This window comes from Halictus rubicundus, chromosome 1 (genome assembly GCF_050948215.1).
Source record: "Halictus rubicundus isolate RS-2024b chromosome 1, iyHalRubi1_principal, whole genome shotgun sequence".
Classification (NCBI taxonomy): Eukaryota; Metazoa; Arthropoda; class Insecta; order Hymenoptera; family Halictidae; genus Halictus; species Halictus rubicundus.
Window position 1 is genome coordinate 11,801,230 of NC_135149.1, and position 227,034 is coordinate 12,028,263.

General features: G+C 44.7%; 2 protein-coding genes across 16 annotated transcripts; one reads left to right on the forward strand and one right to left on the reverse strand.

Moving 5' to 3' along the window:
- Positions 1–1,369: 1,369 nt before the first annotated feature.
- Positions 1,370–127,545, reverse strand: Ca-beta (Calcium channel protein beta subunit). Of its 9 annotated transcripts, XR_013082293.1 has the most exons (12): positions 127,268–127,544; positions 123,440–124,213; positions 80,885–80,974; positions 25,609–25,725; positions 23,817–23,936; positions 22,823–23,033; positions 20,822–20,919; positions 18,340–18,476; positions 17,695–17,860; positions 16,498–16,858; positions 10,894–11,120; positions 1,370–9,737 (listed from the first exon to the last, which is right to left on the reverse strand). XR_013082293.1 is itself a non-coding variant. In XM_076788049.1 (11 exons), the coding sequence occupies exons 2-11, from the start codon at positions 123,722–123,724 to the stop codon at positions 10,972–10,974; spliced, it is 1,698 nt and encodes a 565-aa protein (XP_076644164.1). In that variant the 5' UTR covers positions 123,725–124,213; positions 127,268–127,544; the 3' UTR covers positions 9,847–10,971. The 9 variants fall into 9 exon arrangements, 8 of the variants coding, with proteins under 8 accessions (XP_076644164.1, XP_076644151.1, XP_076644192.1 ...); XM_076788049.1 differs by lacking the exon at positions 1,370–9,737 and having other exon boundaries at positions 9,847–11,120; positions 22,859–23,033; XM_076788036.1 differs by lacking the exon at positions 1,370–9,737 and having other exon boundaries at positions 9,847–11,120.
- A 2,634-nt stretch (positions 127,546–130,179) lies between these two features.
- LOC143354156 (protein abrupt) lies at positions 130,180–224,307 on the forward strand. Of its 7 annotated transcripts, none has more exons than XR_013082290.1 (9): positions 130,180–130,297; positions 159,628–160,079; positions 161,768–162,526; positions 190,523–190,759; positions 191,387–191,593; positions 191,679–191,844; positions 192,383–192,436; positions 216,250–217,791; positions 217,833–217,843. XR_013082290.1 is itself a non-coding variant. In XM_076787981.1 (8 exons), exons 3-8 carry the CDS (start codon positions 162,320–162,322, stop codon positions 221,181–221,183), a joined length of 1,857 nt encoding a protein of 618 aa, XP_076644096.1. In that variant the 5' UTR covers positions 130,180–130,297; positions 159,628–160,079; positions 161,768–162,319; the 3' UTR covers positions 221,184–224,307. The 7 variants fall into 7 exon arrangements, 5 of the variants coding, with proteins under 5 accessions (XP_076644096.1, XP_076644134.1, XP_076644109.1 ...); XR_013082291.1 differs by lacking the exon at positions 217,833–217,843 and adding an exon at positions 213,007–213,517 and having other exon boundaries at positions 216,250–216,338; XM_076787981.1 differs by lacking the exons at positions 216,250–217,791; positions 217,833–217,843 and adding an exon at positions 220,198–224,307.
- Positions 224,308–227,034: the final 2,727 nt, after the last annotated feature.

The window sequence follows — 227,034 nt, forward strand, 5'->3', positions numbered from 1 at the left end:
CTCTAGTACCGTTATAACGGCCGCTAGAAGAAGCTAAATAGTAATATTTTCGTCCAGTATGGGGAGCTGGGTACGCTTTCCACATTGCTAACGACACAGACGAGGTACAGGAGTAGACCAATCACCCAATGTATTTTTTTGTCTCACGTCCGCGGGGCTCTAGAGCCCCCTTACCATTTTTGTGTCACATCCTACCGTATCGGTCGGAACTAATATTGTGGAACCAATATCAGCCTATACCTCGTCCGTGGTGCTAACGACGACAATGATCGGACACAAAATACAGCGCTCGTAGCGAAAAATGCCGGAACTATATTTTAGTAAAATAATAGCTGCGGGATGGTTTCTGGGGCGGCAAATCCTTTGTTTAATACGTAATTATGCAATATAGTAGGCGTTGCATTGACATTGTATATGTCCCCGCTAGAGCGCTCGCCCCCATAAGAACGTCTCACTACCTACGTTCCTACGTTCTCCATAAGAACCCGGTTATTTAAGAAAATGTGTCCGTATGTCTACATTCTGCCGAATATTGCAAATTACGCCTAGAAAACGCAAAAGTAGGACCTGCGAGGGGGCGAGCGCTCTAGATTTATCTTTTATCTAATGCTTTTCACCATTGAAATGCCCCATCTTTGCATTATCGAGCAATGATTCGCCACCTCCCGAACCCTTGCAACCTTGTACGTTTTGTTGATCTAGCGTTGGTGCGGCACACCATGGCATACGCACACGGCAAGCATACGGCACGCACACTGTCACTCGAGCATCTCCTAGCGGCCGTTTGTAGCGTGGCGGATGACGACAAGCAGTGATAAGATAGAGTGACCACGTTATCGACAAAAATAGGCGAAAAATAGTTTCTCGGGAGGAAAGTTTTCGTCTTTATATGAGACTATTTTTCGCTTGGGAAGGGCTCATTCGAAAAGTAGGGCAAAAATTGACGATATGCCGTGACTGTCGTGCGCTTCTATGACGTACGTAACGTACACCTCTGTTGGTCGGGTTGCCGAATTTTAGGCGGAGTTTTAATTGATAATAACTCAAAAATGAAGCCGAAATCGCAATTTCTTTATTCTTCATTTTCGTCTTATATTGTCTTGGAGAACCACCCCTTAAATTTTTTCCTACCTGTAGACCAAGACGGATCTTAAGTCTGTGTCTGAAGGCTGTGAACGGAAATTGCGGCTACCCTTAGCCCTTAAGCTTAAATTTCTAGTAAATTGCTTCTCTTTTAACAGAATGTTTAAAAGACTGAACGAAACGAGAATTAATAGAGAGGTTGTAATTTTGTTGAGAGTTAATCAGGTCTAATATATATTGCTCGGACACGGAGGATATTTCATTAGAAGCTAGAATGAAGAAGGCGTTTGTCGTGTGACGATAAAAATTTTATTTACAAATGCGACAAATATAGGAATTTTGGGCACCAGTGACGTATCGGAGAGAAACGAGCGGTTACGATTGGTCGATTATCGGATCGCTTTTACTTTCAAACACCCCCGCGGCTCCAGAGTCTTGTTACACGAACTGCGTCCCGGCTCTGACAATGTCACCGGGATCTCATTTATAATGAAACATGCTCGACTGATCGCGTCACGTTCTCTCCGTGAGATCACTGATAGAGGAGAGAATCACTGAGATGTAACAATAATAAACTTTACATTAAATACGATTAGAATCTAGCTATTTTGTAAGGGCTATGCGGAGTGTTACAGTAATAGAAATATTCGCTTCTCCAAGGAAAAAAGGAGGGGTGGGGGTAGAGGGTTTCTCTGTTTCTCGTTAATCCGGGGATATTCACGGGGTGAGGGGAATCGTGTCTTGAGGGGTGGGGCGGTGAGGGAGTGGGTAGGGGCGGGGAAAGGTGAAATATACTTTTTTTTCGTTTTAAGTTTCAAAGGATAACATCACAGCATTGACATATCAACATTGAAACGATCGGAGCATCGCGCCCGTCGAGAGTCGTCGACGAACCGCAAATTCGAATCTAGGCTATCGCCTTTTCAAGGTTTGTGAAACATCGTCGTCGAGGAACTCCCGGGGGGCGCGCTGCCACGGTCGTAGCACTTTTCATTTCTGCTATAGAACAATTTACAACATCTCGTTAATTAATCGCCTCAATTCCGTCTCTCCGAACAACCGTAGCTCGCACACACCGAACCGCGAATCGCAATCTGTTTACCCTCTCTCAACAAAATCTGTCATTCCGTACGTCTCCCTTTCTCTCCCACTCTTTCGCTCATATTTTCAACCAGTCACTCACGTACGCTCCGTTTCGCCCACGTTCATCTGCAGCGCACAGTTACAATTAGATAAACCGTTTAATTCGAATGATGGCGATGCGATACAAACGTGTCCGCCTTTACTTTCTTGCCTGAACAATATACACACGCGCGCATTCTTCGCCGACGCATTCGCACGCTCCCATCAATCCTCCGCACAGTGCAACAACAATCAAATAAAATTCGCTCGAAGACAACGAATAGATCGCTCGATCGTTTCGATCGCGGGCTGGACCTCGACTTGTCCTCGCTCGAAATCTTTTTGCTGGAGGTCCAGACTTTGTACCGAAATACCAGTGTACACGAGACGCGTTCGTTACAAGTAGACCGCGGGTTCAATGTCTTTATGCGAAAAATTAATAAGACAAATTCAACGTTAGAATTGTTGAAGATAAATAGACATTCCTGTCCGTCCCCTGTTTCTTGCAATTTATACACGCACACGTGACATCGATCCTTTCGTTTCAGGAAGATGCCGAAAGCTGATCTGCTTCACAAATACACAGGACACAAAGGTAACCACTTAAACGTCTTCAATTTGTCCGTAGAAAATTTTTTTTATGCCATCAGAAATGACTGAAACATTTTATACGCATATTTCGATATATGTCTATTGAAAATGACTCAGATTAAGATCTTGTACGATTAAGATAAGCACGTGTACACGTGTATTTGCACGCACGCGAAGTGCATAGTACCTCCAGTGTTTATTTCTTTTTTATATTGGTTTCCTTCGTATCAATGAAAAACGTCTTTTTCATCGAACCATCGAGGCCAGCATCGCGATGGAACAATAATAGACAATATACACAGGGGAAAACCTTTGATCCAACGAACCAGCCGCAAAAAAGGAAAAAAGAAAAATCATCACCGAGGACACGGTGCGCGCCCGCGCATTCAAATTTCGCGCCGCTCGAAGCGCGGGAATTTCGAACGACACGAGTGTTCACGGGCGGCGGGACTTCGTCCTCGGAGCGACGCCGGTTGATTCGAATCGACGATCGTTCTTTCCTTTGGTTTCATCGCGTTTATTAATCGGGACGGCGTGACAAACAGCGACTTGCCGATCGCGAGCGTCAACGGCGTTTGACGAGCTCGTGTTTCATCGAGATTGCGAGACATCGTGCAAACTATGACCGCGCGTGGTGTTTGGAACTCGAAAGAATCGTTCGCCGTTAAATATGAAACGCATGCCTCTCTAGCTGCCTAAGAATCTTTCCTCTAAGTCTCTAACGATTCTAAATAAGTAGTCAATTCGTCTGGAAACTCGTTTATCGTTCTTTTCTCGGTGGAAACTGCAACCTCGAAATTTCCACAGAGCAACACATATTTCTTTTAGTACGCAGTACTTTCGTTCTCTTTGTTGATGCAAGTTAACTTTCGAACTTCGCGGGTTCCTCAGAAATAATTGCACGAGAGATTTTCAGTTTCATCCATTTTCGTTGTACACTCGATTTCCGCTCACATATTCTAAGCAAGTATACATCGAATTGCAACTCAGCGATAGAGAACAGATATGAAACAGCAAATTTTATTATATCGAAAATAGAAAATGGATCACCGCTTATTCTGAGGAACGTGCGAATGTTATATTTTTGTTGAGACTGGTACCGCGACTTTGGTTTAATTGAAGACTGGATTATGGTCGTCTTTATGGAAATTTTGGGTTGCGTGTGGTTCTGTTCGGACAGGAAAGCAGGAAACCGATGCATCGACGTGCCAATGATCTCGTATCCGTCGATTCAGGCAATGTTCACGATCATCGAGTCAAACCGACAATGGCGTCCGCGCAATCATATCTCTCCTCCGTATTATATACTTTCAAAACCACATTATACCGCGGCCAACAATATTAGTGCGAAAGCCTTAAGGCTCGATACAAGGACAGGCGTTTCGCGATATTCCCTAAGCGTACCGAGACTGTCCGCGTCGACTATTAGATCTCTCGCAAGCAATCGAATAACAATGGGACTTAAACATCTGACTCTTGAATTTCCTCTTCGGCAATTCTACAGCAGTTATCAGAAAAAGAAAAATTACAACGTCTTGAATTTGTAATAATTATTTCCAAGATGTTTAGAGTCCCATCAGTGTTTTCAATGATTTTCCAACAATGTTCATCGTCAGTCGACGCTTCGGTCCCGTTTTGGACCTTCCAACCATATGGGGTTGCGTTCAAAGGAGGGCGTCGGACGTCGCGACGCCATAAGCGGCTAATCAACAACGTTCTCACGTGCACCCGGTGCAAGCCAACGAATCAACTGCCACGTAATTAAGGATCGATTCGCGCCCCTGTACAATGAACATACGCGCTCGAACACCCTTAAAGGTTCACCCTCGCTTCCGGCCTTCTAGCTTTTTTTCGCCTCCCTTCTGCTCTAGATCCACGTCGCTTCACGTAGTCTGTCATTCTCGCTGTCATTTCTCGTTAGTCTTCCGAAAATTCGATTGTGTTCCGAATTGGACTTTCCAGCGTGTCTGACCCACGCGAACGCATATTCTTCCATCTTTGCGTTGCCACATTCTCCACTTTAACCCCTGTCGCGCGAAAATTCAGAAAATCCAATAAATCGGACGAGAAACACAGTGTTGCACCCCTGCGAATTGCGTACATTGAAAGAACATCAATTTGTAGCATCTTTCATAAATTAGAAAATAATTTCCATCTTTTTTCGTATTCGTATGTTTGCTACATAAAAGACGAATTTTTTCTACAAAAATTTGATTTACATTATTTTTAATATTTTAAACGATAAGAATCGGGACACGAATTGCTAAAAAAATTTCTACAACGTTCGAGGATGATCGAACCCTTCCACAAATCAGCGTCAAAGTATCTCATACAATCCATAAGTCTACGATTTTTATAATTACACGTTTCTTCGCATTCAATGAACAAATTTTTCGCATGGAATATATATGAGTAATTAGGACGGCGAATATTTCCTGCCAGGGGTGCACACCGTAAGTAGTATAGCAGTACGAATTGAAACGTTGAATAAAATCAACCTCGAGGAAGGACTTCAATCGTGAACTGTATGTTTAATGTGAAGCGGCACGCGAAGGGGTTAACGAAAGTTCAAAGTTTCCTCGTCCCGCCTGTCGATCTAGAAAGATGTCGAACGAGTCTCTCGAATGATCGAAAAATTACTATTACACCATTGTTAGTTTGTTTATGGAGACACTACGGAGCTTCACGTATTCCGAATCGCTCCCGATTTAAGCTACGACAATTTCTCCGTTTAACTCGTCGCTAGGTTCTCTGTTCTGACTTTAATTAATTCAGCGCGCTAGTGTTTTATTATTCTTTTTTTTTTCTTGGACGTTACAGAGTTGAACGCTACTTGATACACCGAAAACGAAGAACGGACCGACTGGAAGCCGCTAAAGTTCTGTTGTCTAAACCGAAGTGTCAAAGCCGACGGAGATTCTCGCTGGTTTGTCAGCTTCGTGTCGCCTACGTAGATCGTTCCCTAACGTCGAAAGGAGATTTTCGACAGAACCTCCCGTGTGGAGTAGTTCGCGTGACGTTCGTCGTGACGGCACGTCGTGTCTGTGTACTCGCTCCTGTCGCCGCTTCACGACTCTTACAAAATATCGTACAAAAATTGTCCGACTGCCTAAAGTAGCTTGCTCGCCTGTCATCGATCGATCTGATCACGTCGGGCCCGTCCAAAGAGAGAATTTGCACGACTATCAATTAAAATCCGTTCGGCTTAGAATCCTCGCGACCCTCGTTCCACGGTTGCCCTCGAAAGAACTACTGAGAAAATTAGCAAAATAATTGATTCGACTAAAATCCGTTCGTTAGAAGAACAATGTGCCGGACACTTTCTTCGCAACACAATGGACCGTCCGTCTACCATTTTCTCTTTCTTCCAAGATTGAAAACAAGCGAACACAATGGGACCTGCAGTTTGTCTTTCCCGCGTGAAAGCGCGAATTTGCATGGATATCCGCGGTCGGATAATCGACGGGACGTCCGGGCAACATCGTGAGCGTTTGTTTTCTCGCGGATCCAAGCCCCGAAAGAAACTGTAGCCAGCGCATGTCTCCGGTGTACACACTCGAACAACAATCCGGGCCGTGACAAAACGCGAACGCGCCGGAAAAAAACTTTCACCCGAGCCGGACGAAGAGCGAACGTCGTTCACACACAGAAGTGGAAGCGTGAGTATCTTTAAGTAGAATCGTCACCAGTGATCGTGCATGCAAGTTTTTATCGTTAATCATTTCACCTAGTATGTACAAAAGTTGGCTGCGAAAGGATTTTACAGTCAGCGACCGCTGCCTCGGACCGATCTCGTCCGGGCAGAAAATCGTTGCTCGCGAAACTCGATCACGAAAAATTCATCCTGGTTCACCTGTCTGCTCGCGGATCGCGAAGCGGATACCGTCGCTCCTCGATCATTATGTTTCTTCGTCTTTTACAAAAGAAAATGTCCGCCGGAATAGCGGGACCGCCGCGACGCGAAATTAGGGAACTGCACACGCCGCGCTAAGGAAATTTCGTTCAAGCGCGAAAATCTGCATGTACGTTCCCCTTCGGGACGCCGATAAAACTCATGCGACGCCGTTCAACAAATTGAAATTGAAGACTTAACGATCTCCGGAACTTATCTAGTACTCGGAACGCCGATAAAATTCATTCAAGAGCTTCGTACGAAAGTTCACAAAGCCTAATAATTGTACTAGCTACCAACTAACAAACGAAACAATTGATCATAAATGATAGATGAAGTATGCCAAGAATCGAACACAACGCGATCCACGGGTTCGAAGATCGAGAAGATCGAGGCATCAACCATCGATCGCAAATGTGCTAAGAAACAATAGAAAAAGTTCGCCTAAACGTACGCAACAAAGTCACACAGCGGTTCGTGTGAAGAAAGCGTGTCGCTCGAAAGAAAGTATGTACTATCCTAAACGACTCACAGGCGACAACGTTTAAACCTCTCTCGATCTGTTTCGTACGTTGCCATGCTTCCCCCAATAATTCATCGGCTTCGCGTTGCCTGTGACAAATTCGCTCTACTTAAGAAACAACGTGACGCGTGCGCATCTAAAAACCAATGGTACACGAACGTATTTCAATTTGCGTGTAGATTCTGTAGCCACGCGGACGTGTCCATGCATAGGGCTGCCAACATGTTTCAAACATCACTGGCAATCGAATGGAAGAGTTACGAATAGTTGGTAGAAGAAGCTACCGAAACTGTGTACGCGGTGCCTGCGGAAATTCGCACGGCGTTTACCCCTAATCAAGCCTTAAGTGTAGTAATTAATTCACGTAAAGTATGTTACATAGGTCCTCAAGAACCTGTAGAACTGTGTCATGCTGTATCTCTAGCTAGATCTCGCAAAATAACTGCGGAAACGCGCGATTATGCGAGCGCCGCCGCTCGGTGACTTCGACGCCGGCGCTGGAGACTTCGATGCCTGCACAAGCGATGACATTTTGGCGCGCGCGTTCACAGCGATACGTACAACAAATGATTGTTTTTTTTTTAGTACTTTTCTCGGTAAACTAAATTAAGGTACCCACCGATACTTCACTCTTAGTACTTTAGTTTATCGCTCTGCAAATATCTCTAACGATTTACGCATGCATTTCGTGGAAACAACGAATTGATAAACATTTTAACCCTTTAAATCCCGACGGTGCTTTTTCGTGTCAATTGTGTACGTCAAAATGCTTAGAACTATAATTAAAATTCTTACATTTCCCACTTCTTTCGAAGTAGAGGCCAACGTGATTAGGGGAAAATTTTCATTTCTTTTTTTTTTATAGACTGTCAATTTTTCTACGCGTTTCTCACTAAATAATGTAAATTGTTGAAATTTTCAAAATATCTCTACTTTGAAACATGGATTTTTCTATATCGCATTCGAGCTTCTACATGAAACATTGTGGCTGGAAGGGAACAACAACAACGTAATTCAGGTCTTAAAGGGTTAAACAAAGCGACATTCGCGGATTCGAGGCTCAACAACGGGATTCTCTCGAAGCGAAGTCTTGCGGGCTATCGTCAAACACCTTAGTATCTTACAAGCCTATTATATCGATATCTCAAGAGTAAAAAATGTGAAATTGTGAAAAATCTAAGCGTTAAGTTAACCTTACTTATCTTCCTCCAGGAAAAGATGTCCAGACAGTGTCTTTTTTTTTTTGGTTTAATTAGTGGCGTTCCGTTGGAAAATAACGAGGCGGTGGCAACCCTACGCACGCGATCGACGTGGCTACACGTGTCTGTATTAAATCGACAAATATTTTACAGTTGCAATATGCCTGTGGTGCTTCGTAAAAACAAGAGTAGATCGCTCTTACAAATATTCTTGGTAGATTAAACGCAGTCCTCGTTCCATGTTCACACTGATGAGCGCGGAAAGGACACGTTTCGAAAGGCTTCTTACAATATTTACACGTCAACTCGTCATCTATGGTAGTATCTTTTTTGTTCATTTTTTTTTTACTCTTTTGTCTCTTTACCACGATCGGAGTTTACTTGTCTGTCGAGTGATAAAGGTGGAAGTGTTTTCTTTTCTTCGCGCGTATATACACAAAGTGTACAATCTGTTTCTCCTCTGTGTGTGTGTGTATGTGTGTACGTGTTTGTGTTCCTCAGATAGACCCTAATAAAATGTATAAACACATCTACAATCGAAAAAACTTTCAAATATTCCGAGATATTAATTAATCTGATCCCAACCCATCTCCACGCACGTTTTCATTTCCTCCGATACAGATTCCCTACGGGATTCTAGTAGTTGATCATGCGATCGAAGTCTAAGTAATCGACTAGAGGCGATCCTCCGTTCTCCCCGCGCTAAAGTCGAAGCAAAACTATCGCTGATCACTCGGCCGGATTTTTGTAAAAGAATTACCTACACGAGTGTTCTCGGGTCGACGACGCTGTGTTCTCCGATCGTTCTCGCGTGTTCTCCCGTAATCGTCTCGTTCACTGCGAATCCATCGTCTACCTTAAATTTTCGAGATTGGTTGGTGTCCCAACGACACTGGCCGCCGATTCACGAGATCGTCTCGCAGCTGGTCGAGCGTTTATCGAACGTAACGCTTCTCATGGGGGGGGGGGGGGATTTTTTGGGGAAGGGGGCCCGGGAGGAGTCAGCGCAAAAATTGAGGCCCCAGGGCTCTTTCTTTCTCTCTTCCTTCGTTCTCTTTCTCCCTTTCCCTGTCTCGCACGCATTCTCTCTGTTTCTCTTTCACCCCGATGTCTCTTTCTCTCGCACTTGCACACGCTCTCAATCTCTCCCTCTCAATCTCTCGCAAGTATAGTACTTTTGTTTGTTCTCACGTGATTATCTCGTGTCTCTACTCTCTCATCTCGTTCAGCTGGCTCCGCGAATGGGGGTTTATCCTGTGCGTACCGCATTGGCAAGGACATTCAATGATCTGTGTGTGTTTCAACCCGACCATCGCATGCGGAATTCCTGTTGGAAAAAACGTCAGTGAAAGTACTCGAGCGACTATACTTCTGCTCGGCTACTGATCCGTCGATGACGTTCGTTTTTTCTTTCTTTTTTTCTCTCTCTCTCTCTCTCTCTCTTGAAAAAAGAAATCGTATAAGAAAGCATCCGTTTACTGGTTACGAGACTACTTGGACAAGTTCTACTGCTCTATTTCGACGATGCTCGCAAAATGATAGCGTCAAATGAAATGGTCGTCTATCGAGAGCGACGGGGGCTATGGCAGAATCTACTAATGATAGTCTAATCGAAAAAAGGGACAATGGGAGACTAGCTATACTATTCTTACGTTCCTCCGAAGCTCGTACAAGTTTGTCCGAGAACAAGTGTATCGTGGGTAGCGTGCAACCGACTTGAAACAGTTCGAACACAGTACAGATTAATAGACTATCCTTGAAAGAAAGAAACCAATCGATTACATCCTACAGAGAAGAAACAATGGAATCTTTCGGATAATGAAACGGGAGCCCAGCTACGGGTCTACTGATCGGAAGCTTACGTCAAGGTATCGTGCACGCTTTCGACGACTAGATCATTTACAAGAACTATTTTTTTTTACACGACCCAACAGTGGCGGAAATTCAATGAAATCATTCCCGGTAACGAACGGTAGCGTAACAAACAATCAGAAATTCTTTAAACGATTCGAAGCAAAAAAGACAATTTTCAGAAAAATTCAAAGCCGTACGATAAAACGTTCGAAAGAAAATTCTAGTAAAACAGTAGCGCACGGTATTGTAACGACGATGGGGAAACAAAGTGAACTTTCAGACAAATTCAAAGCCGTACGATACCATGCTCGAGACAAAATTTTAATCAATCGGTGGCGTACGGTATCGTAACGACGATGAGGAAACAAAAGCAACTTTCTCGTGTCTTCTCAAACAAGAAATAGAGACGATTTTTTTTTAATGGACATATTTTGGAATTTTTTGGTATCGTTAGATAGCGCGTTCGCTACCGTTGGTGTAGGGTGTCTAGCGTAACGACTCGCTCGTGGGTAGCGTGACCAGGTGATGGAACGGTTTTTACAGGTAGCGACAGGAAAGAAACCCCACTAACAGACCAGAGCGACATCTCGCTAGGGTAGCGTAAGCAATTCGTACGTTCTGTAGCGTACCAGGAGGCGACCCCACTAAAGAGCAGTGGTGCGCAGGTGGGGACAGCGCTGTAGCGACAGGCCCCGGGGCCCCAGCTCCTAAATGCCGTTCGACGTGCGCGAGTCCTGTTGCTGGCGACGCCTCGATTCACTCCCATTGTCGACGCCACCAACGTACGGTTCCTCCTCGGTGCCATAGTATCTTCGAGATCCCTCGGCCACGTGTCCGCCGCTGTACGAGCCCGATCCTACATTTCAAAAACACTCGTTTTAGTCCCACGCGCGATCAAAGGCATCCTACAACCCTCGCCTCTGCTGACTTTACGATACTTGTTCGATTTTGGTCGCAGAAGCTAGGTGGTTCAACGTTGACTTTTCGAAAGTGCTGAATTCGAAAGACTTTTTGCTATTTTTCTCTACTGTGATCCATACGTAAGCATTAGTAATAGTAGCGATAGGTTTTTCATGGACTGTGATGTCTATTCGTTTCAGTCATTCATTTTTTGAAGAACTATCAAATAACTACCGGTAAATAAAGTGCTGTAAAAGATGTATACCAGTCTTTCGAATTTTCTTGTCTCGCAAGCTCGACGACGTTTCATACAATCGCAGATTTTTATGTAAATTATCTAAAGCGATTATGAAAAGCAAATGGTAAGTAGAAATTTACACGTTTAACAGTCTTGATACATGGGAAATAGTATGACAACGATTTCTAAATTCTCCGGTGTGTTTGTATCGTTTTCTCGTGTTTCTTATAAATGCATAAAGTCCGGAGTCTAATAATATATTATATACGCCTCGTGCTACACTTTTGCGAATTCATGAACTTCTGCAAAGTTAGTAATGCAAGAGATATTACATTTCTTACACAATTTTTTAAAAGAAAGTTTCGAGATCCACAACGTCGAGCTTGCGATTTACTGATAATTGATAATATTACTCAAAAAAACTATATTATAATAGATTGTGTTACTCCTTTAGTTAATATTCACTGCGAAACGGTAAGGATCAGTCCACCTATCTACGTGTCACATCTAGGAACACCGAAACACCTCACTCAACAACTGCATGCAGGCTAGCTATGCAAAAAGAAGATGAAAAAAAAGATGAAGAATGAAAGAGAAACACGCTGCAAAGACGGTCCGACGTTCGAGCTTCCTTCTGCGCAGAGATCGAGAAGTGGAGAAGTTGAACGAATTGTTCATCCCTCTAGTGAATCATCTTCGCGTTGACGAAAAACAAAAAGAAAAAGAAAAAAAAAAAGAATCAACGAAAGGGACTGACTAATCATACAAAAAAAAAACGTCCCAAAAGTATCACCGAGGATCGAACGATCCTCGTTATCGAAATGGGTCCCGATCGATCCAAAACATGTCTCCTGTCGACTACGTCGTTAATGTCGAACTTAGTTAGAGGCTAGTCTATCAACCTAGTCTATGTGAGAAGGGTCGGTGAAGGGCTGGCGAGACTGATAACAAAAAGAAAAATAAATTCAACCGAAGAAGTCGAGTCTAATGAGATACACAATTTCAATTAATAGAATGGGCCCCTGACGATCGCTGAGTGGTTAACCTGTACAGTGTTCATCCCCAATTCACTTTACCGTATTCACCATTTTACCATGTTCATTGAAAGATCACTTTGTATATTCGTCAAAAGGTATACCCACTTGGGAAATGTTTTTTTCTTATTCTGGATGACTGCCTTTCTATTGTTTTTGTGTGATAAGAATGTTAATACCATAAGGATCAAGTACGAAGAGTAACTAGTTTGAAACGTATGCAGGAATAATTAAAATTAAATATTTTCTACAAAGCCGTATTCGTAATTTCATTTTAATTTCACTTGAATGAAAAATCTGCATCGTATGAACTCTGATTATAACATTGTCAAATAGATAAATTGCCTGTTTACACAGTGACTCACACGTTTGTTCACACAGTATCCATAAAGGTTCAAAATTGTTTCAATTCTGACGTTCTGTTCTGTCACCTTTCACTTCAACATAGTTTTCTATCGCATTCGTACTAACATTAACATCAAATTCCAGGTTCTACGTACAATATGGACAAACAAATGTGACTGAATAGGTCTATAAGTCCCTGCACATACAACGTTAAATATACACATTACAGTAAAGTCTTGATCTAAGCCCAATCCTCGGTTCCGTGCTGTGACATATATCGTGTAAGGATACCGTCAACTGAACCGTCAATTAACCCTTAGCACTCGAATGGCGACTGTAAGGCGCCACTAAAAATTCCTGTATCATTATTCAAAATATATTTTACATTATTAAATTTGTTTGTATTTAATAAATTACTAAACTTTTCAGTACTCTAGGAGTAAATTGCGCCATTTTCGTATGTATAGCAAGAAAAAATATATGTAGAAAGGAAATATTCTAGGTCGGAAGAAATGTTTCGTTTTAGAGTTAAAATGGCTTCGAGTGCAAAGGGTTAACATACCGTTAAAATAAACCACTGAATACAGATCAAAATATATCGAGTTTAGTGTAATTTTAATCAGAAGAATGCCACAAAAAAGTTGGTGAAAGTCCCACAAAAAAAATAATGAAAAATAAAGAAGCTTTGCAATTGGATTAGTAGCGTTTAACACCAATGTACCCGACCCGGTATCGGATTACGCGGCATGTTTACACTAACCCCCCCCCCCACCCAGTGGAGGGGATAGGCGAACTGCTCAAGATCGAGTAGCTCCTTTTGGCCTAGATCAAGACTTTACTGTAGTTCAGTATCGATTGGAATACACCTGAAACTAAAAATTTGATGAAAAACGTTAAGTCCACGGACTTGGCATTGGAAAAATTATCAGTGCTGTAGGGGAGAAGGCTGTACAGATTGCGGAGGGTTTTAGGCGGTGAACAAAGTAACCAGAAACATAAATCCGTCTGCTTGGTGACGAGAAACAGGTAGGTCCCGTTCACCGGGCCCATGCACCAAACCCGTCAGTACTTACTACGCGGCCCCATAAAGTAGGTTTCCCTATTTACACAGTCTCTAATTCTCTGAACCTCACCTCCCCCGTGACAAGGGGAGGACGACACCCCTGTACAATTCACCGGGGGATGTACACGCCGTGAAATCACATCCGCGGCGAGGATGGAGGAGGTAGCGGAAGAAGCCGGTCGTTCTTAGGTCGTCGAGCGAGCGTGTTCACCTAACTCGACTCTTTCTTGCCATCGTCACCCCGGCCATAGCTGAATTGGCCCTGTTTGCGGATCACTCCCGTGGCAGCCACCGCCTCCACGGCTTTTACACGTAAACAGAGACAAAACATCGGAGTCAGAGCTCGTCGATAATCCCGCGGCCACGTGGCGTTCGATTTACCGCTTTCCGATCTATCAGACACGCGATTTTCTGTAGCCCAGAGACGTTCAATTAACCCCGCTCCGAGTCGGAGCCAGAAATGGCCCTCCAGGGGCCACTTTGCACGAAAAACTGTGACTGGACCCCACAATTTGTGGTTTCACGGTGCACTCCTACTTCAATGTGGTATGAAATGTTATTATTATTGCGAACTCAGTTTAAGAGAGTAGGCTGAAGGTCTCTGGGCTGGCCCCACGTTGCATCCGAGTGCATCGTTGACGATCGAAAGACGAAGGGACAGGTTTCTGGATGGATAGTCTATTGGCATCCTCGCGAGCGCGACAGCTGTGACTTGTTAGTCTTGCTTAGCACGGGAACACGCGTGGATTGACGAGTCCGACTCCCAATTAGTGGATTGTGGCCGAGCCACCCCGGTGGAAGCCTGCAGCGGACTCTGTTAATGCATTTGGAATCGTTTTTCCCGGGGTTCCTTTACTATCGTCTAGGTAACAACGATATATTCTCTGGATATTAGACCAGTTGTTGGAGAATTAAAGCACCGACACCAATCAAAAGTGACAGTAATCTACTGCGACGGTGACGTAGAAAATGGCGTACTCTTTAAATCATGAATAATTATTGATGCTAAACGTTGTTAGAAGATTGAAAGCACGGAGAAAGATAAAATGAAAATTGTAGTGGCGAATTAATCCAATGCAATGATGAATTAGAGAATGGTACACTCTTTGAATTGCGAATTACTCTTGACACTATTGTTACGAAATTACGCGACAATGAATACAGAGAACGAAAATTGAAATAGAGAATCAGTGCAGCGGTGGATAAGAAGTGCGTCGATGCAGAAACATGACATGTTACGATCAAATTATCTCGTACAAAGCGCCATTGGTTTCGTAATGAAGGATCCACAGTTAGACATCGATGGGTTCTTTCGAGAAACGATGTTTAAACTGATGAATGCGACGAATCCACCCGAGTGAAGAGACAGAGTGGGCAGCGTGCATGAAACGCGACGAGATGAACGCGCGGAAAAAAAAATTGAATAGAACGCTTCTGTCGTGGCGAAAAAGGAAACTCTGATGAGGAGGATGAACAAAGGAAACGAGACGAGAGACATTCGAGACTAACGAGAGCAACCGCGGCACCATTGTTCCGCCACGGTCGACGGTTCCGCGAACCGTGGGCTGCGCTGTAACGCTGAAAAGAAAATTCGTTGCAAAAGGTGCTGCGACTTCTGCAGGTTCTGCAAAGTGCGTCCAAGGTAGAACGTGCGTCACATCGAAATTACCGTGATTGCGATCGGCAGCCTGGGAAGTGGCATAGTCTTCCAGCGTTCTAGAGGGTAACGCCTCTACATTCTACAACGAGTGCATGCAAAACGGCTACGTGCAGCTAATGACAAAGGTGTTGTAGCGTGTTTCATTACTAGCTTCGAATGTCGGCCGCGCTCGAAGTATAACAGGTAACGAAAATGGTAGCAAACAACAGTGGGGATGGGGGACCGACGCGACCGCTTTGTCGGACAAAGTACAAAGTCGCGGTTCCGGGTTTTCGAATCCCCTGGGTCTCTCTACGGATGCGGATCTTCTTCGGGTAGTGGGAATCGAGCGAGTAACACAAAGCTGCGCGAGACGGTGAGAAACTCGAGGATGGGGAGACGTGTGTAACAATGTTGCGCTCGAAGGAGAAGGTTGGGTTACCTCTTGGCTCATGGCCGTAGTAACTCTGGCGACGGGCACCTGAGGGGGCAACAAGAAAGTGTCAAGTGTTAGTTGACGGAATTGGGGCTCGTTAGAGTTTCGAGCGAGCTTAGAGTGCCTCGACCCAGCCGAGGCTGGGAGAGGGTAGGACTGCGGTGAGGCTGTGGGGACCCCCGGAATAAAACGTATAATACGTATACAGAACATGTGGAAACGACGCACGCGATTGTTTAGCGAATCAATCGTGGATCAATCGTGTAATCTGCAACCGATCGAGTCTCGGTGGGCTCCTGTCCACATACTTAGGTGTACGAACTAGTTCGTGGTCCTCAGTATTAATAAATCTCTTTTCTCTGAAATCAAGTCTTTCATCCATCAGGCTGGGCTTTGTCTCAAATTGTATAATAAGAATCATTAGACGAACGAATTTGTACACCATTGAAGCTGCCAAGTGGTGATGCGGCGACACCATTCTCCGCGATAATGAAACCCACGCGGAATAATAGTACTTCGAAACATCCAGCTAACCCGATCGACGAATGTGCCCGACAGCGACCTGATCGGAAAGATACCTGATGTGACGCGAGTTGTCAGCGCGTCCACAGGTGCGGGGATTGGTCGAGCGATCGTCGGGATCACAGGTGGATGCGTGGCCCTCCAATAAGCTTCCAGGTACTCGGCCACGTGGTCGCAGGCATCCTCTAATTGGTTCTCGTCTAGGATCACGTCGTACATCTCGGTAGGACAATGCGCCAGCTTCTCCGCCGCCACCATTTGCACGTTCATGTTCTTCGCCTGAGACTTTCCCCGCGACTTGATCAGCCTCTGCAGCACCTTCGGCGTTGTGATCTTTAGGTACACGATCGTCGGGGCTAGGCTGGTCTTCAGTAACTGCGACGGGTGGTTTATGGTGTCGCAATCGAGCACCACTAGCTGAAATGGTAGTAGTAAATGTAAGTACTGCCAGTAATGGTAATAAGTACAGTGAATTCTCGATATATGTCAATAACACGGGTTGTGCCAGCGTCGTGTATTGTCCAGGAGACATACCCCGGCCGTGTTATGTTTACACTCCTCGACGTCCGAGGCCCTCACGGGGTATACTCCGCGGTAGTGGGGATAATTACGCGACGTTTATCATCCTGGCCTTAACGACGTATACAGGGTGTTCCACTACAGGTGGGAAAAAATTTAAGGGGTGCTTTTCTAAGCACAACATAAGATGAAAATGAAGAATAAAAAAATTGCGATTTCGGCTTCATTTATTAGTTATTATCAATTTAAAACCCGTCTAAAATGCGGCAACCCGACCAACAAAGGTGTACGTTGCTTACGTCATAAAGTCGCGCGACAGTCACGTATCAAAAGTAGTCCCCGCTTGTTCCCAATGGTTAGGCTTTGACGTCACACACTTTAGCCAATAATTCGGCTAGAACCGAAAATACGTGTGGAATGACCCAAGCGTACAGTTTACATCCGCATCCCTGCCGAATTCCTGCCAGGTGACTTTTTGCGAGGCACACAGAGTATCTGTCACTTGATACATGACTGTCGTGCGCCTCTGTGACGTACACAGCGTACACCTCTGTTGTTCGGGTTGCCGCATTTTAGGCGGATTTTAAATGGATAATCGCTAATTTTTATTCTTCACTTTCGCCTTATTTTGTCTTGGAGAACCATCCCTTAAATTTTCTCCCACCCGTAGTCGAACTACCTGTATAGAGAAATCACTGTACTACCAGTAATGGTAGTAGATGTTCGTTCGTTACCTGGAGAGTCCTGGCAAGCTCAAAAATCCTCTCGATCTCGGTCTGCACCAGGGCCACGCAGCTGCTCCTGTTGGTCGACCGATCCATGATCGCCCTTTTCGTGGGATTGTTCAACAAGGACCTCTTTGCTAACGATATATCAGCCATTACCCTGGTGATAATTATCCTGGAACCACGAAAAATTATGTACAACATCTCCAAAGCAAACATATGAATCAACCACATCAGCTGATTTTATGCGTCTATGACAAAAATGAGCGGGTGTAATTTAAAATAGTAAAAACATTAGAAAAATTTCAAAATACAGTGAATTCTCGATTTATGTCAACAACGCGGGTCTTGCCAGCGTCATGTATCATCCAGGAGACATAACCGAGCCGTGTTATGTTTACACTCTTCGGCGTCTGAGACCTCTCATGCTTTGCGACCCCTCACGGGGTATACCCTGCGGTAGTGGGGATACTTCCGCGACGTTTATCATCCAGGCCTTGGCGACATATATAGAGAAATTATTGTACTCTTATATTATTTCAAATCTATTAAATATATTGAGAAAAAAATTAATTTCTATTTCGCTCCAGTTATTCGCTTGTTGTTTTGCATAGAGATCCGCTGTGTACTCGTCACATTTAAATGTTCTCTAACCTGCCCTGGAACCGATGTTTCAGAAAGTTGAACAACGCCTTCTGCATCATGTCCGTGACCTGATAACCCTTCAACGAAGGCCCCACCAGGATCACCGGCCTCATGGAAGGTACGACGTCATACGGTGTAGTGATCTCCTGAAAATGGAGGGCATCGTCAGTGGGATCGATTGTCGAGAGGAGTCCCGCTCGCCCCAGGATATCAGCCCCAGGATAGTCTCACTTACATAGGACTTCGTGAGCACGGAATGCAAAACATTGAAAAACATTGAAAACAGTTAATGGCCACTCGTTCGACTCGAGACATGCGACCTACCCTCCTGCACGGCCAAAGGACCTTCCAGTTCGTTCCATAATCTCTTCAGCATCCAAAGGCGCTTTGGCCAAGCAGTGTGTTCGACAAACTAACGCTACCAACCACCTCCTACGAACTATCATCTAGTCTACCGATCCAGTGAACCATTTTTCGAATCCAGAGCAAGGATTCATGGGGGGGGGGCAGGCACAGCCAATAATATCTTCAAATCTGATTTCATGCATTTGGCTGGCAGGAACCGAACGTTTCTCTTATTCGCATTATTGGAACACGTGGTCGGTCTAACTAACGCCACATGACACTCTATTAACCTACTTGCAGTGTCCCGTACCTGTCAGGCGTCTAAATCTTTGCTCTGGTCTCTAAATCGCAGCTCGAAACGTCTTAGGGGATGAAAATGGTTCGCTTGGAGCACACAGTTGGTTTAAATACTCGAAGGATTAAATCATACTTGGGTAAACGTTGTTAATAGACTGAAGATTTCTTTCATTCGTAGGTCCATTGAGATTCGGTTTCTATTTTTTGAGATTTCCAATTTTTGTAGCTGATTAGTGATTTTAGAAAATAACAGGGACACGGTTGCAGCTGCATAAAGATCAGCGGTCTATTGATCAACGAGTGAGTCTCGCGTTCGACCAACTGTATAAATCCACGGTAATTATCGATCGATGCTAGAAACCGCTACTCACATCGACACCTAACTGACACACAAAGAAGAAAATGCGTTTATTTTCCACCTGTTCGTAGAGCAGTCATCAGGCTCGAAATGATTCAGTGCGCCAGCGTAGCGGAGGAGAACGAAGAGGAAGAAGAAGAAGAAGAAGAAGAAGAAGAAGAAGAAGAAGAAGAAGTAGAAGCGGCTCTCCTTGGTACGACAATCGTTGAAAGCACGCGCGGAAATTATTACATAAACTCGTCTCGAGAGTTACGAGATCCTGAGTGCTCGCTCGTCGTACTTTTTCAGCAAATATACACGATGCACAGTGTTTAACAGACCCACACATACAGCCGCAGTTATACTCACAGAAATAAATCTGCTAGTCCTCGCGTGGCCCACGATATTTTCTAGCACCGACTGATAAATTTAGACACGAAAGCCTCGTCCACGTCACGGGCGTTATCGCGGGCGTGCCGAGCCTTTGCCAAATCCGCGGGAAAATCTTCCCTTGGATCATCTCTGATCGTAAAACTAGTTACACGCCTTGTACGAGGTGTCAGCGAAGCAGTAGTTGGTCGTGTTAAAAGTTGAAGTAGTAAAAAACGCACCCTTAGATTGTTTATAACAACAGAAACTAATTTTATATACTTTATACATCAATGTGTTCTACTCGTCAAGAGGATGAAATGTTGTCATGGAATTATGTGTCAGAGATGTATCGCTTTCCCAAAATAGAGGCTTAAAGTTTTGGTCATTGCGGTCAGTGACCTAATAAAGTGGCACGAGGTCATTTGGTGTCAGTAAGAACAGGTGATGAGGTCAAGAAGTAACTGCAAAAGAGACTTGATAATCACAGGGGTCAGTGACCCAGTGATCACAGTCAGTATCAAATATCAATGAGAATGGGTCATGGAGTCATTTAATTACTCTCGGTAGCAACAGCGTTCATTTTCTTGAGCCTGTAATGTTGGAATTCCATGAAGCACCTACTAGTACAAGAAGTCCATTGATCATTGTGGTCAGTGACCCAGTGATCATGGTGCAGAAGTATCATGCATCAATGAGAGTGGGTCATGGTTACTCCTAGTAACAACAGTATTCATGGTTGTATAGCTATAATATGGAAATATCAAAAATAGCATGCCAATACAAGAGGTTTCTCGGTCATTGTGGTCACTGACCCAGTGATGACGCAATAAGAATATCAAATGTCTGCGAATGTGGTTCACGAAGTCGATACACCTCAGAACTTTGTACTCTCTTGACCAGTAGAACACGTTAAAAATTAAACGAAAAGAATTTATCATTCCCAGGCGTGAATAGCAATAACGTTTTCGACACCCCGTGAACAATTGGTTTCGACCAGCGTGGACGAGACTTCGTGGTTCTCTTCGTCCAGCCGACGACTATCAAAAGCTAGATCGAAAAGTGTAACCGGCCACGGCACGTTCAAGTGTACACAAAGAATTAAGTGGTCACAGACACGGCGGACCCGTCGAGATCGTTTACCGTCTTCTTGAAGAAGGGCACCCGCTTGTCCTTGGTCGATGGTGTAGTCAAGGTCGCCTTGCCGCCCTTCACGTTGCAAACGCTGTCGCACTCATCACCTGTCGAGGAGACAGAGCCGGGATTAATCGGGAGGCACTCTAAATCCTGTGCGAAGATCTGTGTCCCTCTTTCTCTCAAGGTAGCTAGTGAGAAGCTTCAGAAAACGCGATGCAATCTAAGTACCTAGGGTAACTAAGTCGATGCACTGATCCCGTCATCACAGAAGCGACTACTAGTGCCCCGACTGATACCGAATCGATTTTCAATTCCAATTGTTTCTTGCAGAAATAGATAAATTACGAACTGTTTGCACACTTTGTACTCGAGTTGGAAACTAGATTTTTTCCAGATCTGACTGTCCTCCGTGACTGAAAGAGGTACAGTGATTTCTCTATATATGTCGCCAAGGCCTAGATGATAAAAGTCGCGGAATTATCCCCACTGCCGCAGGGTATACCCTTCCAGGGGCCACGAAGCTCGAGAGGACTCGGGCGCTGAGGAGTGTAAACATAACATATATGAGTTGACATATATCGAGAATTCACTGTATTCTTATTTTCGAGACCGTTGTTCCGTGAATATTTAGGAATTTTTTCAGAAAAACTATCGAACCTTGTACATTGGAATTCTGTACACGTATTTATCGGTATTTGAAGTAGTGATTTTTTCTAAATAAAAACAATCAAAATTACACGAGATATATATATATATATATATATATATATATATGTATTTTTATAGATATTAATCTATCACTTCTTAACTCCACTATTTCTGAACCTAAATTGCAAATGTCGATTCGGTATCATTCTCGTTACTAGCAACTACCAAATATTTTGTTATAGCGGTACTAAAGTGTGTCACGGATGTGTGTATGTGTGGGGCGTGTGTCGAACTGGTGTGGTGACTAGCGATGGGCATAACCGTAGCCGAATTCGCGTGATTCAGAAGCAAAGGACAGTCGGCGCTAAGATTAAACTTGAGTGGACCATCAAGAAGGCTTTCAAACTCTATGAAAGTTGAATCTCTACGCCATTACGTTCTGAATGATCGGAAACCCGTTCATCCACACTTTCCATAAAGAATTACAGTCTCCAAAAAATTTCTTAGTGGTCAACCCGACGTCAACTAAAGTCCTTATGATGCTAACTGTCTATGCCGACCATCGCTTACCGAGCAACTATTGGGCGTACAAATTAATTCATGGCCCTCGCAACGGCAATAGTAAGCTCAATTCTAGGCACGTTATCCGTCACATTACGAAGCGTTTATATTCAGGATGATAAAACATGTGTGTGAACACGACAGTATCGAACACGATGTCGCCTGTTACTCAACGTCAAACACTTTATAGAATTTGTATGAAACTTTCTGGAACTGAATTGAGAACAGTAGCTCTCGAGACTATCAGCTTCGAGTGGAAGTGCTATAGTTTCCCATTTCCTATTTCAGGAGAACAGGTCCCACAGATCTGACCTAGTCACGACTTCAAATTCCAAAGAGGCCTCTCAAAAGACAGAAACAGTAATGACGAGTTTTGTCTGAAAGATGAAGCAAGTGTACACATAGAAAATGAAGGAGATTAGGTAGTTTAAAAATCATCCGGGAAGGTTTACGAATGAATTTGCACGCCTAATAAAGGGCATAGATTGTGAAGGTTGGTGAAAAAAGCTCGCGTGTGACAGAAACGAAAGCTACAGTGTGTCTGTGTGTTGATGTTTGTTTCTCGGAGAATACTTAAGGCCGCAGAAGCGCATATAAGTGTCTCAAGTCTTTCGGTCACGGTTGTCTCTATATTTCTCTGATTTTTGTGTCCGGCCGGAAACGATTCCCTCGGATTCCCTTTTGTTTTCGCTCGTCGGGCGTCGACCGGTCGAGATGAGAGGGTATATCCCGCACGGAACGGGACACACCGTGACGTATTGTCGGGGCGGTGAAAGAAAGAAGGACGTGCTAGGATACCTGCTGTAGGTGGTGTGGAACCATGTGAGGGCATACCACTCTCGCCAAGGTTCCCTGAAGAGGCTCCGCGCGTCGAGTAAAGGCTCTTCGTGCCACGCGCAGCGCTCGCCTGCTGCCTCAGGGCCTCTAACTTCACCGGCGATGGGATGAAACCGACGTCCGAGTCTTCTTTCACGAGCCTACCTATCCACCAGTTGTTGTCGTACTTTTCCTGTACAATAGAAACGCCGATCGTTACCTTAGGACCCAGGGATTCAGTTTTCCTGGAGTGCCCCAGGTGTCCAGACATCCCCCCCCCCCGAGACCCTCAATTGTAATTCGCATTGAATAACCGTAAACTATCCCGCCTGTCTTCTCAAAGTGATCCAGATGTCCAGATGTTTTTTCTTGTGACCTTTGAACCACTCTTCGCTCGCATTGAACAAGCATGAACTATCCCTTAACTTCTCGTTGATTCTTCTTAATTTGCACAATAGCTCGAGGGTCTCAGGAAAATTTCATTCTAGCTTAGAGAAGCAACGGACAGCCAACTAATGTAGTGCAAGGATGAAGCAAGACGGAACGAAGTTCAGGGATAGTTTATGCTTGTCCAATGTGGATTGTATCATCGGTTGGCTGTCTGTTGCTTTTCTAAGCTAGAACGACGTTTAATTGGTCACGACGAACTTGACCAGTCGGGGAATGTTCACGCTATAGGCTTTAAAGTTAATGCGATTGTCCAAGTAACAGGTGCTTGGAACTTTGTAGCCATGTAGGCTCGTTAAAATGCTATCGATTGGACAATGCAATTCTTCAATGTGAATACAAAAAATTAGTTGTCTGTCTGAGGCTTTTCTAGATTGTAATGAGAATAGGAATTAAGTGAATTGAAATGGATTTTCTTTGGTAGCTTGTGATTTAGATTATTCGAATAGATTTGGACAGAGTAAATGGCTACTCTATTTATTCGAATCTGTGAGCAAGTGTTTGCTTAAGCAGATTGCTATCTGTTCACCTTGATGTGCAGATATTCGCGGACTTTGAAGCTGATTGCCAACCCATGCACCGGCGAATCATCGTCGACGGATCCGTCATAGCTCACGTTGGTCCGCACTGCAAACGCTACCGGTTTCGCCTGTATAATGGAAAGAGATCTATTAATAACGGTCTGACAATCTCGAGCTATTATTCTTGTGTCGCAAAATCTTAAAAATCTCCTCCTAACGACCCAATACGACAATCCGGTTCCTTAGACCAAATAATCACTTCATTAGAATGAACAGAAAAATGCCACCGTAAGTACATAGGACAATAAAATATTTATCGCAATTCTTACAAAAACTTCTGCTTCTTTGATTAGACTGCGGATTTTGTACAGATGAATTTAATATTACTGGTACGTCGTTTACAACCTATTAAATATTTAAGAGAAAAAATCAATTTTTGAAAAAATCAATGTAGACAATTTTTGTTTTGCAGAAAAATGCGCAGTCCACTTATGATTCATACAGAAAATGTTTATTCTACCTAAAGATCTGCAGCGTACTTGTGACTGGCATATGACGATGACGAGGCAAGGTCTGTCGTACATGATGTCGACACACGTATTTGGTAATGCTACGGTCCATTAAAAACGTAGCACGCGCGCAACCGTAACGTAAGCGTAGAATAAAAGACAGTGAGATCATGGACGGCTGACACGTTGTCAGCGCCGTCTTCGGTGAGGCAACTCGCCCCCTCAATAAAGAATAGGAGCGTGACAAATTGACGGGGAACTCGTCGTATTTATTACGCGATGCGTTCTTCTCATCGAAGAACAGGGATGGCGAATCAATAGCAACGAAAATTACCGTTCAATGTCATCAATTCTTCCCATTCGATCGTCTCGAAAATGTCCACAGTGACAGACAATAAAATTACAGTTCTCGCATACACATAATCTAAATTATTGTACAGGACGTACCAGGACTGAAACTTCATTTTTTGATACAAATGATGCGATTAAAAATCACGTAAAATGTGAGCATATCTCTGGTGCAGCCTGTACAGATTAGGAATGTTTCGACTGAAAAACTTATATGCAAACATTTGGAGGTATAACTAATCGGCTATACTATCAATTAGATATTCATAGTAGCATTTATAGCAATTCCAGGTTCGCATTGATAAATCTTCATAGAACTGGTGGAAGAAATGGCGGAGGATGCTCAGAAAATAAACAGCGGTTTTATCTGAATGTTCTGATAACAATTACCCAATCAATGGCTCTAGGCGGGGGTGGCTCGTAATCAAAGGCAATAATATCATCGAGGCTGAGAACGCGCACAATGGATCCGCGTCTATCGCCGGGACAAAGGATCCCGAGACGTTTAATTGCTTTCGCCGGGCAGCCTCTCGGGTGAAATCTCATTAGTCTGCCGCGCGTATTCATTGACACGCTTTTCATTCCGTCGCCGGCGACTTAGGGCACGGTTTTAGCAGATGCGCACCCAGACGACGTGTTCGAACGCTTTAAAATAAATGCGATGGATTCGTCTGGATTCATCGGTATGCAGGCCGTTCGAATAAGTCTTATTTTTCCATTGCCGCTTTAATTACTTTAATTACATTAATTCGCCGATCAGACAGTGTGAAAACGGTCCGAGGTGTCGAAAGGCAACGGCGCCGCGCTGTTCGGAAGCGGACGATCGATACGAAACGACTTGCGAAAGGCCCTCTCCCTACGGCAGGAAAACAGCCTACGAACGAAAAGGAACGGAACGGGGAAGGAAAAGGAAACCGGAGCATGTGAAAGATCAATGACTTACCCTGGCTTTATCAAGTTGACTGAGGGCCTGCTTCTCCTTCTCGCGTCGCAAGTTCTCCCTCTCCTCGTCCAGCGAGAGATCCGAGCTCGGCTGCGAGTAGTTCGAGTCCGCCGAGCCCTGAAACGAAAAACAAAACCGTTCAAATTGTGCCCCGAAGCAGCCAATATCATTACGTCTAAATCATCGTTTCATTTCCTCTGCAATAACCCTTTCAAAAAATTAAAATCCTTCCCAGAGCTCTGGGAAGACCGTCAATCTCCTTCCTGGGAAACTGGCGAGCAAGTGTTCCTGGCCACAAAAAATATTTTAAGTCAATGCGATGATGACGATAGACCTTGTTAAAATCCTCATTTCATCCTTTGTACTCTGGGTAATATCGTCCTGTGAAGGATGTTTAAATTTTTGTTCTTCATAATAACAACTTATGTATTTTGTATTTCGAATACTAGATCCATCTCGCGGTTTTTCATCGGAAAGAAATTCGTCACGAAAGTATTTACTAATGACATGGAACGAATAAGTGTCTTGAACACGAACGCTTGTTTCGATCGCGACGATTTTTAAACATCGCGGGCGAGATCGATTCGCACAACAGAAACGGAGAACACATCGTCGGACGCCGGTATTCTTCCACATTCCTTGACTCCTATCTCCTTATCGATTACCTCAAACTGGGCGAACGACTATAATCTGGAAGTTGGAACTCCGTACGGTCATTACACCGTGTTCCACATTCACTGAAATTTGCCCATCGGCGAGCGCGACGGCTCTCAGGAGCCACTTTTTTTTTTCTTCTTTGCAAGAATCGCGAGACCCGATGTTTTGTCTAGGAAAAGCCACGGAGGAGATCCTCGAGAACTGTCGGGGGCCATTAGTCGAAAAGGGGAGTCTCGACCAGAGACTGCAAACGTTTTCAAGTGGCAGTTTGTGCAACTGTCACTTGAATCGAATTCTTCTCAAAGAATGCACAGTGGCGCTTGTACACAACGATGATGGTTTAGAAAGTTCAAGTGCATCGTGATTATAAAAATGAGGTTCGCTTGGTTGGAAATACGTTGTTGTATTGTGTTTTGTATATACAATATGCCTAAGAAACAAGAATTTGCTGGGAACGCTATTCAGCGAGAGAGAACGCTGCAGTAGAATCAGACAGCACTGGTCAGACGCGTGAATTTTTCCACTCGCGCTGTAATTTCCTTTTCCCAACGAGCAGACAACATTCTAAACAATCTATTTCCATCGTAAACATATTTTCTAACGCAACAATTTTCTAATTACAACTCGCGAAAGCAGGTTCAATAAAAGAAAATATTATATCTTCTCAATCGAGATACGCAGCAGCATGAAGAATTAATAACAGTTTGGCCCATGAATATTCACAGCTATCGAGTAATTCGGCTTTCAATAAAACTTCAAAGTGATTTTTACCACGGTGATTTTTAAAATATTTGCATACTCACAGCTATAATCCAATTATTTGCCGTAAACGATTCTCCATTTAAATATCCCTCAAAGCATGGAGCATTTATATTCAGCGATAAAATAGAATCACGGAGACAAAGGCGGCAATCGGAACAAGATATCGGGAACGCGTTAACAGGATTACCTGGCGAAACCAATAAATCAGTTTCAAGGTGTTTCCACGGCCGTTCGCCGGGTATTAGTGTCACGATCAAGTAAACATCGTCAATTCTACGTTGTGCCAGGAATGATACGTGACAAAAATTCCGAATCTATCTGGTCTATGTCTGCGATGTTGTCAGCAGGCGTTCAATTAAGTGTCACCCAGGAACTCCGCGTCTGTTGGCAACAATTTCGCCAAGGGACCTCGACTAATTCGAACGAGAATTAATTCGAAGTCTTATCAGTGCGGCTCGTAAACAAGAAATCTGTCGGGGCAAGACGCAATTTGTAGCAGTTTTATCGAACGGCCCGATGACATTGACATATTGATCCACCGTGTTGAAAGTCGAAGCCTCTGCTTGTCCCGTAATTAGACACTTAATTAAATGAGAAGGATGACTGAGGCGTGTCGAGCCCCTCAGACGAGAATTTGCATTTTTCAGGCTCTCGGTGCGCACACCGTTTCATACGGGCATTCGGCCAATTTACCTTTTTTCGTATACTGTGTGCTCGATGACTGTGCAACTTTCGAGACATTTTTCATAATTTTATCCGCCGCATGACATTGACGTATTGATCCAGCCGGCTCAAAGACGTCTCCGGCATCCGAGCGTTCAATTTCATGAAAGGAATGGCCGACAAGCATCGGGACATCTGGACGTGGATCTAAATTTACGTCTCGTGATAATTATCCCTTATCAGTGGACATCGAGATCATTAGCTTCTTCAGTGTCTCCACGAATCGTTCCGTTCAAGCTACATAGAAAAATTGTAGTACATGCTAGTACTTATTAATCCTGCACCGTCTACATTAAATTTGATACAATTCCAATAAAAGTTTTGCTTGTATATTAATGTATATTAATTTTGGAAGATTCGTTCAACACAGCTCTGTTACTTTCAGATTGTATACTGTAGCACAACCAATTTTTCTTGTTCGTCTATTAATCCTCGCACTCCTGCGCGTTCTAGGCCTATGCCTAAGTCATTTTTGACTCACACCAGATTCGCCAGATCAGGGGAATTGACTCGAATCGCGGGGAATACAGTTACCCTCTCTCTGCCAGTATCGGGTTAGTCACGTGACATTAAAGCGTGGGGGACCACCGTCATAGAAGGGGAAAGTAGAGTGGGGAGGCGACTCTGACTCACGCCAATATTTCACTAATCATATTGACGGCCGTTCAAGCTTATCCCCACCGCTATCGCGATGGGTCACGAATGACTCCGGCATAGCATACGGAGGGTTAAGTGTTTGGATAATAGAATAGACCAAAAACAATACAAGGTTATAATGTCGATCGAATAATATGGAAAAACTTAATGTGTATTAATTTTAAATAGTCTTGTATACGTAGAATCGAAATCTTGCAATTCGAGATATAGATAAAAAGAAATCGAAGTTGATATCGTCTGTAGAAGGATTCTCAGTGGTATCTCCTTGAGCCCGAAAGGAATTTTGTCCTCCCAGAGAATGAATTCATTCGATTGGGGGTCGTAGTCATGCCAACGGCCTATACTTGATCGTGTCTCCACGACCGGCTCCCGTGCGTGACTGTGTAAATTTGTCTATGCGTGCTAACGCGACCTTCACGGCCCCTTCGTGGCCCTTAAAAAACCAGGATGGCTTTAATCAATCGAGCAAAACATCGTTCCCTGTAGAAATTGTTGTTCGAGATCCTGTTCTCGACCCTTCGTCGCCTTCATAACCCTAGTTGGAAGGTCGTTGATTACACCAGGCTTGTCTTTTCATCCGTGTTTCGCGTGAATTTCGTAAACAAACGATAGGGGTAAGCACACCTGGCATTATTTTTATCTGCTCTGAGAAACGACTATTAATAAGAAATCGATAATGTAAACGCCGGTGGCTTCGTTGGGCAAATAAAAAACTCTGGATGCTGGATACTACAAAAAGTTCAATAAACAGCGAACGAGGACAAAATCATGTTCACTTTGTAGACAGAGGGTTTAACCTAAGTCTTCGAGACGCTTCGAGGTAAAAATTCTTTTCAGAAAATATTTCGAAGTTTGCTAGCTTCGATGGCCCACTGACAACGATGCGCATCTTGTGATAATTATACTGCGGATCTTCGTCCAAATTTCTATATTCAAAGATTTATTTTATAAAACTAGCAAATGCTTTCATCGACAAATAAATTCCTTGCATAAAATAAAAATAGCGTTCGTGTTTGGTAATGTACAGATTCTCTTGTGTTTGAAAAATTTGCCGGTACAACCAGTGCAGGCCAATCAGCTCATAATTTACAATGTCTTCAACATTGCCTTCAATTAAGAAGAAGATAAAATTGCTAAAAGTAATGAGAGGCATTTCGTTTGTTTGTTTCGTGGTAATCGATACCGTCTAAAGAAGTGGTACGCCGACCGAATGGTAGAATGGCATAAACAAAGTGATAAAAACGCCGGACAAGCGTGAGAGGGAAGAATATCTATAACGAGGATGAAAACAGCGGCTACCGGGGGCAACGGAGCATACCGGAAACGCTCGGTTTCACATTGAAAACGTAAACCAGATCGATTTAGATTGCAACGCAAAGGATCGAGGCTCTGCAACGATAACACGCCTCGCCGGTTTTATTTCACGGCAGGCTGATTAATGGGAAACTTCTATGACGCGGCTGCACCTTCACAGGGAGAGAGCCCTTTTATAAAACCGAGAAAGAGTGGAAGACGGCGAACTTCCCTTCGCGACTGATTTACTTTGCAAGCGATTCGTCGACACCCTTTCGAGAAAGACCGCCCCCTGTTATCAGTGTTATACTCTCGGGGATATCCAACCCTTATTGCTTCGGAGAAATGGGGAAAGACTCGGTGAAGCAGGATTTAAATAATTAGGGTCAATCGACGGGAAATGTGTCGAAACCCTTATCTCACAGCATTTTCTGTTTTTCTTTCGATATTAGACAATTGATTGTTTATTGCTCTCCGTGGGGTGAAATTATGATGTAGTGCTGACTAACTGATTTGGTTTAAGGGCGTCGACCTGCTGGATCATTGACCTAGTTGCACTTTACTTTCGCTTAACCTTCTCTTGCGGAGTTTGTCGGATGTTTTAGTTGTTTTTTTCAGGAATGTGAGATTACTTTAGAATTAACAGTAGCTTCGATTTTGACTCGACAGAAAATGAATGACAGAGGGCAACTAAATTTGTTAGAGCCTGGCCAATAATACCTGAGTGAACAGCTTGTTGTAGCCAGAATTGTGTTGATTATATCCGATCATCGCCGGAAACCGCCGCCGTAGTCGCCAGGGCCGTTCTTCGAGCGGCGGTAACCCACTTCCGGCGGGGTCCCAGACTTTGTTGGGCCCAGTTTCGCTCCGAGGCTGAGTCCCGATCCGCTAAACTTTCGCTTAGCACACGCTACCGCATCTCGTCCTCGGAATTCTCGAGTTTTCCCGGCGTTTCTCTGATTACTATCTCTGTTCTCCTCCAGCAGGGACCGTGTAGAACGCCGCGCGCGCGCCGCTACGCCATCCTGGTTGGCGCAACGACCAACCCGGCACTGTCTCTCAGGCGCTCTTCCACGACTTTTTGCGCTTCCGTTTGCAAGCCATCCAAATGTCAGTGTCGATCTACCCCCGGCTTGACAGCGCTATCGCACCTCGACCACCTGGTGCCTCGATCTCCGCGAACATCTTGAGATCCGACGCGAGATCGAGCCTCTTCGGGATGACTTCCGGTGACGCACCTCGGTCGATGCTGAACAAGCGCGTTTCGTCATGATCACTCGCTTGTTGTGCGATTTTTGCAATGTCGATGGACGCAGGCAGAGATACGAGTAGTTTTTGCTGGGATGATTTTGATAGATGATCTTGTCACATTGAACGGTCTGGGTAAAGATTATGGTTTCTCCATTGCTTAGATGAAATGAAATTATTATAGAAAAGCTTGGATTTTACTACAGTAAAGGTCCTTTGAATACAGTATACAGTATAGAGGGTGTTCTCGCATAATTAAATTATTGAAAGGTGAGCTTGTCGATTGATGACAAGTTTTTGTATACTCTGGATACATGTATCAATATTTACTAATCTTACCGAGCACTAAACATATATTTCAATTATTCCTCAAGGTCTCTATAATTCCAATAATCACATAATGAGAAATTAGAGTCAATCGGTAATTTGATCTAGTAGCTCGAGACTTAAAGGGCCGTATCTCGGATTCCTCAAGAATAAAATCGAAAATAATCATCAACAAATATCTCTACACAGTAACGTTTTCAGCAGCCTGGTAGTTGCACCGCAATATTCTCAGGAAATCCTCGATCGAGCACGATGTTCGATTGAGATTGATGCGCCTTGGCAGACAATCTCCTTCAGCTGTTATCGCGAAATATGCCGATATAATTGCGCTCGAGCGTCTTAACGAGTGCTGTCTCGGTTGCACTCGTTTTGCTTGTCTAACCACGCCGCTCCCTCGTTAATTACACCGTCGCAATTAAAGTAACGATCATCGCACGTCTGAGAAAAAAGACGTGGCCGTCCGTGTCCGACGCGGTTGATCGATTGTCAAGTAATATCGAAACCGGTGGAGGGCTCGTTCCATCAAGACGAAAACTTTCGGACCTCCTCTTCATCTTGCTCAGGGCTTAAACGAGATTGAAGGATCGCGACGCGGAGCGATACCATTTATGTAAATCGATGGCGCTCCTCCACTGGTTACGTGCCACGCCGTTACGCGTTTAATAGCCGGGATCGTCAGCGATTTCGATTATGCGTGCCGCGGGTGGGGTTAGTATGAGATATCGCCTAGTCTTGCTTCACGGGAGAATCTGCTCGACAAGTCAAACTTCAATAGCCTTTGATCTTTTCAACGCTTTCTCCGAAATGGATAGGATTCTTTCTTTACTGCAAATTTAAAGGTGGCTTTTCGCCGATGACATTCAATGACTATTTTGGCTTGTAAGTATGAAAATTTTAAAGCTCGTTTTTATATTTTTTGATGCTCTTTTACAATTGTATTCTGACATGTTGATCCTAAATGACTGACGTGTATCATGAAAAAGAAAATATTAACACTTGGATCACCATCTTTCTTAACGGTCCGAGAAATGCATATGATTTGGTTTTCTTATTGATTACTTCGCTATATAAATGCTGCAGAAGGAGAAAGCATACTGCGCTTAGAGGATATAGATCCGGGACCTCGTCTCGTAAATATCCTGTGTTATAAAGAAGACGGTATATTAAATAGTGTTTTATAGCAGCAATATCTATGCTAAGTGTGTTATACTAAGATGCTGGTTTTCGGAAAATTGGATTTACCTCTCGCCCGATGCGGAGTGTTTTGATCGTAAAGTTTGGCCGCGTGAAGAGTGAATAAAGGAGGAGCGAGCCGGGCGAATTTTAAACCATTTACGAGGCTCGGCAAACGAGTTCGTACACCGAGTGTCTCTAAATAACTAATACGACCAGAGCAAATAACTTGGAAGTCGAGTGCCAGCTTGGTGTACGTTTTAATCGATAGGGCTCGCTCGAAGGGTCTGCAGGGGTCGAGAAAAATGTCACCCTATATTTTTGACTCCCTTATTCCTTGTACAGTTGCGCCCTTCCAAGTCTTGCCATCGATTTCAACCCCCCGCGGACAATTTACCCCCTCGAACCGTTTCGTACTTGAAGACTTCGAATCACCACAGAAAATCGTACAGCATCGTCGAAACGAAATTTCTTCGACAATCGTCACCGAGTTACTAGGTTGGTAACGTCATTGACAAACCCTGAGGCGCGTTCCCCCTTTTGAACAACCCTGTAGCGAATTTTCCAGCGAATTACCCAACGTGTCCTCAGCAGCAAATGGAACACACCGGTCAGATCGCAAAAGGATCTTGTCAGTCACGCAACTCCCTGATCGCCAGCCGCTCGAATAATTAATTAACGCTTGCAATTAATGCGACCCCGGTTGGCCGATCGTACTGGAACATAACAATTCTCTCTTGACGGAAAAAGAGAAGGAAAAGGCGCAAAGAGAGAGAGAGAGAGAGAGAGAGAGAGAGAGAGAGAGAGAGAGAGAAAGAACCGAGACCTCTCGAATTATCAGCGGGGTCGTAGGGAGAGGGCAATCGATTCCGTTGACCTCTTTGTAACTCGGAGCCATGGAGCACAGCCGGGGTTGTCCCCTTGTAAACAGACGTCGGGATAATTCTCACTCGGGAAGAATTGTTGGGTGATTAACTATTTGCACATTATTTATTAATCATCGACGCGACTGGTTAACAATTATCGAAATGCGAGGACACCATCGTGGGAAATCATTCGATGGAAAATGAAAGTTAAATAAATTCGATCTTCCCAATTTTTCTAAGGCTTCGCTGACAGTCAGTGTGCTCTTTTAGTACTTGCTAACTTGGATATTTGATTAATTATAACACGAGAATCATTTATACAGCCACTTCGTACACGCTATATAAGTTTCCCAGAAATGGCCTAACAGAGAGATTACAGCTTCCCAAATCAACCTAAAAGTCAACCATTGTTAGTAGAAAGATGTCAAAGGAATTTTACAGTATCTCAAAGAGGCATCAGCACACTCTGTATTTTCTTTGCGATAATTTAAGTTACATAGACAGCATGTGGAAACAATTTAGCTTTTTCTTGTTAGTACCTTTTCACGAGACAAATGAAAATTTCGAATCGCAAGAAACAGGAGCCAAACAGACATTTATGTCATGATTTTAGTAAGTTGGAAATAGTTCCTAAATTCTTTTAATCTCTTTTAGCTGGTTCTAAATTTTTTGTTTTGTTGCTTTTACAGCTAGAGATTCTTTCAACCTGAGGTTTTCCGGTCGGTACTGTTTCTTTTTGGAATGTCCTCAAGGGATGTTGAAGTTGTAGCAGTTTGCTCCCTACGTTTTCTAATTCGCTGAACTACACCCAATGGCGCAGTAAATGGGAATTGAATTAACCCTTTGCGGACAAATGTCGCCCCTACAGGAATCGTTATTCTCAAATAATATCAAACGAACCGTTATTAAACACAATATCTTGTCCTTCGTTTGACCCATAGCTAAGCTGAAGAAATTTGACGAAGTAGAACACGTTCTTTTAATTTTTGTTCAGTGTTGAGAATATTCATTTCAAATAGGAAGAGTTAAGCATTCATCCAGTGCTTCTTATATTCTTGCTTTATAGAGAAAACTGGCAGATTAAATACATCAGAAAAAACCCCACAGAAAAGGGTTGTAGTCGCAAAAGGTTAATCTCGTTCAAGAGAAAACAATTTCTGGAATTAAGTAAGAAGACTTGAAAAGCAACGTTCAGCATGCTACTTGAAAATTGTAATTTGTCCGCGAGACCGAGTGATCTCGCCGGGCCATCTCCAGGCACGACAATATTAAAAGGTGGCGATTCTCACTTTCCCCGGATTCCATGGGAATAATTACCCATCGCGTCTAGACCGCGTCGGTGGGAACAAAAGAGAAAAAATATGATCGCGATTCGCGTAAAGTCGGCGGGTGTCGTAATGGCAGCGTGTCCTTTGAGGAATAATTGCCCCTTCGCATCCGAGCGAGCATGTCCCCTTTGTTCCTTCCGAGTGCGCGGAAAATTCGTCCCGAGGATCAAAAAGGGCGCAGGAAGAGCAACGCAGACAACTTGTCTCCTTTTCCTCGTCCACTGCGAGAACTCCTCAAAAAAAAAAAAAAAAAAAAAATACAATCCTTCGTCGCAACCTCTGAAAACGAAGGCTTTCGGGATCGGGTCAACGACACGTTGATGCGGTTGATAGCTGGCGCTGGCGTTTATCAACAATTCTGCCTGCGTCCATCGGCTTGTTCGCGGGTGGGTACCTGTGCTCGATCTTCTCGCGCGGAAGCAGACAAGGAAAACAAATATCAACAGCTTGGAGGAAAGAAACTGGCCACGTTGCTGCGTGCCTCTCAACACCTCTCCGTTGACACGCGCTCGCGCGTCTGTGTGTGTTCGTGTGTGAACCCTTTCTCTCTCTCTTTTTTTATTTCGTCACAAAACGCGGACCGGTCTCCCGGGTACACACCGTGCGAAATATTTCGTCAGAGACACGCGCGAGACAGAAGATGCGACGACGTTTCTCCGTGTACTGACACTCTACGCGAATCGCGTTCCTGGCCGGGTTAGTTGATACATCGGCCTAGGGGCTTGCCGACTCACCCGCTCTGTGGCGCCACCGAGGAAGCCGGACGACACCCCCGTAACTATATCGATCCGACGGAAACCCCCGCGAAACCCCTCCAACTCCCTCAGATTCGCCACACGACAACGCCAGGCCACTGCACCCTGAAGGCAACGTGTCCTATCAAACCCCACGCGCCCACCTTCCAAGTGTTCCTCGACACGGGCTCTCTCCACTTTGCATCGGCCTTTCTTCGACACAACCCACTGCAGGCTCGAAGGCAACCCTCCTGGAGGCGACACACATTTCGGTCTAGATAGTCAAAATTGGCTAGCCCCTTTCGTAGAAACGATTGGGTTGTGCAATGTATATATATATGTACTTTGAAGCAGTACTTCTTCGATACAACCCTCTGCAGGTTTGTCTTCAACCTCTCATTGGCTTGAGAGGGTCTGGGGCGACACACATTTCGATCTAGATAGTCGAAATTGGCTAGCTCATTTTTTTGTAGAAGCTTTCGTTTAATATGTATACATTCAAATGATTTTTGATCGAGTGTTGAGATTTTATAATCCCGAGTAATGCACAGCTTCTTAACACCGGTCGCGAGTTAACTCGTGTCTTCATGCCGAAACGTTGTTGGAACAATATCATACCAAAAAAGAATATAAAAAGTTATATAAAAGATATGTTCAAAGTTTCATTTCTACGCATTATGTATAAATAAAGTTTATTTAGATTGTTTTAGTTTCACATCCAATTACGAAATAATAGCTGGCGACATGAGATAGCTTCTGCGTAAAATTTCCGGTCAACAATGTGTTAACAAATCGGTCAATAAATGATTTGCTGAAATTGTAAATGATTGGATTATCCGTTGCTTCGTATTTCACCGCTTGAGATACATGTGTCTCTCCAAAATCAACGAACACAGATCACGTAGACCTGGTAGACCGTCGCTCTAGTGAATCAGCAAAATGCTGGGCTAGCCGGTAGACAATGCTGCCACCCAATTAGGCGAATGCACCTCGAAGATAAGTTCCGAGTGCATCGTGGCCTCACCATGAGCCGCGCATGTCCGTCTTCGCGGCCACTCGTGACCGCAAACTGATCGAATTCGAGCAGCTGCATTCGCGCGCGGTCACGCGTGCAGCGAAACATCGATCGAACCTTTTTAAGAAAAATAAATAATATCGCCCAGACACTCGTCCGACCGGACTCTAAAAAAAAAGACGATGGTCGATCTACGAGTCACGGTTGCGGGAAGGTCGATCTGTCGAAACTTGGCGACAACGAGGACTCTCGGGCATCGAAGGACGTCTCAGCTATTTCAGTGTAAACGCTGCATTAGAGGCGTCCTGTCATTTAGAGGCAATCGCGAAAATAGAATTGTCGCGGATGCGACTCTCTTTTCGGGCGGCAATCGATTGTCGCTGGCGAATGGTTCCTGCTATAAATCGATCGATCACGCGCAACAAAGACAGGTATAGTTGTCTGGTGTTACAGGGTTTATCAACTATTAACACAGGCCTGTTTATTTTTACATGCACTTCGATTGCAGCCTTTGCCCCACTTTTCAAACTGTGCTTTTATCGAGGAGGGCGAAAATCGTCAGTACAACTCCGGTTATGCTAACACTCGGAGCCGAGTGCTACCTCTCGTTCTCATTGCAGTCGTTGTTGTAAACACAGCGCGATCTATACGAGATTGTCTGCGACCGTTCATTTGGTCGAAGAGCTTCGGGAAAGTCTGAATTTGGTGTTGTTGCTTTCTGCAATCATCGCCGGACTGTGAATCTTCGTGCACAATTAAAATTGTCTAAGTTCGTTATGAGGAACAAAAGTTTCATGAAAATGTATTCCAAAGTATCAATCACTCAATCTCCGATGATTAATTAAAATAGCTGTTCTACAAACAGAGGAACCAACATGTCTACGAGAAATATCCACAAAAATGTGTTTCAAGAAATTGCTGAGTAAAGCTACGTATGGTGTAGCCAAGTGAAACCTAAAATGAAATTTTATCATGAAAATTATCCTCCGCGCGAATTGTCGACTATAAACGCGACCAGCTTCGTTAACTCGGAGCTCCTAGAGCTCCGAAAACCAGCTAGGAAGTAACAAGCCCACAGAAAGGAAACAGCAAGAAATTCCCAGAGCGAGCGTTCACAAAAATGAACCAGTTTCGCAAATGTTGGATAAATTGTCGGGCAAGTTAGGGCAAGTTTCCAAGCGTTTCATATTCCCAGGCGTGTTCAGAACTTCTAGCGAGCCTTAGTTCTAGAGTCATCGCCCGGACCATTGCTTTCTAGCGTCGCTCATCGAAATTCCGTTCGATCTGTTCAACAATTTATCAGCAGGTGGTGTCTGTAGCATTTTAAGATCACGTTGGTCTCATTTTTATAAGGCAAAACACTTGTTAGAGTTGGTAGGTTTCACCTTAAGACAGCAAGTCTATTGTGTTTCGTGGAAGGTTGTAGTGTTAAAATACAAAAAAAAAAAAATATATTTTTATTGAAAAAGATCAATGACACAAAGTGTTTCCTAGCTGGCAATGTTAATAGGTTCGGTGGTAGGTACAGCGTTAAAGTACAAGAAAACGTTGACAAAATTCAATGGCACAAAGAATTTCTTATATTATATTATATTATAGATTTAATTGAGAATTAAAGAATTGTGTAGAGCAATCAACAGAAGTGGACATTCGTGAGAAGCCGCTGTCAGTTTTCATTTACCTTCCTCTTGCCGAAGGGCTTGTAAAGTTCCCTCTTCGCCGGCCGCCGAAGATGCGCCATCTTTCCGCGACCTATTCGCAACCTAGCGACAGCGATCCCGGATTTATGCGAACCTGTCGCGAGACAACAATTGTCGGACGAGGTTTCGCGTTCGTGCAACAGTGTTCGTCAGCTTCGCGAGTCCATCGACTTCCGGTAAGAAGCACGTCGAGTTCTGATTCGAAACCGCATTTATCACACGACCGGCTGTCAGTTCGTTCTCACTTTCACGCACTCCGCGGCTGAGCTGGCTCCTGAAGCCGCGTGGGATGCATCGAGAACCTATTCGAGCCTAAAGCGCGACGGACGTCGAAACGCCAGCGAAAAAAAGACCAGCCTAATTAGCGTCAGCTGCGCTTATTAACGATTAATACGCGTCGGGGCACGAGCCACGATCTTTGGATCCTTGCCGAAGAGCGAACGCGCGATAGCGAAGTCGTAAATCTTCAGCCTTAACCTTGACTTCTGAGGCTGGCGGCTCGAAGAATCACCAAAAATCTAATGATTGCGATAATTTGACAGAAAACGCTGATAGAGGCTGTCGATGCGTCCCACAGCGAAGCCTAAGAGCTCTGTCTATGCTGACGAATCTGATGATTGCGATAATTTTGCCATAGAAAACGTTGCACTGGTGGAGGCTATCGATGCATCCCACAGTTCGTAGGACATCCAGCGCGATCCCCTAACTGCGAGAGCCTCCGGAAAAGCTCGCCGAGGGTCTCTGGCGTTGATAAAATACTTTGCCACTTGGTTATCACTCGGAACACGGTTGAACGATCATGTCACGTGTATACCCGATAGCAGTGCTCAGTTTTTTCTTTTTGTTGTTGTTTTCGGGTTTTCGGGATGGAATTCGCGGTTCACCGGTTGATCGACGATCGATATTCGCGTAGATCGGCGGCGTCCGAACTGTTTTGTCTCGGACCCACGGACAGATCGGTGGAAACTGGTACGAGACGAGCCCGGTATGCCTGTACGTGTGGTACTGGTGCGACGAGAAGCTTTTGGAACGCATCACGACCTCCTCCGCTATAAATAAAACGGTGGCCGCCACACCGAAAACTCTGCCAGCCGAGAGAGCCGAGTGAGCCTCGATTCGTCGTAATTTTTCTCGTTCAACGGAGAAACTCGGGAAGAAGAATGCGACCGATCCGCGCTAGACGATCCTCGCGAGCGGATTCTGAATCACCGGGCCCGGGCCTGCCGTTAGGTGTAACCGAATAACATCCGCCAGAAACCGGGAAACGAGCCTCTCGCTCTCTCACGATGATTAATCGTCCTTTGTAACGTGTCAAGGGAACAGCGTTTTAACTCGTTCGGCTATTGAGTAAAACGCCTTGGGCCACGCCGCCGGGCACTTGTGCTTGCTTTTGTGGATCAGGTATTCAGGCTGTTTCGGATCGTATTCATCAGGTCGATTCCGGAGCAAGAAACAAGGGTAATTTGTGTTGAACATCTTGGCATTCGGTTTAAAATTGAAACTTGTCAAGCTTGATCTTACGGATCGAGCATCTCGATTGTGATCCAATCGGTGAATGTTGATCTTGAAACAAGCATAAGAGATAAAGAGAAACTGTGCGAAACACCGTGGAAACTGGCTTGCAATTAGAGCTTCGAGCTTTTATTTATCCGCGAATAAAGAGGAACGCGTGAAGAGAATTAGCTACAGATGCAGAAGATTGCACTCTCGTGGGAAATTGCGTGCCGAAATGCAAACGGCAGGCGAAACGGAGAATGGCGTGCGAGTCGCTCGTCTCTCGGGGGATCTAAGAAGTCGGCATCGGTGGTGGTCAGGCATAAAGACCCTGTCCGCAAACACAACCGTGTATTCTAATCGATAAGTAGGTCTGGGTTGTGTCTAGGTTGCAATCAGGCAGCCTGCCTCTGAAATTTGTCGAAGCTGCAAACGCACGCCAAACAAAATAATCCCCGAGATATCATCAACGTTTAATGGTGTTCACGTGTCGAACGGCCTGCCCGATCTTATCACCGAGGCTGAAAATACCTCGTCTTGACCCGAGACATGTTATTCCGCTTTCGCGGGAGTTCAGTCAACTTGCGAGGCTTTGATTTCATGACCCGAACAGGATACATCTGGATGGCGCGGCCATTGTGCGACCAAACCATGTGGAAGTTGCTCCGAAAAGCCGAGGATTGCGAGGAAAGGGTGAAGAAAGGATGAAAGGCGGTCGATAAATGGGGTGGAAAGGCATTGTGCTCGTGGAGGACACGTGCAGGTACACAGATTGATCCCTGGGCCTCTCACAGGACTGACGTAACATCCAGTTGCCCTTAAACTCACTTTTGCACCCCTCTATTAGCTCACCTTTGCTCCCAGAGACATTAACAAACGTGAAAATCCTTCGGAAGCAAGCGGAAAGACGAGAAATTGATGAAACCCTTTCAGAGTTTACCAGCAAAGGAACTTGATACATTTGTGTGTCTACTATTAACACCTTTCATCGATACAGATTTGTCAATGTTGTGACACCAAGCTCCGTATAATCAAGGTAACTTGTTTAACGAGAAAAATTAATTTTTAAATCTGGACAAATAATTGGAGGATACTCGAAGTATTGGACAGTCCTACAGCTGCAACTGAATGAATTAAGAGTTAATACCAACTGTTTATTATAATGCACCGGGAACACCTGAAGCTCGCAATGATTAACAGACAGCAGATTAAAGTGAGGAAGCTTGGCATAAACTTTTTACGAAACACGGATCTAAGTATTCGCCTTTCGGAAGCTCGAAGATGCCTGTCAACTTTTCCCCCGGATGTTTTCAAGAATTCAACTGGGTCAGCTGGCTGGTTGTGTCGCTGCAGGCCAGACACGCTATCAGTCATTTCCTTAATCGTCGATCATTTTTCTTCCACCGGCACGTTCCGTACTGATCGCGCCATTGTGAAAGATTTTTTCTTTCAATTTCGAGCGCATCGTTGTAGCCTTCCTCGTTGTTTGAAAGAGGGAAAGAGTTAGCCGCAGCGTTTCGTGTAGAGGCGATGTTTAATATTTAAATGCACTGTCGACTGTTTAGATGATAGAGACGAGTGCAGACGAACTATGCGTCGGCGCCTGAAGCACGGACGCGTCGATTTCTGTGCCAAGAGACGCCGTTCACCTTTGGCACTGTGCGCGTCCCAACTTTTCCGAATTCTTTCCACTGTGTGGTACAATGGCAGAAATTTTCCATTGGACAAGTTTCATAGTTCTTTAATTGAACACGCTGTGATGGTAGAAGATTTTTATCATTTCGAGAGGAAGAGGATTTTTGCTTGTAAATGAGAAATTAGTTTATTGGCTTCAGATATGTTTTTGATTAGGCATTAGAAAATTGATGGTGATTTTCTGTCGAGGCGCAGAACAGATACAAGAACAGATAGCACTTTATGGGTTTTCAGACTGTCTGTGACTTTTACAACCGAGAGGGGCATATTCTCATGAGAAAGTAATCGCTGATTTTGAGTGACGTTGGTATTTTAGATTGTGCGATATAGAGCTTTATAAGGTGAGTTGGTCTGCTTTCAAACCTCGGCTATGCTGTGGTAGTATCTTAGACTTAGACTGTCATAAGCCATTTTCGTGAGTATCAGTGCGCTTTGTCGATCGACGAATGCGCAGTGCTATGAATCAACGACTATCAAGCACAACTATATAAGGAGGTGAGCTGCCAAAAATTGTCAGTCCGTTGTGAGCTGACGGGGAGGTCGGACCGTTCGAGAGCTCGAAGAAGTCCCAGGGGTCCGTCCCTCAGTAGCTTTACGGGGGCCTATGTAGTTTGCCGGTGGATCATAGTGAAACTGTGGTGGTCCCTAATAGTCCGTGATGGCCCGTGATGGACATTCTTCCTTTCCTTCGCTCCCGCACCATCTCATCCCTCTTCCCTTTCATCCTCTCCCACCATCCTTTCTACTAGACCCTTCCCTAGATCACTTCCTCCCTTTTGCCCCCTAGATTTTCCCTTCCCCCTACTCTAGTTCCCCTAAGTCTTTCCTAAATCCCCCTACCTTTTCCTAGACACCCCTTCCATTTCGTAGATCAATCTCCTCTCGTGCCCCTCCCTTTTGTTCCGGTAGGAATTTTCAAATGTTTCACTACTCGAATTAAAGCTGGAAAATCATACTTTACGATAGAGTCACTTGTTAAAAAATCACATGGAAAAATCGATGAAACACGACTACAAAAGTAGAGGGCGCGAAAAACCACTGATTTTCAGCGACGTCGGTATCTCAGACCGTGTAACTTGGAATCCCACATGTCTATTTCTATACCTTGTTTGTGCTTTTTCGAGGGTAAGTCGACTTTCGATAAAGTGGGAACGCCAGGAACAGCTCGAAGCTGTCGCTTGGGGTCGACCAACCAAACTAAAGTGCTGGACATTCCTATTATCCGCTGAGAAGGCCGATATCGACCACAGAGAATTCTCTCTTACCGACGAGCGGCAGCGACGACAGCAAGATATAAAGAGGCCGTGACCAACGGCTTTGCCACCAGATGACGCTAACATGGCGATTGAAGAGGTAATTTAAACATCGGGTGGACCAAATGCTTCGTTAAATAATTCTGATACGAAATCCAGCAAACATTGTCACCTAAAAAAATAGGAGGTAACTAAATAAATACATCTGCCAGATTTCTAGATATCAAAATTATACTACATTCGAGATTCCACAACATTAATCCACAATTCATTTCCAACCCTTAACAATTCTTGCCATTTAATGTGCAAGAATGTGCATTTAATGCGTACATGTGCCACCTGTAGAACGCTTCAACGAAGATGAGATGCTGTAACATGTTTAACAATACTAAAAATTGTATTGAAGCTCTGTTGAAATTGTGCAATCAATTTTTTTTATTACGAATGTCCACCCTTTATATGTACAAGGGTGAAAACCTCGATAATGAAAAAAATGCATTCCCTCCGAGCGGACAAGTTCTGAAAACCTATTAGCGGCATTGTCATCGGCCCCGAGGCTCTTCGAATAATCGTCCATCCAGTTTCTCTCTGTCGAAAGAATCAATGCTAAATATACAGGCTCCAAAAGCCGCCGCTTCTCCACCGGATGGATTCACAGCGTCCTCAAGCGCCCCTTACAAAATCGTTCCACGTTTTAATTATGCACTGCCCCGGCATTTCCGCAGTTATTTTTGAATGCACGGACAAGTACCATCGTCGGGTTTTTTGCACCGGGAACATTCGTCGCTGTCTAATAAAAAGTATAACTCGTGGAAACTACCCGGACGAGGCATCAAATTTTTCCATTCAGACCTGTCCACTAAATTCTCCAAAAAAAATATCTCTCAAACTCATAATTATCTGCGGTCCGAAGTCATCTGAATTTTCAAATAGAGTCAGAAACTTTAAACAAGACTTATTGCCATTGTTATGATTACTGAAAGCATTCATTACGAAGAAAAAAAATGAAGTTCTACCAAACAATTGAAAATTGTAGTTTTCCAAAATTATTTTCTAAATTTCAAATAATCTACCTGTTCAATGTACATCCACAAATTTCATAGCCAACAGTCACAAGGTTCTCTTCGATTTCAATTATTCCTCTCCCCGATCCGCATGACCAGAGTTGTGCAACCATACTAAAGTGCCTAAGTGCCTGTGCTCTAAGTTGTTAGAGCACATCGGCATACCGTTCTCTTCTCGCCTCGCGATTTAACCGTATCGTCTGTCATCCTAAATCTTGGTTTCGCGCGGCTCTCGCCGTGCACCCGCACCTGTTTCGTCGGCAGAGCGAACTGCAGTTGCATCAGCGTTGCCTGCGGAAATGTAGGCCGCGTCTAGCCGCCTCGAGCGAGGCAGATTTAGCATCCATCCCCGTGTCCCGTTCGCACTCGAGCACGAGCTTCGAGTTTTTCCAGCGACGTACCCTGTTTAGATGCTCGTTTACTTAATAAAAAATTTTTGATACCGGCGTTCAACCATTCTTCCAACTCTTTTACATTTTACTGGCAATGCACATTCATCAACTTGACCCTTTCGATTTCAAGTAGAACCTCTTGATTTTCAAGCTTGATACTACTGAACGACAAGACTTGAAGTATGTATTTCCTACACTGCTTCACAAAATTAAAGGAACAACCAAAAAATAGTCAATCTTTGAAAAAAATCGTACAATATTCTACCTGTGTCCATTTTAAAGGGCAAATTCTCTACTTCCACGCCCCTAAACTCGCATTTTCACTGTCTTCTTCATTATAAAACAACGGGAGAAATTGTACTCGCTCCTCTTCATTATGTATTCTCAAAAATTAAAAAAACTCTACAGTGTTCAAACAATTTTGTATCAAAGGATGTCTCCCCTTTACAATGACATCCCCAAAGTTGGTCTGCGATTTTTTCCCACTGTGTCGTAGATACTGTAAACTCTTCAGATTCTCTCTAAATGTTCTGTAACTTGTCTTACAAGTAAAAGATCAATTATTTCTGAGAATGATTAAAAGGGCGAAGAAAAATTGTGGCTGATAACAATCATATCGGTCATTTCATGCTTGATTTGAACATCTTTGCGAGTAAATGCCTGTCGCAGTCCCATCTCGAGATTTACGAAAAATCTCGAAGATCAAAGGGGTCGAGAACCTGAGAACAGCTACCTATAAGTTTCGTTCGAGGAGCATCGCGCGACGCCTGGCGTCGATTCCGTGACACGGAACTAGGAGCGCGGGTGCAGCGGAGTGCAGCTGCACTCAGTTCGCGCCGCGACGCTGCACCCGCGGCGGTACCCGGCCCGTGCACGAGCCGTAAATTGTTCTCGATTGCGGCGAATTACCGGACCGATCGTTATCGGGCCTAAAATTATTTTCCCCGGTTCTCGGCGCGCCGTCTGTGCACGCCTTCTGGTAACGAGCGCGCACGGCACTCGATAATTGCTCCATCGCCTAACGCTCCGGCCCCGGCGACTCGCAGCACATCTGCACCCCTCATCGCGCAATTAAGGAATTAAAAGTTTGTCGCGATTAGGTGTACCAGTCGTCTCGATGCGAGTCCAGACCCGCCGCACGAGCCCGCGACACACGACAATTGCTCGACGCGTTCGTGACCACGGAACACAAGCTGCAATTCTTTTCTACCCCCGCATGCACCGCGACACGCGAATTTTCACCCGAACAGTTCTCTCACGTTGGAAAATTGTGGGACTGCGACTTGCACTCGTTGCGTTCATATTTGGCGTTTTAGGGTGTAAATTGTAATATTTACTTTTGTTTTAGTGCAACTTATATACGATATAGTATACGATATATATCGTAAAGATTATTTGTTTGTTTCTTTGTTGGCCCTCTAGTTAATGAAGAAAGAAAGAACGAAGTCGTTTATGACGAAAACGAGTAAGTGTAGTTTAAAGCCAAAGTGAAAGAATTCGAGACCGTCAATATATCAATTGCACCAAACAGATGCAACCTTGTTTGAAAACAACTATAAATTCAGCAACTACAAATTCCCGAGGGAATTGCAGAAGAGAATTACGTCTCACAGAGTACCGAAGAGAAATGGAGCCTTAAATATTGAATTATACCAATCGTACGTCACGGAACAACCATAATTCACAGCGGTGGCTCCAATTCGAGTACCCGGAAGTCCGAGAAGTACTGGTCCCGTGTCAACTTACTATAAGACGGTCTCCAGTTACTTCGAAGAACAACAGGCAAGCTTTTCGGCGGTAAACATGGTCGCCACGGGTTTCGTTCGTTGAAGGGCCGACCATCAGGCAGCAGATGGCAAGCACCTGACCACGTTCCCTTCGAAAAGGTTCTTCCGAGTCCCTCGATAAGATCGAGAAATCGTCAAATTCAACGTTACAATCGTACGATCGCTGGACTAGAAAGATACGTTAGGGTACTGAGAATTGGAGCTCTATACTATGTGCCCTTGAACCGGGTACGAAGACGACGGCATAGAGAATCATGAACGTGAATTAGATCCAATCGAATGATTAAGGACGTCGGTCGATTGCTCGAGGTGGACTCGATTACCTCGAGATAGCTCGACGGGAATACGCGTCGACGCGTTTGACTGTCGATCGGGCTGCGATAGAGTCTGGTGGCTGGCAGCTATAGTCACCGATCGAGCTTCAGCATATCCGTACAAGCTGTTCGATTTTGTCTCGCTGGCCTGAGCGTGTCTCGCGGTCGACAATTACGCGCGACTCGAATTTATGGGGCGGAACCGGAAATGTTTAGAGATCCTCGATCTCTGAGGATCCTTAGACACTCTTTTGACAATCGAGAAAAATTCAATATTTATTTATATTATTTTCAGTATGTTGTTAACACTATTCCTACCACGACCGGTCACATTGACCTTTTCAAACTTCTGCGTACAATTTCGTACATACAACATTATCACATCGCTATTTATCTTCACCACTTTTCTTAAAGCGTGTATACAACGTATTTTTCAGTATTTATTTGTTGTTTCATTTGTTTTTCCAAGAAATATATGTATGTTGTCCTATCCACCGCGACCGGTCAATTTGACCGCACGAGATAATATTGTGTTTACTCTTGTAAACCTAAACAATCAGTATAAAAGAAAGGCTGTTCTCAATGTAGCATGGCCAACTCAAAATTAATGAGCCGGCTTATTGAATGAGACGCTATCAAGTTGCGTGCCTGATTGATAATACTGTTTCATGGCAAATGCATTCGAACCGCAAAGGTGGACGACACAGTACAATTTTGTAAATCGAAGAGAGAGCATTGCAGTATTTTTTATATAATTGCAATTATATAAAAATAAATTTGTATCCTCATTTTATGGAAGTTGTTCATCTATTAATTCATTCAGCAACAAATTGACTATTATCCAGGTTTAATTATATTAACAATAACTGTCTTTAAGGACCGTTCATTTTGACCACGCACGGTAGGAATAGGTATACAAGAAGTGTCGGTAGGTTTAGTGTTAATACCGGAGTTCAGAAGACATTGAATCCTGTTAGCTTGAAACGAATCGTTAAAAATGAAATTCAATCTGCTCGCAAACACGAGCAACAAATTCTCTCGATTGTTCCTAGTCGATAGAAAAGTGGCCTTTTCAATATTTTCCAACCGATAATATCTCCTACCGTGTGCGCAGTTAATTTTGGTACATTATAGTGTCCACCGCACATTATTAATTGATGACACGCGTGGTTCCCTTCTGGCAGCGACGATAATTGTCGATCAAGGCTCTCGAAAGCTGATTCACGGCGTATAAATTCGAGGATTACAATGAGCCGGGGAGGGGTGGTGGTGGTGGTCGATAAAAGTCGCCGAGGGACAATAGAAATTGCATGCATCATCGCCAATTATTCTGCACTCCCGATAACCTTACAGCGGCGGTAATTATACGGGGCTCGTTGAATCTCGCTCATTATCCCCTGTGCGCCGTCGCGAGGCAAATTTTCACAATGAATGGGCCACAGTAATAATTACACCGACACTCGGGGATCCCGATTTTGTGGGTCACCGTTATACCAGCCGGGCCGTACAAGTTCTTGCTCACGGCGCGGCATTGCCACGCCACGCCACACTGTGAATAACGTAACATGGGATCAAGAAAGGTGGGAGACGGGCCAATAATTACGCTGGCCATTGCTCTAGGCACACGACATGCTTGGATGTTAAGCAACAAGCTGTACCGTGGATCACGTTTTACGCTCTAGCTTAGGCCAAATCGGTTCTGCCGCCGCGAGAGAAACGAGAGGAAGAGATTAGACACATTTCTGGCCATTTTCGGCCATCGCTTTATGCCCCCAAATGGTCAGTCTCTCCATTTTTTTTTCGAGGAGAGTGGCTGTGATTGTGTTAAGATTTTGATTTCGAGGAATAAAAACTGGGGGAATATGTTGGGCAACGTGGAGGTCGTTCACAGGTGCCATTTTTGGGTATTTGGTGTGCGGAAGAGTGATAATAATGATGCTGTGACTTTTGCCTCCGGAAATATAGTCTTAGGCAAGATTGGATATGTTCAAGTACCATTTCAGAAGTACTGAAAAATATTGTATGCAAACTTCATAAATTTTCTTGTAATTTCTCGCAACTTCCAGGTAGTGTTTACTGATTCCATAGTTCTGCAGACCAAAAATAGGTAATAACATTCAAGAAGGCCACTGGCAGGTAATTTTGTTGAACCTCAGGTGCCATTTTCGATTACTTAATTTTATAGAGTAAAAATGTCACTCTACAACAGTCTTGCGACATTTATTATCAGAACCAAAACCTCAATAAATAATGTATGAGAGTTTCATCAATTTCCGGGTGCCGTTTAATAAAATTTCTTGATCTGCCAGATAAGAAAACGGTGCCAGTTCTAATCTCGAAGCTTCCTCCTTCAACAAGGATCTTCAGAAGCTCAAGAAAGTCGCGGTAAGCCACTTCTGTCGATCTCCAAATACCATTTCGGTCCAAATTTTAGCTTCCGTATCCTTCACAGAGTCGGAACGCGACAGATGACGCGACTGTCTCTCGAAAATAGGTGTTCCAAAAAGGGTTGCATCCGCGATTAGAACTAAGAAGGAATAATTCAGATTTCTCCAAGTTACCAGAACACAGTCTCGAAGATCTAGGTTTCAAGTGTGACCTGGCCCGGAGTTTTATGCAAATCAAGGGGATCGGTAAGATCCTTTCTGTTCCTAGTATTCGAACGCGAATGATATGTGGCCGGCATGAAGCGTTCGTTAAACCGGGCGAGGGTACCTTTTCTTTCGAAAGAATCGGCAAGGTAAGATTCCAATCCCGGGCCGGAACCTTTTATTGCGCCGACTTTGTACGAATTTTGTGGTTCGCCCGAAATTTTACGAGCCGTCTCGCGGGGCCCTAACCGATCCGTACATCGTATACGCATCGGGCCCCGACGAATTACATAAAATCCTCCTCCCAGCCAGTCCGGCCCAAAATCGAGTTCTTTTTATCGCAATTTCATAAAAGCGTATCCACGAACATTTTTATCGTACCGTTTATTTTCATGGGTAGAACACGCAGCGAATGCGCGCCCCGGCCCGTTAAGAAGCGGTCTTAGGATAATCCTGTCCTACGTTTTACAGTCGCGCACACATTCTCGACCTGTACACCCACTGCTCTCGTCTGTACATGGACTGTACGCACGCACATGTGTCGGCGTACACTGCTGGCCAAAAGTATGGGGACATTTTCTTAATTGCGATCACCTAAAAACAGGTACAATGTCATGTACACTAATGCTACTACCAGCACTAAAAATTACCATTTTACGTTGCTTAGATTTCTTCAGATTTTTGGAAATTTTTATTGTGTCACGCATTTAAAGGAATGGATATAGATTTTACATTTCCTTTGTAGATTTCTTCTAATCGTATTCAAAGGATTAGAAATGGTGGCCATTTTCCAAAAATTTGGAATCCCTCATTTCGTCGTGAACTTTGAAGTGTAGAAGGGAAGAGCTGGATTTGGACCAACGCTTGAGCCTAATTTACAAATTACAATTAATGACTACCACCATCGTCTACTAGCATTTTTTTTTCTAGCAAACCAGAGCATTGTACATAATCAAATAATACATACAGTTAATAACACAGTACCTATTTTCCTGTGTCTGATTGCACACGTTCAATCTAGGTTCTGCAAACTAGGCTACTTTCTGCTAATGCTATTAAAAGATATACACTGGGCAGAGCGTTTACCAATAAACATCGTTCAATAAAATAAATTTTTATCTCAGATACTGAAAAAATGACAACTGTCCACATACTTTTGAGCGGCAGTGTATATGCCTCTATACCGTCCGGCTTTCTCTTTTTATAGCCTTCTAAGCATCCAGCCCGCCTCCGACGCGACTCCGTGGCTTCACACAAGTTAGAGGTGCTATTGCACGGACACATAGTGCACGCGTGGGTGTGATTCTACTACAAGGGAACACCAATGCATGGAGGCGGACAGAGGTCCCGTCGAGGTACCATTTTTGTACGAGTCCCGAGCACGCTTTAAAAATTTCGCCCTGGTCCAAAACATTTTTTTCCTTCCTGTAAAGTTGCATTCCTTCCTAAGAAATCGACAATAGTCCTTTCCTTTCTTTTACCTTGCAGGAAGTTGGAGCGAATAAAGGATGCTTAGATACATGCTCGTGGATGGTCCCGGTCAGCGAGCACACAGAGAGGTACTACTGTTTAGCCTTTAAAAGTCCAGTGCGCTTTTGTGTCTTAATCGACGAGTTATGTTTAGACTGCGGATTTTTATGCAAAATAAAAATTATCTGCATTAATTACAGATTACAGGAGCTACGTTGACATTTTTTTCTTTTTTTATTAAGTTTATAGAGTTGGACAGAATACGACAGTTCAGTGTTTACTCAATATATGTCCAAAATACGGGTCTAGCCAGGGACATATATAGGCCAGGAGATACTATCCTTTAGTCCACGTAGAAAAGGACCGCGAAGCTCTAGAGGCGACAGAGGTCTCTCGAGCTTGTTGACCCCTGACAGGATATACCCCGCGGTAGTGGGGATAGTTCTGAGACTTTTATCGGCTAGATATTTGGGACATATATAGAGTAAACACTGTATTTCTAAATTCTTTCAATGATTTTGCATTTGATGTGCACATGTTTGTAATAAACGCATAAAATCTTCAGGAAGAGAAGGACCTTCGGAAACAGATTTAAAAAGATTGCTAAACAGAAGCTAAAAGAAACACACGTACACGTGTAAGTTAAAATCATCCCTCTCTCCGTGCGTAAATCGAAACGTTCGCAAGGTATTCGCTGTACCCACAAACAATAAAATATTTAATCGAGCAAAACGAGAATAGATATCCGGACTCGGCCGTTTTTCATTGGATTCGAAAAACTGGGATTTCTCATACCGTTCTCGGCCGGGAATGATCAATTATTGCGAAGAACGAGGCTTTTAACCGGCACATTCCGCCGGGCATATTATCGGTGGCGTGGACGTTTAAACTTCAAATAAATCTACCCGTGAAACTCGATACCCAATTAAAGGCCACCCTATATACAAGCGTATAATGGAATACCGGTGGAATTCCAGCGTTTATTGGAATATCCGGGTTCGATGGGAGCTTTTTACGAGCATTTAACGCTCGGGCGCAATGCGAGAACGTCGGTGTGCGTCGGCTTCTCTGTTTTTCAAGACGTAGAATCGACGATCCTTCTTAAAGGTCTTTGTCACCTCGGTCTACCTAATCACAGGGTTTCGACGAGTGGTATCGCGGGCCGTGGCCGCAGTTTCTCATGCAAATGGAGCGACAGATAAGGAGCAAGTGGGCCGGGGCGCTGGCGCAGGCATAACGAGGCTATATTTTTCCCCGGGGCTCGAATTCTCGCGCGATCGACCCTCATAATCGCGATTCGCGAATTTTTATTTCTGTATTTAAGCCGATTTATCGCGGCCATTACGCGCAAGACACCGCTCGACGATAAACCGCCGCCTGCCCCCGCGAGCACACCATTAAAATCATTTTTCGTACGGATAATTAAAGGACACGCCCCTCACCGCTGCGCGCTCGCCGCGTTACTGTTACCTTGCGATTTTTAAGCTGTTTCCACGATGCACTCGCGCTGTACCGCTTCGAATGGAACCGTGAGATGGAGCGAAATGTAGAATATATATAACGGACTGTGTGGCCAGGGTCAATTGTTTGCACGATTGTAGCCCCATCCTATTGTTTAATGTGGAATGTATTCTTTTTGTACGGTGCATTTTTTTTTAATCAAATGCGAGTCCTGTCCCTGGGAAATTGGAGTGCATTCTTGCTGTTCAACAATAGAAAAATGTGAGGAATTTAAGCTGTAAATGATAGTCCAATTCTCTGATTAAATGTTCCTAGAAGGAATTATAATCACTTAAAATTTATTGTGTGCCTGGTGAATGAACAAAATCAGTAACCAAACAAGTAATGTTTCATTTAGATTTGAAAAAAACACAGAGTAAATATAACAATGAAATTAGAGAAATCATATTGGACAATTCCAGAAAATTGACAAATTCGAATGATTTCATTGGAAGATCGAGACGGATTCAGAAGAAAATGCACATTCTTCGTGCATCTTCTCGTGTTCACAGTGAATTTCATGAAATCCGAAACAACGAAAGGTCTTTCGTCGATTAAAATATTCCCTGTGCTAAAACTGAAATAAAAACGCAGATTTTTATTCGTGCACGCGTTTTCTTGTATTCTAGAAATTTACATACACCATAAAAGCATCGAGTTCCACAATCCAGTAATAAAGTTAATGAAGTAATAAACATCGGGGAATAAAATTGAATCTCTCTCGAATCTACAGGAAAACGAAAAACAAAAGCAAATAGAAACGCGAGGCTTTAGAGTGCCCCTCCTACAATCGTTCAGCATAACAAGCATTTGCAGTAAAATTGACGGTTTTCCATTTTCCGCATCGTACTCCAATTCGGTTTAAGGGGAATAGCGATCGAAAGGTAGTGTAATAATGACGCGCATAAAACGATGGACACCTCCTCCTAGCCTGAAGATCATTTCAATAATTATCTTGACATTTACAGGACCAGAAATATGAGCACACGTAACGATTGGATACAATTTTTATTGGTGTTATGGTGCCATTTTTGTGTACACGATTTTATGGACTATAAGGGAGATTCCGGAATAATTTACGCATTTTTATTGTCATAAATATACAGGGTGTCCCGCAATTGGTGGTACAACCGAGCAGGAGGTGATTCTACATGAAATACTGAGTCGAAAATGCAGAATAAAATTTTTTGATACAAGGCTTTGTTTTCGAGAAAAATGAGTTTGAAAATTTGTCTAGTGCGCGTGCACTCGGCTTACTTGCGGCTCAACGGACTTTATTCTGAGTTACCTCAACCTTTTTTCGCAAAGGTTTTCGAGGTTTGTATAGATCGAATAAATCGAAGGTCGAGGTTACAATGTTAGAATTACCTTTGAGGAATTCGTTTAATTCATAAATTGCTGAAAGTACTGTCCACGTTGTTGTAGACATAATTGTGCTCTTCGTATTAAATTCCTTCGAGCCTCTTGTAATGTGCAATTATTATGTTGCTTTAAGTGTTCAAACGCTATCACAATTTCTTGTTGTAATTGTTCGATGCTCGTTATGTCATCACGATACACAATCGATTTCACCTGACCCCACAAATAAAAATCTAACGGTGACAAATCCGGAGATCGTGGCGGCCAAGGTACTCTGCCACCGCGACCGATCCAGCACTGATAATTTTCACTTAAAAAACGTCTTACTTCGCAACTGTAGTGCGGTGGTGCTCCATACTGTTGAAAAATTAGCATTCTTCGAATCCCAAGAGGCACATTTTCCAATAATTCCGGCAACACGTTTCGAAGGATGGGAAAAGAATAGGAGCGATAGAAGTGATATCATTATACTGACAATGTTTGTAAACATATCTAGAAGTACGAAGGCAATTTCCGAGATATCCAGACGTGAGGCAGTGGAATCCGTTTAGCCGCAAGTAAGCCGAGTGCACGCGCACTAGACAAATTTTCAAACTCATTTTTCTCGAAAACAAAGCCTCGTATCAAAAAATTTTATTCTGTATTTGCGACTCAGTTTTTCATGTAGAATCATCCCCTGCTCGGTTGTACCACCAATTACGGGACACCCCGTATAAATCCTAAAAAGAGTCGTCAAGTTTCATCAACTTCGGTCCACGAACTAGAAGAATGTTTCAATTACAATACGATGAAAGAAGAACATTTTGAAGAAAATGGCACTCGAAAATATTTCTATTGATCCCCAGGTGCCATTTTTAAGTACTCGGTCTTATAATATAAAAGAAATAAAATCTTACAAAAATTGTTTGCATCCCTCAACAATTCCCAAGTGCCATTTTTTTTATTTTACTCATCCCGCAAACTAGAGAAGGGTTTCAATTGGAATCCCGAAGCTTCCGTTACGAAGAAAGAAAAAAAAGGCCTGTTGGTCTTCAAGTGCCATTTTCGATTATGTCGCTTTAAAGACATAAGGCAAAATATTGCCCGCATCTGTCAGGTGCCATTTATCGATTTCTACGTTTCTCAGGTTCAAAAATTGTTTTAATCGAAACCTAGAAGCCATTACTCGACGGAACAGAGTATTTAAGACCGCAGAACACCCGCGGGAAAAATGCGTGTTGATCTCCAGGTGCCATTTTCGATTGCTCGGTTTTATAGGCTACAAAAGAGGCGTTGAACGATTGAAAGGGGGCGTAATAACGGCGAGTATCCAACGACGGACACATCCTCGGAGGCAATTAAGCCTTGAACACGCCGATTAAGTTATTACCGGGGCACTTTGGTTACCGGGCGAAAATGGACGCGCGCGAGAAATCGTTCGGCCGGCTCTCGAATAACAGGAATCCGTTCGATACTCGTTACTATAAGTGGCACGAGTACTCTCCGGCACACGCGCGCTCTCTTGCTCGCTTCGGCCCACAAATTACTTTGCTCGGTTGTTTACTGCGATCGGCACGTAACCGAGCGGCACACGCGCCTCCTCGATCATCGTACTGCCACCAAATACACGTTCCGACTATGGCCATGATCACCGAAATTATATTCGCGACGACGCGACGCGACGTGCACGGTGCACGAGTACGTGTGTTTGTTTCGCCCGACGAATTCGACAGGCACTCGAGACTGCTAGAACTTCAGCTATATTTGAAACTTTTAAACACTTCAGATCCACTGGCCCGTTTGTTGCCCCGTTCGCGGAGTCCGTCTGCAAAACCTGCTTGCGTTTGAGGTCATGATTTACTTCGGTCTATGAGCACCTACTGACGTAAGTTGTTTTTACATTTCGAGAGCTGTTTGCACTTGCTACTCTAATCTCTGCAGCTGGAGGAACGGCGGTCTTGTTTCCATCAGAATGCATTTTCTTGGGCGGTTTGTATTTGCCAGAGGATAATTATACCGTCGTTACTGTCGGCAGACCTGTTTCTACCCTCTAAGATTTCGTTTTAATTGGCGGTACATTTTAAGCTTAAGGAAACTTTGATATTAAGCTTGTAATGCTTCGCAGAAGTCTTTCTTCTGATTATTTTATTTCAGTCATTCAAGATCGCCGGCACTGTCTTCTTCTTCATCTTCAAATCCACAATTTCACATATTAATATCTGGAAAGAGATTTCCTCGTATTCTCGTCTTAGGCTTCAAGAAAATGTCTATTTCTTGGAAAAATGATATAGTGAATCCTCGATGTATGTCAATAACACGGTTCTTGCCCTCGTCCAAGAGACATACCCGGGGCGTGTTATGTTTACACTCCTCAGCCTGCGAGGTCTCTCGAGCGTCGCGGCCCCTCACGGGGTATAACCCGCGGTAGTGGGGATAATTCCGCGACGTTTATCATCCAGGCCTAGGCGACATATACAGAGAAATCACTGTACTCGTGAGATTAATTTGTCAAGATGGTCACTAGACTCGGGATCTGCATTCATAACATCTTTCAAAATACAAGAAAATTCACTGCATGTAGTCGTTTCATCGGCGAAGGTAATCTTCCTTCTGTTTTGCTTTTATAATAATAAGTCATAATTTGCATAGAGATCCGTAGTCTGGCGATAAGGTTCACTCCGTAGGTTGAGTCTCGAAGGTCGATGCGCGAGATTGCAATTGGATATCGAAGATTAATTAATACAATGTTCCTGTTTCGAATGGATATACTTTTGTTGCACAGTCTGTGATAATCAGCAGAATAATTGACTCACGGCGCGCTCTTTGCAACAAACTACCTTGATATCTCATGCATGACCTCGCCGCGTCTACTCCTGTAAACACTATTTCATAGTATTTTATGAGTCATTTCAGTTCACTCGGGTGATAAAAGAACCCGCGGATGCTTTATAACGTCGCTTTTTGTGACTCCTTACCTTGGAAGCAACGACAGAGGACGTGGTCATAGGTGTCGGTAATTTTTCCTAAAAAACCTTTTTCTTATTTTTTTTTTCTTTTTGTTTTCTTTTCGATTTAAATAGAGAGAAAGACGGGATTGGACGCCTACAGCCTTGCGTTAATAAGATTCTGGACAGTCGATGCGGAGATAAGAATACACGGGCTGCCGCGACACGAAAATGGCGAAGACTCGGAAAGAAGGTCGTACGGTTCTGCCAAAAATTACGTCATTAATAAAGGTAAACGGTACGTGTATTACATTGGAAACCTGCTGTAATTACTTAATCCACCGCGTACTGGGTGCTCCAAAAGATTTCGAGAATGACCAAGTTCTTTTATATTCAATCTTTCGCACCGTTTCCAAAGCTTTTCTTATTCGAACCGCATCGTGACTAAAAATGGCAAACTTGAAGATACAAAAGGGAATTTCTGAAATTTATTAAACATGCTTATCGACATTATGTTCATTATTTTATACAATTCAGCTTATAACCAAGAATAGCTAGTTTGAAGACACAGTAGAGGTCATTAGAAGGCCAGTAGAGGTTATTCAAACTTTTTAAAATGATTTTAAGCATTTGAACGCATCGGAAATGTTTACTAAAATTATTTTCTGCGTTTTATGTTCCTATTAAATCTTTGAAGAATTTTCCTCGTGAAAAGAGAAACGTACCAGGAAGCAGCCATGTTGGAAACATAAGAGAGACCCATTCCTAAACTATTTTACATTAGAGACATAAATGGAGCTTCAGAGACGTTCATGGAAATTACTTTTGTATTAAATGCTGCAATTCAGACTCTGATGAGTTTTCGAAAGGATCATAACCGGAAGTAGCCATCTTGCAAACACATGGTGGGACCATTTCGACAAGTCTGTTCCATTAAACACACAAATGAAGTCTGCTGGAAGTTTTCTGTATTCGGTGCTATATCAGAGTTTCCAGAGAGTTTTCCTCGTTGCAGAAAAATTGTAACCGGAGGCAGCCATTTTCACAGCTAAAGAGAGACTTATATTTGTACAATATTTTAGATTAAAGGCGCACATGGAACTTTAAAATCGTTTCCTGTGCAAGACGCAATGACTGATCCTCTTTCTCATTAAAAGTGGACCGTGTACCGGAAGTAGTCCTATCTTGGTACCGCAAGAACGTCCCATTTCTCGAATTCCTAATCGCTCTAGACCAATGTGACGCAAGTCTCGATAGAAATTGCTCTTACAGAGAGCGATGGAAAGTCGCCGTAGGCTCGGTAGGCGGACGAACAAGAACAACGGCGTAATAAATCAACGTGCGGTTCGTAAATGTGCAAATGTAAATGTCGAAAAAAGACGGCTGGCGCTGGGTCCCTTCCGACGACTTTTCCTCTTGGTTCGCAGAAACGGCAATTAAGATCGGAGTAATTCCTTTGCGAGCTGCTCGCGCCAGTATTTTTCTTCTCCGCTGTTAACGAGCCTCCGTGAGAATAATAATTTAATCGGCTCGCTTGTTTGCGATCGGTCACACACGCACAATATCGACAAAGAGCTAGAGAGAAAGAGAAAGAGAGAGAGAGAGAGAGAGAGAGAGAGAGAGAGAGAGAGAGAGAGAGAGAAGTGCGTGTACCAGAGACTAGCCAACGTGTTTGTCCGGTTATCATTATGCGCAACCTAATTACCGGCCAATGGTTTCATGGAACGCCGTCCGAAAACCCAATTGACGAGATGTCCGCGCGATTGTCGATTCACCGACGAATTAAACGGCCTGTGCCTGTGCGTGCTGGCCCCCAGAAGCATTTACATATTTAATGCCAAGGACTTGTCGCGAGCTATACCTAAAATGTGGGCGGTGCCCGCCGGTGTATTTCACCTGGCCCCCTCTCACTATTTTTCGGGCCCCTGGTCCCGGGACCCTGACGTCAGTTAATGCGCGTTAATGCCAACTATACGCTACGTATTTCCTCCGCGTAATTAATAAACAAAAATTAACGAACCCAATTGAAGCCGGGCCGGTCACGACTTTTTATTCAGCCCCGCTGGGTGGTCTTACGGACAAATGCGTTTTGAATAATCCGCTGAAACATTGCAGACACATAAGAAAGTCGGCTGCGCAGTTGCCCAGTCTGAAGTGACCTTTATATTCATTCTTTTGTGCCAGAGAATTTCTTTGACGTTGACGTGTGAGCAGTGAGAATTTCAGTCGACGTTGAGCCTGGAATTTTCCCGACGGTTTTCTCTTCTTCCTCTTCAAAATTTCTTCTCGCTCAAGAAAATGAATTCTAGGTATGTGACTGATAACGCCCTGACAATCGCCGAGGTCTTACTGGATTCGAGACGTCACCTGAAGAACTTAAAAACTAAATTGTAAGAAAATGTGCCGAAAGTGACTGGTACTTTTCATGATTTTATTTTACTATACACAGGGTGAGTCACCTGACCACTTTCAACTGAAACTCGGTTTCTTTCTGTATGATTGACACTGCATGACGTCAGCGTAATCTGTCAGTGATTCAGACTTTTTGTAATATCACAGCCATGTTCGATTTCTAGGAATTAAACGACGAAGTATGAAAGTCTATCTAATAATTCGTGTAATCAATTTGTATATATTTTAGATTTTTGTGCGTGCTAGAAATTTTCCACGCAAGAAACGGACCCGGGGTTTAGAAACGAGCGATTAATAAACGCGTTTAAATCACGCCGAGGCAGGGCTCCGGTAGATGCAGAATAAATTAACGGTTGGAACAATGTAGGTTTAATATCATGTTGCATCGGATGAACGTCCGAGAAGCGGCTCTAAAAATAATCCTTACCTCAGAGCCGAGAGTACGCGATCCTCTAATTATTTCGAGCAGCGTGTTGCGTGGTATAAACGCGAGTACCGCTGTAAGTTCGATGACGAGGCGCGTTTAAATGACTCCGTGCTCGTCTGCTCGTGTGCTCATCATCGCGCGAAAGGAGGCACGGGGACCGTCTGTCGGAAAGAGCGAGAGCGAGCGTGTGATGCGTGCACGACACTGCTCTCCGTAGTATGTAATGACGACGGCGAAGTCATCCTATTGTCAAGAATGACTGGACGCTTTATCGATTCCATTTACGGATTGATGGACACTTCTACTATATCGTTTGTCAACAAAGTTGTCTCGCTACCAGCCAGTCGATAGCTTCATTCATCGGAACGCGACGCTGAAACACGGTTTTCAGAATTACCGATGCTTCGAGGAAATCGTTCCTTTGATTCCGAGGAGACGCAGCTGTCTGACAGGTTCGAAGACACTTTCGAACTCTTTCTGGCCTCACAAATTGGATTACTAATTTTTATAAATCGTTCTTCATCCTGCTATGTCATTTTTTCAACACTCGTGAAGGTTTCTCGAGGAATACTTCTGTCATTTTTGATATACTCAATCAAATGTATCTCAATCGTAATTTTATGTCGTGAGTTAATACATCAAATTTAACAGAACAGGGGACAAATATTTACTGACAATAATATATGGTATTTAGAAAGAAGATATCGATCAATTTTTACCCTAGGTGCGTACGTACAAGCCGGGGACCTAGATGAAAATAAATAGTATTTAACTATGAAAAAATGAGCAGTTCTCAATTATTCAAGAGAAAAAATTTGAATTATAGCTGTCTGTGTTTTGACAGAAAAAATGCACTAGCAGACGCAATGCAGCTGTCCACCCCACTCCTGCTACCCAAATGTCATTATACTGAACTGATTATGGTGGGATAGGCAATCATTATGACTAATGGTGTACGACAGATTTCACTCGTGAAAACACAGTTTACGAAACACATTAACTAAAAGAGAAATAGATTAACTTTTAACCCACATCTGCTTCTTGGGCGAAAATTCACTCCATTCTTGTTTCTAAGTATCATCAAATATGTTTTCCCTATAATTGTGTTGCACTTTGATATATCTTTCCAAAATATAATATTGTAAATGAAAAAACTTGTTCAAGTTATACTTCAAAACTCTTTTCGACCCTGGTGCAGAATAATTTTTCTAGCAAAAATAAATCTTTGCTCTGAATTGCAGTTTTCCCCAAATAAATGAATTGAATATCAGCAATTTGTATACATTCTACACTAGTGAAGAAGTAAATTTTGTTCAGAATTGGACATTAATCGTGACCCATTTTAAATCTTAAACAAACGTCCCAATTCCCTGCGCAGTGCACAAGAATTAAAGAATGTACAAGAATAAATGCTCTGCAAAAAAAATTTATTACTCGTTCCTTATATCCGATAGTCCGATTCCTGCGATCTACAGCGAATTGGTTAAATTGATCCTGTCACCAGACAAAACGGACAACCGAGCAGACTCAAAGGTCGAGGCGTCCAAAAATGGCAAGACTTTCCACGGCAGGTGAAAAAAAGGTGAAAAACAGTAAAAGGCGAAGCAAGTTCGCGCACAGGCTCCGGTGATTGAAGGTTTAATTCGCAGAACCGAGTGTCCAGGACCAAATTTTTCTACCAGCTCTCGCAGTCCCCTCAATAAACCCCGTTTTTCCCATCCGAGGAATGTCGCCGCACCATAAGCTCGCGGCTTGTACGTGGTATACAGGCGATAATAAACATACAGGCCGCGATAAAGATAAAGAGCTATCGCGGGGACAGAAACGTAAACTTATACGATGCAAATATATCGGGTAACGATACGGTTTTTAAGGCTGGCCATTATTTTCCAACTAGTTAACAACTTCTCCCGTTGAAAGCTCGGGGGTATCGATTATCGACCGGTCGTAAATATCGCAACGATTTCTGTGGGAGAGCTATCGTTCAACGATCTTCGACTGGTCCAACGGACGGATTGACACCGGGGTACTCGGACAACGAGTACTCGAGTACCGAGAGTGGGCGTCCCGGGAATCGACTTTCACGGAGACCTAACTGCGTGGCGAGCATAACAGACAGCCCGGGAACCCGTTTACGCGGCCATTTTCTACTTTCCGACTGAATCGCGCTCGAAGTAACGCAATTAAAACGACCCCAGGGGCAGACGAGACGCAGGCTTTTATCTTCGGCCGAAGAGAAAAAAATCGCCGTTATGGCTGTCCAACGACCGCGGAATTAACTCGTTTCCTTCGCGAAGATTCACCCCTGAACCACGCACCGAACAGCCCCTGCAAGTGCACAGTTTCCCGACAACCGTACGATAATTGATACTTGGGCACATTTTCATAAAATTTTACTTTCATATTTTTGAGATTGAAAGGGAGCTCAAATAGATTTTTCACGTTAGAAATAGAAACTATTATAAAAGAAGAATCACAAAAATTGTCATGAAAGCCGAAAGTGACTGCTTTTCTGAATTAAATGACCCACATTTTGTGCACCGCTTATCTCCATAAATTAAAAAAGTGAATTTATTGAAATAGATTGAAAACGTGAATTTCCATAATTATTAGACAGCGGATTTTATGCATTTACGGAATAAACGAGTAGGTGTCATTTGAAACGGTAAAAATATTGGAAAAATTTAGAGATAATGTTATATTACTTTCAAATTAATAAACACATTGAACGCCACGTCACCAATATGTGGGTGACGGAATTATTTGTGCAGGTTTTAAAATAAATTTTTACGTTGATATATTCATTGTCCTAAACTTGATTAGGATCTGTAACATGCAAGAAAGTTGGAGGATTACTCAGTATCATACGTTTCATTTTTTGCAATTTTTATTTCATTAAATAACTTACTTTGATTTTATGGAATTTTTGGGGTTTCTAGTTGGGCGTTCAAAGTGTTAAGAAAGGAGATAAATTTCCATTTAATTCCAATTTTTTGTAGTCCACATACAAAAATTTTTGTTTTGCATAAAGATCCGCTGTCTAATAATTACTGATGAATTGTCTTAGTCTGTGGGTCAAGGTAGGCGTACGTACCCGTAATCCAATGAAGCGACAATAAACGACTTCCAGGTCTATGATCCTCATGGTTATTCAAGCTTTTATATTCTGAATTACGTTAAATGTTATCTACATCTTAGATCGCTACGCCGAAGCTATTCGCATAAAACGTAGGTCAAGCGTAAATGTTTTTGCAATCATCGGAACGTAAATGTGTATAAAAGAGGTTCCATTAAATTTTATAAAACATCCAAACAGGTGATGTCATCGTAATAGCATTTTAATGGAAATGGTAGATAAAGTACTTTCAGGTTATAGGGGGTTAAATTTATCATCCCCCGTTTATGAAATAATTAATACCCTGCGTATGTTCGCACACAATTTTACCAGGATATTGCCTGTCTAATAAATATTCGACAGGCAATAGTTAATTATTATCACTGATATCGCCGAAGGAGCCAGTCATAGCAGCCATACTATTTACCTTCTTCGAGCATAAAATGATAGTGGACGGTGTATTGTAACATGCAGCTTCGCGCGAAACTTTAAAAAAGAAAACGATGCGAAACAATCTATGAACAAACATAAGGAACATATAAATCTGATTACACATCAACGAAACACTGTGCACTTGCATTTCAATTAAACAGACAATTAGACCATTCATGTAACAAACTTCAGCGACAGTTTGACTCATTTTATAAAAGCCAGGATATAAAAACAAGGTAGGACATTAATAATTTGTTGAGGCAGACATTTCCCTATATTTCACGAAATTGCGGTTGCTATAAATACGCAAACATCCACAGTTCAAATATAATGAAGCAGATCAATCATCGTACAGTCTTCCTTCGCAATTATCTCCGCAGATCCGCGCTTCCCAGAGCGTTCTCAGTCTAAAACGACGTCAGTCTCGCGGAAAGCAATTGCGACAGTCTCAGCGCCGCGTCTCAATGCTCGAATCTCTCCAGAAAAGGCGGCAGCGCTATCAATCAAGTTCACAGTGATATCTTCAGCAATCGTGGCCGCGTTATAAGACGCTCGTTTGAAATCGCGCTTTTACGGCCTGCAAGCCTGGGGGCGCAGTATTTAGACGTCACGACGAAAAAGGAGGATCCGCAGAGAGTGTCTGGCGCAGGAGTCGTTGGAGGAGCCAAAGCTGAGCGATAAATTCACCGGAAACGTTCTCCGAGTGCCGAGCTCGTCCTTAAGGGGGCATTCTAGCGTAACAGGCCCAACAAATGCAAACTGCTCGCAAATATTTTTACGTATATCGAAAATACAACCTTTTAAAAATATGCTCCCGAAAATTTCATTGCCCTGTTGGAGGAAATAACGAAATTATAGCTCGTTTAGTGCAACGCGTCAGAGGCTTCTGGGAACCTCGTATACCGAGATTGCGTATAGCATAGCTAAATACTCATTGTAAAATTATCAGTGTCAATGCCAATTTTGTTCATAACTTTATTATTAATAATATAAGGTCAATTCTTCTGATTCGGAAAATGACATTTTTCTAGAATGAAAGAATTTTTACAAGTCGTTCGATTTTTCATGTTTATTTTTGGAAACGGAAATACTTCACATTACCTATCAAACTTTACGAAAATAATTAAATTTGTACGTTTGCATAAGTACAGCAGCCGCTGCACGTCGCGCAATCACTCACGTCGAGCTTGCGCGCTGTCTGCTGTCTGCAGTAAACAAACAAAGAAATGCGAAATCAAAAAATATCATCTCATAGATCAAGGACGTGCCCGCACATCCCAAGAAATTTGATGCCGATATCGTTGATAGATTCCCGGAAAAAAATTCCTGTAGATCGCTTACTTTTGTGGCAGTCGCTCGCGATTCCCCCCGTAGCGTCTCGCCGGCTCGTTTCAGGGGGAAAGCGAGCGTGGAATTGTGGCGGCCGGTAGTCCGCGGCATTCTGGCTAATCGGGATAGCCGGTGGTTTATCCGTTATAGGCAGTTAGAGGCCTCTTGAAAGAGTGGCAGGCGACTCGCGACGAATCGCAAGAACCGAGCTCGGGTTCTTGCTCGTTTGCGGCGCAGGATTTATAGCGCGACAAACTGCGCGGCTCCTCGGGCCCGTCCGAATGATAAAATATCCGCCAGTGGTCCCCCGGGTAACGATGATAATTACAAGCGGAGCCCATGTTTCATGCAACCCCGCGAAAACGAGACCGCCGCGGACACAAAAGCGCGATGCAACGCGCAAACGGACAACACCGTTACCAAGTGATTTTTCCGCGTTCCTCGCGATTTTTTCGCCTCCCACCTTGTCCGCAAGTTTCTTGCGGATAGTCGGGACGTGTTCGAAGATCGCGTGACAAACTTTCTAGCTGCCGGTAGCCGGCCATTATTCACCCGGCAGCTCTTGATCGGAAATCGACGCTGGTACGTGCACGGTTTAGAATAGAGAACGCGAGAGTCGTCGTCGTCGCGGGTTACGAAGAAAAGGTACGTCGCTTAAAGAGTCCAGTCATCTCCGACTGCTGACCTTGATCTTGGGAGAAAGAGAGATAGGAAGAGAGACAGAGAGAGAGAGAGAGAGAGAGAGAGAGAGAGAGAGAGAGAGAGAGAGAGAGGCGAGGTGCACCGCGAGGGCCAGAAATAAAGGCGGCAGTTAAGGCGCGTTTCGCCACCTCCGTTTTCGACACTCGCGCGATTCGGGGAACCGCTGTTAGCAACCTGTCAAAAATACCTTTGCTGAGGGAGACGCTGATGGGAATCCTCAGAAAGGTGTACTGACCCTTCTGAACTGTTACAAGACGATTGTAGATACTGTGCAAATTGAGCTTCTTGGTAGTAGGGATAAATCCGCGACATTTATTAGCCATGCCTCGGCGACATATATAGAGAAATTCACTGTATTTATATACTCAAAACGAACTATGCCGAAAGTTAAATTACGTTTGAAAAATTAATCATTGTTATGACGAATTGCAAGTAATACCCCCATTTGGAGATAACGACGCTGGGAACGTATTTAGTTATTTTTATGCCACTCCTTGGTGCAATCCGTGTGGTCCCGAATGGGGATCACGGTACGAAATGGATTAATGCCAAAGTGGCGTGAGAGATTTGTACGCTTCTTATGTGAAAGCTCATTTATTTTCTAGTTTAGAGACGTAGTAAGATAGTAAATGTTCGATTTCTCTATGACCGAGTTTTAAGTTCGTGTTTTTGTTTAATATACAAAATTATGAATTAAACAGTATTAATCGAATTAGAGCATGAGATTAAAATGCGAAAAAATCAAGGGGCAATTGTCTGTTGCGAATATTTTTTAGTTGAAATTAATGAATTCATGAATGTATAATAATATGAGATAGTGCGTTACAGGTTTCAAGATTGAAGACTAAGGTTTCGAGATGCGATGTGAAAACAAACAGCATAAAAATTGGCTTACATCACTTTTGCATTAAACGGATCATATGCTCATAGATTCTCAACGTGGGCATCATCGCTCACCGATGGGAGCTGAGATGATCTGAGGGGACATTCTTGGTCTCATAGGCAGTATTCGGGACGTCGAGGAACTACTAGAGCAATGAGTCCTTGAAAGCATCAGCATGTGTCCTTGAAAATTTTGGTGATCTAAACGTTTCTTTAAAAGTATTATTTAAACGTTCACGTTTAAATATTCTAAGACTATACAATGTTCTCCTTCATGCTCGGTAACGGCTCGAATAATACCTTGGTTCAAAAACCAAGTAAGACCATCGTTTACTAAAATCGTAGTTGTTGAAGTTTCACACGTTTTTATACATTGTCTGGTGTAAGAATTGAACAATTCTCAAAATGCGGACCTAATCCAGTTTTGCACCAAAGTCTGCAAACCTTTTACCCGTCGCTATAATGATCCAGATCGAACATTTTCCGGTAACGGTAGCTAAGATCTAGCCAGCAGAAGACTGTTTGGATTCGGTCTAGGGCAAGCGTGTTCCGAGAGGGTTGATTAGCGCAAATTCGGGAGCGAGGAGTCTCGAGCCCGGCCTAAAGTTGGCGTAGTCGTAGAAAGGCTGCGTAGCAGGCCATGGGGTTTTTTTCATGGTGTTGCGGGGGCCCGAATGTCGGCGACTGTGCCTATGGTGGTGGTTGTTGTAGCCGCTGCAGTGGCTGCACACCGGCCAGAGCCTCGGAGAGAGCAGACGTAGCTTTTCGCTCTCCTCTCGCGGTGCTCGCCGCGGTATAATGGCAACGTGTTTTCGTCTAATGTACTTTTTGTGATGTCCTTGATGGAGGAGTCTGCGAATGCAGAACTACGAGGCAGGCCCGGTGGGGCCCGACGAGACGAGAGGCGGGAGAAAGAGAGAAAGAGAGAGAGAGAGAGAAAGGAGAGGACTCGGTGCTCGAGGAAGAAGAGAGAGGTGGGGAAGGTGGACAGGGCCCGGCAGCACCTCAACCCACCTCAACTTCGGGCCTAGTCAAGGTCAGTGCGGCAGGCCCCACCCTCCTTACCCCCCTTCTCTGTCTTCTTCCTCCTTCTTGTTGGTTGTTCTTCTTCTTTTCTTTCCTCTGCCTCTTCTTTCGCCCCCAGAGCCGTTCAACGTGGCCCGTACCGCATTATCGCGTCATACCATGTTGGGACCCACGCCCTCCTCCGTTTTGCTTCACGTTTTTTCATAGTCTGTGCCCCGGGATCCCGCGAAATCCCAATTAGTGGGAGATACTCGATCGATACCGCGGCCCTGACGGCCACCGTATTGAATCCGAGCCGAGTTTATCCTCGAGTACACGCGATAATTCGTCGGACAGGAAGAGAGATAGGGAACCGGGGCCGCGGGATCGATGGATCGACGTCTGGATCCTGGAGAACCGTGGTTATTCGGAGCGCAGGTGTGCGTGGATCGCTTCTAGCACAACCCTGTACATGTGAACAACGTGATTTCGTTCTGTATGACCAAAAATAAATGACAAGTTCATCATAAAAATTCACTTAGAACTCGTTGAAAACTTGCACAACTATAATCAATACGAATCCACCTCCAGTCATAGATCACACAATCAACTGGAAATAATTCTACTAGTTAACCCTCCGTGGGTAACCAGGGTCGTTTATGTCCGTAGCGTAATTGCACTCTTGAATTTTTTTCTTCTCTATATTTATTCTTTGCCGGTTAATTATGTTAAACACTTCACGTTCCAACGCTCTGGATCGTTATCGAAATTCAATTTTGTCGCTCCAGATTGTTGAACTGTACAGTTTTGCGAGACGATTCGAAGTCCGCTTCGATGAAGCGCATTAGAACGGTCCGTATCGACAGACGGAGCATTAGACCCCATCCTCTAATGAACTGTTCAATTATAATGGTCCGGTGGACCGGTCATGCTCTCTCGCAATGATGCACGTATGCATGTACGTACGTCGGGCGCAGCTCGGCCGAGAGCGTGTTAGGTTTCAAAGAAATGAAAGAAACAGAAGCGGCGGACGTTGATGAATGAAGCTGATGAATCAGACAACCCCTGTGAGTATCCTCGAAAGACCTTTCTTTACGATCGCGGGTGTCATGATAAATAGACCGTTCTTTTTATTCGTTCGACGATATCCGAGGCAGCTATTTGGGCTGCGCTGTGCTGCGAGCAGCCCATACAAACCGAAATCATCTCTCGACGCATCTCTGAAAGGAATCGACTCCGCGCAGGGCCCTGCCACGAAGACAATTGAGGGCATAGGTGCAATAAGGGTGCCGAGATTGTCCCGAAGTGACTACGGCATCATTCATCAAAATTGATCATTCCCTGATTACTGTTGCAATTGATTATTACCAGTAATCTCGGTTATCACCATCATTTACACGTAGCCGACCAATACATCAGCCATCTCACAGTTTATTTTAGCAATATTGAAAAACAGATATGAATTTCAATAGTGACTAATGTTCGACGTATTAGTCACACCAGTCCCATTTGTGTCTTGCAGCGAACAAATGGCTCCGGTTGCTTTAAATCGAAATGAATGGAAATAATGCATGAGCATTAACGAAAGATGAGGTCATAGTTTATTAGAAAATATAAGGAAGAACAGCTAGATGAATGGAGCAAACATTCCAGTTGGATATGTATCATATTATATAACATGGGCTAGCCGCACTTGTTAGTGGCTTCATTAGTAGAGCACCATAAGACTCGCACCAGTATGAACATCAGACTTCTTTCTTTCTACGAAGCTAGCAATGCTTAATGCTTGCGCAAAACTGTATGATTCACAGTTAAAATATTTATTAAAGGCAACTTACCATCTCTAGTACTCAAGCAATTTAGCTGAAGACAGTCACAAATGCGGATCCTTATGTGCAAAATCAAAATTGCCACAGAAGCCAAATAGAAATTTCTTTCTTACCTTATTGGTTCTAATAACCAGAAACTATCTTTGTTCTAAATATTTTTCAGTCTACTGCTTTAAATCGCACCTATTCATTTTTCTCATAAATCCAGTCCCCGAATACAATTTCTCCATACATGTCGCCAAGGCCTAAATAATAAACGTCGCGGGGTATGTCCCATGAGGGGCTGAGAAGCTCGAGATGCCTCGGACGCCGAGGAGTATAAACATAATACGGCTCGAGTGTCTCCTGGACGATCCACGTCGCTGATAGGACCCGTGTTGTTGACAAGTATCGAGCGTTCACTGTATTATGTTGCATTAAGCAACGATTTGAAACAGTGAAGTATATAAAACTAATTTGTCTATCCCTAACTAAACTGGCGAGGTTGTGGACGTCGTATGTACCTATGTCCGAGGGTGCTAGCAAACGTATTAAATCGTAACGCCTCTTTCAATTCTTGGAGAGCTATTTTCTCGCGACTAGCATTTTTGCACTCGCTGCAGGCAGATAGCGCCTCAATTGTTTTTTCGGAGCTAGCTGGAGTGGTCGGGGGTCTGTTCAAGGACTGATGGATCTGCAGTCAGAGCGAGAAAGAGAGGGGGGCAGAGCGAGAGTGGGAGAAAGAGAGAGAGAGAGAGAGAGAGAGAGAGAGAGAGAAAGAGTGAGAGAGAGACTGTTCACCGGTAATGCCGCATTTGCGCTGCAGATACATCTCGGAATGTCTGGCGATAATGATCTACGAGGTGGGGATGGCGCTTTCGAGGAGAATCGAGGATGAAGAGGCCACGTAGAGGGGGCAGAAGAGCAGCCAATAATCCGTGGCTCGGAGGTGAGTGAGCGAAGGCATGCTAGTACCAAATGAGATTGGATCCTGACCGTGTAGGACGACTTTCGGGCCCTGCTAGCCTGCGAGTCCTTTAGATTCGGCGAACCCGTGTCTTCCCTTTTCTCTTTCGTCTCTTCGCCCCTTCTTCTTCTTCTTCGTCTTCTACTTCTCTTTCGTAGCTCCTTTTCTTTCTCTCTCTTTCTATCTCGCCATTCCTTGGTGTCGAAGTTGCATTACCATCGACGCCATTCGAATCTGGCCGCGCTTAAAAATTCTTTCGGCCAAAACCGATTTACATTTAGACTCTGCGGCTGAACTTTATGTTCCTCGGCAGCGCAGCGAACGCGTGTAGAAAACACCGGCTACCGTCATGACGAGCGACCGTAAAAAATTCGAAGGTTTAAATCGACGATTTATGCGCCAGTAAACTAGCCGCGCAATCAGCGACCGATTGGTTTAATTGCCACGGACCCGCGGCTCCCCCCCCCCCCCCTCCCGACACTTTCTAGCTTCTGTTCGGACTCGGTGATCAGCCCTCCGCAATTATTCCACGAATTTTCGGACATTTGGTTAACTCTGTTTTGCTGTTCAGAGACTAACAAGTGAAAGATGGAAACGATCTTGCACCCTTACTCTTTTACACTCCGTAAACTTGCAGATCCACGTTCCCGTTTCATTGTATACTGTACCATTTCGTCGATTTGTTGCCAATAGATGAATTAACAGTTTTAGTACCGTACGTGTGTTCCGTAGTCCATGTGCATGAGCGGTGGAAATTAGTTTTTATCAATTTTATGTGAATATATTAACTCAGCAAAATGCTAGGACAGTCTACACAGGGTGTCCCGAAAAATGATGTACCTCATTGAAAGGGGTGATTCCTGAGGTCGTTCGAAGTAACTTTTCCCTTTGCAAAAGGGTTCTCCGCGGCTTTTTTTAAGTAGTTATTAGCGAAAAGCATGGACCAATTAGAGCGCTGCTACTGGAGACGAATTCCGTCTCGGCCAATGCCAACGCAACGCCACATTCAACGAGACCTGTAGCCGCGCTATGATTGGACCGTGTTTTTTGTTAATAACTCCTTAACAAAGCCGCCGAGAACATTTTCGCAATGGGAAAAGTTACGTTGAATGTCAATAATCTACGAATTTTTCAAACTTATAAGAAGCAAAGTTAATCAAGTACAAAAATGAAAAAAGTTTATGAGCGTCAATACATTAGTTTCAACTAATTGAAATGAATCAAGAAGATAAGACATTTTTGCTTGGGCTCCTGTATCTCGCAACTGGTGCAAAGTTTTTATTTTCCGTGAAGAATCAGTCTAGTATCTGAAACCCTTAATTCTTACTTCATCAGATGAATGACCCTAATTTTACTTTAACCCTAGAGTGGTCGCGACCGGTCTCACAGACCGACTTTATTTACTCATAACCGAAGGAGAGATTTTTTATTCATGAACATGTAATAATTTCCATTATTGTACTTCTATTCCTTCTGAATTAAAAACGATACATTATATGTGTCTTGTTATTTGAACCCAGTGACAGTTTTAGTGAGAAATAAGGTTTGTGATATCAAGACCACTGGCATTACGAAAATTCGCGCGACCAGTCCAGGGTTAAGGTGGAAAAATGAAAGACGTGTATGATAGAATGAAATGTCAATAAATGCACTTGAAATGAACTTGATTTTCGCAGAAACTGAACGAACGGTGTCGGAGAGTTTGACGTTTGGTTGAATAAATTATTTGTGAGAAAAGGCGTACGTTGGAGTTTCGGAACGTTCGATTTTCGGTCCGAGTAAAAATCGAAGAACGATTCAGAGACCCCGGCTAAGGCCAGCTAAGTCGGCTTTTCGACTTTTAGCCGGCCTTAGACGGTCCTCTATACACACGAATACAAAGAACCATTTCGCCCCACCATTGCCATGTGGTTTACAGCGTCGGTGCTGAACTTGTGGCATCGGGTTACCCACCCCTCCTTTCCTTTCCTCCTCAAAAAGTCCTTCGTAATGTGGCAAATGCATTCTTTGTCCGGATGCGAGTGTGAACACGGACCGGTGGCATGTATTCTAGGCTGAAGGAAAAATATTTCGAGCCACCATCTTCACGCGGGAATATATTACACGGCCAACGGATACAGTGGTCCACAAAAGTTTTCGTGTGCACCGTCGAAATTCGACAAACCGCAAGAGAAATTCTTTAGCAATTTTATCCAATTGAAACGAAGCTCTCGGTCAACAAAATTTTACGCAATATTGACCGTCAATTGATCGTTACAACACTGTGACATTTGCAAGTATTCGCACTTATTTCTGCGGTTTTGGGCAAATTTTTGTTCGATTTAATACCGACAAAAAGAAAATTAATGTGTAGGTTTAATTTGTCTTGGTTTGATCAATTCCGAGTATCTCTGCTAATTTTTCGTTGCCGTACTTTCATCGAAAGAGAAATTATACGTCTGGTAGGACACTGATGTCTGACGAAGATTTAACCAGTTAGCTGTTTTGACGAGTATACTCGTCAAGAACAGCCAACTGGTTAAAAGACAAATAAAATCAAATTGAATCGACTTCGTCCTTCTGTGCGAATCTTTCTGTGGACCACTGTATGTCCTCCATTAATTGGACTGATTTTACCAATTCCTCAGCTCATAAATCCCCTAACTCAAGCAACCAACATCATAACTGCTCGCCAACTTCGAATCAACGTGACAACTTGATAAAGAAAAATCGAATCAACGTCGCACAATCGAGTCAGATCGTCGAGGGGGTTGGTTTCCTCGCGAAGTAAGGAAGCAATCAACTCTCCCCTCCCCTCCCCACTTCTCCAGAGTTCTCTAAACCATCGCCGCGTTCCCACTAAACAAATTCCAAGGGAACGCAAACAGAAGTTCGACGTTTCGAAGTTTATTGGCACGGTCGAACAAAACATTTAGAAGTTCCTCCGCGTGCCAAGAACTGTTCCAGCAACAGTGAAGCATTTGCAACCGTGAATTTATTTACACACTCCGGCATAGGCGTCTTCGAGTTTCGCCTAAGCTAGACCGGGTAAAAATACGCGCAGCTGCGGGGCTAGTTTCTTTTCGTTTTTTCTGAGAACGAGGAGGAACAAGAAGAAGAAGAAGGAACGTCGAAATCATTCCGAACAGAGATTGGATCTAGCGGGGATCGAGCTCGGTGGAATCGGGGGCAGAAATTCCTGCTTCACGGCTATTTTTTCGGGCCCCGGAATCTAATTACCCACAATTCCCTTTTTCCGGGTAGCGTGCGTGAGTTCGCATTAATTGGCCGGGGCGACGGGCGCATCTGCGCGTTATGGCGTGCGTCATGAGTGAGAGAGAGAGAGAGAGAGAAGAGTGAGAGTGAGAACTGTTGCAGCTGCAGGTACCCGAAAACCCACTGCAACGGTTTCAATTGTCCGCAATATGGCTGCCGCCTCGGCCTAGGCCTCATAGTCGTTATCCTTGAGAGGCCCGTGCAGTGTTTTCGTTTTGTTTTAGCGCACAGGATGCGCAGAGAGAACAGAAGAAAGAAAGAGAGACCGAAAGCGAGGGCACCGAAGAGGCTAGAGGGGCACCGGGAGGAACCACACCACAATGAGGGCCCGAATGTTGCAAAACCGCCTATATCCGTGACTATACCAGCACCGTCGGCTCGTACAAGAAATGATAATTACCGGCGTCCCCACTCTATCCCCCTCTGTTCCTCCTCCGGTTCTTCCTCGTCCTCTTCTTCGCTCGTGAGCCGTTTCCTTCCTTCCTCGCCAATTACTCGTTTATTCTTCTCGATCCCGAAGATCCACCGGATAGATTGCGATCGAATTCGTTACTATCGAGAAGACATCGGACAACTTTCCTACGACCTCTGCCGGGGAATTTATTAAACGTAATTGGACCCGTGTTTAGCCGGGAATCGATTACAAGGTTGCTATACCGATCGAAAAAGTCGGACGTTCGCCGAGAACGATTTTCGGGCGATCTAAGAAATCGTTTCTGCGGCAGCTGTCGTTAATATTGGTCCTGCTTCGTGCTGTAGCAGCGGACGAGAAAAATTAGACCGACGTCAGACTAAAACGAGTATTTTCCTGAAGAGGCTATCATTTTTTAAATTTTCCTCGAGGTTCCTAAGGCTGTAATTATTTTTATAATGTTATTCCTGGACCGTACTGTCTCGAGAAATTGTATTTGCTTCAAAGAAGCAGCAGTATGTTACAAAGAACATTGATTAACACAGAAATAGTTGAAGGTTTCCAGGAAGAGAATAAATAATAGAGGACCAGCTACGTCCTAAAGCAGACATGATTTTTAAACGTTTCCTTCCTAGCTTCAGAAGCTGTGACCATTTTTATAATATTATTCCCGGTACGTGCTGTCTCAGGAAACATTATTTAGTTGAAAGATACGGTACTTCAGTTCAGAGAGAATTAATTAATACTAAAAACGATGGCCACCAAATATTGTAACCATGGCTCCTTCCTAAAGCAGTTATATGAAAAAATTTTAAATATGAAAAAAGATTGTAGAGGCTACCTAGATTTAAAAATTTTCGTACAGTATTACGCTCTGTTGACAGTCTCAAGAATTTTTCTACGCTCCGAAGAATGTAAATTTTCTTGAAGATAAATTTGATTAACATAGTAATGGACGGAGGTACCCAGGAAGCAAGTAAACACTGTAAACACAGTTGCTTGGTGAAGTAGCTTCATCCTAAATTGTCATAAAGATTACCTAACTTGTAAATGCCCGTCGAATGTAATTACCGACTGGCGTCGTTCGAGAATGTTTAAAGAATGTGCGCTTAATCAGCATATTAATGAACGGAGCAAACAGGAAGAGAATAAATTTTGTACTCGCAATTCTCTTCGAAGCAGATACACTCTAAATTGTCCTAAAAATTAGCTAAATTATATATTTCCTTTAACATTAATTATAGTCGAGTGACTAGGGAGAGAATAAATTTTGTAATCGTCATTTTTGCCTGAAGAACATCCTAAGTTGTCTTAAACATTCGTTATAAATTCTTTCTAATTATAATTGGAGACTGATACAGTCTCAAGAATTTTCATAGAATTTGAGAAGCGGGGCCTGTGTTGATCAACGAACAAAAATTGCAAATGCAGGACCCAGGTAGCAATACCTAGAGAAGGATGAACCCGAAGAAGCGTTTGTTCGAATCGAATGCGTCTAACTAGAGAAAACCGGGGCCGGGCTGCATCACAAAAGTACTCATTATCCCGGGCAACGGAGGATAGAAGTTTTTACCAGAACGGTTCCCATGAAAAATCACTCCGGCTCCTACAATACTGCCCTCTGTGCGGCCAGTCATCTCGATTCAACGGCCAGGAGCCATATGTTCCTGGCCGAATGTGCTAAGAAGTCATTGAAGGAACCGCTGTAATGAGAGACCACCCAATGAGAGAGAGGTTCGCGGCGATCGCCGTTCGACCGGAAACTCGAGTCGAAACTGCTTCGTTATGCGATCCTCTGCTCTGATTTTAACATGCAACTTCTTTTGTACGTCCTCCTCACAATTACCCCATCGCCCCGTGGTCCTGAAGAAAACGCGGTGAACTACACTCGGTTGCAGTTGGATGCAACTGCTAAACATCAGAGATTCAAAAACGAATGTTAATTACGGTACTCTATGATTCATTTGTCGAATTGTCCATTAACTTCGTTGTAGCAGGCTCGTAAGAAAAATTAGGTTAAAAGTTCACGGAGTATCAAACACAGTGAAATTTCTAGTATTCGACATTGCATGGTGGTTTCCTTGTTTTATTCAGAATATTAATTATAGTATCGTATTGTCCGTTTAATGAATTGTTAATTAATTTCGAAAGGAATGATTCATTTATGCTGTTATTAACAGTAGAAATTATTCGCGGATAGAACTTGATTATATGCCTAATGTAATCAATTGATTGTTATAATTACTAATTTCTCTATTTCATTTCAAACATTCATCTGTCGGAGTATGAATTAATTCTGTGGGAAATAATATATTTGCGTCAGTTTGATGTTTATACTGCTGCAAATATCCAGTTGGAAAAATCAGAATATAATTTGTTCATTGGAGATTCAATGTCGTTTCTATTGTTATTTTAATCGTCGAGAGCCAACCCTCTACGTTAATCAAGAGGGTAGTCCCGGTGACAAATAAGCCTTCCAACGCAGTATTCCCATCCGATCGTCTATAAAAATTCGGCAAAAAATCTGACGTGCTACAGACACTGGGCCACACATTCCAGAATTTTTTCCAATTTTTCAGATACCAAAGTACAAACTTCTGGAAGTTCAAAGATGCCCTCACCGTTTTATCGTTTGTCACAGACAACTCCGCCAGATATTTTAACACTTTACCTACCGGAATCCTGTTAATACAATTTTCAGTAGTTGTACTGTATGAAAAGGAAGCTTAGAAATTTATATTATTAAACGACGTTACTACAGACAAATTGTTGGTTCTATTAAAACGACTTCAGCCATGGGTCATGGACTTTTAAAAATCGTGGCATAATCGCCGGTACGTATTGCGTCAATAATATAATTTTATCATTAAGCAGGTACGAACTAGGTGCGCCTAAAACCGTCAACAGCCGAACGTCCGAGCCTAAGTATCTATCCTCGCTCACGGTGGATCACCTCCGAAGCACGATGAATTCCTCTCGTGCCTTCTTGCACGGCCCGAGCCTCGGTAACGCAATCCCAGTAACCAATAGCGTTGTGTGTCTTGTCCGAGTGCCCCCACCACCACGGAATCACTGGGCCACAAGGCCCGAAAATATCCACGAAGCGTAAAACACGGCTTCCTCCTCTCCACGGGGCCCGTCTTGTCGTCTACACGCAACAGTCGCGAGTGTGCGTCGCTCTTACTCAAAAAGAGAGAGGGACAGAGCGAGAGAGAGAGAGAGAGAGAGAGAGAGAGAGACAACGAAAACCGAACCGGCACCAGGACCGGCGCTTTCTTTGTGCAGCAAAACGTGGCTCTAGCGAGTTTAGGCGAGTTTTAGGCGGACGCTGCGGTCCGATTCACAATGCGGCCGCTAATGTCCACTTACTTCTTCCCCCGCGGGGCCCTACACAACTATCGGGCTGTTTTAGTGCTTTACGGCGGCCATAATACCGTCTTCCTTCGACGCCAGGTAGAGAGGAGAGAACCCTACAGCCCCAGAGCACGACGATTCGCTACAATATTACCACGCACAATAATCCCGAGAAACCCACCGAGAATTATAGGGACTTGGCTAGTAACTGTTCTCCAAAACGGCACCGAATTCTGCTAGTGAACCGCGGATTATTCCACGGAGATAGGCGAACGGGTTTCGGTCCTTTACGGACACCGACGACAGCACGGTCATTATCTTGGCCCTCGGTAGTCCGACGATCCTATCGGACGACCTGCGGAACGCGTTTTCGAATTTCAGTTGAAATATCTTGCTCTAGTACTGCGGTGGAGCTTGCTCTAACTTTTCGACGTACCTTAATACAATGCTGATTTTCATCCTGATTTTTCTCACCGGCCTGCATAGAAATTCATTGACAATTCGGTAAATGGGCCACCATAATGAAGATTCTAAATAAAATAAATACTGATTTATATACTGCCCGGTAATAGAACTTCTGTAACCATATTTGACTTGATTCACAGTGAATTCTCGATATATGTCAACAACACCTGTATCGTCCAGCAGACATACCCGGGGCGTGTTATGTTTACATTGCTCAGCCTGCGAGGCCTCTCGTGCGTCGCGGCCCCTCACGGGGTATACCCCGCGGTAGTGGGGATAATTCCGTGACGTTTATCATCCAGGCCTTGGCGACATATATAGAGAAATCACTGTATAGTACATCGATTTCTATCGCGATTTCTCTCACGGACTGATTTCAAGGACTCGCCAACGCTCGCGCAAGAAAGCACCATCGCTCCCCCCAGGACAATCATAGCTAGCATAACTTGTCGTCCCTCGTCAAAGGCTTGGTTATCTCGAATCGAAGATGGAAAATCGACCCGGTCCTAGACGGTGATCCGTATTTCCGACCACGTGAACCAACCCAACAGGTACGGCCAGGTTATTTTAAGAGATTTCGAGATTTACAACAAAGGCCCACCGGACTGGACCCTGCGTCCGGGGTGGGCTTAACTTTCCGGGCAGAAACTTAAGAGAAAAATCTGCAGGTCGATTTTTCTTGCCTATAAGGGGGGGGGGGGAGGGGTGTGGCAGTGAAGCCGGCCGCATTTGCATTCGCCACGAAGAGATCACTCGTTTGTCAGAAGGGTCAAGCGAGAAGAGTGCACTTGTCGGCATGGTAGAAACGACTCCGGAGGGTTTCCAGTCATTTGCACCCGGTGGGGATGGTCAAGAGTTAGGTTAGGTTAGGGCCAGATCCGTGCATCTCGTTCAGGAATAAATGCTCCCCGGGTAGACCCTCAATAGAGTTTCACCTGACCCTCTTCAACTGCATAGAGGGCCGCGTACGCCTCACGCCCTCGGTATAGTTTTAACTTTTGTCCCACCGGTGAAAGGGCCGACGTCCCTTCGCGGTAAGTTATGTTCGCGCTTGTTCTCCCGTAGAATTTCACCGTTCTTTTAACTGCGTAACTGCTGGAGATCGTTTCTCGATTCGCAACGATCTCGCAAAAGTTCGCGGAAGGCGCACGAGCTGATCCAAGAGGGTTCCGGAGAGATAAGATCGAAGAAACCTGTTACAATTCCAAGGCCATATTTTTCCATTTTCAAGCTCTACAGGGTCATTATTTTTTCAAAATCATAGACTGTTCACAGCCTTCTTCTGTTCTCTCTTGTTAGATACGATCCCTAGCATTTCAAAAATTCGTGGCATAATCCACCAATTGTGCGACACATAGGGTAAGAGACCCAATTACTGTGGGGTTACCAATTACTATACCTATATTAATTGTACTTAGTTTTGAAGCATAATGATTATTAACAAAGAGATGTTACATTTTTTTCATTAAAATCAGTTGATATATATGTTCTACAGTGATTTTTCAATATACGTCGCCAAGACCTGGATGATAAACGTCACGGAATTATCCCCACTACCGCGGGGTATACCCCGTGAGGGGCCACGAAGCACGAGTGGCTTCGGACGCCCAGGAGTGTAAACATAACACAGCTCGGGTATGTCCCCTGGACGATACACGATGCTGGCAAAACCCGTGTTGTTGACATATATCGAGAATTCACTGTACATCTCTTTTTTAATATTCATTATGCCTTAAAAATGAGTGTAATTAATACAGACGCAGTAATTGGTACCACCACGGTAATTGGATCCCTTACCTTAGGTTCGTCATGCTTTAAAAGAGATGCAGAGACCATCAATAAATGTCAACGTTTAAAAAAACCTATTCTAAATAAATCCCACTCGGAATCCTAAAATAAAAATTTTCTTCCATCTCAGAAATAATCCCAAACACAACTGCGGGACTGATCAGACCAGCTCAGGACAACTAATAACCCCAAGCAAGACTTAAACGAGGCCTCGTACATCGAATATAAAGAAAGCAACAAAACATCAATTTCTGAAGCTTGAATCCCAAACACAGCAACGTATTCGGAGGCCCAAAAAGGGACCAGAATGTCTTCGGTCCCCTAAAACCAAAGTATCCGGTACGTATACGAGCGCTTCTGCAAAATGTTCTGAGAAAGGTGACCCAGAAAACGATCGATAATTGAGTGCCCGGCGTATACGTTTGAAATTCAATAGGCGTGCGGGTTAGGCGACCCGTGTGTCGCGGAACAGGTTTCCCCGTGGATCTGTCGAAAAGTAAGTGACTATTAACGGTAGAACGGCTGCGTACAAAACTTATCATCCCCGGGGCTTAATGGCCGGGGCCGATCTCTCGTCCTGTGCCGATAATAAAATACCAATGAGCCCCAAGACCTGTTTCCACGTCCTCCTCACTCTCCAGACGTTAATCCGTGGAGAGCGTACGTAGGTGGGCGCACGCACCGTGGTACCTGTCAAAAACTGGCGCTGCAACAATACTCGTGGTCCAGGGGCCCCTTGGCAGAAGTTAACCGCAACACAGCAGGGCTGCAAGGGCCAGTTCGCCAGCTCGGATGGGCCTTTTGCGTATCGCGACAGAAATAAGTCACCCACCGGCGTAGCAACGCAGAAATTCCCCCTTTCTTTCTTCAGAGTAAACACACCCTCGAACGTTTCCTGCAAATGTGCAGGAAGGCCACCACCTAACAATAGCTTTGGAAGTCTTCAGCGTCGAGAACTTAAACTATACTGTTTTTACCACTGGAGAGTCCTAAGTTGGAACCGTTGGATCATACTGATGGAGCAATTTGGATGGAACCCTTTGCGGTTTTGTGTCCAATTCAAGATAGATTTTATCCTAGATAGTCCTGCAAAATATTTTATAAGAGGATACTAAACAATGGCAGAGAAATTATTTCTTAGACACAAAATGGCCCACGGACATGGCCCTCGGTAGTCGACGGTTTAAAAAATGCTTCAGCAATGTGAGGATTGATTGAAACATGTGCATTAGACTATTTGCGAAACTAATATGGACGCCTGTAAAAATCATGAAGCTATAAGCTGCAAGACATTTTTGAGCACTCAGATTTGCAGGACTCGAAAAAAAAAAACTGAAGTTCCGACGCCATTGCGGAGCAGGTCAACGCTGCCGTAAGGATCTCGGTGAGGACAAAGGGATCCTTTCCCTGATCCTTCCTCCCGCATCAGGACGCTCTCCCCTCGCTTCCATCCCTCGTACAGCCGTCATTGCACTAATGCAAGCCGGTGCAACGCCGCAACGAAAGTTTGGCAGCTGTCGAACGCACAAGGCGCGCAGGTCGCCAGCTATAATTGCCGAGCGCGAACATCGCGAATCTTGACTGTCATCATTGTTAACAGCGGGGATAGAGAAAGAGAAAATTGGACGCGACCTGGCCCACGGTGAAAACGAAAGCGCGACGGTGAATTTACACTTGAAAGGTCGGAATCGACGCTTTCTTTTTCGGGCGTTTAGGGGCCCTCGTTAGCGCCATTGTCGCCGGGGCCCCTTTCCCCGAAAAGAATTAAATGGCCCGGTGACCATTATTCCGGCGTGTTTCCTTTCGCGTGCGTAGCCCGTGTTATTTTGCGGTTCTGCTCGGTGCCGATCCGAGTGCATCTGAAGCGGACAAGTGCCTGAGAGAAGGTCATTCGGTTGGGGTCGGTGCATCGTAGCGTTACCATTTGCCTGGTCCTAGCTGGCAGAATGTCCTCGAAAATCACTTGGATTGCGTTCGTTTAATTGAAACACAAAATTTAGTGTTATTTGGCTAGATAGAAGCATCTTAATCGATTCTTAGAGCGAAACGTTCTTTGAAGCAGGAAAAAACGCGTATGGCTAGAGAATGATCTGCATTCTTTGGAGGTCCAGATTGTTAGACATGTCGCCGCACTCTTCACATCATAAGTTTTGTTCGAACTCTCTTGAAATAGCAGAAAATCGTTAATGTTAGAGGATCTTAGACACACAGGGGCAACGTTTTCAACATTGAGCATTCATTGAAACGGAAAAAAAGGAGCAAAGCTAGAGAATTGTGTTGCCATTGTTTCCAAGTTCTATACTGTGTCAACAGAGATATTGTTTTCATATGAACAACCTCTCGGTAAAAGACACACCGGAATCGTCCGTTTAACAGGACGCAACGGTCATTTGTAACTACTGAAGAGGTTGCACAGAATTTTAGGAGACTTTTTGATTGACGCATGATAAATTGTTGCTAGAGGACAAGGCGACGGAAACGACACGAGTGAGAAGAAGACAGTAGAAGCGTCCAAGTGTAGTGCAATACAGAGATCATCGTAGGCTTGCGAAATCCTGTGCGAAAGCGTCGAGTTCTCATGAATTGGATCTACTTACGACGATCGTCGATCTCGGAGGCACGCACAGATTGACTAATTGCAGTTCGTCGCGACCCTCGGGCAGCGTGGCTCTTCCGTTCGACCTTTCCTGAAAGTCCATTAATTCCTTAATATATCGGGACTATCCTCGCGAGGCAATCATTGTGATGGGATTAAAAGAGAGTGTTGAGTTCGATGATGGAGCTGCAAGATTACAGATAAGATTACGCCATCGATCATTTCTTTAACGGCCCGTTGAAGAAACGCAGTCCCAAAAACACTTTCGAAAGCATTAATGATTCTGCCTAACGCTCATACTCCATTCTCTTTTCTTCCAGAGCCTGTTGAAAGGGGAACGTTCGAATGTTCTGAAATTCTATTAACGATTCTTTTATCAGTTTTACTCATTTTTCGTTTGTTTCAGAGTCACCGGAGTGCCTAGTTAGAAGACATGAACGATAACATTTTCCATGGTATGAAAGTGTATAGCGAAGTATCCTAACGCTGTGCTAACAATTATACCCTATTTCATTTATAAAATTAATACAGTGTTTTCTCGATCTATGTCCACAACACGGGTCTATCCAGCGACATGTATCGGCTAGAAGATACTATACTTTGATGGGGTCACTCGTGCTTTGGCACCCGCACGATGGGGTATATCGCACGAGAGTGGGGATAGTTCTAGGACTTTTATCGGCTAGATATTTGGGACATATATCGAGAAGAGACTGTATCTCGATCCGAAGAAAAATTATTCTAAAAGAATATATGAAGGTATAATAGAAAGTGATGCAGAAGTGTCCAGCTGTTTCGAAGTCACAAATTCTTAATACGGAAAAACCAAATTCAAAAATCGAACAGACGTAATCAGAAGTGATCTGAAACCTCCGTGTGCATCGCTCCAGATTCCCAGAAGCAAGATCTCGAAACCTCTGAATAATGTGCCCAGCTAATGATGATTACAAATAAAGGTGCACGCCCACCGATTCCGAGATCCACCGGCATGAATTCGAAACGATCCATCGAGGGTTCAGGATATCCTTTTCAAAGATTAGACCCCACCCAGAATTTCGAAACTTCATCTTCCTATTCGCGGGTCAGTTCGACCAAGGAACAAAGACACACACACACAGAAAAAAAGAGGCAAACTTTCGCACAGCGCCTTTTCATCCCCTTTTACAATTCCGAAACGCAGCGGGTAGATAGAAAGAGGAAAAAAAAAGGAAGAAGATTTAGGGTCAAGCTGCGGAGGGTACTTGCGGATTCCCGAACAGTTGGTACTAATGATCCAACCTGGCGAGGTACATCAACGGTATCCGGTGTCGTGTAACTCGCTAAGTGAAAATACGCGTAGATCCTCGGGAGATACAAGATCAGCCTCGCCCCGCCGGCTTTCTGCCAGAGCCTAGGCCCACCGGGAAACAATAAAAGCATGAACTGGCGCGGACATAATCCTGCAGGACCCGCAGCCTCCGACAATCTCTTACCGACTGTGCCGAAACCGTATAAACATTCCTACATTCATATCTCTGCTAATCAGAAAGTATCAAGAAGGTAAACCACCTTCCACTACCTAACACGTGCTGTTTTCAAGAACTTTTTTTAAGGATCATTAAGAAATGAAAATTTCCGGTTTTCTACAGAGATATTAACAATACTCTTAACATTATTTTCCATTTTTTTCAAAACAAAATATTAAAAAATGACAGATTTGTTCGCCTTTTGGTGATACATCAATGGGTGGTTTTCCGAAAAATGCTACGAATCCAAACATTTCAAAAAACATTAAAAAATTTTTTTCCTGACGGAATCTTTCATATATTTGAAGCCTCCTCTTTACAGCGACTCTTTGCAAATTGAAATACGATTTTTTAGAGTGATTTTATACAACTTTGAATGAAAACAGCAGGTTTCACACAATCGAACTTATGTCATTTTTGTTTCGTAAAAAAAGAAAATCGTGCTTTCAAGGTGTCGTTACAAAGGGGAAGCTTCAATCTTCAAATACACGTTAGATTCAGTCACGGAAAAAGATTTTTCAATGTTTTTAGAAATGTGAAACTAGCTCGGGTTTTTACGATGCCAGAGCATGATGGGACCCTTCGGCCTTGCAGAGAAGGCGTCGGCGCAGTTTTTTCGGGGGTGTGCAGCGTGTCTAATCCTAATGCCAGGACCTCGCCGCGTATGGTCCTGGGACAAAGGATCCGTGGCTCGGAGGATCTATCCGCCGCCATTTATTTCTCGGAGCCTCGTCTCGGCCAGGCATTGCACCTTTATTTATTTACGATCGCAGCGTTTCGTAAATCCTACTCCGAGAGCTCCCATCCTCCTTCACCCTCCGAGGTTTATTTTAGCCCCTTTGTTTTCCTGTCTCTTCTTTTTCTATAATTGCTGGTAGACTCTTCGACTGCGGCTGGTAATTCGTTTCGATCCTAGCAGGGTGCCCGGAAGAATTCGCGTGTCATCCTTTCCGCATTAGCCGTGGATTCTGGGAGACCTCGAAGGACTCTGTTTCGTTGAAGTTTTTGACTCTTGTAGCTGGACGTGAGTTCTAAAAAATTTATTTCTCTTTACTCTCGGAGGAGGTACAGTTACCCTGTACGCATATATCCCACGCTGGAAACGTGCTAGAAGCTAAATAGAGAATGGGCTGAGAGAAAAAGTTCGCGTGTCCTCTATGATCAGCGAACCGTGGGAGACCTCGAAGGACTCTCTTTCTTTGAACTTTTTGATTTCGGAGTTGTACCGGAGTTCTGGAAAATTTATTTCTCTTTGCTCTCGGAGGAGTTAGAGTTTCCCATGCGGAGAGATTATGCCATCGACACGCTGGAAACGGGCTAGAAGCTAAATGAAGAATAGGCTGGGAAGAAGAGAGAGAGGGACGGGGGTGTGGGAGAGAGCAAGACAGAGGGACGAGCAGAGCAAGTGAGAATATATACCTGCTGGTGGATATTAAAGCGAACATCATACCCTCGTCACTTTTACTGGCCCTCTCTCCGTCTCTCTCTTCCTCTTTCTCTCTCCCTCTCTGTCTCTGTCTCGTTCTTCTTACCAGACATTCTCCCCTTGTCCTTTTCTAACTCTCTGGACCCTGTCTCTCTCTCTCTGTTGTTCGTTCTTACTGTAGCCAGCAAGTTAAACACATCGAGAAGAGGATGCTGCACAACTGCAAAGTCAAATCCAACGTTCTGGCCCCCTCCAACAGGCGACCCAACCTAAGCCGGTGCTCCCCCGTGCACTTATGCTGCATTCCAGGCTTAGACGGCCGTTCCTACTCTCCATTTTCATCGTTCTCGCCCGTCGTTAGCCCTAAAAGCAACCCGTGCCCGGAGCTCTTGTTATATGTACGTGTATGCTCTTGCTCGATACGAAGCTCACCTGCTCGATGGGAAGAACTCGGCCGCGGTTGGGGATCGAGAACTCGCGCGGAAAAACAGCGAGAGAAATTCGAAAAATCTGCGCCTCCCTTTCCCCCTCGCCCCTCCCCCCCGAGGGCGTGTTTCGCAACTAAATTTAGAACGGCGAGATCGACTTCCTGCTTGTTAGCGCATCCCCAGGCTTCAATATTTCATAGCCGGTGAAAAAGAGGCCGGTATTAATAACCGCGGAGGAAATAATATATTTCCAAAGGCCCCAGCGCATTATAATTACAGTCACACACTGGATACACCGGGCTCTGCAACATTTCGAAACCAGTTTCCCGGCGACCAGTCTCCAATTCGAGCGCTGAAACTCAACACCCCGATCAAATAAAACACTGACGAATATTTGTAATTGGAAACTTGTTTTGTTAATCCCGCCGCGGAGATAGAGCAAGTGACGCCTGTAAATCTTCCCTAACCCCCTGCGCTATGATTTCCTTCGATGCCCGCGCGATTAGGGCCTCTTCGACGGCCATAATCCGAAGACAAAGCGAATTTTTCGAACTCGAAGGTAAATTTTCGGGTTTTTAAAGTGGTTGATACTTGAGCTGTTGCAATTTCGTGAAAAAACAGTTGCAACAACAATAAACCTAAACTCATTTTTAGCTTCAAGTCTGCACTTTCAGAGCACATTAGTCGTCTCTTCCGATCGTCAAATGTGCTGCCAACTTTACAGTGATATAATTAAAAATGGATGCAAGCAAGACAGGAGGAACTTTTCTCGTTAATTCATGAATGAAAAGTAAAATCGAATGGCACTTTCTATACACGAAAATGAAGCTTGAAGTTCACTGAAACGAACAATAATGGAGCACCATTGATTATATTAAAGTTAGGCTACAGCCATCGAATCGAGAGACAGATACATCATGGAGAAGATAACAAACACGAAACACCCCCTTCCATAAAGATTCAAGTTCTCCCGTTAATTGATGAATGAAAAGTAAAATTAAATGACACTTATCATACATGAAAATGAAGCTCGAAGCTCACCGAAACGAACCATAGTGGTGCACCATTGGTTATATTAAAGTTAGGCGACAGCCATCTGGAAATACATAATGGAGTTCCATAAGGGCCAATTGATGAATGAATAGCAAAGCCTTATCGTACGTGAAAATGAAGCTCGAAGCTCACTGAATCGAACAGTAATGGAGCACGATTGATTATTTTCAATCTAGCCGGCAGACATGGAAGCGAAGCGAATAATTGAGAAAAGTCAAATTCGAACAGTTCCTTTGTGCCGACATAAATGAGAACGTCTGCGAACATTATACTCGGAGCGATGCCAGCAATTACAGTCGCGACGGGGGCCGGGTACGAGCGAAGGGGTTACCGGGTACGGAGGCACGCGGTTTCATCTCTGATTGCGCCGGCAATCAGCGTAATGAGGTGGACGTGCGTGCCGACACTCGGTGGCTGCGCTTCGTCGCCGAGAAAACGCATGATCGCGGAGAACGCTTCCGCCCCGGGCTGACGCGCCGATGACGAGCTGATGGGGTGTAACGAGCCGATTCCGTGATGAGGGATCGATCTCGAGGAGCAATCGCGGCGACCGGGTTAAGTGAATTCCGGTGAAAGAGACTTTTCAACAAACAGACACCCATCTCGTTCCTGGTAATGATATTCCTTGTTCTGTCGCTCGTCTGGACGGGTTATGTACGTGTCGAGATCGACCTTAACCCCTCTGCAACCTTGAGCAACTTTGAACCCGGATACTTCCGTTCGCGTTTCCAAAATTTTGTTCGATTCTGTCGTCAGAATTTAGTGGAGCAATAAAGGTGAAAAATAGATAACAGCGTGAAATTAAATAAAACATATTAAGAAACCATTCAAGTGCAACCGTGCAAAATTCAACCACATAAAAAGATAGCTGCCTATTACAACAGTCTAGACATAATTACATATTTATAGCTATCACAAGGTACAACAGAAAACATCAATGCATTCACTGAATGGAAGAACAGAAAAATACATCCCCACAAAATGGTACCTGAAAATACAAACGGTATTACAAGAATGTGCACTAAAATCCAAAGGGGACGGGTGTATACGTCAACAGGAAGATCAAAGGCGCCACGAGGACTTCGAAAACTCGCAACATGTGGCCATCGGGGCGGAAACTGGTCTCCACCCCCGCTCTTCGGGGCGCGAAACGCATCCCCATGCTTCTCGCTCCTCTTTATGACCTGTGCCTGTTACGTTCGCAGCAAACGCTCGTGCCTAAACCATCCGGGCCTCCGAATGCTACCTTTTCAACTTCTCGCAAGACGCAGCGAAGGATTCGGATGGCGAATTTGGGGGATGGGTGAGGACCGAAGTCACGCAACGATCATCTCCGCCTCGGTACGTGACGCACCACCCTAGTCGGCAGATTATCGTGCAGCCGCGTAAACTGCACTACTCCGGCAGGATATTATTATGCAAGTGGACTGCGCCTGTCGGCCAGCAACGTGACTGCGCAACAGCGGATCGAAACGAAAATCATTTAGCCGACCGGTCGCATGTCGAAAGCTATTTTATATACGCGTTTATTGCTCTCTTCGTGGATACTGCTATGTAAATCGGCAGTCTACTTTGTCGCCTTAACGGCCACCTGCTCAGGATATAAACAAGCCGCGGCAAAGTCTCCGGGTAATTCGATTATTAAGCTTTGCATACGAAAGATCCGATTTCATGCTGCTCGAACTCTCCTGGCTAATTGATCAGCGAAACAGAGAATTCAGCGGCGCCTAAGTGTGTATGTGTATGGGAGCTTGACGTTCACCGAGTTTCATAGAATCGATAGATTCAAGTTGAAGAACTGGGAGCGAAGAAAATCGAACAATCGACGAAAATTGTAACGAAAACGGATGCCGTATACATGAACAAAAACATGGTCACCGACAGTCTGATGGGCGCTGATCTAATGGCTGCTTGGCTTGAAACGCGGCAGACGAGAGCGTAGTTGCAAAACGAGCAGGATAATCCGATTAGGATACTCTGCGTTAATATTAATGCCCGTTCGATTTGCCACTTTTCATTCTTTTCACGTCGAGGTTTGCTATTTTCATCAGACAACGAGTCGACTCGAGATTAAGAGTCGAGTCTCGGCGCAGGTCGAGAAAAACCGCAATGGACGCCGGTATGCGAGAGAGTATACCAAGACCGAAATTTATAAACGTCGATCGGGTTTAACGCTCCGTGAATACCGGCGGCCGATCGTTTCAGAAGGAAAGCCGCGGCTAGTTTCGTTAAAAACTAGTTCCCGAGAGCCGACCGCTAGGAGCAACGATTTTCTTGCAACACTATGTTTCGTGATAACGCAACCAGGACCGATTCGAACGCCTGCGTTTCATTTACGCTAGTCCTCTAATTACGCGTCTCGAAGCCGAAACTCCTACGCAGGCTCGGCCGTGCTTGACGTTTTCTACGCGGAAAACCGGAAATGCTTGCCCCTCTCGACGAACTAGTTTCCAGGATAATAAAACACCAATCGATTTTCATCCGCAATCACACTGAACTACCCGCGATTTTCCCTTGCGCGCGAGCTCGGCGAGGAATGTTGCCAATATCGGACCACTTAGGTAGTTCTGCGTGATTTAGTATCCAGTGAATGGAAAATGTGTAACACAAAATGTGGGAGATTTAGTCAATATACTGGAAAATGTGATCGAGTAATTTTTCTTGGAAACTATTTCATCCACTTGTGACAAAAACTAATAGACTGAATAAATCATATTTAGATAATATTGTTTATAACACTTCTGTGTAATTTTTATTACGAAGCTCCTGTAACTTGCAATGAACACTGACAATGTTTGTTTCGCGTAAAAATTGATTACGAAGCTTCTACACCTTGCAATGAACGCAGGCAATTTTTATTTTGCATAAAAATTCGCAGTCCACATCGTACACATTTGGTAAAAGTTACACCAGTTCTGATTTTTGAAATTCAATTTACAAGGCATGAACAAGAGCTATGGGAAACCGGTTGTAGAGGCTGTAGATACGACAATAATTGCTAGATGTTGCGTGTATAAGATATAATAATGAATTAGTTTACGATTTAGGTGGTCGGAACGCATTTGGCTACTTTCCCCTAATAAAATCGGAATCGATGTTCATTCTGCACGCGTAACTTACGATTTTCCCTTGTGCCCGAGAGTTGTAGGGGAAAGTTGCCAATATCGTACCACTTACGAAATTTTGTTTAATTTATTATCCAAGAAATGGAGAACAAGTAATATAAAAATAGTGGACATTCAATTAATGCACAAGCAAATATGAAATAAATCAAATGCTGAACAGTACAACCATTCTAAGAACGTAACACATTTCCTACTCATTGAAATTATTCCGGAAAGAAATAAATGTCTATGTAACGCCTATGTTTCGCAGATACGACAGACAATTTTATTTTTCATAAAAATTCACAGTGTATGTATTACACAATGGATAAAAGTGACGTTGACGTAGCTCCTACATCATGGAGTTAACGCAGACAATTTCTATTTTGCATAAAAATCCACAGTGTGCTTATAAAATTTATGAAAAATATTTTAACGTAGCCTCTACGTTAGTAGTTGCAGGACTCCTGTTGCAGATAACGTAGGCAATGTTTATTTTGCATAAAAATCCACATTGTGCTTATAAAATTTATGAAAAATATTTTAACGTAGCCTCTACGTTAGTAGTTGCAGGACTCCTGTTGCAGATAACGTAGGCAATGTTTATTTTGCATAAAAATCCACATTGTGCTTATAAAATTTATGAAAAATATTTTAACGTAGCCTCTACGTTAGTAGTTGCAGGACTCCTGTTGCAGATAACGTAGGCAATGTTTATTTTGCATAAAAATCCACATTGTGCTTATAAAATTTATGAAAAATATTTTAACGTAGCCTCTACGTTAGTAGTTGCAGGACTCCTGTTGCAGATAACGTAGGCAATGTTTATTTTGCATAAAAATCCACAATGTGCTTATAAAATTTATGAAAATTATTTTAACGTAGCTTATACGTTCGTAGTTACAGGACTTCCTGTTGTAGATAATCTGGAAAATTTTTATTTTGCAGAAATACGTACAGTGAATTTATAATTACTACCTGCTGTTCTAAATTCAATTTGTGCAGTTCAAAACATTGCTACACGTTGCATCGATTGTGTCGTATAAATAATATCTAGACGAGAGAAATAACCATGTCTAGACACTGTGCGTTGCTAGACGCTGCATACGATAAATAATAACAATCTAATTTACGATATGCGCCAATGGCAAGTCTCGAATAAAAATCCATTTTCGAGCGAGCACGCGTAACTCGAACTTTTCCCTTGTCTTCGGGGCCTGTAATTAGCAGATGGCGGCGATAACGCTCGATCATTTTTCCCCCCGGATTCGAATATCGCGATTAAATTTCTTGTCGGTTTGGTAAAACACGAAATTCTGGCCTCCGTTACGTGTTAGCTGTCCAGTCATGTCGAGGCAGCCAGGCAACGAAGAAAACGAGAAAGAAGAGGCGCGAGAGAGGGCAGCTCGCCGCGTTAGCGCCGCAATGAAAGCGCGAGGCAGCCTCGCGCCTGCAGCGGCAATCGGAGCCGATCGGCGTGCACGCTCGAATGCGCCCGCGTCCACCGCTGATCTTAATTACAATCGCAAATGAGACGGCGAGCGGATAATTGCGGCGCATGTCGCAAGTCGCTACAATGTCGTCCGGCGGGTGTCCCGGTCTTATTGGTGTGCGAACATGACCGCGTACCAGAAGCCCAGCGCACGCTTGTGCACCCGGGAGGCGCATTATAGACCGCGCGCCGTTTGATCGATCCGCGCGCCCCGTGTTACAACCGATGCATTTCTGCTACCGGGCTTCCGGTTAAATCCGACCGAGAACGACTCTTTAATAATTCAGATTTTATTTGCCGCCTCGCCTGTAATTGCTTTCGGTAATTGGATTCGTAATCCTCGGAAATAATTGCACAGATGTTAGATAGTTTACTCGATCTCGCCGTGTAAATTAACAGTCGGCCCGTGATTTTGATACGAGCGAGTTCTTTGTGCCAATGCGTTCCACGTCTCGAAGTAAGTGCGGACAATTCTTATTTTGCATGAAATTTTTCGCAATCTACTGATCAAATTTCCGAGGACCTGTCCGATAAAATAGCAGAGAATTTGAATCTGATAATCTCTATGGAGACATAAATATGTTATTTTTACACAGTGAAGGATGTCACGAGATGTTCTACGGTTTCCACGTTTCTTGGAATTTCATTCGAGCGACTCGCGATAGTGAAGTCGCGAGAAGCAAAGAAGCAAAAATCGTGAGAATATCGGGCTGCGGATATAATTATTGGTTTATCCCGGTTTTCGCTGCAACTTTCCGCCGACGTACACACGTACGCTGCTTTATTAACTGTGGCTGGCCGGGTTGTGCATTGTAGTGACTGCAGTCGATCGATAGTTCGGCAATGCGTTTCCGTTGACACCCTTCCACGGAATACGGTTGCACCCGCGTGTAAATAATGTTTATATTTAGCCGGTGCACCACGCGACACCACTCTTTCGACCCTCTTTTACCATCGAACGATCCCCGATCTTCGGACACTCATTTCCGTGTATCGATTACACCAGCGTCTAAACGATCACGTGAAAATCGCTCGTAATTAATCGTTGAACGCGTCTCCTGGCGTCCGCGAGACCTCTTAAATCCCGTTTCTTCGAGAGACTTTCGCCAAGTTTTTTTCCTCCGCCGATTTCGCCGATTAAATACGTGTAAATCGCTCGGCCGTTTCGTTTTATATCTCTCGTCGCGATATCCGCGTTAATAATCCGTTTGTTTGTGAATTTATGCGTTCGGCGGGTATGCAAATCATCCGGGCTTTCGTTTTTACGCGTTATCGGACGATTGCGCTCCCGAGTGCCGGTACTGTTGCTCGATATTTCGCTCGAACAGCTGTTGGGTGGACACGACCCGATCGATCGGCGTTTCCGGCGATATCCTTGCCGATCGACTTTTTTTTTCGAGAACGCGAATGTCGCGTCGTTATCTACACGCGGATGGCTTTTTCTCTGCGGGGCGGCTTAATTGCTCTCTCTATCCGCCTGATAATCTCAGTTACAATTATTGACGTTCCGGGCCGCGGCGCGGCATTGCTGCGTGGCAGATACCGGCTCATTATTCTAGCTAGCCTTTATCTTATCTGCCTTGTAAAGCTGCTACACGATAGACGGCGAAATAGTGGCCCCGTTTCTCATTCGCACCGCGGGCGAAACTGACGCGAGGCGAACGACGAGCTCGATCATTTTCCTCTTTAATGTCCGCCTGATGGGCACGGGCTCCGGAGCGCTATTATACAGGGGAAGAGCGGACCTCCTGGTATACGTTACTGCTCTAATGTTTCAGGCGCCGTGCGATCATTATAAAAGACAACAATTTACATCGGAGGAAGATGATTTTATCACCCGTCCCTTGGATATTCGCTGCTTCGAAGAATTTGCTCCGTTCAAAGCATTTTAAAGAGAAGAATCTCAGCTTTCGAAACGCTAATCTCATTTTTCTCGGAACAATTTTTAAGGGGGCCGGCATGGTTTGAAATCCATATACGTGTGCACGGGTCAAAATCTAGACAAACTGCCGCTTCAATATTGCAATGAGCAGTTTAGAAGTGGTCAATTGTGTTTCCTAAAAGTCCGATCTACGTCTGTATGGAGCCCAAATTGCGAATTTCTACCTCATCGTGGAGTAATTTGTAATATTCGGCAGAAAATTCGAATTCTGAAGCAAGCTCTCTTAATTTCGAGAGATTTAGTGTTCGTATCGGAAAAAAGGCTCTATACAGACGTAGCAAAGACATGTACAAACACGGTGGTATGCATTTTTAGTTGATTACTTACTTGTTTAAGACGTATAATGTCTAGAAAAAAAGGCACAGCGTAACATAGCGTGACAGTCAAGGCCAAATGCCTGCCTGCCCCCTTAACAGGTAGCACGCGAAAGAATATATACCCTACATTTTGGAAAATTGTGCAAATACAAATGCCTCTGAGGATCGGGAAAAATTGTTTCCTCGATCGAAATCAGCACGAGTTTACAGATCGAAGTGTCAGCTATCAAATGGTATTTTAAAATTTGATGTACGATTTCTTTTCCCATCGTTTCATCGCACTTTGGCGAGTGTGCTAAATGAAATGAACCATCTCCGAATCAAACACCAGTCCAGCTTCCCTGTTCTGATACAGAAAGACCTGTTTCATCCGCATTTACTTTCGCGCAGACCACGATCAGAACAGAGTCTCCGTCCAAGGTCACACTCCCTCCGCAACTCCTGTGGGCAGTAAACTTGGCCGGCAGGTACGAAATTATAGAAAGTACAAATCTGCATACGAAACTCTAAGAAGTGGACGGTCTCTCGAGCCCCGGTGGTCTTTATGAGAAAGAGGGATTAATCTGGATGATGTATCGGGCCAGAAGCATTCGATGCTAAAAGTCTTTTGCGCTTCCCCCTCTACCATCGGATTCTCCTCCAGCGACTCTCTGTGCGAGGAGACTATGTGTCAGCGGTTGGCTAGCAGGTACATACTAAGCAGCCGGTAGTGGGGATAATGTGACGTCACGCACTCTCCTCGTGCGGAGCGTCGCTAGAGGAGAACCGAGCCACGTTTAGCGGTAGAGGGGGAAGCATTTAGCGGGGAATACACATCGTCTGGTAACCCTGTATCGGTACGCTCAGACGTCCCGGAATGTCGGCGTGTATAAAATGATACACGCATATGTATACGGGTCGATCAAAAACCGACTATGTCGGGACCCACGATTTCCGGGAATAAGAGAACACGAAGGTCCCAGCAGCCGGTCCTTTCTCCGGGGCCCCGAATACCCGCGGCCCGGGGTGTAATGAGTATAATCAAAACGATTTAGTAGAAAAGCAGCCGCGAGCTATATACGGTGAACCGTATACGCGTCGGCCTCGTGCAGTTCAATTTGAATTTCGACGGGACTCTTATCCGGGTCCATAATATTCACCGGTCACGAAGACGCCACCTGATGGACGACCAAATTGCTGGTCTCGGTCTACGATCTGGTCCACGTTGCCTATTCGTCCCGCAGAAAATCTGCACTATTGTTGCCCCCCGACGTTCTCTCCTAGCTTCCTCGAGACATAGAGGGAGATTATTTTTGTGTGACGTTACACAGACACAACATCGTCACTCCCGAAGCCATCGTCTTGGTAAGAAACGTCGAGAGTTCGCAGATGTCCGCCGGTGTGTCTGCGGATGGATCTCTTTTTGCCTAGCAGATTGTAGAAACTACACCGCATCGGAACCGATGGCGAATAGACACTCCCTCGTTAACCCGGTGAATAGCGTCTGCCAACCGAGCCAATAGGCGACTTATCTAGCCGCCTCCTGTTCACCTGGACAGCTCTGCAAATTACCAGTCTAGGCTACGGCGACTGTCGTCCCGCGACGATCTGGCGTTCGCGAATTTTCGGGATCCTCGAATTTTTTTGAGAAACAGAAAGTATCTTGCGGTAGTTGTCGATCCGTTGATCCAATTGCAAATCAGTTCTGTTTTGTTAATGGTAATTGCGATTTAAACAGGAAAAATATTTAAATTATTAGACTGTAGATTTTTATGAATTCAAGTATTAATTTTGGGGAGTTTATTTATCAGTCGGAGAATCAAGAAAAATCCATTTAATTTTTATTAAACGTTTTACGATACTGACAACTTGTAGAAGGTCTGTTGTAAACATTTAAGATCTACAATCGAATAATTATAGTTTCAAATCGATGGTTTTATGATATGTGTGCTGCAACTGTGGACCACGTTATGCAGTTGTATCTTAGGTCGATGACTTCCGAGCAGATTGCGATCTGATCTTCTATTTGTACATGTGCTTATCGACCGATCAATTGTCCTGATATTCCGGAGCAATTGAACTTTCGAGCTATACTCCAGAAACAAGCTCCCACACTTCCTCGTAAAATATATAATGGTATGTTTTGTATATAAAAAAACCAGCAGCTGTTTAATATCAATCTATACTACAATATTTTCCTCTACTTATATCCTCTAAAAAATTCTTAAATTTTATTTTCTGTATCTATTTTTACCTTTCGTTCTTTAAAGTAGTTGTAGACATTTGTATACTCCCCTGTAATTTTATAGAAAGCAGAATTAGGAAACGAATTTCTTCAGCTGTCTAGAGGCATGTCATCATTGTAAAACTGAAAGAAAAATAATTTAATAATTGCCTACAAATATTTTCGGAGGCCAGAACGTCATCCAAAATCCAGTGTGTAATCATTATAATTGTCTTTTTTTTTTACATCATGCTGCAAATCGTTCGATTCCGTAGATTTCTTCTATTTTTTAATTCAAAAGTTCCAGACAAAAAGTCTAGTCTTTTCACGAACTTTTGAATAAGAGCTCCTACGATTGAGTCGAGAAGCGAAGTTGGTAGTGGCCAGATACTTTTGGGAGTAACTGTACGGAAGTATAGTTGAAAGCATGGGACCCGAAATTACAGGCGACCATTGCTCACGGTCGGACGGGAATCCCTCGCAAGGAAAAATCGAGGATCCTCCAATAATTTCAATCCCGGCGGCTTTTGACTCTGGACCAGGTATAGACAACCCAGCAGAAACAAAGAGAATGGATGGTCGATGGAGAGAACGGGAGACAAGATAGAGAGGGAGGTAGACGGAAAGAGAAAGCGACAGGGCCACATCGGAAGATGGAATTACCTTCTGGTCCACCGGTACCAACGCGTATATTGGGAGGTAGTAGATTTATGTAGCTGCACGGCCAGGTATTATGGTGGATAAACTTCGAAACTAGTGGCCTGTCCAGGAAGTCGAGTCTAGAAGCCGACTTTTGTTAAGCTGAACTTTCGTACTACGACACAGGCTTCAGCCAACCAGGCAGCTTACAATGTTTAAGCTTTACGGCCTTAACGCTATAATATCGAATCAGACTCTTGACTAAATTTCTATGTAATTAATTTTTCTCTCAACAGAAATTCCGTTTTCTTGTTGTCGATATGTACAGCGATTGGGGAACGCACAAGCAAACAGCGAATATTATAAACTTGTTTTTATTTTTCAAAAAATAAGGGGTTGAATCGCTAACTACCGGAACAAGTACCCTAACCTCTCGCGCGAGAAAAACAACAAATTCTACAGAGTATAGACAAAAAGAAGAGAAAGTCGAAGCTCGCAGGGCCAATTTTCTCGGCGAAATTCGCGGTTGCCCGGGCGCCGGCGATCATATGCAGTTCATGAAACGGTGTGTTTAACTGGCTGGGCGTAGTATTCGAGCAATCATGCTCCTGTTAAAGACATCCTCGGCAGACCGTGCGGCAGACAGTCCGGGGGATAAATATACCGTGAATAGCATCCTCGCCGTTATTATGTAACTTTCCACCCCTTTCTCTTTAGAGGCGCAGGTAAGCGGCCCGATTACTGTCTTTAGCGGGTATCCTGATCCTCCTCGATGGGGGCCACGGAATATTTGTTCCGTTTCCGTTCTGTGCAGCCATGTTCGGGAAGAACTGAATAGCTGCCGAATGGAAATTAGTGGCAGGAGGTTCCGAGACTCCCGACGAATCTCGCGAAAGATTTCAGAGGTCGCTGCGATGGAGTCTGCGGCAGCTGAAGGACTATTGGGGCGTGATCCAACGGGGTTGCATCGGTATAATAAACTGTGGAAGGGGTGATCAACAGCGGGCACGCGCCACTGGCTCGGAAGAGTAACCCTTCATCGGGTTATCCTCGGCTTTCCAGCCCACGAACGATAATCTCGACCCCCTTGGGCGAGAGACGGTTCTCTCTCTCTCTCTGTCTCTCTCTCTCTCTCTTGTTCTCTCTTTCTCTCTATCTTCCTCTTCGTTGCCTATTTGTTACGTGCCAGGCTGCTGAACCCTTGGACGACGCTTCTGTCACGTGACAAAACGCCTCGCCGTAATTTTCCTAGCCAAGGCCCTGCAGGGCCACGTTATTTAAAGAATCTTGATGAGAAAACACCTCGCAGAGCAATCACACGATTGATGGATCGTAATTCCGTCAAGGATCGCGCTGAGGGAACGTTTCTCTTCGGATCGATAGGCAGACATTTTGGTAACCTATTTTCTGTGGAGTGGGAGCTGGTGTCTCACCGTTCCCTAAATTATAAAACCATCTTCGTCGAAATAACGATCCACCTAGACGAAGAAACGTCCATTACTAAAGACTACTCGAGCATCAAAGAGATAAAATCACGAAGGGGTGAAATAAGCCCGGGGAAACCCTCGTTAATCGAAACGAAGAAGGAACAACACGATCCAACCCGAAATCCGCGGAAAAATTGATTAGCTGTTCCGCGGAAATAAATATTCCGGCACGGATTTGCAATGTAAACGGTCCCGTTCGCCACGGTTTCCAGGCTCGGCTTCCGGCCCGTCGATAACGAGGCTCCTTTTCCTGCTGGAAGTTCTCCGGGAGCAATAAAGTTTCGCGTTCCCCGGCAAACGCGATGAACGAGCCGCAAACGACGTTCCCCGTGGCACGTGTTCTACGAAACTGCCTCGACGCTGCCACGTCGTTCACGCAACTCTCGCCGACACCTGGCCGTGGCTGTCGGCCGGGCCAGAAGCGCGGAATAATCCTGGCCCTCGCTTGTATTTCCGCCTATTAATTTGGCTAAGGCGATTCGGTCTGCCCTATCCCCTCGGTTTTTTCCGACAACCGCGTTCCCGAAGCCACTTTAACCGTGTGCTCCCCCTTCGGGATTAAGATTCCCGGCATGCCGGAAGAACCGACGCATGGAAATGCCGATAATCATTTCCTAAAAGATTCGCCTCCCCCCTCCTCTCTCTTTCTCTTTCTTTTTATCCGTGTCTTGCAGCGTTAACCCCTTGCAGTCCGAAATATTTACTCTTTCATTCCAGAACTTGCGTTGAGTTGCTTCCAATACCATGAAATTGTGGAATAAAGAAAGATAAATCAAATTGTCTTTGCATCTGTGAAATACAGCGATTTCTCCATATATGTCGTCAAGGCCTGGATGTGATGAACGTCGCAGAATTATCCTCACTACCGCGGGGTATACCCCGTGAGAGACCGTGAAGCTCGAGAGGCCCCGTACCCCGAAGAATGTAAACATAACACGGCTCGACCTAGCCGTGTTGTTGACAAATATCGAGAATTCACTGTGGAGCTAATAGTTTTTTAGGATAAAATGTGAGAATATTGATCGATTTTTCTGCTTCACTCGAGAATCCTCCCTCAATGCTCGTATCATAGGAAGCCCGCGATACTTCCCGATGTTTATTAGCTCGACGAACGATCGAGCGAATGGCATCTTTCCCTCGACGTTTAACGTCGCAAACGCTTTTATGTCCCCTGGGCAAAGACTGTTGAGAAAGTCCTCGACGATGCTGCTCGTTTCCTGTGTTTTGTGATGCAGGTTCGTTGGATATTCTTATGGAACGGGAATTCTGTAGAACTTTCGTTATAGGAGCCTAGGTTATTCGAAGAAGAAGAAGATGTACGAAGAGAATTCGTATAGAGCAGGATGAATCGGTAGAAATTTAGTCCAGGACTATAATCTTGTAGCCGGTCTATTATCAGTTATGGCTCCCCGGTTGGTTCACTGATAGTCGAGGTTTCACTGAATCACCAACTACCGAGGGTGTCATTCTTATATAACCTCACCGTGTATCGCAAACTTGAGTCAATACGCATGTAGTAGATGTGAATCTAGCGATTTTATACATTGAAGAAGCGATTTATTTGTTTGAAACAGGTTTGTCTTTCGATAATCTGTACGCAACCGTGGCGTTTTCGCCAGTCAGCTGAAGAGGACATTATCTGCAGACATGTCACCGCGAATCCGAAGCCTGACTGTTAATAAGCAAACAGGAATAAGAGACTGTTTTAGTCGTTTTACCAGTCAATGAAGTGATGTATCTGTTATCAACGGATATGTCTTTCGATACTTTGAGCTCGATGTCGCTACTGGTTACCAAAGATAATAATCATTCCTAAGAGGATGTTATCCATGCTGAGTGTCACTGCGTATCGCGAACTTGAGTGTTTATAATAAAAATGAAAGGAGAGTTATTTTAATAATTCTATAAATTATTCATAACCACGTCTTGGCAAAGGATACCAAGGGCACATTATCCATAGAAACATCGCTAAACTTGAACTGTATCTGTAGAAATGAAGTAGGTGTCAATTTAACAATTATATAAACTGAAAAGGTAATTTATTTGTTAGTACAGACCTGTCTCTCGATGATCTAAGATCCGGATGTCCCCAGAAATCAGCGAAGGACAATAAGACTGGTAATTTTATAAGTGTCGCTGTGTAATATCGCCAACGCCTAATTAAACAGGGAAAGCGTGCAAGACCAGCGAGACACAACCGAAGTTAATCTCACAGCGAATGCAATTCCCAGGGCAAAAACACCATAATTAAAAAGCTCGGTAGAGCAGGATACCGTCGAAGACAGATCACGGTCAGCAACACCCAGAAAAGGTGGCACTTAACAGAGTTGCCATAATAGAAGTCCAGGCGGGCAGTTCATTAAATCAGGCATTCAAAACAATTTTCTAGAGACGAATGGCGTTCTGGTTGCGGCCCGAGTGGTCAGATAAATCATTCCTACGGATCGAATAGAATATTCCTTGGGAGGAACGATCGAAAGCGGGGCCGTGGAACGATCATCGAGCAACACCCAGACGAAAAATGCGTCCTCGGTGCGGGGCAACGTTTTAATCGCGTCTTTCTCTACTCCCATACACCTAGGACTATCGTGGGGTCCCATCCGGACTGACCGCATTCTCACCCGTGTGACGTCAGCATCGAAAAGAGATCCTCTTTACCCGCTCCGGTGGATCTTCTCTGAAGGCAGAGAGGAAGCTCATGAATTTGCGCCCGGCTACATGTCCGCTCGAACGGCCTTAAAAATTCCCGGTGTTCGTTTATGGCCAGCTAATTAGATTTTTATCTTCATTAACGGCCCGCCAGGCCGATCCAGTCCCCGCTCCTCTTGTCCTCGCGCATTACCGGCCCCGGCTGTACCGGGTGTCCCGCAATTAATTCGCATCGATTACCGGACCCGGGCAGATAGCGATTTTAATTTATTTTCGAGGCACGCACTAAGCTGGCGTGTTTCCATTACCAGATACAGCTACGACGGATTCCCGGTATCTTCGCGAGACTCTACTTCTTTATACAGCGAGACTGCTATAATAGGGGTGGGGCCCTGTACCTCTTTTTGAAACCGAAGATAAAAACGTTAAATATTTTACGGTTCTCTCCTGTGTACCTGATAATGCAATGCTGACTTCCAATGGTTCTTCTGCCAGCTGTCTCTGCTAATTGAAGAATAATTTTTTCAATCTGCTGTGTATGGTAATATGCGTAACTTCGGGATCTACGGTTTTATTGACAAAACGACTTGCAAGGTTTCTGCATCAAAAATCTTCAGATAGCGGTAAAATAATGTTTATATAGATCCTAAATAAATATTTCTGACGCAGGATCGAAATTTTAGCATCAGCTTACATGGGATGCTAATGTTCTTTCGTACTTTCGGAGGGTGTAATATAAAAATGTAATAAATTTTCTATTGGTTCTAGACAAAATATGTATGCACTTGGGCTAGACTCTAGGTAAATATTTTAATTTCTTTTTATTCCAGATCCATGATTTGGACACATTCTGGATTTCCAGTATCTGTACAATGATATACGCAAAGAACAATTAATTTTAAAAACTCGTCAGGCTCCAAGATTTTGTAAAAAAATTTCTACCTGTACGCAAATCGGCTCCTTTGTATTTTCGTGTCTACTCAGCAATTTTATGGCGTTTATAGGATCATCTAACGTTTGTATCGATCTCAGAACGCAGCCAGGATGTCTCTCGATCCTCTATCGAAGTCCGCGCACGACCGTCGCGATGGTCGAAGCGTGGCTTCCCATCGAATTTTTCTCGGCCAGAAATACATAATCCTCGCCGATCGTCGACCTAACGACGTCGCGTCCATTCCGAAGATACCGGATTCCAGGAAGAAGCCTCGCTCTGTCCCGTCGTCGATCCGCGAGAGGTCCCGCGTCCCATAAATCCTAGCCGAGCGTTCATAAAACGCAACCGAGGCTCCTTCCGCGTGAGACAAATTCAACCGCGGCGAAAACGCAGTCGATAACCGAGGCCACGGGCAACGCTTTACGAGACTCCCCTTTCAATTTTTGCGATCGTCGATCGAGCGAACGGCGTGGCCCTTCTCCTCGAAGAACACACCGTAAGATAATGGGGAGAAGGTGTCAGCGTTCAGTTCCATCGGCTATCTTACGAGCTCGAAATAAATTCTGAAGGTGGATATCCAAGGGGAGGGGGGAGTGGAATAAAAGGGGGGACCAAGAGGGGGACAGGTGCGTCGAGTCGAACGGGCTTAAGTTATTCATGAATTCGTTTAATCGGTTTCTGCGCCTATCTTGTTTTCTAGGTTTTTACGCCGGCTCCAGTAATCAACGTTAATTCGTAGAAAACCGTACCAGTAACGAGCACCATAAATTCTTTATTAGCATCGAGACGCTTTCTGACCCCCCTCCCCTCTCTCTTTTTACTGATGTATATATATATATATATCTTGAGATCGCGAAACACTGCAGCTCGACTACGTGGCCTCGATTCGCCAGATGGAGAATATGCGTCGGGATAAAAATCTGGCAGTGAAAACCACCCCCATTTTCTGATAACTCTTGAGAACACGAGGAAAATAATTTTACGAACGCTTTTAAGGTGTTACGGTTGCTTAATAAATCGGTTAATGGCAGCTGTGATTTTAGTCGTGGACCGTCAAATCATTTCCAGTAACGTGACGTAATCAATCCGTTGCACCTCACCCTCTTTTCAGTTCTTGCATAGTACATTTAAGAGCGGTATGGATAAAATTAACAGATAGCCAATAAGCAATGAATCATTGTATAATCTTAACAGAGCCACTTTATGCACAATTTGTGTCATCAACCCTTCGGTGACGTCACCTGTCTGTGTCTCCGCTAGCACATAAAGAATTCGAAAAATCGGGACACCGAGACCGTAAAGCGCAACACTGTTTATCATATCGCGACCGTCTAACTTTTTTCCCCCGTCCGCGATCTTGTTGAATCGGACATGGTATCGCGTTCGAAAGCAGTTCCGACGAATAAACATGAATTCCTGAGCCGGGAGAGCTACTCCGGATTTAATGCGGCGAGACACGGGGCGAGGAGAGAAATCATTTAGCAGTTCTCGAGATCCGAAGCGATTTCCACGGCGGAGCCGAGCCCGAGCTCGGGTTAGGGCAGGGATAATTTATAGTATTAGGTAATTTCTGTCCGGTCCGGTGCCCCGCGAGCGAGGCGTCCACGGCGCAAAATATGAGCCAGAAGAATGATTCCATAAGTCCAGCGAGTGTATCTTTATTGCGACCGGGAAGAAGTCGATCGCTGCCGATCTCTCTCTCTCTCTTTCTCGTTTACAGTCACGATCCAGCACTAGGGAGCAGGCGTCGTTTAAATTCCGTCGCGTTAGATCGCTCGCGATCCACACGGTATCAGGAAGTCGTGAATCGAGCGAACCTAGGCTCCCGCGGCGAGACATTTGGCGATTTAAAAGGTTACCCAGTCTCGCTGTAAATAATCTCGTTTCAAACGGTGTTTCGTCCGGGACTAATCCGAGAAACTGTGACGTGATTCAGTGCCCGAGGTACGTGCGTCCCTCGTTACTTCGTCTTGCGTCGTTCGAACACGGAACGAGAAAAGGAACAGTAAAAATCGTGTCGTAAACTTCTCACTCATTGACTCACTACTGCGTGAATCCTCGTTGGCCATTTTTTCGTCTGGAAAGGAATTTCTTAATGACAAGAGAAAGAGCTCGTTTTAGAAGCTAGAAGGGGATGGCATTCAGAGCACAATTTCTTTGATAATCGTGACAAGAAACTACCCTTCGACATCTGATTTTAAGAAGTGGATGAAGTAACAGTTAATGCTAAGAACCTGACTGAATGATTCTTTTAAAAAATGCATACTTCAAACTGAGGCTAGTTTCTCGGAAAATCATTGCTTTCACATTTGCCACCCACATTAATTACTAGACAAACAATATTAGATAAAAAGTATACTATTAGACAAAAAATATTAGATAAAAAATATTTGCATTGATTGCAAGACACAGGAGCGAAATAAAAATTTCTTTCTTCTTTTAATTATTCTATTAAGCTAAAACCAATACGCTGGTGCCCTTCAATCTTTTTAATATGTCCACTGCTTTAAATTGTGTTTACCCATTTTTGTCATAAATGCATAAAATCCGCAGTCTATTAATGCCCCCTAATATTTTGATGTTAAACGTCTCCAACAGCAACGCCCACTTGCAGTATGCGCAACTATTATAATTTAGCTAGCACCACGGTACAAATATTCCGGAACATTCTGCAGACTGTTATGAACAAATCTGAAAAGTTTCGTGAAGATGCGTCTCTTAGTTAGCCCAAAAAAAAAAAAAATTCATAAAGTTGGTAGGGGTGTGAGGCGTTCCGATGGCCGAGCAACAAGTAGGCAATAAATTTATCAATCTCGGCGGTAAAGGCGCATTAAAGAATTAGCAATCGCGATCTTTTTAACTAGCCAGATTGAGGAAGAATCCGTGGAATCCACGGGACCGTTTTCTTCGGCGTTCGATCGAATACAATTCAAGAGGCTCGTCCAGCATTAAAACGCGATCCCCCGATCGCGAGCCGAAAGGGAGACGACCCTTTTTGCGGCGAGTTCACCTCCCGTTGCTTTTGCAATTTAAGAATCTCACTTCAGGATTCCTAGAAGTTCCTAGAAAGTCGCCGTACGGATTTCAGCAAATTTAACGACCCTCTGGAATTCTTATTGCCGCAATGAAAGCCGCTCGGCGGAGTCCAGGTTGTCTTCTCCGTCCTCGATCCTAGGCGATCGAAATGCCGCGACGCGACGGACGGACGGCATCGCTCTTTTTGCACGCGAGCTGAAGCGACGCAGAAGCGACGCAGAAGAGTTTGAAGAGAAGTAGAAGCCGCTTCCGAAGTCGCGGTTTCTGGGAAGAGGGTGGCACCGGGACCAGAGGAATGCGGAGGAAAGGACGGGACGCTGCTCCATATTTATCGTACCGACCGTCAAAGGCCTCCAGAAACGCAAAACCCCATCGGGAGTCCCGCGAGCGTCGCCCCATCCTTCCAGCAAGAAACAAATCAGCCTTATTAATTAATTTAACTGGCCCAAATGACCGAAAGAACCGCAACGCGGTGCGCTTTTACGCGCGTGTGAACGGCCAGCGCTGAATTTTTTTGAGGGAAACGCGCATTCCTGATGTTACTGGATGCGAAACGCTGCAACCCTGAGAAAATCTGGATGCTCAAGAGCAGACCCCATTAACGCGACACTAAAAGTTCAAATGATTTTTCATCGAACGTTTAGAAGTTGCAGCCCGAATTTTCAACCCGCCCCGGCCCGAGAATTTTCGATTTTTTGCACACCTCTGCTAATTGGCAAAGGAACGAACGCGATCGTGGTTTCTGGACAAATTGCGCGTCACGGGGGCGGGTGGTTGGTAACGAGCATGATGTCGGCGCGTCCTCGTGCGGGGTTTCGCTAATCTAATTCATTTCGTGGAACAGATTATCCGTCCGCTTATGTATGGACATCTATCTGTCCGAGGTGAAACGCAGCTGCAGTTTGACGGGGACGGGTTCCGTGTCTTCCCTTTCGCCGACCGTAATTATTAATCGTTCGCGAAAGGAGAAAGGAGAAGGAGAAGGGAAAAGACGAAGAAGGCCCCGAAGAATGGCGGTTTCGGGCGGCGCGCGAAACACCGTTTGCCCGTTGCACGAAATTGGTCGGTGACTAGCAGACGGAGGCGGCTAGCTCGCGAGCAATTTGGCGGCTGGTAACGAAGGGCCTGCGAAAACAAAGGATCGTCCTCGCTCTCCGGCCAATTGTTGCATTATTCATGCGTTTCTAGCAAGAAGCGGTCGTAAGCCATGCCCAGCCCCGGGAACTACTCTGTTCTCTTTCTTTCTGTCTCTTTCGCTCGTTTCTAACCCCGCTCTTTCCTCCCTTCAAAATTCATTTTGTTCCCCTTGGGTGCCTTAGACGCACCATTAGTGCGCCAACAGCGTGTATACGCTTCCTACGTTCGCCGAGAGTCCCGGGCCACCTCGATTACCAGGGAAACTAGAAGACCTTCGGGAACTAGTTCCCGAAACCTCGTGGAGATTCTGTCAGAAATTTGACTGAGGTCCCTTCGAAAGCTGATAGGCCCGATAGAGTATCAACCCACGGGAAAAAAGCCCACGAATGAAATTAGGGTGCTCCTTTATTATGTAAAGCGAGACACGTCTCTCGGGGATTCGGCGATCCCCACGAAACGGCTGCTACATGTTCCAGTCTAATCCAAGAGCATTGTTTCGCTATTAGATACACCATGGAATCTATTATTTTTCAATCATATTTGTTGGAGCTCTAGTACTTGCATCGATTTTTACGCTTGCTACTGTCGCGATAGGATGAAGATAAATCCTATTTAATATACTGGAACGAATTTAACATTACACCATTTTACCATGAGCAGACTGCGGATCTTTATGCAAATTAATTGATTTTTAATTAAATTCATTGCAAGCAGGAGCCGGACAAAAATTTCTTTCCTTCTTAACGATATTCTTCGCGTTTGTCCACCGTTACAAACTTCCTACACATTTTGATCTTGAACGCATAAAATCCACAATCTATTCCACGATCACGTACAAATGTGGTCATGTAAAAATAGTTTTCAGTTGAACCAGTGATTCTTAGCGTTGCTCCAAGATTCAACACACTTGGACCATTTTATAGCAAACAGCTCGACAATATAAGAATTGTTATTAATTTACGATAAAAATGAGTGCAATTTAATGCACTGGACAGATAAAAAAAATCTAAAAATACATCTGGTTCAAGCTAATTAAAATGATTAATGAAAGAATGACATTTCTATTCGGCTCCTGTTTTGTACGATTAGACAATTTTGATTTTGCATAAAGATCCGCTAATACAGTGATTTCTCCATATATGTCGCCAAGGTCTGAACGATAAACGTCGCGGTATTATCCCCACTACCGCGGAGTATGCGCCATGAGGGGCCCCGACGCTCGAGAGTCCTCGAACGCCGAGGAATGTAAACATAACACAGCTCGGCGCTGGCAAAACCTGTGTTGTTGACATATATCGAGAATTCACTGTAATCATTTTCAGCAGCGCCTCGGCATCGCCACTCTGAACCGCTCCTACCATGCGCGATCCGCTCGCGAGATGATCAAAAGCGAACAGGATCAACTAGAGGGTTCTCGGGTGACCCTGAAGAAGGAGGAGAAGGATGGAAGAGAGAAAGGACCAGCTTAGATCCTTGCGTAAAATATCGCTATCCACAGGACGGTGCAGGCCGAATATTATTTCGCCTCGTAAAGATCCTGACGAGCGCCTCGGCCAGGATTATTTAATGACGAGTGTATCTCCTTGTCGCGTTGTTGCGGGACGTGGTCTGTGCCAGGTATAAAGGTATAAAGGTATAAAGGTATAAAGGTAAGTAGGAGCCCGAGGTATGGCAAGTCGGAGAGCAGGTATGCTCGCCAGCAGTACCACACCGTCGAGATTTACGCGTGTATGAGTGGGTGGAGGAATCGTAGACGTCGTTGTGTCCAGAGGTCCTGAGGACTTGAAGCTCGCCAGCAAATGACAGGGGATCGGGAGGGCTAACTTCGAACGGTCCCTTTCTATCCGTTGGAAGAACCAATCCTCCTGTCCATCCTCCTCCTCTTCTCTCTCTCTCTCTCTCTCACTCTCTCTCTCTTTCCCCCCTCTCTCCCTCCCCCTTCGGAACCGTTCTTTCCCAGGTAAATCGAAACAGGTACCAAGCATCTTACCAATACCATCTCTCGGCGGATTCTATCGATGAAGAGACAGAGAGGGAAAGAGAGAGATCCAGGATGGATGAGGGGGCGTTTTTCGGGTTCCACCCGCTGCTCGCGTCGATGATTTTAGCGTGTGTTTACCGCTCATAGACGGCCGCTGTACCTGGCCCCGTGCTAAAAATACACGTGCACAACGAGCATCTTCTCTACCTGACGAAAGCGAACGGCTTTCTCACGAGGAGCTCTGCGGCGCTGTGTGTCCATGGCCTGCGTTCATTAGCTCGACATTCTTGGCCCCGGGTTCCCCTTTTTCGGGCCCCCGGCATGATGACAGGAATTGAATCCTGCGCCCGGGCCAGCGCCGCCGCCGCTACGATTTTCAAATAATTATATACTAGCGCCGGAATAAATTACGAGCGGGCTCGTTGAACGCGGATCGTAAAATCGGTTACCAAAAGCCCGGACACCACCACCCGGTATTGTCGGACTTTATGAGTCGCTAATGATACCATTCTGTCCCGGGGATTGATGAATTTACTGCCCCGCTGCGGCGTTTGTCACCGCTCGCTATCATCGATCCACGGGTATACTCGGTGTTTATGGTCCCTATGCCACGGATCGAATTACTTTACCTGTCTGCCTGGTTGTCCGTGCTTGTCTGCTTCCTTGACTCGTATGCTTCGTTGTCTGCTGGACTTCCCGTCAAACTCGTTGCTTGCTCTCGACTTTCAAAGATCTCCCGGCTCGGTCAGATCGCTTCCCGAAAGAAGACGAAGAAAGGCCGGCCACCTCATTCCAGGATTCCACGGACACTTTATCATAGGGAATCTCGTCCCCGATGCTCGCGGCTCTGAACACAGGCATACGGCTACCTGACGTGTCCGCGGACGAAGGATCTCTGAAAAGATCTCCGCTGGAAAGAGAGGAGGAGCCCTCGGTCCCCGGACAGCCGTGGACATTAGTGACACTTCATTAAGATAATTTCGACGGATCCCGGTTTTCATCTTCTACCTTCGCCCGCGGACCGATCCGCTTTCGTGCTCTCTACCACAGATCCTCGCATGACGCGATCGAAAATTCTTTGAAAAGACTGTGCAAGTACACGCCGCTCCGGTTTTTCTGCCAAACCAACTTCTCGATCGCGTTCTCTGCGGCGTTATTCCAGGGAGATCTAGAGCAGTCGAAATTCTCAATTTTTAGGTGCCCGTGCGACCGAAATCAATACGTAGCGCCGGCTCCTCGTGAACTCAAGATGGCCGCCTGCTTCAATGTCATTCCGCATGAAATGGGAAATTTGTCTGCCGTTTTCCGATAGGGGGACAAAGAAATGTCCAACAAAAGTGTACCGCTGTAAGTTCTTCTTGTTTTATTTCTCTTGGAAATGTCGAACCTTCGAATGCCTATAAAACGCACAGCAAAAATTTATCTTCGTAACACCGAGTGTTTTGAACCCGTAAAAAACAAGATTTCCGCATTAATCCAATTATTAAAACTTGTACTTTATGAATCCCTTCATACTTTTCTACGAGTGCGTAAAGATCCGGAGCACAATCGTAAAAACGACTTTCCGAGGACAATACGAAGCACAAAATGTGCTCGTAATTTACAATAAACCCACTTCTCGGTGTACCGACTTTGACAGTGGCTCCGAACGCGTTCTCCACGAATAAAAGTGGATTCAAAAATGTTACGATCAATTTTCCGTTTTCCCAATGATTAATCAACCGAATAATTACAATTTATATTCTGCGAACTCCTTCAAATTTTCCAACAAACAAAGATCTGTATTATGAACATAAGTCTCCAAGATGCACACTTTTACCGGAGTGCTGAATATGACTCTGAACGCGTTCTGCGCGCATAAAAGAAAATGCTGAAAGTTACGATCATTTTTCCGGCTCGCATAATCTGCTCGCGACTCTCGGCACTCATCGTTTTAGGGCAGCACGGTGCAAGAACGGGCACGAGATCGCATCTATAAAGAATACAGCGACAAATTCTCGTCCCGTTGTTCTCGAACAGTGAAAAAGCGAGAAAGAAATCGCCGTGATCGCGGGAGGGAAAGAAACAGTCTCCTCGCAAAGGCTGGATAAAAAGACGAATGCGAGGAAGAAATATGTGAAGGAGGTGAGGGACGAAGACGTGCGATCCCAAAGGCAAGACCCAGGGCCTTTGTTGTCCTAGGCTGCTGGCAGGCTTTTTCGGTCCACTTCTGGAGCTGCGTTTTGTTACGGCACGCCATATAGTTACACTCTTTCTTTCCTCCCTCCGCAAGGCGCGGCCCTTAAACACGTTCTAAACCGGCGACCGTCCTTCGGGTCTCTCGGTGCCATCCTAGGACTGCACGCAGACGCGACCGGGGGCTACAATTAGCGATGGCCCGGCAATCGCTTCGGCCGCTGAATTTATGTCTCTTGGAGGAAATATTTCAGCCGCGGAATTTAATTTTAGAAAAAGGAACCGTACACCGGCCGGCCAGATTTTATGGTGTCTGCGTCGCTTTGTAAACGCACTGTAGACGAACGGGCCAACTCTGAACGAACCGAATTTTATTTCTAATATTTTATACAATAGAAATCAAATTCCCGGTCGTTAGTATTCTGCTTCGACTATTTCTATTTATACTATACCAGTTTCGTTTTTCATACGTTGGAAATAAACATTATTCCTTACCGATTGTGACTGTGTGCGTGTTATCAGTCGTTAATATGCGTTCGTAGATGCATAAAATCTGCAGTTCATCATTAACACGACGAATATTGTTTAGCAAATACTCTACCCGGACATTAATAAATAAACCAAAAATGTTTGTATTCGATCCAATGTCATCTACAATTTTCCACAGACTGCGCCAGGCGAATTTGCATCCATCTCGACCACGCTAACAGCGACAGTGCCCACAGCACCGTCGCATCGTTCCACTCACAGTCCCGAAAACGGTGGAGAGTGAAAATCGCCGGCCAGCAGCTCGCTCCTGGTACACCTGCGGAATTAGCCGCGGAACGGGGCGAGTAGACGAAGAGAAATAACCGTCCCGCCGGTTTAGCCGCGTGCCTTCGAAATTGCAGAGTTATGATTCTTCCCGGAACGCTGGGTCGAGTGTCGCCAGCCTGTAAGAGGGGGACCAAATGCGCAGAAGAAGCAGAAGAAGAAGAAGAAGTAGACTTCGAAGCCTCAGACGACTCGGGACACAGGAACAAGAACAATAAGAGCGTACTCACTTCCCTTTTCCATCCTGTGGTGCCCTGGGGCGACGAAAAAGGAGGAGACAGGGGGACGTGGGCCGGTGCAGTCTCTTCCTTTGCACCTGATCTGCCTCCTGCCGCCTTAATTGGAAAGACCCACGAAGATCATTGTTTGCGGACAAGAGTCGCGTGAAACACGCGAGCCGAGAATTTCTAGGGTGGGTTCCTCGATCGCAGTTCGTAATAGAACTTAACGCCGGTTGCAACCAATGGCGGACAGAGAGGTGGGAAGTGGGGAGGGGGGGGGGACCATTCGATAACGCCGCCCGCGATCTTGGAATAATTATCGGGGGGCAGGTGGCGCGACACGAGAAATTGGAGTTTCCGGTCCGCCAGGAATGCAGTCCCGGCTGAACGCGGAATAATACCTGCGGCCCCGCTGCAAATGCAATTTCGATGTCGACGAGGCCCAGCCACCGGGAACAACCGCGGATATGTCTGCGGCCGCAACGCGGAACCGGCCGCATTCTCGTGGAACGAAAGGTACAGGACGCCTTCTTCTGAAGTCTACGCGGTCCGGACTCCAGACACAATCCGAACCCGGACACGAGCCACGCTTTTTAGCGCAGGTGCACCCGATCTGATACAACCGATTCGCAGTTTTCGGGCATTAGCTACCGGCTCTAATGGGCTTTTTAGAGATTCCGGGGGGGGGGGGGAGGGATCAGTCGAGCGATTCTTTGAAATGTCTCTCTTGTTGGTGTATTTTCGGGAGGGCGGTACGGTTTGTTTGGGGCACGTCCGAGCGCGTAGACATTTTGTTTTTGTGTACTTGAAAGGCTTTGTTTAATCGAATTATTAAGGTGCACCTGCATCTCCTCGGATTATTAGTGTAATTATATTGAGAATATTTTTTAAAATCTTTTGAATTTACCGTGTGACGTGTAACAGAAACATCCAGTTCATTTGAAATATTCATAACACGAATTCAAATATTAATTGACAACGTTCAACCACACCCTCAGCCCATCGAAAATGCAGCGACATTTATTTTCCACTCGGAATGAAAGAAATCGTTCTCGAATGCAGGTAGCATTACACACGTAAAAGCAAGAAAAGTAGCCAATTGATGTTAGGAATTAATTGATACACGTTGTGCATGATCCCCGGAGCCACTATCAGGTTACTCCATCTGGAATGTTCAACGTCGCGTCGCTAATTAAAAACTGTATTGAAGCGCTGAGAACTTCACACTTAAAGGCCGCCAGAAGTATTTCAACGTTCCTCGTGTACAAAGATAGAAACTCGTACGATAAATTCACCGTCACGATCGGCTGAACTTCCGTTTCGCTGCCATGATACTGTTCATATATCATTATCGGTGTGTCGACTTGTGCTATTGGTGCAGCTCGGGCAACATTCGTTTTTCGATCTGTTTGTTGCATTTCGGATTTTTGATACGGGTCCGGTTGCACTGCTGCAATTAAGACGCGTGTATTCGCGCGTCGCTATCTTTGACGCGTACAGTGGCTCCCAAAAGTATTGCCATTGTGAATTTACCTGCAGTCGTTGTTATAGCTTGAAGCTTCTTCTTTCGCGAGTCATCGTTATCTTCTAAGATGTACGTTGCATGATATGACAAAATTGAAAGGTCTGTAAAATCATTGTAAAATTTTTTTCCCTGGACGAAGCTACCACTGGTTTGAAGATTGAAGCTCCCTCTTTTGCGACGAGTCCTTAAAACTTGCTCTACGATTTTTTTAGCCGTTTTATTCGGCTTCGAGTGACAGGTGTGCTGTCGATAAGGTGCCCCCACTCGACCGAACTTGCTCCCCGTTGTTTTATCATAAAACGGCTAAAAATATTCGTAGATCAAGTTTTAAGGGCTCGTTAGAAAGGGTAAGCTTCGATCTTTAAATCCACGGTAGATTCACCTACGAATAAAATTTATCGGTGTTGTTAGAGACGTTTGAATCTGGAGTGTTTCCGAGAGACCATCCGTCACCGGTTCAATCTATCTTTGCTCGCCACATCATACAAAAAATATCTAGGCCAAATTGAGCAACGGGATGTAAAAGTAGAGACTTCGAGCTTTGAAACGAGCGCAGATTCGTTGCGGTGCGATTATTTTCACGAAGTTCTACCAGTTCGCATGTCGACTATTTTCGATAATTGGAAATGCGGCAATACTTTTCGAGAGCTAGTGTATTCCAAAGTCCTCGGCGAACGCGTGGGAGTGAAAAACAATGACGGCGAACAGAGGGGCGATTAATTGGCTCGGCGAGTAGTGTTCTGTCCTCGCCTGAATGGCTTGTACATAGATACACGAGCGAAATGCACGCGTCAAGCACGACGTGCAATAGTGCAATAGAGAAGCCTCGAATGCCGGATCGAAATCGTGTCTACAATCGTCGCTGATGACTACGCCCACGTTTTCCGTGGAACTCGAATCAAATGGGAAACGCGAGTATAGAACGGCTTAGAGGATAGAGAGGTAATACAGGAAAAGGCTGTTTTATGGGTACCGAAGATCCAAGCTTTACATTTCGTGTTATGACCGGCTGCGAAGGATGCAAAGCAACGCGGTGTTTGCGCCATGTTTGCGGCCACGGCGCTTCGCACCTCCTCTTTAATTCGTCATAACTCTAAAAATAAAGATCCGACGGTGTACAAGCTATCAAACGTTTTAGCCCCATAACATACCTCAATTTCGTATTTCGAAATTCGAGGTAGTTTTTTGAATGCGGACAGAAATCTTCCTAGAAAATCACATTTCGGGCCGAAGATGAAGAAGTGACGTTTTTACGATGTTCAGTGACGTTGTTCAGTCATTAAACTTTACTATTTTATCGTATATTCCTATGTCCTATAGGTAAATTAATAAGTATCCAAGAAAGTCTAAAAATCTAATGTAATTTTATTCTAGATTTCGTCGTTCTTGGATAAGTGTCTCAAAATGTAACAATCACTGAAGATCTATTAATAAGCTCCTGAATTACTATATTATGTCAAGAGGAATCTTTGGAATCATGTTTTAAATGATAAATCTAAAATTGTTAGATTATGTTGAAATATTTACTACTGAAATTGTTATAGCTAAATTTACGTTGAGAAACTGAATTTAGAATTCAGAATTTAAGATAGAAACTGAATTACAGTTCTCTTCAAGCGGAGTTAGAAAATATAACACAGGGACAAAAATCAGTTGCACTTTCTTCAGAGAACGCGTTAATGCCGTTTGCGATGAAGATGAAGTATCGGAAGATGAAGATTCTATTCTCGGTATATTAGAACTGTAACGAGAATTGTCACGATGTTAGCAAACGGTGACAGAGCCACTGACGTGGCGAATTAGACAAGTAGATTCTAATTTCTAAATTCCACAGGTAAAACGTGGCTTGTCACGCAAATACAGATTTTTATGGACCAATTCACAGAAGTTAGGATGAATAAGCTTCCAACCATTAGAGAACCTACTATATTCCAAAAAGGATAAACAATTTATAATAGCCATTCTTACCATGTTGAATGTCGTTAGATCAAGAACGTTATAAATAAAACGATCATTCTAATTACAAGTAATATTATCATATATCCTGTGAACAATTAAGCTTTAAACGACCATACACCTCGTACCATTATTTCTACTAAAATAATGTAAAGTACCATTTCAAAAAAATAGATACACCATCAAAACACAAAATAGAATGAAACAACTCTTGAAATTCCCCTTGTAAAAATACTGGTAAAATGCTACTTCGAGCAGACACAATATCAAGAACGAAACAGAATGGCTCTGGAGCAACCATTTAAATTTCTCACAGAGAAAAAGTGCCATTACAAAAAGCAGAGACACCATCGAAAACGATGATATCGCAAATTTCCCAACAGCCACTCAAAACGATCTTTAACCACTGTTTCAGCCCTACCAGAAGCGAAACCATAGTCAGTCCTAGTTGTTAGTCGGCGAAAAAGGCCGGACATAAAATCGTGAGGAGTCGGTAGCAGCTGTCCCGGGTAACGTAAATCCGCGCAAAAAGGGGTATCGCGTACGAGACAAAGGAGCATTTAATTACAGCTGCGAAGGATCGAGGTACGGGTAGGATGCATTATAGAGATTCCTGCGCCTAAAAAGGACCGGTCCATCGAGTACAGTCTCGATACAGACCGCGAGCGGTCCATTAACAATAATTTCGACAGTGAATCGGCTCGGACGACTCGAGGGAGAGGAAGGGAGGGAGGAAGGGGCGGACAGGGAAAGGAGGAATCTTTTCGCAGCAAAAAGGAAACAGGAGAAAAAAAAGGAGGAAGGGAAGCCGCGTGCAAACCCGTTTCGGCCGTTAGCAGTATCCGCGGCAGGCTCCGGGACGATCGGGTCCGCGCCTCACAGCTAAAAGTCCGAGAGAGAAGCTGCTCTTTTGCTCCTGTCGGCTTGTACACTGACCTATATTCGATGGAACCGGGTCTGGAGACCGTGCAACCATCGTGGAGACCCACTACCCTGAAGAAATTCCGAGCCGGCTACATACACACGTCGGGGCTACCCCTCATTGATCGACAGTAGGGTGGTGCTTAGCTATAGGGGTCAACACTGGTTTATTTCAGATTTTTTCGATCTCACCCCCCCCCCCCGCCGATAATGCGGGGGGTAATTGCGACACTTTATCAGAAAATTATGTGTGCCGGAAGTATTCGGACGCCTCGATTTCCCGTCGTCCGAGCGCCTCCAAATTTGCCACACATTTTCTCACCGAGTGTCACAATTTTGTAACACCAGAAAAAAAAAATCGAAAAATAAACGGACCACCCTATTCCGCAGTATTATCCCGCAACGGTACCTTGCACTCCCATCAGTGCACTGCTTGCATTGAACGATGCAGTTAGATCGATGTAACCAGCCTAGGCCGACACCGTCGGCTATTTACGTGACCCTGTACCTGAATCTTTCAGCTAGTGACGCACTTTCGGGCTATCTTCGCGCGATGATCGATCCATCAGGGTGGTAGGTCGGCGGGGTGAGGGGAAATTAGTTTACATGGTGCGAAAATTTGATTATGCATGGGGTGGTTTTGTAAAAGAAGGACTTTTGTGAGGATAGGAATTGTTTTCAGCTGTTTTTGGAAGATCGCGAGGAGACAAGATAGGGGTGGTTTTGGCAGAATGAGGATTTTGCAGCAATAAAAAATTTGTCTTATATTTTAGTGTAGATACTATGGAATGGTATTGTGGTTTTGATAGTATGTGGTTTTTATAGCGAAGGAAAATTGTCTTCGCCTTTTAGGACTAGACGAGGAATAATATTGGGGTGGTTTCGATGGAATGAGATTTTTATGGCAATGAAAAGTAATCCTCACCTTTTCAGGACTGTGCAAGATAAATAAATTCGGGTGGTTTGAAAGGAATGTGATTTTTATAGCAAAGAAAAATTGTCTCGGATTTTTGAGACTATGGAAGAAGAGGATATTGAGGTGGTTCTGATGGAATGAGATTTTTATTGCAACTGACAAATGTCTCGAATTTGTACGAGTGTATAAGCAGAAAATGTTAGGGTGCTTTTACCGAATTTAATTTTCTTTCAGCAATTACAAAATGGCTTTTGGGACTGTGTAAAAAAGAAGAGATTGATGTGTTTGTTGATAAAATGGCAATTTTAAGCAATGATATCCTCGTCTTTTGGGACTAAGTGAGAAGAAAGTGTTAGGGTGGTTTTCATAGAATGAATTTTGTAGCTCTTCTATTTCTATCTTTAATCATGATCGTTGTAAAGACCGCTCAACAATGAACCACTCCATTATCTTTCTCTTCGAGAATCAATTTAATCAATCACTTCCACTTGCATTAATACTGAACCTGCCAACCACTAAAAGTAACTGCCGCACGTCGCCTTAGGAAAATAAAAAGCTAAAACCGATTTAAACTTTACTTTTCTATCAGAATAATTTCCCATCGAGAGATCCTTGCCATTTCAATTATACTAAAATAAAATCTGGAGAACCGGTTATTTGATCGGTGGTTGTAATTTCAACGTTAAGGAAATTGGACGCTGACGAATCGATTTCACCCGGGGGAAAGTGAAAATCGCGGTCCCATCGCGATGGTCCATGGGACGACGGCGGCGGGTAGAATGTATACACGCAAAGATAGATACATACACATACGCGCAACGACACCCGGAAAATTGGAACGGCCGCGATATGCAACCAGGTAATCGATTGCTCCGGTGATTCCAGGATCTCGAGCCGGATCGCGTATCCAGCTTTGCGCGGCTTATACTGCGACCAATGAATGCAAATGAAATTTTGCATATTTATGGAACGGGCTTTCGATGACGCGAACGCTCCGGGGGAGCCCCCCGCTTTATTCCTCCGCACCTGTTTTCGACTCAATTATCGTTCGGTTCCGTCGGTCGCGGGACAGACAAAAGTATCATTTCGAATCTTTGCGTTCCCGATGCCGCCGCACGCAATATTAATTGGCCGCCATTCTCGGCCGTAATTTTTCTAGCCGGACAGGTGAACGTTAAATCCTTCTTCCTGGCGAAGGACGTCCCGCCACGGAAAGTTTAAACGTTCATTTTTCAGAATTTTATGTATTCGGCATACCAAGAGAGTTCGCTAATTAGTATGTTCTGCTGTTTATGAATTCCGCTTCTGTAGTTGCAGTCTCGAATATGATGGCACGATCGCGCACGCTCGAGGTCTGTTTCGGTGACTACAACTTTTCAAGTGGATTGCATTGTGCAGGTATTCGCAAACATTCTAATTGGCTAGACCTGGGCAACTGGTGGCTCGCGAGCCACAAGCGAGTCTTCTTCGCACTTCTGAAACCCCCACCATGTTCCTATCGAGAGTGGGAGAAGGGGCTAGGGGGTATAGGAGCTTGCCTGCAGGAGAGATAGAAGCACGATAGGATAATATGAAATGGCCAGTGGTGGGGGAACCTGTACACTGTACCTGTGGGGGTCGTGAAGCGACGGCGGGGAAGAAGTTGCTCAGGCCTGGGCCAGATTATGCATATACATCAGTGATGGGCACGGTAGGAGCCCCTCGAACGCCTGCTTCTCCCACCACCTCTCTCTCATGCTGTGCGCACCTTCGTCGCATTTGCTGGTGTCTCGCATCTTCGTTGCCCCCACGGTAACGGCGTTTACTGGAAGGGGACAGCGGGCGCTACAGTGGGGACGGTCTTGTCTCCTTTGTAGGAAACTTTGTTGATATTGTTGATACCTTTGTAGGAAATTATGTGACTCTTCACTGTTGCCTGAGTTGCCATTTATTCAAACATTTAGAACATTAATGCTTTTCCTGACTCTTCTTGCTTCTACATCTTCCCCTACACCTTCTAACAACTCTAAAGTCAATTACGTAAACTGTAAACTCTGAACAAACCTAATGCTTTATACAGAAAAGATTTTTGGTAGAAATGAAATCAAGTGTACAGTCTTTCTCGATATATGTCGCAAATACCTGGCTAATAGAAGTCGCAGAACTATCCACACTACTGCGGGCCCCGTGAGGGGCCTCGAAGAGTGTAAACATAATACGGGTCGGGTACCACTTTCAGCGTGGATCAAAGAACAGTATCTCCTCGACCATATATGTCTCTGGCAAGACACGTGTTGTTGACATATATCCAGAAAACGCTGTATTTCACTTCGAACTTCAAGTACAACTTTCCCGATGATGAAACTTTCCTTTGAATTTCTTCATTGAGTTGTACTGTCTGAAATTTCTTTTTTCGATAGAAAATGGCGTCGCGGAGTCACAAGTTGCAACGAAATGGTAGATCCATCACAGCCGGGGCTCGTGAGTGTTCGTTGTAAAAATAAAATCAGCTGACAGTGGCACCTTCAGGGATAGGAACGAATCTCTCCTTTAGGATGAAGGTGGCGAGAGAGGGTGAACTGTGAAATTGATCAAGTTTCCCAGCGGCGATGTTTCAATCCCTTCTGCGAGATCCTCGGCTGACCCAGATCCTCCCCAGGATGTGTCCCGTCATCTCGAGTATCCTTGACGGATATTCGATTAAAGTGAAAGTGTAAATTCGTCGTAAAACCAGAGCACAGAGAGGCCACCGCGGGGACACACGCACCACAGTCGCCCAGGCTTTGAAACGTCGTAACCCGGACTTTCGCTAATATTTTCGCGTCGTAAACACTGAACGCAAGCCGCGGAATGCCTGTCGTTTCTAAAGAGTTTTATGCGACCGCATCTAACCGGCCGACGCCTATTACTCTTATCGCGGTCTGGAAAGCTTGCGCCGTTCCTATAACCTGGCGCTTTTCATTACAGATATTACTGCGAGAATGGAACTGTCTCGATGGAAAATAAAACACGTTGGGCTCTGGTTTCTCCTACGATCTTTAAGCGCGCGCTCGTTCAACTTTAACTGGAGATCATGAAAGATCAAACATTCCCACGGGGAATGTATTTTTCAATTGATTCGAATTTTTAAATTCCACAAAGTAAAAAGCTTCCCCCAGCTTCCCGTTTCATCTCGCGACAAACAGGCCGACCATCGGAGAAATCGGCCAACAAATTGCCCACGACCCGGCACGATAACATTCAATTAAGATTAATAGGACTTCGGTTCTTACCAGTTAGTTGGTCGCCCGGTAAAGCCGATCGATGAAAAATGTTGTGCGACCAATTTTTTCCATAAATTTGTCAACTCAGGCGGATAGCGTGGGTCGCGTAAGATAATTAATCGTTTACTTTACGGGTAGATAGCGATAGGTTCTGGCATTGAAAAACGATCGATAATTGGCCGTGCGCGTCGCGCGAGCCGGAAAGTCCGGATTAAGTTCGCGCGATTAAAACAGTCCGATAGTTATATACATAGTTCTGTTTTAATGTATGCCCTGTTATTTGCATGATTATAGGTGTACCGATTATAAAGCGTGTGGCGCGGCGTGGCCGTCGAGCGATCGACGATAAGTGAAGGGACCCCGTGCGATAAATACGATCATGATTGATACCGGAACACGTGTAAACGACGCGGTATGATTAACGGAGTCTCCTTGGAAAAATCGATCCTCGCATTTCCTTAAAGTTTTTGAAAATATATGTGCAAAGAAATTTGTTTAAATTCGAAAAAATAACACGGATGCTTCAAAATCGCACCTCTCGGCGTACACATGAGAAATCATAACTCCTACAATTTGAAGTATTTTGACTTAAAAAAATTATGTTGTATGGTCCAAATGATAGAAAATATGTACGCAAAATCTCGATACAGAACAGTTGTCGGATTACTATAGAAAAATTGCCAAACATGGCTCACAAAAATGACATAGATCAGATCCCTTGAAATGACGTCTCACAAATTTGATTATTCTCAACTGTCCATCACAAATTAACATATGCAACAACAATAATTTTACATTGATTTTAAAGTAATGCCATTTATTTCATTTCCAAGCGCCAGAAGAAACGAAATGTTTTAATCGGAATGCTTGGAATTAAGGCAAAGGGTTAAAACAACTATGGTCCCCATACCGAGAAAAAGCTGTCACGCTGTATACTGACCGATCACGGTGACGTTCGCGGCTCGGTACAGCGAATGCTAATTTTTCGACAACCGGATACCGGCGTAAATGTCAGTAATCCGACTCTCCCCGCCATGAAATTTTCTCGGATACGAATAATCTACGAAAAGAAAAAAAAACTCGTTCGCGCGCCGCGAGCGGGTAATGAGCGCGTTGTCAGCTAATTTCCATACCGAATAGAAAGCAAATGAATAAATCAACTCGCCCGTGTCCAGCTACGTTTTCTTGCGTCATCAAACTGGCCCGAGACAAGTCTGCGAACTGTTGCAGTGTTTTGCTCTTCCCCCGAGATGCAAATCGTTCCGAGATTTTGCAAAATATTCTAAAATAAACGGTTTTTTGGCCCGGCCCGTTGATGGTTACAACTTTTGCTCGATGGTTGGAATCGCTGCGGGAAGAGTGTGATTGTTTGACTAGCTGAGTGTGCTTGCTATTGATAAAACAGTTGAAAGAAAGTTTCTTTAGATGTCGGAATTGGGACTATAGTTCAGATGGATTGTAGTGTTCAAGGTTCACGGCATTCTTGCTCGGCGATGCACTTTTGGAAGCTTATAAGTGGCTTTATAATGCGGTTCAATAGTAGTATAACAAATTAACTTTGTACGTTTCTTTCTTTGTACGTGGTTTAAAAATACTCGACTTCAAATGCCGTTCTAATGTTCAGAACGGTTGGAATGTTGTTAAAATAAAGTTCAGAAATACAAAATAAAAATTTTGTACGTTAAATGCAACAAGTTAAATAGAAATTTATTTTCTTCGTTAATATGTTTAATAGGTCGAAAGTAATTCAGTGGTACTTTTAAACTCTTCTAACGTTTTTACCGTTTTAAATTACACCCACTCACATTTGTCATAAATGCATAAAATCCGTCTGTCTAGTAACAAAACATCTGTAGTTTTGCAACGGAGGAAATCCTTCAACCAGCAAAATGAACCAGGCAGAGCGCCGAATTTTCTAAACTAATCCACGGAAGTGGAATTTCTGAGCATTCTAGTTACGGCCGACATCAAAAGTCAGATCCTCTGTAGTCGCTATAAACTTGCAGCAACCGCAGCGAGAGGCGTGCAGGCGGTCTCCCAGTTTAAACGAGCCGTTCCTTAAATTTCCTCAATTGAATCCCGGAACCGCATTGCACCGAGTAATTAAAAAGTTCCGTACCTGTTGTCGCGAACGGGAATGCCGTTGCTTCAAGCAGGTACTTCAGTGTAACAGGTTCAAAAAATCAATCGTTAACGTACATCAAAAATGCAGAATTCCAAAGACGTCCTCCCAAAATTTGACAATCACATCCGAGAAAATAACAAAATCATTTTAAACGCACTTTTCTATAGTATATATAAAAACTCAATTACTGTTCGTAAACAAATTTTGCAATCACCCTACAAAGACTAGCAAACACGCAGGAGTAAGCGCAAAGCTCCCGTTAATAACTTCCCCGGAATTTTCAGAATTTACAAAAAGCCCTAAAAAAAAAGCACCTGTCACACAAGAACCACCCTTAGCGCGGTTCGCTGGTAGCTCGGGTAAAGTTATTATTAAAAGGCTGTCGGATCGACCTTGAGGGACCGGCGATGGCCCAGTTTCCCGTCTGGCTGGTCCGTTTTGCATCGAACGCATATCCCCAAAGAGAAACCGGGAAGAGAAAAGGGTAGAAAGGAAGGAAGGGAAGGAAGGAAGGAAGGAAGGAAGGACGAAGCGTGGAGAGGGGAAAAAAAGCTAAGAAGAACGCGTGCTCGAAAGAGGCTCGATTCCACTTTCCCGCCCCATCATCCACCGTGTCTGTCTCATTAGCACTTCTGACCCTCTGGAGGGTGTGCGGGTCTCGTCGGTGAGAAAGGAAGCCTTGGCTGAATGCAGCTGCAAATGAGAGGCACCGGCGACAACGATGACGACGACGACGGGCGCTCTGCACCCGGTCCGTATGAAAGATGCAGAACCGCTAAATGAAGAGCCGCGGTCACTGGATGCTGTGTGGATAGATCGGTGCAACTAGGCCGAGAGACCGGCCGCTTTGATCAGGGCCCCTGGCATCTTTCATTTTCTTCCGTTCGTCCGTCGCATTCAATTCTTTCAAGCCCGACCACGAATATATTAGGCCGCGGTGCACGCGTACTCGAACAACCGTCGGCTACGACGACGACGACGACGACGACGACGACGACCGCGTCGCGTCGCAGCCGAGTCTCGCTCGAACTTAGGCGACTTCGTGAGAAATGCGGGGCTGCGGGTGCTACGTGACCCAGAAACTCCCTGCGGTTCTCGCAGCTTCGAAATGAACGCGTATTTTACCGTCTCCAGCGTGTGCAGATGGGGACTTTAAGCAGGTGGTGAATTCTGGGTCCTCAGTGACCCGGCGGAGAAGCTAGAACGCAGAACCCCTGCGAGCCTGCACCGCGTATATCCAAAATTATGTGACAACGAATTTTGTTTTGAACTTGGACGAATCTGTTGTACAGGGTGAAGCTTTAATTTGAGCCTTCAATAGTTAATTTTGGAATGTTTTCTAAAATTGACTCGAAGACGTAAAATTGAATCGATGGGATCTTCAAGAGAATCAATCAGGAGCATTTCATTTAGGTGAAATATTTTATAACGGGAGACCGTCCTGAAGTGAATAAAAATAAGTCATGGCCTCCCTGAATTTTTTTCAGAAATAATTGGTACACAAAGATTTCTAATTTTCCTTGCCCCCTCCGTCCACTGAATTTTATTATTCATGTTCTTTCGATGCCGTGTGTGAAACGGAACGATTATTATTAATGCGCAGCTCATCGATCATCCAGATACACCTAAAACGTACTCAACGGTACAGACAAAATCTCGTAAACACGAAAAATGAATCTTCCTGTCGGCAACAAAACGTTCTCTCGAACATGTTTCAGAAATTCCTAGGTGGAACCAGTATCTCAGAAATAGGACCTGATCGAGTAACGGTAACAATTTTCACCGTGATAATAAATTAACGTCCGCGGCTAGGGATTAAGATATCGGTTCGGGCGGTACACGGTACTCCGGACTTGTTATAAATTATGGCAATATCTGCACCAGGAACGATACGGAGTGAATTTCACGGCGGTCGAAGATCGAGGGAGGTTCGAATGCTAGAAAGTTCCCGCGATCGTGCAACATTAGGCAATGCGCATAAAATAATAAGAAGTCGTATTTAACAGTCCGGAGAAATCGCGAATTTTAACCATTTTTCGCAACAAAACGAAAATGGCTCCACTTTTGAAATGAGTATTTCAGTTAAAAGTACATACATTGAACAGTTTCAAATAATTTTTCTCAGTAACAGTTTCCCTCCCAGAAGTGGTTTCGTCAATTTTTTACTTCAGCTGATCTAGCAAACGACTTATGGAGAGTGGCTGTCATTCAGCCATTTTTAATATATTCGGCCATTTAATAAGCTGTTCAATCTACGAATAATATGTACTTTCAATCGATCTGCCCGTTTTAGAAAGGTCAATTCATTTCTCCAGAACAAATTCCAAAATACTTGTTCAAGACTATTCACTGAACTCGACTCCATAAAAATGAAATACTGCATACTCTGAACGATTCCCAATTCTTCCGTGTACGGAGCTTCGAGTATTTCAGAAATATACGTGAATATTGCTTCCTGAAATATTCATACCAGCCGCGTCGGTGGAACTGCAAGCTTTTGTATTGTATCTCCGTCTGCGAGCGCCGTCAGAAGATTTAATAAACGCGAATTTCCACGGGCAATAGTTCCGATCCACGTCTTCCTCTTCCTTGATGTTTGACTGGCGAGAGATAAGACCGTGGCGGCAGGGGCGAACTACTTCAAACCTCCGAACTTGTAATTGCCTTCAACTCAAACTAACTTTTGAAAATTCCTAGAGACCTCGATATTGGGTGTCGGAGATAACGCCGTCGAGCGTGGCTCGCCGTTGTGATGGATGAGTCCTTGCGGCTGAATTAATTGATGACGCCCCAGAAACCCTTCCGTCCTGTATCACTCTCGAAGATGACGTTTGATGAACAAACGCTCTGTAAGTGGTTTTCAGTGTTTCCGGGGACCCGTCGGATCTTATGGCACAGCCAGAGACGTATCGCTGCACAAATTCCTGCTCGATTTTCAGAGACTTCAACATCTTGAAGAAAATCATTTTATGCCACTCCATAGTGCCAATCCATGCGCATGATCTCAAATGGTACATAACCAGTTAGCCCTTAACGCTCGAGTGGCGACACGAAAAATTGTTACATCATTATTCAAATTTTACATTTGGGAGTTTTTACATCTTGACAAATATTTCCATTCGATAGATTATTAAACATTTTAGTATCGTGCAAATAAATTGCATCTGTTTGATATTCTAGAATATTCTAGTTTAGTTCTCGAAATAAAATAGTTCCGAATACAAAGGGTTAAAGCATCCTCGATCTCAGGGTAACCACCCAACTGGCCAATCATACTGAAAAGGCTACCGACCCTGCAGTAGCCGAAAACACAGTGGAACGAGACTCACCGGATTTTTGTTGAGCGCCATGGTGGGCGCGGCGGTGGGGTGCTGGTCGTAATCCAGATAGTCGTTCCGATGGTGTCTGCCGGAGCCGCGTCTGTGACCGTCGTCCCTGACGTCCCGTACGTCCCTGACGTCCCGTACGTCCTTGACGTCCCGTACGTCCCTGACGTCCCGTACGTCCCGAACGTCCCGAACGTCCCGAACGTCCCGAACGTCCCGGTGGTCGCGCGGGTCCCGGAGGTCGTGCTGGCTCAGGTGGTCCCATTCAGTGTGAAGCTGCCTGGACATCGCCGTCGGCTCCTCCTCCTCCGAGTCGAGCAGCAGCTGCTCGATCCCGCCGCCGCTTCCTCCACCACCGCCTCCGCCACCTCCAGCACCGGCTCCGCGTCGGCCGGGATATCGCCGGATGTCACACCATCGTGCCTCCTCCTCCACCCCTCCGGCGGCCTCGTCGAGAGGCAACCGAGCCGTGGCTGGGGCCCTCACGACCGATCTGCCACGAACCTCCTGCCCCCGCGGCGCCCCGGGGGGCTCCACCACATCACACCTGAACGCTACGCTTCGCGGACCCCTCACGACCCGCCCCTCTTCCCCGCGCGCGAAATCCTGCGATCTACCGCGCACCACGCGCCACCCCGCGCAACCCCCGACCTCGGATCTACCGTGATCCTAGTGGGGTGGTATTTTCGCGTCAACGAGGAACACGGAAATCGACGACGTCGAAGCCGACGGGGAACCGAAGGTGGATGCAGACGCGCCGGCGAGCAGAAACTGGGCCTGAAACAAAGGGTGCAGGGTTAGATGGAACCTGATTTCCGGGGAGAGACTTTCAGAGGCTATTTGATTCGTGGGAGAGAGGGATCTACAGTGACTTCTCTATATATGTCGGCAAGATCTGGATGAAAAATGTGGCGGAATTATCCCCACTACCGCGAGGCCGAGAGGCCTCGGATGTCGAGGAGCAAGACCCGTGTTGTTGACATATATCGAGAATTCACTGTATACACTGTCTTTTGTAATACTGAATACTACATATGTAACATTACATACTGATTCGCATATATTTAGACGTTCCAATTTACGTAATGCTCATATAACAAACCCCTTGTCAGATATTATGAACCTGTCTCGACCGAAGTATTGCACTTGACAGGGATTTAAAATAATCATCGATGACAAGTTTCTACCGGTAATTTACGCAATATCAAATTAAGTATTTTCGCCTTAATCGATACACTTCCCTCGGTAATAAAAATACAACTTACCACTTTAACTCTCACACTAAAGCATTATAAATCTAGACCATTCCATTTCCCATTTCCAGAAGCTCACGAAATATTAAACTTACTTTTTCTTTTTGAGATCAACGTTGACTTTCTTATTGGACCTAATACAAATAGTTAATGACACGAATTAAGTGTGGGTCAATATGCCACCCTGCAATTCGAGGTTCAAGCAAAAATCTACCGAACTGCGGCACGATCATTGAGAAACAAAAAGTTTTGTGTCTGAAACGAGTCGATTTTCTACGCGAGTTGCGTGCGAGGATCAATTCGCAGAAATACGTTTGGACAACGTTTGAAGGATCGCATGATTGTCGGACGTGCACAGGCGACGGCGCAGTTTAAATTCGATATGGGTAAACAATTGGAGCACCTTGTCGACGGATAACACCATGGATGTGTTGCTACTCACACACGCGGGAACGGGCGATGTGCGATGAATGCGAGCGGTGCGACGCTGGGACGAGAACTATAGATCCCCCGCACAGACTTTGGTGCACGATAGAACACTGCCGCAGCCACGTAAGATGTAAATTCAATTTCTGCACCGTTACCAGACACCGAGGCGGATAATTCAATTTAATTTTAGTGAGCCAAGCAATTTTGACACGAGCGGCACGTGCTCCCGTATTGTCGCAGCCAGTGCTCTAGTCGTCTAGCTGTTTCCTTAGCGTCCTTTCATGTTTACATTCCTTTCGTTTCGAGTCGGTAAACTATGTTTGCGTGCCGCGCTGGCACACGGAATTATTCAAACAGCCTCGTCCAATTAGCGAAAAATGTCTCGGCATAGGGATTCCTGATTCTACCCTAAATAATAGACCGACTTCTACTACTAGATACATTTACTGTATCATTATTTTATTACATGATTCAGACTGCTTCCAATTAGTGGAAAATATTGCAGCAGAAGGATTTCTAATTATACTCTAAATAGTATACAGATTTCTTTTGTTTGGTAAACCCACAGCCTGAACATGGTCAAATGTTTTTAGATGTGAAGAACAAGAAATAGTTTTGGCATCAGTGAGACACAGAATGATTCGAACAGTAACCAATTAGTGGTAAATGTTGGCAGAAAAGATCAGAAAAGTGGTTTTTCAAGTTTTGAGAAACTTGTTTCTACCATTTTATAAACTTGTTCTGTCATTTTATGTCACCAAATGTTTCATCTTTTTGGGACAGGAGATAGTTTTCAACAATTGCTTCGTAATTTCACAACCTCTGCTGGAATAAATTTGTGAGTGAACCTTGAACAAATGCGTTTTGCCTATTAGATAACATCGACTGGAATTGTTTCTCAAAATTGCGCAACGATTTCATCAATCTTGTAGAACTCTTGAAGAAGTCTCTTCTAGTTGACAAATAGATTATTTCATTGTTACCGAGCTAAAATGTTCAGGATAAGGTACTGCATGAGTAGAAATTGTTCTAAAATTGCGCGATCGCTTCTGCCCGGAATTTCGCGACTCCATTGCAATATTTATATCCAGTCGATCGACAGGCTCGGTAATAGCACCCACCACTCAGGGTCTATCTTTAGCGTCAGTTAATAATAACAAATAAACGGGAGATTGTTACTCCGTAGCCGTTTATAAATCCAGTCCATCGAGAATAAACAATTCCTACACGCACAACGTCAACGTCACCGACTTCCGTAAACAATACCTCCCCCCTACAAGCTCAAAAACCCAGGGAAAACGAATTTCGAATTTTCTGCGGCGAAAGTATCGTCCCGCAGGGACGAGAATGTCCAGCCCGAGCGGGCGGATCGATGGTCATTAATTAACGCTACCGCCGGAAGACGTCGTCCGCTGATAGTGACATACGCGAGCTTCTCTCTGTCAAGGTCAGAGCCGACCGTTCGAAAGTTATGGCAGCTCTGCACCGTTACCTTGGGCAACCTCCGCACGGAAAGCGAGACCAAAGAGCCGGACTATCACTCGGACACTTCGGACAGGGATCGGAAATACTGTGCGGATCTGGTTCGGCGAAACGATAAACCGTTGCGTAAAGTCCTGCTCGCGGTTCCGATCTCTGTCGGAGTGGCGAGGGTGGCAACGAAGCTCGCCCAAGGTGGGGTGAGTTGAGGTTAGGTCACGCCGCAGACCGCGAATGTAGGGTTGTGGGTCGCGCCCGGCCGAGCTCAGCTGCGCTGCGACCTAAAGGGGTTGCGGCTGGTCTGTAGTCAGACACTGTCGAGACAGGCGCTAGCATCTCTTCGAAAATGAATGAAACGTATCGACTGAAGCAAGCTGATCTTTCTCGCAGGTGACACGATTCACTTGATATGCGCTAGAAAGCGGTCGCTACAGTAGAATGCGCCGCTCATGGTCAGACCTAGCCGGAGAAGACAGAACGTCTCTCGGGTATCGTAAGGTTAGCGTCTCGCTGTTTCTGGAGATATTTCGATTCTGTAAACTGGAGCTGATAAAGGAAGGTTCCTTCTATCCTGCCTATCAATCCTGACCCCCGTAAGATATTCCGTTACCAAGGCATTCTATGTCGAACGCGAAGGAACCCAGGACCGAACCATTTTTGGGAAACTTACTCGAATTTCCGTGTTCGCGGCCTGGTGTTCTCGTACCACGACCTTTCCAGGTTACTGACGAACACAGCACACGGTTCACTTTTTCGCGCACGGCTCACGATACCGCCGGGATACCGAGCCGAGAAACCCAGCCCGAGGAGTAACGGGTTACTCGCGACGGATACTTGTTTCCGCGTGGACGATCCGCGGCTAGAAAGTGTCGACGACGTCGAAACGACGGTGACGGTTGGGCCGTGCTCGCGTCGACGGCTGCTGCTACCGCGACTCGCGATACCTCGGACGGTCTCGGCCGGCCTCGTCCCCTATCGGTTTCCCTCGGCTCTTGTATCGTGACGTCGCGCGGGGACGCGAAAACCCCGACGGTGTTTGGTATCGATCGCATGCGCCAGCGCACGCGAGCGACGCTCCGCAGCGTCAACACGCGCCGCGAGCCACTGCCGTCAGGGTTGCCCGACACGTGGCTGCGTTTCCGCCTAACGATTGTTTTTCTCTGAATCGACGCGATCGACTGGCTTCCTGGCCCCGACCCATTGATCCTGCATCCCGGTGCAACTGTCCCCTGAAAGTCCTGATGCACCCCGAGATGACCTTGCGTCAGGATTCTGTCTGATTCGCGATGATCTCTTGTCTACTGCGAGACATCCGCAACTGCGATTTTTTCGCTGGCGAAGAATGGAATGTTTTAAGGATAGACTTTCAACGGCGTTTTCAGTGAAGCTTCAGGTATGTACACGAATTTTTTCACGGAGGAAAGTTTAAAATTGAAGATGCTGTCAGCGATTAACCCCTGAGTGTTTCGTCAGGCCTCGTCCCGACGCTAGACTGCGGTATATTGCTAATTTTCGGACTTTTTTCTATGAAACTAGGAAATCCTGTGTTGTTGGACTTTCATGGACGTTTTCAATGATATTTCAACTATGTGTAGGAATTTTTCCACAAAGGAAAAATGAAAATCCAATGCAGATCACTCTGACTATATCTTGCGGTGATTCAGGAACATAGACGTCCGAGTCTAACAAGAATAAAAATTTTAACTTTGAATTTTTTTATGAAAGAAGGATCAAAATTGTGTACGTTGTCGACGATTAACGCTCGGGTGCCAGATTCTGTAGTTGTTGCTAACTTTGGGATTTTTTTACTATGAAATGAAAACCTTTCAGTCGGACTTTCATGTCTGTTTCAAGTGATCTTTCAGCTACGTGTACAAGTGTTTTGGAAGCAAACGTTGAAGGAAGAGCCGGGAAAACCTCTCTGGGATAACGTCTGTACGTCAGAAATCGTATTATTGATTATCGACCAGCGAGTACCCATTCCCATTGCGAAACCGGGTTCCTTCGGTCGCAGTGTAGATCCCGAGTGCCAGGGGATGTCCTTGCGGTAGTTTTATCAGTTGCGACAGCAGCTCGCACTGGTCCGGGGTTGAGCTTTCGCAAGCTGACTCGTGGAGCGCACTCGGAAGCTCGAGGGGTGGCTTTCAAGGTATTAAATTCTTCGAGTCGGAGCGTCGTCTTCCGAACGTTCGTTCATAAATTCCCTACCTGGCTAACATAATTTCCAGATTCAACGGCGCGGTGTGAAAAAACAATCGCAATAAATTAGCTGCATTACAAACAAAAATCGATTTGTTTATCAGCCGAGTACGCTTGTTATCGCGGCATTCATTACACATTAGTTTCGAGACGCGGCGATATGCGTGCGTCGTTAAGCTGTTTACCGCGAAGTAGTCATTAAGACCGGAGCTTTTCATTTAATTACGCGATATCAGCTCACGCTGAATACCACAGTCTGAGCTGGCTGGTCTAATTACCCGACGGCAATGCAATTAGGTAAACGAACCATGGACTTTGTGCGGCCCGTAAATAATACAACCCCGGACTCGAAATTTCATCGAGCATTCGAAACCGCCCTGGAAAGTCTAGACTGGGTGTGCGGAAGGAGGTTGACGCGGAGAGCCCGACATCTGACGGAGGGTGAAAGAAGTGGCATGAAAGAAGAGCGAAAAGCGAGGAAGCAGCAGTTTTCTAGCAGAGCTGGCCACCCTCCACGCCTCTCAGCCACCCCCGGGAGCTTTCCTTACCGACCTGCAGTGATAACGTCAGAATCGCCACCCCGGATAAAGACGGCCTGGCTGCTTCTTGCCAATCGAACGGTATTGATCGCGGAACAAGTAGCAAAAACACTAAGAGCACGCGTAGCGCGGTGCTGCAAGCTGGCGGCTAGAACACGGACCTCGCAACCTCTCGACCACTGAAACAAAAAGACACACACACACACAACTAGGCCAATAGTCAACCAAAAATTTCTAAAATTGTTGAAAAAGAGGACCAAGACATTGGGAATGGGGAATAATAGACAACCTATTACCAAAAAAGATGCTACCTTTCCAAAATTGTTAAAATTGTGGATTATCGAAGGAAAAAAGGCTACCCATCTTTCTGGGGGAGACCATCCCGAATCTCCAGAGATGTTCCCGAGGACACCTGCCGTCGCCATCGATCACGCCGGTGAATCCTGGTCCGTCGCATAACTTCCTGTGTCAGACGGGCTGGTAGCATGATCGGGACGCGTGTACCGAGCGAGACGTGCATGGTCTGCGTTCGTCTCGTGACGAAGAAGAGGAGCGTACGAGTGAGAGCGCATCGGCGCGGCACGTCCATCATCCCCGCAGCTACGCCGTAAGGTGGCAACGTTGCTCTCGCGAGAGTGGGTTTCGAGTTAGCGCAAGGGGCAATGCTACCGCTCGTGCGAACAGCGCTCCGTAGCGAGGGGATCGAGGGGAGGTGTGGGGGGGGGGCTTCGGAGCGCTCTAGTAGCGAGGCATATCGAGTGGTGGGGCGAGCCGCTAGCGCGAGACGGAGTGGAAATCGCGCCGCAGGTGGGGGAAACGGGACATTGGTGGGAGAACAGAGACGTTGGTAGGAGGGAGACCGGGCTAGGATAGAGTAGGAGAGCGGTAGAAGGTGGAGAGGGAGCGAGAGGCCGCCGAAAGCGCATAGCGGCCCATAATTCGGTGCGCCGCCCCGCAATCAGGTTCGTGCTCGATGGTTCTAACCGCCTCGCTCGTCGCAGCCGGGAGAGAGAGACGGTAGTGCACGTTTTTACGTTTACCCGTCAGGCTTTCCGTCGACCGGGTGCACCGTTGGTACGGTTTGCTGCGACCTCCTTTGTCATCTATCTCAATCTCCTCGCTGCCTCGCGCGTCGCGTCGTCGCCGCGTCAACATCGTCGTGACGGTAATCGTTGTTTATCCTCGGGGCCAGCTGGCTGACAAACACACCAAACCGGAAGTTCGTTCGGCGGTGGATGATCCAGGACACACGAGTGTGAGGGAGCAGCAAAAGCTCGCCGCGAGAAGGGTGAACGCGCGGTAACTCTGCCTCGTCCGCACCGATCCGCGCGCGTCTCTGTCCGCCAGCCAACCATTCAGTCAGTCGGTCGATCATTCAGAGTCAGTGCCGGTTCGCTACGCAACAGCCACGGACGTTCCTCTGTTTACTCGCTGCCAGTTCTCGCCTCCGAGAAATCCCGTGTTACAAGCCGGGTGACACGGTCGTCGCCGCTCCGTAAGTGAAGGAGAGCCGTCGTCGTCGTCGTCATCGTACACTACCTTTTCGCTGGTGATACTCCCGCGAATTCTGTGATCGTCGGGCCCCGGAAAGAAGGGAGCATTGTTGAAACCCCCTGGTGCTGCAGCAGCCGGCAGAACCGTGCCCTGGACACGGGCCAGTGATTTGAAAAATTCGTGAATCTTGCGTTGAATTGGTCGTTGCTGGTATTGTCGCTCGATCTTTTTACTTTTCCTCGACGCTCTGATTTGGTGATTGTGTGCACAAGCCTCGACGACCATCGACCAACACCGCCTGCGTCGTCTCCTCCTGGTCCACACATCCGTCACGTAAATATACATACGAAACACACATACACATACACCAGCATACACGATTCATTTCGCGTGTACGGACACAGAAACTGTATGCTTCGAAAATCCAAAGCGAATCTGCCGCCGTTCTTCCCTGTCGCACGTGCACGCACGTGTACCACCGGGAGAGCGCGTAACCGCGCCGTTACACGGCTCTGATTATTAACGAGTTACTACCGCGATACTAATTAAGTTTAATCGCAAGGCCGCCGTTCGTTAAAGTTAATTGCACGATCGACCGCGGCCCACGTAGTTAACTACGCCGTCGAGCCCGCTCACGGCTCTCCGCGTTAACTTTTATAGAAATTACGCGCCGGCTCGCGATCCGATGCTGATCGACGAGCGTCGTCTCGGTCCTCCGATACTTTCGCCAAAAATCACCGCTCGTAAACGTAACGATCGCGCGACTTACGCACCGCAACGTTCTTTTTTTGTCTTTTGTCGTTGTTTGCCGCAAACCACGAAATCCGGCGCGTTAGTTTCGATTTCTCGATACAGTTTCGCTAATTTGTACGTACAAAGTAAACCCTGCCTACGAGGCGACTGATTTGTATGCAAACTTAGCAAGTTAAAAATAGTATGACAGTGTTCCTACGTTCCTGAAATTGTTTAACTATTTTCCGTTTTGCTCGTTCACTCTTTGTCATAAACACGTCAAGCCCGGAAACTAATGACGCTATTAATGACGTTACAGAAAACCGTGATTGCACTGCATTCGTCAGAAGATTCTGTGATTGTGTCGTCTTTCGGTTGCTAGCGCGTTAGCAATAACAAAGATCATTCATAATTATTCTGCATCACGGTTTAGCTGATTAACGACTCGCTACCTCTGGCGGAAAACACTCCGTTGGTTAAGCAATCTGTCATAATCATTACTCTGTTATCCGACGTGGAGAATATTTTCAATAACGACAAAAATGTGTGTCGCGCAAGAACGTGTCTCGTTACGGTGCAAAGAATTGGAAACGTGAATACCACTATTCATAGTTCGATCATTGCCACACGACGTCGACTTTCATAGCGTTAAAAACTGCTCGAATGTCGTGCAACTTTTTACAATTTTCATATACCGGTTAATAATTCCTTGCACGATTTCATTTACGGGTTAATTGATTAAAACTTCTTTATTGTTCCTGGAAAAAAGAAAAAAGCGTATATTTCTTTTAACGGCCGAGTGTTAACAACAAAGGAATAGAATTTTATTTCAATTTAAACCTCGAATGACGGGGTCCGTTTTGACCCAGAGTTAGAAACGTTTCATCTAAATTCTAATTTTCTGCTAGCCGTCTTCTATCAAATGGGTTCAAAAATATGTCAAAATAATCAATAATGAATAATCATTCAGCCGTTGTCGAAAGCCGTTGCCGCGTCCGCTTCGCGATGGTTAAAGGAAAACAATAACACGTTTAGCATAATCAGTAGATTGTGTTTGAAATTTTCAGTTCGATGTGACACTACAATGCAAGGGATTAACAGTACATTATTTTGTGTTCAGTAACAAGATAAATTTATTGATCATTTGCTGAACGTGTTCTTGAATGATCGAACAATTTTTGTAATGTAATCACGTTGAGGATTTCGATCGGCGATCCGAGTGGAGGGGTAGCACGCACCTAACCGATCCCGGCAGTCGCGATATGATCCGAATCATGTTTCTCGTGGTCTACGATGGCCTTAGATTTCTTTCTCGCCGACCCGCTGCTTCACAGACGCGTTCCATTGTATCAACTCGCGGCGAGATCCAAGAATACTCGTCTTTTGACTCGCCTGAACGATTCCATTGCCAATACGGTTTTTGTTGTACCCGATAACGAAAAACCAAAACGTGTTTCCCAGGCTCCCGGAATTATCACGTCGATTAGACGTCGACCGGATGCTATTTACCCGTGGCATTCCTATTAATTGATGCTCGCTGATTAATCTAGCTACCGTCCAACAACAAAAAATAAGAAGAAGTAGCATGGTAATTGAGATAGAGACTCGGTGTACGTATCTCTTACTCGCATGCAGAAGTTAATTTCTTCTGACACGAAGCTACTCGATCTCATGGTCACGATTCATTAATTTATCAAGCAATTCATGTTCTCTTCTATGAAAACATTGCTTTACCGGGAATTCTTGAAATGGCTCGAAAATGTCCTCCATTAATCTACTCGGCGAAGACACTCGCTCGACGAGAACTCGTTTTTGGTGATTACGGTTCGCTTCGACAGTGGGTGAGAGACCCTGGTTCTTCGGATAACGTTTTTCGCAATCAACTTCCGCGAAGCACACAGTTCACAACACAGAATTACCTCCCACAGAGCTGGGAATTTTTTCTAAAATTCAGCTCCCTTAAATCGTTGCTCGGTGCGTCCAACATTTCAACATTTTGAAATATTTTTTTCGTAGTGCCTGCATTCAATTTCGGATTCCTAAACATCCCCCACCCCTTTCCGAAAGCTTCTACTTCACCTAATAAATTCGTTTCGGCCCCGAGCTTATAACTTATATCTTCTAAATTACTACGGGATGCCTTCAGCATTTTCAGCTCAATTTTATTGTACATATTCGGTGATTATTGCCAGCCTTAAATATTTTTTTACAGTGCTTTTCTCAAAACTACACCTTTCAGAAGTTTCTCATCCTATAAATTATCTTCTAACAGAATAACTTCTGCTGTAATTACAGTTACATTTAATTCTCTTGAATTACTAAACGATGTGCCTAGTCTCTCTGAATCAATTCGATCACATTCAACGACCACTGACAGTCCGAAATTTTGTTGTGCTCGATTCTTTTCTGAAACCATCCCCCATGGCTTTCGGAAGCATCTCCGATCACTTTCGAGTAATTAATTTGAAACGGAGTCAGTGACGCGTGCTAGGACACCGGAACACGGGCCGTTTAATCACGAAAAACTGCCTGCACGGTTGGTTTCGCCGCCGAACTCGATCTCCCTTCGATCTTATGCTAATGCCGGGCCGACTGTATGCACATGTCACTCCGAATCGTAGACGGAATTTGTTAAAGTTCGTCGGTCGTTGCGACACGCACGCACGGGGACGTATCCACATTGCGTACGACGCGTGTGATCAATAAATCGGGCCGTGCAGCACGCACACAGGAAACTACCGGTGCGTGCGTACACGCACGCGGAGGCCACGAACGCACGCACACAGACCATCGCAAAAAGCCCGAGCCTAAAATGCAGCCTTCTTTCCTGACTCTCTGCAACAACCGTATTGTAAAACCGAGAGCACACAGACAGCCGCAGGTCAGAAACGTTTCACGGTGCATAAAATTTCCCTGGCCAGGCCTCGAGTTCACCTAACGGCTCGATTATACAGTGTCGTCGCGCAATCAGTAATCCTGAAAGAAATACACTAGGATCTCTTCGCTAGAAAAGATCTTTGTTGAACCGAGAGAAATTGTATAACCGAGATGCAGTTGATTCTGTGCAAGGGTCGACAAGCTTCAAAAGATTCGCGCCGCCGCGCCGGGTGCTATACTGCTTTCAAAAGTTTTATGGCAAACATTTCCGAGATCGAAAGCGCCGGAGGAAATAGTTTCAAGGAAGTTCAATATGAGATGCTAGAAGCCTTTCAGGCACTCTGGAAAATTGAAATGCGTGTGGGCAATCTTTGAAATATTCTCTGGAACGTCATCTTTTATTTTTGTGCTGTGTTTGTCGGAGAACATCCTGAACAGCAAATAAATTGTTCTACCAGCATTCGAGTCGGTGATTTTTTAGAACTGCGATGAAACAATCGGTGAAAACTACAGGCATCAATATATTTTTTGCCGTATTGTGCCTCGAAGATAATTTCTGTAGATCTCACGTTTAAGTAAATGTTACACAGTTATCGAATCTTATATTTAAAAAAGCATTTGGGAATACCTTTAAAACCGGTTAATACCTTTGAAAACATTTCTATTCTTCTGATTTTTAATTATAAGCGTTGCCCATTTTCAGTGAGAACTGAAATCTAAAATTGTGAACCTGTGAAAAATGATATTCCATAACGTCGGCGTGTTTAATTTACCTCTCGCAACACCTACTCGTATCCATAGTACATATTTATTCCAAGTCAAGTACACTTTCGGTTAATTAAAGGCTCATCAGGGATGAGGTAACCGGTATATTTCTATAAAGTTTCTTCCTGGAAACTTCCCACAACATCCGATTCCCAAGAAACGTAAATCAAAATGCCCTATAAAACCAGTGCAAACAAATATTACAACAGAAAATCGTATTATAGAATTTATTGCGAAGAGCATACACACTGGGTGGTTAATTAAAGAATCATCTGGGATGAGGTAACCGGTATTTCGAAGCATTCTAATCGAAATTTCCCCCGAGAAACTTCTCGTATCTAATCTACACGAAATCTGAAATAAAAAAACACTCTGTACGACCTGAAAATGCGTGTTAGAATCGTCTTGTTTTGTTTGAACTGTTCTAAAATTGTGGTCCGTGAATGTAGTTCGCTTTTTCTCTATCATTGTACGGGCTTTCCGTTCTGTTTTTGATAAACTCGATACGAAACTTCCGGAACGGGAGAGAGAGCACGATGTCGGGACACGTAACAAATGTACGCGCGTGCATTATCTCGTTCAGTAATTCATAGTAGGAGATCGTATGTGTCGCGAATCGCTGCCAAAAATCGTATGTTTAAAAAAACATTTTTTTATTTGCTTCATTTACGGGATGCCACGGTTTCCCCATTGAGTTTGGACACTGTGTGCTAAAAATTTATTCTTATAGCTGAACACCGTGGCAGGAGCCATGCATTGTAATTAACTGCATGCGTTATTGTCAAATGGGTATATCGTGACCATTCACGCTGATTTTTAAACATCTATATTTATGAAAGAATTTTGAATAGTTTGTACTGATTCGTAGACAGTTATTGACGAAATCCAACGAAATACTAAATTTTTATTCACATAAACTCGTTAAATTCTTTTCAAAAATTGACTGGTCCAAATCGTCATTTCATTTCTGTCATAAGTGCATAAAATACATTATTATTCGTTCCTTTCGATAATCTCGTAAAATAAATATATTTTACACGAACTGCATTTTACAGTGTTTTTCTTTCGCATAATCTTGAAATTGTTTTCACGCGAAATGTATTTTTAAATGTACGATATTTTGTAGCTCACTGTATTCGTCCGTAGTGCGTGCAGACAATGGTTCAGGTATGAAAAATGAAAAGGAGCGAGACGCGCATTGACAAAAGAAGACAAAACAGTTTTATAAATCCGCCATGTTCTCGAAATCCGGACGATTCTGTGGGATGATTAACGCGAGAGTTCCCCGGCTAGGAACGAAAATCCCTCTTTCCACATGGCGGCCTATGGTTATTTGATCGATACGAGCCCCCTCTCTCCCCGGTCTCCACGCTTTTCACCGTGAGCGACCCTTTTATTAATGACTGACTCACACGCATCTCGATAAGCTGATAGTCACGAGCACGAGCTATACAGAACGGTCGCATGGCCGCGTTTACGCACGCACCACGGCCCTCGTATCTTTCCAGCCGATTTATTAGATCACTGCGAAACTTCTGTCAGCTACGACTAACGAACCGTAACAATTGCCACAGACTTTTTTCCAAAAATGTTTCAAAAAAAAAAAACAAACCATCGCCACTTTCGTCCATCCACGAAATCCTAAACTAGAATTCAATTCTCACGGCGGAAATGAATCATCGAGTAATTGTAAATTTAATCTGCTTGTACATACTCTTATCTGCGCCCAGTAATCCCTCGATTACGTTTATTGTTTTCCAATAGAGACCCGTTCATGTTGCGTCTCTGACGTTTTATCTTCGGAACGATATACCGTTCTTAATTGTACTTCGTCATTTAGAGTTTATCAGTTTTTACGTGCTGCTAGTATCTTCGATTACCGTCTGGGAATGTGTTTTCTGTTTTATATTGCGCCCCTGGTTCTAAACACAACAGCTCTCGGGAAGGCTCGATACTGAATTGATTTATTCAGAATCTTTCCAGTCATTTCCCATGGCAGTAGAACCTCGTTCGTAGCACACCAGCGGTTCCCACCACGAGTTCCCGAAATGCTAACGAGGTGGAGATTGTGGCGGCTACGTAATATACCAAGCAGCTTAGGGGAAGCATGGAGTGGGGAAACAGATCGCGCGATTGGTTACCGCTGTCGTTCCAAAACCTGGAACAAATGCGCGCGTTTTCGGTCCCGATTCCGTGCATCGAGCGAAGTCCTACTGTAATAGTACAACACAGTACGCACGATCGGTGATTTGATGATTGCTCCGTTTAGCGTTAAGACGTCACACCTCGGTGCAACCTCCACGCAAGAAAACGCTTCAAGAAAGGTTTCGGCTAATTATAGCGACCCTGTGACGTTCGTCGATTCGCACCACGCGATCCATCGGATTCGGCGTATCAACAAAAAACAGCCTGTGCCCGTTGTTTTCAAATACGCCGTTATCGCATGGCCGGTTATCGATCTTCTAATTCTCGAGTCTCGTAATCCTATTGTTATCGCGTCGTGCTCGAACAAAGAGTCACGCGCCGCGCGCTCGGACTGGAATGACGCGGCTATGCGAATTTACACCGCGAATCATAATTGGAAATCTCGAAGAAATCGCCGTGTCCCTTCGATAATGCGTAAACACCGTTAATCCGGCTATCTTGAAATTTTCTTTTATCGTTCCCACGATCGCTGCGCGATAGCGGTCATCGGTTGCCTTTCGTTTATTACGAACGTTACGTATAGTATAATAAAATAATACGCGAGATTCTTTCAACCTTCTCATATTAAATTAATTGGCTCTTTATTCCCGTATTGTCCCGGATTGCTACATTTTTATTCGGGAGCCATGCGAACAATATTGTTAGAGTATTTGTTATAGTACAGCTGCATTGCGATGTGCGCGCAATAGTTGCACACAATTTTTTTACAAAAGATCATACTGTATAGAGAAAATGAGAAATACGTTTTAAAAGATTTTATGCGAATACAGTATAAGGGTTAGAGAAGCAACGGTCTTCAAGTCGTAACTATGTGCAACCTTGTGTGAACAACGGTACCTCCATTTTTACAATTTCCGGTTGCAGTATATATTTTTCTACTGTGTTTGAAGATAATCATAGTCTTTACAGCCCGTGAGCAAATAAGCCTCGAGCCAATGTTTATTTTAGAATAAAAGTGGTAGTCGTAAATGTTTTTCTAAATTGTGAGGGTGAGATTTATGACGTTATTTTATTTAATACGACAGCAAAAGGGCAGCTAAAAAAATAATTAAATTACAAACCTGTAGTCTCTCCAGTGCTAACAGTCAAATTTTCAAGTCAAATTTTACAAGTTTTCTATTTTTCCTGTAATCGTTCTATGTTAATCTTCTGAACTGATGTAACTTTAGCTCAAAAATAATTGGTGTACAAATTGTTTTTTCTTGTCATTACGCCCCATTTTATTCTTCTGAACCTGTTAATACTAATTCCGCAAAGCTATTTTTCAAAAGATAGCGAATCTGTGTTAAAAAGAATAATCAAAAACTAGAATCCCATAGTTTTAACACCGTTATAAATTTGTAACTATTGCGACTCCTATTTTATTTTCCCCTGGCGGCCATTATTTATCCAGCAATTTTACAAAAATAACTACAACTCTGTCGCAAATTTCCCTCGTAGATTATTGGTTTTCATTTTTCACCAATACCCGCGACAGAAATAACCAAACAGGAACCCTACATCAGCAAAATTTTGTCGTAGATCAGTGTTTTCCTCCAATACCCCTGACAAAAATAACAAAACTGCAACCGTGTATAAGTACACTTTTGTCGTAGATCAGTGAACTTATTTCTCACCGGTGCCCGAGACAAAAATAGCTAAAATGCAATCATGTATAAGTAAACTTTTGTCCTAGATCAGTGAAATTATTTTCGCCCAACGTCCAATCTATAATTCATACATCATTCTCCCACCATATTCTTTCATGATTATCGTTTAATTTTTACACGAATGACAGGTGACAGACAGGGTGTGCACACCTTTGCCCGTCCGATAGCAGCTCGCTCGTCAAGATAAAGAAAACAGAGCGCGGGGGTTGGCGGGCGGTTCGCGTAGCAAAAACAGTGCAAATTAACCGAATTATGGAGGCGTCACGTTCGCTAATGATTTATGCGCGACAATGTGTCGGTAATTGGCGGCGGGTGCACGCGGAGCGGAGCTGAGCCGAGAGCGGGAGCATCGTGCCGTACAGGCCTGTCCACCGATTAATTAATGAATTGGCGGGCACGAGATTGCGGCCGCGAAATGATGTACATACATTCGTCACCGGGAGACGGTCAATTGTCGGGTTGTACGCGGGCTTCGTCGGGCTGTCGATCCGTGGGAATCGTTATAGTGTGCATGGGTCGATCCCATGCACTACGAAAACGCATAAATCTCGCGTCAGCGCGTCCGTCCATTGCGCAAGGAAACGCAAAGATTGAGAACCCGGAGGAACAAAAGGAACAACCGGTAGGGGGCCCGAAAACTAATAAATACGGGTCGTAATCCTCTAAATGACTGAATGGATAGCAATAATTGTTGGAAAATGGAAAGCAATGATCGAACACCGGTTATAAAGTTTTACAATTCATCGCGCTACCGGCGTATTTTGTATCGTTTTACTGTCGGGAAATCGACAATAAAATCGACCCGTCTAGTAAAATGCTTCGGAGGGTCAGCAATTGTTTCAGAGCGGCGAACCGCAATGAGATTACCGAGATTAGGGGTTCTCCAGGTCGTAGATACGTACCTGCGACTAGAAAATGTGTGCCGGGTACCGGGCGGGTCTCCAGCGTGTTTCTTCGTACCTGGGGCCCGGTGGGACCCTACGGGGAACCGAGCAGCTGGCCCGATAATTGCGCCGGCGATATTATTAATGGTCCCAAGATTTGCTTCGGCCCGGGCCCAGGTAGAATGCCAGTGCGCCAACGGTACTGTACTCGCAATCTCTAAGCTTAGGTGAAAAAGTACCCGGGATGCAACCGGCCGTACAATGATACAATTGAAAGGACGGGCTTTGGACTTCCTGCTCTTTGCGATCTTACGCTCTTCAGCTTCGGGAGGAAAAGACTCCTTCGTAGACAAAGCTGTGTTTTTCGTACATTTCTTCAGAATTTTTTCGTCCGGTTGAACCGAAAGTAATGGCAGTTTCTAGTTCTTAAGATCCGTGCAGGGTATTTATTTATAGTCTGCGGATATCTTTGTGCAAAATGAAAATTTTCCGATAACAATTGCGGAGAGTAAAAACTAAATAAGAACGATTTAAATCTACTCATTTCTGTCGTAATACCCGCAGTCTATTAATATTTGTTGAATTTACATTTTCAATACCTGGTATACCATTTTCCCTTGCTATACCAGTTTTTATCCGCAATCATTTCAAAGGCGAGGGAAAATTTATATTCATTGTGCGCTTGTACGCTGTGCTACGTCTACGGCCTGGTCCTGTCATCAGCAATGGGGGCACAATCACATGGCCTATCTCGTCTCCATTGTTGCACGATTCGATCTAATCTGAACCTCGACAAGTAACACAGTTCACACTTCCTACACTTTTAAATATCCTCCTTCGAGGAATCATCAATAATTTATATTTTCCTATGATGTTCCACTTCCTGCTTTCCCAACGTTTATTAAATTTCCATATATCAGACCATAAACGTGATGGATTTCATAATGTATTACGGTTCTTAGCTCTCCGCGCTATTAACGGTTTTATCTAACGCTTCTCACTTCGCACAATTAACGTGCATTAGAATCGAAAGCAATGTTTGTTCCAGACGAAATGGCCCCCTTGTTCAGTGATTTTCAGCAGAAAAATCAGAAATTCAGCAATCGTAGGAGCGTACTGGAAAATGGTCACTCGGTTTCTGTCATTTTGTCTGCGGAGCAAATGCACTTTCGAAGGATGCACAAAGGACTCGTCCTTCGGCGCGACCTCGGTGCATTCTATTTATTCGGTTCCGGAGAGATCGACGCCGGACTCGTGCGAATTTTTAGAATCCGGGGATTTGGACGGGAAAAGGAAAGACGAATTTCGGTGCGGTTTCCAAGAAGGGTCTCGGAGCTCGGCTAGAGGGTGTTTATTTTCGGGCAGGAACGGAATGCTCGGGTAGCTGCACACTTTCATTATGGTTCCCTTTCTGTCTCTCTCTCTCCCTCTATCCTGCGATGGAAATGCTGACGCTCCTTCTTCGTCTTCTTCCTCTTCTTCTCCCCCGGGCCGTTGGTAACTCGAGAGTACGCGTATACAGGGTGGTTCGGCGAAATATCTCCATTCACAGAAGAAATATTGCCCACACAATTCATTTCCAATGCATTTCATGTTCAATGTTTAATCTCGAAGCTGGAGAAAACATCCGTTCGCGTTGAACAATCAAGTTGTTAGAACTGCAGTAGGAAGAATGTGTTTATAAAAATAAAGTTAAAAAAATAATAAATGGGCTTTGAGCAAAATGAAAATATAGTTTACGTCAATTATGAGAAACAGGAGACACATCGGAATATATTTTTCTTTTAATCCATGTATTCATTCGTATATTAATGTGTTCATGATGATGTAACGATAGTATTCCTAATTCTCCTGATGTTTTCGCTAAATAATAATAAATTTATGTAGTGTGGCTAGATTTTCATTTGAAATTTGATTATACTAATGCAAACTACGATAACGTAAAATATTTACGCATTTGACTGTATATTCCAGAAAATATCGGAATAAGATCAGAATAAGTCTTCACATAAAAATAAGAGTGTTATCGCAATTGAGGCAAATGTTTAGCTGACTTCTTTCGGATATTACCACCCAGTATAGCGGCTCGTCTTTGATCCGAAGTCTGGATATACATTTTCTCGTTTACCAGTGGCCTGCGTTCCATCCGGACCGTTCGAAACGCGCACTTGAACGGTCGGTGAAAAGGACCTAGAGGTAATACGAGCCACGTTATGGGATTTTCCCTGGCGGAACACATGCGTCCGCGAACTCGGTATGGCACACCCACCACGTGAAAATCCGTTTTCACTCTCTGGTTCTCGGTAAAAACTTTCACCGACGTGAAACTTGACGGAAACGCAACCGAGGAATTGTTGGAACCTTCGAGGGATTTGTCCTCGTCCTCGTTCGCTCGTAACTTCTCCTTAACCCCTTGCAATTTATTTGCTGGCCATAACGCACAGGTGTTCGGCTTCATTTTTCTTTGTTTTACGGAGCTGCGGGTGACATGGAACCTTTGCAAATAATTCTTTATTTAATTGCTTCTGCTCTATCAAGTTTACATGTTAATCAACCCTGTTCTTCGGACTTATCTGATCCACCCACATTTTTATTTCTTTAACATATCATTTCGATCGTGTAACATTTCTTTGACCTAGTCAAGTTCTCGACTTTAAAAGATGGTTTTCTTCTTCAGAAGAATGTACGAAAATTTTCATTTATTGCTGAAATTTTTTTATTGTGTCTTCTAACCTTTGGCAGTTCCATTCATCGTGAATCTAAAGTCTAATTGGCTTAGATGAAACTATTTAAGCATTACGAAAATCGTCTACATTTCTCAGTGTGTCCAACACTGCAACGTGAAATTGTTTGTCACAAAATAAGAGAGCATTTTTCAACTTCAGTTAGGTATCTGTCAGATTTCACCGCAAGGAAAAATTATGTCCCTTCTCTCTCGCGTATACATTTCAACGTTCAGGCTTCTTTCTGGCTCGAAGTGGCTGGCGATCCTTTGAACAGCCACGATGGAATTAGCTGGCCTTGAGGTTTATACTCTAACGTTGATAATGTATGATTTATGGTGGATTATATGCTAATCTTGTGACAAAGATTCAATGTGCGAGTCTTTCTAAGTATTCGACTGCTGTTATTCTGCCAGGTTAGCATGACTTCCTGATTTTCCTTGAACAAGATTGATTAACGCACGTTACATAAAGTTGCTCGCAATTCGACGCAACGGTTCACCGTTTTCGAGAAACATATTGCAAATTCTAAAAACACGTACAAATCTGCATCACCACTTTCTCCAAGCAATGATTATTTGAACAATAGAGAAGGAAAACAATTTTAAGTGGTTCGCACCAGAGGCTTTTTATTTTGCATGAAGAACCGAGTGTGACAATAAAACTATAAACGTTCCAATTTTCTAAACAATGTACTGTATATTATTATATGCTAAATCGCGATACCACTTTCTCCAAAGGCCATTCTGTTGCTCCAAATGGCCGTCATCGATCGATCGATCCTCGATCGAGATTGGACAGCGAACCGATCGCTCAGTGACCGTAATGGAGACATCGGGGAATGTCATCGTCATGTAGCGGTATAATAACCTCGCGGTAGTCGGTAGTAAGTGGATGATGGAGGAGGAAGTATCCTTCGGGAGCAGCTATAGCGATGGATAGTGAGGCGAGAAGGGGGTTACACTGCCACACCTCGAATTCGCGGCATTCCTGCTACGTATCCAATCTCGGCTCGTCTTGATCTATCCGACTATCCCGACTATCGGAGCTGACTATCTCGTTTTGCACGGTGTATCGATATGGTGAGAACCGCGGCCCGGCATTTCCTGCTCACGCGTTAATATCGCGTCGCGTTATCCACTGCTCCGGTCGTTATGCCAGCCGCAAAACGTTCCGATTTATCGTGCCCGCGAGTGGTAACGTATCCTCGAACCTCGGTGCCCTATCCAGCGGATAGTATCCACCGCAAATGTAACGATCTGTTGTGTGGAACGTCCGACAAAAGCGTGGCGTCGCGTCGCGTCGGCCTAAACGCCGCCGTGCCTGGCTATGATCGCGCGCCTCGCGTTAATGTTTTTCCGACGCGACGCCGCACCGGATTTAACCCTTGCATTAGTCATGCAGGCTGCGGTAAACCCCGTTGGATTTAATTCAATTAAATTAATGTGGATTTGATTAAATTTAATCTTCCGTCGATAACAATTAGTCGGGCGGCGCGCGAGCCGGAAACGTCCCGGCGGAATTCCGAAAATTTTATACGCCGTCTGTGAACCCGCCTGTATACTATCGTTGATAGTAAACAGTTCTCTTCTTTTTTTTTTTTTTCTTTGAGAAATCTCGTGAAACAATTTTGTCTGCTAACCAAGCGACATCAAAATATTCAAGAGTAGGAAATATTCAGTGAATTCGAAAAAAATTAAAGATTTGGAATATGCGGTGTTTAGTACTCTTTCAGTCTTTTTGCACTTTGCGGATGCCAACCTAACCCTAGTATATGATCGCAAAGAGAATTTTCTCCGAACTACGGTCTTTTCTCGATATTTGTCGCAAATTCCTGCCTGATAAAAGTCGCAGAACTATCCCCACTACCGCGGGGTATACCCCGTGAGGGGCCGCGAAGTTCGAGCGTCCTCGGAGCTCGAGAGGAGTGTAAACACAGGTCGGGTACGACGTTCAGCGTGGATCAAAGAATAGTACCTCGTGGACGATATATGTCGCCGGCAAGACCCGTGTTGTTGACATATATCGAGAAAACACTGTATATCTGAAAGAAATGGACCCATTGATCTCTGTTGAACAGGGGTGTGTGAACTCGTTCCATCGTTCACTAATGTGAATTTTTTTTACCGGAAAGGATTTGAAAGTGTTTGACCTTTGTCGAATAGGGCTAAACCAACCCCATTGTTCGATAAAGTGAATATACCCGACCCGAGCGTTTTATTAATTTTTTCTAATTTAGAGAATTACGTTTATACGTTTAGCTCGTGTTTGGAAGCAAGAGACCTAATTGCACATGTCGTGACAAGTGACCCGCTCCCTCCGACAAGGCCATACCAAGCGATTTCCACGAAAGAAGGATTCAAGGACCAATAAAATCCGGGATTTGATAGAAGCTTATTACTCCCATAAACGTTCTTTCTATTCCAAGACGAGCACTAATCACGATCGTGTTAAAACTTTTCTTTCGCCGGAGCTTTATTCAGTAGAATCCACTATATAGACTACGAAACTAGGTCTCTCTATCAGCGAAGATGTAAAACGTGATTCTAGAAAACTTTAATGAGAGCTGCGTACCGAAATGGGGCAGAAATAATTCGTATCGTCGTCGTCGACTCCTCGGGCTTTTTACTACATCGTTATAGAATAATATTATCCTCTTCCGTTAATCGTGAAACCTGGGTCCCGTACTGTTAACCCGCTATTTTTATTGTCTCCCTGGAAAGTCACCGGGTATATCTATACTGCCCCGATAATGCGTACGATATTTAATTTGCGCAATATTATTGTCAAACATCAACGGAGAGTAATTCTAGGTTGGGGGGGGGGGGGTACGGTGTTTCTATTTTGTGTGTTCCGTCGTCGTCACGGAAAAATCGTCGGCGCTGCTTAATAATCACGGACGATTACGTTTTACGAGGAGATTACACGGTGGATCGGCCTGGATCCACCGCGGCGAATCGTCGCCGACGATGGCCGGTCGTTTAATTGCGTTTTAGGCGGCCGGCTAATTTACGGAGCCGGACGCCGGCGTGCACGGTTAATAAAATTTTTAACGGGAAGGGGATTTCCTGGGAGGCGGCTCTCTTGGTGCCGTGATTACGTCGCGTCCACGGCAGCTTGCTCAACCGACGAAATCGGCCAGTCACTTCACCTTGAAAACCGTAATAGCCGCGACAAATAGCTGCGCGACCAGTTCGAACTGAAAGAAGTTCGATTGTTCGCCATTGAACGGGTTCTTCGTGCCTTGCATCGCTCGCAAACAATCGCTGTGGTCACATATTTTCGGCTTCGCTTGATTCCGCTGGTCGGAACACGAGAAGAAGCATTTTTGGCCCTGGGAGCGCACTGAAATGCCCGCTGGAGCAATGGTTAGGAATTTAGGGAAAAATTGTGTAGATCAAAATGAGAACAGTAATGAGATTACAAACGCTTAAGGATGTTATTTCCAGCTCTAGAAAATTTTTAGAGGAAGCAAGATATGTTTATTTGGATAATGCAGACAATTTTTATTTCGTATAAAAATCCGTAGTCAAGTAATGATAGAAATAGAAATGACTTTCAATCCTCTCTCTCTGAATTTTTAATCCTCAGAGATTTTCAGTGCTTAGGCCTTGCGTGATTGTATTGAGTGGGCGTGGCTTTGCGGCTCCCAACTTTCACATAACTCCCGCATTATGCCCCACAAAACAGTCTATGTCGATCACTGAATTCTATATTCTCTAAAAGAATCTAGCTATGAGGACCCCAATGACTATGGGATTGTTCACTATATTTAAAATTTTTCTCGCTTCGGTAAGATAGTCAAATTGTAGATAATGGAATTAGAGTAGGCGTGGCTAAAAATTATGACTGCCCTCTGCTCCGAGAGAGTTCCAAAATCTTCTCGAGCGGTTAAAAGAATAAGATTGTCAATTTTGCAATTGCAACGTCAAAGGAACACGAACAATCTGCCTCGTTTCTTCGGTGTAAAGTCCACTGAGTGGGCGTGGCTTCTTTGGCCCCGCCTACCACAGAGCCGAGGCAGTTGCTCACAGAGCATTGCACATGCCCCTACCTAGATTAGCCGAACAGAAACTCATTATTCCATACTTGCTAATGAATAACATGTATTATTCCGTTTTTCTTTTTCAAGCAATGATTCAAGCCAGTGAATCACTCATGGAAACACAATTGCATATCACGGATCGTGCAGCGGACGGGGATCTTAATTACCTCCGATAAAGGGGGATTATCTATCCATTAGCGGCGTTATTTGCGCGAGAATGTGATCCCGGACAAATTTGTTAATTGTTTCTATGTGTTATCGGTCGACGGGACAACGATTCGTCTGGGTTCAACTTTAGGACTCGTTGTCGTCGTTTACAGATAAAATCTTGTGAGCGTGCACAAGAATGATCAATAAGCGATAGGATTTTAAATATAGAATGAGCGAGAGAGAGACAGAGAGAGAATGAAAGAGTGGGGGAATTTTCGTCTTTGAATCGTATCTTGTTCACGTATCGCTGGTCTCGATGAGAAATCGTGTCGTAGATGCTGTCGACGCGACGCGTAATCGATCTTAATCCCGATCTCTGGTATCTGCACACCCCTTGCTCTTCGCCGACCGATGGATCCAGCGGTTTCGCGATAAAAACGCAATATTCTGCAGCCGACTGCAAGATAACGCGTTCCATATTGCAGAGAGCCCCGAGCAGATAACGCCGCTGTTATTTACGTACGCGGTGGAGCATTGTGCTGCATCATCGGCTTTTTCTCTTTCTCCAAAGCGATATTCCACGATCATCTCTCTCTCGCTCTTTCTCTCTATTTTCCCTCTCTATCGTCGCGGCATGCCGTCGCGCTTCGTTCCACCGCCGCATGTACCATCGATTACGCGTCGCGATAAAGTCCCAGGAAAAAATCGACCGTTTTTACAAAAAAAAAAAAAAAAAGAGAAAGAAAAACAAAACGTTCGAGCGAATGCACTGGCCAGTCGTCGGACGCAGGTCTCTGCCCTGTTTTTTCCACCTGAGCTACATACGCTTCTGCAACGCGCGTTTTACGGACGATAGAGCTTCTTGTACACACGATCCGCACTTCGAAAACATTTGATCGCACAGCTCGATGTTTACCAAAGATATTAAATAAAAGACGTGTGTCGCGACGCCGATCTGTTGCTTTTCTTCAATTGTGCACAATTGCAAATATAGCTCGCTTTGCTGCAAGCGTTCGACGATTGACAAACAGGCACGATTTTTAACTGTGCTGCACATCGAGTGTGATTTAACATCGTGCAGAGCCACATTTTTAGAAGCACATTCGAAGAAATGAAAATTCAGGGAAGCTTGTAGGAGGCTCCGGAAAATTCGGAATTAAGTCAAACAGGCATCCGGTTTTGTTAAATCGAGTGGGCGGGGGTGGGGGGTGTTCTAGCTCTCTTTAAACGGGTGCTAATACAGTAAATTCTCATTACAAGACAGTGCCAACCTTACAATTTGCAGTCAGTGGAAAAACTCACACCACCGCGGTGAGTGGACGAAGCTTGAGAACCTTCGCCGTGCCACCACACATTGTCGGCTATATCAGTGTGAGACCAGAATACCACTACTAATCCAATTACAAAGCTTCTTTATTTTCCTTTATTTTCTTGCATTTTTCTGATTAAAATGAAACCAAATATGATATAATTCCGATGATATTTACTTGTGTAATGAACGATGGAAGTCTTCTCATAACAATTACATTAACGGAAAATTACTGTAAATGTGATCCGAATTATATCGCGTTTGGTATCATTTTAATCAGAATAATGCGACAAATATATTGGTGAAAGTCTCATAAAAAAATAATTAATAATAAAGAAGTTAATTTTTTTATTTAAAGGCTTGCGCTAACGCGGGCTTTGATCTGTGCCGGCAGCCGCGACTCTCCGCGTCTCTTTCTTTCCCATACGCTGTCCTTCTCTGCGTTCGAAACTTTCATCGGTCATTACACAAGTAAATATCATCGAAATTATATCATATTTGGTTTCATTTTAATAAGAAAAATGCCACGAATATGTTGGTGAAAGTTTCATAAAAAAATAACGGAAAATAAAGAAGTTTTGTAATTGGATTAGTAGTGGTCTTCTGGTCTCACACCGATATAGCCGACAATGTGCGGCACACTCTTCGGCGACGACGGCTCTCGAGCTTCGCTGTTCATTTCTCTGTGCAACATTGTATCGGAGACGGACATTTTCGCAGTCTTCTTGTCACTAACGCTTAGTGGTCATAGGTTTGTTATGGCTTGTAGACGGATATGACGCTTAGGTTTCCAGCGTGCCCTGTGACGCTCGGCGATTTCATATAAGAGTCAGTAAAAAGAACGGCGGGACTGACTCGTAATGAGAATTTACTGTATACATACATTTGTTGCGAATACAACTTTAGTAACAATATCAAAATTGTTTGAATATTAGAAAATGTGTTAAGACTGCAAACCAGCTGACCAATCGAGGGCTGAACACCTCATGGTACAATTTTCTGCATTGAACAAGTGAGACACAAAATTATGAAAATATTGACCGAAGAATTGAGTCGAAGAATGTTTATTCGAATGATTCTTCGAATGATTATCAATATCAGAAAAACATCTTGCTAGAAGACAAACAGAGATATCTTTCTTGAACAAAGACGTTAATTTTTGAACGAACCTAGTTGATATATTATTAGTCTACGTTATCAGAAATTAAATAACAGAGCGACAGAACGTATAGTTTCTTCGATTTACCAAAAAAGAAAATTATTATTCGTGCAAGTGAGACATTTTAATTGTCAAACTTTGATGGTAAAGTTCTTGTAATTAGAAATACCCTAATTTTCGAGAAAAACGATTGTATGTGCGGTTTCATTGGTTTACTAGAAATCGATTATTCACGTGACCGTGGCAAGAATTGTCAGTAGTCGAAATTTGGACGCAGTATAGCAGTCTGTATTCTTGAGAAATCAGACAGCGGCAACTGTGTAGCGAACTCGACAACGAGTGTCCTCGAGTGGCCCTCAGTTTTGAGGCTCGAGTCCATAGTAGCTTTAGCCATCGAGGCCTCATTAACGCCTCGATTACTAAATGTCTCCTAATTGGACGCCGGTGGATCCGCGTCGCGACGTATACGCGCGTGGTTATCAAAGGGTCGTCAACCTAACGTTCCGTCCGGAACGATCGAGGAAATACCTGTAAACACGGCTGTACACACACACCAACACAACCGCACGCCATGTACACTGTGTTTGTGCCGATACCTGTGCCCCGATAAGGCTAATCACTCGCTGATCGTTCATTTACAATCGCAATCTGAAAGAGAAAGGAAAATCGAAATTTCGAGAGCTCGTTCGGCCTGTATTACGGTGCTCCCGTTCACGTTATAGGAACAGCGAGCAGGTAAACACGCGATCGAGGAGAACTGGAAACTCATGCTAACCATTCATACAATTTGTCCTCGACAATGTCGATGTTACCTTGATCAACGAAGGACTATCTTTCAGGTTTCGACGATATTAGTTGATGTTTTTGTTTTTATGTTTTAATCAAGTTTATCAAGAAGTAGGAACTGGAGGGATCATCGATCATTTCAGATTTTAATGTTAACACGGAATTTCTCTGTTCAATTATTCACGCAATGAAAACGGTCGGAACTGTCCTTCGACGGAATTACTCATCTCGTGAATTTAGTTATACGTAAAATTCGGTTTAATTTAGGTCATTAGCTTGTTTTCATTTTACCAAACCTACGTTCAAATATTAATCTTGCAAATTAGATAATTTTGAAATTCTCTAAATTCGAGGTATTTTAGTTCTCGAGCTTTCAACATAGTTACAGTTGCGAAAAAAAATTATAATGTTTTTGGAGATGTCCGAGCACAAGTTGCTTCAATTTCCTGCTGTCCCATTGCGGGGAACCATGCTTTGCCGAAAAACAATGCTACGTTATGGGAGTAGAGACTTGGGGTTGAGCTTTAAAACGAGCCTGGGTTCATTGTTGTAAGATTTTAGTACATTTTAGATTTTTAGATTTTAAAATAGATTCAAGATTTTTAGATTTTAAAATAGATTCAAGATTTTTAGATTTTAGAAAGTATGGCAATTCAACGTCAAGAATTTAGCGTTCGTCTTGGAACCGTCGCGTATAGATCAACATAGCGAGCATTCGCACGATGATGGCGAGGTCGATAGCAAGTCGTTCAGGCAGTGGGAACTACGCGAAATACCGATCGTGTTCATCGAATTTCCCGCGACGCAGTTGTCGGCCCCCATTTCGCTTGTCGAGCGCAATTACGCCGTCAGAATCGCGGGCCCCGGCGACGTTGTAATAATTGACCGACGATTGCCTGGGTGGCATAATAATCAGCCCGCCGCGTCGCGCCGTCGCGATGACTTTCACCGTGTCTGAGAGGCGATGAAACGGGCGTGTACCGGCTCGGTGTAAATCCGTGTACGAAACCGGCGAACATTTAGCGTCGATGACACTTTCTTGGGACACAGAACCGACTCGAGTCGGAGCCGAGCTCTCGTGTACGCTTTCTACGTGTACGACTCGTTGTTACCGTGGTGTACTTTCGCCCGTTGGCACGCAACACGCGTCCTCTGTCTGCTCTCAGACCTACGTCCGACACTGGCGAATACGTTAGAACGCTCCGCGAGAGCCGTTAATGTGTTAATTTGACATACTTCGCGGGCCCGCCTCGCGGATACATTTTTACCGATTTATTGGGAAACGGGTTTCTAACGCTCGCGAGTTTGGCATCAGGCTCACTCACGGGTTCTCTGTTAGCTTGAACGCTGGCTGAGTTTCTTTTCGACTTCAAGTCCTAATCGTTTAATCCTTCGGCTGTCTCTTACATTTTTCTTGGACGAATTGAAGCATTTCAAGAGACAGTGAATTTTTTTAGCAATCAAATGTACAGCATTGTATAGTTGATCATTTTATATTTCAATCCTTGTGTCAATAACTTCTCATTTTTAAAATTTTCTTAATATCCGTATCGATAAGTAGAAAAATTGCATTAGACTACTTGAATAAATGTAGAATGATTTACTTTCGGGGCATAAATGGTAAATTAGTTACATTGCTATTGAACGTCGTAGAAAGTTTTTATTGTCAACATAAGGGTTCATGGTATATTATTAACCCTTTGCACTCGGCGGTATTTTCAATCTAAAACTAAATTTTTCATCCGTCTTACAATATTTTCATTTTATTCGGACGAAACTGATCCGATTTCTACATATAATATTTAAATGTTTAGCGATCTATCAAATACAAATTTTGTAATGTAACAAATATTTTGTAATATTTTTGCTAATTTCTTTGAAATAATGCCACAACAATTTCTAGTGGTGTTTCAGAGTCACCACTCGAGTGCAAAGGGTTAATTAAAAGCTAGCGATTTCAATACTGGAACACGATCATGCAGACGTTGAAGATTCTACAAATTTTCGAAACAGAGTATGCGAATTTTTACCTCGGTAAATTTTCCTGAAATGCTTGTTGCTAATCATATGTAACAACATATAGTTTACTATATGATCATCCCTCGGACTCCTGTGAGTTCTAGACCTATGCCGGAGTCATTTCTGACCTTCGCCGATATTGCACTGCAGTTTTCTTTTGATATAAGGCGATGGCTCGGGACCGGCTTTCGTCGTATTTCGGGTGATGAAGAAGAAGATGGGATATCGGAATGAAATACTACATATCAACGGTCGCCCAAGTATATCTCTACCGCGACGGGTCACGAATGACCCCGGCATAGAGGGTCAAGAATTTCCAACGATACTTTGTAGCAATCGTCCGCGAGCATATGTTAATAACGAAGTTGAGTGCAGCTTGTCGGTGAATGGAAATCCCGTCGCCCGAGATCGACAAGATCGAGCTCGATCGAGGATCGACAACACACAGGATGTTGTGCTGTGGAATCGCATAATTTCGACGAGTGCTACGAGGTCGTAGCCGCTCAGGAAACGCATTTAAACCGTCGGAAAATATTCACCGAGGCTGGGGTAACGCGATAGGCGTTGTTGACTAGCGATTATAACGCGTCGCGCGCGAAATTTAATGCGCATGCAAATTATTCCCGCAGTGTTGTTGAACACCTTTCGAATCGATTTCGCATTTACATACATTCCAGCAAAGAGTAACGGAGTATTTTCGTATAATCTTGGAAATGGACTTAATTAACCGGCACACGGTGGGCTTCATTTTAATTAAACCGTCCCATCAACCGGGCACACTCTGGGCACGCAGAAGCGAAATGATTGTGAATTATCGGAAACATCTCCTGTCCGCCCATTCGAGAAATGGAAAATCATATACGTGCAACTGTACAAACTCGCGAATATCTTGAAGACATTTCTCGTTTTTATTTTCAGTGAAACATAATAATGTCCAAAGCTTTCGAAAGTGTCTATGGCGATTCGTTGTTTTAGGAAAATTTGATATATGGGAATTGATACTCGACGTGTTTATGCAATGGATTAGGTCATCTTCTAAGTCGTATCGTTTCTTATCGCACGCCATGCACATAAACGTTCGTATTTTGTTTAGGTTTCTAAGAAGCATGTTCTCGTTAGTTCAAAATGCTCATTCGAAGCATCCGGAACGACTTTCATTTTAAAAAAGCAGTGTATGTTACCGAGCTTAAAGAAGACAATTGCGATACTGTTGAAAATATTTTTAATGTCCATGGAGAACATGTTTCGACTGCAAGAAGCTGTCTTCTAAATTATTAAACACAAGTTTTCTTCCCAAAAAATTGATTGTTAGATCTGACGATTAAAAGCGCTTGTGAAGTACAGTGATCTCTCGATATATGTCATCGACACAGGTCTGTTCAGGAGACATGGTCGAGCCGTGGTATGTTTACACTCCTCGGCGTCTGAGGCTTCTCGCGGTAGTGGGGATAATTCCACGACGTTTATCATCCAGGCCTTGGCGACATATAAAGAGAAATGATTGTACCATTATTTTAAAGTGTCAAGGAACAATACTAACGAAATGCACATATTTGCACACGTACATTTGCGCTTGTGAACCGATTTGATTAATTGAAAATTGATCGAGCTTCCGCGGTGTTATGTATGGTATTTTCGCGAAAAGCAAGTGCAAGAAACACTCGGCCTATGAATGAAAACAATGAAGTGGTTGCCGTGGCAGGGGGGGGGGGGGGGTAGAGGAGCACGGCCGGTGTAAATGCGGCCAGAGAAACGCAATAAACCATTGAACAAGAGCCGCGCGAGACCGGAGTAATGCGATAGGCGTTGTTGATTCGCGATTACAACGCGTTGCGCCGCACTGCAATGAGGTTTACGATTGCTCTGCGGAATATAAAACGATCGTCGATTCGAGGAAGTTACACGCCACGGCGTCCCTGATTCGCCGAGAAATTTTTTCTCCTTTTCGCGACGAATGAAATATTTAAACGCGTCGCATCTTTTGATTTATCGTTTCTCATGCGTCCCTGCGTCGCGCCGCTTCAACGAACGCGTTTGTAAAAAAGAAAACAACTGAAACTGAACAATGCTCGTCACGACGAAATGCTTGTCTCTTCGTTCGTCTCGCTGGCGACAGTATGCATTAATCTTCTCGCAATTTTAACAACACACTTGCTCCACGAAATTGAAGAAACATGTAATTCATATGAAGTATTATATAACCGAAAAATTGTTGATATTCGAGCTGCTGTAACTCTGTAAAAAAAAATCGTAGAATATTCTACCTGCGCTCATTTTAGAGAGTAAATCCTCTACTTTCAAACTCTTGAAGTTAGATTCTTGTCTGACTACGAGGTACCCCTTGGAGTGTTATACTATCGACAGCACACTTTTCATTCAAAATGTAACAAAATGGCGACAAAAATTCGCAAATAAATATTTGGGACGTCGTTGTAAAGGGGAAACAATCCTCTGAAAGACCACGTTGAAATGAATATACAAACAAATTTTTGAAATCCTGCAGACTCGTTTGAATTTGTTAAATTTCAGAAGAGGGTACGCTATTCCAATTTCTCACACCATTTTGCAACAAAAAGGAGATTTTCAAAAATTTGATGCTGTATGTTATTATGGAATTGAGAGTGTCTATATTTTACTTTCGAATGGCTGGTTTAGTATTGTTTGTTAACACCGGAACAGTTGCCCGAGGGTTGAACAGCTTTTGTCGTTTAGGATTTGTTGGCCAAGTTAAACCTCTTCCTTACGTAAAATTGCAACACATAAAGATGCAAATACGAATGGCATAATTAGTATGCAAATCGGAGTATGTGGAAGGCGAGGCACAGTCATCGAGCTGTTATTAAACCTAACTTCAACTTCAGGCGAATATTCCGTAAAATGTGAAACGATAATTGAGGGGGGGGGGGGGGGAGGATGATGAACAAACATGTACCTGGAGAGACAGGAAAACTGTTTTAGCGTTAATCACTTGATTGGGACTGTCCCCTCATTCGACGACTGTAATACTAAAATGGCGTCTCGATGATCCTCTGGATGATACTTCTCCTACTTTGAGACTCAAAGTTTCGAAAACAAGAATAATTTAAAATTCATACGAAATTCACTGAACAATCAATTCTTTGAATCTCACGATATGGCATAAAACGATTTTTGAATACAAAATTGTTTATTACCTACGAAAGTGTACAAGATGAAGTGGGAATGATACAAAAAAAAATTTTGGAACAGTAATCCTTGACTTGAAATGTTCTTAAAAAGAAGTCTCTCTGATTCTAGACAAAACTAGTTTATCGCGGTTCAATAAACACTTGAATTTCTACAAATTTCAGTATTCTAGGATTAAAAAAAAAAAAAGAAGAAATACCGATAAAAGATACATTGATCTCTGATATCATCTTTTGTAACAGCAGCATATAAAACAGAATTGAATAATGTAGATTCACTGAGAAAAATTTGCAAATGAAATGCGTTGACGTAACGTCGAGTCTTAATGGGTTAACAGACTGTAGATCTTTATGGGAAGCAAAAAGTTTCTGCAAGAAAGTGTGCAAAGTAACGGTTGAATAGAGATCTATTTTTGTTCTCGACTATCTTAATAAATTAATGTATTAATATATAGGAGTGTTCTCTAATTCTTCTGTTTTTACTCGGATCAGTTCTGCTGTGAATGCATAAAACTTTTGCAGTGTAATTATTGGACGCTTTCGATAGTTACCTTCGCCGATTTTTTTCAATTAAACCAGCGCACAAAAGGGAGACACGGCCGAGCTAAGTAAGATAAAAAGATCGAAGTTATTCGAGCCGGGGGCACAAAAGCAACGATCGTTAATGATGTCGGCTTTCAGCCGGCTCCCGTCGATCTCCTCGGCTCCATAAATCACTGCCATGCGCCGGACGTATGCAGATCAACGTGTTTTTACGTCGAATCAGTCTCCTTTGTGTCTCGATGTATCATAAAGCTTAGGAGGCTGACAATTAACGAGGAGATCCGAGAGAGCCGGTCGTACGTCGATCGAACATCTGCGATCCGTTGATCGCGAATCCGAGAGGAGGGTACTCGTCGAGATCCACTTTTACAGCGTTTGCGAAATGAGCCGCGGCGCGGGGGTTGGAACTGCTCGAGCGTAAGCTCATCCATCGATCGTTCGTCAAAATATATTCAGGGACACGGGATTCATTCATACGGCATAATGGAAGATGAGCGCACGTGGAACGGTGCACGATTCTGTCGCGATTGGACATCTGATTGGAGGGTACAGGCCGCTTCAAAATTCCAGGGGCGAAAGAACATAATTATATTTTATATTAGACAATCACTGAATCTTTATTGGAAAATTTTCTGGCTCAAAGAATGTTTCTCAAAAGGAAAATTCTCAATTACTGTCCGCGCCTCATAGAATGGTACTTGGGACGGCACAAAGGGACGACAAAGTTACCCTCTCTCTCTGCCAGTACTGGATTGTGTCACGTGATGAAATGCGTCACGTGACCGGGCCGTGGCGGAAGCGTGGGGGAATGACGCCGTAGAAGGGGAAAGTTTGACAAGTGACACGAGACAAGTGTGCGCCTGACTAATCGGACGGTTTCTTTGCAAATTCCTTTCGAGTACCACGTTATGAGACGCGGACAATACTTCATACTCGAAGAGTTGCAACGATTTTTAATCCTAAACTTGTTGGATTTTTCGAAGTGGCACTTTCACGATGAACATGCTAACCATTCGTTTGCGCAATTTGCGTACGAAATAGTCTCGCGGCTGTAAAGCAACATCTGGCACACAAAATTCCAGGTGTAACACATACTAGTTTTTCAAAGTTATGTTTTTGATTAATGATGGCCTCGCGTTCGTAATTTTGGAGTAGGCTGCACAGCGATCAGCTGATTTCGTAGACAGTCACCACAGAGCTCGTTCCTCCACGGACTGGAAAATGAGTATTTAATTTCAGTATCGAAACTGAGATAACGCGTGCTCGCTCTCTACGCCTCGTAACGCTTTCTAGGTATCCGCTTGCGAAATCCTCCTCTGGTCATTATGTCAGTTTCATAATGTGCAAGTGCTTGGAGGCGTATGTGTTCCTCGATTCCGGTCGCGTACCGTGTTACTTCGATATTTCAATTGTCTTCAGTTCGTTCTCCTTGGAATCGAACGGTGCACTCTAATTGACAACCATGTATGCCTAACACTTTTTACTAATACTTGGACACAACATGACTGGGGAGTAATAGTTCTGGATAATTGAGGCTCTGACAATCATAGTGCCGCGTGACGGAACGTATTCCCTTTCATTGTAATAGCCAGGGAAATTCCTGGTGGTAGTTCTAGATTAAAATACTGATTATTGCAAGACAGAATGACCATTATAGTCTGTAGTTCGTGTAACATTCTTTCGTGTTCTAAAAAAATTGAGAACTATAATTTAACTCTGACAGAAAGGAAATAAATTGCATGATTACAGGCTGTTTAAATATTTAGAGCACTACTTTTATAAATAAAGGGAGATATTGAATGTATTGAAAGAGTTGAGCTATTTCTAAGATTGTTTAGAAAGAAAATTAATTTTTTAGATTAATGAATTTTTTCTGCGGTCACTGGGGCGTTTTCTAGGGATCGTCGTAATCTCCAATGAAATCGAAAACGAACGCGTGCGGATCGGCAGCTCTATCCGATTCTAGCAAACGTTTCCCAGTCGCTTTGTAATCCTATAACGTTCGCGTGCTGCCTTAGCGCACCTCTGTAATTTAAAAGCAACACCCACCGTAGAATATTCGAAGGTGTTCCGTGACTGTTTACAAAGCTGAAACGTAACCAGTGGCCCGATGAAATCGGGCCCTTCCCGTAATTAAAGGCGGAGAAGTAATTACGGCCGGCCGTGTGCCGCGTTCGATATCGCGTTTTCTAATATTTGCCGAGAATGGTGCAAAGTAAATTCACGTGATCGTAAACAAGAACGATAGCCTTATCGCCGGGCATCCAGATATATATATATATATATATATATATATATATATATATATATTCGTACCCGTTGCTCACATTGTTATTGTACTGCATCATTCTTTTTTTTCCACAATCGTTCTACAATTCACAATCATACAACAACAGAACAGTTTTATTTCGTCCAATTATCACCTTCTCACTGTACACACTTCACCATCCTTTGCGTCATCGGTACTTCCCTCGTTACAGGCTCACCCGTCCACAAACATAGTACATGCACGCATATTTTAGCTGTTAAAGATAATGATTCACGCAAGATTCACATAACTTTCAGTTCACTTTCCGTAGATATGAATAATACGGGATTTCCCTTGGAGAATGACTGGCACTGACTAGATCCCGTCTGACACAGACTAGGATCGTTCGTGGATCCGCAGGATCGAGGCACAACGCGTTCACCGAGACGGTCTATCTGGATCACGAAAGCATTCGAACGGTGGCATAGCTAGCTGATTTGTCAAAACTGAAATACGTGACGTAATGCGGTGCTGTATAGCTAGAGGGAAGTTTGGAGATGATGCCAGTAAAATTTCATAATCAAAAGTGTAAAAATATTTGAACGGTTACATGAAGAATTAAATCGATGTGAATATATTTAAACCTTTAGTAAAGTCTTGATCTAATTGTAAGCCAAACGGAGCTATACGATCTTAGTTCGTCAAGAAGCTCGAGCTGCCTCGGTCTCCGAGGAGTGTAAACATGTCGCGTAATCCGTTACCAGGTCGGGTATATCGGTGTGAACCACTACTAATTCAATTACAAAACTGTTTTGTTTTCACTATTTTTTAATGGGACTTTCACCGACTTAGTCGTAGCATTTGTCTGATCAAAATAACACTAAACACGGTATAATTTGAACTGTATGTAGTGACAGTATTTTTAGCTTAGTTGACGGTATGCATGTAGTGCGCCTTCAGCCGTGCGGTCCGTGTTGACACGTGTTGTCCTTTTCTACGTTCGGCGCGGTCGACGCAGTCACAAGAAAATACATAGTAGCCCTACACGATCTATGTCACAACACAGACCCGAGGATTGGGCGTAGATCAAGACTTTACTGTACTCTAATAACATATTGCAATGATAATATCAAATAATAAAGTTTTCTAAGGAATATTGTTGAATTATCTTCCAATTTCAAAGACACGATTTTGGAACATTCTTCTCGCAGCTGCGACTTCACCGCGCCAGCGTTTCAACAGCTGCAACTTTTCCATTTTATAACTTTTGCTGACACAATCTCGAAACTCCCTCTCAGCTCCGATCGTTCGAAAACCCAGCGAACGTTCAAATAGAAGAAGCTTGCAGAGCTTTCGTCAGCCGAATTTTCCAAGACTTTCGAATGCTTTCGCGAGGAAACGAGGAGCGGCGCGTCGCGTCGCGTCGCGTCGGAATGCGCTCGGCCGTTGCTCGTTTCAATTTATAATCTGCATTATCGTGGACCGCGACAGGTCTCGTATGCAAACGTCTGTTAACCTGGCCTTTTTATCCGGTCCGCAGGGTAGGAGAGAGAGAGAGAGAGAGAGAGAGATCAAGGCGGCCTGAATAGGAGATAGGACGGGAGAGAGAACCGAGAAAAAGGAGCCAAGCGAGAAAAGATTGACCGAGGAGAAAAAGGATCGGAAGAGAGACAGATAGAGAAAGAGCGAAGCCAGCGAGAGAGGGGGCATGATAAGCAAGGACACGCGTGCATCGAAAAAATCAGGTGACTCGCCGGTGATTTATCGAGCCGCGAGTGTCCAGAGGCCGGGGAACCATCGACGGGATTGTCCTCGTGTCTTTCGTCGACGTATGTCGGAATGACGCGTCTGTCAAACTGTGGCAGGGCAGAGGGTGCAAGGACTTCGTTGAACGGGAGAAAGTGATACGTGCTTGGTGGTTCGCGGACACGGCGGACGAAGAGAGAACAAGGGAAAAATCGCTCGGGTCACGTTCAATCTGTTTTACACCGGGTAAGTGATTCCTTTTTTCTTTTAAATTTAATACTTTGACTGCCAAACTAGAAACCTCGAAAATTCCATGAAATCAAAGTAAGTTATTTAACCAGTTAAGCGTGGAATTTAGTTTTAAAAACCCTCCACAGTGTGCGGAATTAAAATCAAGCAATGACGTGCATACGCATCGAACGCAAGGCGAAATGGTCCTATTATACATTTTTTTTCTATTTTTTTTTATTTTTATTTTTTTTTTAGTAGTCCTATTTTATAATAATATTCTTATTTTATTTTATTGAAATTCCGAGTTTTTATAGTCAATGGTAATTTTATATTTTTCACGACGAGTATTCACGTCGAACGCACCGTAATAGAGATTTGGTTTGACGTGTACACACGTCAAACACACTTAACTGGTTAATGAAATAAAAATTGAAAGAAATTAAATGTATGATATTGAATAGTCCTCCGACGTTCTTGCATTTTACAGATCCTAATCGGTACAACGAATATATTCACATGAAAATTGATTTTAAAACCTGGACAAATAATTCCGTCACCCACATATGGGTGACATGGCAGTCAACGTGTTAAAAGAGTTGTCACGATGTGATAGCAATTTTTTTCGAAACGCAAAAAGGTGTTGGAAAATATGTAGTGGGACTAGAACCGAAGAAATTGTAGGAGAAATTTATTTTGGGTTAGGGTTAGGAGAATGTCAAGCTTGCATTTTAGAGGTAAAATATACTGTTCTATTGTTTCTAACGTGTCTGTATGGCCCCTATAGCTTCAAATTGATACAAACAATTTTTATCTTGCATAAAAATCCGCAGTCCAGTCGTAACAAATCACATTTTCCGAAACTGCCCAGCATTCAACAGCATAAGAAGCAAATACAAATTACCGACAGACCTAGAAAAACTCCTTGGTGACAAAAGCCAAGTAATCGCAGTAATCCAAGTAGTTGTTAATAACCTTACATGTCGCTGAACAGTCCCAGTACAATAAATACGACACAACAATAATTTGTATCGAGCTACTTGTAGTCGGAGCAAATAAAAATGTAATCTTATTATCTACTGCCTCGGTCTGCAGATAAGAATTCTGATTATACATATTCAGTTAAGGTGTTTTGTTTCAACTGATTCGCTTGACGAGTAGACATTGGATCTTTCTACATCCATAGATTGAAAAATCGTAAAAAAGATTTTTTTCTGTCAATTAAGATTGAATCTACATGATCTGTCCTTTATTATAGTGGATGATCAAATCATTTGTGTGATGGTCAATATTGCCAGCAGTGTCGCAGACTGCAAAAAAAAAAACAATAATAATAATTCAGTGTACCTAGCGTTCCATTTAAAATTTTATCATCTGAATATAAAAGCCTTAGTTTGTTCAACTGGCATTAACAGTTTGATCGTCCGCTGCAGTTAGAAAATTGGTTAACGATGATCAAACCGAGTATGTTTCGTCGAATATTTCCGAGCCGCACGCGTTTCCCCGAAATCTGAGGTAATGGGTATCGAGAATTCGCCGAAGCAAAATTGGACCGAGTGCAAAGGCGCCGGTCAACGATTGCGTTTATAACGCCGGGGGATCTCGGCCGGGTGTTTATCGATCGGTATTCAAAAATGTCCGATAGGCCGTCGTCACGTGCCGGCGAGAGAAGCGGTGCCTCACAATAGTCGTCGCATTGTTTTCAGAACCGATCGCGGGCTCATTGTCTCAGCGTACCCGGACAGCGGCGGACAACGTCCTCTCGTCGCTATCACGATGTCGTTATTATGAGATCCACGTTGGCTCCGCGTTACCCTAACACCTGACATCAACTTGGACAGTGGTTCTACTGGCCGGATCTCGCGAGTGAACCAACATCGAACTTGTCCTAGATCATCGGGACGTTGAAACAAGAAGAAGAAGAAGAAGAAGAAGAAGAAGAAGACGGTGGGCTACCAAAGAATATTCGAGATTCGTTCTCGGAAGTGTAACGAAGTCGAGGCCGAATCGAGAGGGCAAGGCTTTAAGAGAGAAAAGGAGTTATTGGGTCGAAGATTGTTTATTGAGAGATAAGCAATCGCGCGAAGACGCGGCCCGGGATAGCAGCTGGTTCAGTTGATAAAGGGGGTTGATAAGGATTTTGGGGTGCGCGGTGGTGAAGACGAGAGGGTGAAGTGAAGGTGTCCTCGTGGGGTGCCAGAGTGAGCACGATAGCACCTCTGGTGCCCTCGGCCGTGGGTCCCGAGGGGACGGACGCCATGGCGGCCTCTTCGTCCTCGTCGAGCGGCGAGCAACAGTACTCACTCAGGTGGAACGACTTCCACTCGAGCATCCTCAGCTCATTCCGCCATCTGAGGGACGAGGAGGATTTCGTCGATGTTACGCTGGCATGCGACAGTAGCAGCTTCACCGCGCACAAGGTCGTCCTCTCCGCCTGCAGCCCTTACTTCCGGAGGCTCCTCAAGGTCAGTGCAATACTCGCCTCACTTCAAACGTTCCATTCGGTTACTGCGAAAATCATTCCGGTTCCCATTGGTTTAACACTAGGTTCACGGGGCCCCGTCGAAATGACGGATTCGAATATTTTTACTTAGGAATTCTTCAACATTTCTCTCGGTGTATATTCTAGAAAGAATAGCTAGCAATTTGGATAGATACATTCTTGTTATTGTTATGATGTACAGTGAATTCTGAATATATGTCACAAACACGAGGCTTGCTTGACATACCCGAGCTGTGTTATGTTTACACTCCTCGGCGTACGAGGCCTCTCGAGAAGTGGGGATAATCCCGCGACGTTTATCGTCCAGGTCTTGGCGACATATATAGAGAAATCACTGTAATGTAAAATAGTCTCTTCCAGGACTCCGTAAACTTGGTGTTAATCTTCGGATTAGACTGCGAATCTTTTTATGTAAATTACCATTTTTAGTGTCCAATTTTATGAAAGTTGAAATAGGGGAATTATTTCTCTCGTTGATCGAAAGATTCTTTCTTGTAAAAATGAAATGAAAGCATTGTCAACTTTTGTTTATATACACGTTTTCTTCTTGCACATGCAATAAATGCATAAAGATTCGCAGTCTACTTGCTTCTGCGTCAACTCGTTACTGCGATTTGTGGCTCTTCCTAGACATCGAAGACTTCGTTATTGTTCTTAATAAATTTATAAAAACCCGGGTGTGCTTATTGTACGGGAGAGTAATTATATAATTACTAATACAAGGAGAAATCGAATATGCTTTCAAAAAATTGCGCTCCCGTCTACCGAGACGCTGTTGCGAAAATCTCCCCGATCCCCGTAATTGAACTATCGTCGAAATATTGGGAATATGATCCGTTCTGTCGGAACGTCGATACCGATTTTCAATTTCGAAACAAGTGAAATCGGTCGCACGACTTTCTCATGAAACATTTTTACCGGCTCCGTGTCGTCGTCATCGTCGTCGTCGTCGCGTCGTGCATGAAATTTTGTGTTGTCTTTCCTTCAGTTATCGATCGAGTAGCCTAATTTGAGTCAAGTTGAACCATCATTCTCATTCAAATCAAATTTTCATCGAACAAAGCTGAACTCTGTTTTGAAAATCTTATTGAACTTCCCGCAATCATTAGATACAGTTTACGTTCTGTCAACCAGCTGTTAATACAGCACACCTATAATTGTATTAGCTCATAATATTCAATCATTTCGAACGACTAAGAGATGCAGCAATTTATTGAAACCAGCGTAAAAGAGAATGATCAAATTAGTATTAAATTCAGGAGTACGAAAATTGAGACCGGCAGAAAGATCAATTCACCCTTAATTTCGCTCGCGCACGTAATGCAGCCGGCGTGAATATAAAATTTAGCGGAAGATGGCAATTACGAGCTCGTGGCGGGTGGAAGAATCGAGAAAGGACTTCCGTTTCGATTAGCATAATAACGAAGTCGCCCGGCGACTGACGGGAGTCCTCGGCCAAAGGACTATCGATCACTCGAACGTGTCGTCGAGATGTCGTCAACCGCGTCTCCACCTGTCTCCTTGGGGAACCCGTTTCCTCCTGTTCCCCTCTTGATAGACCTCCTAATCGCCACCCGAAGAGCCCACGATCTATAGATTCACCTTTTATGACAGGCCAGAGATTCGGGCGAGGTCAAGCGATCGATAAACGACGAGAGTTTCGCGATTCGTGAAGTTATTACTTCGTGAAAAAAATTCGTAGAATAGTCTATATAGGATTGTTTCACAGAAGAGCCTTCCCTCCGCCAGACCTTGTTAAAAATAATTCCCCAAAAAATGTTCAACCTCAGCAGAGCCGTTTGAATTTGTTAGGAGATTCTTTTCATTCAGGATTCGAATATTTAAACTGCTCTAACCCTGCTAAGAAAAATCGTAGGTCAGTTTATCCAGAGTCTCTATAAGATTAGTTTACATTAAATCGCGAAAAAATGTTTCCAAACTCTTTAGAGTCGATTGAATTTGCAAGATTTGTTAGAACAAATCACATCTTCTGTTATCCACTTATTATTGTTGAAATCAACGTGTATAAATTACCTCGAAATAATCCAATTAGTGGGTGTGAAAGTAGAGATTTCACCCTTTGAAATTGAGCCCGTAGTGTACGATTTTTTTCTCGAAGTTACTGCAGTTTCAAAAATTCAATTTCAATGACCTCGTGCAATTAACTTTAATTTCATTTAAACGATGCTGCTAACTTCAAAAATTTTTTTTTGTAATTCGTATTGAAAGGGTTTTACGGAGGATAGCTTGTCCTTTGAAACAAGCCTGGGTAGACCATTCTACGATTTTTCTTATCAAAGTTGCACCGGTTCAAAGATCAACCAGCATGTTGCTGAAGCTCGAAAGAAAACGGAATTTCCACTTAGCGTCGTGCGCGAATCGGCCCTAAACAAGGCGATCGAACGATTGCACTTTGAAAGTCTCTAAAGGGTTAATTAATTTCCGCTAACTTAGAGGATTGCCAGTTAACACGGCCGCGTGACTGGCTCGCCGTCAAAGGATTCCAGCGAACGATAGTGAACGATTGTTGCGCGCGGAGCCCGGCAAGAAATCGAGTCTGTGGAAGAGGCGACCGACTTTCTAATTGACGCGTACCGCTAATTGATTTTAAGTGTCAGAGACGCGCGGTACTCGAGCTAATAACGCCGGACACGAATGGTCGTCTCCCTTGGTTGCTCGACTGGCTTGCGTCACGACGCCATGCAGACGAGGACGACGTCGACGACGACGATCGTCGACGAATATCGGTGCCTTGTCGTTTAAATATAAGTCACGCGGGCGACGTAATAAAAAGCGTGCATTGCGTCGCCACGAAGGTGGAGCCTTTTGTGCTCATTAATATCCCTCGCTATTGTACTTTCACCGGCGTCCCGGTGACGCTCGGAACGTTTGTTTAATGCCCGTAGACGACGCCGCCGCCGCCGCCGCTGCCACAGCGTTATTATTACTCCGTTCGTGGCAGTCGTCGCCGCATTAAACCACGTGCACGGGAAAACATGAAATTACACCGTGCACAATTGCCGGGGATTAACTATTGCGTGGGTAGAACCTCATAGGTGGACCACCGGTTTTTACCGGCTAGGAATATCGGCTCGTTTCGCAAGCTACGTTCCACATTTTCCGCTAGGATCGTGCGAAAGATCGATAAGTTTAATGGGCGACGACCACTTTGTTGCGGTCTCCAGAAATTCTGCCGATTTTATACCGATTTTGTACAGAAATAGGTAGAGAACAGTTGATTTTTGGAACACTTGACTGAAGCTTAATGAAGCTTGAGTAATACATCTGCCGACCCACTAGTATCATACCTATCTACTGAATCACTCACAAGAACGCAACTGTAATCGCTCAGATTTTTCGGATCGCTGTAAACAGTTCCTAAAAATCCCTAATCTCCAATATCGAATCAAAATCCATTACACACAATCCATTGTCAACGACAAGACATGCGATTAAATTAGGTTGTCCCGAAAGCTACCTTCGTAATATTTAATATTTTTAGGTTGCACGGACATATACAATAAAAAACACGATCATCCTTTCGTTATTGCCTTGATTTGCCTTTTTTAAAAACTAGTCTGAATTTGCGTCGAACACATTACTCGAGAACCTAATACTTCAACTAATTCCTTGAATCGAGTATAAAATAAATAGAAATATTCTCGGGCTAGAGAATGTCCAATACAAGCCTGTTGAAAGGCCAGAAATTAGAGTGTAACAAATTAGAAACATTAACATACTAACACTGGACTAGTTTCTAAAGACAGAAATAAATCTCCTGGTATCTCGCGGCCAGGTATTTTTCATGTACAAGTGTACACGAAGTTCGCTTTCGAATGGAAGAAAAAAGAAGGAAGAAAATATAATCGAACGCTTAGGAAACCAGTCGATATTTTCGCGTGTTCGATATCAAACGCGTGACGCAACGATAACGAGTCTGCCTGGAACACCTGACAGCCGCGCGCGCTTTGATTTATGCGTTAGTGCACCGGTGCAACGATTTACGACAGCTCCCCCCGTTCATTTGACTATCGGCCGGGAGTCGATGACGAATCACTGAGTTATCGACTACGTCCGCAACGATATTTGCCGAAATACGATCCCCGTGCCTTTCCGCTCCCTCCCCCCCTCCCGCCACCAATAATAAATTTTGTCCTGTCCCGGATCGGTAATAAATTGGCTTTCGAGCAATAGCCTGTCACGGCTGGCATGCGAAATTCGCGAGAAAAATTGAAATTCGACGGAACGAACCCCGCTGCACTTACGTTGTCCCTCGTTTCCCTTCTTCTTTCGATCATAGTCGACGCATTCCGACGTACTTATTCTCAGTGTCGCCAAATGAGGGGAAGGAGCACCAATTAAGGGGAAAAAGTTGTCCTCTCTCTGCCAGTACCGGAATATGCACGACAGAGACGGAACGCGTGACGTGACCGGACCGCTGCAGAAGCGTGAGGGGGGGGGGTAGAAGGGGAAATTAGCGTGGGGGAACAAGTCCTGATCAGGCGATACTGACTGAATGCTTCGGTACAGTACTCCCCCGGCTCATCGATTTTTCATGGTGGGAGTCGGTGAGGACTATGGTGGGGGGCGTGGCATTGAACGTCCGAGCTGCATAGTCCTCCGGCATAGTTGCACGATGATTCGGAGACATTCGGGACGGAAGAATTTTTGGCTTAATTTCCGCTTGCTGTATACTGAGTACACTGTTCTTGATTCATTTAGTGGCTGAATTTATTTCTTCACGGAAACTTGTTTTTGTTGCATGGCAAAATTCGAGATTGTTTAATTATTGGTCCGCAGAGCTGCGAATCGATTTTGATCACAAAAATACGAACATTTTTAAACATAACGAATATTGTGGGATATTTATAGATCATACAAAATTATGGACAGGTACAGTTTAGCAGCCTGGCATTCTTGTTTCTTCTCCAGAGTCTCGTACAGACAATATTTTGTAATTTATATACATTCAATAGGACAGCCGAAGCTCCCATAAAAATCACGGCATCGTTCTTCACGCCACGACAAGCAACTCCACGGTTCTCCGTTATTCTATTTTAACTTCTCATTGGGAGCTCTGGGATCCCCGCAGCGCGTAGTGTACCACATTGCCTGCTCATTGTAATTTACGCCACGGTGATATTGCTTTACGGACATCGAAATAACACTGTCGCCGCCTAACATGCGAGCGCGTTCGAGTCCCTGGTTCTTATTATACTAACAGTCAAAATTAGGGATCAGTAAATCTTAACTAAGAAGTCTTTGACGTGTTCTAGCTTCGAGAAAAAAAAATCGTACATCAGTCTACTTTAGCTCGTTTTAACGAGCGAAGTCTCGACTTGTATCTCCAGTAAGTTATTCGTTTGCGCGATTATTTCGGATTTCGAAATATTGCAGAGAATCGACGATTTTTCTCGCCGAGAAATCGTCCTCGAAAATAGGCCCGGGTAGACCACCGTACGATTTTTCATCGCCGCGATAAGCCCAGTTAAACAGAAACAATTTCCACCTGAGATTCCGCGATAATTTCGCCGGCGGTGTTGTATTTCAGCGACGCGTGGGCCGCGTCTCGATACAGTCTCTCCGAGCTGTAGCGATCGCGCCCGGTGCGTGCATCATGCGATTCCGTGGACGCGATAACGAGCATTCGCCTCTTCACGGCGAGTCTAGCCGGCACTCTCGGAACGAGCCACCGCGCGAGACAGTTTAAATATTTATCGCGGATCGTAAAGTCTGCGCGTCGCGTTGCGCACACCTCTGCCTCGTTTATCATCGTCGTCTTTCGCCGGGATTCGCGTGGTTTCCCTCATCAATGAAAATTCCTGGCTCGAAGGCTAGCACGCGATCGCCGATCGACGCACGCTTAATTGCCCCCCCCCCCCAATCTATTCGTAACTTATTCCGCGGGATCGGTTTATCCCCCTGCCCCCCCCCCTCCCGATTTTTCCTTCTGTTCTTATCAACGAACAGATTACGGACGCCGCCGCGAAGCCTGTCGCCTCGCAAAGGATCCGTGTAATTTATATCCGTCGATAGTACCGGGGCTCTCGATTAGCCTCGTTTCCCTTCGCAATCAATGAATCCGCGATCGCGAGCTAAGAACCGCGGCCAGGCTCGCGATAAAACTGTTAAGGGAACTCGTTAAGCCTGTTTCAACCGGCAATATTCCTTGCTTCCGAGGCACACCTTTCAGAGGCTGTCACGGTCCTCGAGATAACTGCATTAATGGGCTCAGCCCTGATGACCGATCCCGAGGAATTAATTTCGAGTTTCGTTCGAATCTCCCCATAAATTTCCGCGTCTCGCTCCCCGTTTCGCGGCGTTGAATGCTGTCACGCGCATTACGATCTCGATCCTGATTCGCCGATTCCACGGGAATTGCACGCGTCAAGGCATCGCGATATCTCCTCGCCCGAAACGTTTCTGGGATTTATGGTCGCGCGGAGTTTAATTCGTTTTCGATGGTGCATTGATTCGCGTGTTTCCGGAAAAAACGCCATTTCGTCGAGGATTATTGGCACATCTCTAGTACGAGGTTTGCTTCAGTTTGATGTCGAAGCTCGGTTATGGGAGCGTGGAACGGAGGAGTAAAAGGATAATGCGATTTATAGTGTCCTAGGCCAGCTTTAGGCTTTGTGGTTACTTTGCGCGATTACGCGTGTTTAAATGATTGGATTTGATGCGTTTGTGACAACAGGCAGCAGATTTAGAGCGCTAGATGGATTATAGAAATTTAAGAACGCTAACGTTATTAGATCGAGCTTACTAAAACTATAGAAGAATTCAAGCTTGTCGCAATCGATGCAAATAATTTTTATTTTGCAATACTGTAATCGTAAAGTCTGAATATAAACGTGATCTTGTCTCCGACAGAAACTATTCAGAATACAGTTTCATTTTGGGAATTATCTACAGAACCAAATAGTAGAAAAGAACAACTAGTGATTGGGTAATAGCCGCTCCAGCTCGGATAGCACTTACAAAGCGTACTCTGTAAGAAATTGAAGTCTGGCATACGTTCCGATGCACAGTCTCGGTGTCAAGTGGCCTAAGCGAGGCTCAAAGCTGTTCTAATGGGACCTATTCCTCTTCTATGCCACTTACAAAAGTATAAATACACTGGTACGAGCCCACGGACAGGATACAGCTGTCATTCGGGGCTCCAGTTTCCCCATTCCATCGAAGTATCGTCGAAAACATGGCTCTTGGAGGCTCGAGGACGGTCATCTAGGTCGGAACAGCCTTGGTCCGTAGAGCAGCGACCATGTAACCTATATGACGATCCCAAACAGATAACAGAGCTCTTCCTCCTCTTCCCACTCGCTTGTCTCCTACGGAACACACCTATGCTTTCCGTTAGCCAGTTGCTGGAGCTCTAATTTTTCCAACTGTGGAGGAACATGAGATGACCTGGTTCTAGATTCTTTTGCTAGGTTCTAGATTCTTTCCTGGCTAGATTCTTTTCGAATCTAGAAATTCTCGGAATAGATATAAGTGGAAAAATTAAATGTAGAAATTTGAGGGATTTCTTACGGAATGTGCTGCGTAAACATGAACATTGTCTCAGTCTTATAAACCTTCGTGACTGGAGGTGCAGACGCTTCTCGGCGAACGTTGCAACTGATTGCATTGAATCGATAGCGTTGCCGCGTCAGGAGCAAGTTTCTCGCGTTGTGAGATTGAACGCCGATAAAGGGGCGGGCGAAGTCGACGGAAAGGTGGCTGGAAAAGTTGACAGGGAGGCAGCGGAAGAAAAACAGAGAAGCGCCGGCACGTGCTGAGTGCAGGGAACAGAAAATCACGCTTGCACAATACCACAAATCCGTCGGGTCCGGCGTGTGGCGGGCAAAAGGTGCTCCATATTCTATATTTAAAGGCGTTCGCAGCTGACAGAGGGAAAGAGGAGCAGAGAGAACGAGAGAGGACGACGGGGAGAGAAAAAGAGAGAGAGAGAGAGAGAGAGAGAGAGAGAGAGACCACGTGCGTGTGCGTGGCTCGTTCCATCACGTACTCGTTGTACTCGCTCGCTACCCGTCGCGTGACCGGTCGCATTTAAATTTACCGAGCGATGCGCGCCGCTCAGACCCGATCTTCGCGCGTGCGATGCTCGTCGGGATGAGAAAGACAACGAGATAGAAAGAGAGAGTGAGAGAGAGACCGCTGGAAATATACGGGGACGACGCTCGATCTCGTTTGTTTCCGGCTATACGTGCGATTCGACGCTGTAACGAGAACCTTCGCGCCGAAGAGGGCCGCAGGAGAGAGACCAACAAGCCGAAACCGCGTCTATTTTCTACGCGACCTGCCCTCCCGGACCACAATACAGTGGAAATTTGAATCATTTCGAAATACTCGAGATTATTTACGAGCGGTCGTAGACTCGCCCCGAGGACGACTGCGATTAGCCGCTCTTTTCCGCGCGGATCAAGCGACTAGTGATTTAAGATGGTGTTTAGGTATTATTGGGTCCAAGGATCGATCGTTGGAGGGTCGATAAAAAATTGTTTGTTAGTCCACAGAGTCAAGGCTGGGATTGTTGTACAGCCGGAGAACGCGAGGCGGAGTTTCGAAAAGCGGAAGCTCAACGTGGAATATACAGCTTTCAAGAGTTTGGCGACACTTCGAGATATCGCAACGCGAGAACTGCAATCTCGCGTCTGAAAGGCTCGGAAATATTCTGGATTACATGTTCAAAAGTTTAGAGAACATCGGCAGCTTTCTTCGTCAAGATATTGCAACGGAGAACTGCATTCTTGCGCCTGAGAAGTTGATGAAAATTCTAAACTTCATTGGTCCGTAAGACTTTACAGAGATTCGAAGCTTCCCCCTGTTCGAGGTATTGCATCCGAGAATTGGTTTCTTGAACTTCGTAAAGCTGAATAAGATTGTGAACTTCGAGATTCTGAAGAAAAGTCACAAATTTCTTCTTCGAGATATTGCAACTGAGAATCGCGTTCTTGCAACCGAGAAGGTTGAAGAGATTCGAAACTTTACTTGACGGACCTCCTTAAAAATTTTAACTAAAATCTCCGCTATCGTGAAAAGAAGAGATGCTTTATTTGAATTCCACTTGGAACGATCAATTGGCAGACAATTCGCTTTCCAGAAAAGTCCGCGGTCCATCGATAACAAAGACAGCAGTATATCGAGGTCCGCATCAAGCGAACGAACTCATAGTCTTCAATGAGTCAGGAAATTTTATTTCGAGTAGCGGAAAACTATATCGATTACGATTTTACATCGATAAGGGTAATCAAACTGCGCGGAGGCTGGCGTCGCACGATACGGCCGAAATATGTTTCTCGGTTCCTACGATTATTCCGGGAATCGTCGACAGATAAGGCTTGCACTGCGAATTCGAATCAGCTTCTTCTTCCGCCTCGCAACGTCACGGCTGTTTACGATTACGCGCGTCATGGCCAGCACACCCACGCACACACGCCCCGATAAAAAAGAAACCGAGTCGCATAATGGCTAGCGCAGTAATGATTTTCACCAGACGGCGAGCAACGATCCGATGGAAACTTACGACCGCACGATCACCGCTGTTAACCGTCGAATGTAACGCGTAATGGTGTACGGTTCAACGTTACCCGGCGACTGCCATCTGTCGCACCGCTCCGCGAAACGCCTTGTTACTCGCTACCATCCGCTTCGAACTCGCCAACACAGTTCTCGCCTGTTTTTACCGACTTTTGCGGTGGGCTTGGTCGTTCTACGACCCGTTAATTCCGTTTATGAAACTCGGTATTTCGCGAAATCCCACTACCACGATGGCCACCAGAACGAGTGCTCTGGGTCGCTTTTTCTTGCGCTGCGTGCGTCGATGTTAAGAAACTTTGCTGTCCCCAGCGGATAAGTCTTCCGAGGGAGAAACAAAGGGGTTACAACAGGGTTACAAAGGAGTTGTCAACGATTTTTCACGAGAGATTTGGAGATTCTTTAATTTTGTTACTATACAGTGTTTCTCTATATATGTCGCCAAGGCCTGGATGATAAACGTCGGGGAATTATGGAGTGTAAATATAACACGGCTCGGGTATGTCTCCTGGACGATACGCGTCACTGATTAGACCCGCGTTGGTGACATATATCGAGAATTCACTGTACTGAAAAAATAGAGTTGCTCAGCGTAACAGAGAAAATGCTAGAAGGATTAGTTAACAGTGTCATCATATAAGCTATAGTTAACGAATTTCTTCAGCTATTTCGTATGAAAACATCTTTACAGTATTCGACAATTGTAATACACCTAGTCTGAGTGTCGCCATTTTGTCCGCTGTAGTGGTTGTAGCGTGAAGTCGGTAGCCGAAGGAACCGGAAGTCCTCCTACTAAGACTACTATGATATTTGATCATTTTATTCTCCCAAAATTTTTATTTGCTCGCCTAGTGACTGTTGAAAATTCGTTTGCTTTTGGGGGAGAACATAACCTGCATTTTCTAGCATCCTCCATGCGCCATATTGATTCACCGACGGCCGAGTACAATTTAATGGGCACGGTTACCACTTTGATGATCAACCTAGCAACCTCTGCATGAAATCAAAGTAACTCTCAGAATCAGACTTCCTCGCGTTTTTCAGTTCCTCTCTTGAAAGTTCATTGAAGGTCTGCATGAAAGATTATTTATAAAACAGGGCAGTCACCGTGTTAATGTCGGAAACAGTACAAAGCGAGCCTATAATTAGTGGAAATAGGTAAAAGTCGAGGCAAAGCCATATGGCGTTCAACCGAGTCGAGCCGAGCCGAGCCGAGCCGAGCCGAGCTGTGCCGAAATTGATCGGCTATCACTGTCTAGCAGATTAATGATAGATACGGCCGATATTTTTACACGGGGGAGGCTAATCGAGGCGGTATGAATGTCCGATAGGCCGTCGGTTATTAAATATCCGATTGTCGATTACGCCGGACAACGGGCTCGGTTTCTCGGGTCCGTGTGTTCCCGGCCCGGCTCGAATCGACGCAAAAATCGATGGCCCCCGGTGGCCACCGGGTTCCCTTTTTCGAGCGGTAATTACACGTTTCACGGGGCCAGAATAGAAAGGCTCAGTTATCCGACGTATCGTATCCGATATCTCGCTCCTTAATTTATTTTTAATGCGGAGCCGCGGCGGCCGAGCAAAGGTCGCGCATAACATTTACAATCGTTAAAGCGGCTACGATCCGCGTCCCGTACGCCGGTAAAAAAGAAACGGCTAGTAATACGTCATTGAATGCAGTCACCACAAACAGAGACGCCAATCGTTAACGAGTTCCCAACGAACTCGCGGGTTATTCCAGTTATCCGCGAGGCTCGCACAGAAAAACGTCGCCGTTAACCGGATCAAAACGTATTTCTAATTAATTCCAGCAACGGTATATCTCGGTTTCCATAGGCCGTACGTCAAACGGTTCGTCGCTTTCGAGAAGGGAGAACTCGAAAAGAACAGAGCGAGGAATACGACGAAAGAGAGGGAGAGAGAGAGAGAGAAAAAAGAAAGAACGACAAGAAATTAGGACAAGAGCCAGGTTTATCGTCTTTCTAATCCGAACGTCGCTCGAGCCTTAGGCGCGGCCCATTAATGGGTCTCTCTCTCTCTCTCTCTCTCTCTCTCTCTCTCTCTCTCTATGTCGAAGGATGTATACGCGGGTTAGACGGGTTAAATGACGCCGTATATCCGAGGCAACGTCATGAAATCGTGGCTTGTTTTCCTTTAGAGCCGGCTCCGTACGGAACCACTTACGCGGGCACGTACACGCGCATTAAGGCACGCGCTCTTAATGCGTCCGGCATTTGCGTTTCTCATTCGTAACAGCCAATCGCAGACGGCCCTGGCCCTCCAGTCGGGGGGAAAAATTTCGTTCGACTTATTTCTGGGCGTTTTACGCTGCAATTAGCGATAGCCGCCCGGCATATGGATCCGTCGAATTGTTTTAAACGCCTCGGCAAGAAATGCGACTTTTGGAGGCTACTGGGCTAGAGCGATTAGGTATTTTTATCCCGCCGCCTATTCAGCTTGAGATATTACATTCCTGATTTCGGATTTTTATTCATACTTTTCATTAATTCTATAGACTTTTCGATTCAGATAGTTATTCTATGAGTTCGAGGTAAGAACGTTTAGGTAGTTTCACATGAACAGCTGTTCAAAGATCGTCTCCTGCGCGAGTGATTTATGTGCTCTACGGCCTAGCAATTGCTACCATAGGGGTCCTATACCATGATTATTCGTCAGGTCTTGTAGCATCATCGAACGGATACGAAAGTTTTATTTTGGTTGACGACGAATCGTAAAATTCTGCGCCGCTTCCCCGCAAGCGAGTCGGCTGCGATTTTTCTAATTGATCGCGGTCGGCGTCTGATTTTTCGTAGTCGGGCCTGCGTTCGTCGGCAAAGTCCGCGTCAAATTTAGACAGGCGTAGTACATCTGTCGACTATAATATCCATTGACTCGTTCCCGTAAGTACCCCACGCTGTCGGGCCTAATGCGCGCGTGTGCGTGCTGCGCGCACACGCATCGTGCCGCGTTACGAGGAACATGCGTGCTCGTCGGTCGCTGGTGTGTTGCCTCTCGCCGGATCTTAAAATAAGACCGGCCACCGCACCGTAATAAATTCTGCGTGCCTCCTTCTCGCGCGTATCGTGCGTGCGTGTCCCGAAGTGTCAGCCAAGAAAGAAAGAAAGAAAGAAACGCGGAGGACGCGAGCAACAAAACGAAAAGCCTCTTGCGGGAGAGAGAATTAGAGGGAGGGGGTAGATTGAAAGGAGGAATGAGAGAGGGGGAAGGAGTGAGAGAGAGAGAGAGAATGAGAGGGAGAGAGGGTGAAGAATAACGTGAGTCACAAGAGGACGAGGGATCGAAAAGACGCGGAGAGGAACCAACGAAAACCCTCTCTGTTGCTTCGAGTGCACGGCAGTAGCGCGTAACTTATAAATCCGCTTGCCAGAAGGTGCTGCTATATATGTTACGATGTAATTCAAGAATTCGACCGGCGACACTCTCGTTGGCAACGGGACACGGGATTCGGAGAAAGCGGAGACCCGTGTTCATTTCGATACCGACCGGTCTGCCATCGAAACGCTGCGTAGAACTAGTACAATCGAGCGGATTCCACGCCTCCGATTTGCCAGGCGATTTTCTCGTGTAACCAGACCAGTTTTGGGCAAAAAGCATTCTACAGCTTCCTATTTGATTCAGTTGAAATTCTTCTTGGCCTCTTCAGAGAATCCTCTTTGTTCCTATGACGTCGATTCTAGCGCGCGCGATCGGTACAATCGCAGGACACCAGGCTTTAAATGAGGCACACAGTTTTGTGATCAAACAGGGACAACCTTCCGAATGCTCGTCCTTGAATCGGTTGAGGTTCTTCTTGATTTGAAGTCTCAGTAAATCCTCTGTGTTAGTATGTACATTTGTCGTAGCGTGTACAATTAGTACACTTGCAAGGTTACAGAGTTCAGCAAATGGTTGCGCGGTACATCTCAATCCTGATCTTTAAATGTAAAAATGACGCCCATGGTCTGATTATTCCCAGCTCCAAGACCAGAAATTCTTCCTTGCAGTATATTTATTGTAATGTATAAAATATGTATAATCGCACGACACAACACGTAAAATTGGCAACGATCTTCATAATACGACAAAGTAGCGTGTGTCTTTTGAACAGTGATCTTTATCTATTTTTAGAGGAAGAAACACGTTATAGCTTTGTAGTTTGATTATGCTACAAGAGTATGAGAAATCCTCTTTATTCGCACTATATTCATTAATTACTACGAACCTGCATGCGGAATCAAAACTGTCTGAATCAGTTGTGAAGAACAATAGCCGAATAGAAATTTCATTCTTCTTTTAACCAGTTAACCGCGTTCGACGTGTATACACGTTAATTTCTTATCGAATAAAAATGTAATTCTTTCTCATTTTGCTTTAGTTTTTTCGTAAAATTTATAGCAGCGGCGTTTGGCCTGCGTTCGACGAGTATATTCGTCATTGCTTGATTTTAATTCGCGCCCCGTGAGGGGTTTTTAAAATTAAACTCCGCAGTTGACTGGTTAATAACTTCGATAAAATAATACATTACTATTTTTAAATATTTTTAATATTTTCACCGTTTCACATATCTGCCAATTCTTATTGTCATAACTACACAGTATCCGCAATCTATTTATGACATTTGTGTGCTACGACAGCACGAAAAATCTTCAATCTTAGAAGCATACAATCTTGAAAACATTGTATTTTCTCACGAAAACACAGATATTTCGTTGAACAATCTCTCGCAGAAGCACCTGTTCATTTCGTAGCACTCTTTCTAAAAATAAAGATTCACCGATCAATTATCACCCGTATATCAACCTCCGCCACATCTCCGAAGTCACCGAAAAACATCCAACACACTGTCGAACAAGCAATCCCGTTTGTACACGTATTTTTAGTCGATCGTTGGTCAAGTCAGCAGTCATTTCGAAGAACATTGAACCCCCCGCTTTATCTGCACGGTGCGTCCCGAACAGGTTCAGCCGAATGGAATTCCCTTGTAACGTGTCCTCGGTCTTCACAACACGTTCAATTGCAACGCGCAATTACCACCAGCGAACAAACAAAGTCCCCCTTTGTTCCCACTTTTCTCTCGCCACTGAGTCACTCTCTCAACACAGTATATTTTTTGTCTTTTTCTTCTCTTTTTTTTCTGGGCGACATCCGCGCGGCTGAAAACCGAGGAATATTTATCCGGTCGTATTCGATACCGTTCTACAGCCTCCAATTTTATTTTTTCCGTGAGAAATCGCGTTACGAAGCTTCTTCTATCGTTCGCGGAAATTCGGCTGAGTCACCGGCGCGCGTGGCCAACAACACCGTTTTTAATTTCTTAGTTGTGTGTGCAAAATAAAAACTGTCTAACTCGATTACGAGGAGTCGAAGAATAGTTCTCCTGGAAATGTTTTCAATAAATCGAAAACGATATGTTGCTGGATTCTTCTACCGAATCTGCAGTTTTCTATTTAATCTATTTTCAAGAAAGAGAACTAATCACTACAAAATTTGTTTGTAGAAACCAAAGTCTATCCGTGGTTGTGTGACATTTGAAAATGTTATATACTCGAAACATAGAGGAAATAAAGAGATGCAGCTGTAATAGTGTGATCAATAAAATACATAATAAAAATGTTTACGAGCCATTTTAATGATCGAGCTTACAGTTAGGATAATTCTTTGCGTCACGCAAGTAGTATGCTTTTCCCGTGTTTCTTTCATTCCCGCGGCGTTACTCACCTCTCTTAATTTCAAGAATTTCACCTGACTCACTTTACGACTCTCTTCGGGTGCAATCTAACATCGGATCGATGCGTATCACCTTTCTTGCGATCCGTCGATCGAGCATTCCGCGCCCAGAGGAACCGGCGAATCGATCCTCGAACCGGTCCTCATTCCCGAACGATTATTCATTCCCGAACGTTACCCCCGTTGCATCGCGCTCCTCTCCTAGAACAGACATCTTATCGGATGATCTTATCGGTAGCAATTGGTACCGAGAACTCAGCCTCCTCGATTAAATCGTTCGACTGCCATCGGAGATGCATCTAACGGCTGCTCGCTCGAGATTCGTAGATATCGGAGCTACTTAATGGCCTAACATTTTGCGCTAATGTCGACGCAGATTTTGATGTCATGCTGCAAAGCGGAATTATCCCATACTGTACCGTAACTTTGCTGGGATAATTGAAGTGTTTCATTTGTAAGTTCATAGGCGATGATTACGCGTTGATTACGCAGCAAACTAGCGTTGAATAGAAATTCATTTACGCGGCTAGTAATTTTAATGAACTGGAAGTAATACAGTGATTTCTCTATATATGTCGCTAAGACCTGGATGATAAACGTCGCGGAATTATCCCCACTTCTCGAGAGGCCTCGTACGCCGAGGAGTGTAAACATAACACGGCTTGGGTATGTCTCCTGGACGATACACTACGCTGGCAAGACCCGTGTAGTTGACAAGTATCGCGAATTCACTGTATAACTGTATTTCAAGGTTCCTTAGACTATCCTTTTTTACTGTTTCATTTCATTTACTGTAGTCACGGGTGTATAAAATCTGAAGTGAATGAGAAATCAGTGAAGTTAGCAATTAAATGGAAGCTCAGTTTGAACGTGCTAATTTTAGAAGAGAACGCACAGTAGTTTATTTCTGTGATAAGTTTTCGTTCAATGAAAGTAGCTCCTCCCCATTTTGATTTCTATAAAATAACATGCTGCACTTCGAATACACTTAAAAACCAGTATTTTATACATTAAGAATTATTCGTCCAAGTCTGGCCAGGTTCGTCTGATCCTGGTTGTCCGTTTCTACTGATTTAATATTACTCGGATTGTTGGTATTTAAACTGTCATGATTCGGTGAAGACAATGAGTCTGGAATCATTTGAAAGCTGAAAATGTCTACTTTCATCACTCATTTTCTGTAAATATTCTGCATTATTTACCGCTGGAAAATTGAAAACACAGACACACGTCTTTCCAACAGCTGCTCAAAATTTGATGTACGATTTTTTATCGCCATTCTACGAAACAAAACTGGGACACAAGTTCGGTTGTATGAAACCCTTCCGTTCAAAGTTGGCTAGAACGACTGAAAAAAAAATCGTACATAAATTGTTAGTGTGCCATCGTAAAGGGGAAGCTTCGAAATTCAAATTCACAGAAAAAATTTTCCAATGTTTCCACAGCCTTTTCGCTGCAACAACGAAGAAGCGACAAATTTTACAGTATCTACTAAATATCCTCCAGCTCGGCCTGAGAATATTTAATAGATCATTTCATAGATCGGCCTGATCTATGAAACACTTCTTGTAACTAGAAAAAAAAAAAAAAAAAAAAAATAAGAAAAGCATGCTCGGTCTTTCCTCACAAAAATTCCCATACAAAATGGCTGGGCCGGCCATCATAATAAAATTGATCGAACCATTTTTAGAGAAGCCTCATTCCTGGTAGCCCCGACGTAAAAACTCAATTATTCAAAGTATGCGTGGTAGCGAGTTTTCAGCCGGCGGCGGCATCCGTGACCCGATGGCAGCCTCGAACGAAACCAGAAATACATATTTCGAATTTCTAATCCGACGGACAGAGTCCCGCGGCGTGGTTGTGGCAGGGAGCCGGCCGTAATTGATAGTTACCGTAGGAACGTACTGTTACTCTGCGTGGCGGCCTATCTTCCCGGCCGATCTTCGCGTATTTTAAATTCACGCCGGCTTGCGTATCCATTTCGGATCGGAGAGGAGACGACGCGTTGGCTTTCGATCCTCGGATCGAGAACCGGGATAAATCACCGGTACGTTCTCCGTAATGGCGGCACGTAGGTGCCGTGGCAAGGGGTACCCTAGGTGCCGCGTTTAATGCCGCAGCTTGCGACACGGATGTACACACACACGTACATAGTTCTATCTCTCTCGCTCTCTCTCTCTCTCTGTTTCTCTCTTGTTCTCTCTCTCGTTTGCTCTCCGGTCGGCGTCAGATGGAAATTACCGATCCGATATGCAAATAGCCGCGGCGACCACTAATGCGCGGTTAACGGTAACGTTATTAACGGATCGTTACACGATGTCCGCGCGACGTAGGTGTACGAGAGCGTAATCATACGTGCACGCGTCTATTTCACGCTCGCACGACTGCCCCGGAAAATCCAGGGACATTTTCAAGCCTCGAAAAATGACTCCAAGCTTGATTAACGAGCGAGCTTAACTCTACGCTCCGTGATTTCTTTGTGAACCAGGGTTCGAGTCGGGTGGAATGATGATGCGACCTTGGTGGTGGCGAGTTTGGTAGGATCTGGGGTCTGAAGGTACGATGAATTTTTTGGTGAATGTTGGACGGGGGATGCTCGTGTGAAAACTATTAACTACATTATTATTTTATGGATCCGAAGGTACATTCGAAAACTAAAATAATTTTGTATTTGTCTTTTTATCGTTATTACATCAAGTTGTATATACAATGAATTCTCGATATATGTCAACAAGACCGGCCCAGGAGACATACCCGAGCCATGTTATGTTTACACTCCACAGCGTCCACGGTATACTCCGTGGTAGTGGGGATAATTCCACGACGTTTATCATCCAGGCCTTGGCGACACATATAGAGAAATCACTGTAATTGTTATTCTCCTCGGTAGTAACAACCATTATTGGCGTGCAGGTGTAGCACTTGTATCAATCTTTAGATTCTGAAAGGTAAAACAGTTATTTAAAATTACTTAGCTTTACGCTTTCGATACAAAAATCGACGTTTTCAGTCGAAAGATCGAGTTCACATGAATTGAGCGAATGTTATCAATGAAAAATGAAGTGAAAATCTCTGGTATAATCCCTAGAGAAATGCATAAGGGTGTTCATTCTAGATTCCTTATCAATGCGTTATATTGCTACGATTATTTTATGCTAATAAAATAAAGTGAAGTAAAGCAAAGAATCGACAGAAAAGATGAAGCTACACCACAAGGACAATTTGTATATTGACGTAATTGAAGGGATTCGGTGCTTCTAAACCAGCTTCGAACCGATGCTTCTAACCCAATTTCTCTTGTACTACCGGGAAAACAACACCAAACAATTTTCATCTTTGCATCGAACAATTCTACCAGCTCTACGGATTAGTTAAATAAGTTTGCAGCTTATTTGGGAGCATCGATCGATTATTAATTACAAAAGCACCGTTTACGTAGCAGTGTCCAATTTTCGAATCTGAACGAAAGAACCACGATTTACCCGAAGACCTACTCGAACAATTAAAAATCAAATTCTACAATGTCCCCTTCGGCGTTTAGTCGTCCACACCGAGTGTCCCAGGCTCACCGCGATATAATCGAATTTTATTTCCAGCCCGTCCCGTACAGAATGCGGATTGCATCTACCACCGAGTGTCTTCATATTTTAAAATATCTTGCCTCCCACCGCAGTGTACGTATCTAAATATATACTGACCGCGGGTTGCTCGTGTCAATTTGCGGCCACGCGGAATGCACGCGGTGCGGAGGGAGCACGGCGATATTCGGGTGCACGAAAATCCTGACTTTTCCATGCGCCTCTCTAAACACGCCCGCCCTCCCAACCGTACGCAAAACGATCTTCGCGGCGTCGGAGCTGGCCGGTTCACGCGCGTATTTAATTTCACAGAGTTGATTCGGTTCGCGAATCGTGCCTCTAATAAGCGTTCGTATTCTCGTTTTTCGTTAATGCGGCGTCTATGCGCGCGGTGCGCAACTCGCATTACGCTTAATGTCGCACGGCCTGGCCAGCCAACAGCCGCACATGCGGCCAGCAAATTATCGCCTGGTATATTATTGTGCTGCGTGTGCGTATAATACGACTTCTCGTCCTCTTTCAGCTCGTTCTCTCTTCTCACACCCCCCTACCCCCCTCGCCGACCTTCTCCTCTCTTTATCTCTTTCTCTTCTCGTCCTCCTCGTTCCCTTCGTTTCTCTCTTTCTCCCGTCGTTTCTCTCCGGTTTCTTTCCTGCTCGCTCCCGGCTCGGTTCTTTTCTCCTTTTTCTTTTCCCCGTTCGCTCCCCTCCCGCGCGCCGCTCGTACAGCAAAATGACGATGGTCGCGCGCGTGTACCGAGACACATTATACCTCCCGTGTATTTTTATCAACGGAAGTGCGTAGTTGTACTGTGCGCGCATTCCTGTACACAGCCGCTGGAAAACCGAGGAGCAAAAGGGGGCCGACGGAACGTGTGTTTCGCCGAGTACGTGTGTTTCTTGTGCCACGGGCATTGTCGACGACGACGACGACGACGACGACGACGACCAGTCACCGCGGGACGATGATAGAGCCATTTAAGAACTTCAATTCCTCGCCCGCTTGCTCGCTCGCTCGCTCGCTCGCTCGCTCTGCCTTCCGACTTATTTTAGAATCCTTTTACGACCAGCTTGCTGCCTTTGCAACCGAGGGCCGCTCAAACTTGCTCGTAACAAGGCTCTATCGTGGATATGTCCTTAACGCGCCGCCACCACGGGAACGGGAAACGCTTTCTTTTACCACCTCTCGCTTTGCTTCGAGTGTTGTTAACGACGCGGGACGGGGTTCGCGGGGAATTCTGGTCCGGCATACTCCTGAGAAAATTGGGAATTTTCTGGGCTTGGTTAATCGTCTTCTTCTGTTCCCTCACTTGATTTTCTTTCATTTGCGTGTTATTCTAATCGAGGATACAGGGGATGTTAGAATTCGTTTGTATCGAAAATGCGTAATTTTCGTGGATTCTGGCTCCTGTTACGTATTCTTATGGTTTTTGTATTATTCGAACCAAGGAGTAGGGAGATTTTAGAAGAACCGGGATCAATCACCAGCTAACAGGAAATTATCTTCAAGGAAAAATTGACCGAACCCGTCATCTAATTTTCGAATGAGTCACGATCACTTCTTTAGCCATCCTCGATCGGAAATTGTCACTGCGCACGCGTTGCTACTTCAGAAGCAATCGTGTGCTTGTTTCTTACCATCCTCTTCAATCTACCAGACAGTAACGATTCTCTCAGCATTCGATTAGAACAGAGCCGTACTCTCGAACCAATCATAGAAATCGTCTAGATGAACTCGAGATGGACTCGTCTGAGGTGAGAAAATCCGGAAGACTTGGAAATTGTAGCAAACAGTGAAAAGTTTCTGTCCGCTCGGTTTTTATTGAGGTCGCTATCAATCAATACCGAGGCGCCATTATCGTCGCCGTTATCTACACCCGATTCCCTAAAGTCTATTTACTATCGCATACAGTGAGAGAGAAAGAGAGAGTGAGAGAGGCTAGAGGAAAGAGGGGACGGTCGTATAGAAAGACTCTCCGGTAACTATGTGGCCAATGTTTGATCGATACTCGCTCCCTCGCCTGTTATCTCGCGATTTGACTGCTTAATGCGAGGAAAGCTTAAAACATGCGTCAGTGAAACATCAACTATCCAGATAAGCAGATAAGGGAAGAGGTGGAGGCCAGCCGTGTGCTCGCCGGTCTACATTAGTGTGCATTATATACATGCTCCTGTGCACGTACGTGCACGCATGTGTTCGCGTGACACGCAAGCGTGTTCGCGCGTGTATTCGTCGGCGCGCGCGAACAGCCCGACGAGAACGGATATGTTTCGCGAAGCCATGACGGCTGCGCGTTCACTGCATAACCGGATCAGAAACCATGCAATCGTATCTACTTTTCTACTTACGCTTTAGTTGGGGTGCTTCGCCTACATGCGATCACGATACAGCCGCGACGCGCGATTACGAACCATTCCCGCCTCTTCTCTCGCTTCTTCTTTCTGTTCTGGCCTCTTTCCATCCTTTTTCCGCTGTCGAGCTCGATTTTTTCCTCGTCGCTCACCTTTTTCGCGCGAAGCGGCTCCCGAGTACTCGGAAAAAGAGCTTTGCTCGGCTCGAACAGACGGGCATCGATCTACGTATTCCGCGAACCACCGAAAGTCCCTGCTCGCTGACTTGCGAACCGTTAATCTTGGGTGCGAGATATTCTTTTCACGATTCGGTGAAAGCACCGTATTTTGTTATCCCTTTGCTCATTGAATTAGTCATTTTATTTTTTATATACTATCCCCCCCCTCCCCCGTCGGAAATTTTGTTTACCTCTTCGCTTATTGAATCAGTTATTTTATTTTCTAAATGCTATCCCCCCCCCCCCCTCCGTTGGAAATTATTTGGAAGGTTGTTGAACCTTCCTGCGCGCGGCAGCAATGTGTAAATTCGTTTCGAGTTTGAATGCGAAAAAATGTTTTCTGTTGGTTTCTAAAAATAACATATAGCGCTTGAAATGTATTTAAAAACCTCTATTTTATATATCGAATATGTGTTTCATTTTACCATAATTTTTATTTTGCTGGAATTTAATTAAATGGAAAGCTGGTCCGACCATTGTTGTCCGTTTCTACTGATTTAATATTAAATGCTGGTCTCTTTATTTCGAGATGAATTTTCCGGAAGGGTGAACGCGGAAAATTCTGAAGTTTTTGAACAGACTCGGTGCAAAAGAGATCATTGTCAAGGAGAAGCTACGGTCCGTAAATCTGCAAAAGAAAGTCACGGGAAAAGTTTTATAAAGTTTTCGGCGACAGTTATCACATAAATTTTTCGGGGGTTGCAAACGGATGTCGATGCTCGTTAAATTCTTAACCCCTCCGTCCGATCAATCCTTCACAGAAAAATATACATTTAAAGCCCAAGATCGACAGGTAATCGCATTTGATCGAACACCTGCCAGTTGATCGATCGTTAAGGGGTATAATCGCGTGCATAAACAGCCCGTTATCGGTCCGTCAACGGCCGATAAACGCTCGGGGAAGATCCCGTTCGATCGTGCAGCCGATTTCTCGCGGATTTAAGCGTATCCACGGTCCCGGCCATAATTCCTGGCATTTTTCCGCGGTTAATTCTCATCCGCCTTCTGCGGCCTGGGCGATGAGCAGGAGATATACCTCGAAACGTGGGAAACCTCTCGCGCCCGGTTTATTACGAGGCTTTTGTAGTCACGATACCGATACCGGGCCGATTTTCTTCGGCTCACGAGCGTGTGTATCACTCGGCCCGACCATAATTCCCCTAGCCACCTGTAAGCGATCACGCCGGAATCCAGAGCGTCCGCTTTCTAAAAACCGTAAGTAATGCAGAAAGATCGTTGAGATTGATTAAAGTGAACCCGGGGATCGGCGGGTTTCTTGCCGCGGCGGTTCGTGATCGGGCTCTCTTGCCGGTCCGATAATTGATTAATGGAAATAAAGGGCGCGCGAACAACCGTGTGTCCGTCTCTCCGTCTCTCCGTGTGTGCATTCGAACCTGTATACACAGTGTCCCTCCTACAAAAATCAAAATAATAGAAACCGCTCGCGTAAGTTGACCAGTTTATATTAAAACGATCGAATTTCCCAATTAAACCGATTTAACACTAGGTTTACGCGCCAAACTGACGCATCTCAATATTTTTAATTTACGATTAAAGATTATATAATTACTAAACAAATTTATTCCTTTGAATTATTGAACATATTTATTTCTTTGGGTACATCTAAACAAAAAAATGGCTAAAATTTCGATACATTTTTGCTATTATTGCTCCGTAAACCTAGTGTTCAATACAATGAATTCTGATCGTTTTTACAAAACTGAAACACCAGAAGCATTGTATGATTTTTAAAATTATTGGAAGAGTATACACATTTTCACCGAACTTGCCTTTCGTACAATTGATTTGGACAATTTTTATTTCGCATAAAAATTCGCAGTCTAATCATTGGGTTTGCGTCACTTAAACATTTTTGCTGCCCGACTGAGTTTTTTCTTTCGAAAATAATAAATATGTTTTGGAGGTCCAATCGAGTTGGTACACCGTGTATACGCGGGGGACAATGAGAGCCGAGAGCGGCCAGCGTAAAAGTTAGATCGGAATGCCCGTTAAAATAACCAATTATCCCTGTTTTTCTATCGAGCGCCGGTGTTCCCTCGATACGAGGAAAGGAAACCTGTTAAAGCGTACTTATTTAATGGAACGAAAGTGGCGAGCTACGATATTGTGGAATATCGGATCGCCGACCGGAGAGGGGGTCGTATCGTCGAATAACTAATTACACTGTTTTCTTTTTTAAATCGCCACCGTTTGTTAGTCGCCTCTGCCCACCGATGGGAAATTGTATATAATCCAGCATCTTTGTTGCTTTATTTTATACCTCCTTTTTTCTCTTTACCGGCTACGAAACGTGGCCTGGAAAAAGATCCATTCATCCGAGAGTACTCGAATGCTTCAATAAGTATTCAACGAAATTTCGAATTGAAACGTAAATAAAAATTGCCGAGGGTTTTCGGATGAAAAGGAAACCGGGGAGGGATGGACTGTGTTGTCGGAAAATCGAATCGGTGTGTGCTTCAGTTGAACACAGAGTTTCTTTGTTTAGTACGTTCTCGGTAGCTGTTCTCTATATTATTGAATGTTTATTGGAAGATTTTTCTCGGATTGAAATCATGTGGTAATGTAGTAACTGCAGACTTAGTGCCCTTTTTCCGCTGTTTAAGCAAGTAGCAGAAAAAGGCGCTGTTTATGAATAGCTGTACCGCACAGGTATGGAGATGATAAGATAAGTAATTACAGTGTTTACTCTATATATGTCCCAAATGTCTAGCCGATAAAAGTCCTAGAACTATCTCCACTGCCGCGGGGTATACCCCGTGAGGGCCCATGAACCGAGGCCTCTAGATCTTCGCCGTTCTTTTCTACGTTCGGTGTGGATCAAAGAATAGTATCTCCTGGCCGATATATGTCCCTAGTTTGACCCGTATTTTGGGCCGTCTTTTCGGCCCCACAAATTTTTATGATATCCATTTTTTAAGACCGTCTATTCTTAGAAGTGGAATTGTATGACCTACATAAGGTCAATGAACAATTAAATTTCAAGCTTAACGATCATTTGACACCTTCGCCAACCATATTTCCTTCGACGACAGTCCTCATAACATTCTAATAGATGCAGCTTGACCCCATGTAACATACGAAAATAAATATTATGACAGAAAAGTGATAAGTAAACTGCGGATTTTATGCAGATATATGACATAATTAAGGTGAAATTTAAAACAGCAAAAGAATTTTACAGTATCACTGCAATGTATTCAACTTACTGAAACAATTCAAGAAACGATTGAATTTTCATTTGGCACCTTCCAATTGCTGTTGAAAATTTTTATTTTGCATAGAACTCCACTATTGGCAAACGTATTAGAACGCTAGTGCCACAGTGTTAAAAATTTATTCAAGTCTATAACAATTATTCCAAAAAATAGTACACAGATGTTAACTTTATCTGCCCGCGATAAAATATTTCTATTTCTCCCAGTTCCCGTTTCCGTTTCGAAGCTAACGCGAAAATCGTGCAGAGTTTTAGTCGTCGGTCACCAAACGTCTTTTTTCCAGCCGGTTGGCGGAATGCGCGCGCGAAATGCAACTCTCCGGCGTATTGTTACCTGTTTCGCGACGGCGTGTCCGATTACCCTCGATTCGAGTCGAGAATTATGATTTCATCGCGGGGAAAACGGAAAAGACGTCGCGAAACCGTGTGCGAGCATCGGTCGAGCGGCCATTTGCTGTGGTCTCTGTCTGCGAGCCTCTATACAATTAATTATTGACCCGTTTTAATCGCGTTAGGTCTAATTAGCGGGGGTGGGGGCGGGGAGAGTCCGTCTCAAAGTTGTTAATTAAATTGGTTAATGCGATAAAGGGGAAGTCCACGGCGGAGTTCTCTGTTCTCTTCTCGCCTCTTTCGCCCCCCTCCCACACACACTGTCCCACCGGTTTGGCTTTACTCGCGCTCGTCTTTGCACTGCAGACATACTTTGCCCAGCCGATTATTTCAATTACACCAGATACACGCCGATCGGCATCGCGGCGTTCCCCTGGTTTAATTGAAACTCGTTCGGCGACGCATTAAAGTCGATACGCGTTCACGCAAAAACATTGCTGGAACGTGCGCGGACTAAAATTCAAGCTACGGGCTCCGCAAACAAATGTTCATTGGTTCTTTGGAAAACGTCACCGTATATTTAAATATTTGCATCACCTATTTCGGCACTTTTCTTTCTCGTTGATTTCCTTCGAGATAAACCAATTGTGAAACTTTTTGGTGGAGCTGTACTTTTGTCTGACAAGTAATGCGCGTTGCCATATTTGTAATTTTTTAACGGCAATGCCAGTAAATCGCTCCAGGGAACATAGTACAGTGAATTCTCGATATATGTCAACAACACGAGTCTTGCCAGCGTCGTGTATCGTCCAGGAGACGATACCCGAGTCGTGTTATGTTTGCAGTCCTTGACGTCCGAGGCCTCTCGAGCTTCGTGATCCTTCACGGGGTATATCCCGCGGTAGTGGGGATAATTCCGCGACGTTTATCATCCAGGCCTTGGCGACATACATAGAGAAATCAGTGTGCAATAATTTCTTCTGCAGCTATTATTTGAAAGAAAATTATTTAGCCTCCTTCATATACAACGTAATCGTATATGAAGTAGTAGTAGTTAATCTAATAGATTATGTCCTCGATTAGAACTTTGCGTTTCAAAACGGCGAAGCGGTCACTCTCGTGGGTGAATTAAATTCGCAAGCAATTTCACGCGCAGGAACATTCTCGCAAGGAGGCGGCTACGCACGATCAATGTCGCAATGTTTACGCCTAGGTTGTAATGTCATTGAGAAAGCTGCTGTAACAATAATTCCCGTCGAGCAGTTATCATATTCTGTCACGCTTGTGTTTTCCACGATTACGACAGTCCTCGGGGAATACTGTGAAATTCCGAGTTGTTCCCCGACCGATTTATTAGTCTGAATAATTGCTTGGAAATGGACCTTCGCAATCGGTCCGCAATCGTTACGATCTTTCCAATACACTCGCATCAATTTATTAGTTTCACTATCATCACAGTCATCGGTTTTTCGATGTACTTACAACAACGACGTGGTCGAATGCGGTCTTCCCGACGACATTTTCGACGTCCCCCATGAATTTTCGTACCCGCAGTGAAAGGGTGAAATATCAGACGTCCACGCAACAACGTTTTCAGACCGAATCGTTTATTGCTACCACTTTCACGACGTGAAATATTGGATAGAGAGAAAAAAATCGACTCGATCGACGGCGTCAAGTTACAACCGGTCAATACGCCAGTCGATATTACAAAACCGGGAACGATTATAACAGCGTGGTAAGTCGATATCGGCCGATAATAATAAACATTTCTATACCCGGCTCCGTTTAGCCGATTCAGCGTGCCCGCAGCCATTGGAAATATCTCAAACGGCAACTTCGAACATTTTATATAACGTAGATCGATCTAAATATGCTCGCAACATTCTCTTAATGGACCGTGCTGACTAGAACATTATTTCACTCCCCTAAACTATGTTCCGATCGGTGTATCAATATTCGATGAATCTAAATTTTCGTATTGCAGTTGCAGATTTTCGGACAAAATTGGCAAAATTGACAGAAATTAGGGAAATGCAATCACCGGTTTCTCCACCACTTTGATCATCTAGTATTTGTATTTATTCGTAAAAATGTATATACAATAAAAATTCGCAGTTCATAAAACGAAGGTCTAAATGAATCCATGGAAATCGACGACAGAGAAAGATAAAAAATAGCAATATTTCACGGTATTAACAACATCAGAGGTAGCTCGGTTTTCGGCAGAACAGCGTAATATCCCGTCGGCATTGTATATCGATAATCGAACGTCGTTGTCGCGGCGAGTCGCCCGTGTTCTTGCGCGCGGCATCGCTCGGATCGTGTACGCGTGGTTGCGCGACACCTCTCGCCCCGAAATAACCGTGATGGCGTTATGGAAACCCCCCACGCCGGCGGTCATTAATTATAATTAATATCGGCGCCGATAATGGCAGCCGGCACACACCGTATATTGCCGGGACATGCGTCGCGCGCGGAACGGTCGCGCGGCTGGACGCGTTGCGACGCGGATACGAACGGAACGGAACGAAACGGATCGGCGCGGCGTGCAAGTGCACGAGACCCCGGTGCGCATCGTCCGCAATACACGCATGAATTTCCATCGTCCTCGATCCGGATGATCGTCCCGCGAGCGGTCAATTTGTAGGCTGGCCGTTCTGCGTTTAAAAAGGAAAAGAACCCGTTGTGGTACCGCGAGCCATTAAAATCGACGGCGAAAGATATCGACGACGTGGATTAAACGTCGCTCGTTATACGTGTCCAGGTTGTAAATCGTCGTTGTAAATCAATTGGCCTGCAGCCTGGCCCTGGCTAGTTCGCTGATAAATAGGATTAACTGATTTACATGAACGAGATTCCGCCTGGCCGGCTATCGATCATAATCAACGCTCGACGGCCGCGGCCCCGGAATTCATTCTACCGATCGTTCTCTTCTTATTGTATCTGAATGGCCGGTATTCTGCTTTTATTCGACAGGCGAACCCATGCCAGCATCCGATCGTGATCTTGAGGGACGTCGCCTCGTCAGATATGGAGTCGCTGCTGCGCTTCATGTATCACGGCGAGGTGCACGTGGGTCAGGAACAGTTGGCTGCTTTCCTGAAGACGGCGCAGATGCTCCAGGTACGAGGACTAGCTGACGTGAACAGCGGCGCCGCGACGGCGAAGATACCGCCGCCGTCGTCGTCGGGTGGATACAACGGTAGCGCACCGGTAAGCTCAATTTTAACTAATTTATTCCTGAAATCACCCCATAGTACTCAGAGTCCAAAAGTAATTCGTCGAAAGTCAGGGAAAAGTTTAGAATTCGGGGTGAAAAACGGGGACTCCCTCGTTATGTGCAAACCAGTGGGTCGCTTTTAACGAGGGTGCTGTGTACAGGCCCATTTCAATGTTACATACCACTCGGATCAATAATCATAGATTAGTCTATCGTTGATTATTCTAAGACAGTTCAGTAGTTAGATATACGCACTCCCTCGTTATGTGCAAATTGGGTGGTTCATAGTGAGTTGCGCTTAACAGGGGAGTACGTGTATGAGCTTATCAGGTATTATAGACCGTCCTGAGTGCAATTCCTTGATGCTAGTTCAATCATGTTTCAGTGGAAATGAGAGAGGAAAGTCTAAAGTTCTAAGTTGTGATCAGGGTCTCCCTCGTTATGTGCAAACGGCTGGCCCGTAGTAAGTTTCATTTAACGAGGGACTCATTTGTACAGGTATACTAAGTGTTAGATACCACCCAAAGTATCATTATTCAAAGATATTTCTGATTCACTCGAGACAAGGGGAATGAAACCAATCCGAAATTGGTATAAAGTGTTCGGTAATGTGTTGTTAGGCCACACCGCGCAACCCTTGGCAAGACAATGGCAGGGGCGACCTAAACGAGAGTGGCCTGAGTTCGCCGCCCGAGAAGAGACCTAGAAGCCAGAGTCCACCTCTTGGTAACCACGTGGAGCAGAAGTCGGAGCTTCAGGAATCGCTGTTGGGACAGGCCTTGGAAGGAGGACCCACGATACACACCACACCCTCTAATAATGTACAGGTGAGATTCTTCGTCGACGTAGTTCGTAAGTTAGAGATTGATTTTATTGTGGGAGGTTACAAGAATGAGAATTGTTGTTCACCAGGCACAGTCTACCGGCGAGGACTCAAATTCTATGTCGGACAACGAGGAGGACATGTCGAACAACGACAGCATCTTGAACTCGGTGAAGACAGAGCCTAGCGACATCCTGAACGACTCCATGGAACACCATCGTAACTCGTTTCCGGCTACGCTTTTGGGACTACCAGGTATCCATCGTTCGTGTTTGAGCACACTTCTTTCGTGTCAATCCCCCCCTCTTTTTAAAAAATTGGTCTATGCCTATCAGTATCACTTTGAGGAGAATCGATTTTGCTGGGCAGAAATATAGATACAATCGTTTCTGCAATTGTTCTAGTTATATTAGGTCGAGAATTAAATATTTTTACAGTTCGGTAAAAATTGAAGAACATTTGCAACGACTTGCAGTCATTTATCAGGTACACAATTCGAGCAGAATGAGTAAATGTGCAAAATCAACATTTCCTGAGATGATTCTTCTATTGATGTTGGTCATTTCAGAATAGTATAATGGAATTTAAAAATTTTTTTTTAAGTTTCTGAATGCAGCAAATAGACACAGTAAATTCGTTGAAGTCGTTACCTACAATTTGCTCGTAGAGGAGGATGTTATTTTTGATTCTGCAATGATTCTACCAACAATGCCACGTATATTTTTGCGATCTTTCGCCAACCGTTCGATTGTTGGAAAGCCAAAGCTGACGTTGTCGTAATTGGAAATTGCAGGACTGATACCAGGACCGTCGGGGATCCACGCGGCGAACCAGGATCCGAACTACGGTAAGTGATCAGAGCAACGATACGATTTCACAAGTTTATTACGATTTCGTAGCCCAGACTAGTATCCTCCCATCGTTCCCTCAAGACTCTGGTCTCTCGTTGTTGCGTTGAATGCATGGAACTCTCGTACCTCTCACAACCCTGCATCCCCTTGCCCAAACTACCCTTTGAATAAATCGAAAAGAATAATAAAAAATAAATAAATAAAAAACGCAAAAAGAAAGCGAATAAAAACCAAACGAAATGATAAAAAAAAAAATGACAATGGGCGAGCAAACGTGATCTCGCGGAGCCTAGCCGCTGTCTCCGACGGCTCTTCGAGTTCGCTGGAATATCGATTTCCTCCGCAAAGGCGCCTGCACGAGTCGCTAGAAACATTTGTTAGGGTTGCCACAGGCACAGCCGAGCTTGACTCCTTTACTCGAATTCTTAACGACCCTTCGAGCCTTGCCGAGGCTAACAAGCTAATTGGTCGCTCTCTTGGTTGACGAGGTACGCATACACGATCGAGAATAACATATATTCTGGATAGAAAAAAAAAAAAATGAAAAAACGAGAGGGCGGAGGTGTGTGCGGAATCACGATGAAGAAGAAACGAGTATGCCGGATCGAGCCTATAACAAAACCGAGCAAACCGAACTCGAATAAAAAAATAAAAAAAAAAAGCAAAATTGTCTTCTCTCTCGAACAGTACAAACAAAAAAAAAACACTTGTTCGATCATAGGGGGAAGGGGATATCGAAAACAAATACAGCGCGAAAGCTAGAAAGAAATCGGACAAAAAGTAAAAAAAAAAAAAAATAAAAACTGAGAGAAAACGAAGGGCTGTGGGAGGCAAAGAGCAAAATTGAATAGTGTTTAAGGGATCGGTACGAGGTTGGCTGAGGACTGACATTGGCTGGTGGTTCCAGGGCGATGGCAGCCCTCTGGAGGAGACGGTTCAAGCTCGAGTTCCGGTTGGTTGCCGGGCGCGTCCTCGACGAGGAACGAGCAGACTCAGCCTGGGGATTACCCGAGCGGGGCTCACAACACGGACGGTCAGGATCTGCCGTCCGTTCTACAGCAGCACTATCATTACCATCAGGCCATGCACGCCACCAGCCAACCGTCGTCGCAGCAACACGCCCTCAGTACCTTGAACTCGCTCAACTCCCTGAACAGCCTGAATACCGAGCAGCTGACGATCATGCACCAAAAGCTGCAGAACAACCTGCAGAGCTTGCAACAGCAGCAATCCTCCTCGTCGAAGAACGAGCTGAGCCTGATGCTGCAGTCGACCGCCAAGGAGAAAATCGACAGCATGGCGTTGTTCCATCAACGACGGTTCCAGCAGTCCCAGCAACACCATCCCGTGGACAACGGTGGTCCCCCGGGGAAACCTAAGTGTCCCGAGTGCGGCAAGATCTACTCGAACAATTCAAACCTGAAGCAGCACATCGTGAACGTGCACACGGTGCAGACGGAGTACGTGTCGTGCCACGTGTGCAGCAAGCAGTTCAAAACGAAGCAGTACCTGCAGATCCATCTGTTGTCGATGCACGGCATCAGGAAACGGAAGTGCTACCCGCTCTATCAGATCCAAACGCCGGTGTCTTCCGGTGGACAGGCGTCCTCCAGCCAGCAGTCGCAGCATCAGTAACCCGGGACAGCTGATCTTCCGGAGAGAGAACACAGTAATCGATCGGAATATCGATCGGGACGAGCTCCTCGAGCCTCTGGACCGTGAACCGGAGCAGAGAACGGGTCGATGAGAGCGGATGCTGGTAATCTGTGTTCGTACTCGACCCTGCGACTCGAGAGACACTTCGATACGCTCGAGCGCCGGCTGAGACCTCGCAAATAGGTCTTCGGCAGCGGTTTGCGATACGAGGACGACCGGAAATGTCGTCCAGGGAAGCAACCAACGGCGGATAGCTAGTTTCCTTCTCTTCGAAGCGATTCGAGATGACTACCGAAAATGTCGTTGTCACTGTTCACGGTGCTAAGCCGTGTTCCAGTGGAATTACTATCCCCAACGTTTCGCAAACATTGCGTCATCGTTTTCTAATTTCTCAGTTTCTGTCATAAAATTCATAAAATCCACAGTTCATCGATGAACCGGGTGTATGAGCGACGTCAGTGTATCAGAACAAAGCTAGGAGTCCGTTTAACCGAGAGTGACTATCGAGAGCAAGTCGCCAGAGTTTTCCTATGAAATGAACTCCTAGATTAGCGTCACAAGGCACACCACCAGCGTGTCTTGAACCCTCTGACGAAGCCGGTGAGGATAAAACAATTCCACTGGGACAGGGCTCACATTTGGAAGCCTGAACAATGACTGTACTGGGCCGTGAAATCCTCGAATCTCTGACCGGAATGTCGTCTAGGGAAGCAACCACGGCGCATAGTTCTTTTCCTTCTCTTCGCAGAAATTTGCGAGCGTGCGACAACTGGGAACATCGCCCGGGGAAGTAACCAACGGCGTATAGTTCTCTTCTTTCGTTCGAATAGTCAGGATCAAAAAGGCCGGAGGTGGCGATAGGCAAGAGGAGGCGGAAGAGGGTGCCGATACGAGGATTGGCCGACCTATTTTCGCAAGTTTCCGCAGTGCGCAGCCAATCCTTCGAGCCTGCGATAGGAAAGCAGTCGCGATTGGTCGGGGGAGCGAGAGAGGAAGTTGAAACGGTCTCCTCGTGGAATTCTTATCGGCATAAGTAGTCGGATCGGAAAGGATGCGTCGGCCTGATTACTTGAAAGACTCGGGATTGGTGGGGGATGTATTCACCCCCCGCCCCCGCCCCCGCCCCCGCACACGCGCGAACGGAGAACCGTGGCTTCGTTTTAGGGGATGAAGTCAGGGAGCCAGGGAAAGAGACACTCGAAGTAATTTTTCTTTCTGGGACGTTATTACTCTCGCCCTTTTAATAGACCGCCTGCCATCGTGGATCTCTCGTTTCGAACTGTAGAATTAAGCTTTGGGTTTTTGGGAAGGGGGTGGGCGGATTGGGAGGATGACGGTGTTCTTGAGGTGAGGTCTTTATGTTTATTCGAGTGCTCTTTTGCTGGGGTCTGTTAATGAGAGGTGGTTTTTTTTTTATTCTTTTCATTAAACATTTATTCCTTCACTCTCTCGTTGGTATTCATTAGACTTGGAGATGGGGGAGGTGGGTGACTCTGAGAAAGAAGGTGTTCTTAAGATGCGTTCTTAATATTTATTGGATTCAATCTACTGTTTCGACGAGGCCTATTAATATGATAAAGAAATATTTTCCACGATTTGTGTATCCGTTTTTCAAATATTGGTCTGACCGCGTCTCAAGGACACCGTTTAATCCGTGCGCCTTTGGTGGGCAGGGAAATAGAACGAATTATTTTCGAAGCGTACCGAATCCGCTATTCGGGGCACAATATTCCCGTAACGTTCCCGGTGTGCGTTGTATTTCGGCGAGTGGCACCTTCGCTTTCAAAATATCGACGGGGTCGGTGCTAAAACCGGTGGGCAGAAACGCGGCGCCGCCGCCGCCGCTCCGGGCGGGTTTCCATTTGCCTCGCTCTCGGTTTTCGTCTTGACACGTCGCGCGTGTTACCGTGCACTCTCGTACGTGGCTACTATCAGCCGCGCACACGTACACAAACCGGCGAATGCCCGCGCACATTTAGGCTCACGGAATTACGAGGCAGAAAGAGATAGAGTGGGTTGTATTGATCTCGAGGATTCAACAAACAGCACCTACTCTGCTTCCACCCGCTCTCCTTCCTATCCAACTTCGCCTTACTCTTCTACCCCCGACCCCCCTCTCTCTCTCTTTCGTTCGTTTTCTCCGTGTATTCCGTACCATTCGATTCCGCTGGTGGATAAAGTTTGATGAGGGCTACTCTCCACGATAGTTTCGTCCCCCGTCTCATTGTCGGCTGTAGATTGCCATTGATCATTTACTATTTTCCAACACCCTAACCGGTTCCTTCGGCTATATAGCAATTATACTCCGGAACTTGCTTTTTCGTTTATTCAGACCTCCGTTGTATTTTCTTTGCGTTTCTGGAATCGAGGATGACAAATTTGACAGTGCTGTTGGGGGACGCAACCCTTTAAGTCGATTTATGAACGTCATTTTTGTAGAAGATTTTACTGAACAGAGTTCCAGTGACGGTTCAGCATAATGCACTTACTTGGACGATGATCCATTTATCGACGAGGATTTTCGAAAATATTGGAAGAATTTTCCTCGAGGAGCGTTACATCGATATCCGGCAAAATGGTTCGGACAATTGCATGAATTGCATGATGCAGGAGCGACGTTGACATTTATTTTCTTCTTCAGCAATTCGAACTAGTTGAACATATGGTACAATAGTTTTTTATGAACGCGGAAATTCCGCAACAAGGTTTCTCTACTTAGGGGTGGGAATTTGTTCTTCGCAAAAACCCGTTGGATCAAAACTGTCCCGTTCCTTACCTTTCTTTGCCAACGTTCACGGATTAATTCCCAAGCTTATGCACATTTCTGCGGCAAGATAGAGCCTCAGTATTTCTGCGGAGGAGCCATTTGCCATCGACCCCAACCGATCGGTCGATCGATCGTTAACGGGCTAAGTGTCTCCGTTTCGAATCATCGGATATCCATTTTTCGAGGGTGAGGAGAAGAAAGTTGTACGTGACACGCGATACACCAACCCCTATGAGCATCGACCACGCGATGTGCTAGCTCACGGTCGGGCTATCACCCCCATTGCGCACCCCTGGCAAAACAAACCCTGCCGGCTTATCCAATTCCACGGTATTTCCACGAATCTCTTCCATCTCCTGTCTTCCGTGCCACCCAGCCCTGACGCTCGCAGTTCCGACGTAATGGAGGTGGAGACTCGCATTTGTTCCCGACACCCTAACCCTTCCCCAACCCTCCCCTTCCCAACGACTCGGTTTTTGCCTGGCCGTTCCTTCTGCTTTCTTCGTTTTTACCTTCGCCCCCGCAATCCCTGCCATCGAACCGCCCCGACCGGCTTGCTCCGGCTCTGTGTACGTCTAACTTCGTGCCGTCGGTGTGAAAACACGTCACCTCTGAAACCTAGACGCCGCTAAAAGCGTTTCAGAGGCGAACGCGGGAGTCCCCTGCAGAAGCGGATCAACAAAATCGCTTTCAACCAGTCAAAGCCGCTACCTGGGAATTTCTTTTGACTTTGTGGCTCCAGAATTTAGAGGCTCTGACATGCGAGTGGTGACGGTGTGTTGGGGGGTCGAAACATTGTTATGTGCAAGGAAAAGTTCATTTTCTTGAGCCAAGTAAGCTGAAGAATTTTTGTTTCGCTGAGTTCGACAGCTTCTAAATTCGTTTCTAGAGAAGGGTCCACAATTTCCTCCCGATTTTGTGAGTCTTTAAGTAGAAATTTAATTTTCTCCTGATCTTGTTGCTATAGCAAGAGTCAGGAAATCGAAGCACCCTAGTTTTAGTAGATCTAGCAGTCTTTAGAGCAAAGGTCCAGAAATCAACGACTCTGTGAGTCCACGATTTTCCTTTGATCTCCTGAATACAGAAAGAGTGACGAAATAGCAAAACTTTTAACTTGCCCAAGAGGTAACGACTGTTGACGTTCGAGCAAAGGAAATTTCACGTGGGGTCGTAAAGTCGATTTCGTCGGTTTTTGTAAGTGGACGTTTCCTCCTAAAACAATTACCATTTCGAGCTTCCTGGCGAACGCCGCTCGTACACAGCGTCCTGGCGCAATTTATTTTTTAAATTGCCTGTCCCGGTCGTTCCTCGAGGAGAGGGGCGCTCCGACCGTAGCGCCCAGAAATTGGATTTAGGGGTTGTCTGGGATCGTCTGAAGCGCCTCAGATTTTCGGGCGAAGTCTCGGGAAGTTCCCGAGGAAGTTTCGCCCCGTGGGCTGTTTCGTTCTTTTTCCCTAAGATTTGACAAAATTGCAGCGCTTCCGGTCCGATGGCCCGTGGCGAGACATTTTCGCTGGGACACTATCGCAGGACGGGAACAAAGTTTCGAACTTAAAAGACCGACGGACAGGACTTGGTATACTTCTTTCGAAATAAAGAAGCAACTTCGAGGAGTCGATATTTCGAAGATTCTGCCTGTTCGTCGTCGCGCATGATCGAAGAGAATCCATGGTTCGTTTTCTTCCTTTGTTATCGAAGGACATTATCCAACGTCATCAAATTCGAGAGCCCGCTGTGGCCAGCGAAATCGACTCTCGATTCAGTTCTATCCACAGATTAGAGTCATCTATCACCCGGATTCGATCCAGATAACTTCGCCGTTCAGCCCCGGTCTAGATTCTTATCAGACTGACGAGCTTCCCCGATAAGAGCGTGTCCTTTCCGTCGTACGCAATATTCTTCTTGCTGGGGTTGAACCTTGAGAGGATGGGGCGGCCGAAAAGTATTTCGGGAACAGGACAAGCGCCATTGATCTGCCGGCTTATTCGTGGAACACGTGTCACGCAGTCGAACAGGCTTGCAGAAAATACCTTTCTTCTTTAATAATTCCCGTCCATTATCGTTCTAACAGGGACAAGCGCGGAATACAAATTATTCTTCCTTCCATCTACCCTACTACCCACCCCTCTTTGGTGTATTAATAAGTTTGACACGCTTCACAACTGGAAAACCGGTTAAGGTATTTTCGATTGAATTTGTACGGGGGCCATGGAGCTTTTCGAGATATCGAATATTTTCTTCTCCGAAGAAATTTCCAATTTTCTCTGGAATATTCCTTGCATTCTTTGATTCATCGATGGAGGTAATAAGTCCGATATGTGGTGTGATATTTAATTTAACTTATAAAGACGGAGAATAATTTATAACCGGTGTCATAGAGCTTTTAGAGATATCGAGTATTTTCTTCTTCGACGAAATTTCAAATTTTCCCTGGAATATTTCCTGTATTCTTTGATTCATCGATGGAGGTGATGAGTCTGATATGTGGTGTGACATTTGATTTAATTTATAAAGACGGAGAATAATTTATAACCGGGGTTATAGAGATTTTAGAGATATCGAGTATTTTCTTCTTCGACGAAATGTCAAATTTTCTCTGGAATATTCCCTGTATTCCTTGATTCATCGATGGAGGTGATGAGTCTGATATGTAGTGCGGCATTTAATTTAATTTATGAAGAAGCTACAGAAATTTCAGGCAAACAGCCCCTTTGTTATTCCAATAAATCTGAAAAATATTTCCCAAAGGACAATTTAAAACTTGGGTATAGCGAAGGAATTATTCGTTTTCTAACAACTTCTTGCTACAGAGAAACACGCGGATAGATGCGGGTGGAAGAGAAAGAGGAACAGGAAATAGGATACTTCGGCCCACTTTGGCGACTGCGATCAGATATATCGTAGGTTTAGGGTAGTCCGAGAAGGATGGTTGCTTATAGAACGCGTCCGGGGGTGGGCTGGAATAAAAATGGGATTTTCCGCGATAAGCTGGCCAGAAATGAGCGTACCGTGTCGGGTTCAAATGTCGCTTCTTTCCCGTTAGCGACCCTCGTCGCGTATTTTTTTTTGTCTTCGGCATTTTTGCCGGTACGGTCCACCTTATCCTGATTCCGACATCCTTTTCGTTTCTTGCCTCCTTAATGTTCCGGAATCCCCCTTTTTGCCCTCTCTCACCCTCGTGAAACCCACGTGTTTGGATCCAAGGGTTTACGGGGAGGGTTGGACAACCCGACTGGCCGGTTCATCGTATATTGCGTTCTCCGGACAAATGACAATTGCAATTCCCTTTTGGAATCTATCGCATTAATCTCCTGTCCGGACGGTAAATCGTTGGACACTATGGCTCGCTTCGTCTCGGACAGGTTCCCGGCATTTTTTTCCGGAGTAAACACCGTCGCATACAAAGAACGACTAGGGGAGTCTAAAGTACATGATCAAACAAACCGAAAACGTATAAAGAAGTTTTCCCGTACGACGCTTCGTTGCTGAGAAAATCGTGTCCGAAAGTGCTCTATAGCAACGGATAGCCATTTTCCGACTGGAATAACTCAAGAACGGTGTGTAGTAGGAGAAAATGTTATTCGTCGATTTTTGCTTGTGTTGGCTCAGAGAATCAAATAGCAGTATTACAAAATTGTAGAGAGATGATTTTATGTCAACGGGGAAAGGACCAATTACGAATGCTAGTAATCTAGGAGCCTCTGCGAGTTATTTCTCGGGAGCAACTCGGTGTCTCGCCACGAAATTGCAAAAGTTGGCCACGCCATCAAGAAAAATGACGAATCGGCTTCGCAGAGGGTGGCAGAGTCGCGGGCTCGCTCTGTATTCCTCTCGCGTACGTTGTGCGTCGACGTTGCCGTCGTCGTTTCGCTCTCGTTTCATCGATTCTTTCACTCAGTACCGGCTGTGTAAAAAAAATTGACATCCAACAAAATGGCTGCCAAGCTAACACGAAACTATCGTGAAAAGAAAAGACACCTCGCGTTTGTTACACCTAAACCATAGCATATTTAAGACCCGGTACCCTCTCGCAGCGTTCAAGAAATTGTACAATTGCAATTCCCAGCCGAGTTTGAACGGCTCGCAGTCGACCGCAGGGCGCAAATCAAACGGCACCGCAAAGTGGCATCGGAAACCCGAAGGGTTAACGGGTTTGCTGGTTTCGCGCGGGCATGATCGCAGTCCTGGTACGCCTTCGGGGCCGTATCGATTGTTCCGCGTCGAACGTCGGAACGATAGAACGAGATTGGGTTTCACGGTTGCACCGGCGACGGATGGGGAAGGGTGGTGCAAGCACACTTTACCAGGAAGATTGATTAAGCTGCCGTAGCCACCGCCGCCGCCCACGCGAGCTATATTAAAGACGTGACCCGACATAAAGGATCTCTCCTCGTCTTCGGGGCTGGCACCGGTCTCTCTCTCTCTCTCTCTCTGTCCCTCTCGCGATCCTCCCTATCTGCTCTGACCACATTGATTTTCCGCGGGTACTCTCTTCCCCTCGGTTTCTTCTTGCCGGTAATTTTCTCTGGGCAAACTCTTCCCCTCCGTCCTCGTTCTTCTTCTTCTTCTTCTTCGACTCCCAAACAAGCAAGAAAACGTCCGCGTCCTCCGTTCTCCTGGTCGTTGTTATCGTCCTCCATCCGACTCGCTGTTTGCTTAGTCCACGCTGGCACTCGAGAGGAACAGCGGCCAGTTTCCTGCCCCCACCCCTCCCACCGCCCCCAACCGAAAGCTTTGCAAGTTTGATTGAATTCCAACGAGTTCCCCGGTATCAGGAAATGGACAAGTTGCTGCTCCATTTCTCTTTCTCTCTCTTTCGCTCTGCAGACACTTGTTCCCTCGGTTTCCCGCGTCCTTCCTTTTTGTTCCAGCCTATCCTGATACGTTGTTGTCCGCTGGAGAAAGCTTTTAGCCTTCCTATCCCGAGTTTCCCCCCACCCCTCCGCGACCGGTTATTTTCGGTTCTCACGTCCGCCGGAGGGATTAAAGAGGACGCAGGGTGGAGGAGGGGGGGGGGGATTACGGAGTTTCGTTATTGCCGCCACTAAATGTCCGTTCCCGTTGTAGTTTCTGAATTAAGCGTGGCTAGAGCTTTTATTAAAAGCTTGCAACCCAGCGTGTGCGCGCCTGCGCAAGGTGGCATCAATTTTAAAATCCGCCTACCGAACGAACGTATTTGAAATTAAAATAGAGTTTGAAATTAAAGCGGAAGAGCTGAGCGACACGGGGGTGGGGGTGGGGGTGGGGGGTTTGGTCGCCGTGGAACCAGATATTTTATTCCGGAGAATATTTATTCCCCGATTCTCTCTTCTGTTCGCTGGCACCGTTTCGGAAATATGCGAAAAATTAACGCGGCTGCTGCTGGTTCCTTCGTCTCCGCAATCGATTTCCGAATGACGTTCAAATGAAACGAAAATAGCGAGTACAAGAGGAGCTGTCTTGCCTCGTTCATTTTTTTACCAACGTCATTTTTCATGCAAAACACTCTGCGTCATCGCCCGCTGAATCAACTTCCAATTAACTTATTTTGCTGCTCTTTTTCCGTTGCCTTCGAGCTTGTTTACCGCGAGATTTTTTCTCGTCAGGATTCAAGCTAGACGTAGGATGAAATTTGTGAATACATTTTCGAGCGACAGAACCTGTCAAAACGATTCCGAATTCTTTGTTTTACAATTATTGAGATTCTATAGATGTTTTCGTGGACACTGAATACATTTATTTATTCGTTTGAAATGACGTGCGAGATCTGAATAAATTTGTTCTCGAGAACAGCTTCGCTTGAACATTCGGGGTTTTCCATGGCATTAAAAAGTCTTCTGAGTGCTACGGGTTAAACTTTAAGAATCTAGGTATTAGGTCGTCTCGTTAGTTCGTACCGTGGATATGTTTATATTATTCACCATTGAAAAGTATTTTAATGAAAAATCGCAGAAATTTTATAGTAACTGTATGATGTTTTTGCCAAAAAGGTCAGAAGAGGTTGTGGAATGAAAAGGTGATTACATATTTTATTTTTAGAATTTAAATGGTACAAGAGTAAACGGCGCGAACTTATGATACGACCTTATATATTATCTTCAACTGACTAAGGCTATTAAAGAAGAGAAGGAACGTCTACGTCTGCTGTGTCTTTCAATTAATGTCAACAGTTTTTATTTTGCAATCTGTTAGTCGACTTCAGTCCTCGGTTGTTTCAACGATAATTTCGCCCGCAGTTTTCATTTTCACGGGGACGGTAGAGGGTCTGAAGTTACACGGTGAGTCATTCTTTGGAATTTCCATGGTTTTTCCAGTCCGGAGAAGTGCATTTTTCACGAGTATCCCGTTATGAAAAGACATTGTCCCGAATTTCGGCCGATCCTGAAGAATCCAGGGTCCTTGGCTACGTCCTCTCAGCGTCTTGTCAATTTTACGGTCCTTTCTCCTGTCTGCTACCTAACACCGGCCCATTGTCAATCCGGGACACCAGTTTTCCTTGGGATTCCCTGTGGGAGAGCTGGACTAGAGACTTTCGAACCGATTGTTGCCTTGGTTTTTAACGCACCGACGAAACCCAGCCCCAGGGGGTTCGATTCTTCAGCATTGTCTCGCTTTGTTTCACGTAGTCTCGCAGCGAAATCAAATTCTCGAATGTGCGGGTCTTCGGCCCTGTGCGATTTTCTTCGGCCGCCGCTGGCATCGTTGCGTACAGACGTTTCTTTCGCACCTCGATGTCCTGTCTCTCTCTCTGATGTTCGATGTTTACCCATTCCATCGGCTGTGCTGTGTGATTCTTTGTCGCTTTCGCTCTCTGCATTTTGCGGCTGCGAGCAACATCGATCGTTTTCTCTCTGTCTCTGCTTCGATGGTCATTTTTTTTTGCACCTATGCATACGGTAAGGTCGTTGAATTGGTGCAACGAAGCGTCCTGTGTGTCGGTGAACGTTGGACACCGGAGGTGAGCTATGGCGGAGAATAAAAAGTTCGATGCTTTAATCGTTGTCCGCGATTTATCATGCGGCAACACATGGCTCGAGCATGGTCGTGCGATACAAATTTCATTTACCAACCAAGGGAATCGAGAGACCTAGTCACAGAGAACCTGGTTCGGTCTGATTCTCTGTGGTTGCAACTTCGTTGCGCTAATTCGCACCGCGATGGATTTCGTCTTACCAATTGGTATTTACTCGCTCTGCGTTCTCTCTGGTTTGTCGATTTCTGAATAATAGTTTTCCATACATATGAAATTCATACTTCAACAAACGGAGCCAACAGATTTTTCTGGCACACTCGAGCAGTGCCAAATGAACGACGTATGTTTTTACATATACACCTGTGTTTACGTGGTCATCAGGATATTTAACGATTTTGTGAAGGGAAGTGATGGATAGATAGATCCTCCATTGGATTTTCTAACACTCAGCCTAAAGACAAGATTACCGAGGTTCCAGAAGAAATGTTTAATCAAAATTAATGAATTTCAATACAAATCGATTAAAATAACGAGCTGTCGCGTCGAGTAGACAGATTTTTCAAAAAAACGTTTCCGTGGATCGTGAACTCTCCTCATCCATCGCAATCGTTTCGGAAACTCGAGGGCCGCATCGTCCTATGAGGATACCATGATCATTCTAGGTACTGCCACAGTCATTTCACGGGTTTCAACTACCTGGTGCAGGGTTTTTTCCCCAACGCGACAAATTTCCCCGAAAGTCACGAATCGTTCGGAATTTCCTTGTTATCGTCGAGGTCCCGACGCAAAAGCCGTCGGACGGTCTCGCACGGAGGAAGAGAGAGAGAGAGAGGGAGAGAGAGAGAGAGAGAGAGAAAGGTAGTTCGAATAGTGAGACGGGTAGAGTGACGGTTAGGAGGGCAGTGGAGGGAAGGGGTTGAAGTGAGAGACAGAGGAGAGAAATAGAAAGAGAGTGCGAGAGAAAGAAAGAGAGACGAGGTGGGAGAGAAAGAGCGAGCGAGAGAGAAAGAGAGTGAGGGAGAGAGAGAGGCCGCGCTTCCCCCGAGGGTCTTGCGATCGATCCCTGTGCAATTTCCCGCACATGTCCGCATTGATCTGCCCTCACTTGCCCCCGGCACCCACCCTTGCCACACCGTGAACCACCGCCACCCCCGCTGACGGCGTCACTGACGCCGACACCCCCTCCGTCGGCCACCCCCTAGCTTCTTCGTTGCTCCTCCGATCGGCCAAACACCCTCCGATCGCGCCATCCGCTGTCCAAACTCATTCGAACTATATACTCCCTTATACTATAGTTTTTTCCCTAATGTGCCTTAGGTACCCGCGTCACACGGGCTAACGCGCTTGTGTCACGACCGGCGACACGCCTCGCGGCCGACACGGTTTTTCAATTTTGCCCATCCGATCGCTGATCGACAGACTCTTTCTGCCCTTCAGCAGATTAGGTTTCTGTAGTTTTCTAGACTGTCATACCCTCCTAAAAATCGAGGACAGCTGCGAAGCGTGGCAATCTCTGAAATGAAGAATTTGTGAACGCGTTCTAGAGTGTTTAGAAATGGTTTTGTCCAGCTCCTAGATGGCTGAGGTTGTTGGGAGTTCACGGAATATAGGTGCACTATAACCTATTGATTTCTTCATCGATGATCTTGGTCGGAATCTGGCGTGAGCGCTTGTCAGTTTAACGTTGGATTGCCGGAGCGAGTCAATTTGACTCATTTACGATTTTATTGCTATAGAAAAACTTAAATAATTTTTTTTAAACATATTTTGGTTTTTAATAGAATTATGAAGTTGGGTTTTATCGTACAATACCACCGATCTGTCAAAGGGAATCACTCACTGACCAGACACCTTCTTTTTCATCCGGCAATCTAGTGTTAATCGAGCATCGATGATCGATGCAGACTAGAAACGAAATGTATCGTTCGACTCTCAGGCAGCTGAGATTTAACATGACTTCGTGCGAGAGATATAGGAAAACTCGCCAAAAGACCTGCACATTTTTATTTCTACTTACGGTAGTCCTGCAGCAACAATATGAAATCGAATAGTACCGCAAAAGAAAGGAATAAAAGGACACGGATTTCCAATTCAATTTTCCCAAACCCAAGGAGAGCACACGGTGCATCCCCCAATCGGGCAGTGACTTTCATCATTCCAGCGGACTGGTGGCGGGATTAATGCGAATAGAGACGCACCGCAGAGTGATTTCGTCGTCGGAACGGAGGGTTAATTAAAAAACGCGAGGACAGACTGTCCGCGCGAACTTCTCGCCCCCGGGGTATCGAAATTACATGGATCCGGCTGACACAGGCCGCGGCAGCGAGCAGACGAGCGATAGCACAAAAGTTATTTTCCAGCGTCCTGTAGCTCTCTCTCTCTCTCTCTCTCTCTCTCTCTCTCTCTCTCTCTCTCTCTCTCTATCTCTCTTTCTCTATTTCCACCCCCTGTCCGCTCTGGAAAGCTCGTAAAAACTTGGGCGTCTGTGCGAGGGGTCGATGTGGTCGTGGATGTGCACGAGGGCCACGAGTTCGTAGGCAACAACGTGGGCTAGCTAAATTAAACTTCCCCTTGCCCTAACCCCGTGGCGGGAGCCCTGAAACCCCCATACATCACGCGGCCTGTCATAAACCTAAGCCGTGCCAAGCGCGTTCGATGCAACCGATCGTTAAGGAAGTCGGTACCGGAAACCAGGTGTTCCTTCTTCCGCGCGGATACCAGCTGGGAGAAAGCCCGATAGATAAAGCGCAACGTTTATTGATCGCTTAAAAATTGCGGGGAGTTACCGAAGAAATATAAAACCTGAACGCGGCGCCGGGGGGTGGGGTGGGGAGTGGAGGCAGGGGAAAGACTCTTCGAGGCATGTTCGAGAGTGCTCGAGGCGGGCGCAGGCTGCCAATTGTGCTCTCAATACATATTGCCGAACTGCATATGCTGCTGTCTACGTTCCTCTTATCGAGGACACTAATGCGCTATAGTTAGACCGAATTCAATTGGCCGTTCAAGGTCTTGTCTCCCGCTCCGCAATCCGCCAGTGTTGCTGGCGAGAGGCTGCTTGCGAGGGAGGTTGACTGGCTTCGTCTTTGTCAGCTACTTCTTTGTTTTTGTACAGTCCTGTGGGCATTAATTGAGACTGATAAGGGAACTCGTACATGGGATGTAATTGCATCGTGCATTCTATCATGTCCATGACATTAATCAGTAGTCATCTTTAGTCACTAACAGCAAGACATTTTCATGGACTCCCACCACTTGGCAGAAGCTAGGTCCCAAGAGAAAAGTCTGAGAGTAGGGGTAGGTCCCCAACTTATCCATTTCACCTGACTCGCGTCATCTACAGCCTAGAGAAGAGGACATTTCCATCGATCCTCACCACTCAGAAATAGTTAGGTCCCCAGAAACAAACGCTAGAGTAGGGATAAGGCCCCAAATGACAGGCTACCAAAGGGAACGTTTCCTTGGTCCTCCACCACTCAGCAGAGGTGAGGCGTCCTAAGACGAATCCTAAAGTGGGTGTAGGTCCTCAGAGACAGTCTCAGAGTGGACGTAGGTCTCCAAGCTGCGAAGATTACGCATTTTAGCTTGCTCACGACATACAAATCCCACGACAACGAACATTTCCGTGGACCCCCACTATTCAGCAAAGGTTAGGCCCCCAGAGACGAGTCTCATGGTGGGGATAAGGCCCCAACTTCCAGATCTATACCACTTCGCTAGCAAGACCTAGAAGGTACAAAAGAGGACTTAGGGCCAATCGTTCAAAAACGCCAGCGAACCAGCGTGTGTATCGTGTGTACATCTCCGAAGGAGGGGCGAGTTACGGTGACCCTTCGACTGATTAGTTCTCCTGGGAGGGTCGGTGATCCGATTGAAAGGATCCCGGTTCGAGGTTCCACGTCAGAAAGCTCGGTCGTCGTCTCTCATTTCGAGCGGAGACACCGCACCGCGTTTCTCCTCTCCTCTCTTCTCTACCGTGGAAATAGAAACTCTCGTCGATATCGTCGTCTTCTCTGCCGGTTGTTTGCGGGATGCTCCCGGTTGCGTAAGAGGAGAGCAGACGCCGAGGAACTTTCCCGGAAACCCGAAGACATCGATCTTCGGCTTCCCTTCAGCCAATCAGCGGGGCCGGCTGCTTCTTGAGAACCAGGTCCCTCTCGTTAATGCAGCGCAATCCGTCGGAGCGACGCCGCTAATGGACTGGCGCAATCATTCCAGCCTTGCTACTGAGTCTGCTTTCTCGTGGACCTCTCTTCCTTCCTTCCTTTTCGTCCGACGTTTACCGTCGTTCGCTACATTTTCTGCATTCGTCTCATAACTGTCATTCTGTGTTTTGCCCGCTCCTGCCTTTTGCTACCCTTTATGCCACGTCCTGCCCGGTATCGCGGCTCTCTCTCTCTCTCTCTCTCTCTCTCTCTCTCTCTCTCTCTCTTTTCAATTCGCCGAACCGCGTACCTGGCTCTGTTTCAAAGCGGACCATTGTGAACGACGCTCTCGCCTTCGCTCTACCGAGTCGTTTTCAAGTTTCTTCTGACTAGCGCCGCGTTTTCGAGAATACTGCGATTGGCCCTGTCTTCTGGGAGCCTCGGTCGCGTGCCATGCAACAGCTCTTCTTGGCATTAATCCTCTCCCCGATCTTGAAGAAAGCTTCAATCTAGTGTAGACAGATGCAACGGTAGGAGATAGAAGACTAGGACGCTCTGGGATCTTAGTTTTAGGGGAATACGATGATAGGAGATGAGGTGGTCGGGGAACTTGGTGACCAGCCACCGCCGATTAAACCTCAAACTATGCCACAATAGAAATTAATTTTTCAGACTTGGTCATAGTGTCTCTTTGTTGCTAGAATCTTGTATAACCAGAAAAGGTGCTAGGAAACGAATCTCACCCGATTCTAAGCTCTCCGCCTTCGTTAAAGTACTCTGATGAGTCAGCCATCGTGTGGGCACTTCCAGCATTTTCCCGTACGCGTTCCAAGGACACTATTTTTCCCATTAGACCCAACAGAAACGGCGCACAACGGGACAAACTGCCAAAGTTTGTGTTAAAATCGAAGAACTTTTGATAGGGATGAGATAGAGCGATGATTTTTTTCTTTTTAAATTAAATTTGAAATATTTCAGAATACGGGAAAAATAGAGAAATTATGGTACGAACGTTTTTTAACTTCGAAAATCTGTGATAAACTTGGAGTGTTCCAACAAAATTCTGATTTTTTGACATGCTATAAATCATTTCCCGTAGATTTTATCATGCTGATTTCAAATCAGGTCCCAAAATTTGTCTACCTCCTCAGGATTTTGGAACAAATGATGATTTCATTCTTTTTTTCATATAAATCGAGTTTTCCAAAATCCTGAGGAGGTAGATAAATTTTGGGACCAGATTTGAAATCAGCGTGATAAAATCTACGGGAAATGATGGGGCGCTCCTAAACTCCGATGGCTCATTCGAGCAGCACTCCCTCTACTTCACCACCTCTTTCACGAGCATAACAGCTACTCTTCGCGAACCTACCGACAACCCCTGTCTGTCCAGGATATTTTCTCTTCCGGTTGAAGGTTCCACCCCCGTCGATGTTCTATCATTCTCTTCCGAGCGATCGGCTCGGAGGCTCGTCGTAATCAAGCGCGCGCGTACACTTGCTGCCCTAATCGATCGGACTCGCTGCTACAATTACTCACTCGACTGTCTTACGTGATTCCATCCGACGCGACGGGGAAAAACATCCTCGCGAAGGAACCCACGTCAACCTAATCGATCGGCAATATTCTGCGATCGCGCCTCGACTATATCAGCGGAAAAAATCAGAACGGAAGGGATCAGGGATCTTAGTTCCGCGCGCGGATTCCGGGCCGATCGAGCCAATACGTAAATCATCGGTGAATACGGTCCCGGAGGCTTTCGCGTTCTGTATACCGGTTGTGTAATTCTAATAAATTGGTCGTGCGTCCCGCGTTGTAAATCAGCGCGCCCGGTCTCCGCCGCGTTTTCCTTCTTGTCCGAGCGATACATCACCCCCGGCAAAAATTAATCCTTGGAGTCGCGAGGACGAGTCCGCTCGTAAATTACACACGATGCCGCCCACGGTATCGGATCCTCGCGATCATCTCAACACACTCCCACGATTTTTAACACGGGCCTGAGCTTCCTCGTACGAGAAACAAGCGGAAACTGGAGAAATTGGCGGAACCGAGACGATTCTGTCAACATTTCGCTAATTTCGGTTCGCATTTTTATGAGACATTGATGAAGTTACACTAGGAGATATCTATCGATCCCACGACTCTTCGTGCACTCGGTAAAATTTGACAAAAAACCAGATATTTGCTTTTAATTGGAATTTTTCTTACGCAACAGTAAGTTTACAGGTCCGTCAAAATGACACATTCTAATATTTTTAATATACCTTTATTGAGATTTTAAGAATGTATCCGTGAGGAATTATTCAACAAATTTTTTCGGGATATACAGTATTTACTCGATATATAGCCAAAACAAGGGTCTAGCCAGGGACATATGTGGGCCAGGAGGTACTATTCTTTGATCCACACGACCCTACACTCCTCGGCGACCGAGGACTCTCGAGGATAGCTCTGGGACTTTTATCGGCTAGGCATTTGGGACATATATAAAGTGAACACTGTATATTACGAAAAATAGGTTACAAAATTTGAATACATCTTTATTATTTTTATAAAATAATGTAGAATAGTCACTTTCGATGGTCCGTAAACCCAGTGTTGAATATGTTAATTTGAACCGTAAGCAGACTTTTGTTCTGAGTTGTACCTTTTCTGGTTGAAATGTTATAGATTAATTTAATATCAACGGTTCGAGTGCTATTGTATGTGAGCGGATATACAGGCATTCGTTACAATCGAGGCTCCACTGTGATTTAATTTAGTTCTCGAAATATCGATGCTCCGGTTTCCTGAAAAGTGCACGAAGGTTAATTTCGCTCTTCTCTTAAATCATTTAAGAGAGAGATACCAATACTAAAACGAGCAGATTTACAAATTTACTAAGGCTCGTTTTATTAGAACGTGGCATATATTCGTATAATAGGACCTCGACTGTGTAATGGATGGTTTATTCCCGTTCATCCGAAGAGATCAGCGAGTCTATTGTTAGATCGATTCAAGTTTCTAAAATAAAAGTTCCCGCAAAAATTTCTGAACAACAATGGTTGGAATTTGTAGATGAACTTTGTTCGCTTAATAGAAAAGCTGTGCGATGCAACGCTTGGAAGCCTAAACAGCCTCGAATCCTCTATTGTATTAGATTAGGCAATGCTTAAAGCAATTTTAGAGCTTGAAACTCTCCAAGAGAACTTATTTTCGAACTTCCGCTCTGACATGTAAATTTTATCAACGAAATCGATCGCTCATAATCGAACGAAGCCACTGCCAGCCAAACGAAGCTCGTAGAGCCTGTCATCGCAATTACTGTCACACAATTACGAAGTTCTTCGATTTAAAAAAAAAAAAGAAAATTTCGATACTCGGAGGCGCGAGATCTCGCAGCACGATCTCGAATGTTTACGGCGTGCCTGTACATCCTTCCCTTTTCACGTAATGAGACTCGCACGAAAAGTGGGAGAGGCTTTTTGCTTAGAGATTCGTAGGAAAGATAGTCGTAACGAGGCGTAGAGGGTGGATCAATACGAGGGTTCTTACGTAGTTCGCCGACTGTCTCTCTCTTTTCTCATTCTCTCCGTGTCTCTCGTCCTTTCTCCCAACACCGCCTCGAACACCCACCGCCGTCTTCCGCTTTCACTTATCTCTTTCTTACATTGGGAACTCCCGTTTTTGTCTCGATTATCTGCCTTTGTTTCTCTCTCTCTCTCTCTCTCTCTCTCTCTCTCTCTCTCTCTGTACCTGTCGCTCTCTTCATGTCTCTATCTCTCTCACACACTCGCCGAGAGCTTTGAAAATGCACGAGGACTGAGGTGGCGGCGGTGCTCGTTCCGGGGGAATCATGCTCTTCTGCTATCATAGCGTGCACTTGCACCGGGGATGCTCGCAAACCTCTCCTGAACACGAAAATCGCTCGCCGCGGTCCAGCGGTTTTTCTGCAACGGAAAAATCGTTCGCACCGGACCATCGGAGAAACATCCTCCGCAAGATGCAAAAGGTTGCAATCCGATCGGTCCGTCCATTGTAAAATAATCGCTGGACGAAAGCAACATATACATATACCGATCGAATCGAACATTTCACGAAGTCGATTCGAACATACAGTTTCCCAGCATCGGCGAACCGATTTCTCGTGAACGATTCTTCGAACCTGGGGGCACAGAGAGCTGGACAGACGAACAGAAAATACTGATCGAATCGAGTAACTCCCACCGTTTCGAAATCGGGTCCGTAAAAGGTCTCTAACGTTAGCAAACCGATTCTCTTCTTGGGCCCGTTAACGCTAGAGCAGCGGGGAACTTGGAGCAAGTTAGAGCAGAAAGCTCGAGAAGCGCGGCCAGAAAAGCGGCGCGTCCGCGTCGCGATCGATGCGTTCCGTTCGATTCGCCTACTTTCATGCGAAAGAGGTGGGGTGGGTGGGGTGGGGGGGTGGCAACGGAGCACAACAACATCAACAACAAGAACAACAGAACACACCAAACATCCTACAACCGGGCATGCCCTGAGAGTACGAGAGTAGCGCGAGAGAATGTGCGTGTTCAGTGTGCTAAGAGAGAATCGTGTGCGTGTGTACGTCGGACACGAGTGTGGGTGGCGTGTGCGTGAAAGGAGAATGTTGGAGAAAGATAGACACGGCGCAGCGGAGGGTGGTGATCGAAAGTGAGAGCGAACGATAACGAAGGCGAGAGAGAGAGAGAGAGAGAGAGAGAGAGAGAGAGAGAGAGAGAGAGAGGGAGGGAGAGGGAGAGAGAATGAGAGAGAGAGAGAAGAAGAGGGGAGAGATGTGTGTTTGCGAGAAAGAGAGTGAGAGTTAGAGAGCGCGAGGAAGATTGGTGAGTGGGTGTGTTGGAGGAAGAATGATTGCGATTGCGAGCGTGTGCGAGCGAACGAGGCGGATGTGGAGCTGGAAAGGAGTAGTGAATGGGGGTGAAAGATAGATAGATAGAGAGAGATCGAGAGAGAGAGAGAGAAAGAGAGAGGGAGAGAGAGCGAGAGTGAGGAAGGTAGAGAGATGAAAGACGACAGAATCAACTGACGGGCACGTCCTGGTTGTAGGATCGGTGATGCCGAAGAGGGAGGAATCCGCGATGGCGGCGGTGGCTGCGGCCGCCAGCGAAACTACGCAAGCCGTGGAGAATTTCGCGAGACTCTACACGGCACTGCGCCACGACGACGCTAGGCCTCTCTGCCGTTACTGCGGCAGAAGCTACTCGTCGCCGAGCAACCTCCGGCAACACGTGAAAAATGTCCACTCGAATTGGCCGCCGCCGGACACGTGGCCGCAGTGCAACGTGTGCGGGAAACGCTGCAAGACCAAGCATTACCTGATCAATCATCAGCTACAGGCGCACGGGATACACCAGCGGCCTACCCTGAACAATCCCAATCAGCAGCACCAGTCGCCCTCGTCCTCCTCCTCGTTGCCATGAGTACGGTCCTCAGCGTCCGATGCCAACCATGCGGACACAGAACACGCGAAAAATTCGCTCGTGGACAGATGAAGCCGGGGGCCGTCCCGCGAACCACGTGGACAAACCCTGGACCCACAATTTTACATCCCCTTCAGGTTGATGATGCTACGGTTGAGGATCGATGGCTGTGAACCCCGTGGATACAGCCTGGACCGCCCGTTTTGCATCCCCTTGAGGTTCACGATGATCCTGTTGAGGGTCGACGGCTCGGGACCGCGTGGAAAGTTGATTTGTTTCGTTCGGTTGGTAGTTTGCACGTGGAACACCTTGGGGAAGTTTTTGTAAGTCTTAGGTTCCGAGGTTCCTGGCGGTGGGGGCGAAGATTTTAAGCTATGTCAGCTGATTGTTAGGGTTTACCGTGCTGAGAATTTTTTTAATGAGGGTTTGCAAGTATTATTTGCCCGGAAAGTATTTTTATTAATAGGACCTCTTCGTTCTGAAGAAACCACGCTCTGAATATCAATCAATTCCGTTACTTTTATTCACTCGTTCGATGGATCCTCAAGATTGAATTTCCAAGAGAATCTAGAATTAAAGTCCCTTAATGTTTTCAAAATCGTAGCCAGGTACTTCGATCCCATGTATTTCTGCAAATGAAATCACCACCCTTTAACGAACGAAACGCGCATAAATTTCGCTAGAGTAGCGACCATAAATTCCGCCACCTGGCTACAGAAATTAATCAAGCAAACATCCCCCGGTGGAATCATTCAGCAGAGACACTCAGTATTCTTTCCAGTATCTACCCCCAATTTCGCGCCAGATATAGAATCGTCTTCGGAAGTTATTAAAAACGGAACAGAAGAACTTTCCACGGGTCTAATAAAATATCTCGCTGCTTAAAGTCGCCGGTTATTTTCGTGACGGAGATTAAACTCCGAAAGTAGATTACGATCTGGGTTATGCCTCGATTCGTATATACCCGAAGGTCGTGGAGGCCGTTTCCGGCGGGTGGGCTGTATCCGCGAGGTCGATCGACAGATTCTTTCTATTTTCCGTACTTTCGATGCCAGACGAACTGCTACGTTCGTTATCCCCGCGGAAAAATTCAGCAGCCTGTCAGGTGTGCCAAACGCGAGACCCTTATAATACTGCAGAGTTGCACAACTGACGGGAGAAAACAGATACTTTTGTACGTGAAACGATCGCGAGCGTCTACGTGTAACAAGGTTTGGTAGCAGAGCGATTTTAAACGTGCATTAATGTGCTCTTAACCGGGGACCGAATGAAATTAAGATTCTTGATCGGGTTTGAAGTGACTATTTTTGTCACTGTCGTCTTTTCTGGTTTGAGAAAATTGGTATAAAGTGCGCTCACTGAGTGAGTTCATGAACCGAGACTATGGTTTTGTTAATTTTCGTGTGAAGAAGAAATTATAATTTTTTTCCTTCCTTCGAACAGAATGAATATTTCAGTTTAACCGGAATATTGGTCTGCTTTCAAGGAAATAAACGTTACGTATTTATTACACAAAAATGTATGGGGTAATTAGTCTCAAGTAATCTAAGTGCTGCACTTACTTAACTTGATAAGATTGGATTTATACAGGTTTCATACGATTTTGATGGTAGTACGTACTCAGGTGAAGACGTTTATGCAAATATTTCTCTCGAGAACATTTTCATAATTTCGGTGATTGTAGAAGACAAAAATCAGAAACATGTTCTGCTTATTTCGGTCTCTGACGAAGAGAAGTTTTATTTTGCACAAAAGTCTGCAGTCTATGGACAAAATTGTTAACCTTGCAATGGTATCCTGCGGTTTCTCATGACCCCGGCAAAATTTCTGCAACCTAATTCTCGCCACTCGCACAACTGCAGATATGAAGTTTCTTCACCTTCTTGGAAATGTTTGGGGTTTTCAGTCTTAAATTAGTAAATTCTTACTGGGATTAAACCGTAACCCTGTACACGGAACTGTTCCGTCTGAGACGCCACTCAAAATTACTGTAAGTCAAAATAAGTCCTGCGTTAACTGTCTTTATATTTAATATGATAGTTTGCTGAACATTGATGTGTGGTACGAGTAACTGCACTTGATCTCATATGGACAAAAAGAACAAGAAAAGATTCTATAAAATGTACGAAATTAAGAGTCGAAATAGCTTCGAGCGCATTGAGTTAACAAGCAGAGTGAAACGATCGCCAAGATCACCGCGAAACAGAAAAGAAACGAATCAGAAGCTAGCAGTTCGGCTCGCTAGTATCGATATCGGGGAGCGAACAGTTTCATTCGATCCTCTCACGCCTCCGCCACCTTCGATCCGACCGCAGGTTCAGTGCATCCAGGTGAGGAAGCTCACGTTCCGATCCAGACCGGGGCGGATGCTTTTGTAATAATCTGGCACGTGAGATTCAACCCTGAACACGAGTTCGAGTGCCTCGCTTCAGTATTCGATTTACGCGATGATTGCGCGGATTCCGTACAGTCTTGTCTGCCAATTGCCCGCGATATCGAGCATACAGAGATAGAGAGTGTGAGAGATGAGGGTATGAGAGACAGAGTAAGTGCGAGCAAGAGACACAGGGGCATAGAGAGAGAGCGAGAGGAAGAGTGTGTGTGTGTGAGAGAGAGAGAGAGAGAGAGAGAGAGAGAGAGAGAAAGGGACGCCGAGAGCGAGAGGGACTGAGAGATAGAGCAATTAGCGATCCGCCAGATACCAGCAACCATTTGCGGGATGTAACCCCCTAGATATGGGAGCATGAGACCTAGGGGTTAGGGGGTGGGAACGCGGCAGCTTGGTGTACTCTGTTTTTATTAGGGGGTTGGGGGGTTGGGTTTACGGTGGTGGTGGCTGGTGGTAACGTTGGTGTGGTGGTGGTTGCAGATCACGGGCTCGATGAGGCAGAGGGCGCGGCTTACCACCACCACCACAGCCATCACCAGCAACATCATCGGCATCGTCATCATCATCCACCATCCGTCCCTCCTCCTCACCATCACCATCATCAGGCGCTACAGAAAGACGAGCAAGACCAATCAACCACCGGGAACGGCAGCGGGAACAACAGCAACAACGCTGGGACATCGAGCAGCAATCCTGGGACCAGCAAGTACCAGAGGAGCCCGGCGGACTTCCGGCAGCAGAAGATGATGCGCGAACACCATCAGCAGCACGGTTACAGGTGTCCGCTCTGTTGTAGGACTCTGCAGGACATCAGCACGATGAGGGCCCACCTCGAGCACCACTATCCGCGCGATTCGCCCACCTGTCCCGTAGCCTCCTGCGCGAAAACCTTCTCCCATCCTAACAGCGTGCGCAACCATATGCGTCTGAAGCATCCCGTGCAGTGGGACCAGATCAAGACGCTCAGGTGGACCTACGTCTGATAATCCGGCAAACGATCACCAGCCACGGATCTTTGATGTTTCTCTTGCTCCTGTCTCATCGCTGTCCTTGCTGCTCGCTTGGACGTTCCTGTTCTCCGATTCATTTCTTTTCTCTTTTTCTTTTTCGTTCCGAGACTCCTCCTCTCTTCCTTTGGCTAACCCTCCCAGACGGTGTGTATCGATTGCACGTGACTCGATATCGTTTCTTGGACATGGTGGAGGGTGCGTTTCTGTTTCCACGAAAAGGTCTCGCGTGCCAGAGCCTATAAACCGTTTCGAAAGGTCGCGCGACGAGGTTGTTGTAAGTATATACCGAGGGTACGGGAACGACTTCCAGGGGTTCTTCGAGGAACCGAATTGTATGTAAAGTCCTCTGCGGACGCGTTTTGTTTTCGGCCCCCCCCCCGTGGAAAGCCGCACAAAAGCACTATCCCCTTTTCCTCCTCGGAACCTACGCCCCCACATTGAGAAGCGCACACTTTGTAAATATTTCGGAAGATTATATTGATGAACAGAACAGAAGGAATATATATTATATATATATAAATATAAATATTATAGAGAGAGTATATATATATATTATGAAGAGATAATCTATATATATATTATTATATATAGAGAAGAGAAGAGAGAGTTGATTTTGTATAAAAGAGAAGACAAAAAAAAAGAGATAAAACGTACGAAGCAGTATTTCCAAGTAGAGCCTGAATGAGAAACGAGAATGAACAAGATGAGAACCGCGTAGTCACAACCATAGGACACCGTGTAATAAGAGTAAACGTCGACTGTAAGGCTACGACGACAGTGTGTTGTCGGCGACGACGACGACGACGACGACGACGACATAAACGGTTAGGTTATACGTATCTTACAAGAGAAAACAATGTTCCTCTAAAGCTGAGTAAGCCAGCCTTACGTTAAAGATCGTAGTATTAAGACCGTAGATGGGAGTCGAGAGAATTATAAATTATGTGCGAGCGGGACGAGTAGTCGAAAAATCCGCGGCGCACCGGCGAGAGATGCACAGCAGAGCGCTGCAGTCGCGTGTTGCGACTGCAGTCGCGCGTCGCAAGTCGCAAGAGAGTGCGAACTGTGTCGACCGGAGCGCCGCGCGTGTGCACCGGTCTCTGCCGATGAGTAACTTCGCGATGCTTCCGTAATTGTTAATCGAGGAAACGCAATATTATACGTATATTTACACACATACAATTATACAACACGCGTAGAGAAACGCAATAGGGGACGCGCTGCTGCGCTTCGGAAATTCTCGAAGACTTTCGAGGGCTGATTTTAGTGTTTGGCTGCCTCCCGGCGATCCGTGGGTCTTTCCAGACCCGAATTTTTTAGAAAAATCGGTGCTTTTAATGGACATGACTGAAGAATGTATTCGAGCCGAATCGCTTTTTATTTTGTATTTCTTTGACGACAATGTTTGATCCTTGTGGGACGAGTTTGATCATTATGAGTATTCTTTTGCATATTTTTTTAAGCTATCTCGTCGCGTAGAAACTTTGCAAAGTCTCGAAGCTAGCAGTCTTTGGGGTGTAACTATATCAGCCTACGTTTTTGGCCTACTGTCCGAGTGTTAATCGATGATAGCATACTTAATTTTGATTTCGCCTTTGTCCAAAGATTCGTACGTATGGTAGGCTCAATTTTGACGTTTCCTTTATCAAAAATTCATACGTATTGCTGAACGGCATCTAAAAACGATCAGTACGGTCTAACGTTAAAAGATTCTGTCGTTTAATACTACAAAAATCCGAAACTCGCTAAACAGTAGCTAAGTATCGAAATAGGTTAAACGCAATTATTTTTACTATTGACAGAGCTAGCTCCAGGGATTCAATAACCAGTAGAAATGGAACTTTTTAATTATAGACAGCTGAACTAGTGACAATGCTTCGAGTCCGAATAGAATCGGTTGCTCAACAAGATTGCCAGAGCCATCGTCATCGCGGGAGTTAATCTTGACTAGTAATTGCAAAAAGATTGAAAGTGGTTTTATGTTAGTAATTGACAGAAGATCGTTTGATTGGATACTATTTTCACTTGCACGGTCGAAGGAGGATTGCTATAATGATTTTCGAAGCGCAGCTGCGATCGCGCGAGCGAGCGTGGATCGATCGGTCGACCCGAACAACGCCTAGCCTTATTTTTCTACAGTCTTGTGTTTCGTCAGTATTCCCTAGGTGAAGAATTCCCCCAGGCAGGTTAAGTTTTTCGACACACGTGTACGATAGTTACTAGAGATACGCTGCGAATGATTACGAAAAAAATATACAAATATATATATAAAAATATATATATATATATATTCTTGTGGGCGAGTTGTTGGTCGCGCGAGTGGTTCGACGAACAAAACGCGCGTTACACTAGTCCCCTTCGATCGCGAACGATCTAGAACAGAGAGCGAATCTTCGAAACGACTGTCTTCTATTTTCTTCGATGCTAGTTTCCACACCGTTAAGGGTTACACTTGCGAGATCGCTTTCACGATTGACAGCTCGTGCCACGGACAATGTATAGAGCATCATACGCACTATTTTAGCAGACACTAGCGTAAAGTAAGGACTATACATACGACACACGAAATAAAGTATATACTATTTAAGTAATGCTTTGTACAATAAAAGGTATTCAGAGAAGCTCGTGTTTTGCTCGTCTGCCCAAACCATGGATTAATTATGATTTCTCCAGCCACCCAAGAAAACGTTCTCCTTTAATTTAACCACGAACAATTCATTTCTATCACTTATATTCAGCAATTTTTATTTGCAGTTTTCGAAACCCAATGTGTTCCCACAGTCTCAATCTAAAATAGATGCTAGGACCCTGAACAGCTACATCCACGTTTGTTACCACACCACGTTTTATCAGACTTCCTGGACCATTTACAATAAGATCTAGATGTTACCACGTATCGTGACTTGTTAAGCGGTTTGCTGGACAAAGTATCTGTGAGGAGTTGCTAGTCAGGCATTGCTAGCAGTACAGAGATTAAATTAAATTAAAAATGGATCCTGAACCGAACCTCATTACCAGCTCGACGATAATCGCGAGAAATAGCAACGAGGCGCGATAATAAATGTAGACGTAGCTTACTTAGATCCTTTTCACGATCGAGAAATGAACGTTGGCCAATTACTGGAAAATATAATGCTGATTCTATTACTTCGTCGTCATTCTTTTGGTTATACAAGCTTAACGGCACTCGATAAAACACACATAACTAGCACGTCGAAGTAGAAAGTCGGCATTGCACCAGTCGAAAGTGGTCAAAGAAGCGTCATTTGTCGAAGCAGGACAAAGTGAAGAGGCTCTCGCTCACGACGACCAAACGTTCCGACCCTTTACTGTTTCTTTATTTTGCCGTTCGCCTAACTCCCGCGGATATCAGGAGAGCACGGTCCCTCATCATTCTTTTGTTTATCTTCTTTTTCAGTCGCCCGGCGCGGTTTGGACATGACGCGGGTCCGCGCGACCGACCCACGGCCCTGCCCGAAATGCGGGAAGATCTATCGATCGGCGCACACGTTGCGCACCCACCTGGAGGACAAGCACACGATCTGTCCGGGATATCGTTGCGTGTTGTGCGGCACGGTGGCGAAGTCGCGGAACTCGTTGCACTCGCACATGTCTCGACAGCATCGCGGGATCAGCACCAAGGACCTGCCGGTTTTGCCGATGCCGAGCCCGTTCGATCCCGAGCTGGCGTCTCGTCTGCTGGCCAAGGCAGGCGTCAAGGTGAGTCCCGCCGAGCTGAGGGCCCGAGCGAGTCCCACGGGGCCCAGGAGAGGGGACATGAGGCTCGAGATCCCTCGAGGAGCCCCGTCGGAAGCAGGCAGCAGCATCTGCGGCGGGGACGATCCCGAGGACCTGACGTTGCCTCTGAGCCTAAGGTACGGCTCCCCGACGCCTAACAACAACACTGTGATCACCAAAGTCAGCGGCAGCAACAGCAGCGGCAGCACCAAGAACTCCACAGCGACGGCAATAGCAGCCAAGTCGATGGACACCATGCACGGCAGCCGGGAGCCTAACACGGCGCCGCTTCATCCTCCTGGACACCTTCATCCGAGCCACCATAACACCAGCGCGACGGGATCAGCGATCTTGGACACCTACCTGCAGTTCATCGCTGAGAATTCGAGCCTGGCGACGATGGGGCTCAGCCCGGAGCATGCCGCAGCAGTCGCGGCCGCTCATGCTGCCAAGATGGCGCATATGAACGCTATGGACAAGTTAGGAGGTCGCGGGATCGAGGATTATCATATGATCGGCAGAGACGAAGGCAGAGGGCTCGGCGTCGTGCACGAGGATCGACACGATGCTCTCCAGGACAGGCTCATGGACGAAGGCGAGTCGTCTGGCGGCGAAGAAGACGACTTCAGCGAGAACGAGGAGCCGGAGATCGTGAAGGCTGAATAAGACCTGTTCGCGACCCGATTAGGAAGTGGAGGCACCTGTCCGGGCCTGAGTGGACCTCGCAGGGCCTCGTTCACAGTTTAAATCCATCCACTACCTCAGTAGAGACTCCTGTTTTCTTTTGTTGCGAGAGATACAGTTTTCCAAAGAAGAAAGAAGAAGAAGACGATGACAAGGACCACACGAAGCTCGCCGATTTCTCGGTTGGTTTTGCGATCGACGAGTCCCTACTTTCGTTGTGCGGGCGACTAGAGCTTCGTTGGCCACGTCGGACCTTGTATACACGCGCACACACACACACACACACACACACACACACACACGCACGCACACACACCAACACACACACACACATATACTTTTTAACCCTTACCCCGTTTCATAAATTCCATCTGTCTACCTCAGTGAACACGATAAACGATAAGTGATAGGACAGACCAAGACGAATCTCATGGACGAAGAAGAAGAATAAGAAGAAGAAGAAGAAAAAAATGAAGACGACGACGACGAGGACAGAGAGGTTGCGCATCCGCTGGACGAACGATTGTTCCCGTGGTTCTTTCATGGTGTTTGAGGATTAATCTTGAAGAGCACCAGGGAACGTTGGGAAGCCAGGTGACGCCCAAGGCAACTGTTTGATTCTTTTTATTTTCTAAAGGTTTAAAGAACGGTGCCCGTCGCGGACACGCGACGCCCCGAGAAGATATTATTATTATTATTATATTATATTATTATTATTATTATATATGAATGTTGAGGAAGAAAATATATTGTCTAGATTTATAGAGAAGTTAGTGTACCACGAGAGACGTACGCGCAGGCGGACAGGACGTGTCGCGTACGCACGCATTAACGAGTAGAGAGGATACATATAGCGTTTTAGGGTAGCGTGCCCCTTCGTGTTTGTTCGTTTGATTCTTCTAGAAGACGCGTGCATCGAGACGACACCACACCACGTACCATTATACTATTACATTCTCGAGGGACACACAGAGACACACACACAGACACGATTATGCGAAACTAGTTTCGACACGCGTGGAATCGCGTGCGCGAAGGTCTCGACGATTAAGGGTTGCACGTGATTAGTAATCGTCCCTTATTACGATTGTTAATTGTCTCGTTTTATCGTAGGGATAGAAGATGTAGTCTGAACAGAGATAATAGTGTTCAGCAACGAAGAGGTTCTCTTCGAGAAGTTCGGCGAGCGATCAATTATTTTATGCAAAATAACAGTAACATAAGTGGCCGGATAACCACATGTGCGATGGAAACGATGAATATTGTCGATACAAGCAGCGAGAAATCGATTTTTTTTTAATATGACGCTCGAAAGTGCTCGCTTATCAGGCGTTGAAGTCTCCAACGCATCGATCATACTACTCATTCATTTCATTTCTCGCTCTAGAAATTTTGTTTCGACATCAAAATTGCCAAGAAAACTAATTGATTCCCTTCAGATATTACTACGAATAATATCTTTTTTTTTTTTAACTGTACAAATTTTTGTTTTACATTATAATTTAAGAGCCGATGGACTGGCGAATTGATCACTTGAGATGGAACACGTGTCTCTGACGTGACTACTGTCTTTCTGAAAGTAAATTACATGTTTTCTAGTTGTAGTCGAAACAATTATGATTATTTAATCCATCGTGTAGGATAGAATTTTATCACTCTCAACTTGACAGTCATGAAAATGTGTTTGATCTCTAATGAAATTTATACTTTAACCAATACTGATTTGCCTGGACACATACCTAGCCTATTTAATTTGTGTTTAGTCCATGTTAACATTGTCGAGCGAAGATTGATTATCAAAAGCAAATCGTTGTTCAACCATCGTTCAGGTGGAGGAATGACTGAGTGCACAGTAGGATCAAGCGAATTTCTTGAAGGGAGTCTTAACTGTTGCTCGCACCGGTGCTTGATCGGCCCGGAGATCGAGAAATCTGATCACGATTGGCTCCCGGAGCCTTCATCGATCCGAAGCGATGGCTGACGGTCCGATATCGTTCCTCTCGTCATCTCACGCTCCTCCTTTTTCGTTCTTCAGCTCGAAGCTCTCGATTGATCGAGCTCGAATTGTCCCAGGGCTTGCCATGACGTTCTAGTACTTAAGTTTATCGACATCGACGTATCACCATCGCCCCTCGAGACCCTTCAACCACGGAATTACGCATTAGACGATTAGTTGCTCGTGTATTTTGACATTCGAACAACCCAAACTGGAGATCTTCGAAACGATTTGAAAAAATCGATGATCCGCAACTGGGGGAGAACAGACGGAGAACGCGACGAGCAGCTTTAGGTTGTCGTTTCTCTCGATCCTGAACATCCAGCGATCATCAAAGTTGTCATTGGCTTGAGTCAACGATCTCTGAATTTATTTATAAATTGTCTGCTCTTTGTAATTTCCTTTGCTCCTCTGTATTTTTTTCTGGTAGAAAGTCGAGAGCGTGGTTGGTCTTGCCACGAACGCATGTCGATCGAGATTGTAGATCTCGATCCTCTCGATCCTAGCCCGAAGGGTGTGTCTTCGAAACACGGTTCCTACTAATGATACATACACGAGCTACTTTGATTTCCGCGGAATACCTTCGTAGCCTATACACGTATACAAATCGATATGTATATATATATACACACACACATACGGAGAATACATATATATATTATGAACACGTTAGTTACGCCTAGTGACGAGGAAAGGAACAGGTTCTTAGCAATACCATAGCGGTTCATCGAAAGGGACTCGTCTGTTTCGTTCTTTCCTCTGTTTTCTTCCTTTTGACCCTTTTTGGCGAAGAAAAATGTTCGTTTTTGTGTGCGTGATGGCAGCGTGACAACGAGCGAATGCGTAGACAATGGGAGAAAGTTGATGAAACGTTTGCGGTTGGCGACTTAAAAAAAAAAAAAGCTACGAGTTTCAGGTTTTAGATTTATCGCCTAGAGTAAGTAGGACTCTACACAATACTCGAAGTATACTAACAGGCCCCCTACCCCCTCGAAACTAGACAGTAAGAGCATTTTATCGAGCGAAGTCTCGGCGACTCTGTCGAGCGAACTCCATATCGCGTGCACGCGACGAGAGATACGTCCAAACGAATAGAAAAAAAAAAGAAAAGATACGGAGTAAAATCGTAGATCACGAGAGACATGTTAGAGTCCGAGAAATCAAAAATGGCCGAGCGTGGATCCCGCAGTCGGGGAGTTTTAGCGACGACTCACCCCCTCCGCGTAGTTTTTTTCGGAAAATGGATACATTGGGTGGCGTTAGGTTTTAGCAAATCGACAGTTCTTCACGAGACAATAAATAGCAGAGAGAGAGAGAGAGCCAGTTAGGGTTGTTCCGGGACGCGTGTGCACATTGGTCAGGTACCGGCGGGGGTGGGTTCCGGTTTTTTAAACTTTATATATTGTACATATACGAAGGCACTGTATACGATCGGAACACTTGTATACGAGACGCGCGACGATCAGGATCGTTTGTATCGGAGATTCGAGTTCGTTCGCGCGCGAGTTTTTTAAAATGCTTGTTGATCTCTCGCGGACGGATCCACGGCTCGGCGGTGATCTAGCTTCGCGAATGTTCGATCGAGACGCGAGTCCAGGTCTAATCGGTACAAAGGAACCACTTCTTGCCTTGAAGCTCTCTATACGTTTTATCAGACGCGGTTACGTCCGGAAAACACGAAGAAGATTTAGGGGAAATCTAACGGAGGAACAGTGAACAAAAATCAGACACGAACACACGAACACACGACAACACACACACACACACGGAGTACAAATTGATCCGCGATGTTGTTCACCGACGAGGAGAATCTGAAAAGGGAAAGCGAAGAGAAAAAGAGAAACACTTCCGGAGGGAAGCTGGATAGAACGGGAAAATCGGGGGAAACAAAACACGATTTTCGAACCGTGTCCGAACAATCGTTTGTTCTTGTGCCATTTCGTGTGATCGGTTGCTGACCACTGTCCCCGCAAGCTTTTCCTTCCGTTTCTGTTTTCTCTGTCTCGAGTTTCTTATTTCGAATGGAAAGCAGAGTGCACAGGAACTGTCTGCCCCCACGTTGAAAAACCCCCATGACGATCGTGTTGAAACTCGACGAGTTGTAAATCCCGTCGATCTGACTTTCTTCTTTTTCTTCTTCTTCTTCATCATCATCTTCTTATGACGTTTTTTTTTGTTTCGTGTTCTTTTCCGAAACTACAAATAGGAGCGACAGTCGATTGTCGCGTGATACGATTGACATACACGTTGTATACACACACGCTCACATTGGAGAAAATGGTTCTAGACACACAACACTGGTTCTACAGACTCGTCGAAGATGGAGACACACACACACGTACACAGGTTAAGAGAGCTATAGTTTTTTTTCGGGAGATGGCCGGGTCGCAGAACCACTGAATATTCGTCCTCTCCTCGAAGCCCTTTACTCCCCTAACCTCAGATCATAGTTTTCTACGACAGTATTTATAACATAGCTATTATATATATATATGTATGTATACAGACAGAAGCATATATATGTATATACCGATTGTACATATATACATGTAAAGTATTTTTACACGACCTCCCCCCCAGCGACTGCGACCCCGCCAACCCCCGCAGGGTCTATCCCCAGATTAAAGTAATAGTCCGTTGAACATAGTTCGCAATAGTCACTTGGAATAAATACCACCAACTACAGTATTGCAATAGTTGTTAGAGAGACGATCGTGCGAGGAAACGGCGGCCGCGGCGATCCCGGCGCGAAAATCGCGATCCATCGATCCTCGAAACTCTAGACATTCTCGGACATGCTTGGTCATCTGAATTTTTGTCATAATTTTTGGTTTCTCGTTGATCCAAATTTTTAAAGACTTTTCTCGGTTGCAATTGTGTTCTGTTGCAGTTCATATTATTGTTTAGAATTATATTTTTTTAACTACTTTGTCCGTATAGAAGGGATTTCGTGTCCCTCGTTGAACTGGAGGTGGAACTGCTAAGAAACCTTAGCGACGATTATGTTAATTCCTTAGAAACGTTTTCACGAAAGATCACCAATTTTTTTTACGTCCATTCATTCGGTTATCTTTCATCTATATTTTAGTTTCATGCGTATCGCTTGTTCATAAGTATTGACTCCTCCATTGAACGGTGCTTGAATTTTTCTATATTCGGTTCTACATTCTTGTATAGAATATAAATTTTTCTTTGTTCTATCATCTTCCTTATAAATAGATTGCAGATTTTTGTGCCGAGTAAAAATGTTCTACATCAGTAGTCGAGTACAGGATACATTTAAAATAGAAGTGTCTGTCTTCCATTAAACAATGATTCGTTCTCAACTTTTGTCAAACAGCCTTTCATTAAAAGTACCATATTTTCCTTCGCATTCGAATTTATCTTGCCGGTACGTGATCTTGGTTCATGGAAAAAAGAAATATATTTGATCCATCAAAAAAAAAAAAAAAAAAAAGAAAAAATCATTCATCTTTTATCTGTTAGAAAAGACTGTTTCTTCCAATTAAAATGGATAACCATCAATCGTATTCCAGCGTACGAGTCAAAAAGAATTTTCAGAAGTATCGTAGGGGGATTAGAAAAATTCGAGAGAGAAAAATGTCCAGAGTGTTCGGGATCGAAAGGTATCAAAACCGTCGAAAGTAGTCGACTCCTCGGGGAAACGATGGAGCGGATAACGCATAGCAGAGCGCTCTCGGCAAGGAACGCAGCGTTCAGTGCCGACAATAATAAACGGGTGTGCCCCTCAGGCTCGTAAAGGCCCGAACCGTGGCGAGCACGGTTTACGGTGATTATAAAAGCGGATTAACGACGCCGTAAACGCGGTAAGCCTTT

Excerpts from the sequence above, each read along its gene's own strand:
- Ca-beta (XM_076788036.1), bottom strand. The coding sequence starts at position 123,724 with ATGTCCAGGCAGCTTCACACTGAATGGGACCACCTGAGCCAGCACGAC. Across the intron at positions 80,975-123,439 it reads TGGCGCTCAACAAAAATCCG|GAAAGGTCGAACGGAAGAGC; the intron begins GTGAGTCTCGTT and ends ATGGACTTTCAG. Across the intron at positions 18,477-20,821 it reads TGCCCTTCTTCAAGAAGACG|GAGATCACTACACCGTATGA; the intron begins GTAAACGATCTC and ends CTCCATTTTCAG.
- LOC143354156 (XM_076787981.1), top strand. The coding sequence starts at position 162,320 with ATGGCGGCCTCTTCGTCCTCGTCGAGCGGCGAGCAACAGTACTCACTC. Across the intron at positions 190,760-191,386 it reads GATACAACGGTAGCGCACCG|GCCACACCGCGCAACCCTTG; the intron begins GTAAGCTCAATT and ends ATGTGTTGTTAG. Across the intron at positions 192,437-220,197 it reads GAACCAGGATCCGAACTACG|TCGCCCGGCGCGGTTTGGAC; the intron begins GTAAGTGATCAG and ends CTTCTTTTTCAG.